The 288,358-nt window shown below is 37.4% G+C and overlaps 1 pseudogene; it reads left to right on the top strand.

Moving 5' to 3' along the window:
- Window positions 1–132,300: 132,300 nt before the first annotated feature.
- Window positions 132,301–286,240, top strand: LOC133099924 (small ribosomal subunit protein uS17-like; annotated as a pseudogene).
- Window positions 286,241–288,358: the final 2,118 nt, after the last annotated feature.

Genomic DNA, 288,358 nt, shown 5'->3' with positions numbered 1-288,358 from the left:
TTGAGCCAGTGGTGTGCAGGATTTAAATAACTGGGAGATGTAGGGAGGGATGTTAGGTGGAGTGCCATGGATAGAATGATTGTGGTGGTGTGTTGATGGAGCTATCATCAGGGTGGATGATTTGACCTTTCTTGCTGCATCAAAAGATAAGAACTGGCTGTATCAATTTACATTCCCACCAACAGTGCAAGAGGGTTCCCTTTTCTCCACACCCTCTCCAGCATTTATTGTTTCTAGATTTTTTGATGATGGCCATTCTGACCAGTGTGAGATGATATCTCATTGTAGTTTTGATTTGCATTTCTCTAATGATTAATGATGTTGAGCATTCTTTCATGTGTTTGTTGGCAATCTGTATATCTTCTTTGGAGAAATGTCTATTTAGGTCTTCTGCCCATTTTTGGATTGGGTTGTTTGTTTTTTTCATATCGAGCTGCATGTGTTGCTTTTATGTTTTGGAGATTAATCCTTTGTCAGTTGCTTCATTTGCAAATATTTTCTCCCATTCTGAGGGTTGTCTTTTTGCCTTGTTTATGGTTTCCTTTGCTGTGCAAAAGCTTTGAAGTTTCATTAGGTCCCATTTGTTTATTTTTGTTTTTATTTCCATTTCTCTAGGAGGTGGGTCAAAAAGGATCTTGCTGTGATTTATGTCATAGAGTGTTCTGCCTATGTTTTCCTCGAAGAGTTTGATGGTGTCTGGCCTTACATTTAGGTCTTTAATCCATTTTGAGTTTATATACCCTGAGAAAACCATAATTCAAAAAGAGTCATGCACCAAAATGTTCATTGCAGCTCTATTTACAATAGCCAGGACATGGAAGCAACCTAAGTGTCCATCAACAGATGAATGGATAAAGACGATGTGGCACATATATACAATGGAATATTACTCAGCGATAAAAAGGAATGAAACTGAGTTATTTGTAGTGAGGTGGATGGACCTAGAGACTGTCATACAGAGTGAAGTAAGTCAGAAAGAGAAAAACAAATACTGTATGCTAACACATATATATGGAATCTAAAAAAAAAAAAGAAAAGAAAATGGTCAGAAGAACTTAGGGGCAAGATGGGAATAAAGATGCAGACCTACTAGAGAATGGACTTGAGGATACAGGGAGGGGGAAGGGTAAGCTGGGACAAAGTGAGAGAGTGGCGTGGACACATATACACTACCAAACGTAAAATAGATAGCTAGTGGGAAGCAGCCGCATAGCACAGGGAGATCAGCTCAGTGCTTTGTGACCACCTAGAGGGGTGGGATAGGGAGGGTGGGAGGGAGGGAGATGCAAGAGGGAAGAGATATGGGGACATATGTATGTGTATAACTGATTCACTTTGTTATAAAGCAGAAACTGACACACCATTGTAAAGAAATTATACTCTAATAAAGATGTTAAAAAAAAAAAAAAGAACTGGCAACAATTATAAATGTGTATTCATTTTATGATGACAAACTTCACAGCTCGAACCACTGGGTAACTATTAGGTGTTTGTTTGTTTGTTTGGTTGTCTAGTTGTTTTCTTTTGGTTTGAATTATCCTATTCTTTTCCTGAGCTTCAGGAAGTCAAGGTGTCCTTGCACTAACTCCCCATTTTAGAATCTTCTGTGAAGAGAGCGTGGTGGTGCCTCAGGGCAGTGCAGGAAGAGTTCAAACTCTCTAAATAAAAAGCAGACTCAGTCCTTCAGGTCTTAGTGTACAGTTTCTTCCAGTGCACTTGGTTTGCTCTTTCCCACTCAGCTTTCTTCAATATGTATTGGCAAATCTTAACAATTTTTACCCTTGTTGATCTGCATAGCAGACCTCTACTAATTACTAAGCTGCAAATTAAATGCTTGAGGCTGAACAGAGATCAGTTTAAAAACTTCACACTTCATGGAGACCAGCTCAGCAGGAGCAGTCAGACTCTTTTAAGCCGTCTTCAAGGAGTGGAAGCAGGCTGTTGTCTGGAAGCCCATTAAAGCAGAAGCTAGAGGAGCTATAATGTTATATTAAAGCTAGTTTCCTACAGGCTGAGAGGTGCCTTGGATGCAATAAATAATAATAATATTATACTGCCTTGTCAAAACATGCTTTATATACACATTCATATGACTTATTATTTAACAAGAAGAGTGCTGGCTATAATCTCAATGACATCTACCAGAGCTTTATGAAATGGAATTAATATTACAATAGGATCATTTCCCAAGGGGTTTTAATGCAGCAAGAGACTGTTTATACCAGAGTGTAAATTGTCTTGAGATATAATTACTCATAATGCACTTCTGAGCTGTTCTTGTGATGCTTCTTGTTAGTAAAATCATTTCCTTTGGATAATATAATATAAAACAATTGGCAATTGGAAAGTCTAAAAATTTAACTTTTTTTGAAATGTATTAATTCATTAATTAAGTAATGTATTTTACAAAGAAAGGACTAAAATGTAGCTGTTTTAATTGACTGTACATGGAGTTGGGTGCTCCTGTTCCCTATGCCTCACTGACATACATAGCAGGTATTGCAATGATAAGACAAGATGGGATGGTGGCTAGAGTGAGATAATGTCAAGGAATATGAAGATAAAGGAATGCAGATGAATAGTATTTTAGTAGGGAAAATCAACAGGACTTGGTACATGACCAAAGGTTGGCAATGAGAGAGAAGGAAATCATACAAATTGATAAGATGACTTAAGGAAATAAAATGGGAAAAGAGAAAAATAAAAATAACCTTGAATGACTCTAATTTATATTTAGGTAGAGGAGGAGGAAACCATATCGGTATTAATGAATATCTAGAGAGGCCACAATGAATTGTAAAGTATGTGTTGGCACAAAATTAAAGGAAGAGATTGTTTTAGGTTGATGAGAATTCTTTACACTAATACATGTGGATAAAAGGTCAAGAAATGCAATTTTTAAGACTGCTTAAAAAATTCAGTAATGAAGAGGCTCTTGCTGCCCTTGGTGCAAATAGTTCCTTTAGGGCTCTGGTCCTAAGAATTACAGGAAACTTGAGAGTCAAATCTTTCTCTGCAAGTGTCCACCAATTTTCCATGGCTAGGCACCCTAATATAAGGGTTTATTGAAGATACTGGATGCCAGCACAGGTGTTATAGTTTGCCTTAGGAGCAAGGGGATTGCATAGAAAGCAAAAAAATGCTGAAGCTCGTTGATAGTGAGTAGATCTAAGAAAGAGACCAGATATGAGAAGGAATCCAGAGACCATAGGCCCAGGAGGAGCGACAGGCTTGGAATATAATGGCAATTCAGAATAGAGCTTTTTTCAGAATCAGAAAACATCAGTGGAACTTGGAGAATCAGGCAGATGACTGAAACAATGTCAATTATTCATTTCATTCTATATTCTTTCCTTGAATCATCTCATCATCATATATGATTTTAATTACTATTTATAACACCCAGACCTATTCGTCCCACCTATATCTTGCTTTTGAGCTTCAAACCTATATATCTAACTAGCCTAGAGGGCATCTCCTGTTAAATGTTCCCCAAACTCCAGCAATTCAACCTGCAAAATTCAAGTCATAATCTACCTCCTTCATACCTGCTTCTCATTCCCCCTATCTCAATTGATGTTATTCTAATTCATCTAGTTGGCCAGACAAGTAACCTAAAGGTCATGTGTCTTTCTCTTGTATTACCAACTTCTAATCATGTACCAAGTCTCACTGATTTTAATAAATACCACTCGACTCCATTCACTTATGTTCATCTTCCTTGACATTATCCCATTTTAGGCCACCATTTTCTCTTTTCTGATATTTGTAATATCTGCTTACTTGTCTGCCTATCATCAGACCTGGTTCTTGACAATTAACCCTGTCTAAGGTAGGCAGAATGGTAATTTTAACATGCATAATTCATTTTGTCATTCTCCTTATTTAAACTTTTTGAAGCCTTTCCAATGCTCTTAAAATAAGTTCAAATTTTATTAATCCAATTTTAAGATCTATAATATGGACCTTGCTTATCTCTGCAGTAGTTTTCATACTGTTTTTCCCCTTTCTTCTAACTCTAGCCTCAGTGTCCTTCTTTGTTTTCCTCAAACTTACCATGCTCCTTCCTACCTTGGGGTCTTTGAATATAGTCTGCCCTCCACCTAAAGCATTCTTATCTGTGTTTGAACCATGCTTCTATCTTTTTCTTGGTTAACTTCTATTCATTCTTTATTTTCTTGCTCAGAAGTTGCTTATTTTGGTAAGCCTTCGCAAATTTTTTTCTTGATAGCAGGGTAAAAGGAACAGCTATATATAGTCCTTTGGTAACGTGGTGGTGAGATGTGCGGGGAGAGGAAGCATTCTGTATTCCTACAATTAGGACTCAGTCTTTAAGGGAGCTTATGCCTCTGACTGTGAACTTCACAAGAGTTGCAGTGTTTTTCTCCCCGCGAAGGGGGAACAGGATGGCTAGAGCAGCTGGAGTTGGGTATTTCCCTTCCCTCGGGTGAATTAGGCTCTGATGATACCCCAGCAGGTTAGGCTCTGGTTAACTAGTTTTCCCTCAGAATAGGCCTTGTGAAAAGAACAGTGCTCTGGCATACTGCAGTATGGTTCCTTTTCCCCTTCCCCTGCCAGGAGCTTGAAGGGATTTTTCTCAGATATTTACTGTGAGAATGTGGTTGAGCTCCTGAAGGTAAATCTCACAATATTTTGGGGTCCCCATGACTGTGTCCCCCTGGAGTTTTTAACTCTCATAGTTGTCCACCACTGAGCATTCAGTGGTTCATCAATTTCAGTTCCAGTTTCCTAGCCAGGCTCCCATGGTTCCCATGGCGGTTTCTGCTCCTGAGTCTGTGCTCTAGTAAGCCACGGCTTCCTGTATTCACCTGTCTGTCTCTCCAATCTCAGGGGGCAGAGATTTGCCCTGTGTCCTTCCCTCTTTTAAAGATCCAAAAAGAGTTGTCAATTTTTAAGTCTGTTCAGCTTTTCACTTGTTGTTAGGACGGAGTGTTGACTTCCAAGCTTTTTATATACAGTACCAGAACCAAGAAGTTACCTATTCAGACAAATTTTTTTTGTTTCCCCCAGTTTTGATTTAGTTGCCTCATTATATGCATTCCTACTGCACCCTAAACTTCCTCTAAGAAGTCCCACTCCGATCGTAATATAAATTAGACTTACTTGCTTCTCTTCCACAGACATGAAGAATCTAGACTCATTCATCAATGTAGTCTCAATACAGAGCACAATAAGCAGAGAAGTTCTCAATAAATAGTATTGAATAACTAAGCAACTGAAAGATAACAAACATTGTCTTGGGTTTAACAAAAGTCTAACAATACCTTAATCCATATTTGGTATTTCACAGCAGGCCTGCCGTCATCCATCAGTGCCACAGCCAATGTAGATGTCCCCAACCATTGATGCCACTCTTCCATTCTCAGTCTTAAGGAGGACATTATAATTCCTCTAAACATGCATCCACTTCCAACCACCAGCATTTTCCATGTGGGATAAAATTATTTTTCTCCCATGTCCTAGACTATACAGACTAAATCTAAACTGGTGACTTAATGTTCTTAAGCCTCTCCTAGGTGCATTTTTTTTTTGTGTGTGTGCTGTGTTGACACATTGATACTACTTTTTTTGGAAGTATAAAAAAGCTGCTGCTGATAAAAGTGTGTAATTTTAGATTGCAAGAAAAGCCAAGATTTTTTCCAATAAGGCTGGATGGTAAATCTTAGTATTTATGCTTGGTCTTGGTTGCTGAGACCCTTGACAAAAAAATGGAATAAAACAGGTCATTAGAAACATTCATTCAGGGGCTTCCCTGGTGGCGCAGTGGCTGAGAATCTGCCTGCCAATGCAGGGGACACAGGTTTGAGCCCTGGTCTGGGAAGATCCCACATGCCGCGGAGCAACTGGGCCCATGAGCCACAATTACTGAGCCTGCGCGTCTGGAGCTTGTGCTCCGCAACAAGAGAGGCCGCGATAGTGAGAGGCCCGCTCACCGCGATGAAGAGCGGCCCCCACTTGCCACAACTAGAGAAAGCCCTCGCACAGAAGCGAAGACCCAACACAGCCATAAATAAATAAATAAATAAAATCAAAAAAAAAAAAAAAAAGAAAATGGGGGGGTGTGTGTGTGGTTAAAAAAAAAAACATTACACACATTCATGCGGCAGAGATTTATTAGTTATTTACTGGGTGTTTAAAACTGTGCTCTGGTTACTATGGTGAATCAAGCATTATCCTCGCCTTTGAAGAGTTTACAGTCCATCCAGCGAGAAAGTCATGTAAGAGACTAATTACAATAACACGTGATAAGGCCTGTAGATGAGTAATGCACAAAGTCCTATGGGACAAAATAGGAAGAATCACTTAATAGTGACAGGAACAAGAAGGAAAGCTCCACTGAAGAAGTGATACAGAGTCACGGCTCCAAAAGGGAGACCTTAGTGCTTTTCTGCAGTCCTACACCATGCCCCAGTCATCCAATCAGGCTCCTTCTCCCCTCAAAGACTAGTTTCCTCTGCCTCTTTTTCTCCCTACTTTCAAATGATGGCTTTAATTCCTATTTCACTGAGAAAATGAAAGTATTTAGAAAAGAACTTCCAGAAGTTCCCAATATCATTTTATCTACCTACTGCTCCAACGCTCTGTGATCCCCATCTGATCGCATTTCCTTCTACCATCCCCTACCACGCTCACTCCATGCTCAGCATACAGGCCTCCTCAGTATTCCTCCAACCAACAAGGCCTATGTTCCTGCCTCAGAGCTTTTGCACTTGCTGTTTCCTCTGCCTCAAACCCTTTCCCCAGACATCTGAAGAACTTGTTCTCTCGCATCATTAATGTCACAGCTGAAATGCTGCCTTATGTCTAAAAATCTGCCCTGGCTATCCTATATAAATTGTATCTTCTATCCATAGTTTTATATTCCCCCAAACCTGCTTTATTTTTCTCTATACTTCTTACCCCTAATCACAGGCTACATTCTCTATCTTGTTTACTTTTTCTATACCCCCAATAAAAAATGAACTCCATGAGGACAGAAATATTAACAACATTGTTCACTAATATCTTCCCATTGCTTAGAACAGAGACTTTCATATATTAGATACTCAATAAATATTTTTGAATGGAAGAATGGATTGAAGGAGTGGGAGCTAGCACATAAGTTATGCTCAACAAATAATACTTACTGAAAAAATTAATACAAGGTAAAGAAATAAATTAATACTGGATAATTTCATACAGTGGAGAGAGAATATCCAAAGATCATAGTACAACCTTTAAGAGCAGCTCTTATACCTTATAATTTTTGTAGCTCTGGTGTCTACCATAGTGTCTGGTAAACAGTAGATATGCACTGAATAAATGAATGAAAACTAAGTACTACTCATTAAATCCATTAAGTCCATTCAAGTCTGTCAAATCATGCTTGAATATTTAATGACATGGGTCCATATTTTCAATAAATATTTTGTGAAAGAGATGTTGTAGAACTTGCTGTATAGTATGATTCTCATATGTAAAAGAATATATTTAGGATAACTATTTTTAAAAAATGTAACAGTGGTTATATCTAGGTTATGACACAAAGATGAGTCATATTTTGTGCATTTCATAATTTCTATAATTCTTGTTCTTAAATCAAAGTAAAAATATAAAAATCACATTATGGTATAAAAATAGGAGTGGAAGAAATAGGAAAGAGAAGGCAACAATTAGTGATCTGGGGTTTAAGATTACCTTTTCACATTAGTGCAGCTTTATGAACCATTTGAATGGTTGGTATTTATGTGTGGTACACAAAGGCTGGGCTCTCATCAGTTTTCAGAATGTCGCTTGAACACCTGTCAAGTGACAGGATATTATTCATTCATCTTCCTCAGCTGTAAATTTGGAATCCCAATTCAATTTAAAAATATTTATTGAGCTCTTAATATGTGCCAGGCACTCTGCCAGGCACAGGAACCACAAAGGCAAACAACACACAGTTCGAGAGCTCGTGGCTTTCCATTCAGACAGAAGAGAGACATGTTTAAAAACAAAAGCAAAACAAACAGGCTGGCAAGCAAAACCCACCTAATTCAGTGTGATTATTATAATGAAATCTGTGTGAGGGCAGGGACAAAGTCTGTCTTATCCACTTTTCATTCTTTGTGTCAAACATAGTGCCCAAAATGCAGAAGGCCATCAACAGCTATTTGTTCAAATTTAATTTAATGAATGAAAAGTGAAACTCTCAAAGTATTCTCAAGGTATGTGGTATTGTTAACCAGAATTCCTTCTTCAAATAAAATATCGGTTTCTATTCTTCCTTAGAGGTGGTTCCATGAATGTTAATAATTAGGTCTGATGTAAATGAGCTGTTCTTAGATTTGAAAATTTCACAAAATGCATGCCTTATTCAGCAAGAATGGGAGAATTAACTGCAGGTGGAAAACTTCTTCAAAGATTTGCATATAGCCCAGACATGGCCTTCCTTTCCATCTTAGTAATGGAAATTAACTGGAAAGCTAAACATATAGATAATATGTAAAGGGAAAAGAGAATGGATTTTGAGTCTGAACAACGTGGATTTTACCCATAGCTCTTTAACATCTAGCTGGGTGACCTAGAGTAAATTGATTAATCTCTCTGAGCTTGTTTCTTCATCCTTAAAAATGAATGGTTAGATACATCTCAGGATTATTGTGGAAGTTAAATAAAATTATGTGTGCAAATTTCCATGAAAATTAGAGATAATAAATATGGTGTATTAATTTTCTAGGGCTACCATAGCAACGTACCACACATTGGGTGAATTAAACAGCAGAAATTTATTTTCTCACAATTCTGGAAACTAAAAGTCTGAAATCAAGGTGTCGGTAGGGTTGGTTTCTTCTGAGGCCTCTCTCTGTGGCTTGGAAATGGATGTCTTCTCCCTGTGTCTTCATGTGTCTTTCCTCTGTGTTTACATCTGTGTCCTATTCTCCTTCTCCATATTGGATTAGGGCTGACTCTAATGATCTCCTTTTAACTTAATTACCTCCTTAAACATCCTACCTCCAAGTAGAGTGGCATTCTGAGGAACTGGGGAATTAGGACTTCAACATATGAAATTTGAGAGGGACACAATTCAGCCCACAACACCTGAGTTTCCTTTCTTATCTCCTCCTCACTTTTTTTGGGTAGAATTTTGATACTCTTATTCATTGAAAGCTACTGGTAAATGAAAGACACCTCCCACCACCATCACAGAAGGTAAGCAAAGCTATGGGAGTGGCTTAGCAGAGTGAAGGTTTTTCTTTGGGATCAATGTTTATTCCCAGATGTAGCATGGGTTTAATGTAGATACATTTTGACATTTTAGACCTGATAGGAAATGGGAAGCTTTATAAGCTACTTAAAAATGTTGTGTATGTTTATACACAAACTCTTAAATGGAAAGAAATGGGAGCTCATGGACTACTCTTAAAACTTGATTCCCACTAACATGCTGTATAAACGAGAAACAGATGCAATAAAACTAAGTATATAGATGCTCTATGTTGCAGGACTTATTGATTGTCCTGGCCGAGCTCAGACAGGTACAATACTACCAGCGTCATTTTCTGTGCATAGTAAAATTGATATAAAGAGCAGCTCAATAGAAGAGATAGTCTGCAGTGAAGAGTTTATAACACTTGTCATAATGGATCTGTCAGAAAAAAAAGTGTTTACAGTTCATTGCAGAATATAAAATATTTGCTAAATCAGCAGTATAAGTCGAAGCTCAGATAAATTTGCTGCAAGGGTACAATACGACACAGCATAACATAAATACACCCAGCAGGAGAGTAGGAGAAAAAAAGCAACAACAACTTAGTTCTGAGCAGGATGTGATTTATGTCATACATAAATATAAGGGGTATTACAAAGATAGTGCATTAGGACATTAACACAAATCAAGATGTCCTGTGCCAAGCAGGGTTGCTTGCCCAACAATAAACAGTGGCAGTGCCAGGTAAGTTGCTTCAGCTTCTTTTTGAGCTCGTTTCAAGCTGGGAAGTTTCTAGTTGTGGAATAGCAATGTAATTACAAAGAGTGTGTTAGGATGTCCAACTGGAACTCAACTGTGTGGACCATTGCCTGACCATTGACGCAACTCTTCCTAGATAGAGAACTGCCGGTTCTGAATTTTGAAAAGGAAAACAAAAAAAAGGGCTATAATGGAAAGGTTAATGATCTTTTCGGAAGCAACTCTTCTTTGGTGGAAAGAAGTTAGTAAATATATTTAAGAGTTTGGTCTCTGTTTCTAAGGTGACAGGAGAAGGCCCTGGCAACCATGTTGGTCCTCTGTGCCTGTCCCCCTTCCAACCCCTCGGTGACAGCTATGTGAATCAGGAGTGATCACCAAACACAAGTTGGACAAATATGTCTCTTTCTGCCAGAATTTGGAATTGCTTGTGAATAAGGTAGTCTCTGTGTCATTAAATCTGTAATATGTTCGCTCCCATGTGACACTGCATACCCTGCAGCCCACCACTGGGCTGGAACAAGGGTATATACCCTCTGCTCCCAATTGCTGCTTCCAGACAATTCTTCTTCCCACCTTTACACAAATTCTCACTACCCCGCCTTGTTGTCCTCACCTACATACTCTTGGGTCACTTCTTAATTCTTTGAATATTGTAGCTCTTGGTTCACTCCAAAAATACCCTGTCATAACTATTAGTGATTTTAATGTCCACCAGGATGAAAGTTCCATTTTATTGGACTATAGATTCTTAGCTTTCTCTGATTCAATAAATGTGTCCTCTACTACATTAACCACGTATTGTCAAAGTCATATCCTAAGTCAAGATATGGCTTGTAAATGCGGTCTCTCTGTAGTCTAAATTTTAGGCATCCTGCATTTAGACCATCACCTTTTATCTTTCTAAGTTGCTCTTTGGACCGCCTGTCTAACAAATTTTCTACTTTGCCAGGACCTTCACTCTTTTGATTTTTATCTCATTTTTAATGGCCCTCATTTCCCCTACTTTCTGTGTCCTCATTTTGATTCTTAAACAGTTTGGATTTCATGGTCCATCATTGCAATAACTCCCTTGTGCATGCTTCCAATTATCTTGCTCATTTCTCACTTTATATACTCACCTGACAAAATCCTAACCTTGATTATCACTAACTCCCTTCCCATAGCTTGACTAAACCTCACAACTGAGCATGGCTGGAGAAAAGCACAACCATCCTGCTCTGTCTTACTGTAAAACCTTGGCCACTATTCTCAGGTGGACTCTTACTTCTGCCAAGCAATCCTAACTACATTTCTCTATCCAACACCTCCTCTTCTCTCCTCCATCTCTGACATCTGCCTTGTGTTCTATTTCACTGAGAAAATAGAGACCGAGGAAAGAACTTCCACAAATTTCCACCCAGTAACCTGCATCTTTGCCCATGTATTTCTTCCTTTCCTCCTGTTAAAATGGAAGAACTGTGTGCACTCCTCTCTGGGGTCAACATCTCCACTTGTGCCTTGGTCCCATTCTCTCTAACCCACTTAAGAACATCATTTCAATAATTCTCCTCTCCTTCATTATTAATTTTGCTCATCTACCAGATCATTCTCCCAAGCCTGCAATATCGCTCATCTTAAACAACAGCAGCAACGACAAAAACTCATTGGATTACTATCTCCCCACCTATTGGTGCAATTCTCTGATCCTGCTCCTCTTACAGCAGAGATTATCTGTACCTGCTGTCTCTAATTCCTTTCTTCCCCATTCTCTCTTGAAGCATCTCTAATCAATCTTTCCACACCATTTCACAGAACTGCCTTTGTAAATGTCAGCATTGTCCTTCTTGTGACTAAACCTAACAGTCTTCATTCTACTCAGCTGCTTATCAGAATTTGATGCAGTTGATTGCTACATCCTTAATTTTTAAATCTTTCTTCCATTGGCCTATAGAGCATGAGAGATTCTTGATTTTCTCTTATTTTGCTGGCCTCTTGATCTCAGTGTCCTTTGCTAGTCCTCTTTTATTGCCTTGACAACCAAAATTCTCAACTCTTAGACTTCTCTACCTATACTCACTCTCTTTGAGTCTCATTGTTTTCATCTAGACTCAGGGCTTTAAATACCATTTATCTGTTATTAACCCTCAAATATATATGTCTATCCCAGCCTTCTCTTCTGAAGTTCAGATTCACGTATCAAATTTCCCACTCATCTTCTCCACTTGGATGTACCATATAAAATGCATTTCAAATTTAATGTGTCCAAAACTAAATTCCTAATATTCTTCCTCCTATGCTTTCCAAAGCTACTGTTCCTGTAGGATGGCAACACCATCCTTCTGGGTGCTGAGGCCAAACCATTGTTGGAAGGAAATTGCCATTGGTTGATTAGTGTCATCTTTTCTTCTCAGGGACAACTGATGATTCAAACCTTGATCAAATCTTCCCCCACTACAGTAACTCATGAGATTTACAGGAGTATAATAGATCCAAGCTGAGTGAGATTCTGGCCAAGGTTATTATATACAGGACCAAGCACCTGTACCTCATTGTTGAGGTTGTTTATCAAGTCATGACTAACCAATATTTAAGAGAGACTGCTGCACCAGAAAATGAGCACAAAATATAAAAGCACAAGGGACAACAGAGATGATGGTTTCCCCGAGCTGACATTAACCTGTCCCACTCAGCTTCTTCTCTTATGAACCTGTGCATGCAGAATGCATGCAGAATGCAAAGTGGTTTGGGGGTTTCAGAAATTGTGAGTCAGATCTCTGCTATGCCATTGTCATGAATTCTACATTGATTCTTATCCTGCATCCTTTCTTAAAGCTAAATAAACGTGATGCTTAGTGAAATATTGTATCTAATGAACTTGACCATCAGTCTGAAACCAAGACCAATGCTGCTGGTCAATTGTTGTGAGTGTTGCAGTTTGGAATCACATCCAACTCATTTTCTTCTCTCCATTCCACATATTCAATCCATTAACAAGTTATATTGGCTGTATTTTCAAAATATATTCAGAATCTGAAAAAATCTCACTCACCTGCACTGCTCTAATCTGATCTTAGCCATAGTCAACCCTTTCCTAGATGATGTAACCTTCTAGAGAGCAGCCTTCTAACTGCTGTCTCTGTTCTTTCCCTGTCCACCCACTTCTCCTGAAAACTGCAGCAAAGTGTTCCTTTCAAGACATGAGTCAGATTATGTCACTCTTTTGAGAATCCTCCCAATAGTTTTCTATCGCACTCAGAGTAAACGTCAAGTACTTGCAGTGACCTACAAAGTCCTACCTGACCTCATTACTGCTCTAAGGTCTCATCTCATCTTAGAAAGTGTTTTCAGGGGATAGAAAGGCAAAGAGACTGACATTTGTGAGTACTTACTCTGAGCCAAGCACTTAACATTTATTATCTTATTTAAACATTACAATAACTTTGGGGGACAATATTATTTTCCCTTTCTAGTAGATAAAGAAATTGAGGCTCAGAGAGATTAAGTAAAAAGCCACAGTTTCCTGGCATTCAAAAGTCCCTGTTTTATGGTACTCCACACTACTTTCCATGGCCAATTTCCAAATCAGGCTCTAGTTTTTCTGTTTCTTTGAACTTTCAGCTGGAATGTTTTCTTTTTTATTTTAGGGCATCTCCAAAAGTTCATAAATATATATTGACATCAGTGATTAAATTATATGTTGTTCAGACAATGATCAAGTCATTTTCAAGACTCACATCATGGAAGTCTAACTTACACTTTTAAAGAGCATAAAAATACATAATTTCAGTAATTCCTGATTACTGTAGGCCTTCAGTATGCACTTGATTATTGAGTGACTCAGTAATTTTTATTAATGAATAACAACCAACATTTGCTGAGTACTTATGTCTGACCACCATGTTGAATCAGTTTGACAGCAAATAGTGCCAGTTCCTTAATTTTTTCCCTTAAATAATTTTTCCCCCCTGTGGATACTTACCTTCAGCCATTTAAAATTTCCTTGAGTTGAAGAATACATATCCCTTGACACACATACCTAAATCTTTGTGATTTTTGAGAAAGAATGTGATTGCTATATGCCATAAGCTAAATGGAGAGTTTGGAGCACACATTTGTCTGGAGACAAACTCTTGCTCTCAACAACAGTTTAAAATGTTTCAGTGAGCACCTATGGAAAGTGATATATTATGCAAGCAGTTTGTTTGTAGTTGTCTGTAGAAATAGCTCAGCTACTTAGACATAAATGAGTGGAGAAGCCAAGGTGAGGTGTTCCCCAAATCCCCATGTTGAGTTGCTCTGTCCTTTGTGCTCCCATAGCACTTTTTTCTTACTTCTGAAATAGCACTCACCAGCTTGTATTTATTTGTTTACATACAAGTCTTCTGCCACAATTGACCATTAACTTTTCAAGGTCAAGGACCAAGTCTTATTCCTCATTATATCTCTAGCACCTAGCACAGTGCCATAGACATAATGAGTTCAGTAGATATTTCTTGAGTGAGCGATTGAATGAAAGAATAGAGGTCTCCATTTTCTTCTAGCATGTTAGGATTTGTGAGAACCTATGTCATGTGCTACCTGGCTTCCCCTTTGACTTTTCACCCTAGCCCCCAGGAATATTGTCAGCAGCTAACCACTGTCTTAGAGTCTATTTCCCAAGGAACTCAATCTGCAACAAGTTTATAAAAACACATTTGGACAAAAGTTGTGAGAATCTGCTTTAGTGTCTTACCTGTGCCCTTAGTCCTCCAATGGGAATCTATGCTGATTTATAGATCACATGTAAGGAACTATATTATGTACTTTCACCTACATGATCTTATATCTAATTTTTAAAATAAATCCTCATCTTTTTTTCAGGTATTTTAGGTTGGGTTCCCTAGAAGTAGAACTTGAAATGAGAACTTCTTATTCAAGTGATTTATTAAAAAAAGGAAACTGAGGAGAAGGGTAGTGAAGAAACCAGGATGGAGAGATGGAAAATACTAATCCAGGTTTTATGTTTTCAGCTGAAGACTAGCTTCGGTCTGACCTCAGTGTCTGGACAATTAATGCACCATAATTAGTCCTTCTTTGAGTCAAGAGGGCAGCCTTTTGTACCACTCTGTAACCAGAGATTAGAGATGGGCTGTCTTTCCAAGGTATAACCAAATAGTTACCAACTGGTAGGCAGAGAAGGAAATGCCTGTGTGCCGTTAACAGTGAACTCACAACAGCTGGGGGATGAGTGCACTGGCCCAGAAAAGTGGACCAGTGAGAAGTGCGGAGTATCCATTACCTCAGGTATTTTTAATAGCCCACAATCTACCTTATCCAATTAGCATTTATTGAGTGAGCATCTACCAAGTCTGGGTTTATGAAGAATAGAGAAGGAGAAGGGCTGTAATTTTAGATTCCAAGATTATCCTTAGGCAAGGAAAGCTTCATTGAGAAGATGATGTTGGAGCAAGGACCTCGAGGAGATGAGTGGAGAAGTCATGCAAATATTCTGAGAAAGAACCTTCTAGAAGAAAGTATTGCAGGTGCCAAGTCCTCAAGGTGGGAGTGCTGGTCATTTGCAGAAATAACAAGGATGCCAGTGTGACTGGAGTAGAAAGATCAATAGGATGAGGATTTATTAAAAAAAAAAATTAGATACCCCCTCTTCAATCTATTTTTTGAAGAAAAATATAGAAGGCAGTGAAATGGAGAAGGTTACTTCTATAGAACATTTCAATGAGCACCTATTAAAAGTGACATTTTAAGCAAGTCCTTGGACTCTTTGCATGTGTGAAAGATAAAATAAAATCTCTCAGGCTTTCAATTTAGCTCTTGCCTTTATCACATTACTTGGGGATAAGGAAAATTTAACTACTAGCTTCAGATGAGCCATAAGATCGTGGACATTCTTGTTAGACTCTTTGAGCCACATAAATATAAAATTTAGAATTAAAAAAAAATCCCTAGCTTTCAGGGCTAAAGTAAGAATTATATAAGATCATGTAGGTGAAAGTACATAATATAGTTCCTTACATGTGATCTATAAATCAGCATAGATTCCCATTGGAGGACTAAGGGCACAGGTAAGACACTAAAGCAGATTCTCACAACTTTTGTCCAAATGTGTTTTTTAAAACTTGTTGCAGATTGAGTACCTTGGGAAATAGACTCTAAGACGGTGGTTAGCTGCTGACAATATTCCTGGGGGCTAGGGTGAAAAGTCAAAGGGGAAGCCAGGTAGCACATGACATAGGTTCCCACAAATCCTAACATGTTAGAAGAAAATGGAGACCTCTATTCTTTCATTCAATCGCTCACTCAAGAAATATCTACTGAACTCATTATGTCTATGGCACTGTGCTAGGTGCTAGAGATATAATGAGGAATAAGACTTGGTCCTTGACCTTGAAAAGTTAATGGTCAATTGTGGCAGAAGACTTGTATGTAAACAAATAAATACAAGCTGGTGAGTGCTATTTCAGAAGTAAGAAAAAAGTGCTATGGGAGCACAAAGGACAGAGCAACTCAGCACGGGGATTTGGGGAACACCTCACCTTGGCTTCACCACTCATTTATGTCGAAGTAGCTAAGCTATTTCTACAGACAACTACAAAGAAACTGCTTGCATAATATAGCACTTTCCATAGGTGCTCACTGAAACATTTTAAACTGTTGTTTAGAGCAAGAGTTTGTCTCCAGACAAACGTGTGCCCCAAACTCGCCATTTAGCTTATGGCATATAGCAAATCACATTTTTTCTCAAAAATTACAAAGATTTAGGTATGTGTGTCAAGGGATATGTATTCTTCAACTCAAGGAAGTTTTAAATGGCTGAAGGTAGGTATCCATAGGGGGAAAAAAATTATTTAAGGGAAAAAATTAAGGAACTGGCACTATTTGCTGTCAGACTGATTCAACATGGTGGTCAGACATAAGTACTCAGCAAATGTTGGTTGTTATTCATTAATAAAAATTATTGAGTCACTCAGTAATCAAATGCATACTGAAGGCCTACAGTAATCAGGAATTACTGATATTATGTATTTTTATGCTCTTTAAAAGCGTAAGTTAGACTTCCATGATGTGAGTCTTGAAAATGACTTGATCATTGTCTGAACAACATATAATTTAATCACTGATGTCAATGTATATTTATGAACTCACTGATGTCAATGTATATTTATGAACTTTTGGAGATGCCCTAAAATAAAAAAGAAAACATTCCAGTTGAAAGTTCAAAGAAACAGAAAAACTAGAGCCTGATTTGGAAATTGGCCATGGAAAGCAGTGTGGAGTACCATAAAACAGGGACTTTTGAATCCCAGGAAACTGTGGCTTTTTACTTAATCTCTCTGAGCCTCAATTTCTTTATCTACTAGAAAGGGAAAATAATATTGTTCCCCAAAGTAATTGTAATGTTTAAATAAGATAATAAATGTTAAGTGCTTGGCTCAGAGTAAGTACTCACAAATGTCAGTCTCTTTGCCTTTCTATCCCCTGAAAACACTTTCTAAGAAAATTACAATGAGAGGTTACAATGTTTAATAGGACCAGCTCCATCGGTGAGTGAAAATAGCACTTTCATTTCAGTGTTCAGAAAGGTTAATGTCAATGCACATTAAAATACCGATTGCATCATTAATGACCCATACTGTCATTTACATAAATAGATGAGAGTCAAAGTGCCTTGTGTACCTAGAAAACTTTGAGAGTCTTTATTAAACAGCAGAAAGACCATGGGCATTGCTGCATGTCGACCTGAATTTTAATTCCAACATCCCTGCAAACTAACTGTGTGACCCTTTAGCTGTGATTACTTAACCTCTCTGAGAATCCATCATTCAATAAAATTGGGGATCAAATATTCCGACTCCACGGGGCTTTGGTAAGGATTAAATAAGATAACGTGCATTAAGTGTTGGGTATAGTCACGGTGTTTTAGTCAGTCAGTAAATGAGCATGGAATCTTGTGGCACCTCCAAGAATTTCATATCTGTCCTCCCCTTTTGGTTCCCCTAATTCACCCCTAATATCTATAACTGTCTTGCTCTTTCTTACTTTATGTTATAGAAGTTTTGAAAATAATTTCTCTGTGACATCAACCTTCACAGTCAGCTGCAAGCCCATCCACTACATTTTATTCCAATTTATCAAATAGCACCCAATACTGTGGTTAATAATATAGAAATGAAGTTTCAGGGCATAAACATTCATAAGATTGTGGATTGTTAGAGATATAGTCTCTCTTCACCTCATTTTACAGATGAGGAGACTGTGATGATAAGGTTCCTCCTTTCCTGGGACTTAGAATATCTTCCAGGCAAGTCACTGGCCATAAACAAGGTATAACTGACATTAGCTCACGGTGTTTGGGATCACCTTCAGCCCATAAGGTAACACTATTTTTCTTTAATTATCGATTACTTTAGTGCTATAAGAGTTTTCTGTAATCTCTGACTTCAAATATACCTGCACTTGAATCTATAAATTTAACTCTGTCACCTTGACCACATTCCTCCACTTTTCTGACCCTCATTGCAAATTGGGGACAATAATGACTGTTATTAACTGGCATGTAGTGTTCACTCCACACTATTAATCAACAGCATAATTTCTCTCTCCTTTATTTCTAGCAGATGATAATTTCTTTGATGTCAGACGCTATGTTTATGTATCTTTGATGTCCCAGATAAATCTATACATGTTGATAGTTTTAAACCTTTTTTTTTAAAGTTGACAAAACTTTAGTAACCGATTGCCCCAATGATTACTGAATAATAACTATCATTTGTTGAGCACGTATGTCTTGCCAAGCACTGTTCTTTGCGTTTCACATTTATTATTTCTTTTAATTTTATATCCATCACTGAAGTTGGTACTATTATTATGACCATTTTACAGATAAGGAAGATGAGTCACAGATGTTAATTTGTTAATAATTTTCCAAAATTCACATATGCAATAAGTGGGAATGTGAGGATTTGAACCCAGGCAAACTGAGTGCTCACTGAACTGAATGAATGTTTTATTTACTCACAAGACTATTTTTAGAAGTTCAGGAGTAGAATAATCTGGATACATTTTCTTCAATGTTGTTGGTTGTTTTTGTTGTTTCTAATACTTGCTCATTCTTGGATCTCTGTTTTGCAAACTACATTATTGGAAACTATAGTAGTATAAATAGATTACATTGTATGACCCCTGTGTAATGTTCAAAGGAAAAGCTTCTGCCTTGAACTAACTAGATCCCATGACATTTTACTCAAAGTCCTTCCTGCCCTTGTCAGCAGCAGAATCAGCAGCTGTAGCCAGGAGTGTCAGTAAAGAGGCTTGATTAAATATAAATAAATCTATGAAGTCATATTTAAGGCAAACTTTTTATGTCACTGCAGCTGGGAATAGAAAATGATTTTGGATTTTGAGTGTGAGATTAATTTCTCAATAAACGAGCCAGAAAAATATAGTACATGGCACATATGGGTACCCTGAATCTAGCGACTGAGAAAAAATATTAAGAACAGTTTAAAAAAACTTACCATGTGAAACATGCTGTAATATCTTTTGTCTATCTTCCCTCATAAAAAATTCCCTGCTAGGAAGATTGTAAGTGAAACATGTATAATAACATCCACTAGTGGCACCACTTAAAATGAAATAGAAACTTTGTTTCTCACTCACCTAACACTATGGAGGAAAATGAATAACATAAATAGAATACGTGTTAAACTCATCAGAACATACACTTGAAGTTTTCCAGAAGCATTAGGGCTTTAGTGATAATTTGAGAGGATTTCTGGTTCTGGCCAAAATGAAGTAGCCCATTCCTTTTGGATTCTCCTCTTTGAAGCTAAAAAAATCTGGATACATCACAACAAGCAAGCACAGGAATGTAAAAAGGTGAAAATCAGGTGGGTTGCCTAGAGCATTAGGGAAATGAAAACGAGTTCCCTGTTTGCTCGTTGGCTCCCATATATTCCAGAAAGGGCATTATAGAAGCTCTCAATCCTGAACATTCAACAGGTTAAAAGAAGATATGAGAAACTCTGTTATCCCTAGTCAAATGACTGGGGAAGTCATGGTCTAAGAAGACAGCAAAAAACCTTTTTTGCAATACCAATCCTACTTAAGCCAAACACTCACAGAAAAGCTACTACCTCCTTCCCCATGGTTTCAGGAGGGTGGATTGAGTTGTCTGAGTTCTACCCACCCCACCAACCCACAGAAGCAGACAAGGTGCTAGGATTACCCCACCCTGTGAGGAGAGTGCCTAGCAACTTGCTAATCTTTCATCCCAGCTCAATGCAAGCAGGAGGCACCCAGTTTCTCCAGGCAGCCAAGGTAGTGTATGTGGGTCTGAGCTGGGAGTTGCTCTTCCATCCCCCATTCAGCAGAAGCAGGCTGTGGATAGTGTCAGCAGGATTTGTTACTGAACTCATGTTAGGCTGCTCATCACTTGAAAGCCAATACTCAATAGACAAGTGTTTCTAGGAAAGGAAAGTTGCTTTATGTCAGAGGCCAGCAACCTGGGGAGAAGGTGGACTCATGTCCTAAAGAACCAACTCCCCACTGCCGATCAAGGGCAAGAGCTTTTAAAGGGGATTTTCAGGGGTGTATAGGCAAAGGGAGGGGGCTACATGCAAAACAGCACAGTCAGCTCCAAAAATCAACTTGAAATTAGTCATATAGCAGTCTGATCAGTGTCATCTTGATTGTTTGAAGTAGTTAATCTTCAGTTCCAGGGGCTTCCCTGGTGGCGCAGTGGTTAAGAATTCGCCTGCCAATGCAGGGAACACAGGTTCGAGCCCTGGTCTGGGAAGATCCCCCATGCCGCGGAGTAACTAAGCCAGTGTGCTGCAACTACTGAGCCTGTGCTCTAGAGCCCATGAGCCACAACTACTGAGCCCGAGTGCCACAACTATGAAGGCCGCACATCTAGAGCCTGTGCTCCACAACGAGAGAAGCCACCGCAGTGAGAAGCCCACGCACTTCAACGAAGAGTAGCCCCTGCTCGCTGCAACTAGAGAAAGCCTGCATGCAGCAACCAAGGCCCAACGTGAGCAAAAACTAATTAATTAATTAATTAATTAAAAAAAAATCTTCAGTTCCAGGGTTGGTTTGTTCCATTTCCTTGAGGCCAGTTCTTGGAATTGTTCAAGCTGGAGCAGCTTATATCATGGCTCCAGTCTAGTCATCATATAGTTAACTTTCTCCACCTGGTGGGGGCTTCAGTATCTGCAAACCACCTCAAAGGATATGGCTCAGAATATTATCTATAGCCCTTGAGAAGGAACTAAAGGTCCTTGACTTTGTTTAATGGCTAAACTATAATTTTGTCTTGTTTGACTGCTTTCCTTTTCTTCTGCATTTTCTCACTGCTCTGATTAAATTTATTCTTTGGCTAAAGTTTTTCTGTAGGCAAGAGGCAGGCTGAGAACATGGGGGGAATCTGTCCTGGGAAGGCCCCATAGGGGCCTTCCAGTGGCTAGCTGAGTCTCCACCTCCATCTGGTAGCAATGAGACTCCACTAAGTGGTGAAAGTCAGAGGAAATCAGCATCCTACTTTCCTCCACCCCTGGTGTCACTGGGAGCTGGTGGGGAGCCAAAATTCCACAAACCCACCTGGCACCAATGAGAGTGACCAAGACAGTGGGAGGCAGAGCTACTTAACACTCGACTTCTAGCCACACACAGCTCCTCATCTCTGTGTCAGAGGGGTGCAGTGGGGAGCTGAGCCTCCACCCCTATCTAGCCTCAATGAAACAAAGTGAGTTGATTCCCAGTGGGGGCTAGCTGAGACTCTTGATATCCTCTATTAACTGGATACCCTCTATTAACTGCATTTTATTCCTTTTTCCAATTCCCTACTCCTCCACAGATGTTTCCTTCAGCTCCCCCAAAAAAATACTTGTGCTTAAATCCTTGCCTCAGGGTTGCCTTCAAAATAAGACATCATTCAACTAATATTTACTTGAGCATTTTTTAAGTTCAGAGTATTATTGTAGGAGCTGCTGCATTTGTGAAAAAAGATTATAAAACAAATCATCTCGATTGTCATGGAGTCGATATTTTGGTGGAGGAAACAGATTCGTCATGTTAAAAAGAAATTAAAATTGTTTAACTGCTATTAGGAGAAACGAGATGGCATAGGGACAATATAATGCTAATGAAAGGTATCAAGTCCCTTGGATTCATCACCATCCCATCTCATAATCCAGGTTTGAATACAGCCTTATAAACTGTTCTTCTTCAGTGCTCCAACTCTTTCTAGAAGGCTTGTAGATAGTGGTTAAAGCAACACACACTTATTCATTCATTTATCTGCCAAATAAAACTTTATCAAGAATTGAATATGGGTCAGGCACTGTATGACACAATTGACATTTTACTGGTACTGTGAAGTGTTGAATCAAATAGAATACAACAACCGACAGAGAATGAAGTATTGACTTAAACCGAAGAGAATGATGGAAGAGAGAAAACTTCTTGGTAACTAGAGGAATAGGAGGTTTCAGCACTGAGGAAATCACATCCCCTCTTCCTGCCCAAAAATAAGAGGGATAATATCAGAATGCAAAGATAGATTATTCTTCTCTCAATTTCAATTGAAAAACTGAAAGGTTCATAGACTAAAAAAGAATGAAAGCTGTAAAAATGTACTTGGCAAGTACATTTCAATTTATTTCAGTTCATTATCCCTTATCTATCTCATCTAAATAGTTCCTTTACATTTACAGGATAGAATTGTGAAGTATTCAATGGGGACCACAGAAGCAGGAACTGTACCTTGTTCAATGATGGACTCAATCCTTTATTCCCGTTGTGCCTTTGCATATGCCCTAACCTTAAAGCCTCAGCATCCTGATATTTCTGCTGTGATTAGCAAATGACAAATCAATTTAAGAACCATTGCACTGAACATTCAGGAGTTAAATCACCCCTTGAAGACTGAGTTAGAATAGATTCTGATATTGGTTTTATTGAATCACTTAATTCTATTTAAAAGGAGAGGGGAGCCTAAATATAAGAAATATCTGGAAGCCAGTGGTACCATATTCCACACAGGCCTCCCCTTCTTGGGTCTGTCATCTATGAAAGGCAATCCCCTGGGTTACACCAGCATCAGATAAAATATTTTTTATGGCTTTTATGTGACATTCTGTTTTTTTTCAATATGTATCATCACAATGCCAAGATATACCAAAGACATCATTAGTTTCTCCATTGTATGTTTTCAAAATACCTCAGAATTTTCCTATGTCTATTTTTAACAAATTGACCACAACTGTACTGAAATCATTAATTGAAGAAATTATTGTTTAATATTTTTCTTCACTGCTAAAATTTGTTCTGCCTTGTTCATCACTGAAGGTCCAATATTTAGAAAAGTGTGTAGCACAAAGTAAATACTTGTTGAATGAAGAGAGGAATGCTGGGAAAACTGTCTTCATACCAATGCATTTCAAACTTTAGAATATTTAAAAATTCTGATCTCTCTCCCCTCCCCTAGCCAGACATTTTGATTCACTAAATTGGGGCAGGGCTCATAATTTTCATTTCTAACAAGCCCAAAAGTGATGGTCAAGCTGCTGGTTTGGGTACCACAATTTGGACATGACTTGTCCACATGACTGTATGGCCTAGCTGAATAAACCAATAAGATTCCAGATCTGCACTTAAACTGTTGTGGCCTCCACAACCCATTTGAGATATTGGCCAGAGTGATCAGGGATTTCTGGTGTCTCCATATAAAGAATGAAACTCTGTATAAGATCACTATCTATTGTGGTTGTACTTGAGCCAAGAACAGACTCAGGTAGCCCAAGGGATTATGAAATTCCCAGGATAGTGTTACTTTGGACCTTACCCATCTACATCACACGTCTCACTATATATCCCTGATCGTGGGGACACCTTCATCACGATTTTACATTTCCTCCTTTTGCACCAGTTTCAATCAAGCTACTGACCAACACTGTCTTCCTCTTAGGACTTCCTAGCCACTGATTTGTTTCTGAATTTTGGAGAACAGTTTCAAAGAACTTGAAGTTCATATTTACCTACCTGTTACTCACCATTTCCAGATTGTCAAATACCATGTATCAATTCAAATCTGAGTGTGTACAATGCTATATCTCTTACTAACACTACTACTGTTCAGTTGCCTACTGCCACCTCTCTTGTTGCAATTCTCTACTCATAATGTCCAGTTTCAGAAAAATTTAAATTCAATTCAATGATTTACTGCAATAGTTGTGCAGTGATTGACATTTTAGTAACTGTTTGGAACTGAATGAATTGCAAGTTATCTCTACCCACTACTCTTTTGAGGAGGAGTGGTTGTCTCAGGTTTTGAGGGAGAAAAAACAGTGAGTTAGTCAAGGAAGTTGGAAAAAAGAGAGTAATAATGCACATACAGAGAATCCCTGCAATTGCTATAGATCCTGTTCCCATCCTTAGGAGGCAAAGGTGAGCTGCAATTCTTTCACTTTGATTATTATAGAGTCTCTTCTGTATTCTTACCATAAGTCTCCCTTTTCTGGAACTGGACTATAAATGGGTATCATCCCAGAAATCAAGGAATACAATGGAATAACTATTCTTACAGTAATCTTCAGCTCTGAGACTTCAGACTGATTTGGAGCTCTGTAATCTGCTACTCTTCCACATGGGGTCTGGGACCTTATCATCATTGCCATTCTTCCTAGTCATCAACTGATTTTTACACAGTAGAATATGCTACAAAGAGCATATTTCCTCCAAAACACCTCCAAATTTATAACTTTTCTTTAAAAAAAAAAGAAAGAAAAAAAGCGTACTCTTTAGCCAGCATCATATTTAGTAAATAGACAAGTGAAGGCAAGTAGATTTGGATTTTTCCCTCCAAGGTTCTAGTTTGCCTGTTGGTATCACACTGTGTTCTTAGAAATTACAAGTTTCTCAGCCCTCTGATGAAAATGAAGACGTCTCCATGTATTAAAGACTATTGTGAATCACAAATCCACCTCACTGAGAATTTTCCATCACCCAGAGTTTTGAACTGAGAAGGTGTCCCCTCTCTCTCATTTACACATTTCACTGGAAATGATTGCCCCTTCATGCTATTTTCTCTAGCTCATTTTGTTCTGAATTTCCAGACTCCTGTCTATCAGTAAATGATGTTGGCTCTTTACACAGGCTTCAACAAGTGGGATTTTCCTACATCAATCTTTCTTCAACTCCTGAGTTAATCTTCTTCTCTCTTTTTTGGACATTGATGAATTGTTGGCCCCTGTTCTTCCTTTAAATATACACCCCCGCCTTCTCCAGCTAAATAGAACCAGTTTATCACCAGCTCCAGCTCACAACTTGAAATCCGTGACCTTGATTGACTTCTTGGCAGCTTTATATGAATAAACAGACTAGATTTCTGTTCCCCATGTAATTCACTGTCTCTAATAAAGACTATAGAATGTAGGTTAAGGAGAGCAGTAACAACCACACTTGGTATCTGTAAAGAGTCCTTGCTAACCAGCATCATTACCGATGTAAAGCTTTTGAATGTATTTTTCAGCAAATATTTTTTAGCTGAGGTACATAAGTGTTCTCATTTAGCAAAAGACAGCCTGCAATGCAGGAGAATAAAAGACTTTGGTTGAAAAAGCACCAGAATGGAGAATTTTACATCTCATATAGATGCCAAAAAAAATGTTCATTGAATCAGATAACGTAGCAAGTAAGTTAGAAAAGTATATGAAGATCCAGCTCAGTGTTTCTCTCCAAAAATTCATAATTGTCTATACATGTAGCACAGAGTATAGTCCTAGAGAGTGGTGGTGGGGACGTGCTGAGCTGTCTTTATTTCTTCACCCTCGCTTTGTATAAGCAAGGACACCTGCCCTCCTTTGTCTAATAAGGTTTTATGATAATTTGGGGAATAACACAGAGAAGAGTGTTCCTTGAAACAGAGGAATGTGTCATATTGAACTCTATGGTCACAGTGCCTAGAAATATGTCTGGACTGTAGTAGGTATATGATAGATCCTCACTGAATGAGAGGGATACTGCAGGGAAAATAAAAAAGCAAAGCCATGAAGGAACTCTCCAAATCACACCCTCTCCGTTCAAATATTCATGAACTGATGAGGCAAAGAAATTGTTCTGCTCCGTTACAATATCTGTCCCCATTCCCTCTTCCACACATGTAAGCAGCAAGCACTTACTGTCAGATTGTGACCCTGGGGAAGTCATTCATTTCCACTTGAACCAGCTGTTTCAAATAACATGTGCATGTTGCGTTTACCAAAGGAAAATTATACCTTTTCTTTCTTTGACTCACTGAGGGATTATTATTTGGAAAACATTTACTTGTATCTTTCAGCTGCTGTGATACATTTCACAGCAAGTTTCTCACTATGAAAGAGGAACCCCTGCAAACTGCTCACCTTCTTCAAGGTCTCTTGTGGTGCCAGGCGAAGGGGAACAGGAAGGTAGATGGAACGCTAGCAGAGTGTTCTGGAATCAGAACTCATGTGGGGCCACTTCTGAGCACATCTGTTGAAAAGCAGCCTGTGGGAGGGAATCAGACTTGGAGCAGTCAGGGCAGGGTTCAGATCTTAGATTCAGAATTTTAAGTTATTGGGTCTTTCTATTTCACCTTCATGAGGATAAGTTATACCTCTGCAGAGTGTATCTAATATAATGTTTTTAATACATAAGAGGTGCTCAAAAATTGTAGCTACTATTTCAACCATTAAAAAAAAAAACCTGCCCTTTTAAATAAAGAAAGACTAAAATTTACACATCACTAGGGACATCATTAGGGAGAACTTCAGACTGTTTTTCCAATAGAGGCGATAGAATTGAACTGAGACAGCAGTGCACACTCCACATTTTCTTGCTTGATCCAACTTGTAACAAATAATTTACATTTCTAGCTGACAATTTCTTTGTCTATGGTACCTAGAAATAGTTCTAGCATACAGTAGATATTCAATCAGCATGTATTTAATAATGAAATGTATAGATTAGGAGTATAGACTCTGATGATGATAAGCAATAATGCAGCATTAATTTAGTAAGATCTGGCTAGATGCAGTGCTTTACATGGTTTATAAAAATATAAAAATGCATGAGGGAGACATAACCTTTGCCCTAGAGTGTGATTTGGTACTCAGGGCATACAGAATATGTTCCAGGAAGAATGAGTCATCTTATGACTGGAGCATCAGATTTGGAGAGATTTGAGGTTTAATGTTAAATATGTTTGGAAATGTGGAATGATATGATATAATATATGACTTTGAATTCTCAGAAACCATCAAGAATGTTTGATCCAAAGGAAAGACTGATCAGATGGGAGCAGTTAGGAAGATACTAAAATAGTCTGGCTTGCTAGTTTTCCAACTGTAACTACAGGATACAAAGAAATGAGTGGCAGAACTCAGAGATCTGTATCCTTAATTTGACTACAGTCAACCTACTTTAAAATGGGTTATATATTGAAAAATAAGTAGTCTTTGGAGAAGGGGGAAAGAGGTCAAATTTGTCAGTTATTAATTACAGTTCAGAGTTAGGTGAGTAATTTCAGGGTTGAAAAAGAAGGAAAATTAAAAGATGTTCATAAACTTTTTTTTTTTTCTTAGATTCCGTATATATGTGTTAGCATACGGTATTTGTTTTTCTTTCTGACTTACTTCACTCTGTATGACAGACTCTAGGTCCATCCACCTCACTACAAATAACTCAATTTCATACATATATACACTACCAAATGTAAAACCGATAGCTAGTGGGCAGCAGCCGCATAGCACAGGGAGATCAGCTCGGTGCTTTGTGAACACCTAGAGGGGTGGGATAGGGAGGGTGGGAGGGAGATGCAGGAGGGAGGAGATATGGGGATATATATGTATATGTATAGCTGACTCACTTTGTTATGAAGCAGAAACTAACACACCATTGTAAAGCAATTATACTCCAATAAAGATGTTAAAAAATAAATAAATAAATAAATATCATTGGAGGCAGGGAAAAAAATGAACAATTTTGGATGTGGAATAAAATGAAACTAATTAGTCTGAAAACAGGAGAACAAGTGACGTCATAAGCAACATACTCTAACTCAGGGATGCTCCAAATTTTGTCCAAGTTGGATAGATTAGAATCAACTTGGGAGCTTCAAAAATTACAGATGATTGGGTCTTGCCTTTTGAGATTCTATTTGAGTAGATCTGGGATAGGGCAGGGAAAGCTATATTTTTTCTAAAAGTGCTGATGTTTTCTGATGGACAGCCATTGAACAGAATCATCTATCTACCAGTGTCTTGGGATGTCCACCTGGATTTAGATCTAATTTTGGGCCTGGGAATGAACAGTGAACAAATGACCAAAAGAAGAAAGAATAAAAATGACATCCACCAGTTTTTTTTCCACTAAAACTTTTTATCTTCCTTACTTCTAATGATTATAAAAAGATAGATTACAGCCCTGAAGAGCTGAAGTTTTGTTTTGGTTAGTCTGATCTTTCCAGGGAGGCAAAAGATGTCCCATTTTCTTCATGAAAACCTTCCCCTCCTTGATGCTGAAGCCTGCTAAAGCCAAGGTATTAAATTTCTTCTAACAAGAAAATGCAAATGTAAAAATTAAGTACAATCACACCATTTTGGTACTTGAGGCAGCTTTAAATATGACATGATCCAACTATCTCATTTAAAATAACTGAAAAATTGGTCTGCCTATGTTTTCCTCTAAGAGTTTTATAATATCTGACCTTAAATTTATATCTTTTATCCATTTTCAGTTTATTTTTGTGTATGGTGTTAAGGAGTGTTCTAATTTCATTCTTTTACATGTAGCTGTCCAGTTTTCCCAGCACCACTTATTGAAGAGACTGTCTTTTCTCCATTGTATGTTCTTGCCTCCTTTGTCATAGATTAGGTGACCATAGGTGCGTGGATTTATCTCTGGACTTTTTATCTTGTTCCATTGATCTATATTTCTGTTTTTGTGCCAGTACCAAAAAAAAAAAAAAAAAAAGAACAAAATAAAGCCATTTACAACAACATGGATAGACCTAGAGAATGTCATACTGAGTGAAGTAAGTCAGAGAAAGACAAATATATGATATCGCTTATATGTGGATTCTAAAAAATGAACGTATCTACAAAACAGAAATAGAGTTACAGATGTAGAAAGTAAACTTCTGGTTACCTGGGGGTAATGGGGGGGAGGGATAAATTGGAAGATTGGGATTGATACATACACACTACTATATAAAAGATAGATAACTAATAAGGACCTACTGTATAGCACAGGGAACTCTACTCAATATTCTGTAATGGCCTATACAGGAAAAGAATCTAAAAAAGAGTGGATATATGTATATGTATAACAGATTCACTTTGCTGTATACCTGAAACTAACACAACATTGTAAATCAACTATACCCCAATAAAATTTTTAAAAATCAAATCAAATAAAATAACTGAAAAAATAAAATAAAATAACTGAAAATGTCACCGGAATTCTCTATTTGCCCTCTAGGTGAAAAGCTGTTTATGGGCCAGGATGATTTCTTATTTACTTCTGCATTCTCTATACCCATTCCATTTCAGGTTCAGTAAATATGTATCAGTTTTATGTGCTGTATCAAATTACCCAAGATGTTTACTTCTTCTCTTTCTCTCTCACAAACACACATGCATATACACACATGCACAGGCCCACACACACATACTCTTATATAGATTATGGTCTATGGTTTAGTTCCAGTCAGCACAATGTCAGGATTTAACACCTGCCAAAACGTGGCTTAGCTGGACAGAGCAATCATCTGTTGTTTTCAATTCACTACTTTAAAAACTTTGCAGCATACAGAGAGAGAGTGAGGAATCTTCACTAATTTTTCCATTTTCAGAGAATAATTTCAAGTTTTCAGGTCTTTCTCAATGTGGAATGGAATGAAAATTCCAAGGATATAGACTTTCACATAAGGTTGTCCATGAAGTTTTGCTAATGTCTATGTTGAAATTTCAACTTCAATAGCTACCAGGACAGTAGTTGAGCAATTTCACACCCCAAGTGAAATTAAAAGGGGAAAAAAATCTAAGGGGATTTAAAAATAGGGGAAATGTTTCAAACTTTCCTTCAAACTGAAGATATTTGGAGAGTTTGATTGAATGACAGTGAACAATATAATAATCGTACTTCCATAAAGAGATTTCCAGTTTGCAGAGTACCCTCACAAACATTATCTCATTTAATTCTCACAACAATACGATGTGATGTTTCCAACGAATACCTGTTTCTTGCATTTGTAGGTGAGAAAATTGAGACAGCAAGGGTTAATCAGAAGCGTTTGGGCTGAGTTACTTTTCTTGCATTTAAGAAGCTTTGCCACTTTTTTAAATGGCCAGGAAAGACCACCTTTGAGAAGAGACCTTGTGATGGTGTTACAGGCAACAAGCTGAGCCCTGCTGTTGAAAGTGAATCTAGATGGGCTAATAGCCAACTTCAAGTAACTCCATTTTGCTTTTGAACTACATTTTTATTTTGGTGAAGACAAAGAACACAACGTTTTCAATCTGCTTTGGCAGCTCTAAGATCCATAATAGCCCAATCCAATTAAAGGTCTATACACTTCTGCCATTACCATCACACTAGGTTGCTCTGCAACAATAAAAGGAAGTTGAGCAAAGCAAATCCCATCTGAAAATGAACAATTCTGCCTATTTATTGACATCATCCTTGTCTGTTGTGGATTCGCCTGGTATTCATTTCCTGGGGCTTTCGGGAGTGATTGTTTGCTAAGTGAATGGAAGAAAAATTGAACACATCAATGTTTACCTGACCTAAGGCTTTCATGGCAAAAGCTAAGACCGAAGAGCAAATTAATGCATACATTGGTCACAAACCATAGAGGCAAATGTTTGGAATGTCTTAAAAATTTAATGCGTATTTTATACTCCATTGGGAACATTTAAAAGCTTTGACCTTAGCCTATAACAATCTGGGAAAAAAGGAAGGAGGATGAAGTCTGAACTATACATCTAACAAACTGAATTTATGTCCGATAATGTGAGATGTTTATTTAAGCCCGAACGGCAGAATGTGATAATCCATGGACTCGAGATAGAGGATAGAGATAAGATAGAGTTCTAGATGCTACCAGTAATTATCAGTGTGCTCATTCTAAATCATTTAAATTCTATAGTTTTGAGATGGAAAACCAAGGTAAAGGGACTGTTCGGCAGTCAGAAAAATCTAAGCTAGAATTCTAAAATCTATTAGGAATCCCTCACCCTGCTGAATGTAGCTAAATCATGCACAATCCAAAACATGGATATTATGTCTCTGACCTAAAACTTAAACCACAAATTTTATTATTAGCCCTTTCTCCTGAGACTTCCCAGACTAAGCCAATTCCTAATTGAGAGATAAGCTTGAACCTCATTTATAATAGAGATTTGGGCAACATGGGAAACCTGGGCTATCAGGAAGGCCAGGAGAAGGGCAAATAACAAGGTAGAAAATCCTTCATCATGTTAAAGTTCTAGCCTCAGTATATGCTCTTGTTAATCTTAACCCACCCTCTGGAGACAAATGAAAGAGTAGGGCAAAGTGCATGTAATAAGGGTTATTGAAACTTCACAAAAATATCTGACAAAGTGCCAGGCATATAAAAACATTAAATAAATTTTAGTTATTGTTATTATTATTGTCATCACTGTTATCATTATCCTCATTATCAGTGGCAGCATCCCCAGCAAAATCATCTTAAAGGCTATTAGGTGGTTTTATGAAATAGTTCCTGAGTTAGCAAATTTGATTGTAGTCTCTATTCTAAAATGACCCAATATGAACTTTGAATCTGTAAGGACATATATTATAGGCACAATGTCTTTAGCTGGATATTTGGGTGCAAATAATCCCCTCACACAAGATGTATACCTCCTCCATACAAAATATCTATCAAAACTTCCAATTATCTACCCATCCCCATTCCTGTAATTGACATCTAGTCTTTATGTGGAGCACAGATGAATGCCACCCAGGTGTTGGTGTGAATAAACAGAACAGGTTAAACTGCTTCAAATATTTCCCTCAAAAAGAAAAATGAAACTCAGTTATTCAAGCTGAGCTAGGTACCCTGTGACCATCAATCAGCTTGAAGTCTACATTGGAGGCATTGTCAACCTGTGCCCTCCAACTCATATAGATAACAACGGGGGAGAGGGAATCAATGGTATAAAACACTTTCTTTCCAGAGGTACCATGTATACCCTTGAGAATGCAATTTTTGTGGAAGTCAGACATTAGCTTGCCTTCTTCCTGAGAACATAGCGACTGCACTTTAGGGGTCAAAGAACCTTCAAGTATTTAAGGAAACAGTACTAGGAGGTCATGGAATCCTCAGATGACTGCAGAGATCTCTTTAAATTAAGACCCTCCCTATTTACTAGGGGACCTTCTTAGAAGAAAAACCAACTTTTAATTTTTGTATACCCTGCAGGCAGTTGTCTTGATGATAGGGGTCATGCTGTCACAATTTGTCCCTGAAATGCATGCAGGTCAGACTCTACTCACTGGCCAGGATTGTTATGGATGATCTAGTTATCCTAGACTTCCTCCTTGCAAGCCAGTTTAATATAATTGCTAAGACATTCTTCTGTACCTGGATTAATGCCCATGGACCAAATGGAAAAATCAATAGAGACTTTTAAGGAGAACGCCACCTGACTTTCTAAGTTAGACCCTGATAATTTTGGGATTTGTTCAACTTGTTGAGACCAGGACCCCAAGCATGGTTGTGGTCAACATTGTAGGTGGACTTCATCCTGCTACTTGGAGTTCTATTGTTAGAAGTCTTTATTCAATGCTATTATATATGAAAAAAAAAAATTGAACTGATTTATTTCTAGACTAGCTTGTTGGATTAATCAGAGTGGCTGATGGACTATCATATTCATGAGGACATGTTCTAGAAACCAAGGTCAGACTCTACTGACCTTGTAGTAATGAGGGGTAGATCTTCTGGGGAGGTAATTCTCCATGTGTCCCTCACATTTCTGCATGTCTTACAAGCAGAAACACTGAATCCTTTTGTCCTATACTATCTTTTCAAGGATATTGGTAGAGTGAAAGCCTTGGAAGACAGTGATAATGGCTTCCTCTAGAGAAAAGTGCAGATTTGTTTGCCATACAGTATAATTAATATGGCGTCTCCATCCTGGGCAAAGATCAAGTAGCCTCATTGCCTATTATCAAAGATTCGGATTCTCTAAGCTGGGATTCCTCTCCTGTAAACACATACTGCATATGTAGATGTCACATAGCCTTTTTTGTGCTATTCTATGGGATGTGGGACTCTGAGAACCAGCACGATACTGCTGATACTCTAGAAACTGCTGTGGCTGCAACTGATAAAGTATTTTCTCTCTGATCCAGAAGCCTCATGTCTTCTGCTACCCTCCGTGGAAATGTGGCAGGCCAACTTTTTAGCTTGCAAGCAAGGTAAAGCCTCAACCTCTCCAAAGTTTTTAACAGAACGTGGGCAGGGTCTTGTAATTATGGTAACAAATGTTCTTATTTTCTTATTTTCTTTGCATTTTATTGCATTTTGTTATAGCTAATGTATTTGTAGTGATATTTAACAGTTGCTCTTAAAAGATTCACTCTCTAATGTGGAGGCTGACTAATCCTGATATCACCAAGTTCATCTTTTCTTTCTCATTGGGAAAATAATTGCATTAACAAATTGTGACTATTTTCTACTAGTCTTAAATAAATTAGGTCAAAGTCATGTGTCATTTACTAGGGACAGATTCCTAAGAGAACCTGTAATATCTGTGAATACCCTACTAAAACTTTTTTGTTTACAAAACGTGTATTTGTAAGGTTGGAGTAAGCTTATGCTGAGGCTACAAATAACCCTGAAAATTTTAGTGGCATAACACATAAAGTTTATTTCTCATTCACACAAATTCGGCTGGCAATGCCTGAGGAAGAACCACTTATGCAGTGAACTTAGCCATCCAGGTTTGCCTCAGAATGGGAAGAGATATTGGACTATTGCACAGGGCCTTTTCACTGCCTCAACATGAAAGTGACACATGCTAACTCCACTCACAGTTCATTGGCCAGAATTAGTCATATGACCCCAGCCAAATGGAAAGGAAACTGCGTGTGTAATCTTTCATATGTTTAAGAAACACAATGCTTTCTAATTATCTGTAAAAAAAAAAAAAAAAAGAGGAAAAAAATTATCTTTGGATTCCATTAGAAAAAAAAGTTATGATTGGCTTGTTATTGGTTCCTAATGTCTGCACAGGGAAAATAAACAAACATGGCCAAGAAACACCTTCCCCAAAGCTAGAATGGCCACCTGGTTGTTTCTGAAGGGGATGAGCTGCAAGCACTGTGTGAAACTCTCCTTGCATTTCTCTATGAGATAACTTAACAAATAATGCCAATTCTCAGCCTTGGAAATACTTGGATAAATATTTCACAGACAGTTTTAAGTATAGTTCATATACATTATCTCATTTAATTCTTGCAAAAACCAAGTAAAGTTTTATCAGTATTTTTATTTTAAAAATGAGGGTAGGTAATTAAGGAGAGATCAAGTGACTTGTGACCCTGGCATTTTGACCCTTCACCACCTCTACTGCCCTCCTTGTAACATCCACGTATTTCTAAAGAATGCATTTGACAGGTATTACCAAGTGGTTAATACCTCTGAAAGCCCTACCAGGTCAGTCTTATTGTTAAAAAAAAATGGAGCTAAAGTATGATCTGGTTCCAAGTGTATAGACATCTAAGTTTAGCAAAACCTAGAATATGAGGGTAACTCTGAGAGTGAAGGGAATTGAAGGCTTTGCAGTCAATCTGAGCTAGATTTTTTGCTCCATTTTGCATCACGAAGACTGATGAGACACTTTAGGGTCTTGACTATCTGACTGATATTTGCCTTATTTCCAGGGTATACAGGACCCTATCCATATTTTAAAACCATTCTCTCAGAACATAATTGGGTCAGTTATGATTATATCTGGGATAATACTCAGAAACTGATGAATTATATTGGCAATGATGTTTAAATTTTACTAATATCAAAAATACATAGTAATATATTGGCCCTATGTTAAATAATGTTTTTTCATAGCACATAATACATATTCAAAGCCATTTTATGTCTATTATCTACTTAGAATTTCAAACGTCTGTTTAGTGAGGTAAAGCATATACTGTTATCACCATAATTGAAATGGAGAAATTGTGGCAGAAGTTAAATGCCTTTATTTATTTTTAACACAAATTAACCATATGCTCTAGAAGCCAGGTTGGGTGACAGAGTGAAATAAGATATTTCTTTTTTTCTTTTTTCTTTAAAGGGTAAAGATTTTATGTATTTATTTATTTTTCTTTAAGGGTTTAATGCTCTTTTCTTTTTTTTATAACATCTTTATTGGAGAATAATTGCTTTACAATGGTGTGTTAGTTTCTGCTTTATAACAAAGTGAATCAGTTATACATAAACATATGTCCCCATATCTCTTCCCTCTTGCATCTCCCTCCCTCCCACCCTCCCTATCCCACCCCTCTAGGTGGTCACAAAGCACTGAGCTGATCTCCCTGTGCTATGTGGCTGCTACCCACTAGCAATCTATTTTATGTTTGGTAGTGTATATATGTCCATGCCACTCTCTCACTTTGTGCCAGCTTACCCTTCCCCCTCCCTGTATCCTCAAATCCATTCTCTAGTAGGTCTGCATCTTTATTCCCATCTTGCCCCTAGGTTCTCCATGACCTTTTTTTTTTTTTAGATACCATATATATGTGTTAGCATATGGTATTTGTTTTTCTCTTTCTGACTTACTTCACTCTGTATGACAGTCTCTAGGTCCATCCACCTCACTACAAATAACTCAGTTTTGTTCCGTTTTATGGCTGAGTAATATTCCATTGTATATATGTGCCACATCTTCTTTATCCATTCATCTGTTGATGGACACTTAGGTTGCTTCCATGTCCTGGCTATTGTAAATAGAGCTGCAATGAACATTTTGGTACATGACTCTTTTTGAATTATGGTTTTCTCAGGGTATATGCCCAGTAGTGGGATTGCTGGGTTGTATGGTAGTTCTATTTTCAGTTTTTTAAGGAACCTCCACACTGTTCTCCATAGTGGCTGTATCAATTTACATTCCCACCAACAGTGCAAGAGGGTTCCCTTTTCTCCACACCCTCTCCAGCATTTATTGTTTGCAGATTTTTTGATGATGGCCATTCTGACCAGTGTGAGATGATATCTCATTTTACTTTTGATTTGCATCTCTCTAATGATTAATGATGTTCAGCATTCTTTCATGTGTTTGTTGGCAATCTGTATATCTTCTTTGGAGAAATGTCTATTTAGGTCTTCTGCCCATTTTTGGATTGGGTTGTTTGTTTTTTTCATATCGAGCTGCATGAGCTGCTTGTAAATTTTGAAGATTAATCCTTTGTCAGTTGCTTCATTTGCAAATATTTTCTCCCATTCTGAGGGTTGTCTTTTCGTCTTGTTTATAGTTTCCTTTGCTGTGCAAAAGCTTTTAAGTTTCATTAGGTCCCATTTGTTTATTTGTGTTTTTATTTCCATTTCTCTAGGAGGTGGGTCAAAAAGGATCTTGCTGTGATTTATGTCATAGAGTGTTCTGCCTATGTTTTCCTCGAAGAGTTTGATGGTGTCTGGCCTTACATTTAGGTCTTTAATCCATTTTGAGTTTATTTTTGTGTATGGTGTTAGGGAGTGTTCTAATTTCATTCTTTTACATGTAGCTTTCCAGTTTTCCCAGCACCACTTATTGAAGAGGCTGTCTTTTCTCCATTGCATATTCTTGCCTCCTTTATCAAAGATATGGTGACCATATGTGCGTGGGTTTATCTCTGGGTTTTCTATCCTGTTCCATTGATCTATATTTCTGTTTCTGTGCCAGTACCATATTGTCTTGATTACTGTAGCTTTGTAGCATAGTCTGAAGACAGGGAGCCTGATTCCTCCAGCTCCGTTTTTCTTTCTCAAGATTGCTTTGGCTATTTGGGGTCTTTTGTGTTTCCATACAAACTGTGAAATTTTTTGTTCAAGTTCTGTGAAAAATGCCAGTGGTAGTTTGATAGGGATTGCATTGAATCTGTAGATTGCTTTGGGTAGTAGAGCCATTTTCACAATGTTGATTCTTCCAATCCAAGAACATGGTATATCTCTATTTGTAGCATCTTTAAATTCTTTCATCAGTGTCTCATAATTTTCTGCATACAGGTCTTTTGTCTCCTTAGGTAGGTTTATTCCTAGATATTTTATCCTTTTTGTTGCAATGGTAAATGGGAGTGTTTCCTTAATTTCACTTTCAGATTTATCATCATTAGTGTATAGGAATGGAAGAGATTTCTGTGCATTAATTTTGTATCCTGCTACTTTACCAAATTCATTGATTAGCTCTAGTAGTTCTCTGGTAGCATCTATAGGATTCTCTATGTATAGTATCATGTTATCTGCAAACAGTGACAGATTTACTTCTTCTTTTCCGATTTGGATTCCTTTGATTTCTTTTTCTTCTCTGATTGCTGTGGCTAAAACTTCCAAAACTATGTTGAATAATAGTGGTGAGAGTGGGCAACCTTGTCTTGTTCCTGATCTTAATGGAAATGGTTTCAGTTTTTCACCATTGAGAACGATATTGGCTGTGGGTTTGTCATATATGGCCTTTATTATGTTGAGGTAGGTTCCCTCTATGCCTACTTTCTGGAGGGTTTTTATCATACATCGGTGTTGAATTTTGTCAAAAGCTTTCTCTGCATCTATTGAGATGATCATATGGTTTTTCTCCTTCAATTTGTTAATATGATGTATCATGTTGATTGATTTGCGTATATTGAAGAATCCTTGCATTCCTGGAATAAACCCCACTTGATCATGGTGTATAATCCTTTTAATGTGCTGTTGGATTCTGTTTGCTAGTATTTTGTTGAGGATTTTTGCATCTATGTTCATCAGTGATATTGACCTGTAGTTTTCTCTCTTTGTGACATCTTTGTCTGGTTTTGGTATCAGAGTGATGGTGGCCTCGTAGAATGAGTTTGGGAGTGTTCCTCCCTCTGCTATATTTTGGAAGAGTTTGAGAAGGATAGGTGTTAGCTCTTCTCTAAATGTTTGATAGAATTCGCCTGTGAAGCCATCTGGTCCTGGGCTTTTGTGTGTTGGAAGATTTTTAATCAGAGTTTCAATTTCAGTGCTTGTGATTGGTCTGTTCATATTTTCTATTTCTTCCTGGGTCAGCTCGGAAGTTTGTGCATTTCTAAGAATTTGTCAATTTCTTCCAGGTTGTCCGTTTTATTGCCACATAGTTGCTTGTAGTAATCTCTCATAATCCTTTGTATCTCTACAGTGTCAGTTGTTATTTCTCCTTTTTCATTTCTAATTCTATTGATTTGAGTATTCTCCCTCTTTTTCTTGATCAGTCTGGTTAATGGTTTATCAATTTTGTTTATCTTCTCAAAGAACCAGCTTTTAGTTTTATCGATCTTTGCTATTGTTTCCTTCATTTCTTTTTCATTTATTTCTGATCTGATCTTTATGATTTCTTTCCTTCTGCTAACTTTGGGGTGTTTTTGTTCTTCTTTCTCTAATTGCTTTAGGTGCAAGGTTAGGTTGTTTATTCGAGATGTTTCCTGTTTCTTGATGTAGGCTTGTATTGCTATAAACTTCCCTCTTAGAAGTGCTTCTGCTGCATCCCATAGGTTTTGGGTCATCGTGTTTTCACTGTCACTTGTTTCTAAGTATTTTTTGATTTCCTCTTTGATTTCTTCAGTGATCTCTTGGTTATTAAGTAGTGTGTTGTTTAGCCTCCATGTGTTTGTATTTCTTACAGATTTTTTCCTGTAATTGATATCTAGTCTCATAGCATTGTGGTCGGAAAAGATACTTGATATGATTTCAATTTTCTTAAATTTACCAAGGCTTTATTTGTGACCCAAGATATCATCTATCCTGGAGAATATTCCGTGAGCACTTGAGAAGAATGTGTATTCTGTTGTTTTTGGATGGAATGTCCTATAAATATCAATTAAGTCCATCTTGTTTAATGTATCATTTAAAGCTTGTGTTTCCTTATTTATTTTCATTTTGGATGATCTCTCCATTGGTGAAAATGGGGTGTTAAAAGTCCCCTACTATGATCGTGTTACTGTCGAGTTCCCCTTTTATGGCTGTTACTATTTGCCTTAAGTATTGAGGTGCTCCTGTGTTGGGTGCCTATGTATTTATAATTGTTATATCTTCTTGGATTGATCCCTTGATCATTATGTAGTGTCCTTCTCTGTTTCTTGTAATAATCTTTGTTTTATTCTGCTCCCTGGCAGTTATTTCCACCATTTTATCTTCCAGGTCACTTATCCGTTCTTCTGTCTCAGTTATTCTGCTATTGATCCCTTGTAGAGAATTTTTAATTTCATTTATTGTGTTGTTCATCACTGTTTGTTTGCTCTTTAGTTCTTCTAGGTCCTTGTTAAACGTTTCTTGTATTTTCTCCATTCTATTCCCAAGATTTTGGATCAGGTTTACTATCATTATTCTGAATTCTTTTTCAGGTAGACTGCCTATTTCCTCTTCATTTGTTAGGTCTGGTGTGTTTTGACCCTGCTCCTTCATCTGCTGTGTGTTTTTCTGTCTTCTCATTTTGCTTAACTTACTGTGTTTGGGGTCTCCTTTTCGCAGGCTGCATGTTCGTAGTTCCCATTGTTATTGGTGTCTGTCCCCAGTGGCTAAGGTTGGTTCAGTGGGTTGTGTAAGCTTCCTGGTGGAGGGGACTAGTGCCTGTGTTCTGGTGGATGAGGCTGAACCTTGTCTTTCTGGTGGGCAGGTCCATGTCTGGTGGTGTGTTTTGGGGTGTCTGTGGCCTTATTATGATTTTAGGCAGCCTCTCTGCTAATGGGCAGGGTTGTGTTCCTGTCTTGCTAGTTGTTTAGCATAGGGTGTCCAGCACTGTAGATTGCTGGTCGTTGAGTGAAGCTAGGTCTTGGGGTTGAGATGGAGATCTGTGGGAGAAATTTGCTGTTTGATATTACATGGAGCTGGGAGGTCTCTTGTGGACCAGTGTCCTGAACTTGGCTCTCCCACCTCAGTGGCACAGTCCTGATGCCTGGCTGGAGTACCAAGAGCCTGTCATCCACACAGCTCAGAATAAAAGGGGGAAAGGAAAGAAAGAAAGAAAAGAAAAGGAAGGAAGGAAGGAAGAAAGAAAGAAAGAAAGAAAGAAAGGAAGGAAGAAAGAAGGAAAGAAAATAAAATAAAATTTAAGAGTTATTAAAATAAAAACAAAAAATAATTATTAAAAAAATTTTTTTAAGTAATTAAAAAAAAGAAAGAAGACAACTACCAAACCAAAAAACAAATCCACCAATGATAACAAGTGCTGAAAACTATACTAAAAAAAAAAAAAAAAGAAAGAAACAGACAGACGGAACCCTAGGACAAATGGTAAAAGCAAAGCTATACAGACAAAATCACACACAGAAGCATACACATACACACTCACAAAAAGAGAAAAGGGGAAAAAATATATACATATCGTTGCTCCCAAAGTCCACTTCCTCAATTTGGGATGATTCGCTGTCTATTCAGGTATTCCACAGATGCAGGGTACATCAAGTTGACTGTGGATATTTAATCCGCTGTTCCTGAGGCTGCTGGGAGAGATTTCCCTTTCTCTTCTTTGTTCGCACAGCTCCCGGGATTCAGCTTTGGATTTGTACCCGCCTATGCGTGTAGGTCGCCTGAGGGCATCTGTTCCTGCCCAGACAGGACGGGTTTAAAGGAGCAGCTGCCTCGGGGGCTCTGGCTCAATCAGGCCGGGGGGAGGGAGGGGTATGGAGGCGGGGCGAGCCTGCGGCGGCAGAGGCCGGCGTGACGTAGCACCTGCGTGAGGCGTGCTGTGTGTTCTCCCGGGGAAGTTGTCCCTGGATCACAGGACCCTGGCAGTGGCGGGCTGCACAGGCTCCCGGGAGGGGCGGTGTGGAGAGTGACCTGTGCTCACACACAGGATTCTTGGTCGCGGCAGCAGCAGCCTTAGCGTCCCATGCCCGTCTCTGGGGTCCGCGCTGGTAGCCGCGGCTCACGCCTGTCTCTGGAGCTCCTTTAAGCGGCTCTCTGAATCCCCTCTCCTCGCGCACCAGGAAACAAATAGGTAAGAAAATGTCTCTTGCCTCTTCGGCAGCTCCAGACCTTTTCCCGGACTCCCTCCCAGCTAGCTGTGGTGCACTAGCCCCTTCAGGCTGTGTTCATGCCGCCACCCCCAGTCCTCTCCCTGCGATTCGACCGAAGCCTGAGCCTCAGCTCCCAGCCCCGGCCCGCCCCGGCGGCTGAGCAGACAAGCCTCTCGGACTGGTGAGTGCTGCTCGGCGCGGAGCCTCTGTGCGGGAATCTCTCCGCTTTGCCCTCCGCACCCCTGTGGCTGCGCTCTCCTCCGTGGCTCCGAAGCTTCCCCCCTCCGGCCCCTGCCGTCTCCGCCCGCGAAGGGGCTTCCTAGTGTGTGGAAACCTTTCCTCCTTCACAGCTCCCTCCCACTGGTGCAGCTCCCGTCCCTATTCTTTTGTCTCTGTTTTTTCTTTTTTCTTTTGCCCTACCCAGGTACGTGGGGAGTTTCTTGCCTTTTGGGAGGTCTGAGGTCTTCTGCCAGCGTTCAGTAGGTGTTCTGTAGGAGCAGTTCCACATGTAGATGTGTTTCTGATGTATTTGTGGGGAGGAAGGCGATCTCCGCGTCTCACTCTTCCGCCATCTTGAAGCTCCTCAAGATATTTCTTAGATGGCAAAGACTGTGCAATCTCCACAGGGTGAAACAGTGAGTCAGTGATGGAACTAAACTGAATCAAATGTGATTTTATTAAGGTCTCAGTAGGATAATATTTTGATACTCTAGCTCTGACCTAGTTCAATTAAATACAAATACAAAGAGAAGTTATAATTCAAACTGGTTTTGTTCATGGTTCAATTAATAGATAATATTTTGAGACAGTTAAGTATATTCATGATCTTTTTTCCAGTTTTAGATGCATGATTCTGTTGTGAGCAAGTTGCTAATTAAATTGGAGTACATTTAGGAAGGAATCAGAAGGAAATAGTTATTTTCTGCAAGGTTATGTGCATACCTCTACATCACTTCATCTTTACTAACTCTGTGAAATACCTGCCATTATCCCCATTGTATAGATAAGAAAACTTAAAACACTATGTTGGTTAAGTATCTTTCCCATAGTTAGCCAATTGGAATGTGCAAAAATTAAAATTGCTCTAATTTGTTCGTAGGTTTTATGACTTTCAAGCTCATGTAACTTTCTGGAGCAGTATGTGTCTTCAATGTGTAAGATAGTTTGGCTATTCTATATGGGCAACTATTGCTAATTAACTTTCTACTTGTTTTCACTTAATGAGACTATTCTCTGTGCAAAACCTTATGGCATGTTTTCATCTACCTAAATAAGACAGAGTAAAGGCTTTGTCAAAGACCTTCTTAAAAATATATAGTTTAGTTTACAATTTTATTAACACACTGAACTGTTTTCTGTGACAATGCTCTCATCTGTACATTCTGGTAAACTCTTTCCAATCACATCTGTTTACTGTCATACAAATATGGCCCATACAAAGATGCCTAAATTCCCCAGGGGAAATCTATTCAAATTCATGGCAAAATGATTTAGAATAAGAAAGGAGGATAGAATTCATAATTCTACATCTGGATTTGGGAGAATTACCATTTAGATTCAGTGCTGACCCTGACTGAGAGATTTGTCTTGATATTAAGAAAGCTTTTTTATATCACCATCATCCCTTCAAGCTAGGGTGTTATTGCATCTTTCAAAAAATTGCAAACTAATAAAATCTAGAGGAATTCATCGGGTTTCTAGAGAGTTTGAATTCCACACGTGCAAACTGTCAGCTTTAAGTAAGTCATGCAAAACTCTATTTAAATGATTCGGCCTCTCCCTGAATATGGGAAATGGGAAATGTTATTCGGTAGTTAGAATAAAACGGTTTGAATGGCAAGGAATAGATTAAACCTGCTCACAGTCACTGAGCAGAGATGATAAGAGATGATTTGAAAGTAGAAATAGTCATTTGTGATGGGTCTTGCTGTTAACACACTAGCATGTGTGAAGGCATTAGAGAACATGGGTGAGACCCATGAGCATGCCTTCATCTCTATAAATCAAGCATTCACCAGAGGTTTCTTCCTGCTAGAATTTCTCATACCGGACCTGACTTCCATTCCCCAACCAACCCACAAGGCACATGGAATAGAAAGAATAGAAATACATCAATGAATGCAAATCAGAAAACCCTGTGGAAAAGGTCCCCTGAAGAGATCTTAGCAGGGTGGTTCCTAACTGACAACCAAGAATTCATGCAAGAGAATGCTAAGGGCAGGTGACTTGACATATGTGTGGCTGAGAGGTTCAGAGGACAGCTTGGGCCTTTTACAGAGCTGGATTCCAACCCTGCTTCTGTCCCTTTCTGTCCTTCGTGTTAGCCTGATTGGGCAAGTTACATAATTTCTTTGAGTCTCAGTTTCCTCATTTGTAAATGAGTGATAATAACGGTAGTGTTCATCTTATCATGGATTGAATTAGGCCATGTATGCAAATGCACAGCACGCAGCTGCCTGGCACTCAATAAATGTTATCTGAAATTCAAAACCAAAAAGAAATCTATCAAACTTAAATACTTTTTGTTTGAATACAGAAGCAGTATGTTTACCAACATTCTAAATAGCTAAATAGTTCATTAACCAATATTGTTAAATTCTTACTGTGCATCTAGTTCTGTCCTTCTATAACAGAAGCCCTGGAATCCCCAGACACTGAAGATAAGACATCCTTTACTAGAAAACATCTAATTTTCCCCATTCCATAAAATCCATCAAGTTTTCACACCTTGAGGCTTTTATATTTTACCACTTGCAAAATGTGGGGCTTTTCTGACAACTTTCCAGGGCACAAACCCCTCTCCTCCTCTGTTCTACTCTGGGGGAAAAAGTCACTTGGCGATTGCCTTTTTCTAATTCTCCTCACCTCTTTCAGACTACCTTTTAGTGTAAAACATTTCCTGTGACTGCTAAACCTCTTTGGTTATATGCACTGGTTAATTACTTTCCAAAGCATCTGTTGCTTGTCAGGCAAACATGTTCCATGTGTTTGTGAAAATGGCTTTTCTTTCCAGAAAATTCACTGAATACATTCTGTAATACAGGGAATAAGAAAATGAAGTCCATCCCATGTGTTAGGCACCTGCTATCTGTCAGGCACCCCTCTAATAATTTCCTCCAATCCTTTTAGTAACCCTGTGAAATAGGTGATATTACATTTTACACATCAGGAAAAGGAAGAATTGTGGAAATCAAATCATTTGCTATATAAATAAAATTTGAATCCAAGTATTTGTATTACTATAAAGTGTTAGGGGCAGTGTTTTCTGATTTGATATTTGGATTGTGGGAATCACATAATGAAGACATATTACCCCCCTTTTTTAAAACAACAGTAATAGCCATGAGCATGTCCACCATCACAACCACCACCTAAAATCCACAATAATTTGTGGATTACAGCGCATCACTCTCAAGGGAAAAGTTCTATATGCAGTGAATTAGCACAGAGGGCAAAATAAGTGTGGCAGGCAAATTTCGTTGATCTCCAAGATTCCTGCCCCTTCCCCACTATATAAACCCCTCCCCTTGAATGTAAGTGGGACTTGTGAATATAATGAGTCATCACACCTGTGATTATGTTGCATTATACAACAGAAAGGATATTTCAAATGTAACTAAAGTCTTTGGTCAATTGACATCGAGTTAATAAAAAGGGAGGTTATCCTGTGTGGACCTGATCCAATCAGATGAGTCCTTAAAAGAAATCAGATAGATTCAAAGTGAGAGAGTTTACTCCTGCTTGCATTAAAGGAGAAAAGAACCATGTTGTGAACTGAATATAGAGAGAGCCATGTGGCAAGTATATTGTGGTATGAGTGAGAAATAATATATATAATAATTATACGTTAAGGTCAGCCTCTAGGGGCTGAGGGCATTCCCTGGCCAATAGCCAACAAGCAAATGAGGACTTTATTCCAATAGCTGCAAGGAACTCAATTCTGCCAATAGCCACTCACCCTGGAAGAGGACCTTGAGCCTTAGGTGAGATCACAGCCCTGGCTGACACCCTGATTTCAGCCTGAGGAGACCCTGAGCAGAAGACCCAGTTAAGCCATGCCCATGGACATTCGTTTAAGCTGCTAAGTTTGAGATAATTTGTTACTAACTAATAGAAAACTAATATTCAGTACATTGAGTTAACTGTCAAATGAGTGATAGATGGTAGGTACTATGAGCTCAATAAAGTAGAAATAAATCAATTTGTTAGGAGGGATGTTAATACTGCTGCAGAAGAAGAATCTTCAACTCACTGGGGATAGACGCTCTATACCAAACTTCTCCATTCTACTCTCCTTTTTAATATGTCATTTTCTTAGGGTGGTTTCCCCAGAAGCAGACCCTAAGACAAGAATTCACATGCACAAGATTCTTAATGAAAATATTCCCAGGGAGAGCTGAGCAGAGAAAGGGAAGAAGCCAAGCAAAGAGACAATTTCAGGCAAAACCCCAGTTGTAGCTGAATCTCACATGGGCCATCTAAAGTATTATTGTACACTAAAATTTATCCTTACTTGGGACCAGAAGTTTGGGGTTTCATATTTGGCAGCAGTCAGTCATTGGCGAATAACATCCTGGTGCTGGCATTGCCATCTCGCTACAAATATGAACAAAATCAAAAGCAGCTCCAGTAATTCAGGGGCAGGTCTTGGAAGGGAGACACAGGAGAAGACAGTTAAAGAAAAAACAGAAGGAGGTGGACTTCTGGTTGCCAGTCTAGTATGAAGGAAGCTTGGAAATTACCATTCTGTTCTAACAAGAAGTGAAAATCTGAGCAAACTAAAAAATCAACAACTCTTCTTAGATCCATAAGAGAAGTGAGGTCACAGGAAAAGCCAATGCCCCCTAAATTGGAGAGAATGACAGGCAAATATAAAGAATAACAACATATTAGAGCAGAAACCTCTGAGGAATTAATATAGGATAAGAAACCCTGAACTATAATCGATGAATTCCTGGAGACTCATTGTGTACAAGTCTGAGAGTTAAAAACTACAGAGGGACTCAGTCATTGGGAAGCCCCACACTTTTGTGAGTTTTACCTTCCAGGTTCTAATCAGGTTCTCATAGTGAATGCTGAAAAAAATTCCCTCATACTTCTGGCAGGGGAAGGAGAAAAGGGACCGTTTTGAAATATGCCAGAACATTCTGTTCTCCTTAACAAGGTCTACCCTCAGAAGAATCTGTTTTACCACAGCCTAAACTATTGGGGTTTTATCAGAACCCAACTCACCTGGGGGAAGAGGAAGAAAAATTTCTAACTCCAGGCCACTCTACCATACTGTCCCACTTAAATGCAGGGGAGAGCTGAGAAGCATGTATGAAGTTCACAGTCTAGAGGCACAGGCTCACTAAAAGTCTGAAACCTAATCAAAGAAATACAGAATGCTTCCTCTTCCCCCAAACCTTACTATCACATTACTAAAAGCCTATTTATGGCAGTTCCATTTACCTAGCACATCATGTATAACTTTCCAGAAGAACTTACAATACATATGAAAAGGCAAAAAACACAGTTGGAAGACACAGAAAAAACATCAGCATCAGACTCAGATATGAAAATGATGTTGGAATCAACAGGGCAGGAATTTAAAACTACTATGATTAATATACTAAAGAATCTAATGGATAAACTAGACAGCATGCAAGGACAAATGAGTCATGTAAGCAGAGAAAAAATTCTAAGTAAGAACCAAAAAGAAATGCTAGAGGTCAAAGCACTGTAGCAGAAGTGAAGAATGCTTTTACTGGGCTTCTTAGTAGACTGGGCATGACTGAGGAAAAAATCTCTGAGCTTGAGGATATCTCAAGAGATACCTGCAAACTGAAAACAAATAACAGAATATCTCTGGGACAATGATAAAAGGCATAACATATTTGTGATGGAGATAACAGATGGATAAGAAAGAGCAAAAGAACAGAAGATATATTTAAAAACATAATGAATGGGACTTTCTCCAAATTAATGTCAAACACAAAACCACAGATCCAGGAAGCTTGGAGAATATCCTGTAAGATAAACACCAACAAACTGCACCTTGAAAGGCAGTATGGCAAAACTCACATAAGGAGAAGTAGACAATCTGAATAGGCAATGTCAAGAGAATGAAAAGATAAGCCACAGACTGGGAGAAAATTTTGCAAAAAGAATATCGGATAAAAGACTGTTATCCAAATAGACAAAGAATGCTTAAAGCTTGACAATAAAAAAACAAACAAGCCAATTAAAAAATATGCCAAAGACCTTAACAGATACCTCAACAGAGAAGATATGCAGATGGAAAATAAGCATATAAAAAGATGTTCCACATCATATGTCATTAGAGAAAAGCAAATTAAATCACTTCCTAACTACACACCTTATTAGAATGGCCAAAATCCAGGACACTAATAATACCAAAGGCTGGTGAGGTTGTGAAGTAACAGAAACTCTCATTCATTGCTGGTGGAAATGCAAAATGGTACAGCCAATTTGGAAGAGAATTATTTACCCAAAAGTGCTGAATACTTATGTCCACACAAAAACCTGCACATGAATATTTATAGCAGCTTTATTCATAATCACCAAAACTTGGAAGTAACCAAGATATCCTTCAGTTGGTGAATGGATAAGGAAACTTTGGCATATCCAGACAATGGAATATTATTCAGCACTAAAAAGAAATGGGCTATCAAATCATGAAAAGACATGGAGAAAACTCAAATGCATATAACTAAGTGAAATAAGCCAATCTAAACAAAGGTACATACTATATGACTCCAATTATATAACATTCTGGAAACGGCAAAACTATGGAGACACTAAAAAATTCAGTGCTTACCAGGAGTTACGGAGGAGGGAGGGCTGAATAGGCTGAGCACAGAGGATTTTTAGTGCAGTGAAAATACTGTCTGATACCGTGAGGGTAGATATATGTCATACATTTATCCAGATCTATAGAATGTGTGGGGGCAGGTATATATGGGAAATCTCTGTACCTTCCTCTTAATTTTTTATGAGCCTAAAACTGCTATTAAAATAAAGTCTATTAAAGAAAAGAAAAACACAAGGGGAATATGATAATATACCAGATATTTGTAAAAGGATTCAAGTGAATCTGGGTGATGTATCAGTAATATCTATTACAGTTATGTACCATTGAAAAGATTACAATTAACAGCTTAATAACTCTGGAGTCCTGCTTCTAAAAATTAAAAAACAATAAATTGACTAAGAAAATGTGCCTTTTAATACTACTATAACTGCCATTCATTAAATGACTATTATGTCCCAGACACCATTTCATTTAATATGTAGCACAACCTTATGACATTAGTTCTACTACAATCCTCATTTTACACACCAGGAAATTTTGGTTACAAGAGATAAAGTAACTTGGCCAAGTGAATGTACCTTGTAAGTGGGTGAGCTGAGATTTGAATTATCTGAGTCAAATCGTGTGTCCATTCACTACATTAAGCCACTACCATTTTCAGTAGGTTTAAGGTATGGTGTCGGCAAATTATTTCAGATAATAACCATAAAAAGTGTTTACTATGTGCCAGGGTCTTCTAAGCACTTTATATAGATTAACTGACTTAACACTTCAAAAGAGCACATGTCTTTATCGTTTTTTTGAGTGAGGTGTGTTATTTACTCTGGTCAGCCCATGCATAACAATGAGAGATGTTTACTATCCTGGAAACACTGTGCTCATAGTTTCTTTATCTCCCTCCCATTCTCCTTTCCTTCCTTTCCCTTTTTTCCTTTCTATCTTGATTTAGTCTTTAACTAACTTGCATTGGACACCACATTTCAGCAAAAATCATGGTGATATTAATGAGTTACAAAAGAGCAATTAAATATGAAGCCTGCCCTCAGGACCTTACAAAAAATTAGATGAATGCATAAATGCTTATAGCATAAGCTGAAAAGGGGGGTTCAGAGAGACTACTTCATAGATACTCAAAGAAGGAAGAAATTGAATTTACAGTTGACCATTGAACAACATGGGTTTGAACTGCACAGGTCTGCTTATGAGTGGATATTTTCCTGGTAAACACTATAGTACTACATGATCCACAGTTGGTTGAATCCACCAATACAGAACTGTGGATTCGGAGGGACAACTATGGGACTTGAGCATCTGAGGATTTGAGTAGATGGGGCAGGTCCTGGAACCAATCCCCGAGCATTGTTCAAGGGTCAACTGTATTTGAAAATATTGACAGTTAAAATAGACTTTGAAGGATAAATTGGATTCATATTTATTGTGATGCAAGGATAAACCATCATAGGTGAAAGGAACAGTATGAACACATTTATGAAAATAGGAAGGAGCAGCTTTTCTGGTATCCAGGTAAGTACTTCAATTTGGCTGTAGCAAAGAAAAGATTAGGGGAGCAGTGTGTAGGTCGGTGCCAGATTGTCTACTCTAAATGCCAAGTTAAGAAGTTTAGGCTTTAATTTTCACTCAAAGTTCAAAGTTCTAATTTCTAAATCCCAGTTGGATGAGAAAACTATCAGATTTTGGACAATGCTTAAACCTGTATTTTTATTCAGGGTAATTGTCTATCTCTTGATGCGAAACCAAAGGGATATTTTAAGAGTTTGTTTATTTTGCTGTTTCAGTAGACACCAGAGAAGAGAATATTAGTTGAAGTTCCTCTAAAATATTTTCTTATGACAAATGAACACCTGCCATGAGACTGTGTTTCTTTTTGATGTCTTTTTAATCAGCTTACCAATTTGCAGTTAGAAAACAAAGGAGCTAAAGCCGCAGTAAGTCTGGAAGCACAGTAATCCTCACCTCCTTCTCGGATCAGCATTGCTTCTATTGAGCCTGCTTATTTGTTTTTGTCTCTATTCAAGAAGAGGGATAAAAACCTTATTTATGAAGCTTTCATTAGTGACCTGAAATACCACCACAAAGACGATGGTTTTTCCCTGTGTTTATTTAGACAATCAATTATTCACTTACAATGTAGGTATGTGGAATTGAGCACAGAAAATAATGGACAAGTACTTATTAACAGTTTCATTGTAAGCCAGTAAATGTAAAATCTCAAACTGCATCTCATCATATCAAACTAGATGGATTTTTGACTGCCTTCCAGGACTTCAGTTAAATAACCCAAAGTAAATTTCCTTTATTGAGAAGTTCTAACACCACAGACTGTTACCCACTCTGTGCCTGAGTGCTTATATGCAGGAGGTACATGCAATTTATTATCCAAAGAGGAATGGTTTTGACAGGAAAAGAAGGAGATATTAACAATTATAGCAGGGCAATCAGCATCTATGTGAACTGTCCCAGGCTAACTGAGATACACTGTCACCTGATTTATTGGAATTTCAAAGAAGCTAGGAGATCTAGAGTATATTCCTGATCCATTGTCAACTTTAGCAGTGGGTGCTGCTTCTAACATCTACTGATTTCCTACACTCTGACAAAAGATGCTTCGTAGGGCTTGTTGATGGCAGGGGAGTTTGTGAGCTCCCCAAATGCTCATTCTGGCCATTACTTACATTGGCCTAGGGAGATGTTTGAATTTCATGGATAGATAACTTTTCCTTGGAACTCAGAGTCAAGGATCATATGATATTGTTCCAGATAATGAAAGACTCTAAGGAAAAAAAAAAGGAATTTTATAAATTCCCTATCTTGAATACTTCATTTAAGAAGTATGTTGATTTTGACTCTAAATATAGAATTGACTCATTTCAACTCCCTTTTCATGGTAGCTACATGATTTATGAGAAACATGTCTTTAATAATGTAGAGGAAAGATATTTTCCAGGAGGTGCATCAGTGTTGCTATCTCTCTTAGCACTTAGAATCTCAGGAAAGAAGCATAGAGTAATGGACAGATCCTTGTGGGTAGGCAAACGATATTTCAATGCTAGCTCTGCACTTCCTAGCTGAGTGATTCTGGGTTAGATACTTAACCTACCTGGACCTTAGTTTCTTCATTACCTCATAACACTCCCTATGAATCAAGCATTCTGAAAAGCACTTTACATGAATCATCCCATTTTAACTGCCACAACAACACTTTGAGGTAGGTATTTTTAATACCCCATTTTCAGATGATAAAACTGGTTACTCTCCAACCTCTATCCATGCTTTATTTTTTGTTTATGGAATTTTCATTTACATATTTATATTTCCAACTAGTGTGTACTTTCCAAGGGACAGAAATTGTGCCATTTTTGATCACTACAGACACAGAAATTGATGCTCAATAAGTACATGTGAAAGAAAGGAAGAAAGAAAGAAAAAAAGAAAGGAAGGAAGAAAGAAAGGAAGTTGCTAAAAGTGATACATCTATTCAGGATTTGAATTAGGAGTTTAACCCCAGTAATCTGAACCCACAGTGCTTCACTACTCCTTTATATTGTCTCCCTAGCTCATAGTGCCACTGTGAAAATTAAATGAGAAACTTCCAAAATATGAGCTCAATGGATATGTATTCACTCCCCTTTCTTCCTCTCAGATCTGTGGCTCTTGGATTACTGGGGATTCATATGCTAGAAAATAAAGAAACATTGCCTTGCCCAACTCTCAAGGGACTCATTCATACTGGAGAGCTCATTTAATGATTTACAATGGATGAATATCTCTTTCCTTGGCAGGAAATCTATTTAAAGAAAACAAATTAAGATCAGTTACTTGATGCATTTATGGGACCTGATCCAGGAAAAATCCATAAAGAAATTACTTCATCAGACTCAGTCTTTTTCAACAGTCTAAGCTACTTTTTTAATGTTCCTGATTAGACTTTTGATGTACAGTGACTATTGTTATAATCACAATAATTGTTATTATTGTTATGATTATTATTAATAAAAATAACATTAACACCTTCAAAGATGCACAAATGAGTAACAATGTATAACTTGTAATATTTCTGAAGTGTGAATTTGAACCTTGCATGGCAGGAGACTGGTATTCATGGTAAGACTTATAGATATTAAAAAGTGAGCAACTTGAGGATATGGAAAAATTGGAACTTTTGTACATTGCTGGTAGGACTATAAAATGAGGAAGCTGCTTTGGAAACTGCCTCAAAAAGCTAAACACAAAGTTACCATGTGACCCAACAATTCCACTCCTAGATATATAACCAAAATAATTGAAAACAGAGACTCAAACAGATAATTGTATGCCAATGTTCACTGAAGAGTTATTCATAGCAGCCAAAAGCTGGAAATAATCCAAATATTCATCAGCAGATGAAGTGATAAACAATATATACATAAATGGAATATTATTTATCCATAAAGAGGAATAAAGTTCTGACACATGCTACAACAAGGATGAACCTTAAAAAATTATGCTAAATGAAATAAACCAGGCACAAAAGAACAAATATTATATATCCACTTATATGAAATATATAGAATTAGCAGAATCAGGGAGGCAAAGTTGATCAGAGTTTACCAGTGGCTGGGGGAAGAGAGGGATGGGGAGTTATTGGTTAATGGTTACTGAGTTTCTGTTTGGGGTGATGAAAGAGTTTTGCAAGTAATGATGATGTTGCACAATACCGTGAATGTAATTAACGTCACTGAATTTTTAATTTAAAAATGGTTGAAATGGCAAATTATATATACATATGTATATATGTATACCATTACTACAATTTTTTAAAAGTATATAGTAGTGTGACTTCTCATTGTCTTCTCATGCCAAATGTAGTTAACTCTCATAATGCAATATAAGGGTTTTTTGGTAAAAAAGAAAAGGGTATTTCTTGAAAAATGGAACTCTGGATGAACTTGAAGGAGTGTTGAACTGTGGTGAAGGAAAAACATGGCTATCCACAGTAGTATGATAAAAGAGAAAGCTTGGTGAGAAATGTCTTATGACCAAATTTAAAAATTTGCAGACTTCTCAGGAGATATTTCTGGTGAATGCTGTGGTTCCACTGTGCCACAAAAATTTCCAGAGTTGCACTAAAATCTCCATAATGGTATCTTCCAGCATGAGAAGAGGCCTCAAAATCAATAATTTGGGTAATTTGGAGTTAGATTATATAGGCATCTTTATTACAGTACCACTGACATTATTTAATACGTTAGTGCACATAGCAAATTACCAAGAAAAAGATCCTGTCCTCAGCAGTTTCCAAACTCAATTTACCGTAGAATTTATTTACTCACATCATCAGTAAGACAAATATTTATCCCAGACTGCAGTCTTGTTGAAACTGCCACACATAGTATCTGCTTTCTCACCAAAGGGGAGGCCAGGGGGGATAAATTATATTTTTGATTAAAAAAAATGTTTATATTCCTCCCTGAATGAGGATTTCTCTTCCTTACTCTATGGATGTCAGGCTTGCTCATATGACTTTCTTTGGCCAATAAGATGTGAACGGAATTTCCTGAGAACTTTTAGGAGCCAGTGTGTGGTACTCTTCCCTCTTCCATGTGAAGAGAAATGTTCTATGTAGAAGCTGCTCTATCAGCCATATTAGTGAAAGAAGTGTTCTGAACATGGGAGAAGAAGAAGTGTGAATATTTGTGATCACGAAGTCAACTGTGGTAGACGGTATTATTGCCTAAAAGTATCTTCTACTTTTCCCTGTAGAAGGATTACACTTTTCTGTTCCAATATCAGGCTTGGGCATGGGACTCATTTGGCCAGTGACATGTGAGCAGAAATAATGTGTATCCTGTCTAGTGAGCCAAAGTGTGGTATTCCCTATTCACGACATTGCAAATATTCCATATAGATATACTGTTCAGTCAGTTTGGATCATGGATTAAAGATGACATAAAGTAGTGCTGCAGTTGATCTAATGACAGACTATGGTATGAGTGAGAAATAATTATCATTATTTTAAGCCACTGAAATTTTGGAGTTGTTTGTTACCTCCAAACCTAGCCTAGCTGAACTAATATTGATAGATTAGGAAGCCCAGGATATACTAATTAATTATCCCATCCCCCTGAGATATTGTGAATGGTTCAGGAATAGGCTCATAGGTTAAATCAGGCTAATTAACATTCTCTTCCAAAATTCTAATTTGAAGAGTTGGTTTCAAGGCAATAAATATTTAATCCCATTTTAGTAATGGAAGTCTTACAGTTGCCAGGAATACAATCATTGGCTACTATGAGAACCAGTCACTTGGTTATAGCTTTTAAAACTATTGATGCTGCAGGTTGGTATTAAAACAGAATTTTCAGTGCTTTAGAACTATGTCCTTGAATTTTAAGAACCAAATCTTAACAGTTTTATGGTGCCAATGCTTAGTTATCTCCTATTGTTAAATTGTAACAGTGAGTTGATGCAACACACGTTGTAGATTAGAAAATGTTAAGTATGTTCCTTTGTTACAGGTCTTGTCAGAGCTTTTTTATCTACTAATATGTCCTGTGTTTCTTTGGAGGGAGGTATATCATACATAGTTATCCCCTGATTTGTTTTTATAACAGAATCCATCTCCAGAGATTAATGATTTGTAGAACTTATCTTGGAAAACTCTGCTCTATAAGTAGCTTGTGGCTTCTGAATGTCTTCCATCATGGAGCGTGGAAGTCCAGCTCCCTGTAACCCAAATAAATGTTGTGTTAATAATTCAAAATACTAAACAGAGATGTGTGTTCTGACCACTATTAGTGAATTCATGGGAACATAATTTACCCCATAGGGACAAACTATTCTTTATCATTGTGTTCTGGAGAAATCATGGAAAAAATATTTATAGGTACATATGAGATTAGTGACCAATGGGCTGAGTATATAGACCTCAGCTCCAGAAGAGTACCTCATCCACCTTACTCTTACATCCACATGAAGAACCTGGTGTCTTCAAGAATTTGTGCATTCTAATTTCATAACTTTATTACTATACTTAGCAGACACCTTTTAGAATATGAGTCCATAACACACCCACCAATTCTCTGAAATCTTTAGGCCAGTATGTATTTCCTTGGAAATTGTGATTGGAGTTAAGAAACTACTTCTGAATATATTAGAAATACAGCATACACACTTAGGAGATAAGCACAAGCATGTTCTTCTCTATGAATGAAAAAAAAAAACAAGGAAAGTGAAGTCTACAGAGACAGAGGAGATGGGAGCAGATGTCCCAGGAGGAGCTAAGTTTCAGATGGCCTTACACTTTTGGGTTCTGTAAAGGAGAAGTGTTGAGGTTAGTACCTGCATCACAAACTTATACTGAGGATTAAATGAATTGATACATGTAAAGTACTTAGATAGATACCAGGCATAAATGTTCAGTATGTGTATTATTTATGTATATAGAAAGCTCTGGAATAGCTTTTGTTTTATGCTCTGGAAGCTACTAAAATTTTACCTTTATCAATGCTTTTAGGCAACTGTATTATGATATGGCTTGCTGTTTTTCTATGTGTGTGTGTGTGTGTGTGTGTACATACACATATGAGTGCATGCTTAGGTATTATCTGTCTTAGGGTTTATTGAGGTATTTCGTTCCATGAGTTTAAAATTTTCAACAAATTTGGGAAATTTGAGGCCATTATAACTTCAAATATACCATCTACTCACTCTACACTTTTTCTTCTGAGATGTTCATTACAGGTATGCTAAACTACTTGATATTTTCCCACAGATACTGAAGTTATTTTTATATTTTTCAATCTTTTTTTTCTCTTTGTGTTTAGTTTTGACAGTTTCTATTTCTATACTTTCAGATTCATTAATCTTTTATTCTGCAGTCTCTAATTTGAGGTTAATCTCATTCAATAAATTTTTCATTTCACGTATTGCATTTTTCTTTCTAGAATTTCCCTTTGATTCTTTCACCTTTATATTCATGATGTCCTGTAAATTATTGAACATATTGTTGGAATTGTTTTGATATCCTAGTCTGCTAATTTCATCATCTTTAACATTTCTGGATCTGTTTTTATTTACTAATTTTTCTTCTGGATTGGGTCACATTTTCCTGCTTCTTGGAATGATTAGTGAATTTTTTATTAAATGCTGAAATCATCATATACTATGTTGTTGGAGGTCCAATTTCTTTGTATCGTTCTAGAGAATGTTGAGTTTTGTTCTATCAGGTAGTTAAGTTACTCGCTATTGGATTAATCCTTCCCAGACTTGGTTTTAAGTTTTTAAAGTCATTCTAGCGAAGTCTTTACTTTAGAGATAGTTCAGCCATAGCCCTAAGGCATGACACTTCTGGGCTCTCTCCTGGTTGCTCTTGGTATTCAACAAGGACTGGCAATTTTGAGATGTTGGAAGTCAAATATTTTCAAGCTCTGTGTGAGCTCTCAGAATTGTTTGGTTTACTATTCTCTGTTCTTTGCCCAGCCTCATGGAGCTTCATAGTCAAAGCTCAAGGGTTGTTTTCTGCATAGCTCCTCCTTTCCTGAAATCCTTTTTATAAATTCCAGCTACCTTATTTTCTCTGAACTCTTATCTCTGTCTCCTCGACTCAGTGGGACTGCCATTCTCTACTTATGATCTCTCTCAATGCATCACTGTTTAGAAGTTGCTTCCAGCCAAAAATCTGTGGCAAATTTAAAGATCATCTTACTTGCTTTCCTATTCTCAAGTGTCACAATCTTGTGCTGTCATCCACCGTCTGAAAATAGCTTTTTAAAAATATATAGTATTTTTTGTTTTAAAAATTTCTTAAGAGCAGAAGGGTAAGTCGATCCAACTTATTCCATCACTGCTGGGGATGGAATTTCCATCATTATTATTGCTGCTTTTAGAAATTACCAGAGTGGGAGTGCATTTTGTTCCCATAACTTTGCTAGTTAACCCCATCAATATCGTTTCTGATACTCTCCTGCTGCTGCCACTGCACTTGGAAGACTTAAGTATTTTAGTAAATGCCATGATCTTTTCTGGGCAAAAATAGTGTTCCTTAGTAAACTAATTTTGTCATAGACTAAATCAGAGATATATGTGCTCTAAATAAACTTCCGTCCATAGGTTTTACATATTAATTTTAGTTACTTTATCGAGCGCCTACTATGTGTCATATTTTATGTAAATGATCTCTAATTTACCTGATAGACTGTATATGAAGTAGTTATTATTTTTTCACTGTAGAGATGAAAATTTTTTATTTCAAACATTTAATTAACTTACATAGCTAATAAGGTAAAGGGCTATAATTTGAACTCAAGTCTTTCTGCCTCATTATCAAGTACAGGAAAAAGAAGAGAAGCCAAGTTAGAAACAAAAGGTTATAGTCACATGTCTTCTAGCGATACATACTGGAAGTGTGGGCTGCAAAGCACTTCTTGTTTGAGACTAATTGTCCACAGTGAGATAAGAATACTGCTTCAAATGTAGTTGAGCCACTCAGCAGAGTGTTAAACTTCTACTGACTATTTTCATAGCAAAACTTTTTCGATGAGGGAAGCAGTGAGTTACATTTTCTTTAACATTCTATTGCAAGCTGCTTATTTCATCATAAATGAACAAAGAGATTAACAAAGAGATCGGCTCTTGGAGTAACACTGTCTTACACCTGCTGTTTTCATAGCATGAATGACTTGTGTAATTCTTCTGGACCTCAAAAATAAAGAGATCTGAACAAAAATAATTTGAACATCTTTTCCTGCTCTTAGCATCATTTAATGATGATAAATTATTTAGAAATAAACATACATAACAGTGACAGGATGAAGTAAGTATAATAGCAAAGGCCTTCATTTTTCACATTAAGGCACTGAGAAGTATCTGAAAAAATATTAAAATATTCCTATGGGTATTTGAAGTATTGGAAAGCTGAATCTCTAGATAGCATGGTATCTAAACACAAGCTCTGTTGCCAGATTAACCTCAGTTAACGTTCTCTTTGCCATTTACTATCTGGGTGGTCTTGAGCAATTTCTTTAAATGCTGAATTTCAGTTTAAATTATTTGAGAAATGGAGGTATTAATGGCCAGGTCACAGAATTTTTGTGACTATTAAATGAGTCCATGAATTTATAAGGATTAGCTTAGTACCTGTTATAGTATAACTGATTAACAAATGATATTATTAAATAAATTATCTGCATGTGTATTCTTCTGAAATCACATAGCCCTTTTACTTTACTTGTCTTATATTGCTCATATATCCTCACTTTATATATACTGTATTTGGTTAGTTTATCCCCATAATTATGCTATAAACTCCCTCAGAGAAGATAGCATGGCTTAGGAAAAAAATATGCAAATAATTCATGTACAATCATTATGACTGAATAAACAGATAAATTAATTAACACCTTAAATTTACACCAAATACTAAGTTTTGCTGAGCTACACAATAATGTCACTTTCAAAGGTAATTACTTATCACCTAACCACAGCACGGTGCCTTGGAGAGTAATTTGAATGCTTGATACAAAAACCTCATTTTTTTTCTTTAATTTTTTTTTGCCTATATTAGTTTTCTAGGGCTGCCATCATATAATATCATAGACTGGGTGGCCTAAACAACAGAAATGTATCTTCTCACAGTTCTGGAGGCTAGAAGTCTAAGATCAAGGCAGATTTGGTTTCTTCTGAAGCCTGTCTTTATCTTGCAGACAGCTGCTTTCTCCCTGTGTCCTCAAGTGGTCTTTCCTCTGTGCCTGAGCCCTTGGTGTCTCTCTGCATGTCAAAAATTTCCTCAGATTAGATTAGGGGCCACTCTAACAGCCTTGTTTTAACTTAACCACTTTTTAAAAGACTTTATCTCCAAATATAGTTACAGTCTAAGGTAGTGGGGGTTAGGAATTGAACATGTGAATGGGGCGGGGGGCACACATCAACGCAGAACACTGCCCTTTCCCTCTTTGTCCTGAATAAACTTGTTAATTAACTGTAGAGACTTGAAAGAGTAACTTGCTGACCGTATCTCTTTGTGCGTTCTTCTGTGTGTGTCTGTGTGGGTGAGCATGTCTCAAGCAGACACGTAAGCACCTGAGGACATGTGATGTTCCAAATGGAAAAGTGAGGAAAATATACAAGACTGTTGTGCCTGCATCAAGTCACTAGTGTATTCCTTCAGACTTCTGACAAGCTACATACATGACTTAGGAAGGGAATTTGCACTGAAGGTACTACAAAAACAGTATTCTATAGGGGATATTTAAAAACTTCAGGATGTTATGCATTTGACACTTGAAATTTATGTCAAGAAATTCTGCTTTTCTCCAAGGAGAAAAATCTCAACTGGTAGTTGTGTTGCAGGAAGGGGGATCCTTTCCAGGGCCCGAGAGTGGGCTCTTGTCTAACACTCGGAAATGAATTGCCCGAGGAGACACACGTGCTGACAAAGCAAGAGACTTTATTGGGAAGGGGCACCCAGGTGGAGAGCAGCAGGGTAAGGGAACCCAAGAGAACTGCTCTGCCACGTGGCTCGCAGTCTTGGGTTTTATGGTGATGGGGTTAGTTTCTGGGTTGTCTCTGGCCAATCATTCTGGTGGTATGCTCATTGCTCAGCCAGGCTGGATTCCAGGGAGGAGGATTTTGGGAGGTTGGTAGGACATATGAAGTGACATTTCCTCTCTCCCTTTGACCTTACCCGAATTCTTCCGGTTGGTGGTAGCTTGTTAGTTCCGCGTTCCTTACCAGGACCTCCTGTTGTGAGATAACTCATGCAAGTGGTTACTATCGGACCTGGCCAGGGCAGGCGGTTTTGGTCAGTGGTTCCCCTAAGAGTTGAAGTTTGGGTACCTTTAATCCTCTGTATTTTTATTTATTTATTTCACCTTGAGGGTGGACTGTGTTTCCAGCTGACAGCCCTTTATGTCTCTTCTTTGGAATTGCATTTCACACAACTCCCTGAATCACCACAGAAAATTACCATGTTTAATCAGTGAAGACCAGAGGAATGAAAGAATAACCACTTATCTGTGGTCAGTTTCCTTTGATGCAATACATATACTGGTGAGCTAGAGATTTATGGGTTTGAAAGCTAAATTCGATTAGAAGCTGAACTTTTTAATATAAGGAGCTGCTTTATCTTTGTGTTTAGAGCTCTGCTCACACAGAAATTTGTTAAAAGTATACGGCAAAGAACTAATTAGAATTAATAACGATACTATAAATTTTTATTTCTGGAGAGACACACAATATTAGTATAGACACCTTATTTTATGGAGTTTTTAATGAGTGTGTTACCGAACAAAACTCAGGTCTGCTAGCCTGTATGTAGTAAAGCCAATCTACTGACCCTGGGTTGTGGTGAAGGAAAGTGCAGTATTTATCAGAAGGCAACAGAAAAGGAGTCCGGGGCAGCTAATGCTCAAAAAAACCCCACTGGGTTTCAGGGAAGCATTTTTTAAAGGCAACGTGAGGGAGGTGATTCACGAGGTATATGACTGGCTCAATTCTCTGATTAGTTGATGGTGAGGTAACAGGGTCGTGTCATAGGGGTTAACATTATCAATCCTCAGGCTCCAGTAGGTCTGGGGGCTGTGTGCTCATGGTCATCAAGTAGTTAACTTCTTCCATTTGCTGGGGGTTTTAGCATCTGTGAAACAACTCAGGAAATGTGCAAGAAATACTGTTATCTAGGTACTTCAGAGAGGAACTAAAGATTCTGTGACTGCCATATGGCTGATTTACTGCTTAAATTGTTACCAGTTCTCCTGGTCCGACTGCTACTTTTGTTACTACACATTCACATCCTCCCCATCATTAATTCTTGAGCCAGGCTTTTGTGACTCTGGGGAGGCTTGGGAGATTGCAGCTTTTCTACAAAGAAGAGGCAGGCAGAGGACATGCAGGGAGGGGTCTATCCCGGGAAAGTCCCATAGAGTCCTGGTCAGTTACCAGTGAAAGTATTGACTAACATTTTGAAGGTTACCAGACTATGCCATCCCAAAATATGCCTCTTTGGCATATGGCTTATTTCGAGCTAAAGGCCATTGAGAACCAGCAGATGCAGGAAAAGCTCTAAAAACAGGGCACATGTTTGTTTTTCTTTTGTAAAGGAAATTTACATTTGTAAAGATGTGTCCCTCTCTCATACCTGGAAGAAGAAGGCTGTTAACAACTCTTATCAATGGAGAAGGCTCCAGCTTAAATCTGCAAAACAGATCTTACTAAACAGCCCTTTTTTACCATACTTTTCCTGGTCATTTTCCCACAATTTGTCTCCCTTTCCCGGAAGCTAGAAACCTTCTTTCCTTTGTTTAAGGCAGTAGGTTTATAAGCCCAAATCAAACCACCCTTTTGAGTTACTCATTTCTGGGTGTACATACTCAATACACATGTTAATAAACTTATGTTTGTTTTTCTCTCGTTAATCTGTCTTCTGCCAATCTAATTCACAGTACTCCAGCTGGAGACCTAAGATGAGTAGAGGAAAAATATTTTTTTTTCCTCCCTTACAATGTTATAAGGATCTCAGTGACAGAAGTTCAACTACTGGTGATTTGAGATTTTGGCAAATGAAAATGCAAGACTTGTTCACTTCTGAAATGTTCAAACATATTTTTCATCCCAGTGAATAAGATCTTTGTGAGAGTTGTACTTGAAATTCCTTTTCTAAATTCCCCAGAATAACTAGGAGAACTATCAGCAATCATAGGAGAGAGAGAAAGAGAGAGAGGGGGAACTCATCCAAACCATTGTACACAGGTTACCTTCTTTTTCAGTTGCAGTCAATTTACTTGTGACAGCCTTTTATGACAGCTGCTGACCATCTTTAGATGCCATCTGGATCCCTCTAAGTATGTAATAGTAGTAGAATTATAGAGCACTTATCAGAGTTTTATTAATAGATTTTGATGAAATTCAAAGAAGATTTTTAAAAAATCTTTTCACTTCATCAGAGGTGTCCTAACATTACCAAGTTTGAGTACAGCTTGAACTCTAAACTATTTGGCCCCTAATTTGGGTCTGATGTCCTTCCACACTTATGTTTCAAGACTGTGTCTTCCATTAACTTCTTGAATTGTGATACAGTGCAATTCTCGAAACACACTGAAATAGGAATTTCTCACTCTTAATTGAGTGAGAAACAATTTGGAGAATCCTAAAAAGCTATGAAATTCCTCTCTAGGAAAATGCATATGGGGACTTATTTGCACACAAGTTCAAGGTTATGATTGTCTGATTCTCTGAGCTCAAGCTTTTCTTAAAAAAATTGCATCATAATAAATGAATTTGGACCTAAGAATTTTCTGGAATGACTTCTTAGGCTTGGTTTGTGTAACTCTGGGAGAACAACATTTCTGCTTAGTTTTTGTTAAAAAATAATTATACTTACTCATAAGAATAGACAAGCTAATCTATGTTTTAGTCTAGTACAAAGTATTTTCATTTTAAATCATTGATATAAAAGCCCTAGCGAATTCCCTGGCGGTCCAGTGGTTAGGACTCCACGCTTTCACTTCTGAGGGCCTGAGTTCAGTCCCTGGTCACACAAGCCACTCAGTGTGGCCAAAAAAAAAAAAAAAAAAAAAAAAAGCCCTAGATGCAGATCGTAAAGTCTAGTGTAATCAAGGATATTTACTGTAAAAATAATTATGTGAAAAACTGAATACCGTCAATATGCACTTCAGAATAAAAGTTTATAACTTCCCACTTAGATTTTTATATTCTGGTAAATTGCGATCCATAGGCAGATATGCTTTATGATATGGCATTCACGGTAACCAGATGATTTTATACTGCCATACATCAAATGCTATTTTATGCCAAAGACTAATTCAGTAACTGGGGAAAGTAAATATGTATTTGACATGAGCTAAGGATTTATGGATGTCAAAGAGAAAACTCACATAAGAGTTGTGAGTTTGAGTTTTATTCAGGGTCTTACTGAGGACTGTAGTTCAGTAGACAGCCTCTCAGTAGTTCTGAGGAAACTGCTCCAGAGAGGGAGGAGAGGGAGCTACTTTATGTAGGATATTTGGCTATGGAATACATGCAGTAAGCATACATCTTTGTAAAAGACTACTGCTAGTCGCAAAGAACAGATATCTCAAGTTAATGATTTTAACGCTTTTCTATGTATGAAAAGATGCAAGAATCTGGGTTCATTAAAATTCCTCCTGAGGTGTACATCTAATAACTATCTATGGATCCTGTTTTTTCAATGCATGGAGTGTTCCATACTGTTTTTCATTCTGAATTCCTCTCAGGGCGCACTTTAGGTCAGCAACTGCAGCAGGTTATGACTTAATTCTTGTAGAACTGGGTGGTGAACTACGCTCTGTTCTTTGTATTACAATTAAGACAAAATCAACACATGAACCAATTAGGGAATAATTATGTATATCATATTGTACAATAGTTAAAAAAAATCTTTTTCAAAAGGAAACTCACAGATAGAGTTTTTGGTATAGATTAAATTTGGATGGTAGAGAGAAGAAGGAAGCATTTTCTAGTCCGGATTGTAGCAATATCTCACTGAAACAGATAAGAATATTAATTAAATGTGTTAATCCTTCAAAACTACCATGTCTACACCCCTGGCTCCTGCTGTCACATTTGCACCCTATCTAATATACCTTAGATTATAAGGTAGTTTTTTTCTAACGTGTAATTTGCTCACCTGAATATTTTCATTCACAACAAAATCTTGACTAAAAACAATTATCTACTTGTGTTAGTCTGCTAGCACTGTCATAATAAAGTACCAGAGACTGGGTGGCTTAAAGAAGAGAAATTTATTTTCTCACAGATCTGGAGACTGAAAGTCCAAGACCAAAGTGTCAGCAGAGTTGGTCTGGGTGAGGACCCTCCACTTGGGTTGTAGACTGCCACCATCATGCTGTGTGCTCACTTCTTCTTCATGCATAGGTAGAGAGGGAGAGCTTTGGTGTCTCTTCTTATAAGGACACTAATCATAGCAGATCAGGTCTTCACCCTTATGACCTCATTGAACCTTAATTACTTTCTTAGAGGTCTCACCTCCAAATATAGCCCCTCTGTGATTTAGGGCTTCAAAGTTTGAGTTTTGTGGGGGCCACAAACATTCAGTCTATAACACTACTTTTAAGCAAATAAACCCAAAAGAAATAAGAGAGAGCTAAAGAGACAGAAACTGTACAAAAACTTTCAAAGGTATAGAGAATAGTAAATGTGTCAAAGTTTAGTTTCTCCAAAAATAGAGAAATAAAAATGAAAATCAGAGGGAGGTACTTTTTGAATAATGTCTGAGAATATCCCTGAATTTCTTAAAAAAGTGAAACCTCAAATTTGAACAGTCTCAAAGAATGCCATTCAGAGTAGATTAAAAATACACCATCAAATAAGAATATAAAGAGAGAAAATGAAAACTAAAAGCATGAAAAATAAGTGAAGATTTGAAAAAACTCAAGAAAAAAGAAGTAGATGACATACCCAGAAACAAGAATCAGGTTAACATCAGCATTTACCATCAACTACACAGTTGCAAGAAGACAATGAAGTATAATTTTTAAACTGTTAAAGGAAAAGAACTAAGAAATTTGAACGTAGAATTATATATCAACCTAAATTATCATTTGAATGTGAAAGTAAAATATATTGTCAAAAATATAAGACCTTCAAAATTTCACCACACAGAAATGTTCTTTGAAATTATTCTCCGATGAAGTAATCCAGGCACTTGAAAATATTTTCTGTGAAGTCCAAGATATTAGATATTTTAGGCTTTTCAGGTCACATAAAGTTTCTGTTGCACATTCTTCTTCGTTTGTTTGCTTTTTACAACACTTAAAAAAAAAAAATTCTTAGTTTGGATGTATACCAAAACAGCCTGCAAACAAGTTTGGCCCATAGAACAGAGGGCATAGTCTGAAGATCCTTGAAGGTATTGAATAAAAAGAGGAAAAAAAAAAATCTAGGAAATATGAAAAGTAAAGAAGATCAAATAACTTAATAAAAATTTACCATAAAAATTTAGAACCAGAATCAAAGTGACCCAAACTTGTTCACATTATGGCACATGTTAAAAATTATAATAATGAAAAGACACACATGGATAAATGGGTGAGGTTAATAAGCTATCCCAAATCACCAGAACAATAAAAAATTGAATATATAACTTTTGAATCATTAAGTTAAAAGGTACATCTTTATAAAGAAAGGTACGAAAAGATAAAAAAGAAAATGCGGTAAAAATATGAAATAAGATGAAAAAGTGCCCTGATATTATACATTTGTGATAAAAAAGTTCAAGAAGATAATTATTACCATATATTGTAATAACAATATAGCCTTCTAATGTATATGACAATAACCAATAAAACTGGGATAGAGGTAAGAAATGGAAAAATCAACTTTTTATTAAGCTGTTTTAGCACAGTTCTTTCAGAAACTGATAAAGCAGAGAGTAAAGGCCAGACTATTTGAATAACGTGATTAATAAAATTTCCCTTTCTTTTTACCAAATAGTGCAAAAGTGCTCTCTTAAAACATGGAACAGAATCAATACAATAACACTACAATCTGTGACTACAATGAAATAAAATTTGAAATTAAGAGAAAATGAAATAGATAAAAATCTATATATCTTGAAATGCTAAAAATCTAAGATTAAGTAACTTGTGGATTAAGGAAGAAATCATAAAGAAAATATGAAATATTTAGAACAGAAAGTAATTTAAAATAGTAATCAACAATATTCAACTTAATTAGTAAACAGAGAAATATAAAAACACAACAATGTTATAACTTTATACTTATATAACAAGTCAAACAGAAAATTGTGTTAGCAAGAATATAGGTAAATGAAAGAGTATAAATTGGTACAAAAATTCTATAGATCAGATCTGTGAAACTTAATACCCAATGACATAGAAATTGCCACCTTTGAATATATAGCCACTCCTGTCTTACAGATTTCAAATAAAATGTAGAAGCTAGTGCATCTTGGTGTGTTTTGTTTTGTTTTCTTAACGGCAGCACATTAGGAACCTTAGGTATCCTCCATAAAGGGAATAGATAAGTTAAATGGTATGGATACAAGCCATAAGGTACTATATCATAGTCACGAGCAACAGATTAGATGTGCATTGACCAAACTGGATATATCTTTAAAAGATGAGATATATAACACGTTTTTATATAAATCAAAAACTTGTACATAAATGAAACAATAACTTAAATTTTTTAAAGACACTTGTTAAATGCATTAGAATGAATGCTTGTGGGTAGGGAGAGGAATAAAATATTAAAGAAAGAAAAGAAAAGAAAAAATAGAACAGAACAAAACAAGGAAGGCAACTTAACAAGGAGCAATGATGATGGTTTGCCACAAACAGATCAACATAATTAATTCAGCTAAACCTTAGGTCTAAGAATTTCAAAAAATAAAATTATAGGCTAAAAATTAACTTTAGAAGAGTTAAATATTCTTTCTGAGACAAATGAAAAATTTGAAGATGAGGTAAAGGAATAATGAATTAAGGAGGTAAAAAGGCAGATATCTGGGAAAGTACACATTATTTGAAGTTGAAGTTTTGCCTTAGATTTGCTTCTGAGAGTAAATTTTGGTAAACAGGGAAGAACTGGGGTTTTTAGAATGGAAAGATGATAAATGAATCCAAAATACATCCAACACTATAGTTTATTTGAACATAAAGAATGTGTAATTAGTTAGATATATATATATGATTTTGTGATTTTCTCCGTTACAACTCTACAGCCCCATGACAGGAACAGAAAAAGCAGGTAGGTGAAATAATTCAGAGACATAGATAAGATTTATAAAATACTCAGAAGGTAACATTTTCTTGGTTCTATATATGTAAGTCATCGGTGAGAAGGAAAGCTAGTATTGCAAACAGTAGATTAAAAGTTGTTGAGTTATAGGAGGGAAAGAAATGATATAAGGATTTGGTAATACTTCCAATGAAACAGGTTGAAATATCTTTCAGAAAATTTATTTTTAAAAATATTAAATATTTTAAGTGTGATTTGTGATTATATTAGGTTTTTCTAAATTATGCAGCAGTAACAATTTTAAAATCTCATTGATTTACAAAAACAGCAGTCTATTTCTCATTCTTGTTACATGTTGGTGGCTCCAGGTCAGCTGTTGCTCTTCTCTATTGAATGTACTGTCTTTTTTCCAAGATCCAGGCTGAAGAAGCAACCCCTATTTGAGACATGAATTCTTGTGGCAGAGGGAAAGAGCAAGATGGCTGACCTTTCAATCTTCAATGGATCTTAAAGCTTGTGCTCGGTCATGCCTCTGTCACATCCAATCACATCCCATTGCCAAAGTAAGTCACATAGATCAAAGCCAACATCAGTAGGGTGGGAGAATGTATATTCCTCCAAGTGGAGGTCCAATAAATCTCATGGCAGCAGGGAAAAATTCTTCAAGCCCAGAGTCATCTCTTACAAAGAAAGGGTGGGAAGAAAAAGCGACTCTTGATTCAACTTTTATTAAAAAGTAGCCTCTGTCCTCAGTATAATGATGTCTACCTGTCAGTTATGAACCCCTGCTCCTTTGCTCTCCGGGAACCTATTAAAAGTTGGAATGACAGCAGACTGAGTAGCAGCATATTGGTACATTTGTAAATTATTTATGAGTGAATAAAGCCAAACAAAGGAAACAGAGAGGTGAGAACTAAGGGGGGGTGAATGGTTATTGAAAAGGTACAGAAATGAAAGGAGTCCGGCATGATCTTTCCTGGTGGCTATATCAGCCCTGTCAAGTCCTTGAATCATGAAGGACTTTCACTCAGCTCCAGCAGTTGATACGACCTTTTTTTCTATTTACAGTTGGCATCTAGAACATTATGTGTTACCAAGACTTTTTACTTTGTCTTAATGCTATGATGATAATAATACTATTAACAACAATAAAGTAACTAACACTGATGTAGTAGCTTACTATTTATAAACACTCTTGGTATACTTCAATTTTGTTCTCAAATCAACGCATGTGGTAGGGTTACTGGTTATTCTCATTTTGTTCTCCTACACCACCATTTCTTCCCCTTTCTATGTCCTGTTTTGTGTCCTGAGTAGGGTGAGGGAGGCTGATCATTAAAGACCTGGACTCCATGGTCTCTGATTTATAGTTGGGTTTGGCTGAGGAGGGACTAGGAGGGCAGAAAGAGAGGGAGGTCACATGATCATGGAAAGAAGTTTGATCTTTATCAAGGAATTTTTTTTTTAATACTAAGGGCATCATAACAAGTGGGCATAGTACTTTTCTGTATATGAAAGTGACTGTCTCTAAAAGAGGAGCTATAATCCAACCTCCTCCTTCAGCCAAATAGGGAAATAACTATTGGAAAAAATAGATAAGAAGGATTCTTCTGCCTTTGCTCTTCAGGGATTATGCATTCTTTACTGGAAATGAAAGACATCTAAGCAAGTATTTTATGAGGGCTTAGATGATAAAATCTCTATTCCCAGTTGCTTTGGGCAAGATTGTCCCCTACACCCTTGCTGTACTCTCACCATCACTATCATCATCAATGCCATTGATAAGTGTTGTGCTATATAAAATGATGTTGTGAATTGTTTGAGTTTATTGAACCATGAAAATTTGTAAATCTGAAGCCTCAACATATAGGTGATATTCACAATGGTTATCCATGACTCTTTGGATATATATAACATTGCATGGCAACTCAAACTTCAACGTACCCCAGCTGCCATGTAGCCATCTTAGATACCTAAGTCATGGTCAAAAGTGTGGACCTGTTCAGATCATTGCTTGACTTTAAGTTAGTATCCTAATGGAACCCATGCTGTGGAATTTGCAACAACCCATTGGGGGAGTTGGGGAAAAATGTTACTTACAATAACCTTCTTCTCTTTCCTGCCAACCAAATCATTGCAATATAAATTAATTCCTCCAAACTGCTTACTCTCTGTAATTAACTCTGCTCTAGGAATAGCTGTTTTATAACTGTTGCAAATCAAAGTACTATGCCACTGAAGTATTCACTTGCCAGGAGACCGTGACATCTCATCCGTTAAAGGAATGATGTTTAAAAACCACCTCTCTCCTTTTCTTTTTGAAAGATTGTTTCACTGAACGGACATTGCCTTGAGTTGTATCGAGGGAAATGGGAGTTGAATCAGCAGCACCGGTACAATGCGTAACTCCTATTACTCTGCTCCCAGGAGCACTGGAATTTGCATGGCTTAGCAGACTGAAGGCTGTGATGATAGAACTCAGTATGGGTTGACAGCACTGGAATGTCTAAGGATGTACTACGCTCATAGTCTCTATTTTTCAGAATTCACCTCTTAAGAGGCAGATCGTGCTTTTGAGGATGAGGCTAACAGTCCCTGATTCCTTGGGTGTCCATTGTGAAATGCTATTACCCATGCTAAAGTAATTTGCCATAAATATGGATGTAATACACAATGCCATCAAAATTTCCACTGTAATGTAGCCATCATATATGTCTATTACCTTTTCAGCAGCTCCTGATTCCATAGTTTGAATTAACCTCTCTGAAGATGAGCGAACATTATTCTGCACAACATAGCAGTGTATAGCTGCAAATGGAGAGGGAGCTGAGGGAACGTTAGTTACTCACATAGACCATGCCTTCGTCACATGGGCCTATGGTCCATGCCCAGACAGTATGAGGCTCACAAAGTATGTCTCTTAATTATCAGAAACTCAATGGCAGAATAAAACAAATGCTTCTGTGTCATATTTTAGATTCCACCTAAAATCATATGGTATTTGTCTTTCTCTTTCTGACTTAACAGAAATTAACACAACATTGTAAATCAACTGTACTTAAATAAAATAAATTTAAAAAATAAAAATACTATTCAGGCTAAAAAACAAAACCAAAACACATATGCCTCTAAAAACTTGCTCACTGTTTACTTCAATTTACTGCTGTCATTAATATGTTAAGTAAATCTGGTTATATTTTCCTGGTTTTTATGCCTCTGATAAAAGTAGAGTCATTTTGTCCCATCAGTTATAATCAGGAGTTATAATCAGGATTTAAGAAATTTTCTGTGCTTGAGACGCAAGATCAAGTTAATGACAAATTAATGTTAACAAATTTAAGGATTTTAACATAGGGATTTGGAAGAGAAGATTTAATCTTGGAATAAAAACAATTTCAAAATACAGATAATTGAAATTTTATCTTTGATTTTGCAAATAGATTTGAAAAAGCTGAGACCCATGAAAAAGGCAGTAAATCTGGGCAAATGGCTTTTTCCCATTTTTTACTTGTTCAAATCTCATTCTTCAAATTCATCTGCACAGTTAACATTTGTTCTTCTTATGTAGGGGTCCACGTCTCATCTCCCTTATTGGATGATGAATCTGAGGTAAGAAAGTTGTGTCATTCACCTCTATACTCCCCCCAGCACCTAACATGCTATTTTGCACAGAGTAAGTGTTTAAAAACTTTTTATTGAATGGAAATATGATTTAAGCAGTGGTGATTTGTATTGATTCAATATATTTCACAGCCTTAAAACAAAGAAGTGAATATATGCTGAATTTCTTAAACAGATCCCCTACTCTATTTATATTAGGCCTCTCCTAATTTTCTTAAGGTGTATTTTCACCAGTGTTACGATTATTGCCCATATTAAGTGGTCTGGCTACTCTTCACCTTATGCTTATCATTCAAAGAAGGTTGCATAAAATTTCCTGTGCCAAGCATGCAAAAGTTAGTTAATAAAACACATGAAGCTTTGCACACATAAATCCAACATACCAGAATTATGCAATTTTCAATATGCAGAATATGTTCCTTACATCCCATTTTTTGGAAAAAATCATTCTTGCCCTAAAAAGCAATGCAAATAGATATCTTAAATTTGCAAATACTTGCTTGGTACTAACACTAGATTTATTTAATGCCATGACTTAAACATATTTTTAATAGATTCCCAACATAAAAAAGACAGTGAAAGAGTTTGGCCTGCTCAAATAAAATGATAAATAAATACAGCAACTAATAATAGGAAGAAATATGACATACATAATGGTAAGCTGGAAAGTAATTGTAGAAGTTTATGGTTATTGGGCTGAATCTAATATGATATTAAATCTTTACTGGCATTTCAAGAGCTGTCCTAATTAATCAATTGGTAATTGCAGCTATGATTACCGGCCGTGATTATGATTAATTGCCAATTTTGATTGATCTTCCAATAATTCTGGCATGTTCTTCAATATAGAATCTCAGCTGCATTAAGTAGCATTTGGGAAGCAGAGTTATTAAAAGCAAATAATCAAACCCTTCACTCTCATTATGGATCTGTCCTCAGGGGACAGGATTTGTGATGGTGGAATCATGGATAGATTCACAGTAGGGGAAAGCCAAGAGAGGACAACATTACGTCCGAGATTATTTTAATAAAATAGACTCATTGTGGAGATGGAGTGTACATTTTATAATGATTCATTTACTTCAGGCATACATCCATTACACCCCCTACTAGTTGAGCCGCCTTTCATTATAACAGTATGATCTCTTTTTTTTTTAAAATTTTTATTTATTTATTTATTTTTGGCTGTGTTGGGTCTTCATTTCTGTGCGAGGGCTTTCTCTAGTTGTGGCAAGCAGGGGCCACTCTTCATCGCGGTGCGCGGGCCTCTCACTATCGCGGCCTCTCTTGTTGCGGAGCACAGGCTCCAGACGCGCAGGCTCAGTAGTTGTGGCTCACGGGCCCAGCTGCTTCGCGGCATGTGGGATCTTCCCAGACCAGGGCTCGAACCCGTGTCCCCTGCATTGGCAGGCAGATTCTCAACCACTGCGCCACCAGGGAAGCCCCAACAGTATGATCTCTTTAGCCCAGCCCAATCACTACTTTTTTCAGTTCTATGGACAGTGAAAATAAATATCTCTGTGTTTTTCCAAGTGTCACATAACAAAATGGTTCACTGTTTAGTTCTTAGGTGAGTACCATGAACCCAAGGTCACAAGCAGGGGAAATATTCCTGGGTCTACATCGTAAGTGAGAAAGCCTTCAAAGTCATTTTCTCTAATATGTCATTAACCTGGTGTCAGATGGAGGTGCACAGCCATAGTAACAGGGAGCAGTGGCACTTCTGTGGCCTCACAGGGTGACTTGTTGCCATGAGGGCTCCCCAAACCACAAATAGAACTCTTCTTCGAAGAGCCTCATACTTCAGGGTAAAGCAGTGATTTCAGGAAGGTGAGCTTATCAGAAGATACTGAAAACCAGACTCATTTTCAGTGAATAAGGAAAGAACCATAACATATGCACCACAAGGGCAGAGTACCTGTCTTTTATGCTCTGCTGCAGACTGAGTACTTTTAAAGTACCTACACCAGGGTGGAGATCCAATAAATAACAAATGAATGAAAGAATGAATGAATGAATACTTGTACACACTCCCAAGCGTTGAGACTTGGCATGTATTAAAAATTGACTCAATATACACATTTATATATTGCATTGCTTAACATTATATTGCATTATATAGATTTAACCCTCCTAACAGCCCTGTGAGGGAGGCACTATTACTAACACTTATTTAGAAATGTGGAAACTTCACATTAGAAATAAATGTAAGTTATAGAGTTAAATCCACATAATTAATAATTGACAGTTGAACAAATGGCTTATGCTAAGCTCCAAAGCTCATGCTTTGACTATTATGATACTCTGCTTGATTTTCAGAAAAAATCCAGAAGGCTAATGGTATTTTCTGTATTTACAAAACAACAAAGTTACCAGAGTTGATAGCAGAATTTGGACTTGAACCCATCAGTCTGTTGCCGAAGTCCTTTCCTTCACCCCATCTTTACTCTCTATGTATTCACTTCCCCAAAGTGAACACGGTGCCCACAGGGGCTGAACTTCTTCCAGCTTTGCATGAGGCCACCCTCATTCCTAACTCTGTGGCTGGTATATGGACTTGTATTAGTTTCCTATCACTACTGTGACAAAATACCACAAACTTAGTGACTTGAAACAACACAAATTTATCATCTTACCGTCCTAGAGGTTTTAAGTTCAAGATCAGTCTCATTCGTCTAATACAAAGATGTCAACAGGGCTGCAGGAGAATCTGTTTCCCTGACTTGGCTAGCTTCTAGAGGCCATGTGCATTCCTTGGCTTGTGGCCATTTACTCCATCTTCAAAGGCAGCAGCATCATGTTGTCACATCTTCTTCACTGACTGCTTCTGTCTTCACATCACCTCCTCTGACTCTAACTCTCCTGCCTCCTTTTATAAGGAGGCTTGTGATTACATCGAGCTCACCCAGATAATCCAGGGTAATCTTCCCATCACAAGATCCTTAATTTAATCACATCTGCAAAGTCTCTTTTGCCATGTACAGTGTGACATTATAGGATCTGGGGATTTGAACATAGACATCTTTGGGGAGCCATTATTCAGCTACGACAGAGTTGTGTATGGTCTCATCTGGAATGTCTTTGCTCTTCCCTGGTTCTTTCCCTTCAATTTACCTAAAGCACACCCATCTTCCCACTCCTGGGATTGGAGTAATAATTTACTCATAATCTATAAAAGAAAAAGAACCATAGTTCAGATTTTTTCATGACAGCGTTGTTTATGCTTGACAAATTTTGGAAGCCGCATCAATATCATTTAATTAGAGACTATGGAGTTCTTGAAATATATGAAAGTAATAATGGAAGATGAAGATTTGCTTACATTTTAAGTAAAAGAAGCAGAATATAAAATAGCGCCAGTCTTGTAATATTTATGCATTTGAATAAGTCTAGAAGAAAATATAGGAACGTGAATTTAATTTACAAGAAATTATGTGTACTTTTATTTAACTTTCTGCAGTATTGTTATATTATTTTCAGGTTCCCATCTCCTCCATGTGACTTCCACTAAACATCAGCTTCCACCGATATTCTGTCTTTTCTAAATTATGCTTTATAAAGTATATCCGAAAATTTAGCTCACCTACAGTATTGCATGCAGGGATCATTTCTACCCAACTTGAATGTATGTTTTGGATTCCCAAACCACTTAGCATATAACTGAACATTCAACAAAAGGTCTATAAATTACATCAAATTCAACAAATTTCATGGAATGGGTACTATGCCGTGTCACCAGGTGTCTTTCTTTGCTTGGGTTAGAACAATTTATGTCTGTCTTTCTGTGGGAATTACTAAGAGTGCTTCTTTCACTCACACAAGTATCCTGATCTGAATGATAAATTATGTAGTTGCCCTAAATACGTAGCAAGTGTCATGGGTTAGTCTTGGTAATAACAGTAAACCATGGTTCCTAATCTCAACAAAGGAGCACTAGAAAGTTTGAGACAGTGTGGCAGGCAGAATAATGGTTCCCCACCCCCGCAATGCCCACATCTTAATCCGGTGAACCTGTGAATATGTTACACTACATAGCATAGAGGAATTAACGTTGCAGATGGGATTAGGTTGCTAGTCAGTTGACCTTAGAATAAGAGGATTATGGTGGATGATCTGCGTGTGTTCGATGTAATCACAAGGGTCCTTCAATGGGGAAGAGAGGTAGAAAAGAATAAGAGGGACATATGACTATGGAAGAGAGACACAGAGAGATGCAACATCCCTGGCTTTGAAGATGAAGGAGGGGCTCCAAGAGCTAAGGAATACAGGTGGCCTCTAGAAGTGGAGAAGGCAAGGGAATAGATTCTCCCTGGAGCCTCTGGAGGAAATGCAGCTCTGCCAGCACTTTGCTTTTAGCCCAGTGATATCTACAGTAAACATCTGACCTCTGGAATTGAAAGATAATACATTAGTGTTGTTTTAAGCCACAAAATTTGTCATAATTTGTTACAGCAGCAATAGAAAATTGGTACAAACTTACAATTCTGCCTGGACTGGAGTACAGGGGGGCAGAAGTGCAGTAGTCCTAGGAAAGGGAACCAGCCTGTGTTGAGTGGTGGACTTGTGACTGCCCTGGATGCCCTCAGGGGAACCTGGAGCCCAGCAGGTGATGGAGCTGCAGGCCACAGCAAGAAGGAGCACACAGACGGGGTCAATGGGCCAGGTTCACCAGTCAGAGGGTAGACGCATCTTTTCCTTGCCTACTCCTTCATCATTTTAGCATTAAAAAACTGTCAATTTTTTTAAAAACTACTATTTCTTTTCTCAGTGAGATGACTGACTATAATGGTGACCAACTCTCATCGTCTGCTCAGGACTAAGGGGTTCCCTTGGGTGAGGGATTTTCAGGTCTAAAATCAGGACAGTCCCAGGGAAACTGGAATCTTTGCTCATGTTACATATGGCATCATATTTCACTTACTCCATAAAAGAGCTTTAAGTAAGAATGTTTAGCATAAAAAGGAATAAAAAAAAGTAGAAAGGAACAAAAACAGTATTCAGTTATTAAAGTTTGAAAACTTTGGTTCATGATATTAAAGCATATAATGTGATACTCTTAGGCCTTCCCATAAAGACAGAAGCTACATATCTCAATCTTGAGAAATAATGTCACATTTAAAATTTTTGTGGATTGCCTTAATCTAACAGAGGACACAAGAAAGAAATGAGCCAAATCAGCTCTTTTAAATCATGAAGCCATAGAATTATATAATTGAAAGGACTCAGGTTTGTCAAAATGCGTTTTTGAGAGGACTTAGTGCTTGCTAGATGCCTGAGACCATATTCAGGAGCAGGAGGGGGGCTGAGTGAGGTCTTTACCCTCCACTCCCACTTGGACAAGAGCAATCTACACTACTTATTTCACATTTGCAAAAGGGTTCTTTGCTTGAAATATAATAGAGACCACTGTTTTTATCCAAACCCATTGTTACAAATGAGGAAACAAAGTACCAGAGAGAGAAAAGATTTGTCCAAAGTCACACAGCAAGTTACAACCTAAGGCTCCTGGCCAGACCCAGTTTCCTTTCTGTGCACACCTAGAATTGCCTTAGGAGTACATGGAAAGACTATCTTGTCTGAGGTCTGAATAGTAAAACAGATACCAACCACCTAATGATCCAGAAGGTTGGAAGTTCCACAGTGTTTATTATTTTATGAAATCATAATATCATTAAATGTTAGAACCAGAGGGGATCATTTTCCAACTCTCATTTTATAATTAGAATCCATGGAGGTTAAGTGAGATTTTCTGAGGTCAGTCAACTAATTAATGGCAACATCGATCCTGGAATTCCAAGGGAATTCCATTATACCACAGTCCTTCCCTTTGGTGCCAGTTGTTGTTTTTGTTCTTGTACGATTATTCAAGTCCAGCCTTTTTTTCGACAATAACTCTAATAAATATTGACAGGATACAGTATTCAAGTAGTAAAGCTTTAATTGCTAAATAATTAAGGGATAATTTCCCTTATAAAAGGGAAAAAGTAAGGGCTAAATTTACTTACCAAATCAAGTCAATCTGCAAGAGTCCTCAAAGACATCCGACGATTTCGGAAAGAACCAGTCTAGTCCAAAAGCTGCTTTGACTTAGGACAACGTTTTCTCTGAATAGAAACAGCACCAAGTTTAGTTCACTTCCTAGGGAAGTAAGAGCTATACTATTCAGGATAACAGGAGAGAGACGTCATATATGCTGTGTGTCTGATCAAAGTACTTACTTGGGTATGGTTGTGGCTGGAGATAAAAATTGAGACGGCTACTTCTTTAGGTAAGAGGAGCCACAGTGGAGGAAGCGACTTCCACACACTGAGCAGGCTTTTCATCTTGAACTTTCCCAGATATGCCGACAGTCTTCTCCTTGAGTAAGAGGATCTGGACTCTTTGATCTCCATCCTACAAGATAGGTCATCCATTTTCTCAGTGAACTTGATCAGTACTCAAAAGGAATGAGTGCTTCAAATAAGAAAAAGAAAGAGACTGACATTCGGAACGTCTTGTGCTGTGTACTTTATATCTCAGTCAACACACACAACACCCTAAGGCATAGATTTTTGTATTAGATTCTTTCTGTTCCAAGTGACAGAATCATAACGCAAACCATGTTAAGCATATACAGGAATTGAGGGTCTCATGCAGCTGAGAATTCTGGGAGTGTTAACAGGCCTTAGGAAATGTATCTTAAATGCTTTCCTTTCTGCCTCTCTCTACCTCTCCTTCCCCTCTCTTTCTCTTAATGTGGTAGCATTACCCCATGTTGCACTGCAGTGGGGATAGAATTGGCAACTTGGGTTTCTGGGCTTAAATCTTTGGAGAAGCTCAGAGGATGCTGGTTACACTGGCTTAGGTCACGTGAGCATCCTTGAACCAATCTTTGTGGCCAAGGAGGTGGATACTAAGATTGGTCAAATCTACATCACATGAGCAGTCTTATAACAAAGGGCTGGAAGAGGACTGGAATGGACAGGCCCATGGAGGTCATGTTAAGTGGGGGAGGAGCAGTTCCCCAAAGAAAGAGGAATTCTGTTAAACAGAAGAGAGAAGAGGACTACTGATCTAGCCAATGTGAAGAAATGATTATTACTGTGTAATTTTCCCCATGCAGAAATGAGTAAATGAAGTATCTGAGAGGTTTAATTATGCTTTTAAAGCTTGCACAACTAATACATACGTGATAGATGAGAATCAGAGCCCAGTTTTATATGATTCTAAAACCCGTACTCTTTCTAGTGTAGGACCTGGGCCACTACAGTATTCATAGACCCTTGAAAGGGATAGCTTTTCTTAAACATTAGAATTAGTATACTTAATTTCATAACAGAACTAAAAGTTGCACTATGGAGTTGTAGAGATGATTATTTGGGGAATATAAAATGTCTGCTTCTCTGGAAATTGTTTAGCAAGGAGCATGGCTTTCATTGTATTTTAAAATATTTTACAAGGGACATCGTAATCTTTTAAGGCCATTAGAGGAGTATTTTAGTGGCTTAAAATGTTTTTTCACATAGTTTGAAGATTTTTCTCCCCTACATAGCTCATCATCAAAAAATTACTATCTTAACTGTTCAGATGGGATAAGACAAATCTTTCCTTCCTATACAATGCTAATAGGATTTCAGATTGGTCCACCTTTTCAGCATGGAGAAAGTTGGCCAGAGGAATCAAAATCCTAAAAAATATTTTATAATCAGGCAGGTACATAAATTTGGTTTCACAAGGATTCGTCAAAGTGTTAGAGATAGTAGAGGGTATAGAAAACGTTCCAAACATTAAATGTTAGAGGACTGGCTCAATAAATTTTGACAATGATAATACCTAACATTTGTTGAACCCAAGCAGTGTGCTAAATATTGTGCATACTATTCAAGGCACTTTTTAATCTCACTTCATTCTCACAATCAACAACCTACAAATTAGATATTATCATTATCTTCCTGTTGAGCGAAAAAAGAAAAAAGAAGAACCAGCAAACTATGATTTGGAGCTCCTCATTAGTAGAGCCTAGATTCATATCCAGGTTGATCTGACTCCAAAACTCATGCTCTTAACCACTATGCAGTGTTCTTACATATCTATTCAATGAAAAAATATTCTGTGATTAAAAAAAAAAGAAAAAATATAGATTTATATAAACACTAAAAGGTATTTGTGAAAGTTGTTAGGTTAAAAATGAATGTACTAACTGAGAATGCATATTCAGACCCTCATTTTCTTTTTTAATTAATGTTTATTTTTATGAATTTATATACACTAATTGTTAAGCATTGCTATCTTTATGTAATGAGTACAGGGCATTTTTACATTCCTGATTTTATTTTTCTGTAATGAAGTAATTATTTACCGTAAGCATGAAATACTTTCTTAATAATAAGAGTAAATCATTTATTTCCATTTTGGAAAAAAAAAAGAAATAAGTTTTCTGTCCATCATTTTTCAACTCATTCTGTCTACCTTGATAATTCATTTTATCAGATACTCTAGTCATTGGGATTTAGAGCATTTGCTATTTGTATCCAAACCTTACCAACAGGAAAGATTTTATATGTAGAATCCTAGGTACCTAGTTAACAGGATAACAAAATAGAATTCCTAAAGCGGAAGATTCCAGCTTATAACTGAATCTTAATGCTTCTACTTGGGAAACATCAGCAAGAGCTAAAAATAATTTTCCAAAAGTGAGTTAATCAAATATTTTTCAACCTCCAGAAACATTCAGGATTCATTCAACTCTGGCAAATTATTAGCCTTTCTGCTTAATCTCCTGCTGAATTCATATCTTGCTAATCCTGTGCTGTTCCGTGAATGATTACAAAGCTCTGACTCACTAATGCTCCAATACAAAAAAATAATAATTATTATTCCTTTGAACAAGAGTACTTTTGAAAAATTATAAAATATTCCTCTGCATTTAAAAATGGAGGAAAGACTATAAAACTAAAATTATTTAAAAATTTAAAAATGGTTTTAATTGGATTATTTACTAAATTATGAGACACTTTTGAAGAGTTTTCTGTCTTTTCTGTTTCTGAAATTATAAAGAGAAGTTCTGAGTTGTTTCCAACCTCCTTCTTCTAACTGCAGTAGTACTAGGAAGACCAAACAAGGGTCAGAATGTCATCCAAACTTAACACTTTCCATTGACAGACAACTAATAGATAGAAAACATGTTTTTGTCATGATATAAGAAAGATTTCAAACAAGATGTGTAAATGAAGTATGGGTCTTGGATTTTACAGTGACACTCCACAACACCCATCCTCCATGACTTCAGTCCATTTTTCTCCTTCCTGATATTGCAAGTCCACAGGGATTCTTGCCCCAAATCCTTGAATAACAAAGTAGCTTTTAAAATGCTCTTGAAGTTGTTGGCCTAGTTGTTAAATCTGCTGCCATCATTTGGTGACAAGTGAAGAGGAGAAAAAAGGCATTCATAGCTCTTAAAGCTCAAATTCTAATTATATTTATAAAGGGGCTGAAAAATCCCCTCTGCTTTTTCTTTGACACCAGTACAATTCCCCAATACCAATGTACATAATACATGTCTTTTCTCTTACAGAAATATAAGTGCTCCACCAGAAAACCAACAGATTTGTGGTTTTTGAGATTTACTTTGAGATGTGTGGTCAAATTTGAGATATATTGATGTAAGAAAAGGAATGTACAACAGACTGAGTCGACAACTTCTGATAAGATGGAAGTATGAATGAGGTTAGGGTCAGTAGATTACGACTTTCAAACCTGAAGGGTTTGTAAGCACTCTCTCCGCTTTGTGATTTCCTGTCCAACAAAGTTCCTCTCAACTCTTGAATTGCCTACCCTACACATTTCTTTACTATCTAGAAATTTCCTGACCTCACATATGCAGCACTGGGAAAACAGTTTCATTGCATCAAGGTATTTGTAATAGAGCTAGAGCATAAGCAAACCACTGAATATCAAATTTGAAAGGAAGTTTGGTGTTTACCCCATTTTAGAGATGTCAAAACCTATAAATACAAGTACTTCTCCCAATCTTTGATAAATTCAGGACTAAAACAAACATCTCCTGATCTCAACCCCACCACCCTCTTTTTGCCTCCTTCTTGTTCAGTTGATACATAACATGTTAATAGTCAACGTAATGATACATGTTATATAATAGCTTATCAATTTGGAAATCCTAACTAAATACAACTGGCACCCAATAAAGTCTAGTCTTTGTGTAGAGTCAATTTGAAGGAAGAACAATCCTGTAGATAACTATAGCTGAATGATTCTAATGTTTACCTGGTCTTTGGAGAATATGGCAAAAGGTGGTTGGCTGGGGAGATGTAGGTTGTTGGTGGTTATGGGCAAAAAAGAAGGAGAAAAGACATTTTTAAGCAGTGGTTCTCAGTTGTGGAAAATTTGTCCCCTCAGCAAATATTTGGCCATGACTGTAGACACTTTTATTGTTACGACCGGAGGGCTGCTACTGGCATCTGGTAGGGAGAGGCCCGGGATGCTTCTGAGCATCCTTAAAATGCACGTAACAGCCCCCTTCCCACAACAAAGGATGATCTAGTCCAAAATGTTAATAATGCCAAATTTGAGAAACCCTGTTCCTAAGTATATTTTTAAAAACCCTCTCTCCCCACTTCTCTGCATATCCACCCTTGGGCTTCCACAACTTTTCTTCCCTTTACTTTCAATTCCCATCACCGATTCTCTTAATGCTAAAAAGGACTCTTTTCTCTTATTCCTCTTTCTTTCAGCTGTCTATGTATTTTGATTTGAATCTTTATCTTCATATTCCATTTCTATTTTTTCTTCCTTGCTCATTATAAAATCCCCTAAACGATAGTACCAAAACCAAAATCCTCTTAGAAGGACAAAGATAAAATTATCTTCAGAAGGCAAAAGGGAGGGGAGAGAAAGTTGTGGACATTTACACATTCATCACATTTATCACTTTATTATGTCTGCAAGTTTACACACATCATACACGTCTTAAAAGACCAGACTAAAATGAGAAATCTCCATGTTTTCGTGTCTCAACTCCTGAATATGGCAAGGAAATTGCACACTTATCCAAGAATTTCCCAGTTTATAGAAGAAAGGAGTTTTCCTTGTGTATGTCACAGAAACCAGAATGTGAAAAGAAAGCAAGTGAGTGCAGGCAGGATCTACACGGGCATTTTAGACTAGATGTAAGGATGAGATGTCCAAGACTGAACGGTGGGGAAATTTCATTGGTTCCTAAGGTAACCTTTCACTGAGCTAGCTCCACGCCCAGCCCCACGTGGATTAGGATCACAAGTTATCATTAGGAATTATAAACTCCTTGATCCTATATTATCATGTAACATAAAGAAGGAAATTTTATAAATTGATGCAAATGGATAATTAAAGGGAGAAATTAGACTTTATTTCAAGAAGCTAGGCATGGGTTCTTTGCTGTTATCAGCTGCAATACAAAAACCTATGAAACAAAGATCTGAAAGTATTTATGAGTCATATGGGCCTACCAACAGCTGAGCATTTCATCTGGCTATTTTAATATTCCATGGAAAATGTACCATAGAAAGCTTGGTTCATTCAGTAAAATGAACCAGGGAGAAGGATATGAATGAGTTCGCTGCCTTTAAAGTTGCTAACCTTTTGATATATCAAAGATTCCAAAATATACATTTATAATATGCTGATTATAATTCTAGATGTCAGGGCTTCTCTTTTTTTCTCTTATTATTCTTAATAGAAATTTTGAAATCAAGAATTCTAGAATAAATTATGGATTATTGAATTGTGAGTATATAAGTGCAGAAACCTATTTTTGAAAAGCCCTCCATAAACAAATTAAATATTAGTTAGATTTTAATGGAATGTTTAGTAACATTATATATTTAATTGATTATTTTGCAGACATTAAAAAATCATGTTTTTTGAAGTATTTTAAAGAACATGGGAAAAAGCAGCATAAAAATTTTCTGATTATAATTTTATTAGAAATAAACCAATATTTATATTTTTAGAAAGAGAACTTTTATAAAAACTCCAAAATAGTAACTTTATGGTTATTTGTATGATTATGAATAATTTTCACTTTTTCTTTATTTCTATATTTCCAAACTTTTTCTGCAGTGAAATGACTTTGCTGTTAAGTAAGGGAGAAAAAAATGAATGCTAGTTTTAAAAGGGTCCTATAGAGAAATTTTTCTTTTTCTTTATCTAATGCATTGCTAAAAGCATTTCCATATCAGTTCCATCCACTCTATCTTGGAAAACAGGGAGGAAAATGCACCTGTAATAAATGAAGGCAGCAAACAACGAAATGTGGCCAAATCCATAAATCCCTTTGCTTAGCAAAGCAACTTTTGCTGCTGCAAGAGTTGGAATCAATTACTGTAGACTTTCATATTGTAATGTCGGGAGAGTCTCAACTTCTGGAGTTGGAGCTTGGGAACAAGTCACTTGTACTGGGCAGAGGGGCTCAGAAAAAAAGACCCATTAGATCAGAAATGACTTCATTTCACGAATCATTATGCTATTACCCTGTGCTTGAAGATAAGCAGTTTAGGCACTGTCATGATTTAGCTGTCTCTTGAGACCCTGCAGTCTAATTAGCGTGGCTCTCAAAAAACTCAGCTCAGCTCAGTCCTCATTGGGCCTATAGGAAAGGAAGGAGTGTTTTTCTCTACTGTCAGCATTCTGTTAGTTTCTCTAGTCCTGTGCTATATACCCTGTTACTAACGGGAATTTATTTTTGACTCAGAAAGCTCAATGGGTAGGAATTTGGCCAAGATAATGATATCTCCCCAAGAGTCAAGTCATTAGCACAACTTTCTAATGCTCAGGATCCACAGACAGACCATATCTGGTGTTTTACTTTTGCTAAACTTTATTTGCATTGCTATTGCAAAGCAGCATACACAGCTTGTCATCAAGGTCTTATCAAAATCCGCTCACTTCAGAAGTCATCTGTTTATTTGAATTTTGAGAAATGTCCCTTCTAACAGTAACTGTCTTTCTTTGGACCTAGGGAAACAGTTAAGCATATAAAGCCTACAAAGAACTGCTTATAATGACCCAACCTACATAGGTGACTAAGACAACCGTGTAGACAAACTCTTATGCCTTATGGCCTGCTAGAAATCTCCACTTGCATGCTTCATACACAAGTTAAATTGACATGCTAAACATTGAAATCTTTTTTTTCTTTTTCCTTTTTTTGTTTTCATTTTATTGTGGTAAGAACACTTCACATGAGATCTACTCTCTTCACAAAATTTTAAGCGCACAATACAGTATTGTTAATTTCAGGCACAGTGTTGTACAGATCTCTAGAACTTACTCATGTTATATAACTGAACCTTTATGCCCATTGATTAGCATTTCCCCAGGGACTCTTGTTTTTTTTTATTTATTTAATTTATTTATTTTTGGCTGCTGCGTTGGATCTTCGTTGCTGTGCGGGTTTTCTCTAGTTGCGGCAAGCGGGGGCTACTCTTCGTTGCATTGCGCGGGCTTCTCATTGAGGTGGCTTCTCTTGTTGTGGAGCATGGGCTCTAGGCGCTTGGGCTTCAGTACTTGTGGCACGTGGGCTCAGTAGTTGTGGCTTGCGGGGTCTAGAGCACAGGATCAGTAATTGTGGCACACGGGCTTAGTTGCTCCGCGGCATGTGGGATGTTCCTGTACCAGGGCTTGAACCCGTGTCCGCTGCATTGGCAGGTGGATTCTTAACCACTGTACCACCAGGGAAGCCCCCCACAGTGAACTCTTGATCTCCTATTCTGGTATTTTACCCGTCCCAGTGAAAGTTCTTTATTATCACTCAAGCAAGAGACTTTGAAATTCTTGACAACTTCCCTTTTGCAAACACCTACATCTCATTTATCAGCAAGGCTTTTTGATTCTACCTCCAAAACAGATCTAATGGCTTTCTATTTTTCTCCATCTCCACTTTCATCCTCTTGGTTCATTCCACCATAGTAGTCACTATATAGTTGGACATGCATTCTCTCTCCATTCCGACCGTTCCCATGCAGCAGCCAAAGTGCTTCTTATAAATCACGGTACAGATTCAACCATTCCCTTGGCAACAACGTCTCCTCACTGCATGTAGATTAAAACCCAGATTCTTTACTACATGGCCCATTGTGTCTTGGTCTTTACTTCATTTTAAAATTTCCCCATTGCCACTCTCCCCTCTACATTCCACTTTCCAGTCACCTTCAGACACAGCAATGTTTTTCCAGCATTAAAGCTCTTTTCCATGTAAGTTTATGCCACTGAATTTTTCCTGGCTGAACATTTTCCTTTTCTTGACATCACAGCCAAAATGTTACTTTCTAGACACAGTCTCTACTAAGTAAATACTTTTCCAAGTTGCAGATTGGAGGGCAAACTTAGCATGGAGCTGTAGAGGAGGTTCCTTTTAGATTTGCATGAGCAAAATCAGGAGCTGAAACAGACACAAAGCCTCCCTGGAGTTCCTGCATTAGCTAACCCAGTTTCCAATACTCCAACACCAGAGGTGTGGCTGTGATAAGTTCTTGGACTCATTATCCTACCAGGGAAGTTCAAATGTGACTCGTCTTGGTGTTCATAATAATTTGTAATTCTTTTTATGCCATAAATCAAATTTGGTGGCTCAAGAAAAGTATAAATTTTGGATACAATGCATGGGTTATTTTTATAATGTTCTTATTTTTACAAAAGTGGGGTGAATGTTGTTTTTTTTTAATCTTTATTGGAGTATAATTGCTTTACAATGTTATATTAGTTTCTGCTGTACAACAAACTGAATCGGCTATATGTACACATATATCCCCATATCCCCTCCCTCTTGAGCCTCCCTCCCACCCTCCCTATCCCACCCCTCTAGGTCGTCACAAAGCATTAAGCTGATCTCCCTCTGCTATGCAGCAGCTTCCCACTAGCCTAGAGTCTATCATACAGCGTGAAGTAAGTCAAAAAGAGAAAAACAAATACCGTATGCTAAAGCACATATATGGAATCTAAAAAAACGCTACTGATGAACGCAGTGGCAGGGCAGGAATAAAGATGCAGATGTAGAGAACAGACTTGAAGACACAGCAGGGGGAAGGGAAGCTGAGATGAAGTGAAAGAGTAGCATTGACATATATACATTACAAAATGTAAAATGGATGGCTAGCGAGTGTTGTTTTAATGGCTCAGCTACTACATTTAAGCACAGGAATATAGATTGTGCTTTAGCACCTGCTGAAATCCAGGCTTGATGTTATCTAATATTTGATTCACTGTCATAAGTCACTCTCATCCAAGAAGCTCCTTTGAGTTATACAACCTGCAGAGATTCAGGCAGGCAATGCCTATAGACACAAATATTTACAGTGTGTTTCCCTTCTGTATTATTTCAACTCCTACACTACTTACATATTTATAGACGCCTCTGGTGTTTCTTTTTTTTTTTTAATGTTTGAATTTAATTTTATTTTTTTATACAGCAGGTTCTTATTAGTCATCAGTTTATACACATCAGTGTATACATGTCAATCCCAATTGCCTAATTCATCCCCCCACCCACCCACCCCACAGCCGCTTTCCTAGCTTGGTGTCCATACGTTTGTTCTCTACATCTGTGTCTCAATTTCTGCCCTGCAAACCGGTTCATCTGTACCATTTTTCTAGGTTCCACATATATACGTTAATATACGATATTTGTTTTTCTCTTTCTGACTTACTTCACTCTGTATGACAGTCTCTAGATCCATCCACGTCTCAACAAATGACCCAATTTCGTTCCTTTTTATGGCTGAGTAATATTCCATTGTACATATGTACCACATCTTCTTTAGCCATTCATCTGCCGATGGGCATTTAGGTTGCTTCCATGACCTGGGTATTGTAAATAGTGCTGCAGTGAACCTTGGGGTGCATGTGTCTTTTTGAATTATAGTTTTCTCTGGGTATATGCCCAGTAGTGGGATTGCTGGATCATATGATAATTCTATTTTTAGTTTTTTAAGGAACCTCCATACTGGTCTCCATAGTGGCTGTATCAAATTACATTCCCACCAACAGTGCAAGAGGGTTCCATTTTCTCCACACCCTCTCCAGCTTTATTGTTTGTAGATTCTCTGATGATGCCCATTCTAACTGGTGTGAGGTGATACCTCATTGTAGTTTTGATTTGCATTTCTCTAATAATTAGTGATGTTGAGCAGCTTTTCATGTGCTTCTTGGCCATCTGTATGTCTTCTTTGGAGAAATGTCTATTTAGGTCTTCTGCCCATTTTTTGATTGGGTTGTTTGTTTTTTTTAATATTGAGCTGTTTATATATTTTGGACATTAATCCTTTGTCTGTTGATTCATTTGCAAATATTTTCTCCCATTCTGAGGGTTGTCTTTTCGTCTTGTTGATGGTTTCCTTCGCTGTGCAAAAGCTTTGAAGTTTCATTAGGTCCCATTTGTTTATTTTTGTTTTTATTTCCATTACTCTAGGAGGTGGATCAAAAAAGATCTTGCTGTGATTTATGTCAAAGAGTGTTCTTCCTATGTTTTCCTCTAAGAGTTTTATAGTGTCCGGTCTTACATTTAGGCCTCTAATCCATTTTGAGTTTATTTTTGTGTATGGTGTTAGGGAGTGTCCTAATTTCATTCCTTTACATGTAGCTGTCCTGTTTTCCTAGCACCACTTATTGAAGAGACTGTCTTTTCTCCATTGTATATCGTTGCTTCCTTTGTCATAGATTAGTTGACCATAGGTGCATGGGTTTACCTCTGGGCTTTCTATCTTGTTCCATTGATCTACATTTCTGTTTTTGTGCCAGTACCATATTGTCTTCATTACTGTAGCTTTATAGTATAGTCTGAAGTGAGGGAGTCTCTTTCCTCCAGCTCCGTTTTTTCCCCTCAAGACTGCTTTGGCTATTTGCAGTCTTTTGTGTCTCCATACACATTTTAAGATTTTTTGTTCTAGTTCCTTAAAAAATGCCATTGGTAATTTGATAGGGATTGCATTGTATCTGTAGATTGCTTTGGGTAGTATAGTCATTTTCACAATATTGATTCTTCCAATCCAAGAACATGGTATATCTCTCCATCTGTTGGTATCATGTTTAATTTCTTTCATCAGTGTCTTATAGTTTTCTGCATACAGGTCTTTTGTCTCCCTAAGTAGGTTTATTCCTAGATAGTTTATTCTTTTTGTTGCAATGGTAAATGGGAGTGTTTCCTTAATTTCTCTTTCAGATTTTTCATCATTAGTGTATAGGAATGCAAGAAATTTCTGTGCAATAATTTTGTATCCTGCAACTTTACCAGATTCATTGATTAGCTCTAGTAGTTTTCTGGCGGCATCTTTAGGATTCTCTATGTATAGTATCATGTCATCTGCAAACAGTGACAGTTTTACTTCTTCTTTTCCAATTTGTATTCCTTTTATTTCTTTTTCTTCTCTGATTGCCGTGGCTAGGACTTCCAAAACTATGTTGAATAATAGTGGTGAGAGTGGACATCCTTGTCTTGTTCCTGATCTTAGAGGAAATGCTTTCAGTTTTTCACCATTGATAATGATGTTTGCTGTGGGTTTGTTGTATATGGCCTTTATTATGTTGAGGTAGGTTCCCACTATGCCCACTTTCTGGAGAGTTTTTTCATAAGTGGGTGTTGAATTTTGTCAAAAGCTTTTTCTGCATCTATTGAGATGATCATATGGTTTTTAATCTTCAACTTGTTAATATGGTGTATCACATTGATTGATTTGCATATATTAAAGAATCCTTGCATCCCTGGGATAAATCCCACGTGATCATGGTGTATGATCCTTTTAATGTGTTATTGGATTTTGTTTGCTAGTATTTTGTTGAGGATTTTTGCATCTATATTCATCAGTGATATTGGTCTGCAATTTTCTTTTTTTGTAGTATCTTTGCCTGGTTTTGGTATCAGGGTGATGGTGGCCTCATAGAATGAGTTTGGGAGTGTTCCTTCCTCTGCAATTTTTTGGAAGAGTTTGAGAAGGATGGGTGTTAGCTCTTCTCTAAATGTTTCATAGAATTCACCTGTGAAGCCATCTGGTCCTGGACTTTTGTTTGTTGGAAGATTTTTCATCACAGTTTCCATTTCATTACTTTTGATTGGTCTGTTCATATTTTCTATTTCTTCCTGGTTCAGTTTTGGAAGTTATAACTTTCTAAGAATTTGCCCATTTCTTCCAGGTTGTCCATTTTATTGGCATAGAGTTGCTTGTAGTAGTCTCTTAGGATGCTTTGTATTTCTGTGGTGTCTGTTGTAACTTCTCCTTTTTCATTTCTAATTTTATTGATTTGAGTCCTCTCCCTCTTTTTCTTGATGAGTCTGGCTAAAGGTTTCTCAATTTTGTTTATCTTCTCAAAGATCCAGCTTTTAGTTTTATTGATCTTTGCTATTGTTTTCTTTGTTTCTGTTTCATTTATTTCTGCTCTGATCTTTATGATTTCTTTCCTTGTGCTAACTTTGGGTTTTGTTTGTTCTTCTTTCTCTAGTTCCTTTTGGTGTAAGGTTAGATTGTTTACTTGAGATTTTTCTTGTTTCTTGAGGTAGGATTGTATAGCTATAAACTTCCCTCTTAGAACTGCTTTTGCGGCATCCCATAGGTTTTGGATCGTCGTGTTTTCATTGTCATTTGTCTCTAGGTATTTTTTGATTTCCTCTTTGATTTCTTCAGTGATCTCTTGGTTATTTAGTAACTTATTGTTTAGCCTCCATGTGTTTGTGTTTTTTATGTTTTTTCCCCTGTAATTCATTTCTAATCTCATAGTGTCGTGGTCAGAAAAGACGCTTGATATGATTTCAATTTTCTTAAATTTACTGAGGCTTGATTTGTGACCCAAGATGTGACCTATCCTGGAGAATGTTCTGTGCGCACTTGAGAAGGAAGTGTAATCTGCTGTTTTTGGATGGAATGTCCTATAAATATCAATTAAATCTATCTGGTCTCTTGTGTCATTTAAAGCTTCTGTTTCCTTATTTATTTTCATCTTGGATGATCTGTCCATTGGTGTAAGTGAGGTGTTAAAGTCCCCCACTATTACTGTGTTACTGTCGATTTCCTCTTTTATAGCTGTTAGCAGTTGCCTTATGTATTGAGGTGCTCCTATGTTGGGTGCATATATATTTATAATTGTTATATCTTCTTGGATTGACCCCTTGATCATTATGCAGTGTCCTTCCTTGTCTCTTGTAACATTCTTTCTTTTAAAGTCTATTTTATCTGATATGAGTATTGCTACTCCAGCTTTCTTTTGATTTCCATTTGCATGGAATATCTTTATCCATCCCCTCACTTTCAGTCTGAATGTGTCCCTAGGTCTGAAGTGGGTCTAGATGGCATATATATGGGTCTTGTTTTTATATCCATTCAGCAGGTCTGTGTCTTTTGGTTGGAGCATTTAATCCATTCACGTTTAAGGTAATTATCGATATGTATGTTCCTATGACCATTTTCTTAATTGTTTTGGGTTTGTTTTTGTAGGTCCTTTTCTTCTGTTGTGTTTCCCACTTAGAGAAGTTCCTTTAGCATTTGTTGTAGAGCTATTTTGGTGGTGCTGAATTCTCTTAGCTTTTGCTTGTCTGTAAAGCTTTTGATTTCTCCATTGAATCTGAATGAGATCCTCACTGGGTAGAGTAATCTTGGTTGTAGGTTCTTCCCTTTCATCACTTGAAGTATATCATGCCACTCCCTCATGGCTTGTAGAGTTTCTGCTGAGAAATCAGCTGTTAACCTTATGGGAGTTCCCTTGTATGCTATTTGTCATTTTTCCTTTGCTGCTGTTAATAATTTTTCTTTGTCTTTAATTTTTGTGAATTTGATTACTATGTGTCTCAGCGTGTTTCTCCCTGGGTTTTTCCTCTATGGGACTCTCTGCACTTCCTGGACTCGGGTGGCTATTTCCTTTCCCATGTTAGGGAAGTTTTCAACTCTAATCTCTTCAAATATTTTCTCAGGTCCTTTCTCTCTCTCTTCTCCTTCTGGGACCCCTATAATGTGAATGTTGTTGTGTTTAATGTTGTCCCAGAGGTCTCTTAGGCTCTCTTCATTTCTTTTCATTCTTTTTAAAGGTTGAAAGAACATTACATTTTTTTAAAAATTTATTTATTTATTTATGGCTGTGTTGGGTCTTCGTTTCCGTTTGAGGGCTTTCTCTAGTTGCGGCAAGTGGGGGCCACTCTTCATCGCGGTGCGCGGGCCTCTCAATATCGCGGCCTCTCTTGTTGCGGAGCACAGGCTCCAGGCACGCAGGCTCAGTAATTGTGGCTCACGGGCCTAGTTGCTCTGCGGCATGTGGGATCTCCCCAGACCAGGGCTCGAACCCGTGTCCCTTGCATTGGCAGGCCGATTCTCAACCACTGTGCCACGAGGGAAGCCCTCATTCTTTTTTCTTTATTCTGTTCCACAGCAGTGAATTCCACCATTCTGTCTTCCAGGTCACTTATCCGTTCTTCTGCCTCAGTTATTCTGCTATTGATTCCTTCTAGTGTAGTTTTCATTTCAGTTATTGTATTGTTCATCTCTGTTTGTTTGTTCTTTAATTCTTCTGGGTCTTTGTTAAACGTTTCTTGCATCTTCTTGATCTTTGCCTCCATTCTTTTTCCGAGGTCCTGGATCATCTTCACTATCATTATTCTGAATTCTTTTTCTGGAAGGTTGCCTATCTCCACTTCATTTAGTTGTTTTTCTGGGGTTTTATCTTGTTCCTTCATCTGGTACATAGCCCTCTGCCTTTTCATGTTGTCTCTCTTTCTGTGAATGTGGTTTTTGTTCCACAGGCTGCAGGACTGTAGTTCTTCTTGCTTCTTCTGTCTGCCCTCTCGCCTCTGGTGTTTCTTAATGATGTTGTTCAGTTTAGTTTCTTAATAATTTCCTTGGTTCTATGCTAACATTCCTCCTGTTGATTGTTCTCTTATTTTAATTATGCCTCATTCTAAGCAGCACTTCTGGGAGTGGGCTGAAGTTTTCACTGCAGTATATTACAGGTGAAAATAATTTTTAAAATCCCATTTGTGTAAAATTCCTACCATTTGCAGTTTGGCAGGGGTAGGTGGGTAGGGCCTTACTGATACTAGAAAAGTTACATTTCTTTGATGTAGGTGTTGACGGCCAACTGTAGTATGTTAGCAAGTAAAAATGATGGTAGCTAACATGTATTGGACACGTACTGCATGCAGAGACTTGGTTAGGTGCTTTATGTTCATTCTTTCATTTAATTCTCACAACAACACTCTGAAGCATATGTTATTAATGTGCCCATTGGACATACATGGAAACAGAAGGCCAGAGAATCTCAGTATTGCATCCAAAGACATGCATAGTCAAGAAATGATAAGAAAGGAAGACACTTCTGACTCCACAGCCCATGCTTTTAACCACACTGCTATGTTTCCTGTCAAGTTAAAGGAAACCTTAATCCATCATAAAAGTAGGAAAAGAAAAACACACCTATTATTCCAATCTTTTTCTTGCTTATAAGTACCAGGGATTTTTTAAAAAATGATTTTGTTTTTTAGGGATTAAACATTTAAGAATAGAAAGTGTTGCAATGTTCAAGGCTAAAGAGAAACTTGGAAAATGTTATGTTCAAAAGAACATAACTTTGGAATCACAGGGTACTAATTTTGAATGCTGTGTTTCTATAAATTTGATGACTCTGGGCATCTACTTAAACTCTTTGAATTTCATTTCCTACCTCTATAGGTGGAAATAATAATAATAATTAACTAGATAAATAGATAGATGATAGATACATACATAGATACATAGATAGATAGATAGACAGTAAGCACCAAATGCAGTCATACATAGATGATGCCTCACACAGTGTGTCATATATTTGCTTAATCAATATTATTCTCCCCTATTCTCTATTTCTGTTTTTATCCATAGAGCAATAAGCAAACAACTCCATATTTTTTCTCTTTTATACATCACCAAGTACCAATATATGCCCTTGGGGTTGACTACCAATCACTTCATTGACCCTGACAAACAACTTCAGCTCTGCTGGTCCCTTTACTATTCTTTTATCATATCAGGCACACTCCACTCTTGGGGTCTTTGCACTGGCTGTTCCCTCTGCTTGGAATGATCTTCCCTAGACATCCATGTAACTTGCTCCCTCATCTTCAACTCTTTGCTCAAACATCACCTTCTCAATGGAGGCTTTTCTGATCATCCTATTTAAAATTGCACATACATACACCTCACTTTACGTGAATGTCTTCTGGGCTTGGGATTCTCCTTAATATACAATATCTATGTGTAATTTTTGTGTTTTGTTTTTTATATGTCTTCCCCACACACTGGAACATAAACTACATGAAGACAGGAATATTTGTTTGTTTTGTTCATTGGTTTATTCTCAGTATCTAGGACAGTATCTGGTACTGGTATAGTAAATGCTCAAAAAATATTTGTTGAATGAATGGATGATTCCAAAATAGAATACTTTTGATAGAAAAATCAAAGAAAGTAAATATCACTATGGAATGTGTTCAACTGAATACTTCAAGGGATTGGATGGAAGGCTGAAGTATTACTATAAGCAGAGGTATGCTATTAAGATAGTTTAGTTTTTTGGAAGGCAGTGGGAAGGCAGCAGAGAAGGATTATTTTTTTTAATTTTTGTACCATGATAGATAAATGACAATGAATTTCAAAGGAAAAGGAATTGGACATCCAGTGATGTATTTACTCTTTGAAATCCCACAACATTTTCTGTGAATACACTTAAAAAACAATACTGTAATGACTTATGGCCATTTTTTTTTTTCTATTTCTGTTTGTGTCATGTACAAGTAAATAGTGTGAATTTAAGAACTTGAGCTCAGAACTCAAATGAAGTTAATTACACTGAATCCAAATCTTGGCACCTCCATTTTCTTAACTCTAAACTTGGACAAGTTAGCAAACTGTAGGTTCCTCTTCTGTAAATAGGGATAATAGCAGTACCTACCTCCTAGAGTCATTGTGAGGGATTAAAGTAGTTAACATGGGTAAAGGGTTTAGAAAAAGCACCTGGCTCACAATATGTGATCAACAGGTTAGCTATTACAAATTTTATCTTTTTTTCCTTCAGTAGACTACAAGCTCCAGGAAAACAAGACTGTAACTAGTTCTTGCTCATTATTGTATCCCTAGAATATGGTTCTCTCTCTATATATATACATAAATATATATATAACATATATATATATATAATGAGTGAATGAATATGTGTATATGTGAGGAGGTAAGCATCAGAGACACAAAAGACTAAGAAATGTCATCAGCACTCAAGAAACTTAAAATATGGTAGAGTAGAGAAGAAGAGGTATGAGAAGGTAGGGCAAATCTTAGCTTTTGAGGATTCATTAAAAGTGATGTCATAACACACCGTAATGAGACCGATATAGATCTTCAAAAATCATCTGAGGATAGTCTCTCAAATCTACTTACCTATAATTTAGCATATAAGAGTGTGGTGGCTTTAAAATATGTACACAAGTTCTGCGATACTTCCCACTTCAAGAAACAGAGCCTACTTCCCCTCTCCTGGATCTGGTGACTTTCTCTTAATGAATAGAATAAAGTAGAAATGACAGTACATATCTACTGAGGCTAGGTCATAAAAGGCATTGGGGCAAAACAATATTGTTCTTAACTGAATCTTTTAAAAATTATACCATCTTTCATGTATATATGCTTTGTTTCTCCTCCTGAGCTATAAATTCCTTGAACGGATAAGCTTTGCCCAGTTCTTTTGTCCATGCCTTAGCATCTAGCACATGACCTGACAAATAGTGGGCGCCCATTTATAGTATATTTGATTGGTCATCATCTTCATGTTTTTATGAAGCTCCTCTTGATTAGAATAATAACTTCATAGTTTGAAAGGATGACTTTTTTGTCATTGTGCAGAATTCTACTGGGTTAAAAACAGAGACTTGGAAAAGAACACCAAAGATCTCAGAAGTGGGGTTTAGAAGGCTCCATCTCTAGACCCGACCATGTTGTGATCAATTCGACATGGAAGGAAACACCCAGCTGATCTGCAGAGCATGGTGGTCCAGAGCATAAGATCTAAATCTCAGTTTCTTCTCCTGTTATGTAGGGATGATAAAATAGTGTTATCTTGAGGGAAAAGTAAGATAATCTCTATGGAGAGCTTGATAGATGTCAACTACTATTATTTTTTGTGTTTACCTTTCTCTTTCAGCTTCTATTTCCTCCACTAAAGGGCATATATTGACCTAAATGTTGCTCTAGACATCTCTTGAGGTAGTATTCTCTAGCCACTTCAGCACACAGAGAGGGTCTTAAATATATGCTATATAAGGAAGTAAAGAATACAGATTGGCATATTCATATCAACCTAACATGAAGTCTCTGAAACAGTATAACCGGGAAGATGACATTTAATTGGCTTCCAAAGCTATAGCCAGTGTCCGGAACACGCCAAGTTGAGACAAAGAGGAAAGAGATGACTAGACATGGAGAGAAATTTGAGGAAAAAAAATTATTGCCCAGAGGTTTATATTCATGCAAAATTTTAATTCTCTGGTCATCAACATCCCAGAGAGATCCAAGTAAACATGCAGCATACTATAGGGATATTTGCATTTTTATATGAACAATTTTTTAATGATGTCACAGAAAAATGTTAACTAATTTCATTTTTAATTAGTTTCAGGGTGTAGAAGAATTAAAGGTGATTATATTTAGAACTTAATTAAAATTGATAAACTATATTTCAAGTGCATAATATAGATAATCTCACTAAGTTCTCCTCCTGGCTAGCCTCCTGATTTAATTAATAAGAAGGGTTGCAGCATATTAATGAGAAGAAAATAGAAACCATTGCCTTCTTCCCTTTATTGTGATTGCAAACCATTCTAGTTCTGGGTAAGTGGATAGTTGATATTGAAGGCTGGAAATATTTATTATTCAATGCAGTATGCTGCAGTGACACTTCTTATCATTTCAGCATAACTGTGCCAGAGGGTCTGTAAATAGTATTTGCCAAAGGCAATTTCACACATTCATAATATTCTTTGATGTCTGGACTGGACCCAACTGACAGATCCCCCGAGGCCATCTTTCTGCTTCTCCTGCAGGCTGATAAACCAGCGCGGGGGGTTTACAGAGAAACAAAACAAACTCAGGGAATTTCATTTAGTAATTTCTGAATTAAATTCACCTTACGGAAGCCAATACCTAGCAGATAGTGGCCATTTAATAAGTAGCTACTGAGTGAAGGGGAGGGCAACTCACTTCAAGTTTACGGAGCATAATCTCAGGAGGAAAATTTTACCATTAGGAACTGTTCTGGGCAGATATGACTTAATGCTTCTTCTGTTTAGGAGAGAGGAGATGGGAAAATGAAACCCTCATTCTCAGGAAAAAGAATAATATTTAATAAGAAACTAGCGTTTATTGAGCTCTTACTCTGTTCACTAGTTAAAGAAATTTTTTTGCATTTACTCACCCAATTATGGCAACAGACATATAATGTAGATGAGAAAACTGAGTCACAGATAGATTAACCAAGAGCACACAGCTAGTAAGTGATGGCACATTAAAAAAATAAAACACTGCATATACGTCCTATAATTTACCAACATACTGTATGTTCTGGCCACAAATTACCCTATCTCACCTCTCTGACCCAGTATCTATTCGTAAAATTACCCTGTACATTTTCTGCCTAAAATACACAATTTTTGAAATTATTATATTTTTGTATTTATGACTTTTATTTGTTTTATATCAGTGTTTATTATTTGTCTCTGTCCAGTAGAATGTACGTTTCAAGACAATACGAATTTTTCTTATTTTCTGCTTTCTCCATAACACCAGGAATACTTTCTGAAAAAGATTAGGCAATCAGTAAATATTTATTAAGTCCATTAATTGATGACATAAAAGTTTCAGAAAGTGTTCTTAGAGGCAAGATAAGTGCTCTATCTTCTCCTAAATATAAAAGAGTGACACAGACACAAAATTGAATTCCCCAAATAGTGTCAAAATCTGAAAACTACCTTGTGCTCCAAATCAGTGCCAACATTTTAGTTTTCTTACTTTCTGAGCACTCGGGGGAAAATCACCTTACACATAGATTTTCTAACATCCTGACAACATGGCCTGGTGTTAAAAAAGACACTTTAGAGGCAGATGTGGGTTTGATTCCCAGCTCCATTACTTCTTTGTTCTGTAACTTTGGAAAAGTTACATTATGTTACTTTGTTAAGTCCTAGTGTCTTTTTATGTGGCCTGAAATTTCAGAAACTCCGCCTTTCCTGTCTTGCCAACTTAGCCAAGAAGACAGTGATTTACATTCTCATCGTCTACAATTTATTGTCTATCCTTCCACCAGGTTAATTTTTTAAAAGCCCCACTTTTATCGTATGACATCCATACTGAGTTACTTATTTTATTTTGACTAAATTTATTTTGAATTTTATTTTATTTTGCATTTTATGTTGAATAGGATCCAGTCTCTTTAACCTGGCATTCAAGTCATTCTGTCATCTGATACCCCTTTTATCTGTTCAAATTTGTCCTCCTCTGCCTAAAGACAAGTGTCGTAACTATTTCTCTTACAGATTATTGCCTACTTGCATTGTCCACGGGGTGCACAACCATCTTTTTTCTGCACAGAGTCCTATTCTCATCTGTCTCTTTTACCCTAACTCTGTTTTTAAAGATGCAACCCATATCCTGGCCCTCATTCTTGCTGATTTCAGTAATATTTGTCACCATCTTCTCCAAGTTTCTTTCCCTCAGCTATAACTTTGCAGTGTCCTGCCCTGTACTTTGGTATTGCCCCATGAGTAAATTCGTGTTTCAAACAAAATGTCCTGTACTGGTTGGATTTTCTTTCCACTGTACTTCTTGCAGGGTTGGACACAGAGTATGTTATTAGTAAATAAGAGACGGCTAGTGACCTGTACTGCTTCATGCAATTATTCTCCCAGATACTGAAGGTGCAGGGGCAGAGAGGTGGGACTATCGGCCCATTTCAGACATTGCCTCTACTGAAGAGAGCCACTTCGGCCAAGGCAACATGCCCCTCCCTCCCTGGGCTACCAGCATCCATGACTGGTTTACATGGGAATTTAAAAGCCCAATACCATTGATCCACTCAGAACAACTCTGAAGAGTAATCCACGCTTCAGATCCCCTGTGAATGAAAAATGTTGCCTGCCACATCAGTAAGCAAAGGATGTTGCAGCCATCAAACCATCATATTACAGCTGCCCTGACCAGGAGCCCTGAGGGAACTCAGGATGGAAACAGGATACCCGCCATCAAGCCCTCAGCCACTTCAGTCACCCCCCAGCTGTGCATCTTGAGGAGACACAGGATGGGAAAACACAAGATACTGGCCCCAGGTAGCTGAGGTACATATGAAAGGGATGATTTCAATGAGCCCAGACTTTTGTATCTTTCCATACATAGAAAAGCACTAAATTTATTAACTTGAGATGTCTGCTCTTCTTTAATTAACAGTAATCTTCTGATGTTCCAACTACCTGTTGGAAAACTTTTGGAAAAGTTTTGTTACACAACTCCTATATATCTTGGCTCCTCCCTTACCTCTCAGAAGCAGTCCCTCGGAGCAATCTGAGAGGCTGTCTCCCAGGCTTGACGTCCTCAGAAAGTCTGCCGAATAAAATGTAACTCTCAGCTTTTACGTTGTGCATTTTTTACAGTCGACACTCCCCACAGAGTTACCTGCAGCCTCCATGGAGATTGCCTGGCAGCCCTAGCTATCCTCCGCCCAGTCCTGCTTCCTTCCCTTCTCTGCAGATTATCCCTAAACCATCTCCCTAAAGACTCTAAACTCCTGAGAGTCTACGTCCCAGAGAACCCAACTGATGGCACTCACTAATCATACATTTCATGATCACATACTTTTTTTCCTAATCATGAGGGAAACAGGATATGGAGGACATGTGATAAGAAGAGGGACAATCGGGGGAATCAGTGAACCATATCTTTGCATATCATGGGAAATGTTTGCTTGTTTTGCTTTGCTTATTTGTTGAATTATCTGCATAGACAATTTTGCTCTGCTTTTTAAAAAAATTATTATCCTTATAAATGTAGACAGTGGTCATCATTGTCTTTATTTATTTATTTAATGGTTGTTTGTTTGTTTGTTTATTTTGGCTGCACCACCTGGCATGTGGGATCTTAGGTCCCTGACCAGGGATCGAACCCGCACCCCCTGCATTAGGAGTGTGGAGTCTTAGCCACTGGACCACCAGGGAAGTCCCATAATTGTCTTTAAAAATGATAGTTAGGGATATGTGTGTGGAAGAAAATTAAAATGAGAATTACAGATGAATTGCACAATCTCAGTGAATGAAGTAGGGGCACATCACTAGGCCTTTTCTTATTATAAAACCCATCTCCAGCCTCTAAGAGAGCAGATCCTGTCATTTATTTTAAACAAGAAAAAGTAGGGAACATATCAGAATCACCTAAAGATGCTTTCTTATGTGTTTTTATAACCCCAAAAGTAAACATTCAAAATGTCCTGAAATAGGAAGAGTACATCATCACATTTGTCTGAGACTTAAATATCTGCAGTTTTAGACACTCCAGAAGCAAACATCATTATACATTTGTCCCTTCAGTGAAATCGACTGTGCGCAGTCACTTTAGCAGCACCAACTAATTGGCTCAGTTCTGCCAATAAGTGCATTTGCCAATGGTGCCACTCTTTAGTTTTATAAACATTCAAAAATATTCACTCAAATTGGCTAACTCCCTAGCAACCATCTTGGTAAAGACGAACACCTTAGGTGGTGAGAACAAGCATTTCAACCCCATGAAAGTAACAGCAGAGGTGTTTTTCTTCTACTCTCTCTCCTCAATGAATATTAAGCCTCTTTTTCTTGAAAAGAAGGAACAAATTAAGCACAGAATTCTCATCTCTCAACTTCATGTTAGTGGCAATGGCAGGTTGGAAGGTGTCTTTGGGGGCAGCCTAATGCTTGTTTTTCTTTCTGAGAAAAACTGCATTAGACCAAAAGAAATGCCCCTGAGATTTAATTATCTCTCTACATTATTTTTCCCGACAGACACTTACTCTTTTATTGTGTTGCTCTGTTGAGAAAATTTTTTAGTAGATGTATTCTTTTTTTCTAATGGTAAAGGCAATATAACTTCAAAGATGGAATGCTCTGCCTTTTTTGTCTTTGACAAAAGGGGCTGAGTGCTTTGAATAATTTCAAGGTGACATAAATGTTTATGGTCAAGATGGGTATGGAAAAGGGCTGGAATATGGAAATTGGAGTATTGCCCCTTCAGATGTCTCATACTTTTTGCCTCTGTCTTTAGATCTATTTTGATTGGTGGTAACACAAGCTGTATGCATCTAGGTTATTCAAAAGAGAGCTCTTTTTTATAGAAGTTGTTTTCACAGACCTCAAGGATAGGGATGAAAATGGACATCAGGAATAGACTGAAGCCATTGACTGTAAAATGAGAGGGATCTGAGGAAATTCACTTTTTCATCTTTCATCTCTGCTTCTCTCTGCATATCTGTTGTTATTGTTTTAGGTTTTCTCTCTCCTTCCAGGTTTACCAATGCACTTGGTGGGATATGACCACCATCAAACATAGCTCAGTTTATGACTTCACCACTCAGCCAGACTGAGACTCTCATATTCCCTCAATTTTAAATTTCCAGGGATGACTTTCAATTAGTCCAGTCTGGGGTGTCTATTGTCTGTCTGTTGTCTATAAATTGTATCCAGGAATCAGAGTCCAGCCAGAAAAATCATGGCTGTTCCCTTTTTAATTATATGGATAAGGAGAAGGGGAAATGTGAAGAAAAATAATCAGGATGGTTACCTGAAAACTAGGGGCTGGGAAAGAAGGGAGACAGAGACAAAACTGTAAGTATCCATATTACTACTTGTGTTATGATTGGCAATTATTAATCTGAAAATAAGAAAACCACAGGAAGGTATATTTTAGGCATAAGGCTAAATGGTTCCAGTTTTTAAAATTTTGAGCAATATATGCTTGAATCTGGCATTAGCCTATCACGGGAAGCATCTGGATGCTGTGTTACTACAAGTAGCATAATCCTCTAATTTATTATCTAAACTGAGACACTTTTGAGAATGAGACAAGATGCCATTTATAGTTATGCATAAACTGAAACAGTCCCAGGAAAATGGATCCATGTTCACCCTAGTCATAAATAAAAACAAGTGGACCAGGACACGTATTTATATGACACACCCAAAAAGGCAAGATATGGGGCCAGACACAGATTAGTAGCTGCCAGAGGCTGAAGGTGAGGTGAAGGGTTGACAATAAAGGAGCAAAAGGGAATTTTTGAAGACGATGGCATAGTTCTATACCTTGATTATGGTGGTGGCTACATAACTGTGTGCATTTGTCAGAACTCATAGAACTGTGCACCAAAAACATCAGTTTTACTCTATGTAAATTATAGCTTAATTTTCTTTAAAAAATAGCATGGTTAAGAGGTCCTATAACAAGAATGTCAGAAATCTGATAAAAGGAGCAGACACCCTCTCGGGAAGAAACAAAACAAAACAAAACAAAATATTAGAGCCCCTTTGTGACAAAGTTAAAGAATCAACACCACTCTGAAATCATTCTAAAGGAGTAAAATCTCCTTTACAGAGCAGAAGAGTTTCCTTCCCCCATTGCCCCACACTGTATGTCAGCTCAGGGACACTAGGTACCGCAGAATTATCATTGCACTGCTTGGTGGAAGGCAGAAGGCGAGTGCTGACAAGGTATGACTGTGGTATCTGACAGAGGTGGTGGACCTTGGCAGTTGGATATGGTAGAACTGCTGAATAACTATTTGGGAGGAATGCTCGGTGAACTACTCTGACAATGCAGTTCTGTTCCTGAGAATATTTGAGACATCTCCTGAGTAACAGCATGAATATTTGGGGGTAGGGGTTGTTTTCACACATGACTAAGTAGGAAGAGGTGGTTAAATATGGGCTCTTCATATTAACATTACTGCATTCATATCCACAGGTTGGTGAGGTCAGCAAAGCTTGAGTTATCTAGACTTAAAGCACATTAGGTAGGAGTGTCGCAATTGTAGGACATCTTCCTAATGACTCATATCATTTTCATATTGGTGATATCATTACTATTCAATTTCAATATCAATAAGCTCCCCAGATCCTTAAAAAATGCTTGTCTATAATTAGCATTAGTTCAATTGTGGCCCACAGTTATTTTATCTTATACCTTGTCCTATTTTTCCACTTCAGAAGAACTTTCATTTTCCCAGGATACCCTAAAATCTCTAAGGCCCATTACAGCTCTAAAACGCAAGAATTCTACAGTTAAATTTATATTTAAAAGGCCAAGCCAGCTTGCTGCCATTATTGATGTTATTGAAAGGCCATACACATAGTATTCAAATTCTAGCCCTACTCTTCACAATGGGAACTTTAGCACCATTTCCACAGGTGCTAAAGAAACAGGAAATTCATAGGACTTTCTTATAGGTATAGGGATATTATAGAAATAAAATGTAGAGAGAAAACTAGAAATCCATTTTAAGCACTTAGACCAGCATTAAGTACACAGTAAGCATTCAATTGGTGTCAACTGTAATAAAGATTCAATATTATATTCTGCCTTGCCATCTGGAACCAGGAGGGCTTCAAATGACCTCACCACCTGCTCTCCCCAACCCCAATACTACTCCACAGAAAGGTCCCCCAGCAAACAACTCTCCCTATCAAGAGGAACAGGCAGAGTGCTGCTTACCCCTGAGTAGCATGCTTTAGATCTCTGCTACCCTGTAGAATTATCTAAGCTAACCGATCACATCCTCTTGTGAGAACAAGGGACCACCTCACCCTCTTGTTACTAAAAAGCCTGCCTCCTCAGCTTCTGCTGGTTCACTCTGTTCCCAGATGCAGCTCCCGGTGTGTGGCCCCGCGTGGCCTTGTGCCCTGGGCTGTGAGTATACGTGACTATTACACTGCTGTCCATCTCATTTCATCTTTTCAGCTTCAGGTATTGGGTGTCTCCTTCCCTAGAAGAGGGTGAAGAAGAGGCAATCAAACAAGCTGTTGCTAATTACTAATGTAACACTAGCAGTACTGGGTAATACTACTACCACTCTCAATGTGAATACTCTAAATCCTTAATGGAGACAGAGAAGTAACCACACAGACTTGTTAGCATAAGTTCCCAGGACCTATGCTTTAGAACTTCACAATGCCAGGATTCTGATTTCCACCCAAGAGATGAACAGAACATGTGGTTTACATAGAACTGTCGATAGCATAGGAACAAATTAGCAGATTCATTGCAGGATTTGTTAGTCATCCCCAAAGACTGACATAGCACTGCAGCCCCTCCCTAAATCTTGAGGACTTAGGGAATATGTATGAAGATTTTGGTAAGTCTATATAACCTACCTAAGGATTTTTGCGCATCCACTACCTAAACTAAACAGAATGGAGATTGAAATGATAATAGCCAGAGAAGTTTGGAGAGGTGGGAGAGAGGGTTGCGTCTCCAGTGACTGTATACACAACTCAAATGTTCCCAGGGTACATCAGTTATGGGCGTTTAATGAAGTCACATAACAACATGTGTAAATCGTATTACACTAATATGGCCCACTTTTGATTAACTCAAGTCTACAAAATTCCCAGTAAAGTGACTTAAGGATTCTCGGGGGTTATTTTATATGATTTTATTCTTCTCTGGTATCCTTTCATGGCTTTTCTTGGCCATTTAATATCTTATTACTGCCACTGCTATTTCTGTCATCTTTTACCTCATTCACGTACATTTCAAGGCTTTTAACTGATATTTCCAGCCCTTAGTCGTAGGGTGCTGAAATAGCCCTACATTCACTGCAGTCTTCCTCTGGTGAGGTTGTTCTAACTTCTGCAGAAAAAATAGGATGTTTTTCCTCATCCTCAGTTTCTGCTTATGCCCATCATGCAAACAACATCTTCAGCTTCTCTGTGAGACCCTTCTGACTACAGGCCCTGGCATCGTCATGCCCTGCCCTTCACTGTTTCTTCTTTCTAGGAAAGAACTGACAGTCATTTTCTTCTCACATTGAAAAAAGTATCCTAAGCAAACCACATTCTAAATGTTTATCCATTCTTTTTACTAGATATACACATATATGTTTGAAATTTTAGTTAATCTCCGGTCGAGATCCCTAATATATAAGATCAGGCGGCAGGGGTAGGCAGAGAGCTCTGCAGCCCATGTGTTCATTCAAATACTCATCCACTCATTCATTCACCCATTCATCCATCCATTCATTCTATCAGTAAACATATATTAAGCCCCTCCTTTGTAAGAAGCACTTTGTTAGGCACTGGAACATCGTGATAAATAAAATATACTTGATACTTCCTTTATGCAATTTAGAATCTAAGGCGGTGATTCTGTGAATGGCTGCATCAGGACGAGGTAAAACATTTCTCAAAAATATAGAATCTTGGACCCACACCTGACTTACCGAATCAAAATCTCTCTGACTGGGGAAGGACATGATCTGGGAAGTTGGATTCCCTTATTGAAGAGAGAAGGTTAATTGGAAAGTACTACAATTAGACTAGTGTCGACTTAAAAAGTATTCACAACCTACAAGTTGAGAGTTATGTTTTATTCAGCGGAAATTTTTAGGACTTCATGCCTGAGAGGCAGCATTTCAAGTAATCCTGAGAGAACTGCTCTGAGGAGGCGAGGTGGGGAACCAAGTTATACAGAAGTTTTGCAACAAAGGGCAGGTAGTCTGAAAGTCAAAATGTTATTGTTAAAGAAAACCATATATCCCAAGTTAAGGAATTTAGCCCTTTTCTGTGTATGGGAAGATGCAGGAGTCTGGGCTCACTGAAATCATTCTTTCGAGATGCACCTCAGCTATCTGGGGCCAGTATCCCCATTCTGAGTTTTTTCAGTATCCCCACACCGTAGGGAGTGGCTGCAGTCTGATGGTTGCTAGATGGCAGGTATTCTTTCCTTCTTGAGTTCCCTCAGGGCTCACTGGCTCACGTTGGAGGGCTGAAATTGCTGATGACTGTGGCATCCTTTGTTTGCTGATATGGCAGGCATATTCCATTTATCAATAGTTATAGAATTCTTGGCCAGAAAGGCCAAGAACGTAAGAGTAAACACAGAAATGAGTTGCCTGAAGAGGTGATTTCGATCAGTCAAGGATGTAAGCCACAGGAAGTAAATAAATGGGGGGCAGTTCAAAAATATCACAATAGCCGTATCTGAGATCTACCCTGATCTCAAGGCCGAGCAGGCCTTGCAGAGGCTTGGAAATTTTATTCCAATTATCTGGTGCCTACATCCTAAGAGGAGGGCATTAGGAAGCTGACTTGAGGTCAAAATGGTCAGAGCGCAGAGCACCAATGCATTGCCTACTGCAGTGACACTATCAGATCCTCTAGGCTGGATGGTCTGTGACCCTCCTGTTGAGGCCATGGGAAGGAAAAGAAGCCCTTGGGAAGGTACTCTGAGAACCATCACTGATGCTTCTTTCTTCACCAGCTTGAAGCCTTGGCTGCCTCTCAGGCAAGACACCTGACTGATTTTTCTATCACTCTTTAATCCCCACCTTGTCAGTTAAAATATTTCAGCAACTCCCTTAGGCCAGATAAATCCAAGTAAGTTTAAATTAGATGACTCAGCAATATCAGTCATTGCAAAAAACTTTCAGGTAGAGCAAGCCACACCATCTCCCTCATCATAAACAGAGGGTCTTGAATGAAGCCCCTTAATGGATCTTCTTCATGGCCCTGGGGCAGAGTGGGATTCATTTGTATTACACCTCAGTCAGAATTTTTTTTACAACCCTTAGGAAGGATACATTTTACATTAACATGAAGCCTCAACATTTCTCAACACAGTTGTAAAATTCCGCTTTTAGCAGAATGCTGTTAGCAATGCAGACATCTGATCATGCCACTCCTCTGCTAAAACACTTTCAAGGACTCTCACCACCTACTGAATTGTGTCCTCCCTCCTCTTGCTAGAATATAGAGTCTCCTCTAATTTAGTCAGACACTCCTTTGCCGCCTCACCTCCACTTCACACCCCAAGCACTTTTACACCTCCAGGCAACCCGGCTCCATGCACTGATTGCCAGGACATGCTTTCCCAAATCCTCCTCCATGCCCGGGCTCAAGTCTGCCTTTCTGTCAAGACTGCCTTCTGTGCTTGCAATTCTGTTTACCCAGCCTTCAGACCCTTTTCAAATACCACCTCCTCCATTATGTCCTTCCATACTTGAATATGAACAAGACTACCTACAACCTACAAATTCTCATAGTATCTTTTACTTCCAATATCTAACTACAAGTATATAAATGGTGGTTCAACAAGTCTTCCGTCTTGATCCTGGTCACATTCACGGTTGCATCGGGCATCTATGTCTGTCTGGATCAATGCGTTATGCACAGTAGCTTCTCAATAATACACTTCCCATTTCATTGGCTATGCTCTATTTCTTCTCTCTTTTTGTGACCCTAAACCCCCTTTCTGTCTTTTTTGTCTCTTTCGTATGCTGACTATCAAATCCACTCCAGGTCCAATGAGAAAGATGATGTTTAAACGAATGTCAAACTCTACTACAAACTTCAGGGGAGTAAAGTTTGTTTTTAGCTGCGAGGATTAGAGAATGCTTTTAAAGCACTTTGGAAGGAAAAAAAAAAATCTCCCTGCTATAGTGAGTAGTGATTTCCATTCATGTAGGAAGTCTCAGAACATTAACTAACACTGACAAGAGAGTCTGGATGGCACACTCAGAAACTTAGCTGGTGGAAACTGGTGGTGTGATTTTCAATGGCAAAGTCTCCTTGGATTCTGAGACTAAACCTAAGGCTAATGCGTTTTCGTTGTAGAAATCTGGCCAAAAAGACAGTGGTAGCTGCTTTGAGCAAGAAGAAAAATTGTGTCACTAGTTCATATCTGGCCTCAAGTTTTGCTTGTTTTCACAAAAATTAAAGCAATTCATTAAGTTTTATGTAAGTAGGTTTTCTTTTTCTAAGTTTACCCCCTTTTGGTGCTCGATGAACACGTTTTTTCTTTCTAAAGCCAGTTTTTTAAAATGTGTGGTGATAAATGCAGGATGCTAAGTCTACCTCCATCTTGAGAACTTTTTGTAACTCGCCTCAGGAGGCCACTTTCTGAAACTGTGGAGCAAGTGTCAATTTGCAAACCGCGTAGCTTCCCACGTCCTTCCTAGGGAGTCAGTGCTGAAACAGGATTGAAGGCTCTTATGCATCCTCCACAAAGACACTTAAACAGTAGGCATTGAGATGACGGAAATGTGACTGAAGTAAACCATGAAAACGTGCTTTCAGTTCCTTCAATCTCTCTAGCTCAAGAGATTTAGACAGCTGAAAACATAACAATAATCTTTCTCAAAATATGATAATTCCTGTCAGCCTCTATTTTGTAGAAACTTAAGAGCATAAACAAGTGAAAACACAATACTCTGGGGACAACCAGAATCCAGACCATAGAAGAATTATTAAGAAACTCAGTTTTATTTTTTTCTGAGTACACACAGTTGCATGAATTGCCTGTATACAAAATATTTCGGATTCCAGATTAAACAGTGCTTGACAACTAAATAGAGAGGTTTCATTTATAATTAGGACTTTTTTTATATAGTAAATATCTCGAAAACACTAGGCAATGGTTTATCCTGTGAGCATAGTTCCCTTCCCCATTTTTTAAAACAATATTATTATAGAGTACGTTGTACTTAAAGTAGAAAAACAGTCAGACCACAACCAATTCAATCAAATACATTTAACATTTATAGCTTAATCTAAGTCCATATATTAACTTATGTATTTAATTGCATTAATTTATTAATTTATTTACTCTAAGCAATGGATGCTCTTGACAAAAGAAAAAAAGCACTCTATCCAGCACAGAGGCTCAGTCTAACTCCAACCTTAAACCTAATCCTTCCTCTACACACATCTTATCACACATAAACTATAAATCACAAGTCACCATGATAAGCTGGAATGAAGAACAAGTACAAAATGACACAAAAGAATGAATAGGAAAGAGTTTCTATTTTATCCACTAAAACAATGGACTCCAAAGTGGAGTGAGCCAGCCTCACAGATGATCAAGACAAGCCACTGGCATACTGGAGGAATATTGAGACCACCTATTTATGTTTATTTTTATCTTGTCTTATTTATTTTGTGTGTGTGGTTTCTAATGTATGCATTATATGTAATACAGAGATATATAACTTATAAGTAAATAATAGACATATTCTGAGAGCGCTTGTTCTTTTTATTTTTGACTTACAGTGTACACAGCATAAAAACTGTAGGCTACTTATCTTAGCATTGTCAAGCTACCGGATGACTTTAAGATGGCAAGGATATAGCCTGGTTTATATTTTAGTAAGATTACTTGGTGACAATGTGGAGGGTAAATGAAAGGGAGTGAAAACTGACAAAGGTGTAAGTGAAAGATGATGCATTTCTGAACTAAAGTAAGTGAAGTGGAAATGAAGAGTAGAAGAGTGATTTGAAGTATATTAGGGAGGACGAATAACTAGAACGTAACATAATGTGAGGCGTGAGGGAAAAGGATACCTAGAAAGATTCTACCTCCCAGATTATAGGTTTGGTGATAAAATAAATGATACATCATTAACTGAGATCTTTAATACAAGAAAGGACTGGGGCTGATTTGAAATAAGGGGAAGCATGAGTTCAGTTTATCATTTGAGTTGGATATGTGTGTAGGACATCTTTCTAGGTAGAGATGTTCAGGTAGCAGTTGAATATTTAAATCTTTTTCTGAAGAGGAACCAGACAGTGACCAGATTTATGAGTGTTTTTAAACATAGATGGTAGTAGAGTTTTTTTATCTTTTAAGTGAGAAGGCCAGTTTTAGATTTCTTGGAAGTACTTAAAACCTTGTTCATGGATGGAATAAATAGTTGTTTCCATGGTATTGTTTCTTAGTGCTAGAAAATTCTTCCTTAAACAAATTATTTGCTGCATAGGCCTACATTTGCAGTCCCAAAGGTAAGAATCTTGGAGCACACACATTTAACAGAATGAACAAGACTGGCTTAACCATTAGGACGGCTGCAGAGATCAAAACAGGGTCAAATGTAATTGCAAGACTGCAACAAAGGGCTAAAGATAGGACAGAATTATGAAGGGTCTGAATTGAACTGAGGTCATGATAAAGATTTAGGGTGAGGAGAAACATGAGTTGTATCTAAACAATGAGAGAAAAGGGACAAGCCTTGAACTTAAGCAAGTGTCCTGTTCCTCTCTTTACTGCCCACATTTTGCAGATGGCCTGCTATGGCATGGATCTTGATTAATGTTGATGTAATAAAATTTGAAAGAATTGTAAATAGGAAAAAATAATACTATACAAAATGAAAAGCCAATTCATTCTGATCTTGAATCATGGGGTCAGGTCTCCTGGATCTTGTCCTTCTTATAAATAAAGGTTATAATAAGGGAGCACTATAGCAAATGCCAACAGCTTTAAAAAATTTTCAAACAATTAGTGTTCCAGGGCTAATGACTATTAACATATTTGCATAGTACCTTTTGGACCTTTGTGCATGTGTGTGTGTGTGTGTTTGTAGTGGTGAATTTATATGTGAATATTATGAGTTTGAATATACACATATCCTATTTTTCTTAAAAAAACTGGATTATACATACTTATACTAACGTGTAGGCTTCATTCAATATTCACCAATTTATTTCAGTATATTTCTCATTTTTAAAGGCTATATAGATATATAAAAGCTATAGGGGTATTGTAGTTTACAAAAGTTGTGGCAGTTTATGTAACTCTCCAATTCTTTCACTATGATAAACAAAGTTTCAGTGATGCAAGGGAAAGTTTTAAAATTCTAATTCCTCAAGAAATGAAGCATATTATATGGAAAACACTTATTTACAATCATCAACATAAACGCTTACAGTATGAAAGGGCTACACATACTAGGATCATCTGTGGGAATACAGATTTATGACTGCCACCTCCCATTCACACTGGGACAGGCAGAATTACCTGAACAATTTAAATTTTATACATGTGTGCATATATATAGATGAATACATGTATACGTTAAATGTATATGTATATGTGAGAGTGTGTCTGTGTGTCTATGTACCAGTAACTAGATTTGCATAAGTCAAAGGCATAGATGCATGTGTGACGGGATTACTAAGACTTATCTCCCCAGAACGATGAGTTGGGTGTAAGATACAGTAAAGTTGTGTGAACAACAACTAAGCTCAATAAACGTAAGTTTGGAAAACAATTTTCAGATACTTTTTTTGTTGCCATTGACAACTCAACAAACTATCTTAAACTATAAATATAAACTTTAGAGATGGCATTCAGTGACAGCTAAATTCTGATGTTCAAGTAATGTTATCAGCCTTTGACTTTCTCTCATTTTTCTTCTCAGGGAGACTTTCCTTTTGTGGTATGTAAGGCCTGGCACATAATAGGTGCTTTGCAAATATTCTTTGAAAGAGTAATGGTGAGCTACAACCTACTAAAAAATAAGGAAGATGATTCTTTTTGCCAACAGTTCTAGCAAAAGTCCCATAATTAAGCCCCATTGACCCAGTGTGGGTCACTTGTTTCTTGTTGCACCAACTTTGTGGTCAAGGGTATAAAATGCACAGATGGGCCAGGTATGAGTCCCTGAGCTATGACATAAAAGGATACAACTTGATGGAACAAATTTGTATGGTAAAGCACAGATTTTTGTGCCTGATAGGTATTTGAAAGATCTGAAAACATATACAATACCTTCTCTGTCTTAAATGAATTCACCACCTGGTAAAGAAATTACCAATTCAAATATGGACTGTTAAATTTGATATTATCTACTCCCTTACTTCTGGGATTTCAAGAACCTTCAAGTTAGTACACATATAATTTGCAAATGAAACTCTAGAACTCTCTTTCAAAATACTGTGTTCAATTATTATTATTAAACATAAAATATTTAGTACTCAATAATACAAAAGTGCTTTTTATACAAAGTTTATATGTTTTCTAGATTAATCATAACTACATTTCTATAAATAAACTTCTCCAAAGGAAATTATCCTACAAGTCTAATATTGTTTTTTGTGTCCAGAAGAAAATACACATTTTAAAAAGTCTACTCTTAGGAGGATATAAAAATTACTGCAATGAGATATTTGAGTCAAAGCTGTGATCATGCACAGAGAGCCACGTTATAGTTTATTCTTCATGGTGAAGCCATATGTTCTGACTTTACTAAGAGTTACAAGTTATAACTCTCATTCTTGAGGCCAAATGCATGCAGTTATTTGGAAAGCCAAGTGGAACTTGGTTGCTTATCCTATCAACTTTTCCATCAGCTAAGGTCTTGGCTTAGGATGTTTTAGCGATAATGCATGAAAAATGTATCAAGAATGTAGCATGGTTCGTCACCAACTGGGAAGAATCGACAGAAATGATGTTTCTTCTTTCATCAGAGCTTTTGTACTGAAAAGATTAAAGCTTATAAGTTGACCCATATGAAACTGTCCTTTTTTATATCTACCGTCAAATATTAACATATGATTCTATCTAATACGTAGGCAAATACCAAGTACGTGAATAGTGAGGACACAGTAAAAATAGTTTTAACTTTTTTCCCCTTTGTTGTTTATATGCCCATGCAGCTTAGCCAATCTTTTCTGGTAGTGTTAGGTAAACTTTAGCTCGAGCACAGTTGAAGTATCACAAATATTTAATTTGTGTGGCCCAAATTAATGAGATTGAGGTTCTGCTCTACTGCCTTGTTAAATTCACACACATTGACTTCTTGTGGGAGGGGAGCCTTGTGCAAGGACTTCTCCACCTCCACCCAGTTACTACAAATTCGAATAACATTGACGTTAGCAGCTCATCATGGGAAATTGACATAATTAAGCACCCTTCAAAGAAAAATAGACTCTGATGCCTCTAATGTTATTAAATATTTACTGTGCACATCACTGCAGTAAATTCTCTGACGGAAAGTGATTCTACCAAAGTAGATCAAATGAGAACATCACATCACCTTGTAGCAAGTGTATCCAGCTCTATAAATTATTAAACAATATATATCTATATGAATAAAATATAAATGCAGTAGCTGCATAGTGTGGAGGCTGAAGAGTCCATGAAAGTATGTCTGGAATATGTTTCCCAATACTTCCAATTCTCAGCCCAGACATAAAGCTTGCAATGCTTATTTCTACAGGCAGGGATTCCCTTATATTGAATGTTCACCCCCCACACACACTGCAATTAGAATTAAGGAAAAAATAATAATAATTGTTATAGTATGTAGTGCAGTTTCTTGTACAAAAAATTAAATCAAAGGAATCAAAAATGGTTACGGAATTAGAAAAACAACCCAAATTATGTCAGGTCCAAAACTGGTCTTTTCTGATATGAAACTTAAAGTAGCAAAGGAGAAAAAAATACCTGGCTGATATCTGTTAATATCTTATGTTCTCACTGTCCAGGAAGACTGAGGGAACCAGAATGGCAAAGCTATCTTTTGTTGAAATACCGTTACATCTTAACTTTTGAGTGTCTCCAGATTTCAGATGGGAGAACAGAGGTGCTAGACATTTTTCGAAATAACTTGATTTAAAAAATAATAATTTGAAAAACCTAAGACATTTGGTAAAGACTAAGAAGAGAGTGTGTAGTCAGCTAATTTGAACTCCTCCAAACCCTATATTCCAATTACCCGGCTAGGTAAATACTACCCCAACCGTTCTCAAAGAGAACCTACCTAGTTATGAAGTTAACTAGTCATTGGCATGGTAATTCAAAAAGAATTTCTTCAGATCACCAGAAAATACAAATATATGTGGAAAGGAAAATTGAAATATGAATATTGACCAGACATCTATCAGATACTATCATAGTGTTTTGCGTGACATATTTTTTAATCATCAGGAGGAATTTGAAGTAAGTAATATTATCATCACTTTTTAAATGAGGAAGTTGAGGCTTATACAGGGAGAAAATTTCAGGCCTCAAATTCAAATCTGGATTTCAATCAAGGATCCACGTTCTATTCCTTACATGATGTTGCATCTCTAAAAATAATTTGAGACAATACAAGATTGAGTGCCAAAATAAATAATATATTTTAGATTTCAGATAGGAAGATATAAAAATAAAATAATAATAAGCTGCAGTTTGCAGGATCTTTTTCCAAGAGATCTCTTACTAGGACATCATATCTTCTTGTCTGTCCTGTCAGCTCCATCACTGGAAGCAAGTAGAGTTAAAGATAAAAATAAGAGTCAGTAAAGTTTAGAGACTCTGTTTTTTGTTTGCTTGTTGTTTTTTGGTTTTGTTTTGTTTTTTTGTCTTAGAATTCTAATCTCAAAAAAGACTGGGCATTTCCTACTGATTACACCAAGATTGGCTCCACTGTATTTTTCTCAATGTAATCATGATCTGACCGCTTCTATAAATTTCATTTTCCTTAAATGTTATAGGAATTTTTCCAATGTTACTATAAATTTTTTGTAAGCATAATAATCCAGGGTTCATTAATGTTTAATTCTAAATCACCCTAAAAGTCAGGTGCTTTTTTTGCCCAAAATAGTTAATGCTTTGATCAATATCTTTTTGCAAAATTACGTGTCCACATTTCTTAGATTGCCATAACATTTCTTCCCAGAAGGGAGCTAGTTAAACAAAAGGCTATGAGATTAAAAAAAAATCAGCCTTTCATTCTGAAAATTTTCAAATATGTTTAAGATTAAAGAGAATAGTCTATAAACCTTCATCAACCTCTCATTTATACACCAAAGTTATCAATAATTTGTCCCCTTAGATTTGATATATTTCTCTCCTCACTCTTTTTTGTTATTTTTTATCAATTTTGCAGAGCATTTTATTCAAAATATTATTTTTCACTACTAAATTTTTCAGTATGCATTTCTTTAAAAAAAATAATATGAACACTTTACATAATGCCTAAGTCATTATTGCACCTAAAAATTAACACCTAAATTCTAAAAATTAACAATAGTTGCTTTCTGTCATCAAGTACTCAGCCCATATTCAAACTAAAAAAAAAAAAAAATAGTCCTGTTATCCAGCTGGTCAGTTGGAATCAGAATCCACCAAGTTTCACTCACTGCATTTGGTTGTCCTCTGTTGTGTTTCTTAAATCTCTTTTAATTTATGTGTCCACATTTCAATCTTATTTTCCTGTGTCATTAACTGGTTTCAGGAAACAAGTCAGTTTCTCAATAGAACTTACACATTCAGGATTCATTTGATTACTTTTTCATGGTATAATTCAGCTTATCTCTATATCTTTTGTTCTTCTTGTAAAGTCTAAAGTCTCGGCAAGACTACTTTCTAGGTGCTGTTTTGTCTTTCATATTACATCTCATCAGGATCACACAGCATCCTGCTTTTATGGTAAGATGATTGATTTCCCAGTGTCAGCCTGGCTCCTCTATTGTAAAGTTGCATGTTTCCTTATATGATCAGCAAGTCATTCATGGAGTAATATTTTATTTTCTGGAATAAGTTCTCTGTTTACTTTTCCTCTAGAGGCTTTAGCAGTCATTGATGGACATTGCTTACATCAATTATTTCATTAAGGATTGAAAAATGAAAATAAAAGCTATTTTATTCATGTTACTTAATTGCTTTCCTGAAAGATTTCATCAAATTACTAATATATCAATATATAATTATATCTTTATCAACATGCCTTTGCCACAGTGAGTATTGTTTTAGGAAAAATATTTGTTTACTTAGACAAAAATATATATTTTTTGTTCTATGAAATTTTACACATGGTTCCAGTATGTTTTTTCTATCTCTATTTTCTATTATCACATCATATCAAATTCAATAAATTTAAACTGGGGTTATAGACAAAACTTATGAGAGAATTTTATTTTTACATTATATATCTGAAATCCCAACTTTTCCTCCCTTAAAACTCTGTAGAAAAGTATTTTTAAATAATGTATTTCTTGGAAAAGCAAGTGTTAAGATAAAATAATGTATTTTATGATTAGATAAGGTAGAATTGTTATTTGTTTGCTTTTGTTCTATTCAAGGGTCAGCAAACTTTTTTCTTAAAGGGCCAAATATTAAATAATTTTTCATATTCTATCTTTTAGAAACAAATCACAGTCCTGCCCATAATAAAGAGGAGGTGATTATAAAAGGGTGTGAATAACAGGGATTTGGAATCATGGGGACCGTCACCTAGGTTCTGATGTGTCTGATCTTTAGACTTAGTTGTAAGTACCATGAATTTATTAGACTTTTGTGAGACTATCTCTTTTGTCTTTTTTTTCTCCTGAGACATTTTGTCCAAATGAAAGAATTTTCTGGGGCCCACCTTCATCTCTTTAGAAAATTTAACCAAGTGCTTTATGGATAGGCTATTGATTTGGTCTTTACCCTGAGGTTGTGACTTATTGTTACTCCATTTTTCCAGCTGTAACTTTTATTTATTGGTGATGAGAAATTGTTGCATCTTTCTACCCCTCAAGTGCAAGAATTTCTGTATTACCTCTCTTACCAATAATACTTATTTGCAAACCTGCCAGTTTTTTTCTGAGTCGTCTCCATCTTAGCACCGTGTCAAGTTCACTCAATAACAATTAAGGCAAACTGGTAAAATTCAGTTTTGCTATTCCTTTGCCTAAAGCCATAAGATATGATATTTGTCTTCCAAATTATCTCAAACAATAGTAATATCAATATTTTGCCACTGAGTAACACTCTTAGTTGGAAAGAGAAAGGAAATGCAGGCCACCAGAAGTCATTTTTCCAATCTCCATGAGCAGTTCTCTCACTGGTCTATTCCTAACCCTGAAGCCAATGTCACATGTTTGGGTGTTATTTTTTTTGACAGTCCCCCATATCTAGGTACAAACTTCTACTTAGTCACTTTTGCATAAATGACCTCTAAATCTCAGGAGCTTAAAAGAAGGAAAATATGTAATCCTCATATTATAATATGTCAATGGAGGGTCAGTGCTGAATTGGCTCCTACTCAACTCTTGACTTTTCCTCTTCTGAAAGAATATCATCCTCCACATTGTTGCTGCTTCTTTGGCAAGAACTTAATACAAAGCTGTAGCTGAGCTGTCATCAACTTTCAGCTGGCATGTAACATGTGTGAGAAGTAAATCTTTTGGGATTTACCAAAACCACTGGGATTTTGTGGCCATTTGTTACTATAGCAAAGCTTACAAATATGTGGTCTCTTAATAGATGGACATAGTAAGAAAAAAGGCTATGGGAATGGTAGTCTGGGATGAATGGCAGAAAAGCTATTCAGAAGTTAGTTTCCATGCAGTAAAAAACAAACATATATGGGTTTATGTGTGTTTGCATGTATATGTGCATATATGTATATGTGTGTGTATAGATAGAAAGATGGATGGATGGGAAAAAGGATGGAAGAAAGGAAGGAAAGAAGGAAGGGAGAGAGAGAAGGAGGAAAGGAGAGAGGGAGGAAGGAAGGGAAAGAAAAGGAAAGAAAAGAAAAGAGAAAAGAGAAAGCAAAAAAAGAAGAATATTTTTAGGGAAGCCCTCTTCCCCCAAGGCTTAGGAGCCGAATGGTGGGGGGATGTTGGTGAATCAAATTCTTTTTTTTTTTTTCAGTTTCTTTTGGCCATTCTGGGCTATTCGGGCTCAGAAAAAAATATATATATACTTTAAAAATATTCTTCTCAATCCATCTTCACTGATGATGTTATTAGATATTTCCCTCACACCTTGCTTTAGATCTTGTTTTTTGTTTATAGCCTGGTTGTTCACTTTTGCTCTTTTTTTATATCTTTGTGGGTATTTTAAAGGAAATTTATCAGAGGGCATATTGAGAATTATTAGTGTTCTTCAATATTAAGCTAAATTTATGTTCCAATATTTTGGAGGCTGGTGTTTTTCCCCTTTTTAAAAAATGGTGTAAATAAGGCATTGCATATTTTTCCTAATGTGGTTTGCTTACTTAGAAATAGAATTAACCTCTTGAAAATACGGAGGTAGTAGTTCAGTGAGACTGTTGGTGGCTGTGATCATCTCTCTTAATTGTTGGCATGATTTGGGACTCTAAAGGGAAAGACTCATCTGGGGAGGCCAGATGGGAGCTCTGGTATGGTGGGTATTGTGCCATTCCCTCTCTCTCCAACACGTGTTCCATCCATGGTAGGGAGGTGCTCTATATTCCTTGAGCCTCCTCTTCCACCAGGAGACAGTATCATACTGTACTTCAGGGAAGATTTATAGCCTGTTGAATTCACCTGTTTTTTTTTTTTCTTCTCCAAGAGCTAATGGGAGCAATAAAGAGCACAAGCTCATGAAAAGACAACTCTTTGTCAGTTGTGTCACTACAGTCCAATACATTCACGTACAAGAAAACTGTGGTGTCTGCTACAGCGGGTGCAGTTATACCAACTCTCACCCTTCACACCCCTCCCCTCATCTTGCCAGAGAAATAAGAGGAAAAATAGTCACTTGGTCATATTGAAATTTCACTACAACAGGAGACACATTAGCTGAGAAGCTAAATCTCTCACACAATCCAACACTGTCATTAATTGATTTACAGTTTTATTTCAGTATCAAGCTCTTTGTCTGCAGGTTGGGGGAAAAAGTTGGACTAGCTTTTTTCTAACTCACTCTTTCTCTTTAATTTGTTTATATTTACTACTCAGAACAAATGGTGATTTCAATAAATAAAGAGGAAAAACATAAATTATTATTATTATTTTCTCCAGCAGGTGCCTAGAAAAATCACTTATTCATTGGGGTAGAGGTGCATTTATTGCCTTCTTCTTCTGGTAAACAGAACTTTTTCTAATTAAAAAAAACTCTAACTATTGCTATAATAGTTGTTTGGGTAACTATTTTCCCCCTCATTGGTAGTGCAGGAAATATGCTAATAAGGATTTGGCATTTATAGAGGAAGAACTGCACAATTTCCCCAACTTTGAAAAAATGTCTTCTCTGCAGAAATCATTAGGTTTCTGTGCATAAGATTTTATAGTGACATAGTTAAAATTAAATTTTAGAAATCTATCATAAAATAAATATATTTTAGATTTTCTTTTGCTTAATGTCCCTTAGAGTAAGGGCAGGAGGTCAACTATTATTTAAAGTAAAGGCTGAGGGCTTCCCTGGTGGCACAGTGGTTGAGAATCTGCCTGCTAATGCAGGGGACACGGGTTCGATCCCTGGTCTGGGAAGATCCCACATGCCGCGGAGCAACTAGGCCCGTGAGCCACAACTACTGAGCCTGCGCGTCTGGAGCCTGTGCTCCGCAACAAGAGAGGCCACGATAGTGAGAGGCCCGCGCACCGCGATGAAGAGTGGCCCCCGCTTGCCGCAACTAGAGAAAGCCCTCGCACAGAAACAAAGACCCAACACAGCCAAAAATAAATAAATAAATAAATAAATAAATAAATAAATTTATAAAGTAAAGGCTGAAATTGGGAAACTCATAGAAATATTACATACTAATGATAAAGAAGAGAAAGGAGAAAGAGAAGGGGAAGAAACTGTACAGAAAGGAAACTGATTAAATAAGTATTTAAATAAGTATTTAAATTTAAATAAGTATTTAAATAAGTATTCATAAAGCTCATAATACAGAATAGGGCACAGAGTAAATGATCTTTAAGTGTGTGCTAAATAAATATGTAACAACTCTCCTCCTCTTTACCTCTGAACTGAACAGTTAACAAAATTAAATCAAATAGCAAAATCTAATTGATATTGGGAGCAATGTGCTCCCCTTCAATGTCCTACAGTGGTATCCTTAGCACACTGGAAGGAGTTTCTAATTTTTTTCCCTTTTCACTTCATCTTGACAGGTCCTATTGATGATGATGAATCATTTGTGCATTTGTTTCCTTTTGGGACACTCATTGCATGCTGACACTGGTACATTTTTTGCTGCCTTTTTTACTTGGTAGCAATGAGTGATGCCCTTGGTGTTAGTACAATTGTTTCAGTTTTGAAATACCAAATAAGATAATGAGACCCCAAGAGTCACTGATGGAGAGGAGAGTAGATCAGATGGGGTGATGGCTTTGTCTCCAGAGATTCCTGGTAGTTAAAAACCTGCTTAAATGTCCATTCCATAATAAGTCTGATTTCCCTGGGTTTAAATTATGAACCAAGAGCTAGTTTGGCATTTTGTAAAGTTTATTAAGAGGCAGGGGATATGTTTACAGTGGGAGAAACTAACTTGATCTCTGTAAATGGAAACTGACCAACAATGGGGGTCTGGTAAAATGACAAAAACCTTAGTGAAAGAAACATGCAGTTTTGCCAGAATAGAATAAAGTCAAGATATTGATGTGTAATTAGATCTCTTACCTGCCACTAAAAATTAGAAGCCTTTTCAAAACTCTAGACCATGGCATAAATGGATAAATACCCTGGATGGCTGTCAATCTGTCAAATTAGAGTCTTCATTCAATGCCTCCTATGCTCAGTTAATTCTGAAGAATCCTTGTTCCAATACATTAAAGGTGAAAAATGTGCATTGCTAATGTCTGAAAATTCACCCAGTCTCTTATTGCACACAGTTGTTTTTGGATCCCTGGATAATGTTTCTAATATGCATTGACTTTCAGCCCTTACATACATATGAGATACGGTAGATATTTTTTGACTGGGATATAGACTGACGGAGTAAAGGATTAGCTCAGAAGGTGGGTATTAGAAGGACACTTGCAGCAAATGTGGCATAGGATCTTGGCAAGAGATAATGTGATTTAGTGTTTATATCCAACTTTTGTCACTTTTAATTATGTGGCTTCAGCTGCTGCTTAACTTCCCTGAGCATCAGTGATCTCAACTCATCTTGTAGCACATCTCTGGGTGTCATAAGATGTCATAGACCCCCTCTCAGGATTACCATCATGATCAAATAAGATGATAATAAATGTGGAAGCAATTGAATTGGCAACTAGAAGTAGTGTATGTACAAATATTAGTCTTTATGAGGCATTAATTTAGTGAACATTTATTGAATATGTTCAAAGTGTCATGTTTTGTAATAAGAGCTGGAAATACAAAGCTAAGACTCCATGTCTGCCCTCAAGGGTAAACACAAAATTATTAGTAAAATACTCCAAAATTCAAAGCTAGTCCTAGAAACTTCACTTCAAGGTATCATAAATAGTGAGAAGAGTGACACAATATGTTTAATCACTCCTTTAAGCCATTTCTATTTTGGATAGAGTAAGTGCTCCAAAGGAGTGACTACTTCTTCCTAAGGTATTGGTTTCCCTCATCCTTTTCGTTGCTATGTGCAGACCTCGTCGGTATAGACAGTGTTCCCCGTCATTGCTGTGAAGTGAGATGAGGCCAAAAAGACATTGCTCCCTGTCTTCTTCTGAAGCACCAACCATGACTAACCCCTAGAGCTGTCAGATACATCTCTCCTCTGCTCAGACCTCTGGTGACTGCCCATTGTGTTTACAACAAAAGCCAGTGGATTTACTGTGACCCCATCTCAGGTCTCAGCTCCAACCTCCCCGCCCTGTGCACCACGCCCCAGACACACTGCCCTTCGCCCCTGTCTTACACAAGGCTGCTCTGGCTGCTCTGCTGCCCCACCCCTGTCAGGAATGCCATCCCCTAAGCATCTCCAAGGCTCTCTTCTTCACTTTCCCCAGGTATCTTCAAAAGGCACATCCCCAGAGAGGTCCTCCCTGTCCCCTATCTAAAATAGCACGATACTTTCTCCCCCTTTGAACTATTTCCTCTCTTAGATCAATTACTGATATTTTATTCCATTATCATTTTTGAATGTTCCCTGCTCTGTGCAGTGCCCTCCACCTATAACTTACTACTGCCACTCATGCTGCATTTGGGGACTAAGGCTTACAAAAGTCAATTATCTATCACCTCTGCATAAGTAGTACTGGGAAATTATCTCTGAAAAAATAATCTAACCCCCTTATATTGGTTATAATTTTGTAATTGACAGAAAAAAGGAAAGTGGATTTGAATGGGCTTTGTAGTTTTCTAGATGGTTTAAGGACTTTTGTGCGCATGGAACCCAAACAGCCTTTATTTCAATGTCATTTCCCCCCTTGTAATCTATAGAAAGTATTTCTTTCGGTAGCCAAGAGCTTTTAGTCTGTTTTTAAAACAGGGAAGAAAAAGAACAAGTATTTATTACATTCCAACTAACAGTTAGGTACCTAACTTACATACACATTTAAAATTTACAATAGTCCAAGGTTATTCGTAAGGTTATCTCAGTTTTACAGATAAGGAAATGGATATTTGAAGATATCCAGTTACTTGTACAAATGTACAAATGACCCAACGGTCAAGGTTTAGAATTCACTTCTGTGTGACTCCAAAACCACTACTTTTAAAATTAATCCATTCATTGTCTCCCTTCTCCATGCTTCAAAATCATCACATAGTTCTGGCAACCCTCAAATAAATTATTAAGATTGCTAGGCCTGTTGCTGGCACTCTAGCATCCCCTATTTAAACACTGGACTTGAGCAATTCTGGACATTAATGGGACCGAGGCCATCATGCTTCAAATAACCCTGCATCAAAGAAACCTGGCTAGGAGAGGGAGATCATGCTTTATTTCCCACAATAGGATTATGTTTAGATTTAATGTTGATGCATCAGTTAAGTGCTCACTTTGAAAATTAATACAACACTGTGTGCTTGGCTGGCTCAATACCCCTCAGTCAACATTAATTTAAAAACATCAACGAAACAATGCACTGTGTCTTTTTACTCCTTGCTGTCCCTGGATCTCCAGGCCTTTTATAACAATTAATCAATCAGACTTATCCCTTCTACACAGTAGCAAGTATTTAGTTCTTTTAATAAGTTGGTAAACTGAGGTGACTTGGCAAGTGAAAAAATTCACCCACACACCTCTACCCCCCAAAGGAAAATCAGTCCCTCTCAGTGATTGCTAACTTTGCTCATATAGGGAGCAGAAGCCAGCTCAAGCAGGAGAGCCCTTTTGTCTTCTTCCCTTTAAGATCATGATCGTAGCAGCAATAAACACGAAGAAAGACCATAGGTCAGTAAGCATGTGCTTTAATTAACAGCTCTCTGCTATCCCAATAGAAAACATGCTTCAGCTACGACAGTCACAACGACAGAAGGCTGAACACAGAGCTTCCTGGAACACCAACCAGAATTTGGTTTCTATTTAAGACAAGTGGAGGTCAGCACAAGTAATTAGTAAGATTACTATGTCTGCTTTCTCCACGAAGTGTAGGTTAGAGAATAAAGGCTGAGAAAATGTGGAAGGGATGCGGTCCTTTGCACTGTGTGTTGTGCCTGGGTGATTCAGGACCCATCGTGTTAGTCACCCTACTTCCTGGGTTAGGACCCTATTGATTGTAAGCTGCATCACCAGTTAATAAGAACTTGGAGCAGAGAAAAGAAAAAGGGGTAGAGGAACACTGACTCATTAAATGAAGATATGGACCATCAGATGCCCAGTTTAGGAAATGTTTTTTTAAATATCTGTGGATCTTAATATCTAGGAAATATTGTATCAGTGCCTGACTAACGCTTCTTACAAAGGTCCTTAGTAGAAACTCTTGGAGAAAGAGCAATTTTATCTTTTATTATTCCTGAATTACAATATGTCTATGAAGATTCATTTTACGTTTTAAAATACTCATATTAGCCTGCAACCATTTACTGGGTATTTACTAAATGCCTGATACTGCACAAACACCATTTAATTTAATTCCTATACCAACTTTATTTGGTAAATTCTTTTATCTCCATTTTGCAGGTAGCGAAACTGGGGCTTAGGCAGAGCAAGGAATGTGCTGAATATCATATAGTCGGTAAGTGACAGATCAAATATGTAAATCTAGATATGGGAATTCTAAAGTCCTCACCTGAACTCTGCATCAGTTAAAATTTCTTGCTTGCAAGCAACAGAAACTGGCTATGACTAATATAAGCAGAAAATGAATTTCTGGTTGATATGGAAATTACTATAAAGGAAAGCTTGATAACCAGAGGAGCCCTGGGCAGCCAAGTTGCAGAAATTGTTGGGCAGTGTGTTTGGTTTCTATCATTGCTATGAATCTACTCCAAACATTTTCAGTTTTTTGGTTGCTGCTGACGAGTTTCAGAGAAAGAGCCGACAATTCTCCAAGCTTGGGCCACCTTCCCACATCTTAGTTATTGATGGACAGTGTGCCATACATGATGGGCCTTCCAAACTGAATCCAATGGTGGGATACAAGTGGTACCCAAAGCAAACAGTACGTTGTTACTACAAGAAAAGAGAATGGGTGGTTTTACTGTCTGGTAAACGTCAAATGGCCGTTAAAATTTTTTTGTTGGAAAAAAGAAGAAGACTCACAGTTATAGAGAACAAGCTAGTGGTTACCAGAGGAGAGAGGGAAGGGGGAGGGGAAATAAAGGGGGAGGGGAGTAAGATGTACAAGCTATTAGGTATAAAATAAGATACAAAGATATATTGTACAACACGGGGAATATAGCCAATATTTTATAATAACTATAAATGGAGTGTAATCTTTAAAAACTGTGAATCACTGTATTATACACCTATAACTTACATAATATTGTACAGCAACTATGCTTAATTAAAAATAAATCTTTGTGGAAGGGATCTCTTTTAAAGATAACAAATTATATTTTGTCAGGGTAAGAGGATACAGATTTAAATTAGAACAGAAAAGATGTGGTATATTTTGTTCATAAGTCTTTGTACCATGTCGACTTACAAACACATCACAAGGCCTTCCTTCCTGCCACAGTTTGGACTTTCTTCCAGGTCCTTTAATGCTCTCGGTCTGCCTTCTTTTTTGTGTTTGGATCTCACAGCAGGGATGACTATCATAATAAAATATCCAAGTTGTTCTTTAGTTATTGTTTTAATTCGTTGTTTTACTAGTTAATTATTGATGATCTACTAGTTGCTAAGCAGTGTACTTTATTGTTGAATACATTTAATTCCTATGCTTCTGAAGTTTGTATTCTAGAGACATTGACTAAGAAAACCCTAAGTAAATATATCATTTTAAATTTAATTATTAAATTGAATATACCAGGTCACAGCTAAATCAATATCATAAGGGCATATCATTCTATCATCATGTAGTTTGAATATTAGAATTATTTTTTCTTCCCTTGAATCAAAATTTTCCATTTCTTTAATAGCCCACTGACCTTAATTTTAACCTCTGGAGCAGATTATGTAAATGTATCACACATCTAGATAAAGAACTTTAGATAGTAAAGACAATTAACTAGCTGTAGGTTCCTCCAGAGTCATAGTTTATAAATATACATATATTTAAGCACATGAAATGTAACATTAAATTGTTTCCTAAACTAAACCATTGGCATTTAATTCAAGTCCAACGCATAAAATGTATTTCCTTCTTTCATGAAGTGTTTTGTCAAACGTTTGACTAGATGACCTGTTGAGGGCCCCTGAAATGCTAAAATCATTCTACAAATTGGAAAATGAGGATATTGAATCAGTTGACCTTTAATATCCCTTCAAGTTTCAGAATTCTATCTTTCATTATCATTATTTATGTAATAGAGGGACTTAGCAAACTAAATTCCACTGAGATCAAATATACAGTACCAGAAAAATCCTTAATTTTATAAGCCAAGCCAATAGAATGGAAGAGCCCTGTAAATAAATAAATTAATCCATTTGTTCATTTAGCAATTATTTCTTAAGTCCTGACTGTTTGCATAGTTTCTCAGGATACAGAGCCTGAATGGACTTACACATAATAGCAAGAGAGGATAATATTGAGGGAATAAAAACTATTCATTAGTCAATATCCAAATACCAGGTATCAGGAAAGATTTGTATTTCACTTAGATGTGAATACCAAGTCTGGAGATGCTTGCTGTCTATTTGTTCAAGTGATTCAGATGCATGTTGCTAATTGTTTTACGGCTCTTAGCTGTTGGAGGTTGCCCAATAAGTCTTTATAAATGCTTTAGGGACAATATTCCCCTTCTTTTCTTTAAAAGGACACTATAAAATGGAAAGATCAGACTATATATTTTTTTATGTTCTTGACTTAAGACTGATAACTAGTGAGGTAAGAACATAAATGAAGTACTGTAATTTATTACATCAAAGAAAAATTAGAATTTCTAGTAAAGATGGCAACTTGTCTTTAAAAAAGAATAATGAGAGTAGAGAAACTTTTCTTCTGTGAGAATAAGACCTTTAATACAATCTAAAGTAAGACAGATTTTCTTTCCCCTAGAGTTTAGAATGAAACCCTGTCCCCATGTACAGTATTATTTTCTCCCTGAAAAAATTATTACAAATCCCATTTCTAACGTCTTGTTAGTCTTAATAATTACATCTTAGCTAAGGTGTTAAGACACAAGTTGACCACAAAACAAAAAGCTTTATTTATCATCAGGTCTATGTACCCAATGCTCATGTTTATATCAGGACCAGGGATAGAACGCTGGGGTCCTGGATTCTAGCTATTCTCTTCTTGTTAAATCATCTTGGCTCTGATGTGGGTGTAAGATGTTGGGCAGATGTTATCAAATATGCTTCAATGAGAGGGGATCATAAAGCTCTTAAGTCATTTATCCTTCTAAATGTCAAGTAACTAAATTGATATTCCCATCTGCTGAAAACCTTACTGGGGAGAAAGGAAAATGAGGAATGGAAATTCTAACTTTCTTTCAGAATGACTTCAGTGTGTTATCATGCCAGGGACATCTATTTTTGATGTTTCGAGTTTAGAAAAGAGGGATGGATAACTTTAGTGGCTCTTTTTAAATTTTATTTCTTTGAAATGCCAAATAATTATGTGCGTTCTCTACACCCATGATTGAAAGCAACGGGGTTGTTCTTTAAAGGAAAAAGTGATAAAATGTTAGGTTAAAAATGGCAGCCGATCTGCCATTGCTGTGAGTTCTTTACATACGTGACTTTCTTTCTTTTCATTATCACAGCTGAAGACTCTTTTTCCTTGCCTCTGCCCCTCACTACCAGCACGGCCTCAATTTTCATCCTTGGATGTGAGCTCTACACTCTATTAACTGTTCTCCAAGCTTATGCAACAAATAGTTTAGAAATGTAGACGTGTCCAGCATTTTACGTTTACACATTTACATATTGCATCTTTTGCGAATAACACGCAATATGTAAGTACGTAAATGTTTGCATATTTATATATTGTATGTAATTGCAAATTATATATTGCATGTTTACAACATTAAAAGAATAGAAACCATATCTCTGAGACCATTATTCCTGGCCCCTAAGAAAGTGCTTATAGTTAATATACACTAAGTAATTGCCATGAGCCAAACACTACTCTGAATGATTAAGCTGGGTATTAACTCTTTTAGTCCCCTAAGATGATGAGGTAGCTAGTATTATAAATTGCATTTCACAGAAGAGGAAAATGAGACATGGAGTGGTTAAGAAAGCTGATAAATTAGAACTCGTCAGCAGCAGGGCAGAAACGGGAACTCAAGCCTCCTGGCTCTTAGTTTTTGTATTGGTTTCCAGTTGCTACTGTAACAAATTATAACAACTTAGTAGGTTGAACAATACTAATATATTATCTTACATTTCTGGAAGTCAGAAATCCAAAATGAGTCTCACTCTGAGTCTCACTGGGCTAAGATTAAGGCGTTACGGTTTATCAAGGCTGAAACTTCTTCTCAAGGCTCTAATAGGTAATCCATTCTCTTTCCAGCTTCTAGAAGCCATTTGCTTTCCCTGGCTCCTGGTCCTCTCCCTCCTTCCCAGCCAGCAACAACCATGTCAAGCTGAGTTCTTCTTATATTGCCATCTCTCTGGTTTTCTCTTCTTAGTCTCTTCCGCTTTTAAGGATCCTCGTGATTATATTAGGTTCACACATATAATTTAGGATAGTCTGCTATCTAAAGACAGCTCATTAGAACATTAATTCCATCTTCAACCTTAGTTCCCCTTTTTTCATATAACATAATATATTCACAGGTTCCAGAGATTAGGATGTGGACATCTTTGGGGGTGCCATTATTTTGCCTGGACTGAAGATTTGTGTCCCCTCAAAATTCATACATTGAAACCAACACCCACGTGTGAAAGTATTTGGAGGTGGTACCTTTGGGAGGTGATAACGTCCTGAGGGCTCTGGATTGGTGCCCATATAAAAGAGACCCCAGAGCGTTCCCTTGCTCCTTCTGCCATGTGAAGACACAATGAAAAGAGGGCTGTCTATAAACCAGGAAGAGGGTCCTCATCAGACCCTGAATCGGCTGGCACCTAGACCTGGGACTTAGCCTCCAGAACTGTGACAAATGTTTGCTGTTTATAAACCACCCATTCTATGGCATTCTGTTATAGCAGCCAGAATGGACAAAGACACATAGCTTTTACCATTATACCACACTGCCTTAATAATATTAGCTACCTTTTATAGACCAGGTTAGTGTTTATTACATATGTTACACTTGGTATTCACTGAAAGCAGACAGCCTTCTCTCTTATTAACAGATGAAAACAAGGGGTCAGGGAGTTGAATCCTTTGTGTATAGTAAATACGAGATGTGATTTAGAGTCTGAATCTGGATCTATCCACTCCAGAGCTCTTGTTCTCTGCTATACTGTGTAATTTTGACTAACGTGTCTGTCCTTGTATTAGGATTTTTAGATAATAAATTTATTGGACGATCGATCAACCCCACCCTTCCCTCTTAAAAAGTATAATTGTTCCCACTCTTTCTAAAATGCAAGGGCCTATTCCTTGCTTTGGTAAGCATAGTTGGCTGAAATTGCTATGAAATACTCTAGTGCAATGCCAAGCATATAAAAAACCTTAGATAAGATTGGATTTTCCCCCTGATAACGCAGGAAACTATACCATGGTGTCAGAACCGCTGTCAAGGTCCATAAGGATCATAGACACCAATGTGGAAATAGCTTGTTGAAATAGCTCTGAAGAGTCGAATATATTATGCCATGGTTGTCCTCATGTATCTTTTGCATGTTTTGTGTCTCCCCATCTGTAAAATGGGTATGATAACATCTATCTTGAAGGGTTGTGAGAATTATAGATGATGCCTTTAAAGAAAACTGCCGGATGAAGAGTTGACTCTTAATAAAGGGTAACATTAGCACAATTTTAAAAAGTATGTATCTGGTGTCTTAGTGTCTTGTGATTAGGTATGTCTCCTAATAGCGTAATAATTTTTAAAAAATCCAAATGTTTGGAAAGACTGAGTTAATCAAGTTTTGGTTAAATTCTTTATGAATAATTACCATTCAGAAGACCCTGAGGAGGGATTCAGGCGAACCGTGGCAGAACTTTCTTCTCCAAGGGTTTGTGAGAATGATTGAGACCAGTATTTCAGGACACCTGTGGACAGGTCCATGCAGATTTTTTGCTTGAAGTTCAAACCCTCAGAAGTTCAAACACCCTGTAAGATGTCCATTTCCTACTTAAGTCTAACAACTCCTTGGATCTCTGTCTTCAAGTAAGGAAACACCATATAGTACTGACAAAACCTTTTACCAAAGCAACTCTTCACCATCATCTCTAAGCTCAGGAAGTAGTCTTTCAGGAATGAATACCTTTGGGAAATGAAGTCTATCTGTAGGGGTGGTATACTGGCTCATACCAAAACCTTTGGCATCATCCTTGGCCAACTCCCACCATCAACCGTATCTCATTCTTCCCTCCACTCCTGAAAATTCTACCTTCAAAACATATCAGAATCCAACCTCTTCTACAACCATGCCATTCCCTTGATCTCCATCCTTCCACAGAGTCCATTTGACTTAGAAGACTAGCCAAAGTTCCTACTGTAATATGTAAGTTTTCACAGAATATGGCCCCAGGCTACAGCTCTGGAACCTCAGCCAATACTGTTTCTACTCCCTCCCTCTGCTCCAGCCATACTTATCTTCTTGCTGCTCCTCAAATACACAGGCCACAACTGCCTCAGGGCCTTTGCATTTGCTTCTCCATCTACCTACAATGATCTTCTCCATATATATGCATGGCCAGGTCTTTCACCTTCTGGTTGTTGCTCAAATATAACGTTTCTAGGGAGCTCTCACCTTATTTAAATTTATCTTTTCCAGAATGGTAACTCTTTCATGCTTTTTACCCCCATACTACACTATGTATTATCAACTCTTAGACATCAACGTTATGAGAAGCAACATCGTATATGTGCTAGAAGAAAAGAAAAAAAAATTAAACTATGACATGTCCTTGACTGTAAAATTCATCCTGATTTCAGAGATATTTAAAATATGTAGAATTATATTTTGTTAACCCTAAAATGCACATTGTTTTGCTCTTTTAATATCTCTATTTATTTGGCTTGTGGTGTGTCTCCTTCCACTATGAGTTAAGCTCCAGTTGGGTACAGATTTATTTATGGTTTTATACTATTTCCCCCAGTGTCTCAATCAGTGCTTGGAACACAGTTAATACTTAATAAATACTGGTTGAAAAAATGAATGCCGGAGATTCCCAGGGTCATTAGTCATAAACTTGCCTTCTAAAAGTTCCCTGTATCATTTAAATGATAAAATAATTAATTTAATATTAAATAATTTTTAATTTTCTCAAAGTAACTCAACATATGTTGTCTCTTTTGCTTACCCCTATGGATAACACGGTGTAGAGAAGGAAAGTGCCTTATCCGAGACATGGCTATGGTCAAACAAGGATTCAGAGTCAATCTTTTCTTTCCTATAGTATAAAATGTTGCAAATTCCTGTGGACAAGAAGTGAAGTGAGCAGACTGTGTTGAACTGATAGCTGCATTGAATTAACTGGGCCCGTCTGACAAGGTGGATGGATACTGATGGATTCAGGGGCATGGTTGACTGTGGTCAGTTGTTATAAAAGTGTTGACCCTTGTGCTTAGCATGTCACATAAAACTGGCCAGAGAATGGATGAGATATGGTGGCCATAAAAGTCATCACATGGGCCAAGGGAAAAATAAAGCCAAGGGACGTCCATGTAAAATATGTTGGAAGCAGCTGGGAAATTAAAAGACTTAAAAAATAAATAGATGAATAGATAACATATGTCCACCTATAAATTTATTTAAAACAAATACACATGAACCTATGTTACGTTATATAAAGTATATATAATATAACAAAATAATTTTTTTTTAATTTAATTAATTTATTTATTTATTTATGGCTGTGTTGGGTCTTCGTTTCTGTGCGAGGGCTTTCTCTAGTTGCGGCAAGTGGGGACCACTCTTCATCGCGGTGCGCGGGCCTCTCACTATCGCGGCCTCTCTTGTTGTGGAGCACAGGCTCCAGACGCGCAGGCTCAGCAATTATGGCTCACGGGCCTAGTTGCTCCGCAGCATGTGGGATCTTCCCAGACCAGGGCTCGAACCCATGTCCCCTGCATTGGCAGGCAGACTCCCAACCACTGCGCCACCAGGGAAGCCCCCAATAACAAAATAATAATTTTTATACTTAAACATTTCAAAAAAGGATTTTGTAAAAAGATTCATATAACATTTTTTAAATAGTATGGTTCCTACAATCTTTTCCATCCCCCCATTTCTCCATCAGCAACAATAACAGTTAACAATCAATTGTTATTTTATTTTTTTAAATATTTATTTGTTTATTTTCCTAATTTTTTTTGGCTGTGTCGGGTCTTAGTTGCAGCACACAGAATCTTCCTTGAGGAACACGGGGTCTTTCATTACGGCGCGCAGTCTCTTTGTTGCGGTGCTCAGGCTTCTCTCTAGTTGTGGCATGTGGGTTTTCTCTTCTCTAGTTGTGGAGTGCAGGCTCCAGGGCACGTGAGCTCAATAGTTGTGGTGCGTGGGCTTAGCTGCCCCGCGGCATATGGGATCTTAGTTCCCCCACTAGGGATTGAACCCATGCCCCCTGCATTGGAAGGCAGATTCTTTACCACTGGACCACCAGGGAAGTCCCCAGTTGTTATGTTTTTACACACATATTCTAAACCCACTCAAATACATACAAACAGAGTGTTATAGTTGTTTTGTTTAACAAAAATGTTATCCTAGTATACATAAATTTTCATAAACTGCTTTATTCACTCAAATCAATCTTCTCCCATGAGAATATATACAAATTACACTTTTTAAAAAAGCTATATCTTATTAAATAGTATGAATGTATTGTAATTAATTTAATCAGGCTACTTTATTTCATTAGTGTGTGTTTTTCTCACTGTGTATAATGTACAACTATCACATAAATATTTGTTAACTGTACACTCTGTGTTTCCCTCTTCTTATTGTTTTCCCATGAAAGTCTCCTTCACACACATTTCTTAGTTGTGCCTTGTATCTTCTTGTCCTGAGATGGAGGATTAAATGTTCAAAAAGGAAAGTAGTCACCATGGTAAATGTATGTTTGACCTGAGAGCAAGTTTGCTTGTTTGTTTTAAACTATCGCTTATATATTTACTGGTTTGTTTTTACATTGATAAAGCCCATTTCAAAAAATTGAACAATAAAATGTTAAACTTGGGAAACTGAAATTTTGTACTGTCTGACTTCCCACTTCATGCAAACCCTTCTTTGTAGACCTTTATACCTTCTCATAAGCTTCTTTCTCTGCCTGAAAATGAACTTTGGTTCCTTCAACTAAAATCTCTCTACCATTTAAAGCTCAACTTATGACACCACCTCCAAGAAGCTTTCTCTGATTGCCCCAAGGCATTAAGATGTCCCTCTGGTGCTCGAAGAGCAACCTATGTTTGCAAGGATCAGTATATTTTTCACTTGCTATTGTAATTGTGGATGTGATTTTCTATTTCCTCTGCTAGATTATAACCTCTCTCATTGGAAGGAAATCTGTCTTCTTTCATGTCTGTGTTTCCAATGCATAACATGATATATAGAGAAGTACTAACAACTCTTTTTCTGTAGAATAACTGATTAAATGAATACATATGCTACCTTCTTTTTTGACTTCTCCTTGGCTATGTGTGTGTGTGATATTTTAATAGACAATAGACATATGTGGTGCATCAGTTTGAGGAGTGGAATGCTTGTTGAAAGGATGGGACTTAACTTTAGATAATCTTACCAATAACAAAGTGTCTGTGTTGTGAAAGAAGAAAGAGAGAGGTGGTTATTTTTGCAGAGATGGCTTGTTTGCTTCAGCGTATTGGCGGAGCTCTCTTAACCTAGATTTCATTCTGTTTGCTCTCTTCATGTGAAATCATGCACCTCATACCTACATATCTTTCTCTAATTAAAGAGCTGTCTTAAGGAAACAAATCAGCAGCTGTCAAGGAGGTGCCAGAATGAGTCATTGATTCGCAATCAAGATAGCCAATTCCCCATGCTGATGGATTCACCAATTTTTCAGGGCCTCTGAGAGTTCACCTGCTTGTCACAGAGCATAGCACTTTGGTTCAGCTTTGAAATGAGGAACGTCCTTTCACTGTGATTCAAGCTGATTGCCCCTTTGTCACCAGGTTTTAGCTTCTAGGATAAGGTTGTACCTTTCACTCAAACAAGTACTGTTAGAGCTCAAGGTTAAAAGATTCACCTTGATGTTTTCTCCAGATAAGCTGTGATGGTAAAGACATTCTCATGTAAGCAGCTGAGGTTCCATTTATGTGGAAAAGTGAACCCATTCTCCCAAATTCCAGGTAGTTCAACATAATCCAGTATGAGAATTATGTCTTGGTTATGAAATAGCCAAGAACCTGAGAAAGCATCTAATCCTACTTCAGAGGAAACTGAAGCCCAAAGGGCTAAGAGTTTCTGTGGTCTCCCAGCCAGAACTGGCTGACACAATGCTCAAATCCAAGTATGATATCCTTGTCACTTTACTAGAAACACACCCTTTCTTCTTCTTCTCCCTTATAGGCTGGTACTGGAGGTTTATATGACTGACTGGTGAGTAGTAAGGATATTGAATGGTTAGGGAAGTTTGTAAAAAAAAAGGCACCCTGGTTTTTTTTCAGGCAGCTGGGAAGATGGCAGACATTCAGACTGAGCGTGCCTACCAAAAGCAACTGACCATCTTTCAAAATAAGAAGAGGGTCCTGCTTGGAGAAACTGGCAAGGAGAAGCTCCCTTTATACTACAAGAACATTGGTCTGGGCTTCAAGACGCCAAAGGAGGCCATGGAGGGCACCTACATTGACAAGAAATGCCCTTTTACTGGTAATGTCTCCATCCGAGGGTGGATCCTGTCTGGCGTGGTGACCAAGATGAAGATGCAGAGGACCGTTGTCATCCACCGAGACTACCTCCACTACATCCGAAAGTACAACCGCTTCTAGAAGCGCCACAAAAACATGTCCGTGCACCTTTCCCACTGATTCAGGGATGTCCGAATCAGCGACAGTGTCACACTGGGCGAGTGCCGGCCCCTGAGCAAGATGGTGCACTTCAACATGCTCAAGGTCAACAAGGATGATGGCACCAAGAAGCGTTCCAGAAGTTCTAAGACTGGACCACTGCCCACTGCCCCAAACAAAATGATTTATTTTCCCGGTCAAAAAACAAACAAACAAACAAAAAAATGGCACCCTGGGTCTTTCTTTCCCTCTTTCCTGTTTTTAGAAGTGATATAGTGTAGCATTTAAGTGTCAAAACCCTGAAGCCAGACCACACAGTTTAGAACGCAGGATTCATCTCTTACTAACGAAAGAAAGGAGTGTGTTCATCTCTCTGTGCCTCAGTGTGCTCAGCACTAAAATGGGACAGCCATACATTTGTTGAGAAGTTTCAAATAGTTAATTAAAACCAAGTACTTAGAACAATGACTGGCACAGAGTAAGCTCTCAGTAAATATTACCTGTGTTTATTCATAGGTGTATATGGGAATGGGATGAAAACTACTGTCTTCCCATCTCTATCTTTGTGTTTAAAATTAAAGTGAGCTCCTTGTTTTGCTGTATATTTCTCAAGGTTTCAACTTTATCTCCTTTGCTTGGGTATAATCTTAGGCCCTCTGCTTTTATCTGAATCGTGAGGGAATAAACATAGAATGGTATCTATCTAAGAGCATGGGTTTAGGTGTCAGTCAGACTGCATTTTTGCAATGACTGGAGTCAGTCCATTTGTTTGCCAGAACTGCTGTCTAAGGTCTTACAGAATATTTTACGTATCAACAACGTAATGTCATAGAGGATCAAGAGACCCACTTTATGGCAAAGGCAGTGTGAAAGTTTATATATGTCTATAGAATCCACTTGTCCTCTCATATACCACACCACCCAGAAGCTGTTGGCCTAATACAGCAATATACTGAGTTGTTAAAGGCACAGCTAAGGCACCAACTTGGAGACAATATGCTGTGAAGATGGGGTGTCATCCTCTAAGACAGCGGTCCCCAACCTTTTTGGCACCAGGGACCGATTTTGTGGAAGACAATTTTCCCACAGACGGGGAGGGAGAGGGGAACAGTTCAGGCAGTAATGCAAGCAAAGGGGAGCGAAGGGGAGCGGCAAATGAAGCTTCGATGGCTTGTCCGCTGCTTACTTCCTGCTGCGCAACTGGTACTGGTCTGCGGCCCAGGGGTTGGGGACCTCTGCTCTAGGACATCACATGTACCTTATATCAACATCCATCATATGATGCTGTCTCCAATGGATAGAAAATATTCATCTGAGAAATAATAAATATGGGCAAGAAGGACTGCACTTTTCATTATTTCCAGTGTTCTACTTGGGGAATTTGTGGTCACTCAAATCCCCTTAATTCTGTGCTCTTCTAGATTAGAAGTTATGGTCTCCAGAGAGGGAAATGCTTCCCCCAGGCAATCAGCAAGAGATCCATTTAACTTTGAGCTAAGACCGCATTGTGGGCTCCTCCTGCCAAGGGATCAACAGAGAGGAATAAAATTCACAATCTTGGTAGGGGTAATTGACCTGGATCATGAGGAGGAGGTAGGGCTGCTGTCACACAATGGGAGCAGGAAGAAATATGTTAGGTACCCAAATTATCCACTTGGATATCTCTTAGTTCTCCCTTGTCCAATTTTGATGATACATGGATAAGTTTAGTGGTCAGTGCTTTCAAATGACATGGGAAGCAGAAGTACAGACTTCTCAGGGATGAGGGTCTTGTTCATTCCACATGGTGAACCACGAAGACCCACAGTGATGCTAGCTGACAGTGAAGGGAATCTAGAATGGATAGTATTGGATGAAGGTAATGATAATCAGTTGTAGCTTCAAGACCCAGTTATAGCAGCAGGGGCTGCAATTCATCCTTCTAATCCCCCACTTGTGAGTTTCTTCCAGCAGAAGAGGCCCACCCAGAGCCTTGAAGTGATATGATGTAAGTGAATTCAAATGTCATCAGGGATCAGCTTTGATGGAGTCTGTGTCGTGCTGCATGGATCTCTTTTAGGACTGATATAGTTACCCAACTACTGATCAGGTTGTGGGCTGACAACTTTCAGTTATCAGGTTAGGAAGGTTGACTAACCCCCTTTTGCAGGGTATCCCATTTCCAATTACTGATGGTCTTAGTGGTATAAAGCTGGACCCCTCACCCTAACTTGTGACAACCCTGAAGGACTACCCTAGGTTCAGAGCTCCCTGTAGGGTTGTCTGAGGCCTTAATTGATACTGCATTGCAGCCTGACTTCTCCCTGCATTCAATCCTGCTTTCTTTTTCTTTTCCCTCCAGATATTCATACTAAGAATAGTCCCTATTAAACTTTCTGCATGCTAATCTTTATCTCAGGGTTCCTGGGGACTTCTACTGATGATGCTACCCGAATATACACCCAAATAAGTAGGAAACAAGATAGGCACAAGACATTCGTTTCAGCAGTGATTGTAAGAAAAAAATGCCATTAGCAAGGCTGGTCTGCTCATTGAATAACCTATGGTACCCTCAAAAGGCAATACCACGAAACAATCAAAAAGAATAAAGAAGATCTCCATGAAGTATATGGAGACAGTCCATATTTTAAAGTGAAAAAGGAAATAAAGAAAGGTTCAGAACAGTGTACATAGTATGCAAACTTTTGTATAAAAAAGAGGAAATAAATATAAAAAATAATTATCTGCCAATTTGATGTACTAGATAATAAAGTAATAAATGAAAATGGCTACATACTGAGGATGAGTGTGAATAAAATGAAAAGAAAAGATATAATGACTAGAATTCTCTGAATTTTACAATTATATTGACCTTTGATACACATTCCACATAATCAAAAAATAAATTTGGAAATACAATAAACCTTAAAATTGAATTCAGATATCAACATATAAACATAACTGCATTTTAAATTGACAACATAAACACATTAAAGGCAGTAATTATTTCAATAAACTGTGGAACACAATACTCTATCCCTAAAAAGATATATTTAAAGGGAAAAAAAGGAGAACAAAATTAGATATCACTTAGGAATTATTGTTAATAGTAAGTTTGGGAGAATAGTTGAAGATGGCGGAGTAGAAGGATGTGTGCTCACTCTCTCTTGCAAGAGCATCGGAATCACAATTAACTGCTGAACAATCATTGACAGGAAGACCCTGGAACTCACCAAAAAAGATACCTAACATCCAAAGACAAAGGAGACGTGCCGCAATGAGATGGTAGGCGGGGCGCAATCACAATAAAATCAAGTCCTATAACCGCTGGGTGGGTGAGTCACAAACTGAAGAACACTTATACCACAGAAGTCCACCCACTGGAGTGAAGGTTCTGAGCCCCACGTCAGGCTTCCCAACCTTGGGGTCTGGCAAAGGGAGGAGGAATTCTCAGAGAATCAGACTTTGAAGGCTAGCAGAATTTGATTGCACAACTCTGACAGGTCTGGGGGAAACAGAGGGCACACACAAGATTGTATGTGCATCAGGACGCAGAGAGAAGGAGAGTGACACCATAGGAGACTGAACCAGACCTACCTGCTAGTGTTGGAGGGTCTCTTGCAGAGGTGGGGAGTGGCTGTGGCTCACTGTGAGGACAAGGGCACTGGCAGCAGAAGTTCTGGGAAGTACTCCTTGGAGTGAGCCCTCCCAGAGTCCGACATTAGCCTCACCAAAGGGCCTGTAGGCTCCAGGGCTGGGCGCCTAAGGCCAAACAACCAACAGGGAGGGAATTCAGCCCCACCCATCAGCACACAAGCAGATTAAAGTTTTACTGAACTCTGCCCAACAAAGCAACACCCAGCTATACCCACCACCATCCCTCCCATCAGGAAGCTTGCACAAGCCTCTTAGATAGCCTCATCCACCAGAGGGCAGACAGCAGAAGCAAGAAGAACTACAATCCTGCAGCCTGTGGAATGAAAACCACATTCACAGAAAGACAGACAAAATGAAAAGGCAGAGGACTATGTACCAGATGAAGGAACAAGATGAAACCCTAGAAAAACAACTAAATGAAGCGGAGATAGACAACCTTCCAGAAAAAGAATTCAGAATAATGATAGTGAAGATGATCCAGGACCATGGAAAAAGAATGGAGGCAAAGACTGAGAAGATGCAAGAAATGTTTAACAAAGACCTAGAAGAATTAAAAAAACAAACAGACATGAACAATACAATAACTGAAATGAAAAATACACTAGAAGGATTCAATAGCAGAATAACTGAGGCACAAGAATGGTAAGTGACCTGGAAGACAGAATGGTGGAATGCACTGCCACGTAACAGAATAGAGAAAAAGAATGAAAAGAAATGAAGACAGCCAAAGACACCTCTGGGACAACATTAAATACACCAACATTCACATTATAGGGGTCCCAGGAGGAGAAGAGAGAGAGAAAGGACCCGAGAAAATATTTGAAGAGATTATAGTTGAAAACTTCCCAAACATGGGAAAAGAAATAGCCACCCAAGTCCAGGAAGCACAGAGAGTCCCAGGCAGGATAAACCCAAGGAGAACCACACCAAGACACATAGTAATCAAATTGACAAAAATTAAAGACAAAGAAAAATTATTGAAAACAAGGGGAAAATAACAAATAACATACAAAGGAATTCCCATAAGGTTAACAGCTGATTTCTCTGAAGAAACTCTACAAGCCAGAAGGGAGTGGCATGATATATTTAAAGTGATGAAAGGGAAGAACCTAAAACCAAGATTACTCTCAATGTCAAGGATCTCATTCAGATTCAATGGAGAAATCAAAAGCTTTATAGACAAGCAAAAGCTAAGAGAATTCACCACCACCAAACCACCTTTACAACAAATACTAAAGGAACTTCCCTAAGTGGGAAACACAAGAAAAGAAAGGAACCTACAAAAACAAACTTAAAACAATTAAGAAAACGGTAATAGAAACATACATATCGATAATTACCTTAAATGTGAATGGATTAAATGCTCCAACCAAAAGACACAGGCTCAGTGAATGGTTACAAAAACAAAACGCATATATATGCTGCCTACAAGAGACCCACTTCAGACATAGGGACACATACAGACTGAAAGTGAAGGGATGGAAAAAGATATTCCATGCAAATGGAAATCAAAAGAAAACTGGAGTAGGAATACTAATATCTGATAAAATAGACGTTAAAATAAAGAATGTTACAGGAGACAAGGAAGGACACTACATAGTGATCAAGGGATCAATACAAGAAGAAGATATAACAATTATAAATATATATGCAAGTAACAAAGGAGCACCTCAATACATGAGGCAACAGCTAACAGCTATAAAAGAGGAAATCGACAGTGACACAATAATAGTGGGGGAAATTAACACCTCACTTACACCACTGGACAGATCATCCAGACAGAAAATTAGTAAGGAAACAGAAACTTTAAATGACACAATAGACCAGATAGATTTAATTGGTGTTTATAGGACACTCCATCTGAAAATATCAGATTACACTTTCTTCTCAAGTGCACATGGAACATTTTCCAGGATAGATCATATCTTCGGTCACAAATCAAGCTGCGGTGAATTTAAGAAAATTGAAATCGTATGAAGCATCTTTTCTGACAACAACGCTATGACATTAGAAATAAATTACAGGGAAAAAAACATAAAAAACACAAACACATGAGGGCTAAACAACACGCTACTAAATAATCAAGAGATCACTGAAGAAGTCAAAGAGGAAAGCAAAAAATACCTAGAGACAAATGGCAATGAAAACACGACAACCCAAAACATACGGGATGCAGCAAAAGCAGTTCTAAGAGGGAAGTGTAGAGCAATACAATCCTACCTCAAGAAACAAGAAAAATCTCAAATAATCTAACCTTACACCTAAAGGAACTAGAGAAAGAAGAACAAACAAAACCCAAAGTTAGTAGAAGGAAAGAAATCATAAAGCTCCGAGCAGAAATAAATGAAATAGAAACAAAGAAAACAGTAGCAAAGATCAATAAAACTAAAGTCTGGTTCTTTGAGAAGATAAACAAAATTCATAAACCTTTAGCCAGACTCATCAATAAAAAGAGGAAGAGGACTCATATCAATAAAATTCGAAATAAAAAAGGAGAAGTTACAACGGACACCGCAGAAATACAAAGCATCCTAAGAGACTACTACAAGCAACTCTATGCCAATAAAATGGACAACCTGGAAGAAATGGACAAATTCTTAGAAAGGTATAACCTTCCAAGACTGAACCAAGAAGAAATAGAAAATATGAACAGACCAATCAAAAGTAATGAAATTGAAACTGTGATGAAAAATCTTCCAACAAACAAAAGTCCAGGACCAGATGGCTTCACAGGTGAATTCTATCAAACATTTAGAGAAGAGCTAACACCCATCCTTCTCAAACTCTTCCAAAAATCTGCAGTGGAAGGAACACCCCCAAACTCATTCTATGAGGCCACCATCACCCTGATACCAAAACCAGACAAAGATAGAACAAAAAAAGAAAATTACAGACCAATATCAATGATGAATACAGATGCAAAAATCCTCAACCAAAAAATAGAAAACAGAATCCAATAATACATTAAAAGGATCATACACCATGATCAAGTGGGATTTACCAGGGATGCAAGGACTCTTCAATATACACAAATCAATCAATGTGATACACCATATTAACAAAATGAAGAATAAAAACCATAAGATCATCTCAGTAGATGCAGAAAAAGCTTTTGACAAAATTCAACACCCATTTATAAGAAAAACTATCCAGAAAGTGGGCATTGAGGGAACCTACCTCAACATAATAAAGGCCATATAAGGCAAACCCACAGCAAACATCATTTTCAATGGTGAAAAACTGAAAGCATTTCCTCTAAGATCAGGAACAAGACAAGGATGTCCGCTCTCACCACTATTATTCAACATAGTTTTGGAAGTCCTAGCCATGGCAATCAGAGAAGAAGAAAAAAATAAAAGGAATACAAATTGGAAAAGAAGAAGTAAAACTGTCACTGTTTGCAGATGACGTGATACTATATATAATCCTAAAGATGCCACCAGAAAACTACTAGAGCTAATCAATGAATTTGGTAAAGTTGCAGGATACAAAATTAATGCACAGAAATCTCTTGCATTCCTATACACTAACAATGAAAGATCAGAAAGAGAAAGTGAGGAAACAATCTCACTGACTATTGCAAAAAAAAGAATAAAATACCTAGGAATAAACCTACCTAAGCAGGTAAAAGACCTGTACTCGGAGAACTATAAGACACTGATGAAAGAAATTAAAGATGATACAATCAGATGGAGAGATTTACCATGTTCTTGGATTCGAAGTATCAGTATTGTGAAAATGACTAAACTATCAAAAGCAATCTACAGATTCAGTGCAATCCCTACCAAATTATCAATGGCATTTTTTACAGAATTAGAACAAAAAATCTTAAAATTGGTCTGGAGACACAAAACACTCCGAATAGCCAAAGCAATCTTGAGGGTAAAAAACGGAGCTGGAGGAATCAGACTCCCTGACTTCAGACTATATTACAAAGTTACAGTAATCAAGACAATATTGTACTGGCACTAAAACAGAAACATAGATCAAAGGAACAGGATAGAAAGCCTGGAGATAAACCCACACACCTATGGTCAACTAATCTATGAAAAAGGAGACAAGGATATACAATGGAGAAAAGACAGTCTCTTCAATAGTGGTGCTGGGGAAACTGGACAAATACATGTAAAAGAATGAAAGTAGAACATTCTCTAAAACCATACACAAAAAATAAACTCAAAATGAATTAAAGACCTAAATGTAAGGCCAGACACTATAAAACTCTCAGAGGAAAACATGGACAGAACACTCTTTGACATAAACCACAGCAAGATCCTTTTTGACTCACCTCCTTGAGTAATGGAAATAAAAACAAAAATAAACAAATGGGACCTAATGAAACTTAAAAGCTTTTGCACAGCAAAGGATACTATAAATGAGATGAAAAGACAACCCTCAGAATGGGAGAAAATATTTGCAAACAAATCAATGGACAAAGGATTAATCGCCAAAATATATAAACAGCTCATGCTGCTCAGTATTAAAAAAACAAAAACCCAATCAAAAAATTGGCAGAAGACCTAAATAGACATTTCTCTAAAGAAGACATACAGATGGTCAAGAGGCATATAAAAAGCTGCTCAACATCACTAATTATTAGAGAAATGCAAATCAAAACTACAATGAGGTATCACCTCACACCAGTTAGAATGGGCATCATCAGAAAATCTACAAACAACAAATACTGGAGAGGGTGTGGAGAAAATGGAACCCTCTTGCACTGTTGGTGGGAATGTAAATTGATACAGCCTCTATGGAGAACAGTATAGAGGTTCCTTAAAAAACTAAAAATAGAATTACCCTATGACCCAGCAATCCCACTACTGAGTGTATACCCAGAGAAAACCATAATTCAAAAACTCACATGCACCCCAATATTCATTGCAGCACTATTTAAAATAGCCAGGTCATGGAAGCAACCTAAATGCCCATCGACAGACGAATGGATAAAGAAGATGTGGTACATATATACAATGGAATATTACTCAGCCATAAAAAGGAACGAAATTGGGTCATTTGTAGAGACGTGGATGGACCTAGAGACTGTCATACAGAGTGAAGTAAGTCAGAAAGAGAAAAACAAATATTGTATATTAATGCATATATGTGGAATGTAGAAAAATGGTACAGATGAACCAGTTTGCAGGGCAGAAATAGAGACACAGATGTAGAGAACAAACATATGGACACCAAGCGGGGAAAGCTAGGGGGTGGTGGTTGTGGGATGAACTGGGAGATTAGGATTGACATATATACACTAATATGTATAAAATCAATAACCAATAAGAACCTGCTGTATAAAAAATAAATAAATTTAATTTAATTTAAAAAGAAAAAATAGTCAACCAATTGTAGATATGAAAAAAAAAGTAAGTTGATATTACAACTTGAGACTGTAGTGTTCATATTGTAGAACAGAGTAATTACATGCTTAATATTTTTAAGAATGATGGGAAAGAGCATGCAAACAACAGATATTTTGAAAAACTCTGTAATGATTTTTAATTGGGGATATCTGTGAGTTCAGAATTCAAATTCTGAACATGTATATATATATAGAGAGAGAGATTTTAAATAAAATTTATTAAGAGAAAAAGTCATTATATAATTTACAGTGTAATCACCTATTAGAACCAGCAGTAGGGCATAGGGAGAACGAGCTTCTGGAGGAAGCAATGTTTCCTGTTTTTAAAGGTTCCTCCCATGTACAAGCCACAACATTCATTATTTTAGTTCAGTAAATAGACTAGATCACGATCCAATGAACAGGGTCCCTCTTGTATGCCATGTTACCAGAGATAGGAAAAATCATCTCTTTACTTGATTTCCATGGATATAGACTCCAGAATATATGCTCTGCTGAAAATTAGGGGAGACGGGTATGTTTGGCAATGCCCAATAAAAACAATTATAAAGAGATTGTTAGATAAAATATATCATTTACTATCTTTTGGCCCATCCTATAATCATGTTTCATTGCTTTCTAAAGACTTCCACTTATCACTTTTGAGAGCCTCCTTCATTAGGCTTCATCCAAAAACCATCTTTCTGACTTTTTATTTATTTATGTATTTATTTATTTATTTATTTATTTATTTATTTATTTTTTGACATCTTTATTGGAGTGTAATTGCTTTACAATGTTGTGTTAGTTTCTGCTGTATAACAAAGTGAATCAGCTATATGTATACGTATATCCCCATATCCCCTCCCTCTTGCATCTCCCTCCCACCCTCCCTATCCCACCCCTCTAGGTGGTCACAAAGCACTGAGCTGATCTCCCTGTGATATACAGCAGCTTCCCACTAATCTATTTTACATTTGGCAGTGTATATATATAAATGCTACTCTCTCACTTCGTCTCAGCTAACCCTTCCCCCTCCCCATGTCCTCAAGTCCATTCTCTACGTCTGCATATTTATTCCTGTCCTGACACTAGGTTCTTCAGAACCATTTTTTTTTTTTAGATTCCATATATATGTGTTAGCATACAGTTTTTGTTTTTCTCTTTCTGGCTTACTTTACTCTGTATGACAGACTCTAAGTCCATCCACGTCACTACAAATAACTCAATTTCGTTTCTTTGTAGGGCTGAGTAATATTCCATTGTATATATGTGTCACATATTCTTTATCCATTCATCTGTCAATGGACACTTAGGTTGCTTCCATGTCCTGGCTATTGTAAATAGTGCTGCAATGAATATTGTGGTACATGACTCTTTTGAATTATGATTTTCTCAGGGTATATGACCAGTACTGGGATTGCTGGGTTGTATGGTAGTTCTATTTTTAGTTTTTTAAGGAACCTCCATACTGTTCTCCATAGTGGCTGTATCAATTTACATTACCACCAACAGTGCAAGAGGGTTCCCTTTTCTCCACACCCTCTCCAGCATTTATTGTTTGTAGATTTTATTGATGATGGCCATTCTGACCGGTGTGAGGTGATACCTCATTGTGGTTTTGATTTGCATTTCTCTAATGATTAGTGATGCTGAGCATCCTTTCATATGTTTGTTGGGAATCTGTATATCTTCTTTGGAGAAATGTCTATTTAGGTCTTCTGCCCATTTTTGGATTGGTTTGTTTGTTTTTTGGATGTTGAACTGCATGAGATGCTTGTATATTTTGGAGATTAATCCTTTGTCTCTTGCTTCATTTGCAAATATTTTTCTCCCATTCTGAAGGTTGTCTTTTTGTCTTGTTTATGGTTTCCTGCTGTGCAAAAGCTTTTAAGTTTCATTAGTTCCCATTTTTTTATTTTTGTTTTTATTTCCGTTTCTCTAGGAGGTGGGTTCCAAGGTTCTTGCTGTGATTTATGTCATAGACTGTTCTGCCTATGTTTTCCTGTAAGAGTTTTATAGTATCTGGCCTTACATTTAGGTATTTAATCCATTTTGAGTTTATTTTTGTGTATGGTGTTAGGGAGTGTTCTAATTTCATTCTTTTACATGGAGCTGTCCAGTTTTCCCAGCACCAGTTAATAAAGAGGCTATATTTTCTCCATTGTCTATTCTTGCCTCCTTTATCAAAGATAAGCTGACCATATGTGCAAGGGTTTATCTCTGGGTTTTCTATCCTCTTCCATTGATCTATATGTCTGGTTTTGTGCCAGTACCATACTGTCTTGATTATTGTAGCTTAGTAGTGTAGTCTGAAGTCAGGAAGTCTGGTTCCTCCAGCTCCATTTTTCTTTCTCAAGCTTGCTTTAGCTATTTGGTGTCTTTTGTGTTACCATACAAATTGTGAAATTTCTTGTTCTAGTTCTGTGAAAAATGCCATTTGTAGTTTGATAAGGATTACATTGAATCTGTAGATTGCTTTGGGTAGTATAGTCATTTTCACATTGTTGATTCTTCCAATTCAAGAACACGGTATATCTCGCCATCTGTTTGTATCATGTTTAATTTCTTTCATCAGTGTCTTATAGTTTTCTGCATACAGGTCTTTTGTCTCCTTAGGTTAGTTTATTCCTAGGTATTTTATTCTTTTTTGCAATGGTAAATGGGAGTGTTTCCTTAATTTCTCTTTCAGATTTTTCATCTTTAGGGTATAGGAATGCAAGAGATTTCTGTGTATTAATTTTGTATCTGGCTACTTTATCAGATTCATTGATTAGCTGTAGTAGTTTGTTGGTAACATCTTTAGGATACTGTATGTATAGTATCATGTCATCTGCAAACAGTGACAGTTTTACTTCTTCTTTTCCAATTTGGATTCCTTTTATTTCTTTTCCTTCTCTGATTGCTGTGTCTAGAATGTCCAAAACAATGTTGAATAATAGTGGCGAGAGTCGGCAACCTTGTCTTGTTCTTGATCTTAGAGGAAATGGTTTCAGTTTTTCACCATTGAGAATGATGTTTGCTGTGGGTTTGTCATATATGGCCTTTATTATGTTGAGGCAGCTTCCCTCTATGCCTACTTTCTGGAGAAGTTTTATCATAAATGGGTGTTGAATTTTGTCAAAAGCTTTTTCTGCATCTATTGAGATTATCATATGGTTTTTATTCTTCAAATTTTTAATATGGTGTGTCACGTTGATTGATTTGCATATATTGAAGAATCCTTGCATTCCTGGGATAAACCCACTTGATCATGGTGTATAATCCTTTTAATGTGCTGTTGGATTCTGTTTGCTAGTATTTTGTTCAGGATATTTGCATCTATGTTCATCAGTGATATTGGCCTGTAGTTTTCTTTCTTTGTGACATCTTTGTCTGGTTTTGGTATTAGAGTGATGGTGGCCTCGTAGAATGAGTTTGGGAGTGTTCCTCCCTCTGCTATATTTTGGAAGAGTTTGAGCAGGGTGGGTGTTAGCTCTTCTCTAAACGTTTGATAGTATTCACCTGTGAAACAGTCTTGTCCTGGGCTTTTGTTTGTTGGAAGATTTTTAATCACAGTTTCAATTTCAGTGCTTGTGATTGGTCTGTTTATATTTTCTATTTCTTCCTGGTTCAGTCTCAGAAGGTTGTGCTTTTCTAAGAATTTGTCCATTTCTTCCAGGTTGTCCATTTTATTTGCATATAGTGGTTTGTAGTAATCTCTCATGAACCTTTGTATTTGCACAGTGTCAGTTGTTACTTCTCCTTTTTTATTTCTAATTCTGTTGATTTCAGTCTTCTCCCTTTTTTTCTTGATGAGTCTGTCTAATGGTTTATCAATTCAGTTTATCTTCTCAAAGAACCAGGTTTTAGTTTTATTCATGTTTGCTATTGCTTCCTTCATATCTTTTTAATTTATTTCTGATATTATCTTTATAATTTCTTTTCCTGTTCTAACTTTGGGGTTTTTTTGTTCTTCTTTCTCTAATAGCTTTACGTGTAAGGTTTGGTTGTTTAGTTGAGATTTTTCTTGTTTCTTGAGGTAGGATTGTGTTGCTCTAAACTTTCCTCTTAGAACTGCTTTTGCTGCATCCCATAGGTTTTCGGCCGTCGTGTTTTCATTGTCATTTGTTTATAGGTAGTTTTTGATTTCCTCTGTGATCTCTTGGTTATTTAGTAGCACATTGTTTAGCCTCCATGTGTCTGTATTTTTTAGTTTTTTTCCTGTAATTGATATCTAGTCTCATAACGTTATGCTCAGAAAAGATGCTTGATATGATCTCAATTTTCTTAAATTTACCCAGGCTTGGTTTGTGACCCAAGATATGATCTATCCTGGAGAATGTTCCATGAGCACTTGAGAAGAAAGTGTATTCTGTTGTTTTTGGATGGGATGTCCTATAAATATCAATTAAGTCCATCTTGTTTAATGTGTCATTTTAAACTTGTGTTTCCTTATTTATTTTCATTTTGGATGATCTGTCCACTGGTGAAGCTGGGGTGTTAAAATCCCCTACTATGATTGTGTTTCTGTCGATTTCCCCTATTATTCCTGTTAGCATTTGCCTTATGTATTGAGGTGCTCCTATGTTGCGTTCATAAATATTTACAATTTTTATATCTTCTTCTTGGATTGATCCCTTGATCATTACCTAGTGGCCTTCTTTGTCTCTTGTAGTAGTCTTTATTTTAAAGTCTATTTTGTCTGATATGAGAATTGTTACTTCAGCTTTCTTTTGATTTCCATTTGCATGGAATATCTTTTTCCATCCCCTCACTTTCAGTCTATATGTGTCCCTAGGTCTGAAGTGGGTCTCTTGTAGATAGCATATATACAGGTCTTGTTTTGTGTCTATTCAGCCACTCTGTGTCTTTTGGTTGGAGCATTTAATCCATTTACATTTAAGGTAATTATTGATATGTATGTTCCTATTACAGTTTTCTTAATTGTTTTGGGTTTGTAATTGTAGGTCTTTTCCTTCTCTTGTTTTTCTTGCCTAGAGAAGTTCCTTTAGCATTTGTTGTAAAGCTGGTTTGGTGGTGCTGAATTCTCTTAGCTTTTTCTTGTCTGTAAAGGTTTTAATTTCTCCATCGAATCTGAATGAGATCCTTGCTGGGTAGAGTAGTCTTGGTTGTAGGTTTTTCCCTTTCATCACTTTCAGTATGTCTTGCCACTCCCTTCTGGCTTGCAGAGTTTCTGCTAAAATTCAGCTGTTAACCTACTCGGGATTCCCTTGTATGTTATTTGTTGCTTTTCCCGTGTTACTTTTACTATTTGTTCTTTGTACTTAATTTTTGATAGTTTGATTAATGTGTCTTGGTATGTTTCTCCTTGGATTTATCCTGTGTGGGACTCTCTGTGCTTCCTGGACTTGATTATTTCCTTTCCCATATTAGGGAGGTTTTCAACTATAATCTCTTCAAATATTTTTTCAGTCCCTTTCTTTTTCTCTTATTCTTCTGGGTCCCCTATAATTCGAATGTTGGTGCATTTAATGTTGTCCAAGAGGTCTCTGAGACTGTCCTCAAATCTCTTCATTCTTTTTTCTTTATTCTGCTCTGCAGTAGTTATTTCCACTATTTTATCTTCCAGGTCATTTATCCGTTCTTTTGTCTCAATTATTCTCCTATTGATTCCTTCTAGAGAATTTTTAATTTCATTTATTGTGTTTTTCATCATTGTTTGCTTGCTCTTTATTTCTTCTAGGTCCTTGTTAAACATTTCTTGTATTTTCTCCTTTGTATTTCTAAGATTTTGGATCATCTTTACTATCATTACTCTGAATTCTTTTTCAGGTAGACTGCCTATTTCCTCTTCATTTGTTTTGTCTGGTGGGTTTTTACCTTGCTCCTTCATCTGCTGTGTATTTCTCTGTCTTCTCATTTTGCTCAACTTACTGTGTTTGGGGTCTCCTTTTTGCAGGCTGCAGGTTCGTAGTTCCCATTGTTTTGGTGTCTGCCCCCAGTGGGTGAAGTTTGTTCAGTGGGTTGTGTAGGCTTCCAGATGGAGGGGACTGGTGCTTGTGTCCGGGTGGGTGGGGCTGGATCTTGTCTTTCTGGTGGGCAGGGCTGTGTCCGATAGTGTGTTTTTGGGTGTCTGTGAACTTAGTATGATTTTAGGCAGCCTCTCTTCTAATGGGTGTGGTTATTTTCCTGTCTTGCTAGTTGTTTGGCATGGCGCATCCAGCACTGGTGCTTGCTGGCCGTTTGGTGGAGCTGGGTCTTAACATTGACCTGGAGATCTCTGGAAGAGCCGGGAGGTCTCTGGTGGTCCAATGTCCTGAACTGGGCTTTCCCACCTCGGGGGCTTAGGCCTCACTCCAGGCTCGAGCACAAAGACCCTGTCAACCACATAGCTCAGAAGCAAAGGGAGAAAAAAAGAAAGAAAAAAAATTTTTTTAAATTATAAAAACAAATTATTAAAATTAAAAAAGTAATAATAAATAAAATAAAGAAGAGAACAACCAAACCAATAAATAAATCCACCAATGATAACAAGAGCTAAAAACTAGAGTAAAATAAACATAAAAATCAGAAACAAATCAGTCATAGACAGCAAACCCCAAGTCTACAGTTGCTACCAAAGTCTGTCACCTCAATTTTGGGATGATTCGTTGTCTATTCAGGTATTCCACAGATGCAGGGCACATGAAATTGATTGTGATGATTTAATCCACTGCTTCTGAGGCTGCTGGGAGAAATTTCCCTTTCTCTTCTTTGTTCACACAGCTCCTGGGGTTCAGCTTTGGATTCGGCTCCGCCTCTGCTTGTAGGCCACCCTCAGGCATCTGTTGCCCGTCCAGACAGGAGGGGGTTAAAGTAGCAGCTGATTAAGGGGCTCTTGCTCATTCAGGCTGGGGAGAGGTAGGGGTAAGGTAGTTATAATTGGAATACGGGGCAAGCCTGTGGCAGCAGAGGCCGGTGTGACGCTGCAACAGCCTGAGGAGCGCAGTGCGTTCTCCCGGGGAAGTTGTCCCTGGATCACGGGACCCTGGCAGTGACGGGATGCTCAGGCTCCCAGAGAGGGCAGTGTGGGTGGTGACCTGCACTTGCCCACAAGATTCTTGGTGGCTGCAGCAGCAGCCTTAGCATTTCATGCCCGTCTCTGGTGTCCACACTGATAGTCGCAGCTTGCACCCATCTCTGGAGCTCGTTTAGGTGGTGCTCTGCCTTCTGTGGGCAGATGGGGACGGAATCCCCTCTCCTTGGGCACCCCAAAACAATTGTCTCTTGGCTCTTAGGCAGGTCCAGACTTTTTCCTGGACTCCCTCCTGGCTAGCTGTGGTGCACTAGCCCCCTTCAGGCTGTCTTCATGCAGCCAACCCCAGTCCTCTCCCTGGGATCTGACCTCTAAAGCCCGAGCCTCAGCTCCCAGCCCCTACTAGCCCCAGAGGGTGAGCAGACAAGGCTCTCAGGCTGGTGGGTGCTGGTCGGCACTGATCCCCTGTGCAGAATCTCTCTGCTTTGCTCTCCGCACCCTTGTTGCTGTGCTCTCCTCCATGGCTCTGAAGCTTCCCCCCCAACCACTCCCCATCTCTGACAGTGAAGGGGCTTCCTAGTATGTGAAAACTTTTCCTCCTTCACAGCTCCCTCCCAGAGGTGAAATTCCTGTCCCTATTCTTTTGTCTCTGTGTTTTCTTTCTTCTTTTGCCCTACCCAGGTACGTGGGGAGTTTCCTGCCTTTTGGGAAGTCTGAGGTCTTTTGCCAGCATTCAGTAGGTGTTCTGTAGGAGTTGTTCCACATGTAGATGTATTTTTTATGTATTTGTGGGGAGGAAGTTGATCTCCACGTCTTACTCCTCTGCCATCTTGAAAGTCCCCACATATACATATACATATATATATATATATATATATTGAATTTGTATATGTACATATATGTATCATATATATTTTAAATCTGTATATTTAAATAATATACTGTTTAAAATAATATATTATAAATATAAAAATTAATATAAGTATCTAAATAATAAATACATTATTTAGGCAATATATCTATAAAATTCTAATTTTTCCAATACAAAATTAACATTGATTTAATAATATTAAATATTTTTAAGTTAATATATTAAAATTTTCACGTGGTGTCAAAGCATCACCTACATTGTGGTTATTCATTATTAATTAGAAAACGTACCCTTACAATGAAGAAATATAACTGTTACCTTGAGCTGGGCAGATTCTAAGGTCACCCTGATGATTCTTGTTTCTTAATGTCCATCCCCTCCCTTTGAGTGTGGGCAGGATCTGTGACTTGCTTCCTAACCAATAGAATATGGCAAAAGTAACAGTGTACATGATTACATTGGATTATATTGCACAATACAGTAAGTCCTCTACATACAAACCTTCAAGTTGTGAACTTTCAAAGATGTGAATGTGTGTTCACATGTCCAGTCACATAAGTTAGCTCACATGTCTGGTGTACATTTCATGTGCATGCATCCTCTACAAGTGGTTGTGCTTTTGTGTACTTTACTGTACAGTACTGTGTAGAGTACAGTAGTACAGTATCTTTATTCCAAGCTAGATCTGCAAGAGGATGACTTCATTGAACTCCTTGCTGTGCAACATGAGGAGCTTACTAATGAAGACCTGATGGAATTGGAGGCCCAGAGAAAGGATGAAGAGAGACAAGAGAAAGAAGTGACTGAAAAACTGAAGAGATTCACAACACAGGAAATGGCAAGGGCATTTTCTTTATTTGAGGAGGCACTGTTAGTTTTTGAGGCACAGGCCCCAAATGTAGAACAGTACATGAAGGTTGCAGCAGCTGTTCAGTATGCAATCCAGTGCTACTGTGTCATCTATGATGAGAAAAAAAGAGCTACTACCCAGATATCACTGGATCCTTTTTTCAAGAGGGTAAATAGAATTGAATCCAGCAAGGAACCAGAACCTGTGTCATCAACGTCAGGCATGAGTGAAATTGCAGCTTGCCCTCCGCCTCCTATTGCTGATGATCCTTCAGCTCTACCATCTCCCACCTCCTCTCCCTCCTCCAGTCAGTAACTCTTCTTGCCTGTTCACGCAATGCCAGCTCCTGTATGCCAGCTGTTGTACTGTACTACTGTACTTTTCAAGGTACTCTGCTGTAAGATTAAAAATGTTTTCTTTATTTTTTGTGTTTTTTTATGTATTATTTGTGTGTAAAGTATTATAAACCTATTACAGTACAGTACTATACAGCTGATTGTGTTAATGGGGTACCTAGGCTAACTTTGTTGGACTTAACGAACAAATTGGACTTATGAACATGCTCTCAGAAGGGAACGCATTCATATGTAGGGGAATTACTGTACTGTAATATCTGTTTCACTGAAAACCTCTTCCCCTTGCTGGGTTTGAAACAGCAAGTTGCCATTTGTGAACTGTTCTATGGGACAAAGCCACATGGCAAATGACTAAGGGCTGCTTCTAGCCAACAGCCCCCAAGACACTGAGGCCCTCAATCTGGCAGCCTGTAGGAAGCTAAATGCTGCGATGAACCACATGAGCTTGGAAGTGACTCCTTCCCCAGTTGAGCCTCAGATGAGACCACACCCCTGACCTATGTCCTGACTGCCCCATGTGAGACTCTGAAAGAGAGGTTCAAGCTAAGCCATGACCGTACTCCTGACCCAGAGAAAATGTGATGTAATAAATATATGGTGGTTTAATTCACTGTGTTTGTGGTAACATTGTTAAGCAGCATTCCATAACTAATCAATATACCCCTTGACCAAGAGATAAAAATTAACATCACTAATATTGGCACATTGTAACAATAGTTGTCCCTTGTTTTGATTCCATGTGAGGTTTCTGATATCACCTACAAAGTAAGTAATCTTGCCAAATATATTTAACTCAAAACTCATCAAATCCTTAGATCTAACTTCCAAACTGTAGGAAATACAGAAGATTGAAAGACTAGGTAAATTAAGCCATAATACAGAATGTTGTACATTCTTTATGACAACTGGCCTGAACTCTTGTAAAAGGGATGTAGGGAAGTGGCAGAAAGCTAGTCTATTTAAAGGCAAAAGAGTCAAAATATAGTATACAAGCTTTGTTTTATTCCTGAATCAATACAATAAAAATAAACCATGGAAATACTTGTTGAAAATTGGAGAAATATGGACATCAACTAGAGATCAGATGATATTAGAAAATGCTTGACAATTTCCTTAGTTTTGATAACATTATTGTAATTATGTAATGAAATGTCCTTATGTAAAGGGAAGAAAAAAAAAAAACACCTCCTGTGTGTCTCCTTTACTCCCAACACTTGATTCTGATAACAAAATGTGTGGGTTTTCCCCACACCAAACAATTCTGCCACGCCAGCTGGGCATCCTACAATCTAAATCAATTCTGACACTGTCTACCTGAAAATAGAGTCAGCTCCCACAGGTTAAGGGCTCAGTTCCACAAAACTGCTTCTTCCTCCACCACCACTCCCACCTCACCCCCATTTCGGATGCCAACTGCAAGTTCTGGTTGTTCCTTGTGCTTCCGACTGACTGGTTATTAATCATAAGCTCCCACAACCCCTCTTTGGGTTTGATTAATTTGCTAGAGCAGCTCACAGAACTCAGGAAAAGAGCATACTTTTAACAGTTTATTATAAAAGGATATAACTCAGGAACAGATGGATGGAAGACATGAATAGGGCAGGTATGTGGGAAGGGGGTGGAGCTCCCATGCCCTCTCTGGGTACACCACTCTCAGCATCTCTACTTGTTTTCCAACCCCAGAAGCTCTCAGAACCCCTTCATTTAGGGTTTTCATGGCAGCTCCATTACATAGGCATTATTGATTAAATCATTGGCTATTGGTGATTAATTCAACCTCCAGTCCCTCTCCCCTCCTGGGAGGTTGGAAAGACAGCTGGAAAGTTCCAGCCTTCTGATCTCATGGATGGCTCCCCTGGCAACCAGCCCCCATCCTGAGGGGCTTTCCAAAAGTCACCTCATTAACAAACTCAGGTTTACAGTTGAAAGGGTTTGTTGTGAATAACAAGACGCTCTTTTCACCTTTATCACTCTGAAACAAAAGACCAAATATTATGATGAAAGATTCTCACCTTGGGATATTATAAGGGTTAAAAGGAGCTATGTGCCAGGAAAGCAGACTAAGGCCAAATATACATTTCTTATTATAAATCATAATATCCCATCTTATCATAATTATAATATCCCATCTTGTCTTAGAAACTGGAAGTTAGTAGGCATGAAGTGTCAGGATGATTGAATTTTTTTCACAAGGTCATCAAAATGTGTTTATGTGTATGTGTGGGGTAAGAGAGAGAGAGAGAGAATGTTAGCAATCATTGAATGTAGATCGAGAGTATATGAGTGCATTTTGCGTTATACTGTCCACTTTTCTGTGTGTCAGAAATGTTTAAAACAAAAATGTTTAAAACAAAACAATTTGGGGAAACCACATGAATTGTTGGTGTTTAAGCATGATGTCAGAAGTCTAGTTTGGCAGAACACTCTACTATTAACTATAAGCATTCAATGAAACTGTAAAAATCTGTAAAAAATAAAAATAAATAAATAAATAAGAAGTCCAGTTTGGCTAGAAGTTTGAACTAGTTCCTTCTTATATGTAACTTATTCCCTTGGATCCATTCACAGACTTGAAATTTATTTTATCTAACTCTACCAGATCAGTGTTGGTTGTTTTTAATGCTTTGCAATCATTTTGATGTAGTGGTTGTAGTAATGATCAGTGCCCTTCTGGTCTTGAAGGGTGAAATGCTTCTCTGCTTTCTTAAAGTGCCAAAATTGCATCCAAATCTATCAATTTCATTTATTTTACTTTGGGTATTTGTGTACAAAGAAACAAAATTGGTAAGGAAGCTAAGATCACTTGTTAAGGCATTTGTTTTTTCTGGGCAGCCTGATCTTATAACACACCTGGAGAGGTTACCTGCAAATTCTTCCTGAGAAATGGATTTGTGGAAATTCACAAAAGGATATGTGATAAACTTGGGATGGTGTTAAGTCTGTATGGGAAATGGGAGGCAGAAATAGAAATGAAATTCCTTTAATCACTCTGAAAGAGCATTAATGTAGTATTAACTTGGCAGGATTCTAGGCCTAGAATAGTAACTTTAGTTCTGTCTATGCTGACTTTCAGTCCCCCAGTTGTGATACCCTCTGACTCATACAAATGTAGGTGCCTCTTCTTTAAAGAGGTGTGTGTCTGTGCAAACAGGCAGGCCTGGGACACATTGATTTAAGCGCCTGGCATCTATGAGTAGAATTGCAGATGGGGACAGAAGTGTTTTAACTCAATTATGCCTCAAGACCTAAGGAAGTGGCTTGTATTGATTTTCCGAACTGACACTTTAGGCTCCAGTAAATGGAAAAAAAAATCTACTTTTTTTTGCCACTGCTGGATTCTTTAATAATTACTGTTCATTGAAAGAATGCCTATTGTGTTCAGGTACTTCAACTTCACATTCATTGTAATAATAAGAGGCAATATTTTAGTAATAATAGTGGAAATATATTGCTAATAATATAGATAATATTATTTTCATTTTACAAATAGTAGAAATGGAAGGAGTAATCAATGAATGAACTCCCTCAATACTTCAGGATAGCGAATATACAAGAGCAAGCTCCAGTTCAAGATTGCCTGACTACCTCAAGAGAAAGCCTTGAGACAATGGGAACTTTTAATTCTAATTCAACTGTGTTGTTTCATATGACACAGAGTAGGTAGTATAGACAGATAACATTATTGCTCAGAAGTATAATAGTGATGACAAGATGAAGCAAATAAATATTGCAAATAATACTTGCAATATTATTGCAATAATAATTCCTTAAGACAATTTAAGGAATTACAGTAATCTTTTTGGAATATGGTATCTTGTCTTGCAAGATTCTCACAGAATTCAAGTAAAAGTAATTCAACTTATAAAATCATAGCATTTTAGAACTAACAGGACTTTGGGGAGACTCTAGCTCAGTGGTTCAAAACCTAGTAGAGTATGATGATTTTTTTTATGTCAATTCACCAACTTAATACGAGTTGTCCTTTTAGGTGCTGTCCTATGAAAGTGCACATAAGGGGAATGGGTCTAATAATCTAAGAGGTCATGAAAGAGTTTCCAGAAGAGGTGTAATTGAGCTGACATTCATAAGAATAGTAAGAGGTACCCAGCCAAAGGAAGGATGGTGGTGAGGAAAATAATTCTGGGCAGATGAACAGAAGGGCCCCATGATGAGAGATTCCAAAACACAGAATGGCTATTGTAAAGAGTTGTCCATGTGACGCAGGACAGGTAGGTTGGAGCCTGAACACAGGGCCTGTGGACCAGGTAAAGGACTTAACGCTTAATCCTAAATTCAGTGAGAAGCCTTTGAAATGTTTTAAGTGTGGACGGGACAAGGTCTAATTTACATTTCAAAATTACCACTCTAGTTAAGGTGCTGAGAATGGATTAAAGGAGCTCAATAACAAATGGATGGCAGGTACACCTATGGTAACTGCAAAGAGGTAAAACATACCAATCATACTGAGGAAAAGAACTGAAAAAATTAATAATTTTGAGATATAATTTACAGAAACTAAAACACACCCATTTTGAACGCTGTGACAATGTAGTCACTACTATAATCAATATATAGAACTCTTCCATCACTCCAAAAAGTATCTTATGATCTTTGTTGTCAGTCCTCCACACTCTGGCCTGAGGCGGCCAATCATCTGCTTTCTGCCACTAAAGACTAGTTTTGTCTATTCTAGAATTTCATATGGGGAATTACACTGTATGTAGTCATTTGTATTTTCCTCTGCTCAGAAAAACTTTTCTGAGTAACATTCATGTTGTTGCATGTATCCATAGGTTTTTGTTTGTTTGTCTCTAAATATTATTGAGAGCTATCAATATACCACGCTTTGTTTATTCATTCACCTGTTAGGGGATATTAGTCTTGTTTCCAGTTTAGATCTATTATGAATAAAGCCCCTATGAACATTTTGATACAGGTCACTTTGTGGATATATGTTTTCATTCCTCTTAAATAAATAGCTGGAAGTGGAATTACTAGGTCATGTGTTAGTGTATGTTTAACTTTTAAGAAATAGCCAAACTGTTTTCATATTCTTGAACCTTTTTAATTCCAAATAGCTATGTGTGAGGGTATCAACTTTTCAGCATTCTCTCAAACACTTGGTATTGTTGGTCTTTTAAACTTTAGACATTTTTGTGGGTGTGGAATGTATTTAATTATGGTTTTAATATGCATTACTGTCATGACTAATTATGTTTAGTATTTTTATATTTGCTTACTGGCCTTTTGAATATCTTCTTTTGTGCCAATTCTCTTTCTCTCTCTCTGTGTTTATTTTATTGTTGAAAGAACACTTAGAATGTGATCTACCCTCTTAACAAATTTTTAAGTGACCAATTACTATTGTTGACTATATGTACAATGTTCTACAGCAGCTGTCCAGAGTTTATTCAGCAAGCTTGACTGAAACGTTATGCCCAATGATTACTAACTCCATATTTCTCCCTCTCCCCCAGCCCTTGGCAACCACCATTCTACTCTTTAAGAATTAGACTGTTTTAGATACTTCATATAAATGGAATCATACAGTATTTGTCTTTCTGTGACTGGTTTATTTCACTTAGCATGTCCTCAAGGTCCATCTGCATTATGGCATATTGCAGAATTTCCTTATTGTTAAGACTAAATAGCATTCCACTGTATGCATAAACTGCGGTTTCTGTATCCATTTATCTATAGATGGACATGTAGGTTTTTTCCACATCTTGGCTATTGTGAATATTGCTGTCATGAACATAGGAGTGCTTATATCTCTTGGAGGTACTGATTTCAATTCTTTTGGGTAAAAACCCAGAAGTGGGATAAATTGATCAGATGGTAGTTCTTTTTTTGATTTTTTGAAGAGCTTCCATACTGTTTTCCATAGCACTCCTACTCCCAACAATGGTGCAAAAGTGTGCAAGATTTCCAATTTCTCCATACCCTCACCAACATTTGTGGTCCAATTTTTTTTTTAATAATAGTCATTTCTTCATATGTGAGGTGATATCTATTTACATAGTTTTGATTTGCATTTTCCTAATAACTGGTGATATTAAACATTTCTTTTCATATAGCTGTTGACCATTTTTACGTCTTCTTTGGAGAAATGTCTATTCGAGTCCTTAGCCTATTTTTTAAATTGAGTTATTCTTTTTGTTTTTGTTTTTTAACTGTTGGATTTTAGGTGTTCAATATATACATTGAAGATTAATCCCTTAACAGATACATGGTTCGCAAATATTTCCTTGCATTCCATAGGTTGCTTTTTTACGCTATTCATTGTTTTCTTTGCTATACAGAAGATTTTTAGTTTTATGTGGTCCCATCTCTGCATTTTTGCTTTTGTTGCCTGTGCTTTTGGTATCGTATTCATGAAATCATTGCCAATTCAGATTCACCAGTTACTGAGAACTCACTTTATGCTTCAGTTACAAAAATGCTAATATGCACAGCTAGATTTTATTGTTTTCTATCTCCTGTTCTACTGGTTTTGTTCAATAACTCTGCTTCCTTGCTCTTTTTCTCATGGACTAAATCCCTGGCATTCTAATAACTTGCTGATCTTAGTTCTTTGTCATTAAATATATTTTATTTCCTAAGTGGTGTTTCTCCTTCTGGGACTCTGACCTTTGAGACCCCATTGAGCTCATTATTATTGCCAGTAGCAGATGACCAACCCTCATCGGAATGCTCTGACAGACACTTCCTTTTTTGCTTGACATCAAACATTTCACTTTCTGACATCTACAATTTTGTGAGAATTTCAGTGGCTGCCTCATGCCTGCATTTCATCCCCATAGATAGCATCAATGTGAAGCATGCAAGAATGTTTCTCTCTGTATCATTAATGTATTAATCTGTCTGTTAAATACATTTTGGGGTGATGTTTGGTGAACACAATTTATTTCACATAATTACTGATGCTACTAAATGTGCAAAATTAGATTATTTTTCCAAAATGTCTGTCTACATACAATCTCTGTATTGAACATGATCCCTCAATTTATGACCAACTATTTTATATATATATATATATATATATACATATATATATACTTCTTCAGCAAATACTTATTGAATACACTCTCCTTGTGATATATCATGAAAAGTACAAATCTGGAATAATCAACAGGATTATTGCTTGACGCACAGTAGGTCCTCTAAAAACATTTATTGAATGAATAAGTAAATGAATGAATGAATGCTATAATGACAGAGATATTGAATAGTTGCATATCTTATCAAGAGTTTGCTTGACCTTCTCATGGGAGAAATCCAGAAACCCATCAGCTCAAGGGCATTGGTTACTGACACTGATAAGAGAATGGGCAAGACTTACCACTGGTTCTAGATTAAGAAGCAAAGGGGATTATATTTGAGTCCCTTTTTTTTTTTTTGGCTCCCCAGCTAGGGATGGAACCTAGGCCCCCTGCATAGGGAGTGTGGAGTCTTAACCACTGGACAAACAGGGAAGTCCCCTGAGTCCCTGTTGAAAATGAACGTCAATGTCTAAGACTGAAGAGGTGAAAAGAGAATAAGGAAATGATTTACTTGAAGAATCACCAAAATGGAACAGAAAAAATAGAAAAAGCCTGAAACTATCTCGTGATGCTAAGGTGTGCAGAGAGGATGTTAGTGGCAGAGCTGGTGGAAGAACAGTAACAAGAATGTGAAATGAGTTTAGACAAAAGCAGCCAAATTCCATAGACCTGTTGTTGCTCAGCATCCTTCTATGGCATATCACCCACTTTCTTTCCTTTGTATTATTACAGAGAGAATGAGCTATTACTAAGGTGGCTGAAGCTATAGAGTTAAAAATGTAACTAGAATCAAATAAAAGCTCACAAAGCATGGTTGATTAGTGTACAATACGGTGGTAGCATAACTCATATTTGAAGCACTTGAGGTCCATTCCTATCAATGATTCTTCCCACGAAAGAGTCTGAGCACAGCAATCACCTACCTCTAGGCAATAGGGCCAATTGCCTGTGAGTTGATGAAAATGAAATATGGTACCTGCTCACTCTAGAATTTAATCAGTATTCAAGGAGGGTATATATTCACTATTTATGATACTTCCTCTGGTCAAACTCACTTCTAAACCCACAACATCTAGCTTTTGATCCCAACGCTCTGCTGAAACAGCTTTCATAAAGTGTTTCAGTGACTTTCTATTTGCAAAACTCAAAAGCATCATCTCAGTTTTCCTTTCCTTTGACCTCTCGGCAGTGTTTGAAACCACTGACCATTTCATTTTTCCTAAAACATTTGCTTTCTCTGGCTTCCATGGCTGCAATGATAGTCATCATTCTTTTTGGTTGCTTAACATCTGATCCCCTTCCTCTATTTGGAGAAGCTTGTTTTTTGAGGTAGTGTCCTTACACCATTTGGGAAACTGAAATGCCAGACCCTCATTTCATCAACCTCTTTGGCAGCTAGGAAACAAGAGCATGTCTAATTCCCACACTCATATGTATCAGCCCTAGACTTTGAATCAGAATCAGTGATGCAAACTAGCCAAATATACACAGATTTGGTCCAGATGACAAAGGATAACAGAGGTTGCCTCTCTATGTAAGTTCTAGATGTGGTAATTGCAGAATTTCTGATGGTGGAATCCAGTGCCCTGTGCTGAGATCTTGGTTGTGCAAGCCGTAGTGCCTATGCTCAGCAGGATTTTCATCATGTCATCACTACAAGTTTGGTATAATTGTAAGCGTTCTTCATGGCTATCCTTACCAAGTTACATGCATGCATCACACAAGTTAGCTTAAACAACTCTAGGTCAAGAATGCCAATGTATTATAACATATTAAAATAATTGCATCTAAAAATCTATACAAAAGAATAAAATTTCTCCTTTCTCTCCTCTTCTTCTCTCTTTTTCTTTCTCTCTCATTACACATTTCTACTGTATTTTTATTAAGATTTAGATGACAAATGTGAAATGATGTTATGACTTAGTTAATATCTCATTTAAAAAAGGGTTAAGAGTCAAGTTTGGGTTAAATCAATTGAATCCTAGAGTTAGAAAAAAATCTCAAAGTAAATTCCTTCTTACATTTGATGTTTGAGTCTCCTATAATACCTCCAAGTCATAGTGGTCTGCCCTCTGCACAAACACATCAATTATTATAACTACAATTAAAATTAAAATTTTAGATCATAAAGTAAGCCCCAAAAGCTCTTCTGACACCACATTTTTAGGAAGAAGAAAACTAAAGCCAAGAGAAGATGAATGACCAGCCCATGGCCGCACATTCATTAGTGGTTGATCCCTGTCTCTGGGTTCAGTGGTTTCTTCTCTGTATCTCTGTGCTCACTCTTGAAGCATCCATAGCTGACCCTGACTATTAGAACATTTTTCCTTATAAGGAGCCCAAATTTATGTCTCTGAAATCTTCTTGGTCCATTGATTCCCAAAAATGTAGAGACATAAAGAATGAGGTTAATCTCCCTTTGGGAAGATCACTATTATTAACGTTGCTCAGAGTTTCTGATAAGTCTTCTGCAGGATGAGAATTTTCCGAATTCCTACAACTTGGCTCTCATTTTGTCACCCTTCCTGTTGTCGTCAGTCTTCTGGGCATACTCTAGTTGATTTTTTTGAGTAGTAGCTAGACGTGTACATGACATTCCTGTTGTACTCTCACCAGCTTAGAATTTGTCACATTCATTTTCATGAATAGTGAAACATCTGAGTCTGAGTTGACTCATAAAGTCTTGGAAGGAATCTTGCTATGTTGGAAGTAGTTTGGTAAACACAGTATTTGGAGAGCTGTCTCTGAAAGAAGATAGTGAGTCTGTACTGTAAAATACCAGCTGCCTGAGGCACATCAGAAATCCTTTCCCAACAACTCCAGACTCTAGGGAAGTCATTTAAACCCTTTGGGCCTGTGTTTGAACATGTGTAAAATAAGCCATATGACTTAAGTGACCACTAAGGAGTTAGCAAACTTGCTGTAGTGGAAAGAGCAAGAGGACTTTGATTCTGAGGACCTGACCCATCCATGTCTTAGCTCTATTATTCAGTTGCTGTGTGAATTTGGGTTGGTGACTCATACAGCAGGCCTCCGTTTCTTCCTCTTTAAAATGGATATTTGGGATTAACAAGTATACACTGCTATATTTAAAATAGGTAACCAGCAAGGACATAATGTATAGCACAGGGAACTCTTCTCAATATTCTGTAATAACCTAAATGCGAAAAGAGTCTGTAATAACCTAAATTCTGTAATAACCTAAATTCTGTAATAACCTAAATGCGAAAAGAATTAAAAAATTAAAAATAAATAAATAAAATGGATATGTGAATAAGGGAAGGTGATGAGGAGAAAGGAACTGGAATTTTATGGTACTTAAGATTGTATCAAATAGAAAATGTCTCTTTTCAATAATGTTATTTCACAATCCATATCCCTTACTCAACTATGGCAGTTTGAAAGTCAGAGCCTTCACCTCATGTAGAATAACTGAGGTCCTGGTTTTATGAAAAGGCATTCTTCTTTTCACAAGTATTCTGCTCTCTCCTGGTTTAATTAGTCCTTGATCAGAATGGATGAAATTATATATTATGCAGCATTTCAGCAAGCTTGGAAAGAGATTCCCTTGAGCTGCTGTCATAAAAAGCCAGTGACCAAGACTTCTCAACATGATCTCTTCCAGTAATGAGTTGTTTCTAACTTTATTCACATCACAGGCACTCATCCCATTACCTGGTTTTGAAGAGCAGGTTGGGATTCCAAAGACCAACCACTATGTGCGATTATTGATTTTTCTAAAAGCTTCATCTGGGGATTGTCAACCCAGTAAGTAGCAAGCAGACAATGCTGGATGTCTTTCTTCAGTTGAACATCAAGATGACCTAGCTTGTGGCAGACTCAGTGAGCTCAAAGAGGGTGTTTTTTGTATTTTTTAACAACCCAAAGCAACCTCCTCCCAACCATCTCAAATTAGCTGCAGCACAGGAGAATGGTCCATGAATTATTAATGTTTACCAAAAATCTCAGGCTCCCTACTCATGTTTTTCAGCTGTGACTTGTCATGCTTCTTCTAGGAGAAGTCAGAGGATGAACAGGTTTAACAATTTTGTGTAATGATGTCCTCCAGGGATGGCTTTTTTTTTTCTTTTTCCCCTGAGGAAATTGACCAGACAGCTAAAGCTTGGCCAAATATTGTCCCATTGGCTTGTAGTTGCAAGATCTTTAACAAGACAGTAATTTGATGGCCAGTGCAATGACATCATTTTCATTTTTCGGAGCCAAAAAAAAAACAAAAAAAGAAAAGAAACATCCAATGGAGATTAAGGTATGGTGTGCATTCCAAAGCACTGATTCTTCGGTAATCACAATCAATTAAAAATGAGAACTATCATTAATTCAGTGGAGGTGATGTGCCTGGCACCATGCTAGGTGTTAGATATGGTTCATGTTACTTGTCTGATCTTCACAACCCTGACCTCACAACCAAGCACTTTTTATTTCTCTTTTAAAGACGATAGAATTATATCAAGGAGGTTATCCAATATTTCAATAGGGTCTGGTATTTTACAAAATGCTTTAAAACAAATGATCAGCTATGATTCTATTGCATAGTCTATAATACAGGCTTAAATAGCCTCAGTTTACAAACGAGCAAACAAAGTAAAAGAAGTTTGGATAGCAAGACTCTGTATTTAGGCACCTCTGATGCAATAGTTTTAATGACCACTTGATGAGAAACTGTTATTTATAACAAATTGTTCTAAGTTACTTATTCTATTGACCAAGCAATCCTGAAATGCAGATATTATTATCTCCATTTCACAGTTAAGAAAACTGAGGCTTAGGGAGGTTAGTTTGCTCAAGGTTATCTCACTAATTAGTGGTGGACTCAGGATTCCATTCGGGTTAGCTGGACTCGATGCCTACAATCTTTCTCTAAAAATACTTTGAACCACAGTGTAGGTAATGGTGCACTCCTTGGCTTCACCTGTGACTTAATCCCTTTGAAGTTAATGACGCTTTCATTTTAGTGCTCTGCCTCTTTCTGATTCTCCTGAAGTACAGAAGGGGGATAATAATAATGTCTACTGCATAGGGCTATTGTAAGGATGAAATGAATTACTATGCCTAAATCACTTAACAGAGCCTGGCAGGTAAGATGACAGAATGAATGCTAGCTATCGTTTTAGTCGTTGCTATTGTGGTTGTTGTGTTTACTTGTCTCTAAGGCAACACAGGCTATGATCAGAGTCTCATTATCTAAAACCCTTTCTTGACTCTGGCAAGAACTGCTTTTGGTAGACATGTGTCCTCTGTGGTATCAACACTCGTGACATTCCCATGGACAAATGCTAGGAACGTGAGCCACATATTTCGACTTTCCTTCCTGGTATTCCCCAGGTGCTCAAAGCATAGGACTTCGCAAGGTGGCCTCGTTATCTGCTGCTCCTCTTTCCCACAGCTCCTTCTGGAGTGTCCAGTTGTCACAGTGACACTGACACGCATTGACAGGCTTGTGGTCTCCCCCTGGGAGTCTCTGTAGCCAGACGAGCCCCGCCATTAATAATCATGGTGTGAGTGCTGTCCGCTGGCTCTTGTCCTCTGGTTACAAGTCAGACAGGCCCTTGCCTCACAGCCAGCTGTTCCCTGGAGTCTGCAAACTGACACAACAGAACAGAATACCTCTCTCTTGAAAGGCCTAATCAAGCCAAAGTCCCTAACTATCAAATTAGGATTCCTTATGCCTTCAGCTGTAGAACTTATTTTTCCCTGCTCACTCCAGGGCCTTAACCTGCCTGTCACATTCATCTGCATATGATATGTGCACTTAAGTGTCAGGAAGATTCTTCCGGGAGAGCTGAGTCAAACTGAGGGGAAAGAGGATGGATGAGTCTTTGGGGTTGTAATACTCGAGATGGATTCTCATTTTTCCCAGGGAGGGAGCAGGTTTTGCTCTTAAAACCATGGAGAATCCTGTCTACATGGGTAGTTGTCCATGCCATTTACAACTTGATGCATGACGACATAAGAAAACATGAAGTGTCAAATTATGTAGGTCTAAATAGAAAATCTAATATCTTCACTCAAGACAGTTGGAAAACCTTCTGTGACATTTTAATCTATGCCATGCACTTATTCTTTCTACCCACACATCACATGGAAAAGGTGTAAGGTTTAGCATAGACCAACCCGAGTTTGAATCCCATTTCTACCACTCATAACACTGTAACTTTGGGTCAGATATTTTAGTCCTTTAAGCTTCTGTAAAATGTGGATAACTCTTATCATCTCCAAAGATTGTTTTGAGAGTGAAAAGTGATGGTGAGTTCAAAGAAGTTAGACTATGTTCTCCTCACGTGATTGGCTCAAATATTCCCCCCCGATCCCTTCCCTGATCCCACCTCATTTCACCCCTTCTTTTCTATCATATTCTTTCTGATTTCACTGTGTATGTATTTTATAAAGCCTATCACCACCTGAAATAATCTTGTTTTACTTATGTGATTGCTTAAGCTTGCTTGTGTTTTTCTCCTCTTGGGCATCTCTTTTTGTCCCGGTGTTCAGAGCAGCACCTGGTACTGAGAAGCAATAAATAAAAACTGTGAATGGCTAAGTGACTGTATAAGTTTCTCATGGTTGTTGTAGCAAACTACCACAAACCTGATAGCTTATAACAACGTAGATTTATTCTGTTAGAGTTCTGCAGACAAGACGACCAACATCAGTATCACTGAACAAAAATCAAGGTATAGGCAGGGTCACGCTTAATCTGAGCTTTTAGGTGAAACTTTATTCTTTGTCTTTTTGAGCTTCTTGTGGCTGCTGGCCTTCCTTTGCTTGTAGCCACATCATTCCAATCTCGGCCTCCATGGTCACATTGCCTTCTCCTGTCTGTTTCAAATCTCCCTCTACTTCCGTTTTATAAGGATACACGTGATTGCATTCAGGGCCCACCTGGAGACTCCAGCAAACTCTCCCCAACTCAAGATCCTTAACATAATCATTTCTGCAAAGTCCTTTTTAGCCAAATAAGGCAACTGTTCCAGAGATTAGGATGTAAATATCTTTTAGGGGAGGGGTATATTCAGTTTACCACAATGACTCTGTGTTTTTCATTAATTTTTAGCAACCTACCCTTTTAGCCTTTCAACCCTTATCTTCTGACTTTCCTGTTATTTATCTGTATTTGTCATCTTTCCTTTTCCCTAGCCTCCTTTGTCTTCCCTTTGTCCTTCCTTTCCTCTTTTTTTGCTTTCTTCCTTTCTTCTTCATTGCTTTTCTTTCTTCCTTATTGCTTTTCTTTCTTCCTACAGGAACCACTGAAATTTAAATAATCAACTTAAGGCCCTATTGGCTGTCAGTACTTTCCCACATGCTGTGTAAAATAAAACAATATGCAATATATCCAAGACAAAGCACTCACCAAATTTTGGGTTGTTATGTGAAACTTCTTTTATTTCTTTTGATTTTAGGGCTTTAACAGGGCTCCTCTCAATAATGCTCAGTGAATCCATAAGTAATTAGCAAGGACAATCTGTGTTTTGGTGAAGAGGGCCAAAATAATTATAACACTAATCTAAGATGCCAATTGCTAGGTAATTATTCAGCTACCACCTGATAATTAACCTGTATTACCTGTATGATAAACCAGCTAACATTTCAATTAGAACCTGATGTAGGTTACCTAATGTCCTTGAAAGCTAAAGCAAAATACAAAATCTCACCTAATCCCAAGCATCTTTACTAATATTTAATTGATTAATCACATAGGATTTGACTCATAGGACTCCAGGTCATTTAGGTGGCAGGTGTCTCAGCTGGACTCAATTAATTTAGCACTATTTTAACCTTGGGTAAACACGACACAGAAGCAGAATGTAATCAGATCAGCATTATAAAAAATATGGCAAACTCTGAGCTATATTTTACATTCAGAATGTTGACGCATTTTCCTCTTATAGAATGGTGGCAAGGAACTCCTACATAGAAATCTGATGTGTCCCAATATGAAAGTTGACCACAAGTTTGCGGGTCTTCCAGCCAGAATTTCTGGGAAGCTGGCATCACTGGATGGCATATACTTAAGCCTGGAAAAGTCTCTGAAAGGCAGCTTAATGTCACTCAACAAGACTAAGCTGAATTGGATTTGTCTGCCTATACATAGGGCTTAAAATGAAAGTGCTAATTAAGCATCTTTTAAGTAAGCACCTCCTTCTCCTATTTGTTTCTGTCTGTGGGGAGATAGAATTGTAAAAAGAAAAACTGAAGAACTCTTGCTTCTTGATGAAATGTCAGGGGCTCTGAGGCTGTTCTCTTGTTAATCCAGTGGACTTATTTCCATTATAAGGGACTTACTTGGGAGCAGTAGGCAGTGAGGATGGGCAGCATGAAAAATCAACTTTAGCCCAAGGCAGTTTCATTGAACAGAGAAGAAGTGGAGGCTTCGGGTTTGCTGCTACAGAACTCTGAGAAGGATGGGGCAGCCATCTTTGAGCTAGTTCCTGACTATTGCCTTTGATCAAAGGGACAAGAAGGAATGTATTATTAAGGTCACAGGCGGTTCTAAGGAAAATGTGAACTTATGGTCACTATCCAGGCAATGCAGGCCAATTTTCCTCTTGAATAATGTAAGTTAAAGCTATTTTATTTTTATCTCTGACCACACATTTTAAATACTATCTAGTGTGGCAAGCAGAAAATAATAGTATCTAGTATGGTAAGCAGAAAAACAAATGACATTAATGACACAATTTATAAGGCAATCGTTAAACATATCTGGATTCTAGACACAGCATCCTAGGCCAAGAAAGGTGATTTTGTTCATTTTGCACATCCTCTCTGAGCCCCAGTTTCCCAAGTGTGGATTCTAGAGCTGAACTAAGAAGTCCAAATTTCCAGCTCTGCCTCATACCAACTGTGTGACCTCAGATAAATTGTTCAACCTTGTAGTTTCCTCATTTACAAAATGTAGATAACAAGAGTACCTATCTTATGAGTTACTGTGAAGAGCAAATCAGTTAACATGTAAAAAGTTAATACATGGGATCCAGTTAGAAAAGAATTTCAATAAAAGTGCTTAATAAATGTTAGCTGTTGTTGTCATTCTTATTGTTATTATTATTAGTTCCTCATCTGTCCAAGAGGGAAAAATTCATATGTCTTTGAATTGTGACATATCTGAAATATTGATCAGAATATCTATCACAGAGTAAGGGTTTAATTCATGATATATACTATAGTTACTGACAAATGGGTACATTGTCCCTCTCCTTGTATGCACTTTCTCCTGACTCAGCCATCAAAGAAGTCAATTTTCAGAGAAAGTATAAATCATTCTACGGCCAGAAGTATACGTACTGTTTTTGTAGTTCACTCCCCCTTTCCTGAAAGAGATTTTTCCAAATAAGCTTTTCAGAAAAGTCAATTGAAGCAGTGATTTGGAGTCACCTCAAAATGCCTAAAGCCCTAAGATTATATATTATGAAATATATGTCTACATTTAAAGTTGAGGTTGAAGAGAGGGAATACTTGAACTCAGACTTCCAGCTCCTCCTCCAAGTAGCTATAACTCAAAAGTCTACAGTGCAACTCCCGTTTGCCCCTCAAAAGAGTTGCTGATGAACTGGAAAAGCAGATTGGAGGGCAAAGCAAGAAAAAGGTGATCTATCCCTCTCTGTTTGCAATAATCCAAAAAACATGATGACTTCTCTGGCCCTCAGGATTAGTTCCAAAGGAGACACCAAATAGCTGTGGAGATGAGGAAGAGATTCCAACTAAGTTCACCTGGAAGAGTCAGAAAAGATGTGATGTTTGAATTGGTCTTAAGTAAATCCAAGTTCAGAAAAGTGGGAGGGAATAAATGTTTAGTAGTGAGAACAACCTATTCATCAAAGCATGAAGAGTACAATGATGCCTTTATTCCATCTTGTTCTTGGAGAACTTACTGTTATTGTATTTTTAAATGAAGTGGGAAGGAAGGTCAGACAGATGTTCCAGAAAGGACACAGACAGATGTTCCAGGAAGGAAGTCCCACTAGATCACACAGATATCATTGGATTATATGGATATCATTGGATTATGCAGATACCATTGGATTATATGGATGCCTTGGGAAACAATTTTACACAGCCCCACTCTCAAGGCACTTACAGTCTAACACTGAAAATAGACAAAGAAGTAAGAACTATTATGAGTGATGGTTGTTAAGAAAAAGAAAATATAATTAACTAAACCTAGCCTATAACTCAAGCAAAGCCTTTCTGAAATAATCCATTTAAATAGAGGCTTGAATAGAGAGAAATTTAAAGAATACCTTGGTCTCCTATTGATCAGCTTGGATGACATTTCTATATACTCAGTCATAACTTAGGCATTATGTATGTGCATATGAGTGTTGTGTAAGTGTATATACACCTACATTTTTTAAATTGAGAAGTGAATTCCACTTGGTAAATCTAATTTTGGTGGGGAAAGCTCTAAAAGTACTGCATCTATGGAGAGCTAAAACCTAAAAATGGACCTTAACTGATGTGCTGATTGTAAATTGCTGGAATAAGAAGTCTCTAAAGTTTCTTCCAACACTAAAAATTACAGTTCCTTATTTAGTACATGAAAAACAAAAACCATGTATGTGCAATTTACATATCATTTTATAGGCAATATCTCTATTCTTTTTACTCAGTTATTTCTTGAAATCCTCTCTCCATTACATGTACAAATTCCTGCTCAGTTTCAGGGAATGACCAACAATTATACATTTAAACTAATGGAGACAATATAGCAGGATAATTCAGCAGATGAATTACTCTAGAATCAGACTGCATGGGTTTGAATCCAGGCTTAGACAGACACATTATTACAAGGTCTCTAAGACTCAGTTTCCTCATCTGTATAAAGAACCAAACATATAGTGAACAGTAAAAGAATCTGTGCAGAGCCTAGCCTACAGTTAGCAATTATTATGCAATCCCCATACCAACTCTGAGCTACATATACCTCTTTCCTCTACAGATGAAGAAACTGAAAGTCGTAAGTTATTCAAGCTCAGAATTTTTTCCAAGGTCACAGAGTATGGGAAGAGGGACGTACAAATCAGGTCTTTTGAGTCCAGTGTACTGCTCCTTTCTTGGAAGAGCAGGTCTGCCTGTCATGGAGCTCTGATGGCATCTGGTAAGATGGGGCATGCAGGAGCAACCCTCGCGTGGTTCTTGCTGCATGCTTCTCACTCTGTAGTGCTTCAGATGGAAAGAAGACGAATCTGTTTTTTGTATCTTGAAACATTAAAAACCAAAAGTTTTTATCCACAACATCATCATACAATAGTATCCCTTGATCTACTCTAAGGTGTGTCCAAATAATTTGTCACTGATAATAGAGCAGTAAAGTTTGTGAATATCATGCTTTTTTTAAAATTTTATTTATTTTATTTATTTTTGGCTGTGTTGGGTCTTCGTTTCTGTGCGAGGGCTTTCTCTAGCTGCGGCAAGCGGGGGCCACTCTTCATCGCAGTGCGCGGGCCTCTCACTATCGTGGCCTCTCTTGTTGCGGAGCACAGGCTCCAGACGCGCAGGCTCAGTAGTTGTGGCTCACGGGCCTAGTTGCTCCGCGGCATGTGGGATCTTCCCAGACCAGGGCTCGAACCCGTGTCCCCTGCATTGGCAGGCAGACTCTCAACCACTGCGCCACCAGGGAAACCCCCAAGCTTTTTTTTTTTTAAAGGAAGCAGATTCAAGGTCATCCATAGAACCGTTCTCTCCCTCATTTGCATTCAGATATACTTTCTTGAGTGGTTGGAAAAGGAGCGATATTGAGGTAATTTGGGAAATTGCAAATGAGTGCCACATCTACAGATGTCAGCTGTCAGGTGTCTCTGATACAGAAAAGAAATTAAACACAGCTGCTTTCAAAGGTGGAAAGAGTGGAGCCAACCTCTTAGCAGCTCAGTCTACCACCCGAAAAGTATTTTTCAGTACTTTTGTTTGCCCTTTGGGATTAGTGCTCTGCTTTTCATCTTTGCCGGGTTAATGTGAACCCTCAGAAAAGCCAAGGCCCGGGCTGTTTACTCTGATCAACCTGCTGCTACAGTCTCCCAGAAGGATGTCCTTATCAAAGCTCAGCAAGATGGGCACTCCCGGAGGACTCATAAGCCTGGCACCCCTCGGCTCCCTGCAAGCCTGACCTGCGATGGCAGAAGCCTCTGGAAAAAGAGCGGGGGTGGAAAGGGAGGAAAACAGAGTGTTATACAATATGCACCAACTCAGCTCCTTGAAATCCTGCTCACAGGCTTCTAGAATGAGATTGAAGTGACAAGGAGAAGGCTGCTCTGACGTGTATCCAGGAGGTGCCTTGAAGGTGACTGACAGCTTGTTATGCAGGGGCTTAATTGAGCCCAATGGCCTTATAAATGAAAGCCACGTGCTCCAAGCCAAGGGGAAAGGGAGTGGCTGTTGAGCTTACCCTCTTCATTTCTCCAACAGCGGCCGACAAATTGCCATTTTACAGGGGCACCTCCTGCCAACCAGTTTCCTGGGTTTTGCAGTTCCTATAATTAATTCCCGATCCTAGAGCCTCTGGCATTTACTTTCCAAGGTTCTCTGCAAGAGGCAGATTATGTTAAATAAGGCAGTAAGGCCAGGGGCATCGACTGTAGCTGCTTTAAGAGACTGCACACAGAATAACCCAGGTCCACAAGGCATTCTAGCTTCCTGAACCCGAGCCTTCCTTCAGAGGGAGCTCTTGGAAATTAGAGGCCTACAGGAAAATCTGGGCTAATCCTTTTCTCTCCAATAATAACTACCCAGCATTTATTAAATACTTGCTGGAATTGTGTCAGGTGCTTTAAATAAGTGATCTTTACTCTCCATCGCAAAAATGAAACTCAATCATCCTCATCCTCATTGTAGAGATGAAGAAACTCAGACATAGAGTAGATACCCAAGGATGTTTACCCAAGGATAGTGAACAGTGGACTGGCGACCCGAACCCATATCTGTTTGAGTTCCAAAGCTGTGCAATTTTTTTCTGTAACAAACTGACAACACTTATGAAGTATTTGCTCTGGCCTGAGGATTCTGAGAAAAAGTGTTAACGAGGACTCAGAGATCCAATGATTATGTCGATATTAATAACTGTAAGCATGATGGTGAGGATGAGGTGAGCATAAGATAACGACAATGACAGTAGCATCATATTTTGAATTGGCAACTCCTGTTTGTTTGTTGTACTCTTCCTGAATTTCTCTCTCCTTTACCTGTATTCCAGCAGAGATTACCTCCTGTGCTTTTTCCTCAATCAAGAGAGGCTGCAGTGCTAAAAGCAGAAATCTTGCACTTTTGATTTTAAAACCCAAGAACCAGAGAAGGGAGAGGATTTTAGATGTAGATAAAATGTCTTAGATAGAAATGGGGAGGAAGAAATTACACCCACTGACATAAGGAAGGGAGAGAAGAGAGAAAGCAGTCACTGCTTGGGGGATGGTGTGATGGTGAGGGGGTAGATGTGGGGTGCAGCAGTGAGACCTCAGAGAGGAAAGGACCACTTTGGAAGGTTAGGTGGTAGGAAAATAGGCAGCCTTGAAAAGAGTTCCATATACTTAAGATATATGGACATATACTTAAGAGTAACATGGACACTGCAGAGAGTAGATGGAAGAGTCATATAAATGGAAGAGTACATGTCTTAGTAACAAATGAATCATCAATGACCTGGGACCAGATGGGAGACCTGCCCCAACTACTTGATAGCAACTAAGGTATGAAGCCATGGCACAACCCTGGAGTCAGCCTTGGCTCGACAGGTGAGGTCTAGAAAATAAAATTCTATTGTATTGTACTTTGGGGTAAAAAAGAAAAGGAAAATGGAATTTTATATGTCTTATACATCTGTGTAGACTGACTCATACTTGCTTAAAAACAGTAGTATTCATAAAATAACCTTCTGATCGCTTAAAAATGCAGAACTACCTCTGCACCCTGTATTAAGTACTTTAAAAACATTCCCTCATTTAATTCCCATGTCTATGGAATAGATGCTTTTATTAACTCCATTTTATGAAGGAGAAATCTAAGGCTTGGTAATTTACCTGAGGTTATACTGATGCCATGTGCCCTTATAGTGACAATATTTACCACTTGCCCTGGCCTAGTGATTTTCTTTCTTGGCTAATTCTTTAAAGACAGGAAAGTACCATCTTAACCATCATAGTTGTCCCGATTGTATCTGCTAAATATCTGAGAAGTTCTTTATCATGTGAACTTGAGGGATAGTCAGTAAGATAGAGGTAAGTGTCCTAAAAAACTTCAAAGTGGCCTGCTAGAGGGGGCAGAGGCATGATTAAACTCTAGAGAAGTACGACTATAGATTTAATGAAGATAAAAGAAAGATTTGAATTCACTTCTTACATAATTTTCAGCCTTGTTTCATTGAACAAAAGGAATGAAGATTCCAGATATAAGATATGACTAGGGTGAATCTAATCATCTTCAGTCAGTAAGCAATTTCTCCTCTGTCTCTCTCTTTCTCTCTCTCTCTCTCTCTCTCTTTCTCTCTCTCTCCCATCTTTATGACAGGAGTACACTTCCCTGTTCCATCAATCCATTGATCTTGGGCTTAGCCATGGGAATTTCTTTGACCAATGGAATATGAGCAGGCATGCCACAAGCTTGTGGAGTTGCATGTATTATTTTGGGGCTTCAGTGGTCCTTTATGAGAAGAAATCCACCTCCTCTCCCCCATGGGGTAGCCACTACTCCTTGAACATGGGTCCAGAAAGAACACAAGCAGAACAAACCAATCTTTAGCCCTAAACCAAGCCTGCATTAAACCTTCACCCTAAAAACAGTGCCACCAACAAGAGCCATAGGAATATGAGCAAGAAATGAGTGCTTATTCTTCTATATTATTGAGATTTTGTGGTTCTTTGTCACATAGCAAAAACTAGTTGATAACAATAATCAATATAGAAGACTGTTCAGTTGACCATCTCTTCACTTTTAGTTTATCTCTCAGGAATCAAAGTTTGGTGAAATGAATCAAGATTAATGTCCTTCAGTATGCTGGTATAGCTACTTATTTCTGGGGTGTGATGTACCTCATGAACTAGAAGATAGAAAAGTTTGACTTAGGAGCCTGAGACTGTATGGGAGTCTGTATCTTCCTAAGTAAAGTCCCATAGAAAAAAAGCAAAAATACCTTCATTGAACAATAATTGCAAGCATTAATTTCATTTAGTGTGTGGACATTCAGAATAGAAAAAATTTGAAGAGAACCATTAGTGCAAACATTTTGGGGGAAAAGTTTACAGCTTTAATTTCTTCATCAAAAAAATGCAAAAATTATGTCTACCTTATGGGAGGGTTCGTAAGTCACTCATTTCACAAACATTTATTAGGCATCAGTGTTTATTGATTCACTAGTTAGTGGGATATGTGTTGAAGGTACAATGGTGGAAATAAAAAGGAGAGAAAGAGAAATTGCTCATCTCATGGAGCATATTGCCTGGGGAGCCAGACGATAACTGTAGAACTAAATATTCACAATAATTAAATAAATGTATAATTAAAAGCTTCAAAAATGGTATAAAATATTCAAAGACATAGTGCACAGAATGTGTTTAGTCTAGTACTAAATTATTAATTTTTTTTACATATTAATGCTCAACAAATGGTGGTGATAGTTAGGACAGTGTGATCATCAGGGTAAGAGTTTCACATAGGCCCAAGTTTTCCTGGGGCTTGGGATTATTTTCATCTCTCTCTCTCGCTCTCTCTCTCTTTCTCTCTCTGTTTATTGCAGATAAGCATAACAACCCTGACCAGGCTTTTAATTGCTGGCTAGTTAATAATAAACTACATAATCTTAAATACCTGGGTTTGTCTTTCCTAATGCTTCCCCAAAAGCTCCTGTACCAAACAAGATGATGGTCTTCGTGGAAAAGGGCATCTATGTAAAAACATCAAGCCTGCTTTTTCATTCTGAGCTTAGGAACCAGTAAGGTAACGGATCACTGAGAGTAGTGTGATGTCGACCATGTCTCTGAAATTTTCTTGCCAATTGTGTTTAATGAAACCTACTGGGCTCACAGCAGATGCTGCCAGCAGTCTCATGGAACACAGATTATACTGAACTCTCTGGGATCTGATAACTTGTATAATAGGAGGGCACTGAAAAAGAGCCGTGGAACGCCTAGATTTCAAGGTACTGTTTCTAGTCCCACTTTTTATACACATGTCATTATCTTTAGTGAAGTCACTTCATATCCCTGGGTTTTATTTTTCTCATCTATAAAATAACAAGGTTTAAAGCTAGAAGAACAGTTAAGTCCCCACTTACTTGCCCTCTGACCTCGGTCAAGTTATTAGACTCTCACAAGTCCCACTTCCCTCGTTTGTAAAATTAGGATAATAATACAACCTCCTACCTAGGGTTGTTCTCCCTATTCAATGTGCTAAGGCGTGTAAAATGCTTAGCATGATTCCTGAAGCACAGCCACTGCTCAATAAAATAGTTCATTTTTACCATTAGCCTCGAATTCACCCTTATAAAATAGCATGTATGTGAATACAATCAATTTGCAAACTCTCCGCACCTCACCTCTTTCACATAAACACACACTGCACGCCTTGGGTTTTGAGTGAACATCTTTTTCTGAGATAGTGAGGATTCACCTTTAAAGATACTTTATCCCTGGACAGAGATAGTAGAGCAACCGAAAGCATGGATAAAGGAGCAACATTAACATGAATGTTAACTTTTAAGTTTCTCAACTCAGCATCTTTCACCAGCTTCAAGTTCTCTCTGAGAAAACACGTTTGCACCCACTTGCTCACAGGTGCGTGTGCTCACACACGCAGAGCACTGAGGTCAGAGAGAAGATTTCGAATCCTTAAGTCCACTCAGCTGCCCAGAGGGACGACCGTGCCTTAGCTTTAAACATGTGTAGAGCAGTTCATAGTCACTGTCAATTTTTGCAGGCACTCAGGAGGTTAGATGAAGTTTCCATTTATTATGCCTTATTCTCGACTTTTTGTGTGTGTGTATATATATATATATATCAATGTTAAATGAAGACTCTGCTGGAAAGGAAATAAAGTGCTCCTGTATCTCACATGGAAAGCGATGGTCACATTTTTCTCTGCCCTAATGATGGTTTAATCACTTTCCCAGTGCAAAATGTCATTGGACACACTGACCAAACTTTAAAAGGTATCTTTGCCAAATACCATTGTGTAGGGACAGGAGCCAGCCTTTTTTTCTTCCTTTCCCCCCTTCTTCCCCATTCTCTCTCTCCCTTCCTTCCTCCCTCCCTCCCTCCCTCTTTTCCTTCCTCCCTCCCTTCCTTTATTCCTTCCTTCCTTCTGAAAGGATTTAGACTGGCTCTCCTCAGGATTTCTAAGCCCGCCATAATATTGTCTCTACCTGCTTTCTAAATTTATTCCCCATTTCTCCTCCTCATGGAGTCATCCTTCTTGCCACACTGACCTACTTCTGGTGCCTTTGTTTGTTGCTAATGTCCTCTCTTCATGCATTACTCCTCTCCTGACCCCATCACCACCGCCTGGATAGATCCTCTGCATTTTTAAAGTGGGTTAAAACTGCACAAATTATCACTCAGCAGTTACAAATCTGGATATATAGGAATAGGGTAAATGAGATATTTCGTCTCTTCCAGAATACGTACTTAAATGAAAGGACTATGTCTTTTTACTGAAAATTCTACACTTATGAATATAAAGTACTTAATAAGTATTGGAGGATTTAAATTAACTGCCCAAAGAATTCAACAGTTATATTCAGATGATGGGAGCCTCGGACTTGTGCCTAAATTTTAGGGCTCCCCATTCAGGCACTTTCCTTAAGGAGTAAGGGAGCAGTCAATTGAGCCAAGGAGGAATACCCAGTGAAGTCCCCCTCCAAACTGCCCTAGACCCACCACCTCAGTGGCCTCTTTCCTTAGTCTGTCCTCCTCAGGGTGGGCTTCATTGCCGATGTGTGTACTCCTGGCACAAGTGGTGGCCACAAGGCTGCTGTTTGCAAGAGACGTGGATGGAGCTTGGATGTGCAGGCAGTGGGGTCCACAAGCAAGTGATGCTGCTTGTGCTGTAAGATGGAACCAGAGATAAGAAGAAAAGGAGCACAAATCTCTAGGTGTCAATCATCCTAAGTTACATCATCACTTTCCATGTTGTGTCAAACGTGTGTTTGCCAAGGTAGGTACAACATAGGTTATTTAAATGTGTTAGTTTGGTTCAGACATATGTGCTCTCCTTTTGAATTCTTGCCCCAGGTCTGCACATGGTACATCTGGGCAGGGATCAAATGCCCTCTTCTCCCACGGGCCCTTCTGGATCCCCTCAGCCACTCTAAACTCCCATTTGACTCGCCCGCTCCATGTGTTGCTTTTATTTGTGAACTGGGGATACTTACGAACAGACATCTTTGTTACCAGACTGTACTGTTTTTGAAAGCAGGTTCTGTATCATTCACCTTTGAGTCTTCACTGTACCTATTACAGTATATCTTAAAACTTGCAGAAAATTCATAAATTTTTATTGAACGAATAGCAAAATCAATGTCTCCAAAAAGTGTAGACTTTACCCTCTTTAGAATGTATCAGGCACATGATAACTGCTCTTATCAAGGCCCTTTGGTTACAACAAGCACATTCGAGTTCACACAACAGTGAATTCAAGGAGACAGCCACACCTCATGGGCATGAAATAGGGCTGGGACTCAGGCACTAAAACTCAGGGTTTAAGAATGTGACTGTCGTGTTTCTTCTAGGGAGATATGACTGCTCATGGCTGCTTCTCTAAGGAGACCACTTTCTTCTGTTCACCATTTCTTCCACTTAGTATAACTCAGTCCCTGGTCCTTTGGTTTACTGGAACACCACCTGTATGGGTCAGCGTTCAACCAGAGAAACAGAACCAGTAGGAGATATGTATTAAGAGAGATATTGCAAGGAACTAGCTTATATGGTTATGGGGCAAGTCAGCGACCTGCAGAGCAGGCCACCAGAAAGGGCAGGTGGAAACTCTTGGGGACAGGCTGAGGCTGCAACCCACTGGCAGAATTTCTTCTTCCTCACAGACTCCTCAGTTTTGCTCTTGAGGCCTTTCACCTGATCAAATCAGTCCCACCCAGATTATCTAGGATAATTTCCCCTCTCTAAAGTCAACTGATTTTGGACTTTAATCACATCTATTAAATACCTTTACAGCAATAACTGGATTAGCATTTGAATAAATGGAACGGTAGCCCTGACAAGTTGACATGTCAGAAAAAGCCATCACTCTGCCTTTGGCCCTTATCCAGCCTGACCCTTTGTTGAGCTTTCTACATTTAGAGAGCCCCGTTCTTTTAGTTAAAATAATCAAAAGAAAGGATTGTATTAGTTTCTGGCAATCAATGATGTCATCCCTGGTGAGCTAAAGGAGGTCAAGATAACAGAGTATGGGGGTCTGCTCCTTCTAGAGGCTGTCATGGAAAGATTCTCGAGAAGAAGTTATGGTATGTGCTAGCAAGGAAGCCCCTCTTATAGAATGTCTACCTTTCCTTGGCTCTTTCCTTAATACCATGGAAGTCGGGAGGCCCTCTGAGAAATAAGGCTTACTCACAGTTCCTTACTTTTACGGTGAACGTTCTTATCTGAAAGGTAGTTTTATAGAGATGAAATAACTTTGCACCAAGAAAATATTCATCATAATTTTGCTCATTTACAAATACATTAAATATAGAGGCAAACCAATAAAATGTAGGATAGTAGGATGGTCATAAAATTTCTAATTTGTTACAGATGTAGCAACAATAATAATAATGATAATAAAATACCTGAGTGGCTCTTCAACTATTTTTCCCCATGTGTCACTAACATAGCTTAATTCTGTCAGTTTTTTGTTTTTTTTTTTAATTTAGAATGTTATTCAGTTGCAGGGTGAATACCAACTTGGCTTCATAATTCTGCAAGTACATAACTTTTATGGGGATTATAAAATTTTACTCACTTACCAATGGCAGTTCTGTCCTTCAGTATATCCAACTAAGTTTTCATCCTTAGAGCAAAGTCTTACAGATCACAGTGGAAACAAATAGGTGCCCTGGGTTGTGGCTGAAATGAATGCTAATCATGGCTGGCTTCATTCTGCCCCATGAAATGTGTGTTTTACAGTGACATTCAGAATAGTACAAATGAGCTATAAATTGCATTTTCATTCTCTAGGCTCCATTTTACAAATTCTATAAATGAGTCATGCATCTGTTTCGTTTGCTTTTGATGCCACAGATTGCTGTGCCCTGTGGTTTTATATACCCAAGCTCTCTTGCTGATAAGCATTTTTGTCCTAAAAGTGGAAGAGAAAGACAGAGTTACAGAGGAATGCATTTCTAAAAGCATTCAAAGGGGATCTGTAAGAGAGAATGTTTATGGTGTGGGTTCAGTGTCATTCATTTATGGACTAATTTGTAAGAAACCTCTATTTTATAAAAGATACTGTGTTTAGCGCTCTGAGGGATATAGTCCCATATATAAGATATAGCTCAAGTTCCAGAAGCTCACTATTTAGTCTTAGGATAAGACAAGTACAGAGGGCATTACAATATTATTTAAAGCAAGAACAGGGAAAAAGCATGCAGTGTTTTATGGATGTCCAATGGAGGACCAAATTGCATCCAGAGAAGAGGAAACACGACTTCATTGAAGAGTTTTGCATGATGTTGAAGACGGACTTACCTAAGCACTACAGAACTAGGATACAGCATAGGCAAAGGTAAGATGTGGAAAAACAGAAGGTGTGTTCGGGCACAGGAAGTTATCCGTGTGGATGCAGAGGACAGTGCTGCCAAAACAATATGACTGGACCCAGATTATGAAAGACCTTGGATGCTAGGATAACATGCATGTTTATTGTCCAGGAATGCAGCAGAGAATCTTGTGAACAAGTGTGACAAAGACTTTCAGGCTGAAACATATCCAGGCAGAGACTTCCCTTTTCACACACCACTTAGCAGCCTCAGAGTATGGTTCATGGACCTCTGCTGGTCCTTATCAGGTTGCTACGGGTTTACACTGAGAAGAATGCAGAAAATGAAATTAAACATTTAGGAATTTTTCAAAACAATTTGCCATTGGCATTGAAGTACATGATTTTGTATTTTCCAATCCATAACGGATTGGAAAAGAATTGTTTCTTTACCACAGATAATCTGAGAGCACCCCAGTACCTCCCCCCCAGGGTGCTTAGACTATAGACATCAGTTTTGCAACGGAAGTCGGAACTTCTGTGTGTGTCGGTATTTCTCTTGTTCCCAATTCCCCTCATCTCACTGGACATATTCCTTAATTGCCTTTTGATCTCAACACTTTGATGTTGCATCTTAATCTTGACCTGTTCAAAGGGAATAATATCAGATCATAGAAATTAACCCCATGTAATCTAGAGCACAGGTCGGCAAACTTGGCCCATGGGTAAATCCGGCTCTCTGCCTATTTTGTAAATGAAATTTTATTCCAACACAGCTGTGCTCATTTGTCTCCATTTCATCCATGGCTGATTTTCTGCTACCATAGCAGAGTTGAGTAGGTGCCACAAAGACTGCATGCTTTTCAAATCCTAAAATATTTACTAACTGGCCTTTTACAGTAAACGTTTATATAGAAAGTGAATGAGTCTTTAAATTACTTACCAGGCACCCACAATTCTTATTTTCCTGAAAGGCTCACCAGGAAAAAATTTGGGGCTACGCTAGGATTCAGGAAGTCATTGAGAAGGACAAAGGCTCCTAAATCACATATGTTCGCATATACTTTGGGCAAGTGTGAAAGGAAGCTTAGAGCATATACTGCATTAAATAATCTCTTACATAGTTTTTTTTAGCTTAGCACAGATAAGGATGCAAGCTAATGAAATCTGATAGAAGAGATGTCATCCTTGTTAGTGATTTTAAAAGATATCAGGTTTATATCCTAGAGATGGTAACACCTACATAAATACATGGGAGAAGTTAAAGTTACTTCAGTTAACAATTTCTTTTAAAATGTATTTTATTTCCTGCTTGGGCTTCTGAAAGCATCAGGACAGTCAAAAGATTTTGGCCTGAAAGTTGTAGGTTCATGAATTGGCATATCTGGAATTATAGAAAAAGATGTGAAGTAAAACTATGTTATGTAAAACTATGTTTCCTCTTCTCTCCATATTTCTTGCTACATTTTTGTGTTGTGGTTATCACTGTGGAGCACATCTCTGCAACATAACCTGCTACACTCTACCCATCTCCACATTCAGCTGTATTCTCAGAAGCAAAATAACCAGGAACAAAAAATAAAAAGAAAAAGGAGAACTAATGGTGACTTAACTCCTTTGTAGAACAAGGAAGGGCATATTATTAAGCTGTAAAATAAACTTATGTGGTAGGTCATATTACCCCCACTTTACAAGTGAAGAAACTGAAATTCAGAGAGTAATTTGCCAATGTCACACAGCTAATAAATGAAGGAAACTGTATTTCCATCTAAGTATGCTCTTCCTACTCTCCTAGCTAGAGTTTGATAAAAATAAATACCACGTTGGAATATAAATTTAGGTGGAAGAAAAGGAAAATAAGCAAGATTGGGATCCATAGAGGTTAAAAAATCCTCAGCTCAATATAGATAAGATCAGGTGGGAAAAGAATGCAAGTAAGCTGATTATACAGATGTGAAAAAAAGGCAGGAGTGAAAAGAGTGATGTTGCGGAGAGACAAGGGTTAGAGGCATATTGAATTCCAAATTTTCAAGTCTCTGCCTACATATATATTTATGAATGCATATTATCAACAATGAAACAAAACATCTGCAGCCCACACCTAGAAGAATGCAAGGGGTTGTAAATAGTCCCCTGGCTCACTAGGATCTGCTGGAATTTAGAAACAAATTCATGTATCAATGTTTTGCTGCTCATAAATCCAGCCTCAGGTGGATCATGTTTGCAAATAACTAGTAACTTGGAAATGTATACTTATTGCACCAGAACCACCTGGGCTATTCAAAGTCATTGCAAGGATATATTTTATTCAATTATCTTTTAAGAAGAGGAATCTTTTTTTCCCTATAAAGCTGTCTTTTAGGAAAAGGATTTCTCTCTCTCTCTCTCTCTCTCTCTCATTCTCTTATTCTCTCTCTCTCTCTCTCTCCTCCCTCCCCGCTCTCCTTTTTACACAAGTCTTAATCAAACCTAGATATCTATTTATGTATGTGAGTAAAAGACCATAAATTTCTATAATGATCCTACTGTTCACCATTTTTACAGAAGCTTTTGACTCAGAAGAAAGTAATTTAAAAGATGAATTTTATTGGCTTATTTGTTTCTATCTTCTATTAACAACTGTTTCTTATATATGATTCAAAGGCCAATTTCAAGATTCAAAAACAAAAACCAGACTGCCAAGCTTAGAGGTGAGTCATCCAGAAACTAATCTGCCCTTGACTACCTTCCTATGCACTCTAGAATTCAGACACTAGCAAAGGGTGCCACAGGAACATGTAGCTGTAAGAAATCATAGAGCCATGGAGGCCTGCAAATTACTTTCCTGGCAGTCTATCCACTCTTATATTCCTCAGACCTGCGACATAAACATATTTAAAACCAATCTTTTTTTCTGAATGAAACCCTCTACTTCTCATGTCTCTCTGTTCTAGAGAAAGACTCCCATCTACCCAATTTTCCAGACTACACACTTGGGTTTCATCCTTGCCTCCCCCTCTTCATCACCATCGACACCTAGTTTTTTGTCTATATGTTCTAACCAATTCTTCTTTTTTTTTAAAAATTGGGGGCGGTTGTTTTTTTTTTTTTTTTTTTTAAACTTTTGGGTTTTATCTATTTATTTATTTATTTATGGCTGTGTTGGGTCTTCGCCTCTGTGCAAGGGCCTTCCCCAGTTGCGGCAAGCGGGGGCCACTCTTCATCGCGGTGCGCGGGCCTCTCACCATCGCGGCCTCTCCTGTTGCGGAGCATAGGCTCCAGACGCGCAGGCTCAGCAATTGTGGCTCACGGGCCCAGTCGCTCCGCGGCGTGTGGGATCTTCCCAGACCAGGGCTCGAACCCGCGTCCCCTGCATTGGCAGGCAGACTCCCAACCACTGCGCCACCAGGGAAGCCCTAACCAATTCTTCTTGATCCTACCTTTCTTAACCCATCTATTTCTATTTCCAGTGCCATGGCTTTTCGTGGGTGACCATTTTCCCAGGGATTGCTGGCAACTCCCTCAAACGGGTCTCCCTGTTTCCACTTTTGTCTCTCTCCAACCCATTCTTTATGCAGCAACCAGAGCACTTTTCTCCCCTAAAATTAGACCATGCCATTCCTTTATTTAAAAGTCATTATTGACCATTTTTCTTAGGATCAAATGCAGACTCAATAACTTGGTCTACAACACTCAATCATCTGACCTTTATCTCTGCTGCTTTCTCTCTCATTATTTGCATTCCTCTTACTCTATTAACTGAGCAACGTAATATACTTCGCCAGAAACACAATCTCTGGTTCACTTCCAAGGCTTTGCTGCTATTCCTTCTGCCTGGAACACTATTCCACTCTTCTTCAAAAGACCAACACATATGTATCCTCCAGGATGCAGTTTAGAATTTCATCTGGAAAGTTTTTCTTGACAGATTCCCTAACCTTCCCCTCACCACCCCACCACAGAGACCCTGCCATGCACACACGTGCATGCACACACACACACACACACACCCCCCTCATACCTTTGCTTTGCTTAGGTGCATCTCTGTATTTCCTCTTCAAAGCACTTGGCATTTGTGTTAGTTTCCTATTGCTACTGTAACAAATCCCTACACAAGTATAGGCTTAAAACAACAGAAATTTATTATCCTACAGTTCTGGAGGTCAAAATACCCACATGGGTCTCAATGGGCAATCCAGTCCTTATTGTGAAGTCAGCTGATTAACAATCATAATTCTATCCACTAACCAACTTCTCTTTTGCTGTGTAAGATAATGTATTCACAGATTCTAGGGATTAGGTAGTAGACTTCTGTTGGTGGAGGGAAGATTATTTTTCCTATCACAATAATCGTCTTTACCTGTCTGTGAACACTGTCTCCCCTCCCTCCAGCAACACACAGACCATATGCGTTTTCTGAGGAAAAGGATGGTATTTGTCTTCTTATCAATGCTCTGGTGTCTAGCAAAATGTGTAGTATGTAGTAGGTCAATACATATCTTGAGATAATTAATGACTAAATCAGAGGGCCTATGGACTTTAATACCAATTGTCTTGGTGAAAGCTTACTTAGTTGTAGAGAAGAAGAAGGCATATATGAATCCCTTTAACTTTCTCCAACAATGCTGTGGCCCTGATCATTGAAGTATTAAAGTGTTAAAAGTTCTAGGGGAAGCAGGGCAAAGATCTCAGTGGTAAGATAACTATAACTTCTCCACTGCATCTTCTCCAAAGTGACAAAGAGGAATAGTTTTATGTTGCTTTGCTAAAATATATGATGTTGATGATTATAATGCAGCATTATTCTATGGAGTTGAGAGAAGTGCAATCTGACCAGGCACTCTTTTCAGTGTTAGATCTGTCCCTGAGAGATGACATCTTATTTAAGATTTCTTTCTAATATCTATTAGTGAAAGCTTAAGATTCTTACATAATGTCAGGAAATCAAACAAAACAGTGACAGGGATCTATCTTTCACATACAGCTGATTTCATCTACTGTCATATATTGCATTGATTCTCAACTTTGGCATGATTAATATTTTGGACTAGATAATTTTCTGTTAGAAGGGATCTGTCCTGTGTATGGAAGGATATTTTTTTCTTTCCAGTTTTATTGAGAATTGGAGGATGTTTAGCAGCATCCCTGGCCTTTACTTACTAGATGCCAATAACACCTTTCTCAGTTGTGACAACCAATATTATCTCCAGATATTGCTAAATGGTACCAGTGGGTGAGAGGCAAAATTACTACCGGTTGAGAAGTACTGATATAATGGGTTAGATAAAATTTAAGACAATCACACTGTTTTTCCCTTAAAGATTCTTGGATATTATATTAGGGAGAAGAAACTCTGATAATGTGTGTGAGTGTGTGCTTGTGTAAGGGGTCACATTGTGACAGTGGGAATGACATAATTCCTGAGTTTCATGCGCAAGGACATTTTGACCATAGCAAGCATCCAAACTGGAGGATTCTGCCTCTTGTCCCTCTTTTTACTCTTTCCCAAGGATAAGAATTCTTTTATTTCTCACTATCTTTATTCAGCTCTGATACCCAATATCTTCCTGTGCTTACTATGTCATGGAAACTATTACGAAGGATTTACAGATGGAGCTCTCCTCTTCTTTTCTCTCTTTCCTACCCTTCAATGTGTCACTGAGGGCATCTTGATAGCCTCTCAAATGAACACATTTATATATGTCATGTAAAATAACAGCTGCTTTCAAAAGCTGACCCAGAAGAGGCAGTCCTGTCCAGAACGTTTCCTCCTTCCCCACGTACCAAGCTCCCTATGCTTCTAGGAGAAGCAGGTGATTGATTCTGAACCATGTGATTTGTTTATGTTGATCATCTAATGAGCAACATAACTGCCCAGTAACTGGTTTTATTGGTTTTTCCAGAATGCTGCATAGAGTGTAACCATCAAAAAGTGTCTCTCTGTTTCCAATGTAAATTCCTTTCAATTTTTTGGTTGTCTGATAAGCTGGTGAGAGAGAAATGTTTTAAGCACATAATCCTAGAGCCCATTATTAGGAGTGTTTTCATTTTCTTATCTTCTGGCATCCATTTCCACGTAGTTTGTGCCTTTAATCAATAATGTATGATTCCATATAGAAAAAAAACAGGACTATTTTTGTTTGTTTATTTGGATCCACTTCTTTCTTTTCAAGATAAGCTTGCTGGCTCTGTCTATGATGTACATGATTTCTGGGGACTGTAAAGGAACTTTCACCTAATCTTACCCCTCATGCTTTTCTAATGTTCAACTTAGAGATATATTTCTTTGGTAAAGATTTGAGAAATTAATCAAATTTGGATGAGCTATGCTATCTTTACTTAATAGTATTTTTGTAGAGCAATCTGTAACAGTTAGGAGTAAGAAAAGAACATAGATCAACTATTAGTAGGAATAGAGGAGAGAGGAACTGAGAAGAGAGTTCTGGAGAGTTCTTAAGATCATCATTGCCTACTTAGCAGTTTGTCTCCATTGAGTTCCAAGGACTATATTACATTTCATTTGGCTAAATTAAGTGTGCGTGTTTAGGCTCTGATAAAACCGTCTCTCCTAGGGCAGGTCTTATTAAGAAAAACAGACTGTTCAGGATTATTTCAAATGGTTACTTTTCCTCTCCCCTTTATGAAAAACAGGGATATTTTTCTTCAGTATTCACTGTGAGAACCTGGTCAACTCCTGGACATAAAACTCATGAAGTGTAGGCATCCTCCTATGACCAGGCTCCTCTGGAGTTTTTAAATTCCAAGCTTTTCAACACTGATCCCCCAGCAGTTTGTCAGTTTTAGTTGAGGTTGTCCTACCCTGGCACTGGTCCCCCAGGGGTTTCTGCTCTTGGGTTTCTGCTTTGGTAAGTTGTAATTATCTGTATTTTTCTCTTTGTCTCCAGTTTTGGAGCAGCAGTTTGCCTTGTGACCTCAATTCTCTGAAGGATCTAAGAAGAGTTGTTGATTTTTATTAGCAAATTGAATCCAACAATGTATAAAAAGCCCATGACCAAGCACATTTTGTCCTAAGTAAGCAAAGACATTTTAACATTTGAAAATCAATTAATGTAATTTATCACATCAATAGGCTAAGAAGAAAAATCACATGATCATATCACTAGACACTGGAAAGGCATTTGACAAAATCTAACACCCATTCATGATAAAGACTCTCAGAAATAAGGAATAAAAAGGAACTTCCTCAACTTGATAAGGAATATCTACAAAAAACCTACAACTAACATCATACTTAATGGTGAGGAACTTGAAGCTTTCTCTCTAACATCAGGAACAAGGCAAGGTTGCAGAATACAAGGTTAATGTACAAAAGTCAGCTGCTTTCCTATAATACTAGCAATGAACAAGTGGAATTTGAAATTTAAAACATAATACCATTTACATTAGCACCCAAAATGTGAAATACTTAGGTATAAATTTAACAAATATGTACAAGCTCTATGTGAGAAAAACTATAAAACTCTAATGAGAAAAATCAAAGAACTAAATAGAAGGAGAGATATTCCATGCACATGGGTAGGAAGACCCAATATTGTGAAGATGTCAGTTCTTCTCAACTTCATCTGTAGAGTCTACACAATCCCAATCAAAATTGTAGCAAATTATTTTGAAGATATTATTGAAATGATTTTAAAGTTTCTATGGAGGACAAAAGATCCAGAATAGCCAACATAATGTTGAAGGAGAACAAAGTCAGGTGACTGACACTAACTGACTTTAAGATTTATTATAAAGCTACAATAATCAAGACAGTGTAGTACTGATGAAAAAAGAGGCAAATAGATCAATGTGACAGAATGGAGAACCCAAAATAAACCCACATAAATATAGTCAACTGATCGTTGCAAAGGAGAACTGGCAATAAAATGGAACAAGATAGTCTTTTCAACAAATGGTACTGGAAAAACAACATTCACATGCAAAAAAATGAAACTTGACACAGGCATTACATCCTTCACAAAAATTAACTAATTGGATCATATAACTAAAAGTAAAATGCAAAACTATAAAATTCCTAGAAGATAATGTAAGAGAAAACAGAAGATCTTGGGTATCATGTTAACTCTTTAGATATAACACCAAAGAAATGAATGATCCACAAAAGATGTAATTGATAAGCTGAACTTCATTAAAATGAAGAACTTCTGATATGTAAAAAAACAAGAGAATTAAAAGATTTAAAAGATAAGCCACAGACTGAGCGAAAATATTTGCAAAAGATACATGTAATAATGAACTGTTATTCAAAATGTATAAAGAACTTTTAAAACTCAGTATGAAGAAAACCAACAATGTGATTAAAATTGGGCAAAAGACCTGAATAGATATTTCACCAAAGAAGATATACAGATATAAAATAAGCATACTAAAAGTTACAATCATATATATGCCATTAGGGAACTGAAAATCAAAACAACGAGATACCACTACCTACCTAACAGAACTGCCAAACTCCAAAACACTGATGATAACAAATGCCGACAAGGCTATTGAGCAACTGGAACTCTCATTTATTGCTGGTGGGAATGCACAGTAGTAAAGCTAGTTTGGAAGAATATGGATACAAAAATACTTAATAAACTTTTACTTAATAAAAACTGTAATCTATTAAAACACATGTGATCAAGTCATATTTAACCCATGATTTTTTTCACTTATCAGAAAATTAATCAATGTAATTTCCCTAGTTTATTTATTTATTTAATTTATTTTGTTGCATAGGGTCTTAGTTGTGGCATGCGGGTTCCTTAGTTATGACATGCGAACTCTTAGCTGCAGCATGCATGTGGGATCTAGTTCCCCAACCAGATCGAACCCGGGCCCCCTGCATTGGGAGCGTGGAGTCTTAGCCACTGCACCACTAGGGAAGTCCCTCCCTAGTTTATCAACCAAAGAAGAAAAAAAAAATCATGTTTTCTTTTTTCAATAAAGAAAAAGCATTTGAAAAATACTCTTTGCACTTTAGGAACTTCCTTAAGTTGATTACATGCTATTTACCAAATTCCTGCAACAAATATTCCTAATGGAAAATTCAGGCACTGTCTTTGCAACTGGAGATGAGTCAAGTTTGCTCAGGGGCAATATCTACAGAAGCACAGGTCATTACCATACACAGCTCCAAGGACACCATTCATGTAGACTGAGAAGTGTGTGGTGCTACAGAGGACTAAGCAAGACAGAAACTGTACAAGTCTTTGAAGTGACACTATCATGACTACTCTTTTATATACTACCGGTAGACCTGCCAATGATATGGGCTGGAAGGCAAGCCATAAGGTTTCCATTATTCTCAGAAGACAGAAATACCTTAGAAAAATTAAGGAATAAAACAGTTTAGGAAGTTGCTAGTATAAGATCAACTTACAGAAATAAACTGGAAAACATAATAAAAATACTATACAAAAACCAACACACAATGCCTAGGAATTAACAAAGAATTCATGACAGTAACAGAGAAAAAATTAAAGTTCCATTAGAAGATAGAAAATCAAACCAACACACAATATCTAGGAATTGAAGAGTTCATTAAAGTATGGAGAAAAAAATTAAAGTTTTACTAAAAGAGAAAAAGAAAATCAAAATAAGTGAACAGACATTGTATGCTTTGTGTAAAATTAGCCAATATTATAAATATGTCAATTGTCCCGAGATTAATTTCTAAAATGTGTATAATTTCAATCAAAATCCAATTTTTATTAACTTGAAAAACTTGTTTTTAAATTTACATGAAAAGATAAGAGTACACAAATGGCTAAGCCAATTTTGAAAAAAAAATTTTTTAAAAGAGGAAAAAGAAAAGTATGTACTACAAAGCCATGTATAAAAAACAATAGACTGAGTATGTTTCTGGTGCAAAAACTAACAGAAAGATACATGAGGTAGGATAGAGAACCCAGAAACAGAGCCATGTACATGGGGAAACTTACTATAAGATAAATATGGCTCTATAAATCAATGAGCAAAAGGCAGACTTTTTAATAGATAGTGTTGTGAAATGTGCTTCAAAATATGGGGGAAAAAATCAAGTGGGCTCTTTTGTAATACCACATATAAATGTATATTCCAGATGGATTATAAAACAGAGTGTGAAATGTAAAATTACTAAAGTTAATTTAAGAAAGTGAGAAGCACATGTTTATAATCTATAAGTTGGAAAAGGCTTTTTACAATAATAATCATACCAAAGAATAGACCACATGGCAAACATTTTATTTATTTGATTATACTAAAATTAGGGATTTTTGTTATGGTAAGGAAGTGTGAAAAAATTTAAAAGATAACAGATTGGGAGAAAAGATTAAATAAAACTTACAATCATTTATATCTGGAATATCTTAAGAACTCACACAAATCAAGAGAAAAATGCAGAAAACCCAACAGACAAAATAGTAATAAAAACAGTAGTAGTAGTAGTAATAGTAGTAGTAAATGCACAAACAGATCATCAGTTTATGATTCAATAAACATTTACTGAGAACATATACCCTGCCAAAAGTAGCCCCCAGGGATACATCATTAAACACAGTCAAAAATCCCTGTCTTTATGGAAGGCATATGATTTCAGATTCAACACAAACAAAATAGAAATTAAAACAAATATCACTTTGCATGCATCAGATTGGGAGAAATTAGAAAGCTGTGTAATGCCAAGTTTGGGAATGAGTGGGGAGTTACAGGAATCCTGAACATTGCTTCTTTGAGCCCAGACTGTTGCAGTAATTCTAGATATCTTTAAAGCAATATTTAGTCAAATTTTCTCCGAGGATTTCTATGGCTGGATAATCTCCTAGAGAATGGCTCACATGGGTGTATGTATAAGAATGTTCAGTACAATATTGTTTGGAAAAGGATGAAGTTGTAGACAGTCTATGTGTTTATCACTGGGGTAGGAAAATTTATATACAACAGACACACACGCTGTAAATTATGCATCAATTAAGGTCAAATAAAAAGGTAGATGTACCTACAGCATCATGGATCAATCTTAAAAATACAGCAGTGAAGGAAAAAAAATGTACAGAATGTGGTCTATTGTACAACACTGTTTATTTATGTAAAATAAGAATACATACACAATGTGAGACTGCATGTTACTTATAAAATTAGTGGATATGTATAAAAATATTACAATAGTTACAGGGAGAAAAATGAAGGTGGGAAGTGTTTTAAAAGGAAATAAAAGAATGAATTAAGAGAACACCAACCATTTGCTGTAACCAAGAGGTTAGGAGAAATACCTCACTCAGAGGGTGGTTAGGATCAAACAAGTGGCTGTGAATGCTTTGTCAGTTGTCAAGTGCACTTTTGACACTGACATTTATGCACATATGAAGATGCAGCAGCGTTGGTTCATCTTTTCGACAATAGGATGACTGAGCTATTTCTAGGAGAATTCCATAAAACGTAGAGAATTTGTCTTGGTCCCTGTGTCTGGACTGTCACAGGCTAGAATGACAGGATCTTGCATGAGGACTTGATTTACATCCTCTTGGTTGTCTCTAGGTTGGCTGTGTTCCATGGCTCCAGCCTGCATCATTAATTCCAAGCTTCTGATTTATACCATGTAGCACCTGGAAAAGAACAGAGCATGGGGGATTCTGTGCAAACAATATCCACTACCTGAAATACAACTCACAGTCAGAGCTGTAGCAGCAGGGCTGTATTGGGCTAGGGAGATTGGAGATAGAGAGTACATTGTGGGTTCCATGCCCCCTTCAGGCACTGTCACAAGCTACTATAGAGTTAATTAAAATGTCACTTATTAACGGTGGCAATAACAAAGGTCTTTAACTTCAAGTCTAAAAGTTAATTGAAAGAAATTGAACTCATGCGAGATACTCAAAAACATTAATTATGCTCTGTGCCAACAAAAGCACCATAATATATTATGTATTGATACCAATTAATGTATGTATATAGACTACACAAGAATTTTAATTTATGTATTTGGCAGAAAGAGTATCAGAGAGATGTTGGTTGAATTCTGACTTTGGATGGGCCAAGTGATAACCTAACTGTGCCTCAGTTTTCTCACGAGTAAAGTAAGTGCAATAAAGTCTACCATTACATGATTTTATTTGTTTATTTGTTCTGGTGAGGATAGGAGAGTATAATCTAAAATACCTAGCACAGTACCTGCCATTTGTGAAGTGCTCAATAATGAGTATCCGCTATTATTACATTAAAGAGGTTTGATATGTTGAATCTTTTATCCAGAGAGTCTGTAAAATTATCCCTGCATGTTTTAAAGCCTCTGCCTGTGATAGCGAGATGCTGTGATTTATCTGATGTTGAATCATTTAACAGAAGGTATGTATTAGAGTCATAAATTTTGAAGTTGTAAATGCTCCAAGGAGAAAAAAAACTGTAGTTATCTCCACTTTGTACAGCAGGCAATTGAGATGCAAAGGGGTCTTCAGAATTTCAAATCAGTAAATTACAGAGGGAAGTCTCAAACTCTGATACATTTGCACCCTAGTGTTGTGACCTTTCTCTAGTATTTATTGTTATCATTTGGGGTTTCATGTAGTTTTTTTTTTCTATATGTTCAATGGAAGGCACTGCAGGTGTATCAGAGTTAAGACAAAATCTCTTCCCGTAAGCAGTTAGCATGCTAACAACCTAGATGGTTAAAAAAAGTGAGCATAGAGCATACAAATAATTCTAAAATAATGAAGTCTTTGGTAAATGCCATAGGAGAGAGGTACAAGTAAAGAGTTACATACAGATTCAAGTGTTTGTTGACGACGTAGTGGAAGAGGGACTATATCTAATAGCTTTAGAATAGAGGCTACTTATGGTGTTCATCAAAAATGAAAGGAAGAGAGCATTTCATGTAGAGAAGTTGTTAGCAAGAGCAAAAAGTTTGAGAAAAATGAAATATTAGTGTGATAAATAGTCCAGTTGAGCTTAAGAAGCATGTTCTAGACACTAATGAATGCTTTATTAAAGAAAGAAGGAAGGAAGGAGGGAGCTGGGAAGGAAGGAGGAAAGGATGATGGAAATAAGGTAGGGAAGCAATGAACAAATGAAAGGCAATGCCATGAGAAGTCTTGCATATTAGGCTGAGGGGTTTGCAATTAATCCAACAGATGAATGGATTTAGCTAATGCTTTCTTTCAAGAGTTGGCTTCTTTCTAGCAAATTCAGTTCAGAATTGGTGGTCATTAGTGTATAGAGCTTTGGACTTGGTGTAATTCTTGCTGTTCCTTCCTGAGGACAATAATCTGAAAGAACAAAAGCAAAAGCACTATGTGCAGAGGGCCAGATAAATTATAAGTCCAGTCAGAACCCAATCAAAATAAACAATGTTTCTGAAATACATGTTGTGACCAAAAAGAATGGATGAATTATTACTCTAGCATTTCCTTTGTTATTTATGTCCAGAAATCAATCAACAACTGAAGGAATGGAGTAATTTATAAGTCAGGTGCTGTCAAATACTTGTGGGTCTCAACTAGTATAACCTGTCTGTGAATTCCTATGAAAATGGATGACAATAGAGAATAATCTTATTACAAGCCTGACATTCATAATCTGGTGCACATTATCCTAACAGGATATAAAAACAAGAATTAAAAAAACAATAGCTGCTGAAAACAGAAGTGCCCACTGACTGTATAAAACCTTTTCTCTTTCCTCACTACACCTTGTTTAATAAAAATAGATGTAGGTGATGGAATATTTATTATGGAAACAAGTTAACCAAAAAGACCTGTCAATTTGATGGAGGAGGTTATTTGTTCAACAAAATATCCAAGCACATGAGGCAATATGGAAATCCAATCCCTGCTGTCCCACCTTCCTTCTTGACCAGAAATAAATGTCTGAATAACACTGATTAAAAGTATAGACATAGTTTTATGAACATATTTTGCTTCATCATATTCAGAAGGACTAAGGAGCAATTGGTGATCTCATGAGACCAGAATTTAAACAAGAGTCTTGTTAGAAATAACCAGGCAATTTATCTCCCTCTCCCTCTCCCTCTCCATCTCTGTCAGTTGGGTTGTTCCTCAAACCTATTTTAGCCAATGGACCCTCACTCATGCAGTCTGCCTCTCAGGGCCAGAGCTATATTAACCAAACAGATAGAACTCTGATGAATAGTTTAGGATGCCAAGGAATCAGTTTAATAATGAAGAAATATAATTGATCAGCAGGGCAGATGTTTCATATTAGTGTACCATCTTCCTGCAGGCTACATGGTAAGAAAAGTTCTCATTGGAAGGTATTTTGGTTAAGAATAATCAGATACAAATGAGTTAATTAGGCAATATCAATGGCTCATTGTACCAAGATGAGTACCCAAGAAATTATTTACATTTCGTAGATGAACCTGAAATGGTCATACTCAGAGGACCCTCTGTCCTAAATAATGTCAAAATAATGTCAGATTGGACTTTTTTTTTTTCAGGATAAGCTGTTTCAAGCTCATGTGTTTCAAGCCTTGTCCAAATCTCAATAGCTTGAAACAACACAGGTTTATTTCTCACTCAACCACGTGTCCATGTGGAGTTGGTCTTCCTTATTCTCATCAGGGACCCAAGCTGATGAGAGCCTCCACTGTCATGAGCTTTACCATCACTGTGCCAGGAAAAAGGAAATAAAGTGAATTGTGCACTTAGCTTTGAACTGCTTGGCCCTGGGAAGGGAAATGCAAAGCTTTCTCTCATACACCATTGGCTAAAGAAAGACAGATGGCCATGCCTGACTGCAAAGCACAGAACATTCCAAACATATTCCACACCTTAAAGAATGAGAGTTGGAGTATGGTAAATAGCCCTAATGTGTCCCAAAATACATTAACAATTTCTCACTCTTTGAGTTCAGCTTTTGTATATACATTTTCCATCTGCATATTGTTTTACCAGTTGTCTGTAATGTGGTTTTATTTATATTTGCTAATGATACACATTCAAATTCTCTTATGTTTTGTCACTTTAACTAAAATGTGTTTGGTCTCTAAACCAGAAATATGTTCATTGCTTAGTGGAAGCTACTTCCGTAGAGAACTGAACTCAATTGTTATTTGTTGACTTCTTCAAGTTCCCATTACTTAAGATTCATCAGTCTGCATCCTATGTGCAGACACCAGAAATTATCCCCTAAACCTTCTGGATTAATAACCAGGTGGCCCAAGTGGCATTGTTCTGGAAATTGAAATTTACTAAGATTATGTGATACCTATTTATTTGTCAGTTGTGCCAAGTTCGGCTAATTTCCCAGAAGAAAAAAAATGTTACGTAGCCATAGATTATACCTCCAATTTAATGAGAAGCATTAGGATGTGATAGGTAAGGGCAGGGACACTTTTGGATGGGAATATGGGCTCTTTCACCTCTCAGCTGGGCTACTTCCTGTGTCCATTCCTCTCAGCTTTGTTTTCCTCATCTACAAATGAGACAGTAATACCCATTTTGAAGTTTTGTCATTAAGTATCAAGCATCCAGGCTTAGTATTGTACTAGACACAGTGCCTGGCACATAGTAAACACTAAACAAATGTTTGTGGCGAGGACGTTATTCTAAACAAGAGGCCTGCATTTACCTACGTTGCCACTAGATGGTGAGTTGAGGTAAAACAAAATATTTGCTCTGATTTTATTTTATTTTCCAATGCTTGAAACTGGGAAGAAATTATCCACAATATACAGGTGTTTCTGGTTGTTTGTTGGATTTTACACTAGATGAGCAAATTAGGCAAATGAATAGTATCAATAAGAAGGTTTCTGCAGTAACTTCTCTCCTAACAATCAGCGTGAGCCCTGATAGTTGGAGCATAAGATCCATGTTATTTAATGTAATTGATCACAATTTACAAGCTTTGATTCACAGCTGGCCAGCTGGTGCTAACTGACAATTTCCGTTCTCTCTGGCTTTTTTTTCCCCTAAATTTAGGTTTGTTTATTTTGTGTGTGTGTGTGTGTTTATTTGTCAGTGAATTGTTAGTCAACTAAAATGAAACAAAACAACAGCAACTATTAAAACTGCTTTTCCTCTTTATCATCACACAGTCATTCCTACCACAAATATCTGCTTCTTTCAATAGAGGAAAGTAGGTTTGCATGTCTTAAGTATCTCAGGAGTTGGGGATTTACATGTACTTTCTTGGTATGCTAGATAAAGCTCTTTATTTCATAGTCTTGGGTAATAAATTATAAAAGGAGATAAGCTCTGAATTGCTTAGTTTTTTTTTTTTAATTTAGGTTCTATGTTCCTTCCTTCCTTCCTCCCTCCCACCCTTTCTTTCTCTTTTATCACTCGATCAAATATTTCTTGAGTGTCTTCTATGCATCAGAAAGCATTCTAAGCAGTAGAAATGCAACAATAATATTCTGCCCTCAAAGGAGTGGGAAGACAGAAACTAAACACAGAAAATAAGAGCTGTGAAGAAAAACCAAGCAAGTGGCAACCAGGATGTCTCTATTTTACATCTGTTGACCCAAGAGATTGGTGTCCAAAAAGACATATGAGTTAAGCCATAGAGCAAGCCTTGGACATATCCAAGAAAGAGTATTCTAGGCATAGACAAAAATACGTATCATTATTCTGAGAAGAACTTGTTTGATAGGCAGAAGCCCAGTCTTTGTTTGTTTTTTTTTACATATAACATGGTATCATTTATTTCTAAAAATAGAAACGTACAAACAGCACTCTTTTTTAGGACCATATACAAATGCAGTGAAAACATAAAGACATGCATGTGAGTGAGAAACACACAAATTCAGGATGGTAGTTACAAGCCAGGGAGGGGATGGTTAGTGGATGAGGGAGAATGCAGGGTGCTTCTACTATATTTGTAACATTGGTTTCTTAAGCTTGGCGATTGGGCGTTCCTGATATTATTTCATATACATTTTTTGTTTACTTAAATGCTTTGTAAACACTTTTCATAGACATTCGCCAACATTTTGGAAGTTGGCCATGTGTGTCTGATGCAGGTAGGCGGGAGGCTGGCCTCAGGAGCCCCGGACTGGGTGAGTACGGGGCCGGACCGAAGAGACCTGGTCCTCTGTGGGTCCCCCACACCCAGGAGACGTTTTTTGAATGGAATCAAACAGGGTACCATCTCTGGAGCATCCTGGCTGGCATTTCTGCAGCAAAGAGCTGGAGCTTTGCGGCCAGTCAGCCCTTGGCTTGAATGTCCACTCTGCCGTCATTAGGGTCCTAACCCTGTGCAAATTACTTGACTTCTCTGAGCTTTACTTCCCCATCTGCCAAATGGGAAAAATACCACCTACTCCTCAAAACTGGTGCAGATTGAATGCATAAGCCCGCACAAGGTGCCCAGATGCTCCGCCTGCTCTGGATGAGGCTTTTGTCTGGACCCCACTCCCCTCCCGTCTGTTCCATCCTTCACTCCTTTGCAGGGTGTGTGATCAGCCATCGGTCAAAACTCGCTGAGTGGAACTAACTTTTTTTTTTTTTTTTTTTTTAAATATCTGTATTGAAGTATAATTGCTTTACAATGGTGTGTTAGTTTCTGCTTTATAACAAAGTGAATCAGTTATACATATACATATGTTCCCATATCTCTTCCCTCTTGCATCTCCCTCCCTCCCACCCTCCCTATCCCACCCCTCTAGGTGGTCACAAAGCACCGAGCTGATCTCCCTGTGCTATGCGGCTGCTTCCCACTGGCTACCTATTTTACATTTGGTAGTGTATATATGTCCATGACACTCTCTCACCCTGTCACATCTCACCCCTCCCCCTCCCCATATCCTCAAGTCCATTCTCTAGTAGGTCTGTGTCTTTATTCCGTCTTGCCACTAGGTTCTTCATGACTTTTTTTTTTTTCCTTAGATTCCATATATATGTGTTAGCATACTGTATTTCTTTTTCTCTTTCTGACTTACTTCACTCTGTATGACAGACTCTAACTCCATCCACCTCATTACAAATACCTCCATTTCATTTCTTTTTATGGCTGAGTAATATTCCATTGTATATATGTGCCACATCTTCTTTATCCATTCATCCGATGATGGACACTTAGGTTGCTTCCATGTCCTGGCAATTGTAAATAGAGCTGCAATGAACATTTTGGTACATGAATCTTTTTGAACTATGGTTTTCTCAGGGTATATGCCCAGTAGTGGGATTGCTGGGTCGTATGGTAGTTCTATTTTTAGTTTTTTAAGGAACCTCCATACTGTTCTCCATAGTGGCTGTATCAATTTACATTCCCACCAACAGTGCAAGAGTGTTCCCTTTTCTCCACACCCTCTCCAGCATTTATTGTTTCTAGATTTTTTGATGATGGCCATTCTGACCGGTGTGAGATGATACCTCATTGTAGTTTTGATTTGCATTTCTCTAATGATTAATGACGTTGAGCATTCTTTCATGTGTCTGTTGGCAATCTGTATATCTTCTTTGGAGAAATGTCTATTTAGGTCTTCTGCCCATTTTTGGATTGGGTTGTTTGTTTTTTTGTTATTGAGCTACATGAGCTGCTTGTAAATCTTGGAGATTAATCCTTTGTCAGTTGCTTCATTTGCAAATATTTTCTCCCATTCTGAGGGTTGTCTTTTGGTCTTGTTTATGGTTTCCTTTGCTGTGCAAAAGCTTTTCAGTTTCATTAGGTCCCATTTGTTTATTTGTGTTTTTATTTCCATTTCTCTAGGAGCTGGGTCAAAAAGGATCTTGCTGTTATTTATGTCATAGAGTGTTCTGCCTATGTTTTCCTCTAAGAGTTTGATAGTGTCTGGCCTTACACTTAGGTCTTTAATCCATTTTGAGTTTATTTTTGTGTATGGTGTCAGGGAGTGTTCTAATTTCATACTTTTACATGTACCTGTCCAATTTTCCCAGCACCACTTATTGAAGAGGCTGTCTTTTCTCCACTGTATATGCTTGCCTCCTTTATCAAAGATAAGGTGACCATATGTGCATGGGCTTATCTCTGGGCTTTCTATCCTGTTCCATTGATCTATATTTCTGTTTTGGTGCCAGTCCCAAACTGTCTTGATTACTGTAGCTTTGTAATATAGTCTGAAGTCAGGGAGCCTGATTCCTCCAGCTCCATTTTTCGTTCTCAAGATTGCTTTGGCTATTCGGGGTCTTTTGTGTTTCCATACAAATTGTGAAATTTTTTGCTCTAGTTCTGTGAAAAATGCCAGTGGTAGTTTGATAGGGATTGCATTGAATCTGTAGATTGCTTTGGGTAGCAGAGTCATTTTCACAATGTTGATTCTTCCAATCCAAGAACATGGTATATCTCTCCATCTATTTGTATCATCTTTAATTTCTTTCATCAGTGTCCTATAATTTTCTGCATACAGGTCTTTTGTCTCCTTAGGTAGGTTTACTCCTAGGTATTTTATTCTTTTTGTTGCAATGGTAAACGGGAGTGTTTTCTTAATTTCACTTTCAGATTTTTCATCATTAGTATATAGGAATGCAAGAGATTTCTGTGCATTAATTTTGTATCCTGCTACTTTACCAAATTCATTGATTAGCTCTAGTAGTTTTCTGGTAACATCTTTAGGATTCTCTATGTATAGTATCATGTCATCTGCAAACAGTGACAGCTTTACTTCTTCTTTTCCGATTTGGATTCCTTTGATTTCTTTTTCTTCTCTGATTGCTGTGGCTAACACTTCCAAAACTATGTTGAATAATAGTGGTGAGAGTGGGCAACCTTGTCTTGTTCCTGATCTTAGTGGAAATGGTTTCAGTTTTTCACCATTGAGGATGATGTTGGCTGTGGGTTTGTCATATACGGCCTTTATTATGTTGAGGAAAGTTCCCTCTATGCCTACTTTCTGCAGGGCTTTTATCATAAATGGGTGTTGAATTTTGTCGAAAGCATTCTCTGCATCTATTGAGATGATCATATGGTTTTTCTCCTTCAATTTGTTAATATGGTGTATCACGTTGATTGATTTGTGTATATTGAAGAATCCTTGCATTCCTGGAATAAACCCCACTTGATCATGGTGCATAATCCTTTTAATGTGCTGTTGGATTCTTTGTGCTAGTATTTTGTTGAGGATTTTTGCATCTATGTTCATCAGTGATATTGGCCTGTAGTTTTCTTTCTTTGTGACATCTTTGCCTGGTTTTGGTATCAGAGTGATGGTGGCCTCATAGAATGAGTTGGGGAGTGTTCCTCCCTCTGCAATATTTTGGAAGAGTTTGAGAAGGATAGGTGTTAGCTCTTCTCTAAATGTTTGATAGAATTCGCCTGTGAAGCCATCTGGTCCTGGGCTTTTGTGTGTTGGAAGATTTTTAATCACAGTTTCAATTTCAGTGCTTGTGATTGGTCTGTTCATATTTTCTATTTCTTCCTGGTTCAGTCTCGGCAGGTTGTGCATTTCTAAGAATCTGTCCATTTCTTCCAGGTTGTCCATTTTATTGGCATAGAGTTGCTTGTAGTAATTTCTCATGATCGTTTGTATTTCTGCAGTGTCAGTTGTTACTTCTCCTTTTTCATTTCTAATTCTATTGATTTGAGTCTTCTCCCTTTTTCTCTTGATGAGTCTGGCTAATGGTTTATCAATTTTGTGTATCTTCTCAAAGAACCATCTTTTAGTTTCATTGATTTTTGCTGTTGTTTCCTTCATTTCTTTTTCATTTATTTCTGATCTGATCTTTATGATTTCTTTCCTTCTGCTAGCTTTGGGGTTTTTTTGTTCTTCTTTCTCTAATTGCTTTAAGTGCAAGGTTAGGTTGTTTATTCGAGATGTTTCCTGTTTCTTGATGTAGGCTTGTATTGCTATAAACTTCCCTCTTAGAACTGCTTTTGCTGCATCCCATAGGTTTTGGGTCGTCGTGTCTCCATTGTCATTTGTTTCTAGGTATTTTTTGATTTCCCCTTTGATTCCTTCAGTGATCACTTCGTTATTAAGTAGTGTATTGTGTAGCCTCCATGTGTTTGTATTTTTTACAGATCTTTTCCTGTAATTGATATCTAGTCTCATAGCGTTGTGGTCGGAAAAGATACTTGATACGATTTCAATTTTTTTAAATTTACCAAGGCTTGATTTGTGACCCAAGATATGATCTATCCTGGAGAATGTTCCATGAGCACTTGAGAAGAATGTGTATTCTGTTGTTTTTGGGTGGAATATCCTATAAATATCAATTAAGTCCATCTTGTTTAATGTATCATTTAAAGCTTGTGTTTCCTTATTTATTTTCATTTTGGATGATCTGTCCATTGGTGAAAGTGGGGTGTTAAAAGTCCCCTACTATGATTGTGTTACTGTCGATTTCCCCTTTTATGGCTATTAGTATTTGCCTTATGTATTGAGGTGCTCCTATGTTGGGTGCATAAATATTTACAATTGTTATACCTTCCTCTTGGATCGATCCCTTGATCATTATATAGTGTCTTTCTTTGTCTCTTGTAATAGTCTTTATTTTAAAGTCTATTTTGTCTGATATGAGAATTGCTACTCCAGCTTTCTTTTGATTTCCATTTGCATGGAATATCTTTTTCCGTCCTCTCACTTTCAGTCTGTATGTGTCTCTAGGTCTGAAGTGGGTCTCTTGTAGACAACATATATATGGGTCTTGTTTTTGTATCCATTCAGCCAGTCTGTGTCTTTTGGTGGGAGCATTTAATCCATTTACATTTAAGGTAATTATCGATATGTATGTTCCTATTCCCATTTTCTTAAATGTTTTGGGTTTGTTATTGTAGGTGTTTTCCTTCTCTTGTGTTTCTTGCCTAGAGAAGTTCCTTTAGCATTTGTTGTAAAGCTGGTTTGGTGGTGCTGAACTCTCTCAGCTTTTGCTTGTCTGTAAAGGTTTTAATTTCTCCATCAAATCTGAATGAGATCCTTGCTGGGTAGAGTAACCTTGGTTGTAGGTTTTTCTCCTTCATCACTTTAAGTATATCCTGCCACTCCCTTCTGGCTTGCAGAGTTTCTGCTAAAAGATCAGCTGTTAACCTTATGGGGATTCCCTTGTGTGTTATATGTTGTTTTTCCCTTGCTGCTTTTAATATGTTTTCTTTATATTTAATTTTTGATAGTTGGATTAATATGTGTCTTGGTGTGTTTCTCCTTGGATTTATCCTGTATGGGACTCTCTGTGCTTCCAGGACTTGATTAACTATTTCCTTTCCCATATTAGGGAAGTTTTCAACTATAATCTCTTCAAATATTTTCTCAGTCCCTTTCTTTTTCTCTTCTTCTTCTGGGACCCCTATAATTCGAATGTTGGTGCATTTAATGTTGTCCCAGAGGTCTCTGAGACTGTCCTCAGTTCTTTTCATTCTTTTTTCTTTATTCTGCTCTGCAGTAGTTATTTCCATCATTTTATCTTCCAGGTCACTTATCCTTTCTTCTGCCTCAGTTATTCTGCTATTGATCCCGTCTAGAGTATTTTTAATTTCATTTATTGTGTTTTTCATCATTGCTTGGTTCCTCTTTAGTTCTTCTACATCCTTGTTAAATGTTTCTTGCATTTTGTCTATTCTATTTCCAAGATTTTGGATCATCTTTACTATCATTATTCTGAATTATTTTTCAGGTAGACTGCCTATTTCCTCTTCATTTGTTAGGTCTGGTGTGTTTTGACCCTGCTCCTTCATCTGCTGTGTGTTTTTCTGTCTTCTCATTTTGCTTATCTTACTGTGTTTGGGGTCTCCTTTTCACAGGCTGCAGGTTCGTAGTTCCCGTTGTTTTTGGTATCTATCCCCAGTGGCTAAGGTTGGTTCAGTGGGTTGTGTAGGCTTCCTGGTGGAGGGAACTAGTGCCTGTGTTCTGGTGGATGAGGCTGGATCTTGTCTTTCTGGTGGGCACGCCCACGTCTGGTGGTGTGTTTTGGGGTGTCTGTGGCCTTATTATGATTTTAGGCAGCCTCTCTGCTAATGGATGGGGCTGTGTTCCTGTCTTGCTAGTTCTTTGGCATAGGGTGTCCAGCACTGTAGCTTGCTGGTCATTGAGTGAAGCTGGGTCCTGATGTTGAGATGGAGATCTCTGAGAGATTTTCGCCGTTTGGTATTATGTGGAGCTGGGAGGTCTCTTGTGGACCAGTGTCCTGAAGTTGGCTCTCCCACCTCAGAGGCACAGCCCTGATGCCTGGCTGGAGCACCAAGAGCCTTTCATCCACACAGCCACAAGGTTATCAGCCAGAAGCAGGTATTATCGAGAGAATCTCTCTAGGAGGAGGAAGGAAAAGTCACTTTTCCTGCCCACCACGGGCATGTCATCAGCACTACTCTGGGCGTGTGGGATCAGCACACCAGTGTTAGGTGGTATTAGCCCAGTCTTTTGATTATAATGAGTGAAGGAACAGCAAGTAAGTGTGACATCAGAGGAATAATCAAGAACCAGGAGCCAGGCTGTATAGGATTTTGTTGACCATGGCAAAAGTCTGGATTTTATTATGAATGTGAAATAAAGTTGCCAGTGGGTTTTGAGCAGGTGAGTGCTGTGATCAGGTTTACTCTCTACAAGAACCTCCTTAGCTGCTGTATAGAAAAGAGACCTTAGGGAGAGCAAGAAGGAAAGCAGTGAGACCAATCAGGACACGACCGCCTTATCTAGGCAAGGAATGTTGATGGCACGGACTGGAGTGATGTCCATGGAGGGAGTCAGGAGGTGCTGGATCATGGGACCTGTTCTGCTAGTGACATAAACATAAGCTATAGGACCTGAGACAAGGGAGCGATTTTGTCACATGCTTTCCCTTGGCAGACTGAGCTGTGTAAGAACTCCACTGAGCAAAGGGTCAATTCAACCCTTTGATCTTTCTTCTGCCTTTCTCTCTGCCTATTGAGAATCTATGTTAAGCGCGGTTTGGATTTTTGCAGAAGGTCTGAAAGTTAAATCCATGTTTTCTGAATCATCACAGGAGATGGCTTTCTCCAGCACAAAAGGTAGCTTCATCTCCCAATGAGAAAGGATAGTAACCTCCAACACATTTCACTCACAGTAAACAACTAATGATGAGCACCAATTATTAGGATGTCCATTACTACAGATCCAGCAGCTGGGGATAAATAGCCTTGTCTAGAGGCTTTAAAATTATCAACAAGTAGTAGCTGCTGCTCTCATTAATGTGACTCCTCCCATTGCTGATTTTCCAGAGATAAAACCCCACACTCTTGAGGGAGGTTGAAATTAAATCTTGTAATAAATTATGCGCTATCTGAGACTGTATTCTGCTGTGATCCCACCTGGGCTGCCGATAAATAAACAGAGTTATAAAACACAGACTCTGTCAGAGACTCAGAGGTCTAGTGCCTGTGTTTACTACCTGTTCTCTCCTCTCCATTTTATTTTTCTCTTGAGTTCTTTAAAAGAGAACAATCCCTATTGAGTTATTTTGATCCCCATCCATTTCTTTTTAGAAGTTAACAATTCATGCAAAATAGGCTCTAATTTTTTTTCCAGAGTATTTAGCAGGACAACTAATCTTGATTTTAAAAAGTTGTCTAGAGTGTTTTTCCCTTTCCTACTAGCCTGGACAGATTTCGTTAGTAACCATAACATACAAATGCCAACTTTTCCTGTCTTCTAGACTAGTGTGCATCTGGAAAGCATTTCCCAGGCCTTAGAATTGTCTCTGAAGCGCTAGGATTGCATGGGCACTAGATTTATGCCCGAGGGGATTAAATCCCGGGTATTTCCCCAGGACCTCCCTTTATTCCTCTTTGCCATCTACTGGTTTTCCTCTCATTCCTACTCATTCTCACCTATTTAAGACAAGGATAGCTGCCTCAGCCTTCCTCACTATTCTGACTCTTGTCGTTAGCCTGGGTGACTTTCCATCCATATAGTGAATACTTCCAGCACCCGAACCTCTTAAGTCTTTCAACTTTCAATGCCCCATGTTGGAAAAAAAATGCTACATGTGAAATGTCATTGAGTATGAAAGGAATCCATATGCTAGAATTCCTAAAATGGAGAAATCCATTAAGCGGACGTTGTTTACATTTTACAGAAAGAAGAATGGAAGATTCTGATATGTTGGCTAGATCTTAAAACCTAATCTGCATTTCCAGTGAGCATGAGAATGATGATTTGGATTAGTTCAAGGTTGCTTTGACTTCAGTTTACTAAGGAAGTAAGAAACAGTGGAAAGGACATACATGAGTTATGGATAGGAGCGGACGTGGTTCTCCATTGCCTCCCTGGCTCCTCACAAAGCGGCACTTGAACCTCACATCTATTTATGTTTGAATTACTCTTTGTTTGTTTTCCAGATAAACAAGAAATTTCTAATCTTTAAGTTGGTCAATTTGTGTGTTTGGGAAGTTTCACAATTTAATTGTTACTGAATGCTTTATTACATATCAGATTGGCAAATAGAAATAGCAACATAATTGCCTGCCATTTCTGACACCTCTTTTCTTAACAACTTCTGTGAATGTAGGTGGAAATGGCCCTGACTTAAAAAATGAGAAAGAGAATAAAGGGACAGAATTTCAATGCCTACTATGAGTTGCATCCTATGAAAATCTCATAAAATGTCAATTTTACAGGAGAAAAATTTAAGGCAGTTTGAAAAGTTACACGCATCTCCCCATAAAAGAATGATGGCCACTGTAATTGAATATGGGCAAGACAGATGGGCACAGCAACCAACTTCTTGATGAAATATTTAAAGGGGTGATTACTTAACAGGAATAATTGCTGATCTGAATTTGCAAACTCCACTGAGGAAGAGCAGTATGTGCTCTGAGCTAAAGCTAAAGGGCCTTTTGAAGCTTTTCTCTCACACAGATTAGGAGGGAAAATGTAATATTTCATTTAGGAGAACAAAATTGTAACTGTTCACTTCCTTTTTTCTAAGAGTATTTTTCTCTCCTTTTTTTCCTATCTTATATTCAAAAGAAATGTTTAAATAAAGACAAACATAAAGTGGAAATCTTTCTTGTGCCCAGTTATTCAGAATATGCTTCCCACTTTTTATAAATGCTAAATCACATTGAATGATTCTGAAAAAACTAATAAGTGGATTTCACTTCATTCCCTTACAATATCACTCCTTTCCTTTTTAGTTTTCTTTCTTTAAAAAAGCTCTTTGAGCTTTTGAACCTTTCTTTCCAGCATACAGAACAATTTTGTTGCTTCACACCCTGAGTCATCCCTACTCTTACCCTCCTATCATTCCATTTGTCCATTCCAGATCCCATTCTCTCCAGGACCTAGAAGTCTCACTGTTCAAAGGCATGTCAGCTTCCCACCGCTGCACTTATAACTGAACCTGGAATTTTTAGTCATCATCACCTGCAGACCTCTAGAATAAGCTGCTTTAAGTTCGATGGTTCAGAATGAATAGGATGGTGTGGATAGTTTGTTAGCAGGTTGCCTTAGAGTTGGAGTGCATACCTTGATATTTGTACCAAGATTTATTATGCTGCCATACCTGTCTTCCATTTATTTGGCTCTCTTGACTGCAGTGTGTTATAGTAGGAGGAGTAGGATCCTTACAGCAACATAGCAATGATATAAAAATCAGTGTGGCTGCCGGATTATAGGGTCAGAATAGAAGAGGCAATTAAGTGCAATGTATTAGGGTATAACTCACTCAGAATCAGGCAAATGTTGGATCTATGCTCGCTTCTTAAGAATCAGGGGGCTGGAGTTTTAGGCTCTTCAAGTTAAGCAACATTAGTGTTTTCTATTTTACATTTTGTTTATAATTACTGTGTGTGTGTGTGTGTGTGTGTATGTGTGTGTTAAGAACACTTAAGATCTACTCAGCAAGTTTCTGTTGGTGGGAATGGAAATTGGTAGAGCCATTATGGAAAACAGTATGAAGGTTCTTCAAAAAATTAAAAATAGAACTAACATACGATCCAGCAATCCCTCTTCTGGGTAGATATCCAAAAGAAATGAAACCTGTATCTTGAAGAGATATCTGCAGTCATGTTTACTCCAGCATTATTTATAATAGCCAAGTTATGGAAACAACTTGTGTCCACTGACAAATGAATTGAGAAAGGAAATATGATACACACACATATATAAATTTTACATTTTCTTTAATAATAAATAAACCTATCTAGTAGTAGCTGTATGTAAGACATGACTCTTCCATTTGTATGTGATAGAAACTTAGTTCAAACTAGTGTGCATAAAAAGAATACTTTTAAGAAATTTCTAAAGTCATGGCTGAGTCAAGAGCATTGAGATTGATTTTGATTTCCTCTGTAATTCTTAGGCACATTCTTCCAAAATGTTAGCCAAGACAGCTACCAAGATCTCAAGTTTATACATTAGCTTTCAGAAAAAGTCTTATTTTGACAGTAATTTAGCCCAGCTTGGGTCCCCTGCCAGAGAGTGCAATTCACATAGATTACAATGTGATTCACACAACTCGTGTATCAGTTTGTTCCCTTACCTCTTTCAGGTCCATGGTTAAGTACCAAGAGTTCATCAAACCTTCCTACACACTCTATAAACTTATAACACTGCCCTTGCCCACACTCTCCACACACCTTCCTTGCTCTATACTATTCTCTATAGAACTTACCACTATGTGACACACTACATACTTTATAGGTCTTAGTTTGTGCATGTTCTGCTGCCCTGAAATGTAAATTCCCTGAGGAGATTTCACAGCCCCCCACACTTTGTTTATTGCTGTATCCTAAGCACCAAGAATAGTGCCTGATACTTTGTCACCAATGAATATGTGCCAAATGAATGAACTGATGAATAGATTCTGAAGGGACAGTTTGGTGCTATTACCAAAAGAAGAAGGAATGATTTCTGTATATTAATTTTGTATCCTGAAACTTTACCAAATTCATTGATGAGTTTCTATCCAGTAACAACAGAATAACAGAAAAAGAAATTAAGAAAACAATCCCATCTAAAATCACATTAAAAAAGAATAAAATACCTAGGAATAAATCTAAGGAGGTAAAAGACCTGCACTTGGAAAAACAGAAGACAATGATGAAAGAAATTGAAGATGACACAAAGAAATGGAAAGACATACTGTGTTCATGGATTGGAATAATTAATATTGTTAAAATGACCATATTATCCAAGGCAAGCTACAGATTCAATGCAATCCCTATCAAAATACCAATGGCATTTTTCACAGAACTAGAACAAATCATTCTAAAATTTGTTTGGAAACACAAAAGACCTCGAATAGCCAAAACAATCTTGAGAAAGAAGAACAAAGCTGGAGGTATCACATGCCCTGATTTCAAACTATACTACAAAGCTACAGTAATGAAAACAGTATGGTACTGGCACAAAAACAGACACATAAATCAATGGAACAGAATAGAGAACCCAGAAATGAATCCACGCTCATATGGGCAATTAATCTATAACAAAAGAGGCAAGAATATACAATGGGGAAAAGACACCCTCTTCAATAAATGATGTTGGGAAAACTGGACAGCTATATGCAAAAGAATCAAACTGGACTACTACTGCCACAAAAAAACCCTCAAATATACTAATTAGAAGAGATATTTGCACCCCTATATTCTGTGCAGCATTATTTACAATAGCCAAGATATGGAAGCAACTTAAGTGTGCTTAAGTGGATAAATGGATAAAGAAGGTGTGGCATATATATACATATATATATATATACTTATATACACCAAATGGAATATATTCAGCCATCAAAAAAATGAGATCTTGTCATTTGTGACAACATGGATGTACCTAGAGGCTATTATTCTAAGTGAAATGTCAGACAGCAAAAAACAAATACCATATGTTTTCACTTATATGTGGAATCTAAAAAACAGAAAACAAATGAACCAACATAACAAACATAGTCATAGATACAGAGAACAAACAGGTAGCTGCCATAGGAGAGGGAGCTGGATGAAAGGAAAAGTGAGGTAGATTAAGAGGTAAGAACTTCCAGTTACAAAATAAATGAGTCATGGGTAAAAAATGTACAGTATGATGAATATAGTCAATAATTATGTAATATCTTTGTAAGGTGACATATCATAACTAGACATCATGGTAATCATTTTGAAATGTAAGAAATATTGAATCACTATGTTGTACACCAGGAGCTAACATAATGTTGTAGATCAATTATATTTCAAAAACAAACAAAGTCATAGAAAAATACATAAGATTTGTGTTTATCAGAGGTGGAAGTTGCAGGGAGGGAAAACTTCATGAAGGTAGTCCAAAAGTACAAACTTCAAGTTAAGAGATAAATAAGCACTAGGGATCTAATGCAAAACATGATAAATAGAATTAACACTGCTGTATGTTATACATGAAAGGTCTTATGAGAATAAACCCTAAGAGTTCTCATCACAAGGAAAAAATTTTTCCTATTTCTTTTATTTTGTATCTATACGAGATGATGGATGTTCACTAAACTTATTGTGGTCCTCATTTCATGATGCATGTAAGTCAAATTATTATGCTGTACACCTTAAACTTACACAGTGCTGTATGTCAATGAAACTGGAAGAAAAAAAGAAGGAGAAATGAGAGACAGCCAAGATAAAACAATAGTCGTGTGCTCCAGGTCTTTATTCATTTTGTCTTAGAATTTAAGTGAGTAGAATCCATACATATCTAAGTATTTTTCAAGCAAACTATGAATGCTGCACATTACATGTCCTTTAAAGCTCATGTGTAAAGTATCACAAAAAGTTAATCTCTGACAAGGAAAAAAAAAATATATGCTCAGGGAAAAGTTGGCAGAGGCGAGCTGATCCATCTCAGCCCTTCTGATAATGCCTATCTCCACCTACTACACTATGAGCGCTTACCACTGTATGTTAGGAGCAGGCCAACATCTGAAAATCACTTATTAATTCTTTATAGGAAAGTATGTGTATGCACATATGCCTTTGAAATACACTTTATGCCATTACCTGTGTGCCAGGTGGCTCTCTGACTTCTCCCATTATTTCAGACCATATTGCCACATCGGTCTGTGTTTTCTTCTTAGAGGAGGAACATGAATGGAGGGTAGCCTGGGGGCCAAGAAGGATCCTTCCCTGGGGATGCAGACATCAGATCACCAGCCTGATTGCCTTCTTCACCTGGCAAGCTTCAAACTCCTGATTGTTTCCATCCTTCCATGCTTCCTCCCAGTTCAAAGCTGATTCTGCTCCTGTACCAACCCAGCCCACTTGGCAGTAATCTAAAGAATAGTTGCTCAGAGACAGCCTCAGTTGGTTCTCACCATGGTATTTTACAGGCTATATATTTTATTCCAGCACCTAAGGACTCTTAACTTGAAGAGAGAGAAACATTTTATTTATTTATTTATTTTTTCAAACATCTTTATTGAAGTATAATTGCTTTACAATGGTGTGTTAGCTTCTGCTTTATAACAAAGTGAATCAGTTATACATATACATATGTTCCCATATCTCTTCCCTCTTGCATCTCCCTCCCTCCCACCCTCCCTATCCCACCCCTCTAGGTGGTCACAAAGCACCGAGCTGATCTCCCTGTGCTATGCGGCTGCTTCCCACTAGCTATCTATTTTACATTTGGTAGTGTATATATGTCCATGACACTCTCTCACCCTGTCACAAGAGATAAACATTGACAACTTCTTTTTTCAGTAAAAATTGGAATTAACTTGTAATTGTCTTTAAGCTATTTCCAAAGATCCAAAGTATATTTATCAGTGAATAAATTACCTGACCAAATTCACACGTGCATATGAGTTATCCCGTTACCTTGTACTCATCTTGGGAGGTGAGGCTGTTCTTTGCTCTCCGCCTTAACCACATTCTCTCTTTTCACCAATGTCTTTGAAAAAAGAACTATGTAAAAATAACAAGAGGGAACAACTATTGAGGACTTGCAATACATCTGGTATTTTTGAAATGCTTTAAATAAATGAACTCCTTTAATCCTCATGAAGACCTTCTGAAGCAAATACTATTATATTATTAGCTGTATTTCATAGATAAAATATTGGGTTGGCCAAAAAGTTTGTTCTGCTTTAAGTAAAAATAAAAGACACATTTTTCACTTTCATCAATAACTTTATTGAACAACATATTCATTACTTTTTGGCCAGCCCAATGTGTGGAACAATGATAAAGGTTTTAAATGGCACGCCAAAGTTTACACAAAGAGGTAGAGCTTACTTGCTTAATAAATATTTCCTTAAACTCTGTCTAGGAGAGTCAAATCTAATCTTCAAAACCATGTTCCTATTTATAGTTACTCATTTAATCATCTAGGATTTATTTAGATGCTACTGGATATTATATGCTCTATTGGGTATTTGGAATCCAACATGAATAAAACATCCTGATCCCAGCCAAGCGTGACATTTACTTATGGACATTACCATCTAACCTGAAGTATTTTAGATGTTCAAAATGTCCATCTGGTTTCCCTCTTATATTTATTTTATTTCTGAAAATCAATCACCATTTTATGATCTTTCTAAGTGCCTATAGAAGATAACCCTTCCATGCACAAACTAAAAAGTCTCCGTTCCCCCAGACTTCTTTCTTTTATTTTCAAGATGATAATATATATGTGTTAGAAATTCATCAAGTATAAAAATATATATAATATAGTCTATATGATATAGTGTATGTTTCTCTCTTAGACTTTTCTCCCAGTCTGCCCCCTCTCCCTCTCATCAAAGATGCCTGCTATTCCTTAGTCCTGCTATAAGTGGGTATGTGTGTGTGTGTATACACATACTGTATTTTATATATATACATATAATTATGCTTTAATTGTTCTGAAGACTTGTACATCTTTTTTTTTCTGTAAGCACATTTAATTGTAGCTTTGTTCTATGAAATAAGTCAACCCGAATAAGCTAGATGAAATGGAGATGTTAATTTATTTCAGAGATGTTTCAGTCATTCTGAAAAAGAAGAGAAGGGCAAGAGACTGAGTGTATGATAGTCAGTGGTACAATGGAGCATGGTGGCAAAGCTATACATGAAGGACGGTGAGGACTTATTGGAGAGACAGTTAACATTGAGGATGAGCAATGGAGTACAGACTCCAATAAGTATGAAGACATATTGAATCTATGTTAGTAGAAAGAGCGTATATGAAGATGCAACTGATGCTCAGAGTGGAAGGCTTGGAATCTAAATGATGGAGATGGGTCAGTCGTTGGCAATAACAAGGCAATGAGTGTCTCAGGTAAGGGGAGTGCAAGAATGTTAGAGAGGAGATCAAGGCATGAGAGGCTAGGACTTTGAAAGAAGCATCCATTTGAGTATTGAGAACTCCAGGAATAATGATAGCAATATTAGTGGAGAGAGTGATATTGAAATGTATGTGTTGAGGTCTTAACTGCAATTCTGTGTTTTGGGGAGAAAGAGAGGATGTCATAACAAAATAGACAAGAGCAAAATAAACAAAGACAAAATATGTCTCCTTATGGTCTTCTCCATCTTGTCTCAGCTGACTATTTCAGGGGAGACCCAGAAAGGTGGGCCTCGGCTATGATGGGAAAAGACTTTCCTCAGAAAGGATTCCTATCCTTAGATCATTCTACATATGATCTAAACAACTATTGGGCATCTTTATTAACTCTTTGTTCTCTGCAATTATTCATTTCTTCTGGCTAACTAAAAATTATAAGTATACTTAACTTTCATTCATATGAAAATTTTATTCCTGGACATCAATTCCCGAAGCATACTCTACTCAGAGTTTTATTAGATATCCTATTAAAAACCAAGATTGAGGAAGAAGTGGTCTGCAATGGACTGAAATGCTTGTTTCCTCCCCAAATTCATATGTTGAAATCCTAATCCCCAATGTGATGGTATCAGAAATGGGGCCTTTGGGAGGTAATTAGGTCATGAGGGTAGAGCTCTCACAGATGGGATTAGTGCCCTTGGAAAAGGGACCTCCCAGAGAGCTGTCCAGAAAAAAGCTGTCCTTTTTCTTTCATGTGAGAATGCATTGAGATATCCCTTGCATGTGGAACCAAAAAATAATACAAATGAATCTATATACAAAACAGAAACAGACTCACAGACATAGAAAAGAAACTATGGTTACCAAAGGGAAAAGGGAGGGGGGGGAAGGACAAATTAGGGGTGTGGGATCAACAGATACAAACTACTATACATAACCTAGATAAGCCTCAAGGACTTACTGAATAGCACAGGGAATTATACCCAATATCTTGTAATAATAGAATATAATAGAGGGGGTATTTTTAAAATGTAGGCTTCCCCTAAGTCCTTCATTTAGCTACAATGTGCTCTGTATGAAAGAACAAGCTACACAGAAGACTCTTACCGAGCAGTGTGTGCCCAAGGCATAGCTCTCAGTGATATAAATAAAGTAGAAGCATATATTGGAAGAACTAAAATGGCATCTAGATAAAATCCTTGAAGAAATAAATAAGACACAACCGTCAAAAAAAGAGATGCCCAGGGCATATAGGTTCTATCCAATTGACAGAAACAACAAATAAATAAGCAAACAGACTAACTAAGCAGCTAACCTCAAATAGTTATTTACCTGAACAATTTCACATAGTCTGTGCAAGGGACAACCTCCATGTCACCACACACACACACACACACACACACACACACACACACTCAGTGCAGTCAACTTTGTAGCAGACAGAGCCCATGGGGGAAACGAGCAATGGGATTTTATAATTTGATGTCCCTTCAGCCCCCAAGTGCTGTTGAATGTGGATAATAAGGAACTGTGTGCATATCTTGGTATTAAGCGCTTTTGAAAAATGGAGGCGTCCAGCTGATCAGATGAAATGGAGCCACTCCTGTCTTCTATTAGCAGAGATACTATCCCGATACTAATTTCTAACATGACCCACAGGGGTGGATGCTTCTTACCAAGAGTGACACTGAACTAAATCACACATTAATTTGTTTGATTAGAAAACCAAAAGTTACTTTTCCCTGGGGAACATGGTTTTTTGCTGTGAAGCACAAAAGTTAAGTGAAGAAGAAGTGAAGAAGACACTGGAAAGATGTTAAAACAGCCAACCTTCTCAATAATAAAATTAAAAATCATAAAAAGAAATTACCTGCAAATTCAACAAAACTAATGTGTAGCCAACATAGCTATCTCAGGATCCCAAGTTAACTTTGTCATCGTATGGAAGTTCATACCCAGGATTTGGTTGGGATGAGGGGTGGTGACCATGGGGGAGAGTGGGAGAAAGACAGTGAGAAAGCACAGTCATAAAGAAGGGCTTATGAGAATCACTACTCAGAGATGAAATGGAAAACCAGCATTTATTTTTCTCAATCATGCTTTATTTAAGCCATGTAGGCATGCTTGCGTATGTGTCTAATATACACATATACATGATGTATGTATATATTATACACACATAAATTTATATATTGTATGTGTGATTATTTGTACATTCACATGCATACACACGTATGATATATTCACATATGCACACATGTATATATTTCTTCTGGTTATGTGAATGTTTTTGTAATACTTCATTTTTTTTGTTTTTTTGTTTTTGTTTTTGTTTTTGTAGCTGATGTAAATAGAATCTGATCATACTCCTGATAAAGCCTATCTTTTCCTAAAGTTAAACTTATGACTCTGAGGCCTTGATTGATTAGTTTACATTGATAGATACAGTCTCTCATATCAAAAGGCAGTGCTACTGACACACAAGAACTAGGGCATAGACTTAGAGTTGCTATTCTAGAAGCTTTTGCAGGATTTCACAAGTTGATATGTGTAGCTTAATGGTTAAGGTTAGGGCCGATTCCAAAGAAGAATTAACAAGACATAATAACAGTGGTTAACATTTTTCAGACCTTACCATTTGCCATGTACTATGCTAAGTAATTTATTTTGACTATTTTATTCTCCCAAAAATTCAATGAAGGGAGTACTATTATTATCTCTGTCTTATAGATGAGGAAACTGAGACTTAGAGAGCTTAAACAGCTCCCCCTGATGACACACCTGGGTAGAGAGCAACAGAGGTGTATGCAAGCATGTTACCTTTTTCCAGAGCCAACTTACAACTTCACTAGACTTGGGATGACCTTGGGCCAAGCAGTCACTGAGATTAACCTCCATTAAAAACCACAGGTACCTTCTATAACTATTCAGATCAGGATAAATAGTCCATAAACTTACAATCCAGACGAGAGGAAAAAGAAGGAGAACTGTATATGTTCATGCAGCATTCACGGCAATGCAATGACATTGTCCAGGGAAAAAAATGGAAAAGCCTCATCAGCATTCACAAATTTCCTAAATGTAATATAAAAATACATTCCTTGTCATACTTAATGACTATCTGCTTCCACTTGGAGCAATCGGAACTTCATTTGCAGATGTGTTTTTGTTTGTTTAAAGCTTGTCTCTTCCTCTCTCTCTCTCTCTTTGTCATCAAACCCGACAGAATCCACAAACATCCCTAGTTCCAAAGCCCGACTGTGGAGCCAAAACATGTTGAACAGCAGCAGCAGAGAGAGTAAGCAGCAATAATTCCACCACCATTGAAAGAGGAGATGCACACACACTGGAAAGCAGGCATGTTCCCATAAGACATAGATTTTGGAAAACATGGCCACTCCTCTAGGAATTAAAGCACTTTTTCAAAGCATACGTACGAATATCAATGTTTTCTAAGGCACTGTTTATGAATATGTTATAAAATGTGGGCAAATCTTGACTGCAGTGACTTTTTCTAACACTGCGTCAGAAAGCCTGGTTTTGTAACCTCTGCATCTCAAGACTGTGTCTTAACTGTTTTCCTAACTCCAGTGAGCATTACCCAGGCCTCATCTGCAATGGGCATTATTTGCTTCATAGCTGTGTTCTTTTTCAAAGATCACAAAGTGGTAGAAGTCACTGAAACGTTACTCTTTTTTCTGCATGTTGTATGTATATATGTGCATAGTATATGCATGCATGTATATGTATGTATATATGTGTCTGTCTATTTTTATATTTATCTATGTATCCATATATCTATGAATATCATTGCTTTATAATGGGGATGCATTGACGGGTTGTCGTTGTCCCTTTACACATTTATATTTCTTGCCTGACATCCCTATAGTCGCATTTGAATTTGTAACTGTAACTTTATATACTTCTCAAGTCATTTCAGTTGTACATATTTTGTATCCTTAACTAGATGGGTTCAGAAAAGGAGTTCTCTCTTTTATTTTCTTCAGAGCACAGGTACATCAACTCTTAAATTTGAGAGCAAAATTTTGTGTGCTTGTGTATTTTTAGAGAATATATCAGACCCTCAAAGGAGTCTATTACCCGAAGAAATTTTAAAGGTCCCATAAAGATCTCTGAATTCACATTCATGATTTTATGACCTCCATTATTTTACAGCTAGAGAAAGAAAGTGTTTTGGCAAAGGTCTATACTATATTATATGCTGTACAAATTAATGCCAGACTAGGACTAGCATGAGGTCATGTGACTAGCAGGCAAAGTGCCCCTTTCAAGAATTCGATCTATGTTTAGATTTTTAATCCATATTTGCTTCAATTTTGTGTACCCTGTATAGTTTTTGGCAAACGTAGGTAGAGCAATGATTGAATAGCACAGTCCCAATTTCAAAAAGAGAAAAATTTGAATCAGTCTTCTGAACCCTATCAGAATACCTGCATTGCCTGATTCTGCTCTGGATGTGTTGATCTGGGGGTCACAGAATAAATTTTCAATGACGATGACAACAAACATCACCAAAGAGATGATTCCAGTTTTTAAGAAGAATGATGCTCGAGTGTACTTACTCTAGTGTCTTGCTTTTCTGCCTCCAAGTTACTGTGGTCAGCCACATCCTAACTTTCCCGTAAATAAAAGTACATTTCAGGAAAACGAGAGTGGTAGAGAAGAGAATGAAGACCACTGTCCATTTGAGAGACCATCTGGTGCAAACTCAGTTGTCATCAAAGCAAAGAATTTTTGCTTCAGTTGTAGTTTTTGCTCCCTGTAGATCTTTTCCCAAGTTGCACTTCATTCACCTTCGATTACATGTGCATTGGATTGTTCCATGTGCCTTGGCAGTATATTCAGGAAGTGGTTCTTTTTCAGCACGTTTAAATCCCAAGATGAAATAAACGCCGCTTCAGGAAGCTGCAATCTTCAAGGCACTGGAGAGTTTCCTGAGGGCAGAACCTCCTTTTCTGAGCTCATCCTCCTGCTTAAGAAAGTAGCTTTGGCTTCACGAGTCCCACTCATCTATTGTGTTTCCTTGAAAAGCACAAAGGATAAAAACAAGTAGATGATCTCTTGAGAAAACTATGTTTGTAATCTATTTCCTGCTGAAAATTACTTCAAAAGTAAATTTGAGTCGATTTTGAAAGGCAAAGAAAAATGTCTCTGCTCCTTCTCGGTCAATATTACTTGTGACTTACTACCTCTTACTTATGCTTTTCTTACTTTTCTTTTTTTACCCACACTCTTTCCCCTTGGGGATCAAAGTCCAATCAGTCAAAAGCTTTAAGGAAGAGAGACTTGACAATTCCAAAAGAAAAACAATATGTAAAGAATAAGAATATTTAATGGATGGAAATAACCAGATGAAGCACAATCTGAAAGAACATAGGGAGGGTGACATTTTGTATATTAGCAAAGAAAATAAAAGTCTCAAATGGATTTTGTTTTAAAAAGTAATTGAGGTAACTCTAAAGCACTCAAGAGTTTTATTGAGTATGTACTATGAGCACTGCTCTATGAATATATCCAGAAGAAAATGCAAGGGAATAACTAGACAGAGTCTAACCCTTAAGTCACCATTTATAGTTGAGGAAATAAAATGTAGACTTGTGAAAAGCAAATTAACAACAAAATGATAAGTGATTCGTATAGACAAGAAGTTAAAGGAGATTCAAGAAACATCCTTGATTAAAGAGTGTATCATATTTTTAGTTTTTGTAATCAATTTTTTTATTTATGTAAACTTTAAAATTACAAGACTTTTTCATATATGTTATCTCCTATTATCCCTAGATTAAGGTCTTAAAGTAGATGTGTCATTGCACAGATGGTAAACTGGAGCTCAGATATTTTCAGTAACTTTCCCAATGGTATATGTTTAGAGAATGTTAGAATCATGACTTGAACTCCTGTGTTGTGAGTCATGGTCCTAAGCTGATACAGGATGATAAAAGTAAATGAAATGCTGGAACTTAAAAGAGTTCCTTTATTCATCAAGTATATACAGAATGATCAAAATATTTCAGCCACTTTGCTAGGCATTGGGCATATCTGTGTGAACAAAACATAGCCTCTGCTTCCTCAGAGAAGGATAGTAAAGAAAAATAAACAATACCTACTAAATATGAGACATGAAATGATTGAGGGAATAATGATGATCAAATAGCATTTGCTAAAGCTCTTCAAAGTCTTGGATTGTTAGACTGGAGCCCCCTCAAAGCAGAGTGGTTTAGGACATCGAGGATATGAGAACCCAGGAAGAAACAAATATCTTGCCCTCAAAAGGGCCACCATCTGAGAAGAGAGAAGCTTACCATTTGAGAGAAAAGGAGATAGTTCCACAGTCTGGTTAGCAGCTCAATCTTCAAAAGGAAAAATCTGTTTTTAAATCCCAGTGCTATAGCGTTCTAGCTGTGAGAATTTGAACAAGTTTCTGTATACTCACAATGAATAACTGAAAAGAGAAATTAAGAAAATAATCCCATTTACAATCACATCAAAAAGAATAATATACCTGGAAATACATTTAAACAAGGAGGTGAAAGATCTGTACACTGAAAAAAAATAAATTGAAGAAAACACAAGTAAATGGGAAGATATTTCATGTCCATAGATTAGAAAAAATAATATTGTTAAAATGTCTATACTACCCAAAATAATCTACAGATTCAATGCAATTGCCATTAAAATTCCAATGGCATTTATTACAGAAATAGGAAAAACAACCCTAAAATTGATATGAAACCACAAAAGACTTCAAATAGCCAATGCAATCTTGAGAAAAAAGAACAAAACTGAAGGCATCACACTTTCTGATTTCAGACCATATCAAAAGGCTCAGAAATGAACCCATGCATATGGTCAATTGATTTTCTACAAAGTCTCCCAGAATAAGTAATGCAGAAACGATAATTTCTTCAATAAAAGGAGTTGAGAAAACTGGACATCCACATGCAAACGAATGAAATCCCTATCTTACACAATACAAAAAATATCAACTCAAAAGAGGTTTTGAACTTGAGCATAAGACCTGAAACTACAAAACTCCTATAAGAAAGCATAGGGAATATGTTCCTTAACATTGGTCTTGGCAATTATTTTCTGGATTTGACACCAAAAACAGAGGCAACAACAGCAAAAATAAACAAGTGGGACTACATCAAGCTAAAAAGCTTCTGCAAAGCAAAGGAAGCCATCAACAAAATGAAAAGACAAAGTATGGAATGGGAGAAAATATCCGCAAACCACATGTCAGATAAGGGGCTAATATCCAAAATACACAAGGAACTCATACAACTCAATACCCACCCCACAAAAAAAAACTGATTAAAAAATGGGAAGAGGACCTGAATAGAAATTTTTCTAAAGAAGATATACAAATGACCTACAGGTACATGAAAAGGTGCTCAACATCATTAATCATTAGGGAAATGCAAATCAAAACCACAATGAGAGACACATGGCCTTCAAGATGGTTGAAGAGTAAGACATGGAGATCACCTTCCTCCCCACAAATACATCAAAAATACATCTACATGTGGAACAACTCCTACAGAACACCAACTGAACACTGGCAGAAGACCTCAGACTTCCCAAAAGGCAAGAAATACCCCACGTACCTGGGTAGGGCAAAAGAAAAAAGAAAAAACAGAGACAAAAGAATAGGGACGGGACCTGCACCTCTGGGAGGGAGCTGTGAAGGAGGAAAAGTTTCCACACACTAGGAAGCCCCTTCATTGGCAGGGACAGGGGATGGACAGGGGGTGGGCAGAGGGGGGAGCTTCGGAGCCACGGAGGAGAGTGTAGCAACAGGGGTGCAGAGGGCAAAGCAGAGAGATCCCCGCACAGAGGATGGGTGCTGACCAGCACTCACCAGCCTGAGAGGCTGCACTTTCACAAAATACACTTTCTTCTCAAGTGTTCATGGACATTCTCCAGGAGAGATCATATCTTGGGTCACAAATCAAGCCTTGGTAAATTCAAGAAAATTGAAATCGTATCAAGTATCTTTTCTGATCACAACGCTGTGAGACTAGACATCAATTACAGGAAAAAAATCTGTAAAAAATACAAACACCTGGAGACTAAAAAATATGCTACTAAATAACCAAGAGATGACTAAAGAAATCAAAGAAGAAATCAAAAAATACCTAGAAAAAATGACAATGAAAACATAACGACCCAAAACCTATGGGGTGCAGCAAAAACATTTCTAAGAGGGAAGTTTTTAGCAATACAATCCTACCTAATAAACAACCTAAACTTACACCTAAGGCAATTAGAGAAAGAAGAACAAAAAACCCTAAAGTTAACAGAAGGAAAGAAGTCATAAAGATCAGATCAGAAATAAATGAAAAAGAAATGAAGGAAACAATAACAAAGATCAATAAAACTAAAAGCTGGTTCTTTGAGAAGATTAAAAAAATTGATAAACCATTAGCCAGACTCATCAAGAAAAAAAAGGGAGAAGACTCAAATCAATGGAATTAGAAATGAAAAAGGAGAAGTAACAACTGACACTGCAGAAATACAAAGGATCATGAGAGATTACTACAAGCAACTCTATGCCAATAAAATGGACAACCTTGAAGGAATGGACAAATTCTTAGAAAAGCACAACCTACTGAGACTGAACCAGGAAGAAATAGAAAATATAAACAGACCGATCACAAGCATTGAAGTTGAGACTGTGATTAAAAATCTTCCAACAAACAAAAGCCCAGGACCAGATGGCTTCACAGGCGAATTCTATCAAACATTTAGAGAAGAGCTAACACCGATCTTTCTCAAACTCTTCCAAAATATAGCAGAGGGAGGAATACTCCAAAACTAATTCTACAAGGCCACCATCACCCTTATACCAAAACCATACAAAGATGTCACAAAAAAAGAAATCTACAGACCAATATCACTGATGAACATAGATGCAAAAATCCTCAACAAAATACTAGCAAACAGAATCCAACAGCACAATAAAAGGATCATACACCATGATCAAGTGGGGTTTATCCCAGGAATGCAAGGATGCTTCAATATATGCAAAACAATCAATGTGATACACCATATTAACAAATTGAAGGAGAAAAACCATACGATCATCTCAATAGATGCAGAAAAAGCTTTCAACAAAATTCAGTACCCATTTATGATACAAACCCTCCAGAAAGTAGGCAGAGAGGGAACTTACCTCAACATAATAAAGGTCGTATATGACAAACCCACAGCCAACATCATTCTCAATGGTGAAAAACTGAAACCATTTCCACTAAGATCAGGAACAAGAAAAGGTTGCCCACTCTCATCACTATTATTCAACACAGTTTTGGAAGTTTTAGTCGCAGCAATCAGAGAAGAAAAAGAAATAAAAGGAATCCAAAGTGGAAAAGAAGAAGTAAAACTGTCACTGTTTGCAGATGACATGATACTATACAGAGACAATCCTAAAGATGCTACCGGAAAACTACTAGAGCTAATCAATGAATTTGGAAAATAGCAGGATACAAAATTAATCTCTTACATTCCTATACACTAATGATGAAAAATCTGAAAGTGAAATTAAGAAAACACTCCCATTTACCATTGCAACAAAAAGAATAAAATACCTAGGGATAAGCCTACCTAAGGAGACAAAAGACATGTATGCAGAAAACTATAAGACACTGATGAAAGAAATTAAAAATGATACAAACAGTTGGAGAGATATAACATGTCCTTGGATTGGAAGAATCTACCTTGTGAAAATGACTATACTACCCAAAGCAATCTACAGATTCAGTGCAATCCCTATCAAACTACCAATGTCATTTTTCACAGAACTAGAACAAAAAATTTCACAATTTGTGTGGAAACACAAAAGACCCCAAATAGCCAAAGCAATCTTGAGAAAGAAAAAAGGAGCTGGGGGAATCAGGCTCCTGACTTCAGACTATACTACAAAGCTACAGTAATCAAGACAGTATGGTACTGGCACAAAAACAGAAATATAGATCAATGGAATAGGATAAAAAGCCCAGAGATAAACCCTCACATATATGGTCACCTAATCTTTGATAAAGGAGGAAAGAATATACAATGGAGATAAGACAGCCTCTTCAATAAGTGGTGTTGGGAAAACTGGACAGCTACATGTAAAAGAATGAAATTAGAACACTCCCTGACACCATACACAGAAATAAACTCCAAATGGATTAAAGACCTAAATGTAAGGCCAGGCACTATAAAACTCTTAAAGGAAAACAGACAGAACACTATATGACATAAATCACAGCAAGATCCTTGTTGACCCACCTCCTAGAGAAATGGAAATAGAAACAAAAATAAACAAATGGGACCTAATGAAACTTAAAAGCTTTTGCACAGCAAAGGAAACCACAGACAAGATAAAAAGACAACCCTCAGAATGGGAGAAAATATTTGCAAACGAAGCAACTGACAAAAATTAATTTCCAAAATTTACAAGTAGCTCATGAAGCTCAATATCAAAAAAAACCCAAATAACCCAATCCAAAAATGGGCAGAAGACCTAAATAGACATTTCTACAAAGAAGATATACAGATTGCCAACAAACACATGAAAGGATGCTCAACATCACTAATCATTGGAGCAATGGAAATTAAAACCACAATGGGGTATCACCTCACACTGGTCAGGATTGCCATCATCAAAAAATCTACGAGCAATAAATGCTGGACAGGGTGTGGAGAGAAGGGAACCCTCTTGCCCTGCTGGTGGGAATGTAAATTGATACAGCCACTATGGAGAACAGTATGGAGGTTCCTTAAAGAACTAAAAATAGAACTACCATATGACCCAGCAATCCCACTACTGGGCATATACCCTGAGAAAACCATAATTCAAAAAGGGTCATGTACCACAATGTTCATTGCAGTTCTATTTACAATAGCCAGGGCATGGAAGCAACCTAAATGTCCACTGACAGATGAATGGATAAAGAAGATGTGGCACATATATACAATGGAATATTACTCAGCCATAAAAAGAAAAGAAATTGAGTTATTTGTAGTGAGGTGGATGGACCTAGAGTCTGTCATACAGAGTGAAGTAAGTCAGAAAGAGAAAAACAAATACCGTATGCTAACACATATATATGGAATCTAAAAAAAAAGAAAAAAGGTTCTGAAGAACCTAGGCACAGGACAGGAATAAAGACGCAGATGTAGTGAGTGGACTTGAGGACACGGGGAGGGGGAAGTGTAAGCTGGGACAAAGTGAGCGAGTGGCATGGACATATATACACTACCAAATGTAAAATATATAGCTAGTGGGAAGCAGCTGCATAGCAGAGGGAGGTCAGCTTGGTGCTTTGTGACCACCTAGAGGGGTGGGATAGGGAAGATGGGAGGGAGACGCAAGAGAGAATAGATATGGGAATTTTTGTATATGTATAGTTGATTCACTATGTTATGCAGCAGAAACTAACACAACATTGTAAAGGAATTATACTCCGATAAAGATGTTAAAAAAAAAAAAACACAATGAGATAGTATGTCAACCTGTTTGGATTTCTACTATAAAAAACACACACAATAGCAAATGCTGGCAAGGATGTGCAGAAAAGAGAATGTTTGTTCAGTGTTGGTGGGAATATAAAATGATTCAGACATTATGGAAAACAGTATGGAGATTTCTTAATGAACTTAAAAATAGAGCTATTATATGATCTAGCACCCCACTTCTAGATAAATATCCAAAGGAAATGAAATAACTCTGTGAAAGAGATATCTGTATTTCCATGTTCCACAGCAGTAGTCACAATAGCCAAGGTATGGAACCAACCTAAGTGTCCATTAATGCATGAATGGATAAGGAAAACGTTATGTATATACACACCCATATGTAATATATAGAATCCATACACACACATACGTAATATATATAATCCATACACACACATATATATGGATTAATATAATATAATTAATTAATATAATATAAACACAATGGAATATTATTCAGTCTTAAAAAGAGACTAAAATCCTGCCATTTGCAGCAACATGGATGAATCTGGAGGTCATTATGCTAAGTGAAATAAGCCAGACAAAGATAAATACCACATGTACTTCATGGTGTCACTTATACATGGAATCTAAAAAAAAGAAAGTTGAACTCATAGAAACAGGGTAGAAAAGTATTTGCTGGGGCTGGAAGGGTGGGTGACGGAAATAGGGAGAGGTTGATAAAAGGGTGCAAACTTTCAGTTATAAGAGGAATAAAGTCTGAAGATCTAATGTGTAACTTGGTGACTGTAGCTGATAATACTGTATCATGTAATTGAAATTTGCTAAGAGATTAGAACTTTAGTGTTCTCACAAAAAATATAAATAAAAACTATAAAAAAGTAAAATTTAGATCAGAGTTTATTAGGAAAAAAATAATGCATTGGTGAGGGTGCTAGAAGCATGGGAAATTCTGTGACGGCTCTGTTCTCCAAGTTAGACATACAGCAGAAGATGCTTTGTGTAACAGAACTGGGTTCTTTGATACCAGTGGAGATGACAGAACCCTAACATAACAGAAATCAGAGATCCTCCGACTCGTTTTATGATCTGAGCCACTTTTCAGATCTAGAGCCCAGTTTGAAGATGAGGCTGTCTCATCAGGAAGAAAGAATTTGCAACACCAAATGTATTCAGTAATGACTCGCTCCTTGTTCGGTAACTAAGATCATACATTGAAGAAAAGAGAATGACCAGACAATGTAAGGACTGTTGGTCACAGGGGCTGAGTTTTCACTGGTACTCTGATGCTATTAATTCATGCTATTAGAGTGGAATAATATGAGGATCAGGTGATAAATGGAATCTTTATCTATATCCAGCTCACAGTGATCCACTAGGTCTATGGAGTTACCTCGTGGTTATTTCCCAGTCTCGGAAGGGCTAACTGGAATGGACGTACTTGATAATTTACACAACACTTACATTATTCCTTGGCCTATGGCCTAAGAGCTATTATAGTAAGAAAAGTCAAGTGAAGTCCTCTGAAATTGCCTCCTCTCCAATCCTCAACCAGGATAGCAAATCAAAAGCATAATCACACTCCCCCACCCCCAAATAGCAGAGATTAATGGTATTCTTAAAGACCTAGAGAATGAATGGTGTGGTCCACATTTAACTTCCTACATCTTCCCTTTAGAAATCAGACCAATCCTAGAGTATGAAAATAGATTTCCCCAAACTCAACCAAATAGCACTTCTTGTTGTAGCTGCCCTGTCAATATGAAATGTTTATTTACCAGGAGAGATTAACATGAACTCAAATGCACATAGTCATTGATTGGCAGCGAAGTTCTTTTCCATCTCTACCAAGAAGGGGGGGCATAAAGCAGTTTATCATCATAGAAGATAGAAAACAATATACATTTACATTTTCCCAGTGTCATGCTTAACACCCTCACCCTCTGTACTGTTATTGTATTGTCAAAGGGACTTTATCTGATTATTCCATGTAATCTTACCTTGGCCGGGTATACCACCAACACAATGTTGGTATACCACCAACACAATGTTAATCAAATCATATGAACAAGAAGTTTCAAGTAGATTGTGGGCCTTGGTAAGAATATTGGATCCAAAAGTGGGAGATAAAGCCTATGAAGATTTGGAAATTATATCAGGAAATCTCATCCAAAATAAAGAACAAATTACTGTTTCTCTTACCCCCACCAATAAGAAGAAAGTATAATGTCTGGCAATATCTTCAGCTTCTAGAAGCAGCATATTCCATACCTAGAAATACAACTATGTTCCATATAGAGTGACAAGAAGGCTTTAGTGCAAACATACTTGTTGCTTGGGCCATACAGCTGAGCAAACCCTTTGGTACAAAACTATCTGTGATAGGAAAAACATTATAAATTTATAGCAAGATTCCCAATGAGAATTATGATATAAGCTGAAAAAAATCCATTTCCAACAAGGAATTATTCACCTTAAAAAAAAAAAACAGCTCCGTATGGCTATCCAATTTTCTCAGCACCACGTGTGGAAGAGACTATCATTTCCACATTGTGTATTCTTGGCAATCTTGTTGAGGATCAGTTGATTGTTTATGTGTGGTTTTATTTCTGGACTTTCTATTCTGTTCCATTGGTCTATATATCTGTGTTTACGCCAGAATCATGGTCTTATAATTACTGTTGCTTTGTAATATATTTTGAAATCAGGAAGTGTGGTGCATCCAGCTTTACTCTTCTTTTTCAAGATTTCTTAGGCTATCTAGGGTCCTTTGTGGTTCCATATGGATTTTCAGATTGTTTTTCTATTTCTATTAAAAAAATGCCACTAGGATTTTGATAGGCACTGACTGATTTTGTAGATTACTTTGGCTAGTATGGCCATCTTAACAATATTAAGTCTTCCAATTCATGAAAATGGATGTCTTTCAAATTATTTGTGTTTAAAAAAATTTCTTTAATAAAAGTTTTGTAGTTTTTAGTTCTATCAGCTGAGAGAGACCAGCAACAATACATGATAAGATGAAAGTGGTAGAGCCAGGATCAAGCAAGAGCTGGGTTGGAAACACAGGCAGGGTGCACAAAGAGTTGGCCCAGAACCCTATAACATCTCCACTGTCACACTGTGGCTGCTCCCTCAGCTCAAACCCATTGGTAACATGGGATTCCCTTTGTGAGAGAAGGAAGAAAAATTATGAGCTTGGTTTATATAAGCCTGGTATATTGTATGAGCCAAAAATGGATGGTGGCTGTGTTACAGTCCCATATAGAGTGGTCCTGAAAGACAGTAGAGATGGGAAATCCTCCCAATGGGCAGAACTTCCTGCAGTGTAACTTCTTATCTTCTTTATATGGAAAGAGAAGTGGCCAAAATAAGAATACATATGGATTTTCCATGGCTATGCATTATTGGCAAAGACAAAGAATGCATTATTAGATAAATCCTTATTCTAGAAGTATCAGGGGCCATAAATTTGAGTCCCTTCTTTATTAATGCAGTATGTATGTTTTCATTACGATCAATGCATCTTGCATAAATGCATAGACATTCTGTTTAAATTACTTTTGTTTGCGGGAAACTACAGAAGGAAAAAATTAAAGTATCTTCATAGATAGAGGATAGGGACTATCAAATATTATGTCATCACCCTACTCTTAACAAGTAGGTAAAATTTAGAAGAAAAGATATAATTCATTGAATAAAAACCCTGTTGGGGGCCCAAAGATATAGTCACAATAATCACTTTTTAAGTCATGCCCTGGAGCATGGCACTTGCATGGTTTGGACTTTAAAAGGTGGTCATGGGTCTAATGAATGTGTTGGTTTATTGGTAATAAATAATAAAAGTAGCTAAAACATATACAGCATCTGCTATGTACATGGCACTATTCTGTTTGCTTTACATAGGTGAACTAATTTAAGCTTTTCCTACAGTTGTTGAACTATTACTAAATCAACTTTATAGAGTGAGAAACTGAGGCATGGAGAGGTTAAGCAGTTTATTCAGCTAGAAAGATAGACATCTAGGACGCATTAGCAGTAGTCCAAACTCTTCAGTGTTCTTGTACCAACTACAGAGACAGATCACTGTATCCTTCAGGAGTTGGGTGGGAAGAGGGAGCCATGTCCCTTGATAACCCAGCTAACATCAGTTTGTATAAGGTTCCACATTTCATGTATATACTTCCAGTCACAATTTGAAATCTGAAATATTGGAATATTTTTTGTGTTCTGTCTCAAGCCAAACCTTCTGAAAGGAACTTTATAGCTGCTTGTCCTAACTCCATTCATTCCCTTCTCCAACTTATTATCTGCAATTTTGCCATATTATTCCCCTTAAACTCTACTTCTCTTCCTGCTCAAAAACCTTCCACAGCTCTGGGATGCCTACATGATAAAGTTTACAAAACTCAGCCAGACATCCAAGATGGTTATGTCTTTACCAGATGTCAAAGGTCAAATCTATTTACCATGTCCCGTCCCCTACCCCCATCTCACATTTTTTTGGCCTCCACAGTTTTACTTAAGCAAAATCAATATGCAAGGACACTTTGGTTTTTTTGTTTTTTGTTTTCTCTACAAGTTTACACAAATTATACTCACCTTTCAAGATACAAGGTAAAATAATACTTCTATAAAGTGCTCCCTCATCATTAAATCATAATGTGACCTCTACCTTCTACCTTCTTTAAAAAGACTGGATAATTTACTTGGTAATTTAAATTTTGTCTTAATTGGAGATATACACACACACACACACACACACACACACACACACACACATATATACACATATATTGCATTCAGCATTTATGTGTTAAGTTTCTTTTGAATTATACTCCTACATTTGGCATTTTGCATTTTGTTTGTATCCAGTATCTCCACAGTATTGTTCACAGTGTTATATTTTTATATTTAAATAATGCATGGACTTAGTTTTTCTTTTTACATTTCTCCATTACAAAAGCCTAACAGCATATTTGGTGACTTGGTTTAAAATGGAATACATGAATAATGTTTATTAGCTCAATTCAACATGCCACCCTTCTCAAGGTGAGGCACTGACTCTCGTTTGGTAAACTCAGACCTCTCTTAGTATTTACCTGAGAGAAACTGAGTCAGTTCCTTGGATTTCTTGCAAAAATGGAAAATCATTTTTACAGAGAAGAAACAATTATTTTCTAAGCAATACGGTTATTGAACTACTTTGGCTGAGTAAATAGCTGTTTTTTCCATGGCATATTCGGAGGAAATTCTAATTCTTGTCATGGATTGTGACATATTTTCCCTTTGGTGAAACAACAGAAAAGGTGTTTTTGGAATTTTAAGCAGTTTTCAATGTAGACGTTTCCAACATGCTGATTTTCCCAGAAGTCCTACTGGGTAATCTCATCTACCTTCTTCATGGTTTGAGGGTGATGAATTATATAAAATTATTTAATTGCTTTTCTCTTTTTTCATTCTACTCTGCCCTTTCATAATGTTGTCAACTTCAGAACTATCCTGTTTCAAATTAAGCTAAAATATTGAAGTCTCTCCTGAGCTAGTCTCCCATTTATGGCTGCTGTAACAGGACACTTTGTCAATACTTTGAAACCAAAAGCTTTACCCTCCCTTCAAATCAACATTTCCCCTTTCCTTCCTATCACCTTTCCATCCATCTAAGCCTTCCTCCACGCATTTCCTCCTTGATTCTTTCGCTGCCATCACTCTGGTATAGCAAACATTGTCTGTTACTTGGACTAGTGGAATAGTCTTCTAAGCACCACCCCTTTTTCAGTTTTCTTTTCACTCTGTGAAATCCCTGAACTCTTCTGCCAGATTATCATTTATTATAGAACATCCTTCCTCACTTTATCACCAGGAGAATGTAAACTTCACGAGCTTTGTCTGTTGCATCACTTTGTCACCATTTTCTAGAAGAGTGGTTGTCCCATGGCAAGTGTGTATTAGATATCTGTTTAAGGAGTTAACAAATCCCATGCTCAAATACCTTCAACGGCTCCTTATTACTTAAAAAAGCTTGTTATTCAAATCTTTTGTAATGTTTATAATTACATACCGACAATAGATACAAACTGTGATTATAGTGACAATGAGGATTGGGTAACACTTTAAATCAGTGGTCCCCAACATTTTTGGCACCAGGGACCGGTTTCGTGGAAGACAGTTTTTCCACAGACGAGGTGGCGGGGGGCAAGGATGGTGATGGTTCAGGCGGTAACGTGAGCGATGGGGAGCCATGGGGAGCAACAGATGAAGCTCCGCTCACTCGCCTGCTGCCCACCTCCTGCTGTGCGGTCCGGTTCCTAACAGGCCATGGACCAGTACCGGGGCTTGGGAACCCCTGCTTTAAATAAGTTATTACCAAAAATAAAATAAAAGGACCAATTTGTAACTGAGACATTCAGAAAACATTTATAATTGTGTCTTTTCCTTAGGTCCCATAGTTTAATTCTACACTATTAGAGTGCTTTGAATTTTGTTAGTAACAAAATTAAATAAACTATGTACTAGGTAATGTGTTAAGCTCTTTGCAAGTTTACAATCCCATGATTTAAGTTTTATTACACATATTTTACAGATAAGAAAACAGACTTAGATGAAGTAACTTGCCTATGGTCACCCAGCTAGTAAAGGTAGAGCCAGGATTTTTAATTGATCATTGTTTACAATAAAGTGTCTTATTTTCTTTGCATAGAAGAGAATCAATATGCTTAGTTTTAAAGAATTAACATTTCATAGAATTCTCTTGATAAGAACAGTCTACTTGCAAAGAGACAGTTTTCTCTTTTTGGGGATAAAGTTTTCCATCTGCCTCGGAAGATCTGTGGGAGCCTGAGAGGCCCAGAACAATGTCTTATCTGCAGGTGTGAATTGAAGCCTGATGTAAGGGGCTATGACTGTAAACCCCAGAACAAACAAAACGCAGTCTGCTGTCCCCCGGAGTCATAGAAATGGTGAAGTATTTGATGGCGTTCAAAATGTCCAGGAGTACTTCCATTTTCACATAATTGCTGCTCTTACCCAGGGACCCTTTCTTAAACCAATTTGGAGCTGCCAAGTTAGCAAGGAACTCCCACCTACCCTGGCATTTCATCTCAATACCTTTCACCTTTTCCTGCTTCTTTAATAGATGGATCAAGAAAACTGCTGGAGCTTGAGGGTCCCCGAGAAGCTGCTTCCTCCTTGACCCACACTCCGCTTGATCTCTTGGAAACTGCCAACCCTGGAAAGAAGCATTTTAGTCTTCCCTTGTGGCCTGGACAAAACACAAAGGGAACTTAAGGCAAGAAATATTTTAATATCTTTTTCTACTCTCAGTCTCCGTGATAGCCATCTAATCCACAAACTGAGGGCTAATGCACGTGGAAGGGGAAAGAAATCTCAGCGTGTGTGCTCCTCTGACATTTTGATAAGAGCACAGAGGTGGGAAGGCGGCACATCCCCTAAACTACCTTTCTGAAGACATACCTTTGCAGTGCTTCTCAGAAAGCTCAGCAGCCCTCCTTTTAGTCTGCTGGGGAAACTGACAAGGGATTTTAAGAGTCATCAAACCCACAGAAACATATTTGTCAGGTGTCTCTACAAGTGTCGCTATAATTTAATATATTCTTACATTTTACTTTAAAATAATTCTGTCCACACTTCTATTTAAAGAAAATGCCAGTTTTGCTTTAAATTCTTATTACAGGATGTTTATCTTGGTTTATTTGCTTGTTTATAGAATTAGAATTTATTGATAGAATAAAACTTGAAAAGGACCTTAAAGATTTTTAATATTATCACTTTGTAATTAATATTACATTAATATTAACATTATTTATATTTTTAGCAGAAACTTTTCTTTGAATGAAATCTTATTCAAACCTCAACATGGAGAAATCAATCATCAGGATTGCTTTAGATGAAGCATGGCCATAGGGTCTGGCTCCCTCCCCATCTCCCCAGTTCTTGGAAGCCCAAGAAGGTGCTCTAAAAAGCTCACTTGGAATACTGAGGAATTTATCCAAACTGCTCTGGAGGAAGACATAGGGGAATGAATTAGCTCATCAGGCCATGTCACAAGTTGGTGGCAGAGCTGACTCTAAACGGTTGATTCTTGATTCTCACTCCTGTCTTTGAGGTTGGGTCAATCTTTCCGGTCTAAGGGAAATAAAAAAATTACTTAAAGTGGAAAAGTTTGAAAAGAAAACAAAAATAATTTTCCCGACAGCTGGGCTATAAACAATTATCTTGAGACAGATAAAGGTTTCTCACTCATAAATAGGAATATATTAAACCATCATGGAAATATCATGCCAATGACAGGAATTTGTCTTGTTCAGTAAATTTGTTTCTGACTTATAAGTTTTCCCTGATACAGGGAACGTACCTTACACCTGTCCCCAGTCCCCTGAAATGCACTGAGATGCTCCAGGTGGTGACTGCTTAACCTGCAGCTGTCCCAGCCAGTATTTCCTATGCTTGTCGTTCTTGGGAAATAACCAAAGAACCCCAGGCACATGCATACATAGGGGAAATTTGGCATGTGTACGGGAAGACAGGCAAAGCAGTCCTTCGAGAGATAAACAAGACCTTGCTATAATCCAGGATATGCTCTTCAGTACTGAGCTAGGCATCATAACTAGATGTGAGGAAACGTTCTTTTGCACCATAGAAGAGAAACACGACGATATTTCAGTTTGTTTAGGAAAAAGTTTTGTCTCCCCGCATCAGAGTCTCTAAATCCCTGTTTCTTCTGCTCAAAATCACTACCCTTTTTTTTCTTCTTTTTATAAATATTTAAGGTCCTTTCTTTCTTACTTGCTACCTAGTCTCTTTCTCTTTGTTTCCTTGTGGGCCTCTCATTTTTTTCTTTTTTCACTTTTTCCTTCCCTCCTTTCCACTTATTTTTCTTCTATTCTCCCCTCTAGCTTTCTTCTCCTCTTCTTTCGTTTTCTCTTTTTCTTTCTTTTTTTCTTTCTGTCATTTTTTTTTCCTTTCTCTCTTTCCCTCCCTCCCTTCTTCCTTGTTTCCATTCCTCCCTTTTGCTCTTTTTCTTTCTTTCTGTTTTTATTTCTTCACTTATACTCTCTTTCATTATTTTTCTTCTTTCTTCCACTGTATTTCTTCCTACTTTCTTTCTTTCTGCCTTCCACTCAGAGTCATTCATTGAGGGGTTAAGAAATTGGGTTATTTACCCACAAACTTGAATTACTCAATCAGAGAACCTCTTGGGGATTCAACTCTCTGGACTCTCTGAACTGCCCAGTTTAGAGGACAAACATTCCTACGTCCAAAGAATGACCTCAGACAGAGAGACATGGGGAAACCACCAGCATGGATGTGAACTGTCTGTACTGACTGTCGATAGGAATGGGTACTGTCAACACTGGAGATGCCTCTTTCCTTCCATCATTCTTTTTTCTTTCTTTTCTTCCCTTCTTCATTAAACAACTATGCATATCCACAATGTGCCAAGTACTATCCTAAACATTGTGACAGCTAAGTAGGCATGACCCCAATTTTCTTGCAGGTTACACTCTAATTTATTCTGACTGAGGAAATAATTATTAATCAAATAGTCACAAAACATCAGTGCTTCTTAAACCTTTCCACTTACATTGCCCTTCAAAATAGAAGAGAGGGAGGAAGTGTCCTTGGTTATCTGAAGAACTACACTTGGAAATTCTTTTGATGTTTCCTTTTTATGTTTTATTTTTAAATCCACACAAACTTAATGTACTATATATTTAAATAGACCAAATTAATTTATATCAACCTTTCTAATGGTTTGAATACTAGATAACATTTAGTTTTGAAATGTTGATACAGGTAAAAGCCCAAGCAACATAACTGGTAGCTATTCTATCATTATGGATAATGGTTAAAAGCTTAAGCTTTAAAGAAAATAGGGAAGTCAGGATCAAGTACAAGATATTCTTACCAGTGGGATGGCCTTGGGCAGCTTTATTAAACTGTCTGTGACCTGGCATATCCTCACCAGCATTACCTAACTCACAGAGATGTTAGAATTTAATCGGAGACTGTAGCTTTTAGCACAGATTCAGCACAGTTAACACCCTAGACATGACATTGACTATTGTTATTATCATGATATTGTCTTTAATTATTATTGTATTAACCACTGTTGCTGTGGTTTTTATTACTGTAATTAATTTGAGGTATAGCCAGGCAAGGGAGCATCAACTTACAAATATTGGAGTCCGAACAAGAGCATGTTAGCAGGTCAATGAGGGAATGAGGGCTCAGCTCTCCTAGAGCTCATGTTCATACACAAGTAGGTATCCTAACAGTGTTTCCAACCCAGTATCTAATGGTCCTGGACACACTCTGCCTTAGGGCCCAACAATGCTGGAACACAACAAAGCTGGTGCTAAGCAGACAGCGGGTGGATTGCCTCTGGCACAGCAGGCACTGATAGCGCTGGTAGGCTGAGAGGAGGGGGGAGCAGAGCAAGGATGTATTAATGATGAACATCCTGCAAGAAGTGGAGAGATCAGGGAGAGATTAGCCAAACTGCTGATTGTGCATAGGGAGGCCAGCTGTGAGAGGTTAATGGAACATTAGGAGACGACGGAAATCCAAAGACAGCCTGCTGTTACCTGGGATGATGACGTTGAGTCATCAGATTCCAAACCACCACACAACAGACAGCCACAGCTGGAGGTGGAGGGATGACCTCAGCCCTGCGGGGTTTGCTGAGAGGGCAGCTAACACAGGCACGTGGGGATGACGCTCCAAGAGGCAGTGTGCTAATTCTTTGGGTCCTGTGATGCTTTGTCTCTTTCCCTTTCCTGAGTGACAGGAATCCCACAGGATAGAAAACGATCCAGAGGACTTATAATAAAGAAAGTGTTTTCAGTTGTTCGGCTCACTCTGGTCACATGCTCCATGCCAAGACCTAAAGTCTTCAATGTTGATCCAGAAGGAAAATGAAGAAGTTTCTCTTGTCCCTGAAATCGGGGCAAATTATCATATGCTTTTCAATAATTTAAAGAAGCAGTTATCAAACTTTTGCTCGCCCCATTGGGACTGACTTGTCAGATACCTCTACCCCAAGCATGACCGCCTTCATCAGACACAGTAAGTGACCTTTGCTGCTTACTGGCTACCAGCATCCGTTTATTCCTCCCTATGAGACCATAAACACCTTTTAAAGAAATATCTAGTTCATACTAGATTTAGTTCATGAAAACCATATCCACTTGCCTGGCCCTCAGCTGAGTAAAGAACAGTATGTGATCAAAAGTAGGTTATTTCAGATGATTGCTCTCTGGAAACTAAAACTGATGTAGAGAGGCAAATATACTCAGAATGTTTGAGATTTCATTATGTCCTAGTAAAGGCCGCACTATACCTACTAACAGACCACTGTTGGTTCTTTGCTTCATAATCTTTTTAGCTGCCTCTGTTCCTACAGGTTTTAAAGTCTGATTCTATAGTCTCTCAAGAAATTGTGAGCTGTCAATATTCTTCCAAGGATATTTTGGCCTTCAGCCAAGAGACCCTAGGATAAGGAATACTTCTCAAGATATAAGATACAATTTCACATTCCTTTCTCACCTCTAAGAAAGTATTTCTAAATTCAAGTCATTGAGAAACAATTCCTGAACATCTTTGAATCCATTATTACTCATTTTTACAAATAAGACTTTCCTAGGCTTCATTACTTGATTATCAGGACAAAAATACATTTTCTAAAAACAGCTCACAATTGATTACAATAAATCTGTGGAAGACTGTTTTCAAAGAGAGCTTCAATAGTTCTTCCCATCCTTGTATGCACACATCTCTGCAGTTTGGCTTTGGCACACTCCCCATCAAGAGAAGAAATGTATTTCTTCAACCTTTGGATCTGTGCTTGAATTTGGCAGATGCGATTGTAGCAAATGCTACATAAGCAGCGGTTCGACAGGTGTTTAGGTCAAACACTCGGCCTTAGCCTCTTTCGTTGGTAGAGGGAACACTATGACCAGATGACAATGATCCTGGCTTAGCCATCTTGAAATGAAGAGAACAGAGACGCCACAGCTGACAGTTTGACAAAGACCAGGCACATGTGTGTGGCCATTGTAGATCATGTGGTCATAACTGAGCCAACATAAAAGTACAAGTTCATAAAATACTCCAGGTGAAACCAGCAAAAAAAACCACCTGACTGAACACAACCCAAATTGCTAGTCCAGAGAATCATAAGCAAATATAATAGTTGTTGTTTTATATTTTTGCTTCTGGGGTGGTTTTTCAGGTAGCAATAAGTAATTGATATAGAAATTAGTAGCAGAACTTGTGTGTAGGTAACAAAAACTGAAAATATGTTTCATTGGCTTTGAGACTGGTTGGCAAAAACTGTTAGCGAAGGCTGGAAATATTTCAAACTGCTATTGGAGGCTGCAAAACTGGTGATCCATGTTTTGTGCCTGGGAACCAATGGGTAAAACTGTTGCCTAGGGTCATCTTGGGTCTGGCTGTGGTAGATTGTTTGCAAAGATGGCCCCCATCCATTTCACTCATCTCTTACACCCATGGTCCACTTTACAACAAAAACTGGAGTCTAACTCCCTTCCCCTTGAATTTTTTAGCTCTGTATGTCAAGCTCTAGGAAGAAAGAAGTAAGCTAAAGAAAATACTGTTTAATTTGCAAGCAGAATTTGGAGAAAATGTGAGGAGGCAGGACTTATTGAATTGAAAACTGTACTGTTCACTAATCTATTCTTCCCAGCTAGAAAAAGCTTCCAAGAGTAAGACAGCATCTGAAGATGAAAGGCTAAATCAATGCTGTGGCTGTGAAAACTTTTCATGATAAACACACTTGATTCAGGTAAGTATTATCATTCCCAATTTGGAGATGATGACACTCAAATTCTGAAAGACAAAATCAGTGGTTTTCAAACTTTGTCCCACAGAACTTTGCCCTCGTGGGCCCAGTGGGAAACAGCAGTGAGTGAGGCCTGGTAAAGAGGGAAAACCAAGTGGGCTGAGGTCTGGGTCTTTCATCCTGCTCCCAGGAGAAAATTTTACCTTTATCTATCATTTGTATTTGGTTTCCATGTAAGATTTTGATTGAACAGTGCTTTCCAAAGGCAACAAGAATCATGGAAAACCTCTAATAAAGAATAGAACAAGGATTTGAACCCAGGAACCTTAGATTACAAAAGTTATACTCTTTGCTTTGTGTCACATTGCCTAATGCTCTAGGGGTGAGTAGAGGGTCTTGAAGTTAGAGTTTTCTGACCCAGCTGTGTGAAGTTTATCCCCTGCATTGATATTTCTCAAGTCAAAAGCTGAGACATATTTTCTGACATTTGCTATAACAGCAACATAGATTTTTCAAAATCTGGACTGTTCTGGAAGATTTTAGTTGTATAGTTGTCATATCTGATCCTTAGGAAATACTAGCAAAAGATCATATGAGCTGAGTGGGACTGTTCAGAAGAGATTTCAGAACTTCTTGAATCAATTGATTAATCGATTGATTGATTGACTTTTTAAAATTAAGGACCTATACTGATAACTAGAGAAAGGGAGTAAAACACACTGCGAAGCCTGGTCTTTGGCTTCCAGGAGCTCACAGTGTAGCAGGGGAAGCAGAGCAAGTTCATTCTCATGCAAAATGATGTCTAAAAGGAAAAGGTTTGAACAGAAAACTTAGTCTTCTGAAAAGGCAGAGCCCATGCTTTTCTGAACCAAGGTATCACTCCACTAACTGGGATTCCTAATTGCAGCGACTATAGGATAAATAATGCTGTATAAATTCCACTTTTTATTTTATCATGAAAAAAAGATGTCTCTTCCCTCAGAAAAGAAAATGATTTTCATTGCTATTGTATTTCCAAGGGTGAGAGAGACCATGGACATTTCTCCTGCCCCAGGTATCCTGACTCATAACTCAGTCATTGTTTTAACTTGGTAAAATATCTAAAAGCTAAACTAATTTAAAGACGCTAAAGCCATGTCACATGAGACTGAATATGTGAAGCACCAGAGAAGATCTCAGAGCAGAGACGTTCAAGACACATCTTTGCTTCCTTTTTGTCCTCCCAGCCTTCCAAGTTACTTCCAGCCTTGAAAGTAAGGGCAAGGAAGATGGAAATCTCTATTAGCAATCATTAGATGTTCGATATCTGTGCTTACTACAATATCAGCCATGAAACCGAAGACCAGTTTGGTAAGTTGGTAGAGACTGAAGCGTGGGCCTTGTGCCAGAGCATACTTTTATTTTTTCCCTTTATTATCTACTTTGTTCTGGGGGTAATCCTCAGCTTACATCTAAGGATTCATTTTTGGTTTTGTTTTCGTCTTTTGTTTTGTTTTTTTGGTTGTTTTTTGTGTTTTTCTGTTTTTTTTTTTAACATCTTTATTGGAGTATAATTGCTTTACAACGTTGTGTTAGTTTCTGCTGTATAACAAAGTGAATCAGCTATACGTATACATATATCCCCATATCCCCTCCCTCTTGTGTCTCCGTCCCACCCTCCCTATCCCTCCCATCTAGGTAGACACAAAGCACAGAGCTGATCTCACTGTGTGATGCAGCTGCTTCCCTCTAGATATCTATTTTACATTTGTTAGTGTATATATGTCCATGCCACTTTCTCACTTTGTCCCAGCTTACCCTTCCCCCTCCCCATGTCCTCAAGTCCATTCTCTATGTCTGCGTTAGATCTAAGGATTCTTAGATCCCCTGCAGCCTGAGTTTTCCAGGCTCCCACATCAGCTGGCTTTGGCTCATGGGAGCCACTGGGTGGAGATGGGTGGTGGGAGGAGGGGCGAAGCTTGGGAGTTTCTCCGCCTCCCTCTCTGTCCGGGTGGTAACTCCAGAAGCAGCTGCATCTGTCTGGTGGTTCCAGCTCCCACAGGATAAACCATTCACGGATCCAACTTCCAACAAGGGACTTCAGCCGCTGGGCTCTGTTTCTGAGCCCCCCTCCCTTGTCTCTCTAGCAGAGGGTGGTAGACATTTCTGGCTGTTGTCAATTTCTGGGTTACCTCATTGTTCCCCCTTTGGCTTTTCAGCTCCTCTTCACCTGTGTCAACAATTCCCTGCATTAAAATCCTCTTGTTTAAAAAAAAAGTAAGGGCAAATATTGAGTTTTTCCAAAATGAGTATCTTTATTGTTAGTATAGTGTGGTAGTTTTCCAGAAAGACGGCTGCAGTAAGCCACTCTGTCTATTGCTGTGTTTGTGAATGCATCCAGGGCACGTGGGTTTGGCTGGGAGCAAGTAGGCTTGACTTTAAGATCAAGAGCGTGGGACACCAGACAAGTTCATGGAATGTTACCCGCCAAAGTGCTCAACCACATTCACAATTGCTGATGATGACACTAACCAGGCAAACATTGGTGGGTAGTTACATGCACGGTTCTATGAACTTTGTATATACTCATTTGAATGTTTCAAACATTCTACAAACTACGACTATTATGATCCCCATTTTATGATTGGAAAACCAAATTTTAGGAAGATTAAATAATTTGATTAAGATCACACATTGAGAAAGGGCTTTAAACCCAGGATGCCTGGCAATATTTTTTATTGATGTGGTCTCTGTGCAAGTCATCTTTACTTTATTTTTACCATCCTCAAGGGAAAACAAAGAGAAAACATTTTTTTTTATTCTGTCTCATTTATGCTGATAATATCTGTGACAAAAATTCTCATTTATCTTAAAATCTTCATTTCAAAAAGAGGAAGCACTTTTAGTGTATGACTTTACAATATGGCTTAGGAAACACGTAAAAGAAAGCACAAAAGGTGAATTTGCGCTACAATCTACTCGTCTGTTAAATAAATATATAAAATGTGGCTTAAAATATGAGGCTGAAGTCAAATACTTTATGTTGCAAACAAACTTGTTGCATCAGTGAAAATGACCAGCTTTTCTCCCTTTTTCACTCCTGATGCCCCACCTCCGCCTACTCTCCATAGCCTGGGGTCTTTCATCTTGCTGTCTTAGGGAGTGTTTTTTTCAAGACCTGTAGTTCTAAGAAAACAAAGTCTGTCCAGTGACTAAAGAAAGAGCTATTTTGACCTTTAGAAAGTATTTTTATGTACTTTCTCTCCATTCTCTTACCCCGCATCTTCCACCCCGTACTCAACATTCAGCCGTTTCCTTTTACCCCAGTTGGGTGGACAAAATACATTTTATAATAGCTAAAACTATATCTAGGGTTTACTTCTGTTTTAAGTACTTTCTATGGATTAATTTAATTCTCACAGAAAGTTAGGAGGTACATAATACTATTATCATGATCCTTTTACAGATGATAAAACTGACATAAAGAGAAGTTACATTTACAGGAATGAATAGATGACAGAAAGGGATTTGAAGGCAGGTAGTCAGGCTCAAGTTTCCATATTCTGACCCTCATTCTGCAATACTGCTTCAAGGACCAGCAAATCTCTAATAACAGAGATAAGGAAAAATTACCTATTGAGTCAATTTTAAAGATTGTAAAAGGTGAACATTGTTCTAATGACATGAACACGATATCGGGGCCTTGGATTCTCAGGCGTTTTGTTTACATACAGAAAATGTGGTTTGGGAAGATATCTTGTGCTTGTTTTTGGTGCAAAGAAAAAGTTTTTTTGAATCTAAATGTTATTGCATCCATAGCATTTCCTCTCTTGTGTAATGTGATTCTCAGTGACTGGTTCTGGTAAGTTAGTTACCAGCCATATGCTAAGTACAGTACCCCCGATGCTCAGGTTCATCTGTAGATCTTCAAATATTCTGTCCAATTACACAGAAAGGGCACCCATGCAGGTCAAACCAGTGTTTGATACATAAAGCAGGTTCACAACATACATACTTCCTATATTTTTGATAATTTATTACAGTCGTCTTCCATTTTTCTTTTAGAATTACAAATCAGTATTTAAGCAAAACTTACACATGCGACATGCATTTTCATTTGTAATACATTACTCTATTTCAGGCAAAATTTAAAATTAGTACTAGCCACTACATCATCAGGAAATGTATTCTATCCAGTTAGCCTTGGGCAGCAAGCCTGTGTCACATTCTGGAGTCGTATTAAATGCTCAGTAATATTTGTTCATTAATTGACTAATTATGTTATGATGAGATAGCATCTGATTGCACAAAACAGTAAATTTGCATCCATTGCCTATCTCATAAAATGTAAGACAAAACATATTTCTGCCTGTCAATCAGCAACAGGGCTTGAGTAATTGAGGGTGTGCAGGAACACTGATTATATACATGACAGTAATTATGATGTGGGCTCTACTTATATAGGTAACGCGTGGCATTGGATTCATGGGAGTTACTGAGTTGCCTCTCCATCAAAGCCCAGGTGCCTGGGGAGGATGAAAAAAAAAGCCAGAAATGAAGAACATAAGTGAGAAAGTAGAAACATTTTAAGAAAACATGTTACCCACCATCTCTCCCGACTATGGAACGTTTGGTTTTTTGTGAATTCTTTTTTCCTCCCTTCCTTCTTTCCTTCTGTTTTGAAAAACTGAAAATGAAGGAAAATCAGGGAAGAAAGAATAACGTAAAAAGCTCTTCTTTTGCTTTTTAAATTTGCTAACTGTTTTTGCTTTGTTTGTTTTGTTTAATTGGACTTATTATTCTAGGACTGTTCTTGTTGTCACTCCCTTTCTTTAGACTTTAGAGACATACAGTGATTATATTATATATAAAAAAAGCCAGTAAATATACCCCTTTTCATTACCAGGAATTAATGTATCACTTTAGCTTTTCTGTTCCTTTGTAAGATGGAGAACAGTGATTTGACAAGATGGATAAAATAACAGGTTAATTTAGAATGGAGGTGGGGAAAATAAAATATATTTGAAGCATAAAAGAAAGACGAGGGACAGCCCAGTCCCATTCCTTCCAGAAGGACACTTGGCTTTTTCTAAATATGAAAAACATATATATATCATAAAAATAAAATATCACTTTAAATAATTATTAAAAGTAATTACTCAGAATTTATAAATTAAACAAATAACAAATTAGAAATTATTGTCTGTTTTGGATACAGGTTTGTGTTTACTCTTTCATTCAGTTACAAGCAAACAATAAATTTGCTTCTTAATAGTTTAATGTCTTTTAGTTTCTAGTTTTGTTTTGTTTTGTTGTTGTTTTTGTTTTTTTGTTTGTTTGGGGGTTTTTTTGGTTTTTGTCCTGAACTTTTTGTATTCAGATGTTTGGATCATTTCAGTGAACATTAAAATAAAAGAGGACTTCCCTAAAACCACAATAAACATTTAAAATCAATTTTATAATTTTCCTATTTATTCATTAGGTCTACTCATAAACTAGACTGTCTACATACTGCCTGTAATTTTTGATAGTTTTTTTTTGAGAAAAGAATATGGGGGCAGAGTTTTGTGATTTGATATTTCTAAGCTATAATATAAAACATGGGTCTGCTAATATTACAAAAGATGCATGGGAAAAATGAGGAGGTAACAATTATATTTTGCTGTGTCCTGCAATCAATAGGAGACTGAACTCAGGAGACAGACTGTCTGCGTTCCCATCCAGGCTGTAATATTTACTAGTGAAAAAAACGTGAGTAAGTTGCATTAATTCTCTGTGCCTGCCTTTTCTCACGTCTAAAATGAGGTTTATAATAATAATAATACCTACCCAATTAGACTAGGTTGGGAAGTTTAAATTAGTTAATATATGTAAATTGATGACAACAGTCCCTGGCACAAGAAAACACTCAAGAAAATTTATCTGTTATTATTATTTTGCATCTGGGTTATAATTAATAGTGATTAGATTTTTTAAACCGTGGTGTGAATTATGGCAAAGACTAGAAGCAACCCTTAATCAGTGGCTTACTCAGATAACAATTTGGTCTTTTTGAACAATGAAGCTAAAATGATTCTTCTAAAATGTCCTTCTTGTTCAATAGCAGTGAATGAAGTGGGTGTTTTACAAGGTGAACAGAGGCAGCAACAGGAATTTATACCTGATTGGGACCTGGTGATTATTTTATTGTCCAGATGAGGAAAGTAAAGCATTCAACGTTAGTAGAGGCTGCTCTGAAACCAGTATCTTCTGATTTTTTTCCACATTGTTTTGCAATAATTAAGGGGCCCCTATGCTTCTTTGAATAGTGAGCATTCTCCTAGCTTGGGGGAAAAAAAGTTTAAACTGAATAAGCAAGATCAAGGTGATTAGGTATGGATTAGTAAGCAGTATTTTCTAATTAAACAAAGGGAAGAAATTCATACTCTTTTGAAACATATTTTCATACTTTTAGGTCTAGCCAGACCACCCTCTGATCAGTGCACCCACCATCTTTAAAACAAGTTGCTTTCACTAGAATTTCTCTATTGAATTAATAGCTTCTTTTTGCTATGGTGGGCAGTGGAGGGCCCCAATGGCCTTAAGCATTGAACAACTAAACTATGGAGTTACCCATTAAATAATTCTCATGGAATTCGATAAGCATATATCTAATACTCATACCACATTTTATATATGAATTTATAGATGGAGAAATTTATGCATTCTAAGATTAAATAACCTATCCAAGACTAAGCAGCTAACATAAGATACATGTCCAGGATTAAGTCCAATGTTTCTGATTCCAAAGCCAGATCTCTTTGAAATATACTGCATACAGCACAATTTCCACTGGTTGGAATTGTGAATGGATTGTCTTCTGACTTTAAAGTTGCAAATAGCAGTTTTCCTAACTCCAAGTTCTATTCATGATAATAGCAATGTCCCTGGGTACCAAAAAGAGAATGGAAGCATGTGATTGGAGAGACTGATTTACCTGACCATTTGATTATCACAGACCACCTGTGCTCACCATAAACTTTCATTTCACAATCCTTACTACATTATTTCTAATAGATCATGGATGCAGCAATATTTTTCAGCAATATTAAGGCAAATAAGAGTATGTTTATTTTATACTGATACCTCTGGGGATTCAGAGTCATCTTGGCTCTGTATACTAAAATTTCCTGAAGTCCTAACTACACTACTGCCACTTTGTTACAAAGATGGTCTTGAGAAGTTCTGAACTGTTTCAAATGGCTTGGGATATCAGTTTTAGGGTTTGGTCTTTTTTTGGTGACCCTTTTTATTTTATTTTGTTATTTTATTTCATTTTATTTTATTTTTTATTGAGATATAATTGACATATAACCTTATATTAGTTTCAGGTATACAAGATAGTAATTTGATATTTGTGTATATTACAAAATGATCACTGTGATAAGGCTAGTCAACATCCATCACCACACGTAGTTGCAAATTTTTTTTCTTGTGATGAGAACTTTTAAGATCTATTTTCTTAGCATTTTTCAAATATACAATACAATATTAACGATAGTCACCATGCTGTACGTTATATCCCCAGGACTTATTTATTTATAACTGGAAGTTTGTACCTTTTAACCACCTTCACCCAATTTTGCTCACCCCCTACCCCACCACCTCTGGTAACTACCAATCTGTTCTCTGGATCTATGAGTTTGCTTGTTTGTTTATTTGTTTTTTAAGATTCCACATGTAAGTGGGATTATAGAGATTTGTCTTTCTCTGTCTGACTTATTTCACTTAGCATAATGTCCTCAAGGTCCATCCATGTTGTTGCAAAAGGCAAGATTTCCTTCTTTTTAACAGTTGAATAATATTCCATTATATATCACATTCTCTTAGCCATTCATCCATTGATGGACACCTAGTTTGCTTACATGTCTTGGCTGTTGTAAATAATGCTGCAATGAACTTGGAGTTGCACATATCTTTTTGAATTAATGTTCTTCATATTTTAAAAAGATAAAAGTCTTTCACTAAGTATTTATGAAAAATTTCAGTGCCTGTGTATACACACACACACACACACACACACACACACACATATTACAAATATATGTAGACTCTATCTCGGTGATGTCTAGTATACACAGTAGATGCTACTCAAATATGATTTTTCACACTTTTCTAAATGTTGAAAATGGAGGTTTTAGGAATCCAAAAGCATAATGATTATAACTAGACCACAACAATATTTGGAATATCAGTTTCTCTCTTTAGCAATTCACATAACTTCTCTCAGTTTAGTCTAGTGTCATACTGGCTATCACACACTCAGAGCCTGGGGCTTACCCTATCTACCTGAGGCTAGTTTATAATGTTATTGCATCACTTGGGCACAGGATAGCAACATGATCATTCGGAGAGGCCAGTATTTTCAGCAGACTCTGTAAAGCAGGGAAGGAAGACACAGTATTACTCTGTGCCATGGCTTTGGTGTCATAATACCTGAAGCGAGAGGCAGTCTACCCTGCAGCCACTCGTGGTTATATTACTAGAAGAAGTAGATTAGTCATTTGCAGCTGAAACTAAGAAGACTTAGGTATGTTCCTTTTTCTGTGAGAGAAGATTTGCATTTCTAATTTGTGTGATATTGGATTCATTTTTCCATAAAAACCATTAGGATTGCAGGGGTTGCTGGATCAGATACCCATGTTCTGATGACATATATTATTGTTGAGGTCTCTCTATAGCTTTAAGTAACAGAAAACCCCAATCCAAATCAGCAGCAGCAACAAGTGGGATTTATTGGCTCACAAAACTGAAACAGTTTGGAGATAGAGCTGGTCCCTACTGAGGCTTGTAACTGCCATTCAGTGACATCCTCACCATGTCTTGTCAGGGTCTGTTTCATTTCCAGGCTCCAGAATGTTTTGCACACCCACCCACACAGCTCCAAGGAAGGAGAGAGGAGAGTCCCAGCAGACTGGTGCTCAGATGTTTAGATTCCATCCCTTTCATTGGTCCAAACTGGATCCTGCATCCATTCCTGAACAAACTACTGTAGCTGGAGGGGATGGAACATGAGGCTTAGCTTAGACCAATAAGGCTCCACCCTTGAAGCTAGGAAAGGGGTCAGTCTCCACCAAAAGTAAGGTTGTAACACAACGGTAGAGAAGTAATTTACCAAAAGGACATTCCACGCTTGCTGGCAGAAAAAATGGAAGCTGAGGAGGCAGCCAATGAATGCCTACACAGATGCAATCCCGTCTATCCTGCATGAAGTTGAAGTGTTTACCCAGAAATGAAGCGTAGACAGTATCCCTTTGGAGTAACTACCCTGAAAACCTTGAGACTGCAAACTCTGGGCACCAGTATGTCAAATAATTCAAGATCCAGATCAAAGGAGGATAAAGAGTGTTGATGTTTTCTGCCCAATAGAACCCTTAGCAAAATATCAAAGGGCTTTGAAGATGGGAACTACTGTATTATTTTTATCATGAACCCAAGATGGATTTCTGTTTTTCTGGAAAGTGTTCTTTTGAGCAGAGAAGGTCAGTGAAACTCTGATTATTTCACTTTGTCATCTTCTGACCACCGCCCCCCCCCATGCCCCCCTTTCTGGCTTTCCTCAGAGTCTGAGACTTGCAGGGGAACCAAGGCAATGGAAACGTCTTCTACAGGTTACTCTAAATATGGAAAAACCCTAGATTCTGAGTATAGTGACTATGCTGGGGGCAAACTGAACATAAGAACAAATATTAAGACATTGGAGTAGTGTCGTGTAATAGAAAAACCCAGGCTTTGAGGTTAGATTTGAATTCTAAGCCAGTTTCATCCACAATTCAGGCATGGCTTTCCTCAGGCTCAATTTCCTCATCTATAAATGGGAATGATATTACATGCATCGTGGAGGTGGAGGATTAAATGTGATATGTATAGATGGATAGATAGATAGATAGATAGGAGCAATAGCCACTATACAAGAAATGAGCAGTATTCATTTCTTAATCTTCCTTTATTCTTTATTTTCTAGTTTTTAGAAAATGTTTTGAGGCCATACTTGTGTGCCACCTCTGACTTAACTGCTAACAATAAAAGTAATACCTAATATATATTAAACACAGTCAGTACAATAGTTAAGAAAATAAACTATGAAGCCAGATGCCTGGGTTTGAGCACAAACTCTTCCATTGACTCACTGGTGACACTGAGCAAATTACTTAACTTCTCTCTGTGCCTCAGTTTTCTCATCTATAAAATGGTGACAGAAAAAGATCTGACATTTATAGAAATGCTAGGCATTCTTCTAAACTTTGCTATGTATGAACTCAGTTATCTTCACAATAACCCCACGTAGTGGTACGATTACTATCGCTATTTTACAAACGAGGAAATTGAAACACAGAAAGGTTTAAAAACTTACCCAAGTGATGGAGCTGAGATAAAAATCCAGACAATGAGTCTCTGAAGTCACTTGTAAACCACTAACTCTATTATTATATAACTTCACCTCAAAACTCTTCTCAAGTATTATCTCATTTAATTCACTCAAAACTGAGACATCCTAAGACATTGTTTCTACAGTACTTCTAATTTTCAGAGACTGAGGAACAATGAGCTGAAACAAATAGCTCAAGTTTACAAAGCTGGTATGTTACTGCCTAGTTTTAAAATCTATATTCAGAAAATCTAAACCACATAGCCTCCATTTTAATGATAAGCCAGAGACTGAGAATTTTGCACAAATACACATAGCCCCCTGGTCTAATGGGAGCATTTGAAGTTCAGCAGAATACTCTTCTCTCCCATACAACTCCCATAATATGCCTTGTTACCTAATATGTATTTGGGGCTTTTGTCACTGGATTCTCCCTTCACGCCCCTACATCTTCACTGTCGCTGGTCTGTGGTGTCAGAAGGGCTATTTGTGCAGCCTGATTGGAGTGATTGGCAGAGGGTGGGTTTTCGCTGGTAACTCCCAAAGTTTTTCTGTGCCAAGACTTGCCTGGCAGCAAGAAGTTTTAAGTGGTTGCAAGAAAAGAAAAGAATATATATATATATATATATTTTTTTTAACCATGAACTATACCTTTTGCATTCACCCACTCACATTTTTTATAACACTTCGGTTCACTGCTTTTAAAATTAATGCATACACATCCTGGTTGGTGGGAACATACAGAAAATTGCATGGAAGATATTAAAGAGTATTTATGGATCTTATCACCTAAAGACAGCTGTGGCTAACATTCAGTGTTTGTTATAGTTTGTCCAGCCTCTTTGATGTATGTGTTCATGCATGACGTATATAAAATGATGTATTCTGTGATCTGAATCAGTTCAGACACAAACAGGAATTGCTTGATTTTTACTGAGTGGTTACCCCAGTTAAGTCATGTTAACTCTTTTATCCCTAGAAGATAGTACATCCCTTAATAGCACCTTGGACAATCTTTCATATTTGAAATAGTTAAGGAAAAGTTTATTTAGTTTAAAAAACTCTAATCTCACATTCAAAAGCTTTCCTCCCCCCCTCCCCATGAAAGCCAGGAAGGAGAGGAAGAGGGGAGAGTAAAAGACAAAAGTCTCTGAATTACCTAGATACTGTAGTTCTCCCAAAAATAGCTGGTGAAGGATATTAATCACTTGCTAAATAAAATAAACACACCTTTTTCAATTTGCCATTTGCCTCTTTGAGTTGGTATAATTATTTTATAATATTTGAAATAATTATAAAGTGTTACATGGAACCAAATCTAGCAAAATTTTCCTATGAATTCTACCTTCCCCATCCTAAAAAGAGAAAACATGGCTCTGAAGTCACATCCTTAACCACTACCTCTATCATTATGTATCTGTACTTCTAAGTCCTTTCCATATATTGTCTCATCTCATCCACCTAAATTAAAACAATGTAAGGCATTGCTTCTATTAGTACTTCTAAAGAACTCCTAGATTTTTGGTTTAAGACATTTTATTCTACATTTAGCTCTTTAATATATTTGGGATTCGTAGTGTGTATGAGAGACGTGGTTCTCAATTTTTTTTTCTCTAGTACTTAATCAATTCTCCCAATAATTATTATTGAAGAAAAACTTTCTTTCCCCATAGGAAAATGTCAACTTTACCTTTACTAAGGTTTTATGAACTGTGTATGCTCTATCTTTCATCTGTTTGTTTATTCCTCAGAATATATCACAAGTTTAAATTATTGTAGAATACCATATATAGTTATTAAATATAAATAGTTCTAAATAGTTAATTTAAAACTGTTTGTTCCTTCAGATTAGTCTTTTTTTCCCAAAAATGTCTTAGTATATATTACCTTTTATTCTTTTCTATGATCTTTAAAACAACTTTGTCAAATATTTTAAAAATTACATGGGATTTTGATATCAGTTGGAATCATTCTACAAATTCATTAACAGGTAATTGAGCATCTATAAATTCATTAAGAGATAATTGATATATTGAGGCTCCTATACAGAAAGTTGTAAGTTTTTCCCCTCATTTATTTAAATTAAAAGTTATATCCTTCAATAAAATGTGTTTTAATAACGTGTATACTGTTCATTGTTGATTGTGTTCATGGTGGGAATCTTTGTCTAATTCCTGACTTTAAGGGAATAACACATCTGTTCTCCTTTACTTGTGCTATTGGCTCCTGAGTGATAGTGTATTTCTCACTCTTTTTACTGTAATTTTAATTTATAAGCAATAGCTATTTAATTATGAAATAGAATTTCATATATGAGAAATGTAGTAATTTTAATTTTAAGATATTTGTGTTAAACATGTAAACTTTTGATATTAATTTCTGTGTTTATTGCACTGTAGATCACTTACACTTATTGAGATTTTTGTGGAGGTACTTATCATATGGTCCATTTGTCAAAGCTGAGTTGGTTGTAGGATAAATTGTCAGTACATAATAAGAGTAGTAATGATAATAATAATTAAAATATTTTGCACTTCTATGTATTAAGCAGTGTACCATTTTTTTCTGCGTTATATTGCTTAATGTCACAATAACCCAGAAAGCTATTTGTTTTTCATTTCTGCATTGTACACATGAGGCCACCAAGTCTTCTGGAGACAGACTAACCCAACGAAGGTGATTCTACTAAAATTTACACCTAGAAGCTTAGAGGTGGGATTTAAATGTATCTTTGTCTACTTCCAAAGCCCAAATCTCTTAGCTAATATGTTATTGATTCAAGTTTATGTCATCTTAACAATAGTTCTTGATCTGGTAGAAGTTCCCCAGGATCTTACAATGATTTACTGTATGTGTAACACTTTTTCTTTATTTACATTGATACTATATTACAAGGCAATTTGTGATTCATGACTTTACATCCTAATTTATTTCCATGTAATGCTCTTATTTCTTTCTGAAATTTCACATTATATATTAATATTGTTTCTATCATATCTATTTGCTTTTCTTTTAAAAATCTGTCCAAAATTTTACTTGTCAAACTTTCTGTCTCATTTTGTTTTAGATTTTATCTTATAAATAGCATTTGTATGATTTGTGTTTTTTAACTGAAAAAGAGTATTTGTATTTAAAAGTGGTTTAATTCATCTATGATTCCATTATAGCTGGTAAAGTTACACTTACATATTTTATATTTGTGAAATTATTTCTTTTATTTTCCAAGTTTGATTTCATGGGTTGATTATTTCCTTCTCTTATAGTTTCATATCCTGCTTAAAAATTTTACTAGTAATTATATTTATGCTTAAAAAACATGTTTTAAAAATAGCCTATATTTTTAGGTTAGGAGTAACACAATAATTGTAGCACTCCTTTATTAATATGAAGAATGTATATGCTATTTTTACATCTTCCTACCATGTCCTAAAGTTTACTCACATATTTTGGAATTAAAGCCCCAGAAGATGAAGTTTTGCTTTGTTTTGTTTTCCTTTGCAATGCATTCTTGTTAAAGGATTTTGGGTTTTGTATGTGTCTAAAATTTATATGTTTACTTGGCCTAGCAAGCATCAGAGTCCTTTCGTGCCTCACCACCCAACTCACAAGTTCTTGTCTCATTTTCTCTGATTGTCTCAAGTAGTTCCTTGAATCAATGTTTGCAGAAGTGCCTATGAGCAGTAAGTTTCTGGGCTCTCATACAACTGAGAATGTCTTTTTAAATAAACTTCCACCCAATGCAGAAACTGTTTTAAACTCTATGTCTCTTGAAACCATGTGCACCCCATTCCCTTTGTGCATTGGAGTTTCCTGTTCTGTTCAGGAGAAATATGTGGCCAGCTTGGTTTTGCTCTTTTGTTAATAAAAGTGTCTCTCTTCTTTAATGCTTGGAGAATGTTTTATTCAACTGTAGGTCTGGATTATTGGCTCTCTGACAGGAGACTACTCACTGGATAGGCTGATCCAATTCACTAAGGTGAGCATAGATGCTTTTGACAGAACTCATTAATTTCATATCAATTACTTATGAAATTTTACTAAATCTTACCATAAGGCAAATTGTAAAGAAGCATGTTAGAAAAACAAATGTCAGGGCCAGAAAACCAAGGAAAGTAACAAAAATAAGGCACTTACTTCCAGCAAACAACCCTAGCCAGATATAAAATAAAGATAAAAAGAGATGAAATTTAATAAGCAGGTTCAACTATTAGGAAGTCAAGTGGGTGAACTTTCTGAAAGTACAAAGTAATAAAATAAGAAAGCAGGGGGGGAGAAGAAGATGGCGGAAGAGTAAGATGCAGAGATCACCTTCCTTCCCACAGATACATTAGAAATACATCTACACGTGGAACTGCTCCTACAGAACACCCACTGAACGCTGGCAGAAAACGTCAGACCTCCCAAAAGCTGTGTGGATGAAAGGCTCTTGGTGCTCCAGCCAGGCATCAGGGCTGTGCCTCTGAGGTGGGAGAGCCAACTTCAGGACACTGGTCCACAAGAGACCTCCCAGCTCCACGTAATACCAAACGGCGAAAATCTCTTAGAGATCTCGATCTCAACATCAAGACCCAGCTTCACTCAACGACCAGCAAGCTACAGTGCTGGACACCCTATGCCAAACAACTAGCAAAACAGGAACACAGCCCCATCCATTAGCAGAGAGGCTGCCTAAAATCATAATAAGGCCACAGACACCCCAAAACACACCACCAGACGTGGACGTGCCCACCAGAAAGACAAGATCCAGCCTCATCCACCAGAACACAGGCACTAGTTCCCTCCACCAGGAAACCTACACAACCCACTGAACCAACCTTAGCCACTGGAGACAGATACCAAAAACAACGGGAACTACGAACCTGCAGCCTGTGAAAAGGAGACCCCAAACACAGTAAGATAAGCAAAATGAGAAGACAGAAAAACACACAGCAGATGAAGGAGCAGGGTCAAAACACACCAGACCTAACAAATGAAGAGGAAATAGGTAGTCTACCTGAAAAAGAATTCAGAATAATGATAGTAAGGATAATCCAAAATCTTGGAAATAGAATAGACAAAATGCAAGAAACATTTAACAAGGACGTAGAAGAACTAAAGAGGAACCAAGCAACGATGAAAAACACAATAAATGAAATTAAAAATACTCTAGATGGGATCAATAGCAGAATAACTGAGGCAGAAGAACGGATAAGTGACCTGGAAGATAAAATGGTGGAAATAACTACTGCAGAGCAGGATAAAGAAAAAAGAATGAAAAGAACTGAGGACAGTCTCAGAGACCTCTGGGACAACATTAAACACACCAACATTCGAATTATAGGGGTCCCAGAAGAAGAAGAGAAAAAGAAAGGGATTGAGAAAATATTTGAAGAGATTATAGTTGAAAACTTCCCTAATATGGGAAAGGAAATAGTTAATCAAGTCCTGGAAGCACAGAGAGTCCCATACAGGATAAATCCAAGGAGAAACACACCAAGACACATATTAATCAAACTATCCAAAATTAAATATAAAGAAAACATATTAAAAGCAGCAAGGGAAAAACAACAAATAACACACAAGGGAATCCCCATCAGGTTGACAGCTGATCTTTCAGCAAAACTCTGCAAGCCAGAAGGGAGTGGCAGGATATACTTAAAGTGATGAAGGAGAAAAACCTACAACCAAGATTAATCTACCCAGCAAGGATCTCATTCAGACTTGATGGAGAAATTAAAACCTTTACAGACAAGCAAAAGCTGAGAGAGTTCAGCACCACCAAACCAGCTTTACAACAAATGCTAAAGGAACTTCTCTAGGCAAGAAACACAAGAGAAGGAAAACACCTACAATAACAAACCCAAAACATTTAAGAAAATGGGAATAGGAACATACATATCGATAATTACCTTAAATGTAAATGAATTAAATGCTCCCACCAAAAGACACAGACTGGCTGAATGGATACAAAAACAAGACCCATATATATGCTGTCTACAAGAGACCCACTTCAGACCTAGAGACACATACAGACTGAAAGTGAGAGGATGGAAAAAGATATTCCATGCAAATGGAAATCAAAAGAAAGCTGGAGTAGCAATTCTCATATCAGACAAAATAGACTTTAAAATAAAGACTATTACAAGAGACAAAGAAGGACACTATATAATGATCAAGGGATCGATCCAAGAGGAAGGTATAACAATTGTAAATATTTATGCACCCAACATAGGAGCACCTCAATACATAAGGCAAATACTAACAGCCATAGAAGGGGAAATTGACAGCAACACAATCATAGTAGGGGACTTTAACACCCCACTTTCACCAATGGACAGATCATCCAAAATGAAAATAAATAAGGAAACACAAGCTTTAAATGATACATTAAACAAGATGGACTTAATTGATATTTATAGGACATTCCACCCAAAAACAACAGAATACACATTCTTCTCAAGTGCTCTTGGAACATTCTCCAGGATAGAACATATCTTGGGTCACAAATCAAGCCTTCGTAAATTTAGGAAAATTGAAATCGTATCAAGTATCTTTTCCGACCACACTGCTATGGGACTAGATATCAATTACAGGAAAAGATCTGTAAAAAATACAAACACATGGAGGTTACACAATACACTACTTAATAACGAAGTGATCACTGAAGAAATCAAAGGGGAAATCAAAAAATACCTAGAAACAAATGACAATGGAGACACGACGACCCAAAACCTATGGGATGCAGCAAAAGCAGTGCTAAGAGGGAAGTTTATAGCAATACAAGCCTACCTCAAGAAACAGGAAACATCTCGAATAAACAACCTAACCTTGTACCTGAAGCAATTAGAGAAAGAAGAACAAAAAAACCCCAAAGCTAGCAGAAGGAAAGAAATCATAAAGATCAGGTCAGAAATAAATGAAAAAGAAATGAAGGAAACAATAGCAAAAATCAATGAAACTAAAAGCTGGTTCTTTGAGAAGATAAACAAAATTGATAAACCATTAGCCAGACTCATCAAGAGAAAAAGGGAGAAGACTCAAATCAATAGGATTAGAAATGAAAAAGGAGAAGTAACCACTGACACTGCAGAAATACAAACGATCATGAGAGATTACTACAAGCAACTCTATGTCAATAAAATGGACAACCTGGAAGAAATGGACAGATTCTTAGAAATGCACAACCTGCCAAGAATGAACCAGGAAGAAATAGAAAATATGAACAGACCAATCACAAGCACTGAAATTGAAACTGTGATTAAAAATCTTCCAACAAACAAAAGCCCAGGACCAGATGGCTTCACAGGCGAATTCTATCAAACATTTAGAGAAGAGCTAACACCTATCCTTCTAAAACTCTTCCAAAATATTGCAGAGGGAGGATCACTCCCAAACTCATTCTACGAGGCCACCATCACCCTGACACCAAAACCAGACAAAGATGTCACAAAGAAAGAAAACTACAGGCCAATATCACTGATGAACATAGATGCAAAAATCCTCAACAAAATACTAGCAAACAGAATCCAACAGCACATTAAAAGGATCATACACCATGATCAAGTGGGGTTTATCCCAGGAATGCAAGGATTCTTCAATATACGCAAATCAATCAACGTGATACACCATATTAACAAATTGAAAGAGAAAAACCATATGATCACCTCAATAGATGCAGAGAAAGCTTTCGACAAAATTCAACACCCATTTATGATAAAAGCCCTGCAGAAAGTAGGCATAGAGCGAACTTTCCTCAACATAATAAAGGCCATATATGACAAACCCACAGCCAATATTGTCCTCAATGGTGAAAAACTGAAACCATTTCCACTAAGATCAGGAACAAGACAAGGTTGCCCACTCTCACCACTATTATTCAACATAGTTTTGGAAGTGTTAGCCACAGCAATCAGAGAAGAAAAAGAAATAAAAGGAACCCAAATCAGAAAAGAAGAAGTAAAGCTGTCACTGTTTGCAGATGAAATGATACTATACATAGAGAATCCTAAAGATGCTACCAGAAAACTACTAGAGCTAATCAATGAATTTGGTAAAGTAGCAGGATACAAAATTAATGCACAGAAATCTCTTGCATTTCTATACACTAATGACGAAAAATCTGAAAGTGAAATTAAGAAAACACTCCCGTTTACCATTGCAACAAAAAGAATAAAATGTCTAGGAATAAACCTACCTAAGGAGACAAAAGACCTGTATGCAGAAAATTATAAGACACTGATGAAAGAAATTAAAGATGATACAAATAGATGGAGAGATATACCATGTTCTTGGATTGGAAGAATCAACATTGTGAAAATGACTCTGCTACCCAAAGCAATCTACAGATTCAATGCAATCCCTATCAAACTACCACTGGCATTTTTCACAGAACTAGAACAAAAAATTTCACAATTTGTATGGAAACACAAAAGACCCCGAATAGCCAAAGCAATCTTGAGAACGAAAAATGGAGCTGGAGGAATCAGGCTCCCTGACTTCAGACTATATTACAAAGCTACAGTAATCAAGACAGTTTGGGACTGGCACAAAAACAGAAATATAGATCAATGGAACAGGATAGAAAGCCCAGAGATAAACCCACGCACATATGGTCACCTTATCTTTGATAAAGGAGGCAAGCATATACAGTGGAGAAAAGACAGCCTCTTCAATAAGTGGTGCTGGGAAAATTAGACAGATACATGTAAAAGTATGAAATTAGAACACTCCCTGACACCATACACAAAAATAAACTCAAAATGGATTAAAGACCTAAGTGTAAGGCCAGACACTGTCAAACTCTTAGAGGAAAACATAGGCAGAACACTCTATGACATAAATCACAGCAAGATCCTTTTTGACCCAGCTCCTAGAGAAATGGAAATAAAAACACAAATAAACAAATGGGACCTAATGAAACTTAAAAGCTTTTGCACAGCAAAGGAAACCATAAACAAGACCAAAAGACAACCCTCAGAATGGGAGAAAATATTTGCAAATGAAGCAACTGACAAAGGATTAATCTCCAAGATTTACAAGCAGCCCATGCAGCTCAATAACAAAAAAACGAACAACCCAATCCAAAAATGGGCAGAAGACCTAAACAGACATTTCTCCAAAGAAGATATACAGATTGCCAACAGACACATGAAAGAATGCTCAACATCATTAATCATTAGAGAAATGCAAATCAAAACTACAATGAGATATCATCTCACACCGGTCAGATTGGCCATCATCAAAAAATCTAGAAACAATAAATGCTGGAGAGGGTGTGGAGAAAAGGGAACACTCTTGCACTGTTGGTGGGAATGTAAATTGATACAGCCGCTATGGAGAACAGTATGGAGGTTCCTTAAAAAACTACAAATAGAACTACCATACGACCCAGCAATCCCACTACTGGGCATATACCCTGAGAAAACCATAGTTCAAAAAGAGTCATGTACCAAACTGTTCATTGCAGCTCTATTTACAATAGCCAGGACCTGGAAGCAACCTAAGTGTCCATCATCGGATGAATGGATAAAGAAGATGTGGCACATATATACAATGGAATATTAGCCATAAAAAGAAATGAAATGGAGGTATTTGTAATGAGGTGGATGGAGTTAGAGTCTGTCATACAGAGTGAAGTAAGTCAGAAAGAGAAAAACAAATACAGTATGCTAACACATATATATGGAATCTAAGGGAAAAAATAAAAAATAAAAAAAAGGCCATGAAGAACCTAGTGGCAAGACGGGAATAAAGAAAGACTTACTAGAGAATGGACTTGAGGATATGGGGAGGGGGAAGGGTGAGATGTGACAGGGTGAGAGAGTGTCATGGACATATATACACTACCAGATGTACAATAGATAGCTAGTGGGAAGCAGCCGCATAGCACAGGGAGATCAGCTCGGTGCTTTGTGACCACCTAGAGGGGTGGGATGGGGAGGGTGGGAGGGAGGGAGATGCAAGAGGGAAGAGATGTGGGAACATATGTATATGTATAACTGATTCACTTTGTTATAAAGCAGAAACTAACACACCATTGTAAAGCAATTATACTTCAATAAAGATGTTTTTTAAAAAAAAAAAAAAGAAAGAAAGCAGAATCCTAGAGGCATTTGCCACTACTTACGAAAAAGATGTAGCCAAAGCAAATGCTGCTCAGTGAGTGTCTGGAACATTCAAAAGTTGAAGAATGACAGTGTCTGCGAAGCATAAGCAGAGACGTTGATGGTCAGGGTGCCCCTAGTTTCCAAAGTATCAACAGCAGCTTGGGAATTCCCTAGGAAACATAGGCTTTAGCAATTATAGCAAGAGGCAAAAGCTGCTGGCACAGTTATAAAATGCCTACTCAGAAGAGAATGAGCAGATAGTTTTACCAGGTGAAGGTTCCCCCAGTTCACCATGAAGCTGCCAGAGATATGGGACCAAAGGAAAAAATGAAAACCAAGAGACTTTTAATACTCTTTGAAAATATATTATACCTCAATAAGTGGCTGCCACTTTTGCAAATTTTAAGGATTAATAAAATACAATTATCTTGAAGGTCACTCTGCTTGAAGAGATACTATACATGGTGGCATTTTTTCCCAGACAAATGGTAAAATAAATGGAAATAACCTACTGATGGAAGATGTCTCCCAACTGACAATAAACTAACAGGTGGTGGTCTCCAGGGAGACCTAAGTTGATTGGCATTCTGGCAAAGCTTATACAAGGAAGGGTTTCTCTGCCTGCCACCAGTGAGCATCACTGAGTCACTGCAATAGACTTTGGCAACATGAAATGCTAAATTTCAGGAATAAACATTCTTGGATGAACTATTATCGCTGATGGGGATTGGCTTTCTTTTTTATTTTATTTAACTTATTTTATTTTATTTTATTTTTTTATTTTCTGGGAGTTGGAATGGTGCTTTGGACCCTTGAGAGTATTGGCATGGAATTCATTACACTTCTGAAATCCTGAAGGATTGCATTGTTATGGGCTGAATTGTGTTCCTTCAAAATTGACACGTTGAAGTCCTAACCCCCCAGTACCTCAGAGTGTATGCATTTGGAGATAAGGTCATAAAGAGGCGATTAAGTTAAAGTGAGGTCATTAAGGTGGGCCCTAATCCAATATGGCTGGTGTCCTTATAAGAAGAGAATATCTGAACACAGAGACAGAGAGACACCCAACATATGCATGAATAAAGGAATGACGATATGAGGGCACAGTGGGAAGGAAGGCAGCTTCAGAAGAAGCCAAACCTGCCAACACCCTGATCTTGAACTTCCAGCCTTCAGAATTGTGAGTAAATAAATTTCTGTTGTTTAAACCATCCAGTTTGTGATATTTAGTTACGACAACTCAGAGAATGAATACATATACCTATTCCAATAGAAGACATTGGAAAGAGCAATGATGGCAAAACTTCAACTCCACCCAGGCATGAGGATGACATCTAGCTGAGAGAAAGCAGGAAAAAGAAAAAGGCAAGAATTTTAATTTCTTTAGACAATTTGAGAATGTTGAATTCTTTTTGTGCTTTAACACATAAGAACAAGATAATTTCCTTCGGACTTGAATTCACAACAGCAGAAGGATTTAATATTGAATTTATTTATTCACAGTAATTTGATTTGAGGAAGGGATTTAATTTCTACTTTGGGGCATCTCTATGTTATAGACATTTTATGATGAGTATCGTCTTTTATCAGTTAATCTTACTGTAGAACTTCTGAAGGCCTTTAAGTGGAATGTGGCTGGACTTAATTTGAGATAGGAATTAAAAAGGCATGAATTTTTATTTTTGAGTTTAGTGTGGGATTGTGGGTGATTTAATTAATATGCACGGAATGTCCCATTCCACAGCTTTCTGGAGGCAAAATGTACTCTGCGCACCAGAGAAATACCCAAAGGGACAGTGGTCAAATACCCACACACACACAGGGACATACATACACACACATAAATATTGGAAATATAACAAGATGGACTTCTCACATGGTTGGAAGTACTACTTTGGTAAGCTACCTTTTTGGGAGGGGTGTTGGTGACTCCCTGAGTTGTATACTGAGAATAAACACTGTTAAATTTTCTTCTGAGGAGGCTAGATACAGCTAACTATAGAGTGTTTGATTAGATGGTGAGTTTGCAACTTTGGAACCTGAGCTGAAGTTCTCAGTGAAATAAAAGAGAGCCTGCAAACTGTAAGTAATTGTCCTCTTTTGCCACCCTCTGCCTTACTCCACATAGCATTTATCCTTCCCTCCAAATAAGTATTAAAAATATTAGTGAAATAAGAGTTTAAATGGGTACGAGACTACTAGCCTGCCTGGGGTATAAATATAGACTGGGCCTTCCCTGACTCTGAGACTTTCAAATGAAAGAGCCCTTGTGGAGGTCGTTAGATACTAAAAGACAATTTTTCTTTAAACAAATCGTGTCATGAAGCCTAAACACAGCTCATGCAGACTCTATAATTCGACAGAGTAGGGGCCAGAGTAGGTAGCTATTATTTACTGAGTTTGAATCATGAGTGTAAGAATTTTTCTTTTTAAATTAATTTCCAGACAAGGAATGCAATATAACACAGTCTAAGGCTTTAAGGGAGGATATATGGAGATGGGAAAAAGGGGTAGGTATTTTGAAGTCAAGAAACCCAAACCTTCTCTGACATAGCAGAATAGCTGAGAACACTTTGTTTGGTGGCTTCCAGTCTTACCAAAAAGGTAAGCCCTGGGCTGCATGGAGGCAGATTGTCTAACAGAAGACCCCGTTTTGCTCATCTGGGATTTATGATGTGCCGTTCCCACTAGGTCATATCTGAAGATCTCCATTCAGGATAATTACAGCAAATTCAAATCTGCATTATAAGTCAGGCTGTACTAGACAGCGAGCTCAGGGTTTAAATAACTACTCTTTTGAGGCCCTGTTTTGTTAGTCTTCATATCAACACTGTGAGATGAGTTGATTTAATACCCCAAATTATAGATGAGAAACTTGTACCTAAGGAAGTTAATAACATCTAAATTCATATAATTAACAAGGAGCATAGCTTGTAACTGAAACTTGTCTCATCCTAAAGTGTGTCACTTACCAAGACACCAGTGAATCTTCCAGTAAAGGAATTTAGAAAAAGCATGTTTACATTGAGGATTAGCTGATCTGAAACGTTAGTCTCAGAAATGTTGAAAAAAAAATTAAAATAATGAATCAGAAACTTAATATTCTTTAAGAAAGGAAATCCAAAGAGGTAACGGAAATATCTATAACACTCAAGTACAAATATAGTCTTATACTTCAGTTGGGAAAGAACTGTATTAATTCATGGTTTATCTTGCAAAAGTCTTATTCAGTTAAAGTTTGAGGGCACAACCTCAAGCCGCTCACTCCAGCAGTATTTATTTAGCATATCCATTGAGTTTCTTTCATGCTTTTCCTATGAAAACCTCAAGGTAGAGTTCAAAGATCCTTTCTCTTTCTCTTAAACAAAAAAGTATGCCTCAAACATTATAATGAAGAGAAAAGACCAGGAGAATAGCAAACTAAGGAATATAGGAAAATGGCCAAGGGGGTTAGAAGAGGTCATTTTGATTGAGAAGGATACATTCCAGTGAGATGACAGATAATGCAATTTATCTCTTTTACATACAATTTAACATCATGGCCACACATTAATTGAGGATTTTAGTTTCAATTTGTACTGTGTCCCTATGCTATCTTTAATCATCCCTCCTATTTTTTTTTCTTTTTCTCTTTCCTTTTCTTTCTCTTCCTTAATTCTCTCTCCCCAGGGCCAACCAATTGTTATCTGTTTTAAGGGTATGAGATTGCCTACATGATATATTTGATTTTTATAACTCCAAGGTAAACTAATTGGTGCCTGGACCTGCAAACTAAGGGATACACTTTTAAAGTCTATAATCTGTTTTCTAGCATTTTAAATGTTCTTTAGTTACTTAATAGAGTGTGAATAAATCTCAGATCTTTCTGTAAGAGCAAGTTTTAGCAGAGAGAGTCCAGTCATATGCCAGCATCATCTCAAATTCTTGGACTACTATTCACTCTGAGACAGAAGCAGCCAAATATGAATAGGAATGTTGGTCATTTTCCAAATCAGGACCCAGTTCTTTGCTTGAAAGACCGACTTTGACATGTCTGGGAAGGACTGATTCATCCTGGCATCTCTGGAGATCTTGCTGTTAAAAATTGATAAAATACAATTGCATTTTACAAACTTATATAATATTCAGCTTCTATATCAAGTACAGAATGACATGGTATGGTTGAACTTGGCCACAAGATAAATTACACTTCTGGTTTAAAGTTCCTATGACTCTTTGGGTGTTGTTGATATGTGTTAGCTATTCTAAAAGACTCTAATGAGTCCAGTTTAAATAAGTAAGTTGTTATTGAAATGTCAATAGGCAAAATGGTATAGAGTTATTATTTATTCATCATTTAGATTTAACTCTGTCATTTCTCTATAAACTTTATTTTAGAAAAATAAGTGCACTACTTTTCCTTATGCTTCTGTTAATATCACCACTAAGTTGATAAGAGATCTCTGCACATGACAACCAGTAAATGTCCCAGGACATTATCCCAAAGCCATGATGTGTCATTGATGCCCTTGTCATGTGCAAGTCATCTTGCAGATGTTCAAGTGGCTTCAGCAACTTAATGATCACATTATATGCCATTCTCCTCTTGAGAAATGTGAATCTCATAGGAAATATTTCCCATAACTCAGGAAGACATGCACATGAATTTAGCTACAATTCTCTGTGGCCCACAAATAAATAATGATGGTGGAGCCTAGCAAACTGCCTGGCACATAATAGACATTTTATTGCTAAGCAAATTCATGACATTTTTTGTAAATATTCACAAATATTTGTTGACAAGCAAATGCATGACCTTTCACATCCTCCCTGAATTTTCTTGGAGTGTGCATACACTTTTAAATAAGACTAAAAACTGCAATCAGAACTTAGATCAGTTCAGTAAGGAACTGGTCTTGGGCCCTATTTAATATCAATATTATGTTACCCTGTCTGGAAGTCACTGCTGGAGGAAACAGATGTCTTACTGTACCATTCGATAGAATTTCACTTTTTCAGAAGAAACTGCAGACTCATGAGAAAAGTTGAGCACCTCTGTGGGGTTTTCTCCAGCTATGCCATCACTGAGGCTGGAATGGAACTGCTTTGCCAGAGTACATCATTAGCAGCCTCATCCAGCCCTCCGTATCTCACGCCTCCACAGTGCTCAGCTGTTGTTCCTACCTGGCATAAGAAATGCAACTCAAGGAAAGAAACAGCAGAAGGGAAATAAAACAAGAACAAGGAGCTGGGATTGAAGCCAGAAGAGGTAAAATGAGCATAGGGTCTGGGAGAAATAGAATCTAAATTCAAATTTACCCATTGCCTCAACCCATCTCTGAGAGTACTGGCCCCATCTCTTTCATCATTCTCCTGCCTCTCAAAAGGTTTCTAGGATGGAGGAAAATAGAGAAAAGGAGAGATGATGTGAGTGCTGCAGAAATATCAATTAGGCCAACTTCTGAGGTAAGAAGAAACTCACTTAACACCAGGAAGAGGTTTTGAAAAGGTGAAAATGCTTCCTTCCCTGGAATAGACCTTGACAGCAATCCTGTCAATTTCCCCTTTGCTGAGTGAAGGAATCTTTGAGATAGAATTTCAGAGTTTAAAGTGGATGAGAAAACATAGGAGCTTTCTGATCTCAAGCCTCATTGTTACAAAGCTTTAGGTGTCCAACATCCTCTAAGGTTTATGTGACTCTGGAACTTATATATTTAATTATTTAGAGCTAGATGGACTAGCCTGAGCCAAGCAAAGCAGAAGCTAGACCCAGTTAGCATAAGGTTTGCTCCTGATGTATAAGGAGAAAGGAGAAAAAGGATTTGCCATTGAGATACCCCAGTGCAGGTCAAAAACGAGCAAAAGAGATGAGGATTTAGAACAGACTCATTTTGTGACTACCATTTGTAGTAGCAATTATCATTATCCAGATTTGTGGTAATAGTTTTATGGGAAATTATCTATCTATCTATCTATCTTTTCTCTACATATACAACATGTAGAGAATATATACATTCAATAAAGCTGTATATATACTATATATACATATACATACTATATATATTATACATATTCAAAACAGTTCAAAATTGGACACTGTAACATAAGTGTGTATTAGTAACACAATTTATATATATAGCAAAATGAGAAAAAAAGCATATCTGTACACCAGAATGAAACATTTATTAAATAAATATTATTATTTAATAATATATGACATTTTCATTTCTAGGTTCATGTTCTTTTTCTCTAGTTATAATTTTGATAATGGCATCTAAATTAATTACACTATGATCAGAGGACATTGTATGCAAAATAATTGTTTATTGGCTATAACGTTCAATTTTTGCTTGAGAAGTAAACTACTGAATGTAGGGCCCAGTATATGTCTATTATTTCTGCTACTACATCCTTACAATGAGATAGCAATTGCTCAAAGAAAAGTGTTAAATTTTTTGAAGCTGATGAAAGCTTTATATTTTTCTTATAAGTTATGCAGTATTTTGCCTTATATATTTGGATGTTAAATCACTGGCTGCTTATGAGATTTGAATTTTAAATTTCAAATTAAACCTCTTAGGATCCAACAAGATTTTTTTGTCTTAAAGTTTATTTTCTCTGATATTAATATAGTCATCTCATTTATTTTATCTATTAATTGCCTTCTTCCTATTTTTCCATCTTCTAAAAATTTTCATATTCTTTTATCCTTATGTTTTAAATGTGGATATAATAACTATAAGCCTAGATTTAAAAATCTAATCTGAGAATCTGTCTTTTAACTGATTATTTTAATTCTTATTAATATATAATATAATAATACTGATTAATTTAATACTTATTGTGATTGTAGATATATTTGGATTTATTCACATTGTCATATTTTATTCTGTTTTAAGTTTTGTGCTTTTTATCTTTATTTATTTTACATTTTTATAATATAAAATTTATATATTATTTTATATTTTATATATTCTTTTCTGCTTTCTGCCTTATACTGAATTGAAATTTTTAATTAAATTTTTCCCATTTTATACATTTGGAAGTTATGCACATTTATTTTTTTTTTTTTTTTTTTTTTTTTTTTTTTTTTTATTTTTATTTTTTAGGAGAGCTTCCGTACTTTTTTTTTTTTTTTTAAATCTCCATTTTAATTTTTATTTATGAATTTATTTATTTTTGGCTGTGTTGGGTCTTCGTTTCTGTGCGAGGGCTTTCTCTAGTTGCGGCAAGTGGGGGTCACTCTTCATCGCGGTGCGCGGGCCTCTCACTATCGCGGCCCCTCTTGTTGCGGAGCACAGGCTTCAGATGCGCAGGCTCAGTAGTTGTGGCTCACAGGCCCAGCCGCTCCGTGGCATGTGGGATCTTCCCAGACCAGGGCTTGAACCCGTGTCCCCTGCATTGGCAGGCGGATTCTCAACCACTGCGCCACCAGGGAAGCCCCACATTTATTTTTATTTACTATTTTATTTATTTCTTTAGTTATTAAAATGAGAGCATGAATATTTGATTTAACAAAGTCTAAATGTATTCAATTTTGTGATCCTGCTTCCAAATAATACGAGGATTTTGAACATCTAAATTTCAATCTTCTTATTCCCTTCATACATGCTATTTTTGTTCAACATTTCAGGTTTTTATAAGTTGCAAAGTCCTAACTTTGAATATACTGCTAGAGTGTTTTATAGTCAATACCTAACTTCTCAGATCATTTTCTTTTTGTTTTATTCTCCAATCATATTTTAGCTGGAAGATATAATTCTAGGTTGAGAATTATTTTCCCTCAGCAATTGGAAAATATTATTTTACTTTCTGGTTTAAAATTGTTCTCTTGATGAATGTGTATCAGCTTAATAGTTGCTGCTTTATATATAATCAGTCTTTTTCTCCCTTCATATAAGAGCTTTTCTTTGTCTTTTGGTTTTGAACTTTTCCTACAATAAATCTTTTGTAGATTATTTTTATTTTCCTTACTTTAGGTTTCATTATGATTCCTGAATTAGAAGATATAGGACTTTTATGAATTCTTAAAATTTTTATTCTAATTTTTCTCTCTTTTTAAAATATTGCCTCTCCCATGTTCATTCATTTTATTCTATGCATATCTATGTTTGATGCATGTTAGATCTTCTCACTTTATCCTTCTTGTCTCATAACCTTTCTTTGTATTTTCTATTGCTATTCCTTGGAAAACCCTAATTGAGTTTATGTATTTAATTATGGATTTCAGGAGCTTTTGACCCTGAATGGGGAGAAATCAAGAACTGGGAAAAATCTTAAAACAAATGTCAAAATTCATTTACACAAACCAAGAACTTTACCTTCAGACACAGCCAAGAAGACAGAGAGAGTAAACTTACCTTAATGACCATCCAGTGTAATTAATAGATAACACACATTTTATTTGGTAGTGGGTACACAAAGAAAGGAGTATTTACAAGTTGAGTGGCTTTGGGTACATTACTTAATCTTTCTACACAATAACTTCCTTTTCTGTGAAAATGGTCATGATATTAACTGCATGGTGCTTTGTGAAGATGGCATTAAGATAATAGTTTTAAAGCAATGTGTATGGTACCTGGCACATTGAAAACATCAATAAATAGTATTAAATTTTGGGTTATAATAATAAAAATAATAGTGGAAAATCTACCTGAAGAAAGGATTCACATGAGAAAAATTAGTAGGATTTCCCTAGAAGAACAGGAGAGACAGGGGGAGAATACCATTCTAAAGGAGGGAACTGGTAGCGCACAGAGTTTATATTTATTGAGCACTTATTATGTACCAGACACCATACAAGAGGTCAGTAAACCAGGGAATCTGAGTCATATCCGAGCTAGGCCTGCTAGCTATCTGTTTTTGTAAACAATGCTTTATTGGAACACAGCCATAATCATTTGTTTATATATTGCTGATGGCTACCTTTACATGTCAATGGCAGAGTTCAGTAGTTCAACAAAGACCTTAGGCCCTTATTATACACTAAAATGTTTATTATGTAGTAAAAGTTTGCCAACTCCTGGACTATACAAAGGACAATGAACTAAGCAGTTAATTGCCTCATTTAATTATCACAGTATTTAACACCAAGGGGAAATAAAAGAGTGTGGTCAGTTAAGGAAATGCAATAACTTGAAATTGACGCAAGTATAGTTTCAGGCTGGTCGGGGAGTGTGTGGTGAAGGATAGGAGTTGAGGAGATGTAGGGAAGCAAAATTTACCACCTCAGATTGTGTCTCTTTGGCACAAGGATTTATTTAGGCTGATTATTTTTCAAGCCCCAAAGACTCAGGATGAGCCTTTGGCCTTACTCCAACTGCCTAAAATAATGTAGACGGAGAACATGTCCCCGGAAGGGAGCTATGACTGTAGAGAGCTCTAGTTTGAACTAGGTGTGTAGACAGGGAGGAACCTAGCGAACTCTGTTTGTTAAAGTTCCTCCCTGTGTCTCATTGTCTCTGACTGGCCCAACAAACATTTGTTTACCAAACCTTTGTTTTTTCATCTCCATGTAAATTGCCTTCCTCCCCTTTGAAGTCCCAAACCATTACCTGTCAACATCCTCTTTTATCTTTAGCTGAAGATGGTATTTAAGGTGAGGGTTTTGGCCATTTTGGCCAAAACAACAACAACAACAAAACAAACAAACAAAAAAACACACACAAAAACTTAGTTTGGTGAGTTACTTAGTTTTTCTGGTCTCACGTATTTGGTGAGTTATTTAGTTTTCCTGGGTCTCTCCCATGTATACACATTGTTAAACTTTTGTTTGATTTTCTCCTGTTAATCTGGCTCATGCCAATTTAATTCTTAGACCAGCCAGAAGAATCTAGAAGTGTGGAGGAAAATTTCTTCCTCCTCCACAGCAAGAAAGGCAAATTACAGCCAGTTCTTAAATATTTTGTTCAAAAACATTTGAAAATAATGGCAATAAAAGTGAGAGATTAGCTGGATAAAATTGAGTATAAAGTTCCAAAAATAGATGCACAGCTACCTGCTTTGATAGCAAAGAAAGGTAGCTTTGCTTATCTGCTACTTATTTCTCATCATAAATTAGTTGCTGTTTGTGTATCACACCTTTTACTCTGCTTAGTCAATATATGTCTGTCATTCCTAAGTATTTTGCTACAAAAAGACTTCCTCATCTTTTCCAATGCTTTCCTCAACACCCATTCCTTACTCCCCACCCATCATCAGGATTTCTGTTTGTGGATTTTTTATTTTCTCTATATTACATCTTATCTGAGTGTCTTAATTTTCAAACAGCTACATCCTACACAAACTCTGACTCTCGTTCTGATCTATCTTGCCAAGATTTTTCTGAGCTTGTGAGTCAATGTTTAAAATAACTTACAAGAATTGAGCTGGGGCTTCCCTGGTGGCGCAGTGGTTGAGAATCTGCCTGCTAATGCAGGGGACACGGGTTCGAGCCCTGGTCTGGGAAGATCCCACATGCCGCGGAGCAACTGGGCCCGTGAGCCACAACTACTGAGCCTGCGCGTCTGGAGCCTGTGCTCTGCAGCAAGAGAGGCCATGATAGTGAGAGGCCCGTGCACCGCGATGAAGAGTGGCCCCCGCTTGCTGCAACTAAAAAAAGCCCTTGCACAGAAACGAAGACCCAACACAGCCAAAAATAAATAAATTAATTAATTAATTAATCAAAAAACAAAACAAAACAAAAAAAAACTTTCTTCAAAAAAAAAAAAGAATTGGGCTGTAATAATCTTAAGGTATTTCACTCTCAAGAGACCACTGCTATTGCTATTTCCTGAGATGGAAGATGTACCTAACTCATGAACATCAACAGCTCTAATTTCCCAGAGAAAAGCTGTTTGCACTGCGGTTTATTTTCAAGAAGGTTGTAATGAGCCTACCTCAAGGAACTCCCAGAACACAATGTTTAGCATAGCTGTTGAATTCACATGAATGAAATGAAATGAGTATTTGAGATATATGGATTATGCAGATTTACAGGAAGGAAAAAACAAGATGGTCGACCTGGTTAGAAAAGGCTTCTCAAATGGGAGAAGTTAACATATAAACTGGAACTGTACAATTGCATTATAATCAAGTTACAACTGTGAGGATAACAACATACCTGAGAATGGATAACCTCCAGGACGAATCAAGGATGGTGGGCATTATATTCTATCAGAGTAATTCAATTAATGTTTAGTCCTTCCATTCCATTTATTCATTTATTCATTCATTATTTTATTCATCCAACTTCCATTCCGCAATCAATCCAAGTGCTGTGTAAATCAACATTTTAGGGATAAAGAATTTGTGGAATTCAAAGCTCAGTGTAGCCAAAAAGCATATATATATATACATATATATATGTATATATATATATGTATATATATGCATATAGATATATGGTAACTGCATAGTCATTTACCAAACATCTTGTTGTGTTAGTTGCCATTCTTACAACGTAGCAAATTTGGTATTCATGTAACCACAGAAGTTCATAGAGGTTAATCAAATTGCTCAAGGACTCACAGCTTGTAAGTCTCAGAGCTGGTAATTTAACCCAAGGTTGTCTGTCTCTAGAAAGAATTGTATATTCTTTTCCCCATGTCATGTTGCCTCTCTGGGAGATGTGAAAATTGCAACAGCAGAAACATATTCAAGGAAGCGAGTTAGCCTAGGGGAAGAAGAGACCAGCAACAGGTGTTATAAGAGTCAGTGGTTTTTAGGAACATATTATACTTAGCATGATCCTTCAAGAGCTCCTAGTTCTGTTGGAGAGAAAAACACCTCGTGTATGAATTAGTTAAAGAACGAACCTTTCTTTCATTATAAGGTATTTTGTAGCTGACATCTAGAATTAGGAGCTCTTCAAGCAAATGCTCATTCCACTGGTTTTTAGGCCCTGTTTTTCTTTTCTTTTTTTTTTTTTTTAAACTAATACGAAATCTGACCAGAGAGGTCTCTTGCCCAATTCCCTCTTAACTTAGATCAGGGTTCATATGGAATAACCGAATTTGCCTATGTTAAATTGAAAGTGCCCAGAGTGATTTATATCTGAATCTTTTCCAATATGAATTCCAGGCAAGCACTAGGATTTCCTCTTGTTCTCTTCAAGTTCTGCCAAACAAGTAGCAAAAGACTGCTGAGAGTAAGTTTAGAATCGAAATGAATCAAAATTAGGGATTTAGGTGTACGCTGGCATTTTTCTTTGTGAGCTGAAGCCCTGACTAATGAAATACACTGTATGTTGCAATAAAAATTTTTAATGTTAGTTTCATTCTTAGAGACAATGACGTGTCTCATTTTTTGAGAGTCCCTGCAACAGTCTGAGCCAATGCATCTCAAAGTTTAATGTACATACAGATCACCTGGAAATCTTGAAAAATACTGATTCAGACTCAACAGGTCTGGAATGGGACCTAAGATTCTGCATTTCTAACCAGTGCTCAGGTGATTCTCATACTACTGATCAGTAAAGCTCATTCAACCAGCAAGAGATGAGGATGTTGGAATGACAAGGCGTGAATGTAAATTGTACCATGTTTTCTAGCCATCTCATTTCCTTTTTGTCTTGGGATATGTATTAGGGTTTTCCAAAGATACAGAATTAATAATATTTATTATTAATAAGATATTAATAGAATTAATAGAATTAAAAGAATTAATTATATATATAATTAATACACTATATATATACACACAGAGACAGAGAGAGAGAGATTGATTATGATTAATTAGCTTATATGATAATGAAGCTGAGAAGTCCCACAATCTACTTGAGAAACAGGGGAGCCTAGGGTACAAATCTCAATCCAAGGGCAGGAATAGATTGATGTCCTAGCTCAAGCAGGAAGGCAGGGAAGAAGGAATTCTCCCTTCTTCCACTTTTTGTCTTATTCAGACCATCAATGAATTGGATAATGCCTACCCACTTTGGGAGAGGGTGATTTATTTCACTGAGTTCACCAGTTCAAATGCTAATCTTATCTGGAAAAACACTCTTAAAGACACACCCAGAAATAATGCTTAATCTGGCATCCCATGCTCAGTCAATTTGACATATAAAATTAACCATCGCAGGATGTATAGGAGATAAAGTAAAAATTATGTAACACATGGAAAATATCAAGGGAGAGTGACACATAATAGGCTCTCAAAAATATTATTAAATACATATTAAATACATATTATTATATATATTTCAGGGTGCAGTGAAGGAATACAAAGCTGATTAAGAAATACTCTGGATTCTTTGTAGTGCTTTCCCACTATATGTGGTAAGGACCAATTTTTCTTCCACTCCCTCTCAGAACGATAGTTTATAAAATACAATAAAAATGAATTACTAGAAAAAAAGACACAAAAAAGAGTTTAAAATATAAGTATTTAAAAATTTTAGATTCAAGTGATGTAAAATTTCTGTTACATTCATGTAAGAGTTCCTAGTGTTAACTTTCAATTTCTATGCCTGTCTCCTTACCAACTCTCTGCCCCCATACACAGAACCCACTTTGAGCAGCATGGCTTATCCCAGGATTGTATATGATGGGGCACAAAGCTCTGCATGTCATAAACACTCACTAACAGCCTGTTAACTGCTCACTGAAGATTCTGGGTCTTTTTCATGAGTCATAGAGAAATGTTATTTCAGATTCTGTATTTCCTTCCTGTATAGATTCCTCCAGTTTGCTCCCTCTGGACTTTTGCTTAAAAAAATGCATCTAAACAGCCTCACTGTTACTGATTTCAGGAAGAAATGTTAGGGGAGGTGTGTTTGAAATGGCTACAGTAAAAAAAAATAAAAGTAAAAATAAAAGGACAATTATTTTAATAGGATTTGACAGCTTCAGAGAAGAGTTGTCTGATGGTGACTGAGTTAGGAAGTTTTTTGTTTGTTTGTTTGTTTGTTTGTTTTCCCCAATCATGAATTGAGGTACATATATTTAAGTGACACAGTGACACAGAAGCAGGAATGCAATGATTTCAATGACTCTGTGAGGTCACTGAAATATTGTCAAAATAATTAATCATAAGAGAACATGTGCCCTGCTTTCCAATATTGGAGGAATGAAAGACAAAAGCATATAGCTAGTGCAATATGGGTGAAAGATGAGAGCACATTTTAATCCAGATTGGACAGGAGAGATTAAAATGCCATTGTTGATGGTATTACCTTATCCATTGTAAGAGACGTGTAAGACGGGTGAAGAAATTGGATGTGTCTCATAACACAACACAGATATTGTACTCAAACCCATATCAAAATCAGCAGGAGTAGTGAATAAGAGCATTAGATTGAAGACAGTTCACGAGAGGTCATGTTTAAAAAATGTGTTAAATAGAAAATGTGTAACACACCTGCTGATTTGGACTTTTGCCTCCAAAGTGCCTGACCTACTCCATGTGCCAGCATATGGAACGTTTTTATTATGGGCACATTCTGCCGAGCTGAAATGAAGTCTGAAATACTTGGCTTCTTAAAAACGTTAATTACTGTGCGATTGGCTCTTTTAACTGACCCACCTGCAGTATTAATACAATGTGGGAATAAAGAAACTGTTATTCGCTTCTGCAGCAGAGATTTTGTCCAAAGGGGTGATTGGAACTTATTAGAGATTGTTTTTTTTTTTTCACAATACTCTGTTTCATTTTTATCTCAAACTTTAAGAAAAGTGAATGTATCAAATTTTAGACAGTTCAAATGATAGCCCTCTAGGTGGTTATGCTAAGTGGATTCCTGAGGTAATTATCCAACACCTGAAGCCCTAAGAAGTCATCAAGGTTTGCAGACTAGCTTTGGATATTCTGGTTTTATTTTAAAATGTGACCTTGTTTTTCAGATTTCTTGGTCTTCCTGGGATCTTACATTGATGTCTACAAGTGTTGCCTTTCAAACAACCATAAGTAAATATCTTTGTTATTGTTTAGAAGTTAAATATTATCTATTTACTGTATTTAATTCACTAGATAAAATTTAGTTAGCCAACTAATAGGGTTTTCCATTTCTCTTTAACATTCTTCTGTGGCCAAGTAAGGGATGCCTGAGCACCAAGACATGGACTGCAAAGTTGGCAGTATCTGTTTTCTCTAATACTTTTCCTTAAAAATACCTATTTTGTGTTCATAAGCTTTGTTAACTTATGAGATGAATTTTTTTGAATGAAATACACTTTTTAGAATGACCTATATATTATCTATGTGTAGAAAATTATATATGCATATACCTTGTCCTGAGTAAATGTCAAGGTTGAAAGTATTAGAGTCAAATTCTTGCTTCACTGTTCACCAGCCGTGAGACCTTAGAAATGCTGCTTAACATCTCTGACCTTTAGTTTTCTCATCTTCACAGTGGTTATAATGAGTGAACTGACCTCACAGAATTTTCCTGGGCATCAAATGTGACAGTGCTTATTAAATTCTTAGCATGAATTCTGGAATATAATAAAGACTATGAATGAACAGCCAGATGAGGAGATTCATAGGGCAAGGTCCAGAAGCGTCTTGAGAACAGGTGCTCTGTCCCTGTAGAGTTGGGGCATGCCACTCTCTCAGAATGTAAATGTGTTCACCGACTCAGAAGCTTTGCTTGGAGTACCTAGAAATCAGGATTGAGTAAGAGACCTTAGAGGACCAGATAGTGCAGATCAGCAGTCTTTGCACAGTCATCTCCTAAGACTGGGTTATTGGCAGCAACTAGAAATAATTGACCGTATAGCAGCTGAAAGTCCAAACAGGGGCACAGGACAGTATGGCTAAAGTTTAAATGTCCAGAGAAACTTTGAATTTGGAAATTAAGGCTACAACAGAGCCAAGAGGTGTTGTGGTTTTTAATAACCAGAAATAAGCCTTAATCTGAGTGGAAGGGCATTTGTTCAATCAGGACCAGAGTAAGGTAATCCAAGTAGTTCAAGACCAAAGCAATAGAAAACTTAAAATGCCTACTTACTTCCTTCTAGATCAGGTTTTGTTTGGCAACTGCTCACCCTTTTATGATCCCCCTTGGGTTTGGACAGTGGTGGATTGGCTCTTGAAGGTATAAAAAAGGTCATTTTGTTGCTGTCAATCCAGACTAATTACTAGTTCTATCTATGGTAGCCCTAGAAATGCAGATCTGTGATTATACACTTAACAAACTGATGGAGGCTGGGACCTAATAAATTATCTTTCTCCACATCCATCTCAAAACCAACTGACCAAGGAGACATGGATTGTTTTTATAAGCTGAGAGGTCCCTGTTGCCCTTCTTCATTGCAAATTATGTATACTTTTCTCAAGCCTCTCTGAATGATGCTGATTTTGGGTACCTACTGGAAGTCAACATTGTTCCAAGCAGCAATTCTTAGAAATTAAGTGTATAGGCTCTAGCCCATATTTCATGAGCTTAATCCAGGCTCCACAGCCTACTAACTCTGACCCTGAGCAAATTACATAACTGTGTTAATCTTCCTACATTTAAACTGGGAATTGTAAGACTACCGGTATCAGATAACTGTTGTGAGAAGATGAAATGAGAAAACCACATGAAGTGTTCCAAATATTGATTGCATCATTAGTATTATGGGAGAAAAATGAAGTATTCAAAACAGATGAGGGCATCAGGAATGGGCATGGAAGTTAGGAGCTGGATAATCTGAGCTGCTTGTCTTCTGAGAATTATATGTGAGAGTATAGAATTTTGTGATATGAGCATACAAGGCAATCTCACATGAAATGGGTGAATGGTACAATGATTCCCTCTTTAAAACAAATTTATCCTAAGAAACACACTAAGTTTAAAAAAAAAAAAAACACAAGCATTAATTTATTTTATTTGTCCAAAGTGAGAAATTGGCCAGATCCTGAAGCAAAGCGTCAAAAGGAAGAGAGCTAATGCCCTTTGCCCGGCAATAAGCAAAGAGCCAGTTTGAAACTTTTGCTAAAACACTCTAATGAAACCACCTCATTGAATCTAAATAATCATCTTTTGGATCATCCTTGGAAATTAAATTCTTTGGAGTTTAAGAAATAACAACATTTTATTGAAAGGAAGTCATAACTTTAATAAAACTATGTATAGTCTTTGTGAAAGAATGTTGTCCCGCTCAAGCAATATTTCCAACAAACTTCATTTGGCAAATCTAACCTGCAGATATAACACTGGTACTTCAGGATTTATGTATAAAGAAATTTATTTATTTCGGTATTTTTATGGCAGCAAAATAAATTAAGATTATGCATAAATAAGGAAACTGGATAAATTATATATAATAATTGATAATATTATAAAATATTATGCAGCTATTGAAAGCAAAACATTAGATCAATACACATTGATAAGGGAAGGAGGAAGGAACAAAAGAAGGGAACGAGAGAGAGAAGAAGAAATGGTAGCCCTGAATTTCTAAATTTGACAAATCAGGAAGCCCTTTACAACTAATTGGGGAAAACACGAAAGTTTTCTCCAGGTTTTATGAAAAATACCCTGGGTTGCTTGTCTCTCAGAACTCACAATGTGATTTAAAGCTGCAGCACTTACTTGATTTCCCATCCATTTCATACTGATTATTGAATGAGAAGAAGCACACTTACCCAGGTATCTGTGGAACTTCTCACTTCTTCTGTACCAGCACAACACCTCTCTCAATTTATGCAGAGCCTCCATCTTTAGATCTGCAGTCCTTAGACTTTTGAAGTGTGAAGACCTCATTTGAAAATACGACGAAAACAAAGAACGTGGCGCATATGCATAAGTGTAACACAGTGAGCCTGTCTGAGAATGAAGCCAACACACAAAGTAGAACTGAGGAATAAGCCCAGATGATATTGTCGCATAGGCCTGTGATGAAAGTCAGCTCAATCCGCAGATATTCAGATAAATAAGCCAATGTATTTTGCTTTGAGAAAGTTTGAGTTGGGTTTCTGAGACTTCAGATAGATACCTTCTGTATCTCATAGGAGATGAAGAAGAAAAGGTAGGTGAAGATATGGACAGATGTAGCTTAGGTGGCAGGAAGGTGAAGTAGTATCAATCTTGTGACGTCAATGTTCTCCACTGAAAGAAAGTTATTTCTGAAAGAAGAGGAAGATGGAGTTGGGGGTATCAGGTATCTATAGAAGAGTTGAAAGGAGGATGAGAGTCAATTGCACTGTATACAGAAACACAGTGTAATGTCCTGATTCAATTAATTTCTCAAACTCTAATATCAAAGAGTACATTTCTTTATTTTATTCAAAAATATATAAAAGTCTAACATCTAAGAACAATTTTAAAAAAGAAAGTTGAAATATCCAGAATCCTACAACCTTACAACAATTCTCTTTTGGGATGTTATGTTTCAATCTCTTCCCATGTGCAAAATTATCATGTGTTGCAGAGACTGTGTCATTTTGTGATCTTATTTTATTTCACTTAACTAGAACCTATGTTGCACATTTATTGATTGTTCTTATAAGTAGAAAAATTTTTTAAATAAAACGAAAATATATGGTTCCTTGGTTTTAATTACTACAAAATGATGAATAATATTTTCTTGGGTTTATTATTATACTTTTCTAAATACTCTATTATATATTTTGCTTTTTTAGTAGATAATGCAACAATGAACATTTTCATACACAATGGTAAATAAAGAATCAATTTCAGTTGTTTTCATAAGCTCTTATTTACTCCAAAAATATTTTCTATATATTTAGATACTTTCTTCCTAGACCACTCCTTCACCTATCCTTCTCAAATTCTTCCAAAATATAACAGAGGGAGGAACACTCCCAAACTCATTCAATGAGACCACCATCACCGTGATACCAAAACCAGACAAAGATGTCACAAAAAAAGAAAACTATAGACCAATATCACTGATGAACATAGATGCAAAAATCCTCAATAAAATACTAGCAAACAGAATCCAACAGCACATTAAAAGGATCATACACCACGATCAAATGGAGTTTATCCCAGGGATGCAAGGATTCTTCAATATATGCAAATCAATCAATGTGATACACCATATTAACAAACTGAAGGATAAAAACAATATGATAATCTCAATAGATGCAGAAAAAGCTTTTGACAAAATTCAACACCCATTTATGATAAAAACTCTCCAGAAAGTAGGCATAGAGGGAACTTACCTCAACATAATAAAGGCCATATATGACAAACCCACAGCCAACATCGTTCTCAATGGTGAAAAACTGAAACCATTTCCACTAAGATCAGGAACAAGACAAGGTTGCCCACTCTCACCACTGTTATTCAACATAGTTTTGGAAGTGTTAGTCACAGCAATCAGAGAAGAAAAAGAAATCAAAGGAATCCAAATTGGAAAAGAAGTAAAGCTGTCACTGTTTGCAGATGACAGGATACTATACATAGAGAATCCTAAAGATGCTACCAGAAAACTACTAGAGCTAATCAATGAATTTGGCAAAGTAGCAGGATACAAAATTAATGCACAGAAATCTCTTGCATTCCTATGCACCAATGATGAAAAATCTGAAAGAGATATTAAGGAAACACTCCCATTTACCATTGCAACAAAAAGAATAAAATACCTAGGAATAAACCTACCTAAGGAGACAAAAGGCCTGCATGCAGAAAACTATAAGACACTGATGAAAGAAATTAAAGATGATACCAACAGATGGAGAGATATACCATGTTCTTGGATTGGAAGAATGAACATTGTGAAAATGACTCTACTACCCAAAGCAATCCACAGATTCAGTGCAATCCCTATCAAACTACCAATGTCATTTTTCACAGAACTAGAACAAAAAATTTCACAATTTGTATGGAAACACAAAAGACCCCAAATAGCCAAAGAAATCTTGAGAAAGAAAAATGGAGCTGGAGGAATCAGACTCCCTGACTTCAGACTGTACTACAAAGCTACAGTAATCAAGACAGTACGGTACTGGCACAAAAACAGAAATATAGATCAATGGAACAGGATAGACAACCCAGAAATAAACCCACGCACCTATGGTCACCTAACCTTTGATAAAGGAGGCAAGGATATACAATGGAGATAAGACAGCCTCTTCAATAAGGGGTGCTGGGAAAACTGGACAGCTACATGTAAAACAATGAAATTAGAACACTCCCTAACACCATACACAAAAATAAACTCCAAATGGATTGAACACCAGACACTATAAAACTATATGTCTTATAGAACTCTACATGTATTTGTGTGACTATTGGATCAGAATCGATTCTCTAGAATATGGGACTGTGCCTGTCTCCATGTGAAGCACCAAGCCTGGCAAAAGGAGAAGCTAAATAATTGTTCAATAAATGCTGTTAATGAATGTGCCAAATGTTTTGTTTGGTGTATGTAACCATGAATATAGCGATCACCATCTCTGCAAACATAGAGATTTGGTCATAGAGATTCTTGGAAACGCCAACTTCTATTTCAGAGCTGGACAATGGGGAATTGATTCAAACAAAGAGCTTGGTGCAGGGTAGCAGAATGAGGCAAACAACCAGAGTTCCAGTTAACTGCCTGTTATTCAGCCCCAATCTGCTTCACTGCAATGGAGGGTGCTGGGAAACTGAGGGTTTCCAAGGCAATACTGCTGATTTATGGAAATGTTCAAGACACAGGACTACTTGTGAATTTCTGCCAGACAGATATTTAATACTGTCAGTGCAGGGAAATGCATTAAAAACAATTATTCAAAAACCACTTCCCCTGGCCAGTTCTATGTTACATACTGCTGCTACTGTCACGGATATTTGTGTTTTAAATAAGAGCCTTTTTACTCTTAGCACCTTATGCTGCTACTCCATGATTTCAAAGCTGAGAAAATCATGGTTACCTGGCTATATTGATGAAGAGGTCTGATATGTCCTCTTAGGAGCTTTTATTATCCAGTGTGTAAGAGTACCACTTGTTTATGAAGCAAAGTTCCATACTTCTATTGATGTTACATTCTCTTGCATGAGAAAAATTCCCCTTTAATTTTGAGCAAAATGTAAACTTAGGCATCGGGTTAAAATAGCTCATAGAATGTACCTTCCTAGAGAAGGAATTTCTGGTTAAATCAGGCCTGAGAATGGGTGAGCTAATTTCTTCATCAGGTTTTGTTGGATTATCATTGTAAACAAAATTCAAATCCTGACCCTAAGTTGGATGTCTGACACTTTTCAGTTTTCAAGTCTTGCCTTCTTTACCTTTTCTGGGCTTCTTTTCTCTTAGGTCTTTCACTTGACAATAATCCCAATTCTCTCATGGAAGTTAGGACATCTAATTTGACAATAAATTTGAAGATACAGTGTAAATAATCAAACAGTATACACGTCAATACTTAGGTTTTATTACTGTTATGAAATCTAGGTAAAAATCATCCTTTTATCTGCCTCATATGCATAAAATATGTATCCCTTAAATATTCCTTTTTCTGGGAAGTGTCCCTTGATTCTGATCTATCTTTAACCACATCCATGGTATCTTATTCTTCTGACATAGAATCACAAATCTCATGGTAATTGCTCATTTAGTTTCCTGTCTTCTCACTAGACAGGAAACACCTTAAAGACAAAGACCTTTCCTGTCTTACACACCACACTACCATCAATGTCAGCAGAATATCTAGTATATATCAAGCACTCAGCACACATTCTTGGATGAATGCATAAATAGGTAGAATAATAGATAATATGACTGTAAAAGACACTGTCTAAATAGACTGACATGAAATAGTATGGCCAGGAAAGTTATTTTATTTTTCATGTTCAATGTGTGAAAGAGAGAGGGTTTTCAACTTCGCAAAGCATTAGCACAGATTAATGAGTCTCACCCTTACATAGCTACCCTTATAGAGCTATTTACCTGTTAGTATCAAATTGGTCCTCTTTCCTTATTTATATTAACTCATATGCTATTTCTTTAAATATAATCATTTTCACAAAGGGATTCAAGGAATGTCACCATTGTTTAACTATGACGCTGTTAATTTGTAATCACATTTATCACAACCTCTGGGAGCACTCTCTAGCAAGCTCCAGATCCTACTCCAACTCCCTCTGTAACCTTGTAAGTGGATGCATTGGTATTGCTTCTTCACTTAAGTTGCCGCTTCCTAAAAGTGAATAAGCATGCTTTTCCCACAGTGCCTTTCCATGGACTAATTAGTTGATGCTTGCAGAGTTCCTTCAAGGAGATAAGTACCGTGGAAATGCTAAGTGCCATTGCCCGTGAAGCAATGGCTGTGGGTTCCTCTGGGATGGAAGCTGCTTGAGAAATGTATTGCAGAACAATGCAGAGTGGAATGGAGCAGCGGTTCTCCCCAGGATACAGCAGCTTACTCCAGGGAGACAAAGCTTTATGAAAATAGTCTAAGATAACTTTCTTATTTATTTATTTGTTTATTTATTTATTAATTTATTGGCCACGCGGCATGTGGGATCTTACTTCCTGACCTGGGATCGAACCCACGCTCCCAGCAGTGGAAGTGCAGAGTCTTAACTACTGGACCACCAGGGAAGTCCCTAAGGTAACTTTCTTTGAAGCAGGTAAAACTTTGGCAGTGGCCATGGCTAAATGTCACTCTGAGTCAGGAACACAATTTCCTTCTACTGCCTGTTTCCTTAGAAAATTAGGAGAAAATAAGCACAGCCACTATGGAGCTTTGGACTTTTTAAGACCAAGGAGATTTCATTTCCCTCTCTGTATGAAGACTCTGCCTCATTGCCTGATATGAGAGCTCCCTGCCCTGACCTTACCCATCCTCACTTGGTAGAATTGGGATATGTATTCCTGGAGCTGTGGACATGACAGAGCTGGCATGAGTGCCTCATATGCAACCTTTCCTCCTTCCTTTCTGATTTTCTGTATTTCCTTCCAAAAAGAGTATTGAGTTCCTACTGCTTGTCAGGCACTGTCCTAGGTAGAGGTTTGATAGGAAATAGAGAAAGGAGCTCTTTTCTTCCTGGTTTTCTATGCACTCATCTCAACCAGTTATCTTCTAAGTGTATGTGCTTCTTCTTTAGGTGGAATCATGGATTCATGAAGGCATAGTATATTTTGATCTAAAAGAGACTTTGGAGAACCTTACTTAACAAATAAGGAAACGTGTGTATATGGTGGTGGTATTGTTACCAGTACCAACGCTATCACTACCACAAATACTGATGATGATGATGCAAAACTCTTTCTACTACCTGACCTAGATTTGGGGTAGGTATCCTTGTTTCATAGTTTTATATTAAGAAATACTTTTCTTCCTTATTCTCAGGACAAATACAGCTCTTCTGAAGCACATACCATCAGATTATACCCTCTAGTACTCCTGTTATATGAAGTCATCTGTAGACATCTTGAACATTCTTTAATCACTGAAGGTTTCAGAACTTGGTCACTCTTATTCTTGATGCTTGAACATCTCCAGAGGTGATCCATCCAGCAATTTAGTGTCTCAGTGTTTGATTGTCTCAATTCAAGCTCTATTTTCCTCTCTATCCCTTGGCTACTTTTTCAATAAGTGTAGACTAGACCTTATTATTATCTATAGCTGTACAACCTCTAAAATCTTGGTTTCAAACATCAGAATCTATGATTACACTTCCAACTAATTTATTCTGGAGTAATAATTACTCCAGTAATTATTCAATCCCATCTTTTCTCTAATTCATTGAACTTACTATTATTTTACTTACCATGAACACTGTTGGGTCCTCAACTCTCTCATTCCACAGTTTACTTTCTATAGTCCATCATGAAAATCACTCCCTTACACACACACTTCAGCTCCTTATCTTCCTTCCCTTCCCTTTCTTCATTTTACTCATCTGGCAAAATATAACTTTCCAACTATTCTTTTCCTCTTACAAAACATAATTGGAGAAAAACATATAACTATGCCCTCTAGTCTTGGAATTTATGACCATAAGCTGCAAGTGAGATCTCAGTACTTCTGGGAATCCTACTAATCAATTTGCTTTCTCATTTTCTTCTCGCGGTTGACTGATATCTTACCTCTTATTGCCCTGAGAAAATAGAAGCAATCGTAAGTGAACTATTTTATCCTCCCACCACAAGATCTATCAATGATCCTGCATTTGTGCCAATAAATTTGTCTTCCCTCCTGTTAAAATGAATGGACTCTACATTCTTATCAAAATATTTCTACACTTATTGGATTGTACATTGTCACCTATGCAAAAACTTTGCTTCTGAAGTTAAGTATCCCCTTTCCTGTGTCATCACAGGATTTCCTACTGGATTATGTCCTTCAGAATGCAAGCCTACCATAATAGGTTCCATCAAAAATAAAACAAAATGTCTAGAATCATTGTTCAAAAAAGTATTGGCAATTATCTGATCATTTCTTCTCTATTTTACAGCAAAAGTTCTCAAAAGTATAGTCTATGCTAATTGTCTTCTTCTCTTCACCTCACATTTTCTCCTGAACCCATTCACTGCAGGCTTTCTTCTCCACAACTTCACTGAGATTACCTTGATATAAGAGACCACCATCTTGCCAAAGTCATATATCATCTTAGTCTTCGTTGATCTCTCAATAACATTTTACATAATGAATATCCTTCTTGAAACATTTTCTTCACTTGGCTCCTGAGACACAGAATTCTCCTGATTTTCTTTCTACCTTATGTACAGTTTCTTCTCATTATCCTCAGCTAGACTTACTTCCTTTTCCTGAATGATAAAGGTTAGATATTTTAGGATCCAGTCTTGGAATTCATCTTTCCTTTATCTTCAATACTCCCTGAGGTGACCTTACCTAATTTCATGGTTTTAAATATTATCCAAATGCTGAACATGTAGCTCTAGCTGTGTACTCTCTCTCAAGCTTTAGGCTGCTCACTCCCTAGCCCCTTACAAGTATAACAGACTGCTCAAATATATAATTTTAAAGCAGAGCTCTTGATTTCTACCCCAGTTTTTCCATTCTCAGTCTTTCTCATTTTAGTGAAGGGCACTACCATGTACTCAACTACTCAGGCCAAAATCCTTGATGTCATTTAAATTTTTTTCTCATTTCTTAACTACACTCCTATTCCAGTCAATCTGAAAATTCTGCCAGCTTTATCTTTAAAATATATCTTGAATCTCTTTGCCCCACTATAATAAAAACTATCTTTATCTACCACTGATACTTGGATTAAGGTCTCTGAACTGGCCTCCCTGCCTTAAGCTTCCCCACTATGGTCAATTATCCTCAAAGCAACCAGAGTGAACATTTAAAATTTATGATAGTTCATGCCACTCCTCTCCTCAAAACTCTGCAATGGCTTTCCATACTATTCTGAAAATTGAATATATATGTTTGAAAATTCCTATATCACTGGCTCCTGTGTATGCTTCCAATTTTATCTCCTGCTACTTTAGACCTTTGGCCTTGTTCTTTCAACACACCAAACTCTTTCTTGCCTCCAGGACTTTACATTGTTATTCCACCTGCCTTCAACATTCTTTACTAGACCAATCTTCATATGCCTCTTTCCCTTGCTTTACTCAGGTCTTTTCTCAAAAGTCACCACTTTTGGAAACTCTACTATGACTACATTATCTAAAAACATACTCCTACCAGTGATTTTCCATTGTCTCATGAAGTTGTATTTTTATTCATGGCTTTTATTACAACCCATCATTATAATATGAACTTATGTGTTATTAATAGCTTCTTTGTAGGAAGAAAGGTCCATGATGAAGGGACCTTATTTACAATTTTGTGTTCATTTATACAACCACCTAGGAAAGTACATGGAATGTGGTATGTTCTCAACTTATTCCTGAATCTTAACATTTAGTCTATCTGTTACACCAATCTAAGAATAACTTCTATGGATATGCGCAGATCAAACTGAATTATCAGACTATGCACTCTTCTTGGTACTTTCAATTTCTTAAATTTTTAAAAGCAGTTTCTCCAATATCTTAAGTTTTTAAATTGTGGATTACCACCCATTTAGAGAGTCATAAAATCAATTTGGTGACTGTAACCAGTATTTTAAAAAAATGAAATAGAAAAGCAAATACTGAGATATCATACATAGTAATGATTCATGAAATGTTTCATTGTTTTATAAAATAATTTTTTCAGTTATATCCATGTGTATATGTGTATTAAATAACAATGTAAAAATATTTTTATTGGGGGTGGCAGTCAAAAAATTTGAGAGTCACTCTAATGAGATTCCATTGTAGCAGGAAATGTCTTTTCTCCAAGGTTACAGTAAACACAGACAGCAGGGAGACTCAGACTTGAAGAATGAATTGTGGTGGTCAGTAGCAGAGATTCTGATGTTGAATTACTTTTTAAATTGCTGCCTCTTTTTTTTTTTTTTTTTCTGTTCAAAGACAGAAAGACTTCAAATTCCCACTGAGCTTGTCCTAAGATTCCCGCACGTCACCTTTAGTACTTTCCCCACATTGCCTTTTAAATCCATCCTTTACTCAGAAGGAGATGAGAATCTCTTCATCACCTTTCCCATCATTCTGTCTGTGTTTTGGAAAATGGGTAACTAGGATCTGCTTTTGTCCATTTGTATCTTTCTGATAAGTGTCCACTGAGGTCTCATGAAAGAGGCACAACAACCATGGCTACCATGTTGCAGTTCTTCACTGGAAAACAAAATTTCTCTACCTGCCAAAAATTCACTTTCTTTTTGGTGCTTTTCTTTGTTTCTCAGAAATTTGCAGAAATTGACTCCCTTTCCACATTTCTCAATCTCAACTCTCTCAGGAGTGTCTTCTAGTATCAGCTTCAAATTGGAAGGACAAGAAAGGAAGATAACAAAGCAAGTTTAAGTGGTTTCTACTCCCAAAACTCCAGGAGAAACTCTCCAAGATAAATGACTATATTTCCAACAATGCCACAAAATTTTACTATTGCCTGAGAGGAAAGGAACACTAATATTTTTTAAACAATCATTATGTGCTACAACCTCCATACAGACAATGGAAATTAACCCTGTTTTATTTTACCTGCAGAGTTTTGTCTTGCAGTGTTTTAAATAAATTTGATTTAGTTGTCAAGATTTAAAAATCAGAAGATTTTACATATATTCCAGATTTCTGACTTCCCTGAAACAATCTGAAGATGTAGTTGGCTAACACACAATAGTCATATTAGTTTGCTAGACCTGCCATAACAAGATACCACGGACTAGATGGCTTAAAAAGTAGAAATTTATTTTCTCACAGTTCTGGAGACTAGAAGTCCAAGATCAAGGTGTGGACAGGTTTGGTTTCTTCTGAGGCCTCTCTCCTTGACTTACAGACGGCCACCTTCTCACTGTGTCCTCACATGGTCATCTCTCTGTGTGTCAATCTCTCTTATTATAAGGACACCAGTTGTATTAGGTTAGGCTCACCATATGACCTCATTTAATCTTAATTACCTCTTTAAAGATTCTGTCTCCAAATACAGTAACATTCTGAGGAACTGGGGGTTAGGACTTCAGCATATAATTTGGGGGGCTGGGTGGCGGCACAGTTCTATAATAACCCTCATGGTAACAATTTACACTGTCTGAGCCAGAGATTCGCTCTAAAGGTCACCGTAATCTCCACTGCTTCCTATTATCTCCCTGAACCTGGGGCTGAGTAGCAGTAGCCATTTATCATTAGAATGACTTCTCTTAAGTACATTAAATGCATTTCCCTAAAAAGTGTTTGAATTTTCCAACCAGTTTTAGAATCCCATTGGCCTCCCTTTGAATTCCAGCTGCATCCCTTCTTAGGTAGCTTCAAGAATGTTGCTTAACACATCTGAGCCTTAATTTGCATACCTCCAAAACAAGACAAAAATGCCTATTATTGTGAAAACAAAGTGATTCAGAGCAAAATTTTAATATATAGTCTTCCTTTTCCTCACTCATATTACTTTAATATGCTTATGAAAATGGTTTAGAGTAGTGTTCAGTGAGAGATCCCTTGAGGGGCAACAGAAGCATCACCTGGGAATTTTATAGACATGTAATTTGTAAGATCCCATCCCAGACCTACTGAATCAGAAACTGACATGGGGCCCAGGAATCTACGTGTTTTTCTTAAGCTTTCTAGGTGATTCTCAGGCATGCCAAATTCTGAGAACTACTGATTTAGAATGTGAATTCCTGTAGTGAAGTCCTTATGACTTCTCACTGGTTTCCACATTTATTTGGTAATCAAAAAATAATAGATGAAAATACCAGGAATTCTATTTCCACATCTGCAAAATGGTTGCCTTTTAAAACCTATATCATAAATATTTTTTTTTCTAAATGTCTATCATCATGTTTATTTTGTTGGTATTAATAAACATTAAATGAAATTAGCGATGAAAGACAACACAAATGGACACTGTAATGAAAATAATTGCACATATTTTAAGATTGGAAAGAAAAGAACATTTATTCACTCTACTTGGTTTTCCTTGTTAAATGATTCATCAAATCTCCAAACAGCTGCCATGCCTTGAAGAGAGGGAGATTTTACATATAAATGACTTATCAAAATTGACAGCAAATGGCATTTTCATTTACATTTGAAAACAGAACGATTCCAAAGCCAAATTTAATTCCTGTCCAATATTGGAGCAGAGGGGAGAAATTTTAAACAAGGGATAATGAAATGCTCTTAGTGATTTGGAAATTTCAGTGGATGCAAATCCTTGTCCTGAAGGGTTCACACTAGTGCCAAGTACAGGGAATGCTTGTCTGAGCTGACTTTCTTTTCTTTTTCTTTTTCCAGTTGCAGACTTAAGATAAGTAGACATACTTTCCTTTTTTTTTTAATAACATCTTTATTGGAGTATAATTGCTTTACAATGGTGTATTAGTTTCTGCTTTATAACAAAGTGAATCAGCTATACATATACATATATCCCCATATTTCCTCCCTCTTGCGTCTCCCTCCCACCCTCCCTATCCCACCCCTCTAGGTGGTCACAAAACACCAAGCTGATCTCCCTGTGCTATGCGGCTGCTGCCCACTAGCTAGCTATTTTACATTTGGTAGTATCTCTTACTTCGTCCCAGCTTACCCTTCCCCCGCCCCGTGTCCTCATGTCCATTCTCTACGTCTGCGTCTTTATTCCTGTCCTGCCCCTAGGTTCTTCATGACCTTTTTTTTTTTTTAATTTAGATTCCATATATATGTGTTAGCATACGGTATTTGTTTTTCTCTTTCTGACTTACTTCACTCTGCATGACAAACTCTAGGTCCATCCACCTCACTACAAATAACTCAATTTCGTTTCTTTTTATGGATGAGTAACATTCCATTGTATATATGTGCCACATCTTCTTTATCCATTCATCTGTCGTTGGACACTTAGGTTGCTTCCATGTCCTGGCTTTTGTAAATAGAGCTGCAGTGAACATTGTGGTACATGACTCTTTTTGAATTATGGTTTTCTCTGGGTATATGCCCAGTAGTGGGATTGCTGGGTCATATGGTAGTTCTATTTTTAGTTCTTTAAGGAACCTCCATACTGTTCTCCATAGCGGCTCTATCAATTTACATTCCCACCAACAGTGCAAGAGGGTTCCCTTTTCTCCACACCCTCTCCAGAATTTATTGTTTGTAGATTTTTTGATGATGGCCATTCTAACTGGTGTGAAGTGATACCTCATTGTCGTTTTGATTTGCATTTCTCTAATGATTAGTGATGTTGAACATCCTTTCATGTGTTTGTTGGCAATCTGTATATCTTCTTTGGAGAAATGTCAATTTAGGTCTTCTGCATATTTTTGGATTGGGTTGTTTGTTTTTTTGATATTGAGCTGCATGAGCTGCTTGCAAATTTTGGAGATTAATCCTTTGTCAGTTGCTTCATTTGCAAATATTTTCTCCAGTTCTGAGGGCTGTCTTTTCGTCTTTTTTATGGCTTCCTTTGCTGTGCAAATGCTTTTAAGTTTCATTAGGTCCCATGTGTTTATTTTTGTTTTTATTTCCATTTCTCTAGGAGGTGGGTCAAAAAGGATCTTGCTGTGATTTATGTCATAGAGTGTTCTGCCTATGTTTTCCTCTAAGAGTTTGATAGTGTCTGGCCTTATATTTAGGTCTTTAAGCCATTTTGCGTTTATTTTTGTGTATGGTGTTAGGGTGACTCTGACAGGGGAAAGGACGTAGGCCGGAATCCTGTCACTTTATGTAATTCCCAGCTATGCAGCCTTACCAGGCAGCTCAGTGCCAAGAACAAGGACTTGAAGCAACTGCTCCCCAACTACACATGCCATCCGGCTCCACAGGGATTGGAGGATATTAAGGATTCACTGGTTACGACTTTAGAGGATGTGTTCTGGAAGCTCCCTTCTCCCTTTTATGAGACATTTTAATCTAGAAGAAAAAGACAAAAAGAGGCATATGGATGACGTGGAATTTGAAGGCAACAACTCGAAAGGGAATTTACTTTAAAAAAGAATCATAATTCCTAAGTTTATTGGATGTTTACCTCCAGAAAGGCTAAATTTTATACACAGACATATCTCTATATATAGCTCTATATATAATTTCCATGTATCACTTTTTTCACTCTTAAAAATATCCTTTGATGGATTTTTACAGATAATGAAACCATGGAGTGGTTCTGTGCCCCAGGGAGTTCACAGAAGCTGATAACTATTAGAAATTCTTGAACTTGTCTTACAGAACAACCAATATGGGAACAGCTTGTTAAAACCCATTTGCTTGTAAACTGCCTTCAATGATTTAAGTTCATTTTAGTTTTGTGGTGGAGGGGGATTTTTATTTCTTTTTCCCCTCTCTTTAATTGCATACCTTCCCACTCTCACGCAGCCCAGTAGTTTTTTAGGAATTCGGCGTCAGCTGCTGCCCAGTGCAAGCCTGCTGGGGCCTGGTTGGGACCACCGACCCTAAAACTGGGCCTGCGCAGCTGTCATTTCCATGACCTTTTGACGTCACGGGGCAGGAAAACTCCACCCTCATAGGACGCTAAGCGCCGCCATTTTGAATTTGCAGAAGCGTGTCTCCCAGAGGCGCCTGCTCAGAACATCGAGTATCTCGCTGGTTTCGTCTTGTCGCCTTTCTCCAATGCCTAAGAGCACCCTGCTTATCCATAAATATCCGAACCCGCTCACCCTGGGGGAGGCAGACCTGAGAATTGTTCTCCCCTAACTTCGTTTGGCCGCCTTGTGAGTAACCTCTCTGTGGGCTGTGAACCTCGGCTTCTCAGCGTTTGCCTCACTGTGCATCTGGCGGATCGACCTGGTTTGCTGACATTTCCTCCGTATCTGCTGCGTCTCCACAGGCTCAGAGTTTCCTAGGTTATAAGGTAACTTCCCCATATTACCTCACCTAAGCTTGTAAGATATATATATCTTATATAAGATACAAGTACATCTATACCTGTTTTCTAGGAGACACTATTTCTTTAGTAATGTAGGCTCTACGTATACACTGCCCCCTAAGCGCCTTATATATAGTCTGTTTACGAAAGAAGCTCTGTCTTATAGAAGGTAGGTAGGTTTCCCAGCGTTATCCAAAGAGTAAATTGTGAAACTAAGACATACCCTAAATTTTTCTAACTACAAGCGAGATACCTACGGCATCACCACTCCCCATTCACTAAGGGAAAATTAAAGAAAGTACACTGGATTTAAAAAAATTCTTATTAGATTTTTTTTTTATTAATATGCTCACCGTGTTTTAATTGACAGTCCACATTTCACTTACTCTTAGTTTTGAGGTTCTAATATTCTCCTTCTCTGTCGTATACAGCTTTATACCTCTCAGTGCGTATCCAGGGGAAAGTTGCCCTCTGGGAATATTGATTAACATTCTGGGCCTCCCTCATTGCAATCCCACACAGGCAGCAGAAGGCCGTTCTGCGTTCGTCGCCTTTAAGAAGGGATTTGACAACAGAAGAGATGAGGTTCTTTCTAGCTTTGAGTTGTAAAACCACAATCATCGTAAATAAACTACTTAGGAAAGTACATGAAGAGTGGTCAATTTCTTACATAATTTATGCTAGAAAAGCATTGTCCAGGCTGTGAGGTAAGTGGTAGAGGTCATGGTAGTGAAGGCTAATCAGAGAAGGAGCCAGGAGAATACAGTGATTGGTGAGTCCCTGAGAAAGACGCCTAACCTCCTCTACAGGTTCCAGAGAGGCACTTAAATATTCAGATACATTTGTGGAATGTGAGAACAAGAAGACCTGTGTTACATTTCTAAGACTAAGGAATGCAACCGGAGAAAATATGTTTCGGGAGGTATTTGGCAGATCAGACCTTAGATATACTTACAGAATTCATCATCCCCTAAGCAGGGAAATGATTTGATGATTTTCTTGTACCTGAGATGGCCAGAAACATGGCAGGAAGTGCAGCTGAGCCTAAAGTGGCCAAGAGAACAGGAAGTGGTGATGCCTTTGTGCTGCCAATGAAACCTAAACACCAAGGATGTGAATATCTTAGTGGGTTTCCACATGGTCAGATGAAACTGAGGACCAAATCAACCTCTTCCCTGCCCTCATGCCCTGTTTCTTAACACAACACAAATACCTCAGCCATAATCATGGGAAACAAAGGAGGTAAGGAGACTCAAAATAGAAATCAGTTCACCCAAATCGCTGAAGTAAGATTTAAATTCACTACAAATATCTATATCACATTAAATAATTTTGTGCAAAGGCCACAGGATACATTTTATCACAAACTTCAAAACAGGAAATCTTGATTGTTTCTATTAATGGTTGTAGCAAATTCTCTCTGGGCCAAGTAAAATGATGTCTTGTGAAGACAACCCCTTCTCATGGGTAGGAACTCGCCTTTTTATGCCCTAAGATGTACATTTAAAGATGAAAGCATTTCACTTGAAAGAAGGACAGAATACAGTAAATTAGAAAAAGTCCCAATCAGGCATTTGAGATTCAGCCCTATCTCTTACTGTGTGATCTCAGGTAAGTTTCTTAAAGTATCTGAGCCTTGGTTTCATTCTTGTTCAAAAAGAGGTAATATGCAAGTTGGTTATTATGACCAGATGAGATGATGCATATTTAAACACTTTGAACACTACTGTTTTGCCAGTCACAACTATTGTTATTATTCTAATGATGATGATGATTTTATACACTCTAGTTTTAAGACCTTTGCTTCCAAATTGAGCACAATTTTAGCACTAGTTTTAACTGGGGCTTAGAAATCTCCCCAGATAATGATAAACTCTATGGTCCTTCACCTAAATGGTACACGTTATTTTCTCTGAAATGAAGCCAGTTCAAAATATGAAGGCAGG

Source organism: Eubalaena glacialis, chromosome 10 (genome assembly GCF_028564815.1).
Source record: "Eubalaena glacialis isolate mEubGla1 chromosome 10, mEubGla1.1.hap2.+ XY, whole genome shotgun sequence".
NCBI lineage: Eukaryota > Metazoa > Chordata > Mammalia > Artiodactyla > Balaenidae > Eubalaena > Eubalaena glacialis.
This window is presented reverse-complemented; position numbering and strand designations above follow the sequence as displayed.